The sequence below is a fragment of the Thamnophis sirtalis genome, unplaced genomic scaffold (assembly GCF_051295495.1).
Source record: "Thamnophis sirtalis isolate CommonGarterSnake01/CBP01778 unplaced genomic scaffold, rThaSir2_p1.2 scaffold_2, whole genome shotgun sequence".
In the NCBI taxonomy this organism is placed as follows: domain Eukaryota; kingdom Metazoa; phylum Chordata; class Lepidosauria; order Squamata; family Natricidae; genus Thamnophis; species Thamnophis sirtalis.
In genome coordinates this window covers 60357989-60587871 of record NW_028261382.1, presented here as the reverse complement: position 1 = coordinate 60587871, position 229883 = coordinate 60357989, and the positions used below count along the sequence as shown (strand labels likewise).

General features: G+C 44.4%; 8 protein-coding genes across 15 annotated transcripts; 4 read left to right on the top strand and 4 right to left on the bottom strand.

Moving 5' to 3' along the window:
* Positions 1–17476: 17476 nt before the first annotated feature.
* Positions 17477–36347, bottom strand: CDC45 (cell division cycle 45). The gene is made up of 18 exons (XM_087703753.1): positions 36264–36347; positions 35125–35184; positions 34057–34149; positions 33572–33709; positions 32291–32431; positions 31895–31950; positions 31168–31216; positions 29814–29875; positions 28987–29037; positions 28625–28744; positions 27761–27892; positions 25708–25806; positions 24710–24871; positions 22264–22402; positions 21483–21566; positions 20252–20370; positions 19948–20024; positions 17477–17852 (listed from the first exon to the last, which is right to left on the bottom strand). The coding sequence occupies exons 1-18, from the start codon at positions 36312–36314 to the stop codon at positions 17788–17790; spliced, it is 1698 nt and encodes a 565-aa protein (XP_087559879.1). The 5' UTR covers positions 36315–36347; the 3' UTR covers positions 17477–17787.
* A 1505-nt stretch (positions 36348–37852) lies between these two features.
* UFD1 (ubiquitin recognition factor in ER associated degradation 1) lies at positions 37853–54534 on the top strand. The gene is made up of 12 exons (XM_087705733.1): positions 37853–38180; positions 39777–39909; positions 42350–42382; positions 43773–43894; positions 44017–44147; positions 46552–46624; positions 46794–46862; positions 47692–47757; positions 50028–50075; positions 50826–50914; positions 52507–52588; positions 54413–54534. Exons 1-12 carry the CDS (start codon positions 38178–38180, stop codon positions 54485–54487), a joined length of 924 nt encoding a protein of 307 aa, XP_087561859.1. The 5' UTR covers positions 37853–38177; the 3' UTR covers positions 54488–54534.
* A 2753-nt stretch (positions 54535–57287) lies between these two features.
* Positions 57288–60095, top strand: CUNH22orf39 (chromosome unknown C22orf39 homolog). Of its 2 annotated transcripts, none has more exons than XM_014070337.2 (3): positions 57288–57377; positions 58431–58598; positions 59762–60095. In XM_014070337.2, exons 1-3 carry the CDS (start codon positions 57351–57353, stop codon positions 59888–59890), a joined length of 324 nt encoding a protein of 107 aa, XP_013925812.1. In that variant the 5' UTR covers positions 57288–57350; the 3' UTR covers positions 59891–60095. The 2 variants fall into 2 exon arrangements, with proteins under 2 accessions (XP_013925812.1, XP_013925813.1); XM_014070338.2 differs by lacking the exon at positions 57288–57377 and adding an exon at positions 57637–57666.
* Positions 60096–61333: 1238 nt separating this feature from the next.
* MRPL40 (mitochondrial ribosomal protein L40) lies at positions 61334–65160 on the bottom strand. The gene is made up of 3 exons (XM_087705732.1): positions 65078–65160; positions 63263–63421; positions 61334–61976 (listed from the first exon to the last, which is right to left on the bottom strand). The coding sequence occupies exons 1-3, from the start codon at positions 65080–65082 to the stop codon at positions 61667–61669; spliced, it is 474 nt and encodes a 157-aa protein (XP_087561858.1). The 5' UTR covers positions 65083–65160; the 3' UTR covers positions 61334–61666.
* A 2939-nt stretch (positions 65161–68099) lies between these two features.
* Positions 68100–107000, top strand: HIRA (histone cell cycle regulator). Of its 2 annotated transcripts, XM_087705730.1 has the most exons (25): positions 68102–68416; positions 72613–72675; positions 74348–74458; positions 75187–75277; positions 76487–76581; positions 78041–78136; positions 79275–79435; positions 81499–81666; positions 83590–83703; positions 85684–85754; positions 86832–86937; positions 88072–88299; positions 89847–89932; positions 91712–91906; positions 93172–93342; positions 94906–95098; positions 97146–97247; positions 98376–98524; positions 99490–99651; positions 99785–99843; positions 100480–100585; positions 101526–101648; positions 103131–103294; positions 104783–104871; positions 105914–107000. In XM_087705730.1, exons 1-25 carry the CDS (start codon positions 68380–68382, stop codon positions 106028–106030), a joined length of 3057 nt encoding a protein of 1018 aa, XP_087561856.1. In that variant the 5' UTR covers positions 68102–68379; the 3' UTR covers positions 106031–107000. The 2 variants fall into 2 exon arrangements, with proteins under 2 accessions (XP_087561857.1, XP_087561856.1); XM_087705731.1 differs by lacking the exon at positions 91712–91906 and having other exon boundaries at positions 68100–68416.
* A 1819-nt stretch (positions 107001–108819) lies between these two features.
* On the top strand, positions 108820–165718 carry PPIL2 (peptidylprolyl isomerase like 2). 4 transcript variants are annotated; one of them, XM_087705726.1, is made up of 21 exons: positions 108820–108942; positions 112120–112169; positions 112839–112884; positions 113099–113161; positions 115386–115437; positions 126984–127035; positions 127967–128058; positions 128266–128355; positions 131355–131430; positions 133510–133670; positions 135834–135909; positions 137298–137404; positions 144645–144734; positions 145953–145986; positions 148340–148457; positions 150633–150689; positions 151771–151843; positions 152008–152070; positions 153172–153308; positions 154473–154607; positions 165387–165718. In XM_087705726.1, the coding sequence occupies exons 1-20, from the start codon at positions 108911–108913 to the stop codon at positions 154561–154563; spliced, it is 1560 nt and encodes a 519-aa protein (XP_087561852.1). In that variant the 5' UTR covers positions 108820–108910; the 3' UTR covers positions 154564–154607; positions 165387–165718. The 4 variants fall into 4 exon arrangements, with proteins under 4 accessions (XP_087561852.1, XP_087561853.1, XP_087561850.1 ...); XM_087705727.1 differs by lacking the exon at positions 165387–165718 and adding an exon at positions 160523–160541; XM_087705724.1 differs by lacking the exon at positions 165387–165718 and adding an exon at positions 156410–156680.
* A 7-nt stretch (positions 165719–165725) lies between these two features.
* Positions 165726–192204, bottom strand: YPEL1 (yippee like 1). 2 transcript variants are annotated; one of them, XM_087705728.1, is made up of 5 exons: positions 191971–192204; positions 179325–179605; positions 172905–172948; positions 170808–170916; positions 165726–168842 (listed from the first exon to the last, which is right to left on the bottom strand). In XM_087705728.1, exons 2-5 carry the CDS (start codon positions 179439–179441, stop codon positions 168753–168755), a joined length of 360 nt encoding a protein of 119 aa, XP_087561854.1. In that variant the 5' UTR covers positions 179442–179605; positions 191971–192204; the 3' UTR covers positions 165726–168752. The 2 variants fall into 2 exon arrangements, with proteins under 2 accessions (XP_087561854.1, XP_087561855.1); XM_087705729.1 differs by lacking the exon at positions 191971–192204 and adding an exon at positions 187043–187140.
* Positions 192205–198433: 6229 nt separating this feature from the next.
* On the bottom strand, positions 198434–215535 carry MAPK1 (mitogen-activated protein kinase 1). Of its 2 annotated transcripts, XR_015695534.1 has the most exons (10): positions 215184–215535; positions 206114–206296; positions 205282–205471; positions 204732–204848; positions 204092–204206; positions 203380–203511; positions 202524–202633; positions 201593–201720; positions 199873–200105; positions 198434–198837 (listed from the first exon to the last, which is right to left on the bottom strand). XR_015695534.1 is itself a non-coding variant. In XM_087705722.1 (9 exons), exons 1-8 carry the CDS (start codon positions 215324–215326, stop codon positions 201604–201606), a joined length of 1107 nt encoding a protein of 368 aa, XP_087561848.1. In that variant the 5' UTR covers positions 215327–215535; the 3' UTR covers positions 198434–200105; positions 201593–201603. The 2 variants fall into 2 exon arrangements, 1 of the variants encoding a protein (XP_087561848.1); XM_087705722.1 differs by having other exon boundaries at positions 198434–200105.
* Between the last annotated feature and the right edge of the window lie 14348 nt (positions 215536–229883).

Genomic DNA, 229883 nt, shown 5'->3' with positions numbered 1-229883 from the left:
TTAAGGCCGGATATCTTTGGGACAGTAGGATCTGTTTCTTTTCAACACCCACGAAAAGAGAGGAAAAAGGGCAAACGGGGCCCAAGGATGAAAGAGGGAGGAAAGGAAGCAGGAGGCATAGATGATTTTCTGGCCAAATTCAACAAGGTTGTGTGGCTGTTATGGTAAGGAGAGGAAATGTGAAAGAGAAGGCACCCACATCAAGCTCTCCAAATTGGTGCTATCTATAAGCGTTGCAAGGGTGGCTCAGTGGCTAAGACGGTAAGCTTGTAATTCAGAAAGGTCAGCAGTTCGGTGGTTCAAATCCCTAGCGCCACGTAATGGAGTGAGCTCCTGTTACTTGTCCCAGCTTCTGTCAACGTAGCAGTTCAAAAGCACATAAAAATGCAAGTAGAAAAATAGGGACCACCTTTGGTGGGAAGGGAACAGCGTTCTGTGCACCTTCGGCGTTCAGTCATGCCAGCCACATGACCAGGGAGACGTCTTCAGACAGCGGTGGCTCTTCGGCTTTGAAACGGAGGTGAGCACCACCTCCTAGAGTTGGGAACGACTAGCACATATGTGCGAGGGGAATCCACCTTTTATATGCATTATAACTCTGCAGCACATCTGGAAAGCGTAAGGGAAGGTTGTACAGTGTACACGTACCTACTGTGATGAAAAGTAAAGTTTATTTAGAATTCAGTCTCCTGGTGATTGGCCCAAAGTCACCCAGCTGGTTTTCATGCCTAAGGTGGGAGTGGTCTAGTGGTTAAGGCACCAGGCTAGAAAGCGGGAGTCTACGAGTTCTAGTTCTGTTTAACCGTGTGGGTGACTTTGGGCCAATCACCAGGAGAGGGTGAGTTCTAGTTCCCACTTTAAGCAAGAAAGCCAGCTGGGTGACTTTGGGCTAATCACCAGGAGAGGGTGAATTCTAGTTTCCACTTTAGGTGTGAAAGCCAGCTGGGTGACTTTGGGCTAATCACCAGGAGAGTGTGAGTTCTAGTTCCCATGTTAGGCGAGAAAGCCAGCTGGGTGACTTTGAGCCAGTTCCTCTCTCTCAGCCCAATCCACCTCTCCCCCCCCCGCCCCAATTCCCTTCTAAACACAGACACGCACACACATACACATTTTGTTACCCCCTTCTGTGAAGTTGTAAGGCCATTTACTTCTGAAGCAGGTACCCATTTGAAGAGGGTGATTACATGGTGATTTTCCAGGCACAAAAGGCACTGATCAGACATTCCTTCTATCAGAAGAGGTGTCCTGCACAAGAGTTAAACCCCCTCCCTCTATTTTACAAGGTGGAGCTTGAGAAAAATTATTTTACTTATTTACAGCACCCTTAGCAACGAAAGCTTCTTCAGGGAAGAAATGAACTCAAAACCCAACTGGGGGGGGGGGCATTCCATACAAGAGTCTTAGCATGAGGAGCAGGCCAGTTTCAGGCCCTGTTCTGCTATGTTTGTCCCACTCATTGGGAATGGCCTATAACAGGGGTCTCCAACCATGGCAACTTTAAGCCTGGAGGACTTCAACTCCCAGGCTGGGGAATTCTGGGAGTTGAAGTTTTCCAGGCTTAAAGTTGCCAAGGTTGGAGACCCCTAGCCAGTGGAGGGATTCAGCCGGTTCGCACCTATCCGGGAGAACCGTTTGTTAACTTTCCAAGCAGTTCGGAGAACCAGTGGTTGGGAGAAATCTCCTTCCAACAGCCTTTGGTTTCCCCCCCCCCCCATTTTACAGGAAGGTATTCAGACAGAAATCAGTTTTCCATGTTGGTTCTGGCTATCACCGATCTTCCGTGTGTCTTCCCCCATTTCTAATCTAATGATTCATATTTGGGGCAGCTTTTTGCCAGCAAAGAAGCTATTTGCATTTTTGTCCAGGTAATCTTTGCCTTAGTGACCATTCAGTTATAATGGCCCTGAAAAAAGTGACTTATGATTCTTTTTTTCACACTTAGCATCCCCAGTCATGAGAGTCCAGGCGAGGCGAAGCACCCCGCGACGTGAGTGGCGTTGAGTTGGCCACGCCCACCCATTCACATGACCACCCAGCCACGCCTACACAGCTGGCCATGAGAGCAGAAAACCGGCTGTTAAATGATTTGAATCCCACCACTGCTCTTGGCCTGTAGCATGTTTTCCGTCCATCCAGCTGAAGGCTGGACTTCCCGTTGGGAAGTTGAATTTAAAATCTAGTGTTGGTCACTGAGACTGGAGGTTTTGTCTTCCGAGCTTTCGGAGCGCATCCTCAGGGAACCTCCCTGTAGGATGGGCTCCAGCACAAGCCTGAAAGCTCGGAAGACAGAACTTCTGGTTCCGGTGACCCACACTAAGTTGGAAACCTTAAAAAAAAACACCCAACAACAACAACCCAAAACATTTATTTCAGAGTTAATCACAATTCCTTGCTTTCGCTCGTGACGGGCTGTTTCCGTCTACCAATCTTACTAGATAAACATTGGGATTTTTCTCGCAGGTTATTTTCAGTTTCTTTTCCTTTTCAATCAAGCGTTCCTTAATGAAAGGTTAAAGTTATCCATGAAAGGGTTTAACCGCATCCTCCAGATAGTCTAGCAAATCCAGCTCAAACCTGCCTGTTCTATGACCAGGAAATGCAACAGTCACCAGGCGAAGGAAAAAGGAAATAATAGGTCATTTTTTCCCCCAACAGAATGTTTAGGACAGCATTTCCCCTTCCGTTGTATCGTAATGCTGATGTATTTGCCATTCCTCATCTGGGGGGGGGGGTTTGTTTTGCTAGAATATAGAGCAATATAAAGAATTGGATGGGGAGTTTTCCATATCACCTAACAGGAATCAAAGGAGCTCGTAATAAATGCCGCGATAAGCACGTACATCCATAGGACAATGCAGGTTGGCTTTTCAAGGCAATTGTGACCCATATTTTAATAGACTGTGGCCCCTTCTTGAGATGCCCAAAGGGCTGAGTTTGGTTATGCGGCATCAAATTGTTTTTACTCTTAGTGAGCACATAGATTTTTACCGTTATTTTATAATGATGTATAGGAAGGAAGGAAGGAAGGAAGGAAGGAAGGAAGGAAGGAAGGAAGGAAGGAAGATGAAATGAAAGGAAGGAAAAGGAAAGGAGAGGAAAGGACAGAAATAAAGAACATAGAGACAGAAAAAACAGAAAGAAAGGAGATGGAAAGGGAAAGGAAGAGAAAGGAAAGAGGAGAGAATGAATGGAGGAGAGAAAGAAACAAAAAAGACAGAGACAGAAAGACAAACCGAAAGGAAGAGGAAAGAAAGCAGACGGGAAGGAAAGAGAATAAGGAGAGAGAGAGAAAGAAGGAAGGAAGGAAGATAGAGACAGAAAGACAGAAAGGAAGAAGAAAGAAAGGAGATGGGAATGAAGGGGAATAAGAGAGAGAGAGAGAAAGGGAGGAAGGAAAGAAGAAAAGAAAAAAGAAAGAAAGAAAGAAATTTCAATTCTGAGTTTTCTGACTCATAAAAACAGACAAAGCCTTGAGGGCTCAAAGCGGATTTGAAGAGCCGTTTTCCTCCACCCCCACATAGGACAGGAAAAGCTTTTATTCTTTTCCTTGTTTAAATTAAACCTGAATTTCCTCCCTGCTCTGCCCACCTTAAGGGTCACAACGAAGGCTATTTGGGGAAGGCAAGGAGAACTAACGGGGGGGGGGGGATTGAGACTAAGGTCCCCAAATGCCAGGGGATAATGCAAACCCTGGATTGATTTATTGCCAGTGGCTTCATTCTCTGCTTCAAGGGAGGTGTAAGGGGGGGGGGGGAGACTGGCCTAACAAGGGTTGGGTAGCCAAGCAACCTCAAAAGCTTCCCCAGTTACCATGGGGAAATATATTCCCCACACCCCTCCGTGTGCTGGCTGAAATCGCCCTGTATTGTAATTAAAGATTTGAGTCAGGAACTGAGAGGCCAGGCAGAGTCTAACTATGGGGTAGTAGCTGGGTATTTATAAGCCTGCCTGGAAGATCCTTTGCTGGCATCCAGTGGCCTTCAGGACAGAAACACTGTGATTACAAAGAAATGCCGAACAGAAATAGGCCGTTTAGATCCAGACGGCAGGATTTCTTTCATCCAGAATTCCAGGAGAGACGCGGCTTAGAAATAAGGGGAAATTTGCTGACGGTTAGAACAACAAACCAATTTTGTTGTATTTAAGTACAATGACAATAAAGATTATTCTTAATGAACCAGTGGAACGACTTGCCTCCAGAAGGGGTGGGTGCTCCATCACTGGAGGTTTTCAAGAAGAGGCTGGGCATCTGTTTGTCTGGAAGGATAGAGGGCCGTGATGGAGCCATGCACGCCCCCCCATCCCCATTTTGGGCCTGGGAGGTCTCCTGCACCGGCCAGGAAGGCAGAAATGGGCGAGGGAGCAGGAAGGGCACATGTGGAGGGGTGGGGGAGCACGTGGGGGTCATGGGCATATGCGCAGGGGATTCCGTGTGCAGGTGTGGGGTGCATGGACCATGAAAACCAGCTGGGTGACTTTGAACCAATCGCTAGGAGATGGTGAGTTCTAGTCCCGCCTTAGGCATGAAAGCCAGCTTGGTGACTTTGGACCCGTCCCTCTCTCTCAGCCCAGTCCACCTCACAGGACTGTTGTAGGGAAAATAGGAGGAGGAAGGTGCGTTGGATATGTTCGCTGTCTTGATTTAGTTGTAAAAATAATAATAATAAAAGCAGGATACAAATAAAAGGAATATTAAAAGTCTAAAGGACAGAAATGTGTTGGGGCCCACCAGTGGCCAACAGAACTGGCAGCAGATTCGGACAGCGAGGAGGTTGGGGAGAAACATGGGCCAGTCCTGGAGGCTGGGAAGGCTCTGACGAGGGCTCTGTGTCTGAGGCAGAGAGGGGGCCAGGGCCGTATGCCAGTTATCAGCTGCCTTCAGAGTCAGACATCAGTGAGGCAGAGGAACAGCTGGAGCCTGTTGCCAGTGTGCACATGCGCAGAGCTGCCAGATGAAGGGAACAGCTAAAGAATAGGGGTCGACTTGGGAGGAAGGCCAGATGATGAATGGCCCCTCCCAGAGGGAATAAAAGAGGAGTGAAAGGGGAGTGGAGTTTGCAGGAGACAATTAGTTCGCTTCATTGGTTCCTGACTCTCCGAGACTCCTTGCCAAGTTCTGCAGATATCGGCCTGGCAGCTCTCCAAGCCAGAGAAGGTCTGTGAGTGTAAATCCTCCCTCGAAAGACTTTGCTGGATGTGAATGAGCAGAATTCACAGTCAATTAATAAAAGGTTTTTTTGTCGGGACCAGAAGTTTGCTTCAGGTTCTTGGGCAGCCTCGGTCAGAACAAAATGAGGGTAGGGGCAGCTTTGGCATGCTACATTTTGAGCAGACCAGATCTTGGCTGACATTTCCAAGGAAATCATCGCAGGAAATCTGGCAAGGAAGACTCGCTTATCTCCTTTGGCAAGGCTTTTATCTTTCTTTTTTCCCCCTCATCCTTGCCTTCTGTTTGGAGATAAGGGCAAGGTCTATTTCTATGGAAGTGAAAGGCTGTTATCGTTGTCCCCCATAATAGGCTATATAGCTGATAGGGAAGGGCAAAGGGTTTTCCTGGCTCACACAACAGATATCCTTTCCCAAATGTTAGTAAAAAAAAAAGAAAGATGTGGCTTGAACAGACAACCAACCAACAGATGGTCAACTTTAAGAAAGTTTTCCAACAAGACCGTTGCTGATGGCTGTGGCGGACTGATGATGCCAATGAGCAACAACCGACGGGGAAGTCACTTTTGCAAGGAGTCCTTGACTTACGACCAGAATCCAGCCCCACGTTTCTGTTCTTAAACGAGACGTGTGTGAAGCGAGTTTAGCCCCGTTCTACGACCTTACTTGCCACAAGTTGTTAAGGGAGTCACTGCCGGCTGTTACGTTAAGTCACATGGCGGTGAAGTGAATCTGGCTTCCTCATTGACTTTGCTCGTCCGAAGGTCGCAAAAGGGGATCACATGAACCCCGGGATGCTGCAACGGTCATAACTATGAGTCAGATGCCAAGTGCCTGAATTTTGATCACATGACCATAGGGATGCCGCAACAGACATAAGTGTGAAAATTGTTGTCAGTCACATTTTTCACTGCCTTTGTAACTAAATGAACTGATGTTAAGTTGAGGACTACCTGTATTTGTTGTTGTTGTTAGTTGCAAAGTTTTGTCTGACCCATTACAACCCATGGACAACGTTCCTCCAGGCCTTCCTGTCCTCTACCATCCTCTGGAGTCCATTGAAGCTCATGCCAACTGCTTCAGTGACTTCATCCAGCCACCTCCTTCTCTGCCACCCCCTTCTTCTTCTTTTCCCCTCCATCGTTCCCAGCATGAGGCTCTTCTCCAGGGAGTCCTTCCTTCTCATTAGGTGGCCAAAGTCTTTGAGTTTCCTCTTCAGGAACCGGCCTTCTAAAGAGCAGTCAGGGTTGACCTCCTCTAGGACTGACCGTTTTCCTGTATTTAGAATATCCCCAAAGTCCGGCTGGATTAGGTCGGACAGTTCCATCATATCCAGGGTTGGGTTTCACCAGGTTTGATCTGAAACCTCAAGGAAGCCCTGGAGAGTAAATGCTCAACTCTCAGATGGTTTTTCCAGAGGTGGCTTGACTTCTTCGGGTTTTTTCTCTGAAAACGTTTCACTTCTCATCCCAGAAGCTTCTTTGGCTCAGGAAGAAGCTTGTTGGATGGGAAGAGAAATGTTTCCAAAGGGGGGGGGGGGAAAGGTCCAGTTGCTTTTTGGGTAACTGGGACGACTGAGAATCTTTAAATGCTCCAGTGTTTCCAGGTTGCATCAAGCTACAGTGTGGGTTGGGCTTAAGGTTGTGGGAATTCACATGACAAGGTTTGCACACCCAGGTTACGCTTAATATATGCAGGAACCCAGCAAATGCGGACGTTTTAAGCCATTGTTAAGAGGGAAACAGAGCAGCAGAGTGTCAGCAGCAGGCCAAGCTGAGGGGGAGGTAATATGCAGCTTGAGGGCAAGTCACAATTGTTCCCAAGAAGACACACGCACTAAATCAAAGGTGGCTCTTTGTCCTAAAAATGACCAGTTCTTCGCTCTGGCTCAACCAACGTTTTTGAAATCCGGTTCACTGCATTTATCAGGCAACTTCTGGTCCGTGAAAGATTTTGGCCTCCGTTCTTCCGAATCAGGCTGCATTCTCACAACCAACTAGATAAATGTCATCTTACTCTACCTCTTTAAGCAAGTGGGTTAGCTGTTGCTGTTTCTGAGAGAGAGAGGGGGGGGGAAGAGAATGCAAATACAGCCCGTTTAAGCGACCAAAGACACACGTTTTCCAGAAATGGACATTGGGGTGACGTCCACAATTGCTCCTTGACTACCTGCTGAAATCTGTACGCTCCCAAGAATGTCACCTTTAAGCTTTATAACAGTCTTTTGAGAAGTGCCAGCTTGAAACACAAAGTGAAGGCCAGTAATTTTATTTCTCTCAAGATTTCCCCAGCTGCTGTTTTCGGCGATCAAGTGTCATTGCCCCTCATAGTACTTATGACGCCCTCATGCTTATGACCATCATACCATCTCCATGGTCACATGAACATAATTGGCAACTAGCGCGTATTGGATGCAGTGTTATGATGTTTCACAAGATTGCAAATTACGACCTATTTTGCTGGTTTCTGCCAAAAATAAGTCAGTTTAGAAGAATGGGTTCATGTTTATGACTGCAGCATTCGCTTAAGGACTATTGATACACTTAGTGATCATGTGGGTTGCTTAACACCATTTTGCAAAAAATGGTCATGAAATTGAGTCTAATTTGACTTATGACAACAATGACTTAGTATGGAAATTCCACACCAAATGGGTCGTAAGTGATGTACCTAATTCCTTCAGGTTTTTTGGGGAATACCCAGGTCAAGTAGTTTCAAAAGAAATCATGAGAAAGGAGACTCATATCACATCGTGGGTTAAGGGACCCTATAGAGCAGGGGTCTACAGGAAGGGACTCTGTAGAGCAGGGGATCTCCAATCTTGGCTATTTTAACACTTGCGGATTTCAACTTCCAGAATTCCCCAGCCTGCTATAGAGAATGTTTTCCAATTTTTGCAAAGAAATCTATATCTATCTATCTATCTATCTATCTATCTATCTATCTATCTATCTATCTATCTATCTATCTATCTATCTATCTATCTCTATCTATCTATCTATCTATCTATCTATCTATCTATCTATCTATCTATCTATCTATCTATCTATCTATGATAAAGGTAAAGGTTTCCCTCGCACATATGCACTAGTCGTTCCTGACTCTAGGGGGCGGTGCTCATCTCCATTTCAAAGCTGAAGAGCCAACACTGTTCAAAGACGTCTCCATGGCCGGCATGACTCAACACCGAAGGCGCATGGAACACTGTTACCTTCCCACCAAAGGTAGTCCCGATTTTTCTACTTGCATTTTTACATGATTTCGAACTGCTAGGTTGGCAGAAGCTTGGACAAGTTACGGGAGCTCACTCTGCTCAACATCTTAGCCACTGAGCCACCGCGTCCCCATATATCTATATCGGTCTATCTATCTATATCCATATCCATATCCCTTTTTCTTAGTTAGAAAAATCCAGCACTTTCCTACCTAAGCTGCCAGAGCATGCCGGGTCCAGTCAAGAGCACCGAATTCTTGAGAAAAGACCACATCCTGCAAGCAAAAACACAATTGAGGGCATGGCATTGAAGTTTTTCAAACATTTTTCTTCTTCCAGTCATCCTGAGGGAAACTTCCGATTTGCCTGCTCAAGGTGCAAAATGAATGCAGCCATTTTGCAGGAAATGCCTAACCGCTTACAAGGTCCGCAGTGATATTCATCTTAGTGACTAATCTAAAGAAACAGGGTGACTTTCTTTCTTATTCTTATTCTGCTCTGGAAAGGGCCCCAGTGACCACAGGTTATATAATAGGCTAGGTAAAGTTTCCCCTCGCACACATGTGCTAGTTATTCCTGACTCTAGGGGGTGGTGCTCATCTCTGTTTCAAAGCCGAAGAGCCAGCGCTGTCCGAGGAAGTCTCCGTGGTCATGTGGCTGGCATGACTCAACACCAAAGGCGCATGGAATGCTGTTACCTTCCCATCAAATGTGGTCCCTATTTTTCTACTTGCATTTTTACATGCTTTCGAACTGCTAGGTTGGTAGAAGCTGGGACAAGTAACGGGAGCTCACTCCGTTACGTGGTGCTAGGGATTTGAACCGCCGAACTGTCCACCTTTCTGATCGACAAGCGCAGCATATTAGCCATTGAGCCACCACGTCCCTACATATAATTAGGCTACCCACAATTTAACTGAGCCATAATTTACTTCATTATCCTAGTGTACCTAGATTGGCGCAATACAATCAACCAACTGTAAATGATCTAAAATCAACATATTGGGAAAAAATCTTCGCTTATTATTAAACAATTATTCCAAACTGGAGGGAATAGTCATGGGCTATATTGAAGCATCTACTTAAAGCACAAAGTTGTCTGAATCCAACAAAATGAAGATGTGAGGCTCAGCATATTGTGTGAAACAGCATTATCATTTAATTCTGTAAAGCATCGTTATATATTTTGGAAATTCATGTCTAAAGCATTAAAAGCTATGAGAGAGGGGGGGAAATCCTGGGTTTGTTTATTTATATATCATTTTATTATTTGTATAAATAATTGAAGCAGGTAAACATATCTAATACTCTTTCCTCTTCCTATTTTCCCCACAACAGCCCTGTGAGGTGGGTTGAGTTGAAAGAGAGTGACTGGCCTAAAGTCACCCAGCTTCTTTTCATTCCTAAAGTGAGACTAGAACTCACCATCTCCTGGTGATTGCCCATTACCCAGCCAGCTTTTTATGTCTAAGGCAGGACTAGAACTCACTAGAACTCCTAATAATTCTGCCAAAGTCACCCAGTCAAATTTCATGCCCAAGGTGGGACTACAATTCATCATCACCTGGCTTCTAGCTAGGTGCCTTTACCAGTTGTAAGAGAGAAACAAAAAATATACCGGTGTCTACTTTTGACTCTGTTTTCATATATTTAATTCTGGACCTATCATTATCAGCACTAAACTATATATCGGGCATTAATACAATCAAGCGAGTCCAGAGGTGTTTCACAAGAAGAGTCCTCCACTCCTCTGCTCACAATAGTATCCCTTATGCCGCCAGGCTTGAAATTTTGGGCTTGAACAACCTAGAATACGCCAATTAAGGTCTGATCTAGTACACAAAATTATCCGCTACTACGTCCTACCTTTCAACGACTACTTCAGCTTCAACCACAATAATACACGGGCAAACAATAGATACAAACTGAAGGTAAACCGCTCCAAACTCGATTGCAGAAAATATTCAGCAACAGAGTGATCAATGCCTGGAATGCATTACCCGAATCTGTTGTTACATCGCCAAACCCCCAAAACTTTAACTTTAAACTGTCTAGCATGGACCTCACTGCATTCCTAAGAGGTCCGTAAAGTGGGTGTGCATAAGCGCACCAGCGTGCCTTCCGTCCCTGTCCTACTGTCCCCATTTATTCATACCCATTTCCTGTGTTCATGCCCATGTTTATACTTATATAAGTATAATAGCAATAGCAGTTCGACTTATATACCGCTTCATAGGGCTTTCAGCCCTCTCTAAGCGGTTTACAGAGTCAGCATATTGCCCCCAACAATCCGGGTCCTCATTTTATCCACCTCGGAAGGATGGAAGGCTGAGTCAACCCTGAGCCGGTGAGATTTGAACAGCCGAACTGCAGTCAGCTGAAGTAGCCTGCAGTGCTGCATTTAACCACTGCGCCACCTCGGCTCTTATACCTGTTATCTCGCACATGTTTGACAAACTAAACAAACAAACAAACAAACAAAATAAAGAAATAAAACCTCCCATGGAAATGGAGACCATAACAGAATTCTCCATCTTGTGGCTTCCCACCACTTCTCCCCCAAAGAACTTCTCTGAAACTTGGCACAAAGTTAACGCGGGAAAACGGGGAGCGTTTAGAATGAAGGAATTCCATAAGGCAAAACGCCTTAGATATTATTTAAGTTCTTCGCATGGACAAGGCAGAATGGAAAAGTCCCTTGTTTCTGCATCTCCCACCCTGCCCCTCAATCCTGTCTTAAAAAATAAAAGCCTCTGCATTCTTGTTCCTTAATCTTTGCCTCACTTCTCTCCCTCTGCCAAATTGCAAACGGTAATTAGGGAGCTGAAATGCTCACAAATGATTAGCCTTCTGTTTCCAATTAAGGAAAAAGTTCTCCCACCCTGACCAAATTCGCATTGTTCTTGGTGCACTTAACGCTTCTTAATGTTTCCTGTTGGCAAAATGCGTATTTCTAAGAACGTCTGGAAGTTTTTCTGTTAGCACTAGGCTGGGAGGCTCCACCCTGGTACCCGTTTCATTTTGCCAGACGGAGGGTATTTTGAAAGGCGGCCAAAAAAAGGAATTTTCTTTTTTTAATCCGAACATTTAATGAAAAAGCATCAAACAATACCCCAATTAAGGAGCTACTCACTCAGACAGTAAACAGCCTAATTAAGGAAGCACCAGGAAAACTCCCACCAATGCTCACAGGGAAAGCTGCTTATAAGCAACAGAGAGCAAACCCCCCACTACCTTCTGCCACTGATAACGTTACCTAGTTGGGTCTTGAAACATCTGCAAGAAGACAACCAAGCTTTGTACCAAATGTTTTACAGATGGCATTTTGCACCGGCAAGACTATATCTCTGGTTTTACATATATTGTATGTATGTATGTATGTATGTATGTATGTATGTATGTATGTATGTGTGTGTGTGTGTATGTATACATATACATATACATATATATATATATATATTGCAGCCAGAATTGTATTTGCAAACAATGGAAAAATGATTAAATTCGATCAGATGAGAATGTAATTAAGAAAATACTAGAATGCGCAGAAATGGACAGACTAACACTTACTATTAAGGATAAAGAAGGAACTGAATATTTGATGTGGGATGTATTTTATCAATGATTAGACAATAGGAACAGAAGTTAGAAGGTAGAAGATATAAAAAGAGGAAATAGTAATGTGGAGAGAATTTGACAAAGATGTTATGCATTATTGCAATTATATTAATATATAGTTATATTAACATTATTGCGATGAATGTAATAACAAATATAAATAACTGTATGGAAATACAGTTTGATGAAATTGGAAAATAACATAAATAAAACAAATTAAACATGAAAAAGGGTGTTGGTACTTACCTGATACGCCTCTTCTAACAGAGTGGAGATAGCATCCACTTATGGGTTAACCCTGTCCGTCCTCCGATTGGACTGAGTCTGGTTAATAATTAATTAGCCACCTATATAACCCGTCTCTGTGAGTGACTCCACCCAGCTTTGCGACGAAGAACAAAGACACAGACTCCACGTGTTATCCAACCTTCAATTTTAGTAAATCATGTAGTGGAAAACCAACAAGAAAGTCCACAAGCACAAATAAGGTAACGAACAACAACATGGTCAACCCTATTCCGAGGTAAGCACGGAAAAACAGTCTCCATACAGAGCGGGGCTGGATGCTATCTCCACTCTATTAGAAGAGGCATATCAGGTAAGTACCAATGCCCTTTCTCAGTAGAGCTGGAGATAGCATCAGAGGTGGATTCCTACCAGTTCACACCTATTCGGTAGAACCGGTTCGTCAAATCTACAGAACCGGTTAGAAGAGCTTCCACCAGTGGACCCGGAAAGCAGGCCACACCTACAGAAGACGTTCCAAACTTTTTGAAACCCACCACTGGTCCTTGGATATGATTATTCTACACTATCATGCTCCTATTTATAAAACTCAGTGCCTCTGTGAAAGGTAAGGATGACTACCGCGTTTGTGGTGCAATCAGAACATTGCGTGTGTTGAAGTTGTTTTAACGCAAACCAAAGATGCCTTTTAAAAAACAAGTTTACATCATATTCTTATGCAGGCCAGTGCTGTGTGTGAGGTAATTTAAGGTGGTTCTGACAAGTGTCGTCGGCATCTTCATATCCGGCCACACGAGCGGCAAGCCACTCCCATCCGGTCACATGGGCGGCAAGCCACTCCCACAAAGGAGGCCACACCCACAGAGTAGGTTCGAACAATTTTTGAAACCCACCACTGGATAGCATCCACTTATGGGACATACCCAAGCTAGTCCCCGTAGGGAGGGAAGAGACGGTTGGGCCACCTGTCGGTATGGACTGCTTGCAGAATCCTGCGGCCAAAGGCAGCATCTGCCGAAGCGAATTTGTCCAGCTTATAATTCTGAACAAAGGGCGAGGGGGTCGCAGGAGAAGGGATTACAAGGGCACACTGGGGACTGCACAAAACCATGCGGGCCGCTGCGTTTTGCAGCAGCCAGTTGCGTTTTGCAGCAACTGGAGCTTCCGGATCCTCTTTAAGGGCAGCCCCGCATAGAGCATGTTGCAATAGTCAAGACTTTGTGCTGGAGGTGGAAAAAAATCCCGAGATTTTGATTTTGCCGATGAGATAGGTTTGTTGTTCTAGAAATGGCTAGTTTGTACTGTTATATAAAAGCAAAAAAGTTGAGGTTTGATGCTATTCTCTTATTCTAATGTGCCAAAGGGAGTTGGAAGTCAATGCTTTGCTTTCTTTGTTTTTCTTTGCCCTACACTTTTCTCTTCCCCCTTTCCACCCCTCCCCACTGTTTCTTTCATATTTTGTAGTTACATTTTGATAAACTAACAATAAAATTTTTGAACACCCAGAATAGTGAGACTTCTCGTTCCTTTATCTATATCTATCGTATCTATCTATATATATCTATAAAATGATGTGGGTGTAAATTGATGTGGGTGTAAAAATGGCTCTGTGTATGTGTGTGTGTGTTCCAGCATAACTCTGGAACGCCTCAAACGATTTCAACCAAACTTGGTACACAGATGACTTAACTCTCTGCAAACAAATACTGTGGGGGTAAGACACCCCTAGGGGTGTGGGTTCTGTTAAGATACAACCTGTTGTGCCTTAAAATGGCTTCTACCGTACGGCCTTAAAATGGCTTCTACTGTACAGCGCTGTGGAGTTGCCATGGTAATGGCTTCACAGTGCTCCACAAGGGGGCTCCCTCTGGTAAGCGGGAAAATCCAAAATTAGAAATTGTGGCAATGTTCATGGAGGAAGGGTTGGGATAAATAAATAAGCGGGCAACACCAGGTTATCAGCTAGTAGTCTTTAAAATTCCACACATACTACAGAGACCTGTTATTTACTACAAAGAGAATTCTGCAGAACAGGATTACATTTCCACAGTAATAGGGTATTGATTCCTGTTGCAAGTCACGGCATTTGAGCTGGAAGATCTTACAATCTATAAAGCGACTGTAAACACGACGGTCATAATTACAAAAGAAAGCTCAAGCCTGATTATTTAGCTTCAATAGAAAAAGCCAGAAATCCTTCGTAATTGGCCCATAGAGCATCTGATAGTTATAGCAACAACTGCTCCTCTTGCCACTTTATCTGGTATGAAATAAGTGAGGGATCAAAATATATTTGAAGTCGCATATAGAAAATAAACAGAAATAAATAAATAAAAGAAACAGGTTATTGCATTAACTATGGTAAAGAGAAAGAGGAATCTGAGGAAAGTTACCAAAAAGATTTATACCAATAATGTGTGGTCAATGAAAGAAAGACCATAAAATTTCCTTTTTCTGATGAATATATAGAAAAGTCAGTTTGGTGTAGAAGTCAGGGTGCTGGCCTAGAAAGGAGGAGACAGTGAGTTCTAGTCCCACCTTAGTCATGAAAGACAGCTGGGTGACTTTGGGCCAATCACCAGGAGGCTGGGAGCTATAGTCCCACCTTAATCATGAATGCTGGCTGGGTGGCTTTGGGCCAATCATCAGGAGACGGTGAGTTCTAGTCCCACCTTACACAGGAAAGACATGTGGGTGACTTTGGGGCAATCACCAGGAGATGGTGAGCTCTAGTCCCGCCTTAGTTATGAAAGCCAACTGGATGATTTTGGGCTAATCACCAGGACACTGTGAGTTCTAGTCCTCCCTTAGGTTTTGGGACAATCACTCTCTCAGCCCAACCCACCTCACATGTTTGTTCTTGTGGGGAAAACAAGAGGAAAGAGTATTAGGTATGTTCGCTGCCTTGAGTTGCTTGAAAAGTAATAAAGGTAGAACAAGTTACAAAAAAGATGGGACTGGAAAGAGATAGTTAGGAGAAATGACTCTTCCTGGAGAAAGGAGCTTCAGTCCTTGAATTGAGACTCTGTCCAAGGTCCTGAAATATCTGTTTGATTTTTTTAAAGTCATCCTTGTCTTTGAGATCCTTAGACGGTATCAGTGTTGCTTTGTTGTGATACATAGGTACAACATTCTAGTGCTGTGCTTCTCAACGTGAAGATGGCAGGAGGTCTTCAACTCCCAGAATTCCCCAACCAGCTTGCTAAAGATTGACATAAAGCATAGACCGGTAGTCCTAATCTACCTAACAAGCTACCGCTTGTTCAAGGACCATTCAGAGTTATAACGATGCTGGGGGGAAAAGACACTGGTGACCAGTCCTCAAGTTCTGGCCGTCACAACATTCCCACAATAACAATGCACAATCACGATTAATCGGTAACTGGCGTGCATGGTTACAGAGAACCTCAATCTTAGGATCGCCGTTTTGAGAAGCTCACACAATCACATTCCGTCAATGGGGAAACGAGCAGGATGTCCTAAGGTGCAGTTGCATGATGTTGTGTTTAACAACCCGTGATTTGCTTAACAACCGCAGTCAGAAAGGATGTTGTCAGTCAGCATGGACACATGACATTAAGCGAAATGTCCACACCACTTAAGGTTCTGGTCCTTATTGCAGCTGGCGAGCGAGCATAATCTGTGCACAATACCTGGTTGAGTCTGCATATTATATAGGCCAGAGGTCTCCAAATTTGGCAACCTGGCATGGCTGGCTGGGGAATTCTGGGAGTTGAAGTTCACAAGTTTTAAGGTTGTCAAGTTTTGGGGAGCCCCATAGTAGATCAAATGAATGCCCTAGTTTGGAACTCGGCATGTGGTGCAAATCCAGCCACTTTTTCGGCGAATATTGTCTGTTATCGCTTCAAATCTAGCTAGATCCTTAAATTGCAAAAAATTAAGTTTACTTTATTGTCATCGCACCTCGTACAATGAACTTAAATGCTGTCTTCGGTGTACATTATACACAAATAAATAAATAAAACAAAAACACACATCCCTCACATTCTACACAATTGAATTGAAAACCCCTGACGTTGCATTAATATTGCACTATACAGTAGAATTCAATATAGTTACTGCTCTGGGATAGAAGCTGTTTTTCAGCCTATTTGACCTTGCTTTTATTGCCCTATACCAGGGGTCGGCAAACTTAAACACTCACTTTGGACCCATTTCCCACAGAAAAGAAAACACCGGGAGCCACAAAGGTCCTAACTGGAAGCTCCCTGTTCAATTCTGGAGCTGACCGGAAGTTCAGTTCCCCCACCATAGAGTCTCCTCCTAGCGTGGCGTACTTTTTCCTCTGTCATAACCGAAAACCCTGTGGAGACAACTGGAAAACCCTCCCCTTGCCATAGAGTCTTCTCCTAGCACCCGCCCCCCACACAAAGCTCCTCTCAAAATTGTGGCGCCGACCTGGTGACGGAGCCGCAGCAGAGGGAGGAAAGAGCCTCCAGAGCCGCAGTTTGCTGACCCCTGCCCTGTACTGTCTGTCAGATGGTAATAGTTAAAAAAAAAAAGGGTGCCCAGGATGAGATGGATCTTTAAGAATGTTTTGAGCTTCCTTAAGGCAGCGGGAGGTATAAAGCTCTTCCAAAGAGGGGAGAGGGCAACCCTTGATCCTCTGGGCAATGATGTTGACCCTCTGGAGCGCTGTCCTATCTGCCCCTGTGCAATTGGCAAACCAGACACAGGCGCAGTGAGTTAAAATACTCTCTATGGTGCAGCGGTAGAAGGTCACCAGCAGTTTTCATTCAGTTCTTGTTTCCTGAGAAGTCTCAGGTAGTATAATCTCTGCTGGGCCCTTTGACCAGGGCTGCAGTATGAGTTGCCCCAGGTGAAGTCCTCTTTTATGATAAAACTCAGAAAAAAAGAGGAAGTTATAAGAATAGTAATAAGCCAATTCAGTTGATCAAACACTCATGAAAACCATGTGTTTTTTCCCCCAATATAACCCAACTAGCTGAGTTCACACAATAAATTTGGCTGAAAACCATGATTTACAAGCAAGGAAAAGTTGAGTTACAGATAAATTTTAAAAATATGTGAACCTAGCACAATTGAGTAACAAACTTTTTAATGTTTTGTCATGTCTTTCAGCCAATACCAATACAAGTAGAAGCCACATTAAAAGGAAACTTTCCCCATTGTAATTATTTTTAATATATTGATAATGATACCGTGTGATAATGCACTTTAGATAAGAAAGGGTCCTATGTGAAACAAGATAGAAAATTTAAAAATTTATTTGATTTCATTTTCCCAAGCACAAACTGGCATTGGTTACACTAAAACTTGTTAAAAGCGTTTTAAAACAGGCTTACATAAAATCTAGACAAAGTTTTGGTAGACACAAGGTATTTACAGATTCATATGTACAAAATAAAACACACAGATGGCAAGGCATCAGTTCCCTTCCACCAAGAAGAGAAAAACCTTTCCAAATATAACAAGTGCCACAATGTGAAATATGGTAAGTGGCTCTAAAATTTTTCCCCAGAGTGGGAGAGAAACAATTAACGATCTTCAACAGCTTACCATTAGGATAAAAGAGCAATAAGGGCATCGAGAAATTTGCTCCTGTCTTCCATTTTCAATTCGATTACTAAAAGAATAAAGGAAATAAGTGTCAGGGATAATTCATTATCCTGAGCGCACTTTCTGAAGGATGTCCTAAAGATGCTTTTTTCAAATGGCAAGCGGACTTTGTTTTTCCTGGAAGAGGTTTCGCTTCTCATCCAAGAAGCTTCTTCAGTTCTGACTGAATGATGGAGGATGGAAGGATTTACATTATATCCTCCATCATTTAGTTAGAACTGGAGAAGCTTCTTGGATGAGAAGCGAAAAGTCTGTTCTGACCGAGGCTTCCCAAGAGCATGAAACAAAGTCCATGTCACAACAAAAACCCTTTTATTAATTTGCTGTGATTTCTGCTCATTCACATCCAGCAAAGTCTTTCGAGGGAAGATTTACAGTCACAAACCTTCTCTGGCTTGGAGAGCTGTCAGGCTGATATCTGCAGAATGGAGTCACTAACCAATTAGTGAACTAATTATCTCCTGCAAACTCCACTCCCTTTCCGCTCCTCTTTTATTTCCTCTTTCCTCTGGGAGGGGCCATTCATTGTCTGGCCTTACTCCCAAGTCGACCCCTGTTCTTTAGCTGTTCCCTTCGCCTGGCAGCTCTGTGCACGCACACACTACCTCACTGATGTCTGACTCTGAAGGCAGCTGATAACTGGCATAGGGCTCTGGCCCCCTCTCTGCCTCTGACATAGAGCCCTCATCAGAGCCTTCCCCAGACTCCAGGACTGGCCCAGGTTCCTCCCCAACCTCCTCACTGTCCGAATCTTCTCCCAGCTGCATTGGCGGATCACAACAACGTCTTCAAGGAAAAACAAAGCCCACTTGCCTTTTGAAAAAAGCACCTTTGGCACAACTGTGACTTGGATGACTCAAAATCTCCATAGACATTCAGATCATTAATAATCAACAGTCTAATATCCTTCTTAACATATTAATATGTTGTTAAGAATCAATTCAGATTTTTAAAGCAGCTTATGCAAATTCATTTAGCATCATTTAGATACTAAGCTGCATTGTTTTCACTGCCTGCAACTAAGCAATTGATGGCCTCCTGGTCACCAAGTGATACTGGTTTACAGATAGTCCTCAACTTATACCTGTTCATTTAGTGACCTGTTCAAAGTTACGATGGCACTTATGGCCCTTTTTCACACTTGCAACTGATGCCTGGTCATGTGATAGAAACTCAGATGCTTGGCAACTGACTCAGATTTATGACAGTTGCCGTGTTCTGGGGTCACATAGTCCCTTTTGTGACCTTCTGACAAGCAAAGTCAACTGGGAAGCCAGATTCACTTAACAGCCAGGTTAGTAACTTACCTACTGCAGCGATTCACTTAACAACTTTTACAATAGAATAACAGAGTTGGAAGGGACCTTGAAGGTCTTCTAGTCTAACCCCCTGCTTAGGAAGGAAACCCTACACCACTTCAGACAAATGTCTATCCAACATCTTCTTAAAAACTTCCAGCATTGGAGTATTCACAACTTTTGGAGGCAAGTTGTTCCACCAATTAATTATTCTAACTGTCAGGAATTTTCTCCTTAGTTCTAGGTTGCTTCTCTCCTTGATTAATTTCCATCCATTGCTTCTTGTCCTGCCCTCAGGTGCTTTCGCGAATAGCTTGACTCCCTCTTCTTTGGGGCAGCCCCTGAGATATTGGAAGAGTGCTATCGTGTCTCCCCTAGTCCTTCTTTTCATCAAACTAGACATACCCAGTTCCTGCAACTGTTCTTCATATGTTTTAGTCTCCAGTCCCCTAATCATCTTTGTTGCTCTTCTCTGCATTCTTTTTAGAATCTCAACATCTTTTTTTTTACATTTTTATACATTTTACATACTTTTTTACATTTCTTTTACAACTGTGGCAAGAAAGGTCGCAAAATGGGACAAAATTCAATTAACAAGCTGTGGTTGTTAAGTTGAGGACTACCTGCATATGCATGTAGGTGAGCATGAAAGCTTTCAGTACAAAAAGAAACCGAACTATTTAAACATCTAGGGTGGGAGAGAAACTTGGATGTTACCTTTAAAAAGAATATTTTGACAAAAAAACTTATCAGGACATATTAAGAATCAGTTCAGAATTTATAGCTCCAAGGAATTTGACTCACTAGACATGTCAAAGTGGTTGTGTAAAGTCCGAGAATTGGTGTTTTCGGCAGCTTTTTCAAACGCTCTCCCAAAAAAGCTAGAAAGAGAGAACAACACATCTTGGTGAGATACTTGCAAGCTAAGTTTCTGATCTCATTCACCACACGTTACTAGTCTCCATGCTTGAGCCCATAACATTCCAGAAGTTCCATTCTGTGGCTGGAACAGTTGCTCTTAGCAGGCCTATCTTCACTCCACTCAAAAAAGAATTTGAGATCAAAGAGACCCCCCTGCACATTAGGAATAATCAGACAAAGCCCTTACTTTTTTTTGTCGGAGCTTTCTGTGTGAGGCGGGGTCCCAACCATGATCACCGTCCCTTGCTCGAGATTCATGGGGGCAGCCATAACCATGGGCAGCAGTTTGCAGCGCTTGTTTCTGGTCTTAAAAAAATAAATAAATCAAAAAAGGGGTTTAAAGTCTAAAAGGATTAGACGACGCTCAAAGGCGGAATCTTAAGACCAACGTCCTGGGTTTGGGGTGCTGTTTTTTGTTTGAAGTACAGACAAAGGACAAATTTGAGGATTAAAACTATCTTGAGGAAGATTGCAGATAGAAGAAAAGGCTGGAGAAAGATGTGACTGTTAAGCATCCTAAACAGACTTTGCTTCCACTGACTGCCATTGCAGTCTCGTTGCACTGTTAATTTTGAGATTTTTTTTAAAAAATCTCCCTTGCTTTTAAAACGGAGATTGACATACCTCACAACCATAAAAATAGTTTGGAACAATTTAAAATGCTTTTAAGATGCCACCCTCAATAGTTATCCAAGTAAGGTTAGCACCAGATTATAGCAGATGGATGGATGGATGGATAATGATGTAGACAGCATACTAAAAAGCAGAGACATCACCCTGCCAACAAAAGTGTGTCTAGTCAAGGCGATGGTTTTCCCAGTTGCAATGGATGGCTGTGAAGGTTGGACCATAAGGAAGGCTGAGCGCCAAAGAATGGAGGCCTTTGAACTCTGATGCTGGAGAAGACTCCTGCGAGTCCCTTGGACTGCAAGGCCATCCAACCAGCCACCTGATGAGAAGAAAGGACTCCCTGGAAAAGAGCCTAATGCTGGGAATCCTGCATTTTTCTTATTTCATTGTCTTTCATGCTTATTTTAAAGCGCTGAATAATTTAATTTAGGGCCAAACCAGGCAGGATGTTAAAACAGTTAATGTGCATATTTTATTTTTCTTTTATTTTTTAAAAAGGCATTCCTGGAGTGTATTACAGAAATGACATCAGATAGGAAGTCTGTAATTTTTAGTTTTTCACCCAATCCTTATGAAATCTCAAGGAAACTTCCTCTTTACAAAACTCTCTGTGTGCGGGCGCGTTAAGAGAAGCATTGATACTTCTCTTTTTTTTTAAAGCAAACTTTATGGTGTCTGAGTGAGATCTAGTTTGGGCATTGTTCATTTTTGGTTAATATGGTTTAAATGTCATGCTTCAAAAAAAAGTTGTTAATGGAGGCTACATGGTAAATGAATAGGTTACTTACAGAAGAAACGAAGGATTTAAGCAGGCACTTGGTGAGCAGACATAAGGATATTGGCCTGGAGAATAATTTCACATCTGGGGTACCCTGAAAAAGAAATATTTATAACTAGGTAAATGGATAGAAAATTAAAATAGATGATGGATAAATACCATATTTTGCAGAGTGTAAGATGCACCCCTTTCCCTCAAAAGAGGCTGAAAATCTGGGCGCGTCTTATACACTGAATACAGCATTTTTTGCCCCCGAAACCCCGCCCCCTTCACCAAAATGGCCATGCAGAGCCTGTAGGAGGCTTTCAGAGTGCTCCTGGGGGCTGGAAAGGGCAGAAATGAGTGAAAACAGGCCGTCTTTTTGTTCAATTTTGCCCCCCAGCCCCCAAGAGCACTCCACAAGCCTCCTAAAGGTTATTCATGCCTTTTTTTTGAAGAAAAAAATGGGCCCGTTTTTGCAAAAAACAGACCATTTTTGGGAGGTCTACAGAGTGCAAAAACTTTTTTTAAAAAAAATTGCCTCTTCAAAACCTTGGTGCGTGTTATACTCCGAAAAATGCAGTAGGTAAATAGTTGATGGATGGAGAGAGATGGATAGATGATAGATGGAGATAAAAGACAGACAGTTAGATAGATATACAGTTAATAGATAATAGACAGATGGATATGTAGTAGATACGATAGATATAGATAGATAAAGACAGACAGACAAGACAGACTCACAAACACGCACACACACAGAATAGTATAGAATGGACAGGAGAAAGGTGTGAGTGCAAGGGGATGTTCACCTCCATGAGGTAGCAATACAGGAACGGTCCCTGGTTGATGACAAGGTTGGTGCAGATGCAGCTGGCCACAGTCTGCTGGATGGCGCACAGCTGCTTTTTGGCCAGCTGCAGTCCTTGAAGCAACTGGTCAAGATTACCCCTGGAAGGAGAAGCAAAACGAAGACACTGCTTTTACCCAGAAGGAAAGTCATTCATAAGATTCTTAGAATCTTATTCACCTAATGCAGCCATTTTTGGCCTCCTGAAGCCCTGCCCCTGCATCCCATTTTTGTGAAACGTAGGCGTTTTTGTCCTCCCCCAGCCCCCAGGAGCATTCTGCAGGCTTCAAGCAGGGATGGGGGAAGGCAAAAATGCCCCAATTTTTGCAAAAAACGGCCCATTTTTCACAAAAACGGGGGCATTTTTGCCTTCCCCCAGCCCTGCTGAAGCTTGCAGAGTGCTCATGGGGGTCAGGGAGCACAAAAACCTTTTTCTTACTTACATCTTCGAAATCTTGCTGCGTCTTATACACCGGTGCATCATAGTCCGAAAAATACGATAGTACTTGACACCCCCAAAGTTCCTCTTTTCTCAAACCATTGCCTTTGACATATCTACAAAACCTATATACCGTGTATATTAGCCTGATGATCTGTTCCTTGTTCTTAGGAACCTTAAGTTTCCAATGCACACAATTGTCTTGTTCCACCCTGAGCAAGCTGAAGATTTTCCTAGCTCAGCTGTTTCCGTTCTTTCTCGTGCATTTGCAAACGTCTGCAAATAATAATTTTCTATAGTTTAGTTTAGTTTATTGTCATTGCACCTCGTGCAATGAAATTAAATGCCAATCTTCAGTGTACATTATGTCAGACCTGGAAGCCATCTTTTACTTTGGATCTTTAGGGCTGCCACACTTAATGTAAAGGCATGATGTGGGAAAACGGGAGAGGAGATTGGATGGAGTTGGAGTGATATATAGCCATAAACAACATTCTTTTCTCTGTGAGTCAAGGACGTTCGGCCTGCACCTGGAGTGGCGTGACTGGGAGGCATCCCCAATTGGGACGGTGGATGGATTGGACCAAGTGATGGAGGTGTGGATGTAGAGCAGTGTTTTTCAACCTTTTTTGTGCAAAGGCACACTTTTTTCATGAAAAAAATCACGAGGCACACCACCATTAGAAAATGTTAAAAAAATTTAACTCTGTGCCTATATTGACTATATATAAAGTAATTTTCCCACGGCACACCTTACACTATGTCACGGCACACTAGTGTGCCGCGGCACAGTGGTTGAAAAACACTGATGTAGAGGAAGGGACTTCCTTTTGGGTGGGGAAAACCCGGGCTGCTTTCAATAGCAATAGCAGTTAGACTTATATACCGCTTCATAGGGCTTTCAGCCCTCTCTAAGCGGTTTACAGAGTCAGCATATCGCCCCCACAGTCTGGGTCCTCATTTCACCCACCTCGGAAGGATGGAAGCCTGAGTCAACCTTGAGCCGGTGAGATTTGAACTGCTGAACTGCAGATAACAATCAGCTGAAGTGGCCTGCAGTACTGCACCCTAACCAGTGCGCCACCTCGGCTCTTTCAGATTCGGGTTTTCCCAGATGTGCGAATATGACATCTCTAATAAAATGGAATTTTGAGGAATTACTTGGGAACCTGACACATTATGCATAAAAAAAATAAAACAAAGTACACATCCTTCACATTCTAGACAATTGAATTAAAAAACCCTGATATTGCATTAATATTGCACTATACAACAGAATTCAATATGGTTAGTTCTCTGGGAATAGAGAGTAGAGAGACTATAATTTTAGTGTCAGGGTTCCAAATAGCATCCAAAAGTAAATCAAAATCCAAGGTAAAGTATTGCTCAAAGTTCCAATTTATTAAGAGAGCCATGTTGGCACAACTGGGAAAACCCGAATCTGAAAGCTTCCAAGTTTTCCCCACCCAGTTGAAAGTTTAAGATCTTGCCCCCACACCCACAAGCCCGTCACATGGTCCAATCTCCCACTGCCATGCTGGCAGTTCCACCCATCCAGTTCCGGTCAGGTGCAGAGACAAAGGATGACATTGGCTTTCTAGAAAGAATTTTGTTATGGCTACATATCATCTCACTCCGTACAATCCTCCCCTCCCATTTCCCCACAATAGAAAATGCATAGTAGAATAACAGAAAGGGTGGCAGGCCAAAGATCCAAAAGAAAAGATGGCTGCAGGCCATCTTTTGCCCTTTCCTTCAGTGGCAACTTGAAGATCTGTGAGCTTCAAGAATTCTAGGAACTCCCAGAACTCTCCAGCAAGCTTGCTTGGCTCTGGAATTCTGGGAGTTGATGTCCAGCCATCTTCAAGTTTGCCAGGGTTGAGAAATACTGCCCTGTAGCAACATTTCCTAAGCTGGCTTCTTCAACATATGGATTACAGGGTGTGTGTGTGGGAGGAATATACATTACCTGGAAAGACTATCCAGCGCCTTGATGAAATTATCAGTTTGGCTCTCCTCCCTTTCCATGTTCTCCATCAACGCCACTGTGGCATATACGACGTCACTGGCTAAAAACTTATTTTTAAAACCAAAATGGACGCTGAAGGTTTGCACTCTCAGATCCTTCATTCTAAAAAACAAAGTCAATGGAGATGTTCAAACAACCCCACACTGTGGCAAGCCGTAGTGTTTGGCTTTTTGTATTAAATTTTGTCGTTTAACTTATATGGTTTTCATCTTTTACGATTGTTAAGCCACCGAGTTATCGGGAGGTAAGATGGCCTATAAATTTTACCAATAAATACATATATGAGAACATCAGCTCAGAATTCTGTATCATTAAAAAAAAGTGGCAGATTTTATTTTTCTGGGCTCCAAGATCACCGCAGATGGGGACAGCAGCCAAGAATTTAAAAGGCGCTTGCTCCTGGAGAGGAAAGCTATGGCAAATCTAGACAGCAGACTAAAAAGCAGAGACATCACCCTGCCAACAAAAGGGTGCCTAGTTAAGGTTTATGGTTTTCCCAGTTGCAATGGATGGCTGTGAAGGTTGGACCGTAAGGAAGGCTGAGTGCCAAAGAATGGAGGCCTTTGAACTCTGGTGCTGGAGAAGACTCTTGCAACTTCCTTGGACTTCAAGGCCATCCAACCGGTCAGTCCTAGAGGAGATCAACCCTGACTGCTCTTTAGAAGGCCAGATCCTGAAGAGGAAACTCAAACAGTTTGGCCACCTAATGAGAAGGACTCACTGGAGAAGAGCCTCATGCCAGATCAATGGAGGGCAAAAGAAGAAGGGGGCGAAGGAAGGAGGTGGCTGGATGGAGTCACTGAAGTAGTCGGCACGAGCTTAAATGGACTCCAGTGGATGGTAGAGGACAGGAAGGCCAGAAGGAATGTTGTCCATGGGGTCGCGATGGGCTGGACATGACTTCACAACTAACAACAACAACAACAAGGTATATTTACCCAAACTTATTTGCAGATTCCTCAATGATTTCCCGAAGATTCTCTTTCAAGGACATGTCCATGGAATGAAATTTCTGTTTGACTTGCTTTAAAGGCAACCTTAAAAAAACAAAATAAGGAATTAAGTACCTGGGGAATGATGGCAGGAACACTTCCCAAAAGATTCATCTGACACACTGAACTAAGACACTGCCAATCTCTTCCTGTTTATTGTGAAATAGGCCTCAGCTTACAACAGTTCATTTAGTGTCTGTTGTTATAACAGCACTGAAAAGAATGTCTTAGGACCATTTTCCATACTTACAATTGCAGCATCCTTATAGTCACATGAATAAAATTCAAAGGCTTGGCAACTGGCGGTGTGTCATACGATCCCCCTTTTGCAACCTTCTGTCCCAAACCTCTACAATATATATGGACGCAGACTTGGCTGTCTGCCACAACTAAGGAGGGAGATAAGCAACCTCTTGGCTGGGAGCCCAGAAAGCTATCTCTACGAAACAAGGCTTGAACTCACGAAATTTTCTCAATCTTTCTCTACGACTGGATCAGAAAATGGTTGTTTCCTGCAAAATTCCCCTCCCGTCACCCCACCTATAAGCTCTCTGTGAGGGGCCAATCAGTAGCCACCTGTTCCTATTTCCTTCTGTGACCCTTTTCCCTCCTCATCGCAGCCCTAGGCATAGTACGTCAAGGAAAGCCTCCCTCTGTTCTTCCTCACTGCTCCCTGACTCAGACACCACCTGGTGGCCAACAGGACTCTCTAGTCCTTGCTCTGACTCCGAACACTCCCCAGAGTCTTCCTCAGCCTCCAGGACAGCCCCATAGTGCTCATCACTGCCAGATTCCACGGCAGTGGAAAAAGCTCAGCTGGCAGCTGTTGGGCCACAACACCTTCTGACAAGCAAAGTCAATGGGGGAAGCCAGATTCATTTAACAATCGGGTTAACAGGAGTGATTCACAACAACTGGGACAAGAAAATGGGGGGAAATATTTAACAAATGCCTCACTTAGCAACAGAAATTTTGGACTCAGGTTGTGGTCATAAGTCAAGGACTACCTGTACTGTTAATTTCTGAAAAGGATGCCTTTTATTGAATAATATCGGAAGCTGTTTTACTCGGATTCAAATCACCGTCCCTGTATTATTCCTTGCCAACCAATGGCAGGAGTTTTGCAAAATTTTAGATGTTTTCTTTCTTTTTTTCTTTTTAATAAATTTTTTATTGTACATTTTTTAAAAATAATACATCACATTTCCAGTTTTGCATCAGCAATGTACTGGCTGTATCTAGTCCTTTTTGAGTACACATAGTTTTATACACCCCGTTTATAACTAATATTCTCAATCATACATTTATAATCTCTTTTAAATAATGTTGTACATCATATTTATAGGCATTATTTTTATAATTGTATAATAACATTGTTTATATTTATCTCTCTCCTTTCTTCTACTTCCTTCCCTTCTCTCTCTTCTCTACTTCCCTTTCTCCTACTCCTCTCCTCATCCTTCTCTCCTTTCCCCTCTTTCTTCTCCTCCCTTTTCCTCTTCTTCATTTCCCTCTCTCCTACTCATCTCCTTTCCCCTCTTCCTTCTCTTTCCTTCTCCTCTTCCCTCACCTCTTCTCCACTTCTCTCATCTTCCCTCTCTTCCTCTCCCCTCATCCACTTCCTTCTCTTTCTTTCTAATTGCTACAGAAATGTTGGGTCTGAACCTAGAATCTTCTACATGCATAGGTTGTGAAAGAATAGAGGCTCTGGATAACCAAGGGATACCAAGCTGACTTTGGTTCAATTCTGGTACATGGGTCTTGGCAACAAACCTGGCAACTTTAAGACTTGTGAACTTCAACTCCCAACCATGAGGAGTGGAAGTCCACAAGTCTTAAAGTTGCCAAGGAGACCCCTTATTCTAGTATTACACACTACGCTGCCTGTGCTCTTCATTCCTTCAGCGTTACCATTCATGGCCATTTATAGAGATCTCCGGATCATCACAATTTGGAATTTTTTTTCTTTTTCAATACCCAGCTGTCCCGATTAACTCACCCCATGTCAGCCAAGAATTCTTGCAACCTCTTCTGGCCTTGAACAGACCAAAGCTTGAAGCTGGCAGATGTGTAACAAGTATTGCAGAGACTTTCGTACAGAGACCAATGCTGATAAAGGGCAAGGCACAAGCTAAGGCCATAGAGAATTAAGGGTGAATAATTATGATTGAAGTGGTGAGAATATATCTGTTGAACAAAAAGCAAAACACACAAAAAAGCAAATACCGTAATTTTCAGACTCTAAGACACACTGGAATATAAGGTGCACCATGAGTTTGAAGAGGTAATTTTTTTTAAAAAAGGTTTTTGCATTCTGCAGGCTTCCCAAACCCTCTGCACGTGGTTTTTTTTTAAAGGGCATGCAGAGCTTTGAGAGGCTTGTAGATTGCTCCTGGGGGCTGGGGGGCCAATAACAAGCAAAAAACCGCCGTTTTTCGCAAAAAAACAGGGCATGCAGAGGCTTTGGGAGGCTTGCAGATTACTCCGGGGAGGGGGAGGGCTGGGGGGGGGACAAAAACGAGCAAAAAAAACCCCGTTTTTCCGCTCGATTTTGCACTTTGCAAGCCTCCCAAATCCTCTGCACATCCATTTTTGCAAAGGGGGCGGGGTTTCGATAGGCTAAAAATGCTGTATTCAGTGTATGAGACGCAGTCAGATTTACATCCTTTTTTGGGGGAGGAAAATATGCGTCTTATACTCCGAAAAATACGATAATTTTTCTGTGGACCACCAACATTTTTTTGCAGGCCACCAGTTGGGTGATCGCTGATCTGGGCCAATGACGTCACAGTGAAAATTCCATTTGTGTGTCAAGTTGCACCTGAAGTCCTGAGCAATTTCTTACCACCCTTTGGAAGGATACTCATATTCGAAGGCGATTCTCATGCAGTCGATAGAAAGGGAGTTCTCTTCGTCCCCGTTGCGATGATTATGCCGAGTGACGTGGCCCTGGAGAGTCCCGACATCTGTGACGTACTTCATTCTTCCATTAAAAAAAAATAAAGACAATATATTGTACTGACTGATGGGAGCAGTGGTTCCCTCGCCTCTTTTTCTACCTCGAAGTTCAGGAAATGAAAACGTTTTTCTGGGGAAATGTTAGGAAAGAGTTTATTTTGGAACGATTTAGGTCCCACAACTGAACCAATTCTTGGCTCAAGAAACACCATGGAATTCAGGGGACGAGCCAATGATTTTAAAAGGGGTATCAACTTTTTCACTTACTGAGTGATTCTGTCTTGGATCCACTGGTCTGTTAGTCCAACAACAGCCCACCTTACAACAACAACAACAGTTCATTTAGTGACCATTCAATGTTACAACAGCACTGAAAAAAGCAACAGGATTGTTTCCCCAGTTACGGCCTTTGCAGAAGCTCCATGATCACAAGATCAAAAGTCAGATGTTTGGCAAGTAGTTCATGCTTATGGCCATTGCTGTGTCCCAAGTTCATGTGATCACCACACACGCATGCGCACACACAGAGGAAGTGATCACAAGACCTTGGGACACAGCAATGTTCTGCATTCAATATAAATCCTTCCATTCCCCACCATCCACCAGTCAGAGCTGAAAAAAGCTTCCTGGATGAGAAGTGAAACGTCTTTAAAAAGAAAATCTAGTTGTCTCTTGAAAAAGCACCTTTGGGACAATTAGCAATATCACGAACAAGATGCCAGGGATTCAAGCAACACCCCTAATGAAAGAAGACTTTGAGGCTTGTGCTCCTTCAAAGCTCCATTTTATTAGAGATGTCCTATTGGCATATCTGGGAAAATCCAAATTTGGGAGCTTCCAAGTTTTCACCACCCAAGCCCCTGCCCAGCACCCACATGCCCATCACATGGTCCAATAAGGCACTGTTCTAACTGGAGATGCCTCCCAGTCACACCACTCCAGGTGCAGGGTAGGGTGTCCTTGATTCTCTTGAGAAAATAATGCTGTTTTGACTATATATCTCCCATTCTCTATATAATCCTTCTCATTTTCCCACAGTAGAAAATGGGCCCAATGTAAAAGATGGCTTCCAGGCATAATATAAGACTACCTACCACAGCATGTCGTTCAAGTCTTTGGACATTATCCACGCCAAATCAAACATCATCATGGCAGACTGTAAAAGGGGAAATGATAAAATGATCAGCATAAAGAGGAAACTGTTCGGAGTTGTCAAGAAAGCACTTTTTTGAGGGGGGGAACACCAAATATTGGAATTTTGAAATATGTATCCCACTAAAAAGGGGTTGTATGTAAAATCATAAATATGAAAGATGTTTATTGGAATGTAATTATCAACACCAGCAAATATTAAATGAAGTGTGCTCAGATGCTGAAATACACCATGTAAATTAATTGGAGAGAGTGGAAAGGAAAGGTAGAGGTAAGGAGAAAGAGAGGAGACAGGAGAGAGGGAAATTGAAGGGAGAGGAGAGGTAGGAGAGAAAGAAGGAGTGGAAAGAGGAGGAGAGAGGAAGGGGAAGTAGAGAAGAGAGGGATGGTAGAGGGAAGAAATGAGGTAGGGAGGAGGAGAGAGGGAGAGGAGATAGGATGGTGGTGAAGTAGGGTATAATATGGTGTATTAAAAGCAGAAGAGCAAGTGACAACTGTTCTGGGTTGAGAGAATGATATAATAATGGACAATACAAAAAAATTATATTCAGATGTAATGGTATATATGTATGAAATTAAAATAAAATAAACTTTTTTTTAAAAAAAGAAAGCATATATTTTCAGGGATACCTTCCACAGCCAAAAAATAAATTCTGCAACGTACACCATCCGAGTCTCACCTTTTCCCATTGCTCATAATAATAGAACCTGAATCAACAGATTAACCTTTTTTTTAACTTAAAAGTTGGCAGGGTTTTGGATTATAGGTAGTCCTCAATTTACAGCCACAACCGAGCTCAAAGTTTATGATTCTAAGCAAGATGATTTGTTAACCGCATTTTGCCCCATGTTTACGACCATTCTTGCTACATTGCAGATGAATTACTGCAGTTGTTAAGTTATGGCTAACGCGAAGCTGGCTTCCCTATTAACTTTGGCAGAAGGTCGCAAAAGGGGATCACATCACACACACATACCCAGGACACTGTGATGGTCATAAATACGAGTCAGTTGCCAAGCGTCCAAATTTTGATCCCATGACCATGGGGAAGCTGCAACAGTCGTTAAGCGTGCAAAATGGTTTTCTGTGCCGTTGTAACTTTGAACGGTCACTAAATGAACTGTTGTTGGTTGAGGATACCCGCATTGGAGCTGTTCAAAAACCAGGTGGATTTCCACAGAAGATGGCACAAATCCTTTAAGTTAGCTTTCTAGAAGTTAAGAAACCTTATCATGCAATAACTCCTTTACTTAAAAAAAGTAATGAATCGTACTGTGAGGAGATTCAATACGTACTGATGTCCCGTGATATTCATACTGTTCGTAGTCAAAAAGAATTTCTTGTCTAAATAAAGAGAGGGGGGGGGGAAATCAGCAACATGATCTGCTATGATCATAAACAGAAATATTTGTTCTGACCGAGGCTTCCTGAGAGAATGAAGCAAACTCTATGTCACGACAAAATCCCCTTTTATTAATTGAATGTCAATTCTGCTCATTCACATCCAGCAAAGTCTTTCAAAGGAGGATTTACAGTCACAGATCTGATCTGCCTTGGAGCGCTGCCAGGCCGAGATCTGCAGAACTTGGCCAGGAGTCTAGGAGTCGCGAACCAATTAAGCCAACTAATTGTCTCCTGCAAACTCCATTCCCCCTTCGCTCCTCTTTTATTTCCTCTGGGAGGGGCCATTCATCGTCCACCTGTGGCCTTACTCTCAAGTCAACCCTCGTTCCTTAGCTGTTCCCTTCCTCTGGCAGCTCTGCCCATGAGAACACTGGGAACAGGCTCCAGCTGTTCCTCTGCCTCACTGATGTCTGACTCCAAAGGCAGCTGATAACTGCCAGACGGCCTTGGCCCAATCTCTGCCTCTGATTCAGAGCCCTCATCAGAGCCTTCCCCAGACTCCAGGACTGGCCCATGTTCCTCCCCAACCTCCTCACTGTTCGAATCTGCTGCCAGCTTCACTGGTTGCTGGAGAGCCACAACAATATCCAGTAAGCAGATGGCTTGGGTCCTATGTACCTGCGTGCCTCCCATTCTCTTCTTTCGCGTCTTTTCATTGTTCTTTCTACCACTTCCTATGGAGAGATTACGATAAACAATGATTAATGCCTAGGGAAAATACCCTACAAATAAATATAATTGATTCAATGTGGACAAGAAGTGTAACATTTGACAATGAAACAATTTTAACTTTAAAAAAAACATTCCTTAAAAGGTTAAGAGTTACAACTTGAGTTAGTTTCAAATGATACAAGATAGCAGTGAATAAGGGAGCAAATATTTTTAAAAATCACTTTTACTCCCTGATATTCGTATACTTTGTTGCATCTTCTTTTTCTTAGCACAGTCCCTGTTAAATTATCTTAATCTATAAATATGACTTTCCTTTAAAATGCTGTTTTATTTTAATCTAACCTCTTCAAATCGCCTCCGTTTTCCTGCAGGCTCTGATCCGTCGCTTTCATTCCCAGAATCCTCCTCCTCTTCCTCCTCCCTGAAAATATCATCATAGGCAGGAACCTCGAGGTCATCATCTTGCTTGACCAAGAGTTTAACCTAGTAAAATTTAAACAAAACAGAGGTAAAACCCAGCAATGACCTGGGTGAAAGATAAAGAGGTAAAGCAGATAGAATTGGTCATGGATTGTGGAAAATATTAGACTGCATGGTAAAATATTTTACATTACACTAAATTTAAACTCCGTATTACAAAATGTAATCTCCACCTTTCCTCCAATTGCATGACTGTCATGTACATTGGCAAACTGATCAGATATTTTTTTTATCCCACCTTTATTATTTTTAGCCACCTAATACATTGTCCTCAACTTACAACTGTTTGTTTGGTGACCGCTACAAAGTTACAACTGAAAAAAGTGACAGGAGCGTTTTTCCCACTTACAAACTTTTCAGCCTCCCTGTGGTCACATGATCAAAATTCAGACTTGGCAACTTTCTCATATTTATGACAGCTTCAATGTCCCGGGGCCTTTTGACAAGCAAAGTCAATGGGGAAACCAGATTCACTTAACAACCGGGTTACTGACTTATCAACTGCAGGGATTTACTTAACTGTGGCAAGAAAAGCTGTAAAATGGGGCACTTAGCAGCATACATTCTGGGCTCAATGATGTTTGAAAGTTGAGGCCTACTCAACTCAAGACTCAGTCTTGAGTCTAAACAAAACATAACACAAAGGTCAAACAAACATAGACAAAGGGACTCAAACTATTCTCCAAGGCACCTGAGGTTAGAACAAGAAGCAATGGGTGGAAACTAATCAAGCAGAGAAGCAACTTAGCACTAAGGAGAAATTTCCTGACAGTGAAAACAATTAATCAGTGTAACAGAAGTTGCCTCCAGAAGTTGTGAATGCTCTAACACTGGAAGTCTTTAAGATGTTGGATAGCCATTTGTCTGAAACGGTATTGGGTTTCCTGCCTAGGCAGGGGGTTGGACTAGAAGACCTACAACTCTGCTATTGTATTGTATTGTATGCACATTTCCAGTAACTGATAATAAAAAGTCAGCATCCCTAGTTATTATTAAACCACTCAGATAATAGCAGAGGATTCACAAATGAAAAATTCCCACAGTCCTGTAGAGGATATAACATTATTAGAACAAACCCCAAGAAACTGGGCCTCATTTATGACATCAATATTTTATTGTTTTCCTAAAAAAAAAAGAACTTACTTGCGTCTCATTGTAAATGTTCACCACATTGATAGGTCTATGTGTATCGCAAACAAAGAACAGAGTATCGTCTTCGGGTTGAAGGATTTCCAGCAGGTCAATGTTGGCCCCGCAGTTTAGGAGCACAAAATACTTGAACTGTAAATAAAAAACAAGTAGGTTGTGGAAATAAATTTGCATGAAAGGTTGTGTAATATATATCCAAAGTAGCAAAACTCTTGGGACTAGATACCAACAATTGTCCTTCAAGAATAATTTAAAAGTTGCCATTATAAAAAAAAAAAAATTTTTTTTTAAAAGGATCTTATTTACGGTCCATTTAGCATAATAGGATTTTCCAAACAAAATGTAGATAATGTACAGTAAATTCAAGACAAATTGTATTTCATTCCTGTATGTATGTATGTATGTATGTATATATGCATGTATGTATATATGTGTGTACACACACACACATGTCCCATTTATTATTATTTTTCCTTTACCTGATCCTTATGTTCTAGAAATGCTGTTTCCAGTTCTTGCCATCCAGAGACTGGGACTAATGTATATTGCACATGATCACACTGGAATAAAGCCTGGAGAAAAATTAAGGCTAGATTTAAGAGCAAAGACTAATATTGTGGCTTTAGCTGAGCATAATACTACCAGCTTCCAAGCAAGTTTTACATATATCAGCTGTATTTAAAGAGAAACAAGCTAGAATTGTAGAGTTTTGTTAATCGCTCATGTTGTTTAACACTCTAATTTTGTATTTTTTTTACTATATTTAAGACAAATAATTTATAGGCTGGAAGGAAGTTGGCAATTCTCATGGAAATCCTAATAACCACCAAAATCAGGCAAGGATGCTTTTCTTTTCCCATTCTATAAAGTTGCTCAACTGACATAATTTTATTGATTTATATTTATAAAATTTGACTCATATTCAATGACTAGATTACACGTGTACTAATACATTTATCATTACAAGAGCATCCTGAGAGCAGTTTCTATAGAAAACATCTGGGATGTATTTGGAAACAATTGTAACTGAAAATTGTATATTTTTTAGAAAATAAGACAAACTCCCTCAATCACCCCATCCCCAACCATTGTCCCCAATTGCCCTACATGAAGGATAGTGATAGTATATTCATTTGGAAATAATATTCATTGCATGCTTATTTACAGTGACTTAGTGGCTAAGACACTGCTAAGGTCGCCAGTTTGTATCCCTAGCACTGCGTAACGGAGTGAGCTCCTGTTACTTGTCCCAGCTTCTGCCAACCTAGCAGTTCTAAAGCACGTAAAAAATGCAACTAGAAAAATAGGGACCACCTTTGGTGGGAAGAGAACAGCGTTCCGTGCGCCTTCAGAGTTGAGTCATGCCGGCCAGATGACCACAGAGATGTCTTCAGACAGCACTGGCTCTTCGGCTTTGAAACGGAGATGAGCACCGCCCCCTAGAGTCGGGAACGACTAGCAGGTGTGCGCGAGGGGAACCTTTACCTTCCCCCATTGCACAATATTTTGTCACTTGTACACTCAAAACACTTGAAGGGCAGACTTACTTGGAGAATTTTACAAGCACATAATGCATCTATGTCCGGAGCCACCAGAAGTAGCACCCGCTGTAAGAAAATATAGATGTATGTTAGATGAAAATATAGATGTTAGAGGGAGTCCTCAACCTGTGACCACAACTGAGCCCAACATTTATGTTGCTAAGGGAGACATTTGTTAAGCGGGTTTTGCCTCATTTTACAACTTTTCTTACCACATTTGTTGAGTGAATCCCTGCAGTCGTTAAATCAGTAGCACGGTTGTTAAGTGAATCTGGCTTCCTCATGGACTTTGCTTGTCAATTTTCAATTTCAATTTTATATGATGTGAAGGATGTGTGTTTGTGTTTTTATTTTTACAGTTATAATGTACACTGAAGATGGCATTTTATTTTGTTGTACAATGACAATAAACTAAACTAAATACACCCCCCCACACACACCAAAGCCCAGCTGCAGCTATCCTGGCAGAGGAAGGCCTGCCCCACCAGATCAGCCCACGGACGCAAAAGCCTTTACAGGGAGGAATATAATACCCATCCTCCCCAGCCCCCAGCTCAAAAACCCTGAAGGGGAACTCTCTTCCAGGTCCAGCTCCAGCACTTGCGTCCTCTACAACAGCCCCACCAGAGCAGCTCCAAAGCTTGTTCGGGGTGGATTACAAGACCCATTCTCCCCAGCCCCCAGAACCCTGAAGGGGAACTCTCTTCCAGGCCCAGCTCCAGCACTTGTGTCCTCTACAACAGCCCCAAAAGCTAGTTCAGGGTAGATTACAAGACCCATCCTTCATAGCCACCAGTCATTTTTTTAAAAATCCCCCCTTCATCCACCAAACAAATCCCTGTCTACGTCCCTGTGAACCCCTGATACAATCCAGCCTGAGGACTACAATTCCCAGGCTGGACTACAGCGTCCATCCTCCCCCTTTCAAGCATTGAAAGGAGGAAACCCTCAAAATCTCCTCAGGCCCAACACCACCACCCCTTCCCATCCCCTCAGCAGTGTTAAACTTGCACAACAGCCCGATCGGGTAGGCCCACGGGTGGGGAAGCTTTTCAAGGACGCGGACTACAAGCCCCATGCTCCACAGCCGCCGTCCTCAAGTCTCCTCATCCTCCCGACCCCGAGAGGCTCCAGCCCCCTCTCACCTGGCCCACGACCACCTCGTAAAACTCCTTCCGAAAGTCTGTCAGGAACATGACCAGCCGGGAAAGGGAACAATGGCGGCAAAGAACGACCCGCTTCAAGGAAGGCGCCAAAGCAGCGCCTTTCCTCATTGGCTGGGAGCGCTCCGGAAACCGACCAATCGAAGACCGTATGATATTGCTCTGACATTCTGGAATGGGCGGGGTTACCGCGTCTCAGTCCCGCCCTCTTCTTCCCCGTCTGTCTTAAAGAGGCGGAGAGAGGAGGGAGTGGGGTACGGTCTTTATAGTTTCAGAGGGAGACTTCCGGCTCTCAAAAAGCATCGTTCCATATGTGCGGGGCGAAGAGGGTGGAAATACGGTAGGCGTTTCTAGATAATTGTAGAGGGGTGTGTGTGTCCCGTTCCATTCCAAGGCTTGAAATAATTGAATCAGAATGAATAGAATAGAATAGAATAGAATAAAGGAACAGAACAGAAGAGAAGGGGAGGAGGAAGAGAAGGAGAAAGGGATAATCAGAGAAGAATAGAATAGAGAATAGAATAGGATGAGAATTGAGAATAGAATAGAATATAGAAGAGAAGAAGAATTCTTTATTGGCCAGTGTGATTGGACACACAAGGAATTTGTCTTTGGTGCATATGCTCTCAGTGTACATAAAAAGACAAGATACTTTCATCAAGAATCATAAAGTACAACACTCAATGATAGTCATAGGGTACAAATAAGCAACCAGAAACAATCATAAAAGCATTGTTCCATATGTGCAGGACGAAGGGGGTGGAAATACGGTAGGTGCTTATAGATAATCTCAGAGGGGGAACAGTTCCTTTCCTTTCCTTAAACTAATTAAATCAGAATACATAGAAACAGATCTCGGTTTTTTAATTTCGTTTGGGGGGGAGGGCAGACTTCTGTTAGGTTAAGGCTTCTGTCCTTAACTAATAAATAAACAAGACTTTTATTTTCGTTTCTACACTTTCATGCATTCTATGGTGCTCAAAGTTATTTATATTCCAAACAGTACAATGTACAATAGCCCTCGACAGTAGACCTTGAAGAATGATTATGTGTCATATTTTTCAGTGCCTTTGTAACTTTGGTCACTAAACGAATTGTTGTAAATCGAAAGGTTGGACTAGATGACCTACAAGGTCCCTTCCAACTCTGTTAAGCTGCCTGTAATTATCCCCATTCATTTTTCTATTCCTACCCATAGCGCCTAAACAGTACCGGTAGTAGATGTTGCAACGCAAAACTTCTTAACTCTTGGGCCAGGACGGTCGCCCGTCATTTTTTTCCCCTTTTCAGAAGCAAAACAAAAACAGAGCCAGCATAGTAAGGGCAAACTGGTGGACGCCATCTTTGCTGAGGGCATTCCCTTGCCTATAATGTCCCCCGCTCTCTGTCTGAGTTGATAAACCTCCTAAAACAACCCTGGATGCTTTATGAGGAAATCCACAAGGACGCTCCTGTATTTCAGAACATCTTACAGGGGACTCGGCTGCTTTAACTACGAGGGGAAACAAGGATAGTTTTAAGGTTCCGCTCGAGTTTTTTGCGCACAGCCGGAAAGAAAACATCAACGGATCGACGGCGCGAACTGCATTCTGGGAGGCGTAGTTTCTCCGCTACTTTAAACTAAATCTTCCTGCCTGCTCTGCCCCGCAGAAACATCCCATACTCCGAAGAGAAGACGGGGGTGTCTCTCTGATCCCCGTTTTGCTCCCCAGGAAGGCCGGATTTGGGGGGATCCCGCGTAGTGAGGCCTGGGCCTAGTCCGAAGAGCGGCTCCCCGTCCGCCGCGAGAGGCTTCCTAGTCGGGCGAAGAGCGGAGAAGCGGCTCGACGGCTGCCGGTTTTTTGGGGGGGAACCCTTGGCCGGCTGGGTGTGGAGACCGGAGGAGGCGTCGCCAGCATGGTATAGGCCTCGGGATACCCCTCCCCCCAACCAGGAGGGGGGGGGGTCGAGGGAGGACCAGATGTTGGCAGGGAAGGAAAATGCCGACTCATCTGGCCGGGATGGAGCTTGGCTGTCTGAAGTTGACAGGGTGGACTACAAATCCCATGCGGGCCCCCAGGCAGGCCTCATGGGCTGCAAATCCCACCCAGGGTTTGTGGGTAGAAATAGGAATCCCATCCTGGCAGGGTGGGTTTCAAACCACATCTGGGAGGTGGGGTGGACTGCCTGTGGACTACAGGTGAGTTGGACTACATATCCCATCCAAGTGGGAAGCCCCAGATAGGGAGAATGAACTTTCAAACTCCAACCAGGGGTTGGTTTGGGGGAAGGGGGGGCTACGAAACCTGGCAGGATGGATTACAAACCCTGTTGAGGTGGTGTGGACTGCAAATCCCATGCGGGTGGGATGTACTGCAAACCCAAATCCAGGAGTTGTGAATACAAAACCCATTCTCGACAGGTTGGGTTACAAACCCCGTGCAGGCGGGTTGGGCTACAAATCCCTTCCAGGAGGGAGGGACTACGAAACCCCATCCCGTTAGGGTTAGGATCCAAAGCTCTTCCAGGAGGGGTGGACTACAAAACCTATGCAGGTGGGATGGAGTATAAACCTAACCTAGAGGTGGTGGGCTGTAAAACCCCATTCAGGCAAGGTGAATTACAGACCCCATTAAGGAAGGGCGACTACAAAGCCCATGCAGGTGGATTGGGTTACAAACCCTTTGGGGTGGGTGGGTGAAACTACAAAACCTGTGCAGGCAAAATCCCCCTTCGGGCAGAATGGATTGAAAGCTCACTTGGGCATGGTGGATTACGAAATCTATGCAGGTGGTGTGGACTTCAAACTCCATCCTTGGAGGTGAGCTATAGACCCACTCCAGGTGGGGCAGGCTAATAACCACATCTGGGGCAGAGACAGGATGGGATTTCTATTAAGGTTTCAAAGAGAGGAGTAAAATGGGTGTTGATCCCATTTCTGTCCAATTTATTCCGATACAGGAAGTCTTCGACTTACAACAATTCATTTAGTAACTGTTCAAAGTTACAACGGCATGGAAAAATGTGACTTATGACCATCTTTCACAGTTACAACCTTCGCAGCATCCCCGTGATCATAGGATCCAAATTCAGCTGCTTGGCAACTTGACTCATATTTATGACGGTTGCAATGTCCCGCGGTTATGTGGTCCCCTTTTGCGACCTACTGAGAAGCAAAGTCAATGGGGATTCTCTTAACAACTATGTTACTAACTTATCAGTCCCAGTGATTCACATAACTGTGCCAAGAAAGGTTGTAAGATGGGCCCAAACTTACTTAATAAATAACTCAATTAAAAAATGGATTTTTTCGCTCGGGAATTATCCTTATTTGTTTGCTTGCTTATTTGTAAAATTTATTGGCCGCCCATCTTACCTCAAGGTAACTCTGGGTGGCTTACAATTGTAAAAGATTTTTAAAAAAAGATATAAATTAAAAACATAAATGAGTAGAATTGATTATGGCAAATAGATTGTGCTCGACTTAACAACGCTTCTTTTTCTTTTTCCCTTCAGTTTTCTTTCAACATGTTTGATCATCCCATCCCCCGGGTCTTCCAGAACCGCTTCTCCACACAATACCGCTGTTTCTCTGTCTCTATGCTCGCAGGCCCGAATGACAGATCCGATGTGGAGAAGGGCGGAAAAAGTATGCGCTGTTTGGCTTTGTTTTCAATTTGATTTACTGTAACTTTCCTCTCTGGCAGGCTGAAATAGCAATGATTTAACCCATAGGTGATATATTTATTATGCATTTTCCTTTATTCTACATCACATTTCCAGTTTTGCAACAACACACTACTGCCTGTATCAAACCCTTTTTAAATTGGTAAGGCCACCCTTGCAATACTGCATTCAGTTTTGGTCGCCACGATGTAGAAAAGATGTGGAGACTCTAGGAAGAGTGCAGAGAAGAGCAACAAAGATGATTAGGGGGCTGGAGGCTAAAACATATGAGGAACAGTTGCAGGAACTTGGTATGTCTAGTTTAATGAAAAGAAGGACTAGGGGAGACATGATAGCAGTCTTCCGATATCTCAGAGGCTGCCACAAAGAAGAGGGAGTCAAACTATTCTCCAAAGCCCCTGAGGCAGGACAAGAAGCAATGGGTGGAAACTAATCAAGGAGAGAAGCAACTTAGAACTGAGGAGAAATTTCCTGACAGTGGGAACAATTAATCAGTGGAACAGCTTGCCTCCAGAAGTTGTGAATGCCCCAACACTGGAAGTCTTTAAGAAGATGTTGGATAGCCATTTGTCTGAAACGGTATAGGGTTTCCTGCCTAGGCAGCGGGTTGAACTAGAAGACCTCCAAAGTCCCTTCCAACTATGCTATTGTATTGTATTAAATATGCACAGTATTATACCACCCTGATCATAACCATTATTCTCATAGTCATTCAGCATAATCTCTCTTAAATGCGTGATATCGTACATCATAGTACAATATCGTACAATATTGAATCGCCATAGGCAAATAGGCAGCAGTATAAATTTAATGATAAATAAATAAAAATAGTTACTGTATTTTTTCAGAGTATGACACACTTTTTCCCCCTAAAAGAGGCCGAAAATTTGGGTGCGTCTTATACTCCAAATGTAGCTTTTTCTAAGCATTTTTCAGCCCTAATGAGGCGCCTTTGCCTGCTTTTCTCTTTGCTTCTCTCTCTGGTGATCAGCTGTGCTTTAGAAGCTGTTTTTTATCCCCAACCAGGGGATAAAAAGCACACGTGTATGCTCAAACCAGCAAACCTATGAGCTGAAGCAGACCAGACTAAGGACACTAGCCAGATGAATACCTGGTAGATAGAATTCCCCCCCCCCCCGGCCCCCATTTTCTTCCCCAAAAACTAAGATGCATTTTATACTCCGAAAAATACGGTATATCCCTTATTTTCATACTTGTACAATAAAGCTCCATATATTTCACATTCTATACACTTTAATCCATAGTCATGTACATTGCTTACAGTGTGTGTGTGTGTGTGTGTGTGTGTGTGTGTGTGTGTGTGTGTGTACACACCTGTATTTATTTTTTGTTTGTTGATTTTCTTTCATCATTAAGTTTCTGAACTCTTCACCTGATATCTAGCCATTTTTACAATAAGTCCCATGTTGAGTAATATTCTGTTTTCCACTTTTATTCTGGAACCATTTTTCACAAGAAATGTACTCGATGAACTTAATAAATATAGCCATGATTTTTTTTTTAATAGGACGCCTCTTTGGCTCTTCTTAAAAGCACATTTTGTTTTTCCAAGCCTCTCAAAGTTGATTTCTAACGATTTTATTCACAGCGGCTATGGAAAGACTCAGGGCTTCCAATCTTAAAAAAAACCTTGGAGACAACACGGCTATGAATCATTAATAAATGTCTCTTCTATTGCTTAATTTGCTTTAAAAAAATAAATAAAATGGACCAGATCAGCTTGTACTCAATACAGATGCCAAAGCTTGTAAATCTGTTTACAGGCCAGTGTTCGCTAGAAATGTGATTTATCTCTTTCGACATGTTTGGATAACCTGGTCTCATATTCTGGTGAAAAGAGTTATCCTTTCTTCACGAGTGTTGTGCTTCCTGTCCTATACCTGTTTGCCAACTGGCTGGGCGGGTCACTTAGTTGTTATGCCGTGGGAACATCCTGTTTTACCTGGTTACCTCATAGGGAGCCTCATTTTACATCGTGACCTAAACAGTTCATAGCAGTCAGTATCCCACGTAATAAAATAAGTTTTTTAGGGACCGTTTGAAATCAACAACTGCACTGAAAAAAAGTGAATTATGGACATTTTCCACACTTACGACCATTGCAGCATCCCCACGGTCACATGATTCAAATGTTTGTTAACTGACTCATATTTATGACACTGGTATTTACCGGTTCTCCGAACTACTCAAAATTTCCACTACAAGTTCTCCAGAACTGGTCAGAACCTGCTGAATATCCCCTCTGCCCTAATAGCTTCAATATTGGGGGAATTGTTGAAGTCTGTGGTTTAAATGTCCTAGAATTGCATTATTTTTTTTGCCCGCTGGTTTCTGTTTTTTTCTCACATTTTTCACAAATTGTTTTTGTCTTTTTCTTGCAGTAATTATGCCACCGTCGGCCTTGGATCAACTCAGTAAGTTGTGTATATGTAATGTGCTTTCATGCTTGATACTCTCTTATAGCACATCTATTTATTTAAAGGACTGTGGTCCTACTCTTTGACCAAAATGATTTGTTTGGCAGTATCTATCTATCTATCTATCTATCTATCTATCTATCTATCTATCTATCTATCTATCTATCATCTATCTATCTATCTATCTATCTATCTATCTATTGTCTATCTGTCTATCTATCTTATCTACCTAATCTATCTATCCATCCATGTATGTATGTATGTATTTATTCTGTCTGCCTGCCTGCCTGCCTGCCTACCTACCTATCTATCTATCTACCTCATCTATCTATCTCATCTACCTCATCTATCTACAGTATCCATCCATCCATCCATCCATCCATCTATCCCTATCTCTCTCTCTCTCTCTCTTTCTCTACCTACCTACCTACCTACCTACCTACCTACCTACCTACCTACCTACCTACCTACCTACCTACCTACCTACCTACCTACCTATTTCAGTTTCCTATCTATCTATCTATCTATCTATCTATCTATCTATCTATCTATCTATCTATCTATCTATCTATCTATCTATCTATCTTTCTACCTACCTACCGATCAACCGACTGACTGACCGACCGCGTTTCCCCGAAAAGAAGACAGGGTTTTATTTTCTTTTGACCCCTAAAATAAGCGCTTGGCTTTATTTTTGGGGAGGTCTTATTATTTTTGAGGTACAGGAAGCGGCGAGCATGGTCACCTCATGGCTGCTGCTGTGTTGCAATATTTTCGGAGAGGACTTATTTTAGCGCATGCGCTCAAAAGCCCAATTGGGCTTACTATTGGGGAGGTCTTATTTTCAGAGAAACAGGGTATATCTATCTTTCTATCCATTATCCTTATCTCTATCCTCATCTCTCTCTCTCCCTCCCATCCCTGTCTGTCTGTCTGTCTGTCTGTCTACCTACCTACCTACCTACCTACCTACCTACCTACCTACCTACCTACCTATCTATCTATCTATCTATCTATATATCTATCTAATTTCTAAACTGCCCATTTCTCTCAAAGGGAGGTTCTGGGCAGTGTACGATGCAACATAACTAATAATTTTTTTAAAAAGTATAAAAATTAACCTTAGAAGTTAAATTTTAATTAAAAATTAAATTTCATTTTTACACAAAGGTAAGTTTTCTCCACCAATGCACAGTCTCAAAGTCATTTTTAGAAGAAAAAAAAACTCAGATGGGGAGGAGAGCAGTTAAGTTTAAGCACATTAATAAAAAACACCCTCTAAAAAACACTGAGAAAATGAAGGCGTTAGGGATTTTCTGCAAGTTCAAGAATTGTCTCCTTGAACATTATGCGCTTTGTAGATTTCCTCTCTACTGCTTCTCATTAGGTCGGCTTAATATCACCTACCCGATGTTGTTTAAACTGACGAATAAAAATTCGGATCGGATGACTCATTGTGGCGTGCTGGAATTTGTGGCTGATGAAGGCATCTGTTACCTTCCACACTGGGTAAGTAGACGGTTTTGTTCCATTAAATTAGAGACATGGTGCTTGGATAATGTCCATCTCCTCCTCCTCCTCCGTTCTTCTTCTTTGCATAAAATCAGCTTGGCTGTGTTTCTCTCCCCAAGATGATGCAGAATCTTCTCCTGGAGGAAGGAGGCCTGGTGCAGGTGGAAAGCGTCAACCTCCAAGTAGCCACCTATTCCAAATTTCAGCCACAGAGTCCCGATTTCCTTGACATCACCAATCCCAAAGCTGTGTATCCTTTTTGGATGGTCCTTCAAGAGGGAAACGCTGTTCTGACCGAGGCTTCCCGAGAGCATGCAGCAAACTCCTGGTCCCGACAAAAAAAACCTTTTATTAATTGACTGTGAATTCTGCTCATTTATATCCAGCAAAGTCTTTCGAGGGAGGATTGACAGTCACAGACCTTCTCTGGCTTGGAGAGCTGCCAGGCCGATCTCTGCAAAACTTGGCAAGGAGTCTCAAGAGAGTCACGAACCAATGAAGCGAACTAATGGTCTCCTGCAAACTCCACTCCCCCTTCGCTCCTCTTTTATTTCCTCTGGGGGGGGGGCATTCATCGTCCACCTGTGGCCTTATTCCCATGTCGACCTCTGTTCTTTAGCTGTTCCCTTCTTCTGGCAACTCTGTGCATGCACACACTGGGAACAGGCTCCAGCTGTTCTTCTGCCTCACTGATGTCTGAGTCTGAAGGCAGCTGATAACTGACATACGGCCCTGGCCCCCTCTCTGCCTCCGACACAGAGCCCTCCTTAGAGCCTTCCCCATACTCCAGGACTGCCCCATGTTCCTCCCCAACCTCCTCACTGTCTGGATCTGTTGTCAGATCTGCTGGCCGCTGGCAGGCCGCAACAAACACCTTGATTAATTAGATATTGGGTGCTTTGCTTCTAAATGTATACAGGTAGCCCCTCGACTTAACAACACTTCATTTAGTGTCCGTTCAACGTTATCCCGGCACTGAAACAAGTGACTTAGGACTAGTTTTCACACGACCATTGCAGCATCCCCGCAGTCGCATGATCAAAATTCAGGCACTTGGCAACAAACTCACATTTACGCTAGTTGCAGCGTCCCGGGGTCATGCGTTTTCCTTTTGCGACCTTCTGACAAGCAATGTCAGTAGGGACGAGGGAGTCACTTAATCACCGTCTTCCCAATTGAACCACTGTTGTCAGCGTTCCAAATATCATGCAGAATTAAATCAGAGTCCAAGGCAGAGTTATCCTTAAAGTTCCAATTTAATAAGACAGACATGTTGGCATCGTGCTATGGAATCCCAATTCTAAAGAACGTCCTGGGATTCCACCCAGTTAAAAGTTCATGATCTTGTCCCCACAAATCCATCACATAGTCCAATCGTCTTCACCCACACTTGCATCTCCCCCCAGCTGTTTCCGGTCAGGTGCAGAGGTGCGGAGACAAAATATGACCTTGGTCTTCTAGAAAAGAATGACAACAACACATTCCACAATCCTACTCCTTTCTATTCCCCCCTCCCAACAACTACACTAATGAAACGGCATAATGAAATAAGAGAGAGTGTGGCAGGCCAAAGATCCTAAAAGGGATAGAACTGCAGGCTTGACAACTGCAGTGATTCCCTTTAACACCTTTCTTGCTTAGTGACAGAAATGCTGGACTCAGCTGTGGTTGTACGTTGGGGACTACCTGTACGTGGGAAGGGGGGGATGCAATAGTGTTCAGTAACTTGTGTATCATTTTCTAAAGTTGCCTCCTGTTTTTACAACGCAATCAGGAGATCTCTCTGTGTTCTGACCCAGCTCCCCAAACACAACAAACCCTCTATAGTTAAATCAATGATTCCTTGATTAGGAACGCCGGCAACCCCGGCGGAAAGTTTCTCTCTCACTGCAGGCTAACAAGTCTGTCCGTCCGGAAGATGAATAGTTGTCTGCCACATCTATTCATCTCCACCCCCTGCCTTTCATCCCCAGAGCTAGGGTGGGGCTTCATTAGCAGCAGTGGCTCTTCCATCCCAAGGACCGGCCCATAGATTTCCACTGCTCTCCTCTCCTCTGCCTTCTGCCCATCTGGCACTGGAACCAGCTTTCCTCATCAGCTACCTACAGACCTGGGGGCCGTTGACTCTCCATCTGAGGGCTGATGGATGGCCCAGGCTCTGCCTCTGTCTCTCTCCCTCTGCCAGCTCCATTCCCACTTCCCCCTCGGAGCTCTCAGATTGCCCTGATGCTGACCCTAACTCCCACGCTTTGTCCTCTTCCTTCTGATTCTCTAGAAGATTGAACCTCAAGCTTTGCATGCCTTGTGTTTACACGATTGTTTGCACTGTTTGATGATACGGCCTTGTGTAACCCAGTTATTCGGTTAGTTAGGTTTGCATGCTCAGTTAATTAGTTAGTTACATGTTTGATGTTACGCCTTTGTTTAGTAGATAGTCATGCTATGCCTTTATGTAACTAAGTTAATTAGTTAGTCAAGTTTGCATTGTTCTATGTCATGTTTTGTTTGCCTTTCGTTAAAGGTTAGTAAGAAGTGGAATTTATAATTCCAGGCGGGGAGTGTGCTGTCCCAACAGTATATAGCTAATGTGTAGGAATTAAGAACTCGCCTGCTAGAGGCCACAACACTGTGTTTCCTCTTAACGCACTCTGAAGATTGGAAAACGCGCTCCGGAATTTTGCTTGCCTCACCACTGGAGATGTCATCGCCATCAACTACAATGAGAAGGTAGCATCATTTATTTGCAGAGAAGGGCAGGCTAGAGAAGTGTTTTTCAACTTGGGCAACTTTAAACTGTGTGGACTTCAATTCCCAGAATTCCCCAGCTGGCTAGTTTTAAAGGGATGGGAAAGACTTCCATGTACTCTGTTCTTCATGCTTTCCTTTTCTCTTTTAGATCTACGAACTTCGAGTCATGGAGACCAAACCAGACAAAGCTGTGTCCATCATTGAATGTGACATGAATGTAAGTCAGAGATGGACAGTCTCTTATCTTGGCTTAGCTACTAGTCGGGCAGAGGTACCATGGATGCCAAAATGGAACAAGGCAGACTTTGGCCCAGCTGGAAGGAGGGATCAAATAGACAATTAGCCTGGACTCACTACATAAGCATAAGAGGGCATGGGTTGACCCCTCCCCACCCCTTGAATGCTTTGGAACCTTACGGTTTTCCCCCCAGAGAAATCTGCCCATCTAGGAAGATTCCTGTATTATAGGCATAGAACAATAAAGTAGCTACCATATTTTTCGGAATATAAGACGCAACATTTTGCATCAAAAAAGAGGCTGAAAATCTGGGTGTGTCTTATACACTGAATACAGCATTTTTTGCCTCACGAAGCCCCGCCCCCTCCACCAAAATGTCTGCAGAGAGCCTTTAGGAGGCTTCCAGAGTGCTCCTAGGGGCTGGGGAGGGCAGAAATGAGTGACAAAAGGGTGGGGTTTTTGCTCAATTTTGCCCCTAGCCCCAAGGAGTATTTATAAGCCTCCTAAAGGCTATGCATGCCTTTTTTTGGAAACAAATGGGCCCATTTTTGTGAAAACGGGCCGTTTTTGGAAGGTCTGCAGAGTTCAAAACCTTTTTTTTTTAAATTGCCTCTTCAAAACCTTGCTGTGTCTTATACTCTGAAAAATACTGTACTTTAAACTCTACATGAGTTGTGTCTTGTTGTTCGTGCCTGACATAGGGTGGCTTTAAAGGCACCATGATGATTGTGAGCTGGGTGTAACTTTTGTGTTGCACTGACTTAATTTGTGAGCTGGGCATAACGTTGTTGCGTTGATTTAATAACAGGTGGACTTTGATGCACCTTTGGGTTACAAAGAGCCCGAGAGACAAGCGCTGCACGAGGATTCTGCGGTAAGTTGCTTCTTGTTGTGTTGTTGTTGGCTCTTGGCTTTCTTCTCCCCCAGGAGAAACACACACATGTATGTCCTCAGGAGTTTCAATTGATATTTTTAAAATAACACATGGTACACGTGGTGGGATTCAATTTTTTTTACTACCGGTTCTGTGGGCATGGTGTGGCAGGGGAAGGATACTGCAAAATCCGCAAGCTGCTAAGAGGATATTAAGATATCTTAAGCAAACGATGGATTATGCATTGTATTTAGAACCTAAGGATGATCTGAGCTTAACGGTTCCACCACAAAAGCGCGCTCGACAAAAGCGCGCTGTGACGTCATCACAGCGCGACGGAAAAGTTCGAAAAATGTAAAAATAAAGTGAAAACCTTACCCTAAGCCCCCCAAACCTAACCCTAAACCTAACCCTAAACCTAACTCTTAACCTAACCCTAAACCTAACCCTAAACCTAACCGTTAAAGTAACGAAAAACCTAACGCTAACCCTTAACCTAACCCTAACGCTAACGCTAATGCTCTAAAGCTAACCCTAACCCTTAACCTAACCCTAACCCTAACCCTAACCCTAAACCTAACCCTTACCTTTATGTGAATCAGCTTGCTTTAATTTAATTTTTATTAATTTTTATTTGAATTTTTCGATCTTTTTCGTCGCGCTGTGATGACGTCAAAGGCGCGATTTTGTCGATCGCGCTTTTGTCGTCCGCGCTTTTGACGGGTCACGGAGCTTAACTGCATATGCTGATGCAAGTTTTCCTACAGATGTGTCTACACGGAAATCAACATCAAGGTTTGTTGTATTCCTGGGAAAAGCACTAATTGGGTGGCGGTCTATTAGACAAAACATTTAAGTCCATCAACTATGGAGGCTGAATTCTCATGTTTGTCATTATTATGTACAGATTTGGTATGTTATAAACAACTTCTACTTGATATGGGGATTGACATACAAGAGCCTATTGTCGTTTATGAAGACAATCAAGCAGCAATTCGGATGGCATCCAATCTTGCTGTAAAAACTAGGTCAAAACACACTGATCTAAGATAGCTGAATGTAAGGCAAAGTGTGAATAGTAAATTACTTTCACTGGAGTATTGTATGTCTGAAGACAACATCACAGATCATTTTACTAAGGCCCAAGGTAATATAAAGCATAAAAGTTTTTGTGAGGAATACGGCTTAAGATTGTAAGATTTATATATTGTCCTACCCAAAGGGGAGAATGTTAGGAATATAATCTAATAGTTGGGTTGGCAATATATAAATCATGTAACAATGCCGTATCTGTTTCTTTAAACCATGCTGTAAACGTGATTGGGTGCTGTTTCCTCAATTGGCCATAAGAGGGAGCCAGAATTACTGTTAGATGCTGATCTGATCTGAGATTTTGGAAGCTGGCTGTTAGAAGTGCCATATAGTGATCAGCGCGAGCTATTGTAAGTTTTGCAACTGCTAGCAAACTTTGTGTACCGGACTGATTGTATGATTATGGACTATGTTATTTGGATTATCCCATAACTGAAAGACGTTGATGACTGACTGTCTTAACCGTGTATGATTTTCAGATTTCAGATTTCAGATTTAATTTATTTGTATGCCACCCTTCTCCGGGAGGGACTCAGGGCGGCGAACAACTCAAAGGGGAAAGGGGATACAAACACAATACATATAATTAAAATACACAAGAGTCATACGGCCATACAAGTCGAGAGGGGAGGGGAACTCATCAACCCCAGGCCTGCCGGCACAGCCAGGTTTTGACGGCTTTCCGGAAGGCCTGGAGAGGGGTGAGGGTCCGAATCCACTCCAGGGGAAGGATACTGCAAAATCCCCATTCCCTCCCCACTCCAGGGGGAAGGATACTGCAAAATCCCCATTCCCTCCCCACTTCAGGGGGAAGGATACTACAAAATCCCCATTCCCTCCTCACACCACTAACCTGCTTCCCAGCTCCGTTCTCCTTTGCAGGGCAACAAAAGAGAGACCCAGCCAATCAGCTGGGACTCGGGAGGCAGCGAATTCCACCCATTGCTTCTTGTTCTACCCTCAGGTGCTTTGGAGAATAGCTTGACTCCCTCTTCTTTGTGGAAACCCCTGAGATATTGGAAGACTGCTATCGTGTCTCCCCTAGCCCTTCTTTTCATTAAACTAGCCATGCCCAGTTCCTGCAACTGTTCTTCATATGTTTTAGCTTCCAGTCTCATCATCTTTTGTTGCTAAATGAAATAGCTTCATTTATTTATTTTTCCTCTCTTGCTCTTTAGGATGTTGAAGCAGACCACAATTGTTATGCGAGCGATCTGGGATTCCGTGTAAGTCTCTTTTTTGAGATAACACTTACTTGGGTTAATCATTGGGATTTATAGCTACCTCAGTCAAATTGCAAACTCCTGAGAGATTATAAAGAAAAGCAATATATATATAGTCACAACCCCTGGTATGCCCAAATATGGGAGGAGGCATACTGCTTCCTTTCTCTGCCTATCGGCTCATCACAAGAGACCATCCAGACAGAAACCCAATATTTTTACTGTTGCCTTTGTTACATTTGTGTTGTATTAGGCACAACTGCCTAATATGTAATACAGCACAGGTTCTAATCCCAGTAAGGGTATGGCTAGCTGATGAGAGCTAAGTAGCTTGAAATAGATCTATACTAGTCTCCCTTTATTTATTTATCAGCACAAATACAACACACATATATCTTTGATGCTCTGACTTTTGTTCCTTGGCTTCAGGGAAAATTCGGGATAAAATCAGATTTAAATCTCTTCTGCCAAGGTTTTTTTTTTAAATCCGATCTCAATACCTTTAAGAAAACAGTAAAGAAGCAAGAAAATAGAGAAACAGGGAAGAATCCAACAAGCAAAGTCAATGGGGAAGCCAGGTTCACTTAACAACCCTGTGACTAATTTAATCAAGCGCAGTGATTCACTTAACAACGTTGGCAAGAAAGGCCGGAAAATGAGGCAAAACAAATATACTCGGTTGAGTTTTGATGGCGCCTTTGTCAGAAACATCCTGTCGTTAAGTGATTGTGTTTCTCTCTCTTCTTTCGTTAGGCGTTTTCTGGGTCTGGGAACAGGTTGGATGGAAAAAAGAAGGGAGTTGATCCAAGTCCTTCTCCAATTAAACCAGGAGATATTCGACGGTTAGTTGGGCCCTTCTTTCTCTTACTTCCACCATGATTCCCTCGGATCGTTGCTTTTTTTCCCTAGTGTTCCGGTTTCTTTTCTTTTCTCCCCGCCCCTCAATTTTTTAAAATTTTTATTCTCTTACATGCCATTGTGAGTATACATTCACCTAATTCTTCTTCTTTACATTTGTCATCCTTAAACATTTGTTATTCCATTTAATAGGTTATAATATACAGTTTGGGTTGCTTTATTTACTATCCCTTCTGCCTATTGTAACACCACCTTATTTTTCATTTTCTTTTCTCCCTCCCTCCCTTCTCTACTTCCTTCCTTCCTCCTCTCCTTCCCCTTCCTTCTTCCCTTACCTCTCTCCTACTCCTACTCTTCCCCTTCCTACCCTCTTTCCTTCTCTTTCTCTCCCTTCCACCCTCCTTTCCTTACCTCTTTCTTCCTTCCCTCCTCTTTCTCTCCTCCTCTCTCCCTTTCTCTTTCTGTTGTCATAGGTGTCTCTTTCAAATCTCAGTTTATGTTTTCTTGGGATGGTATTTCCGCAAATCCAGATAGAGTTTAGTATCATTTCTTATTCCCTTACCCTCTCCCCTATTCCTACTCTTCCCCTTCCTACCCTCTCTCCTTCTCTTTCTCTCCCTTCCACCCTCCTCTCCTTACCTCTTTCTTCCTTCCCTCCTCTTCCTCTCCTCCTCTTTCCCTTTCTTTTTCTGTTTTTATAGGTGTCTCTTTCAATTATCAGTTTATGTTTTCTTGGGGATGGTATTTCCGCAAACCCAAATATAGTTTAATATTATTTCTTATTCCCTTACCTTTGCTAATCTATCCTAACTACGTCCCCTCCCCTCCTTTATATCTCACTCTTGAATATATACTTGTATATTTAATGTTTTCTTTCCTGTTTTCTGGTTTCTTCATCCCTTGTTTGTTTAGACCTAGTTTAAAATATAAACTGCAGTTGTCTGGGTTTGCCCAATATATGGGGCCTCATGTGAATAACCACAGTGGCTGGTTTTGTAAAGCCGCTTAAGCCGAAATAACTCACGGCTGAGTTTGCAAATTATGCTAAACCCTAAAAATAAGGTGAGGTGTAAAGCTGTATATTGTGAGAATCCAGAAAGTGTTTTTCTGGGTTCATCATCATCATCGTCTTTTAACAACCCCATAATCCCTTGCGGGGTGGAGTCTGGGCAACTGAATGGAGCAGAGCCGGATGTCCTCCCTGTCGCCAATGCGGAGTTTTGTTCAGCAGATATATTCCCAGTGTGCCCAGAGAGAGAAATATCTGCCTCTACCTTGGATTGAACTCACAGCCTGATTGTGACGCCAGAGCGCCACCTCTAGGCCACTGGACCGTTCCAATTGTCTACCTGGATTAAATGGGTTGATTTTGAAATGCTTGTGCCAGCCAGTATCCTTTTGAATTATGGTGACTTACGAAATATAGTAAAAATTTCAGTGTGTTAAATATCCAAGCCTAGAACAAAAGGGAACATGTGAACGCAGGGCCCTGAAAGGCAAAATTGACCGCAATAAACTTTTCCCTGAATTCTTGTCTTTTTTTAAACGGGTAAACTTTCTCCCTTCCTCTTGGCAGGGGCATTCCGAATTACGAGTTCAAAATTGGCAAGATCACATTCATTCGAAATTCCCGGCCGCTGGTAAAGAAAATAGAAGAGGTGAGCAAAGCTGGATTTTTTTTTTTAAAAAAAAAAGCTGGATCTCAGATTGTGAATTTCAACAAGTGCCGCCCAGAAATTTTGGAAATTAGACAGTACGGAAGAGGGTAGAGATGGGAGAAAGACCCAGATTGAACAGCCAAAAAATACATGCAGAGTCAGAGATCCAAGAGAGGAATATGGAAGGCAAGTCAAAAAAAGCATAGCAATTAAAGTATTGAAGCGGGCAAGAGATGATGGATAGATGATTTCTCTTTATTGTTATTCTTCTGATTTGCTTCTATCTATCTATCTATCTATCTATCTATCTATCTATCTATCTATCTATCTATCTATCTCTTTCCTTTTTTAGGTAGGTGACACGGCTAGAATTTAGGTAGGATAGAAAGAAAACATCTTGTAATAAAGGGTGACATAACTAAAAGTTAGAATAAGAGAGAGAAATAAGAGAAAGGGGGAATGCTAATGTATACATTTTTATATAATAAAATAAGAGCAATAACAAGAGGAAACATGGAATAATTGAATAATGGCAGACTGCAACTTAATATAATTATGTATTGCTATTAGAAATATATAAGTTGGTTGAATGTAATAATTATGATTAATTTTATTAGTTTATTTGTATTAGAATGTATGATATGTAGGTGCCACACTGTTCAGGCATTGGTATGTTTGTAAAAATATAAAACTAAAAAACTAAAACACACACACACACACGAGAAAAAGTGTTACCCAAACCAGCCACAGAAGTTGATCTATTATACATCACATCCCAAACACCAGCAATGTATCATTTTCTAAGAAAAACCAAAAAGATGAGGGAAAGAAAAAAAGAAACAAATATATCAAAACATATGATGAATAATTTGTGTTTGCTTCCCCCCCCCCCATCCAATGACACGTCTTTATAACAGAGATAACAGAGAGGGATTAACAGAGTTGGAAGGGACCTTGTAGGTCATCTAGTCCAACCCTCCACACAAGCATTTTTTTACCCCTTGTTTGTTTATTGCATTTGGATACCTCTCCAATCTTAAAACTCTGGGCAGTCTTGATATGTGCCATAAGAAAGAATACATAAATAATTCAATGCCTTAAAAAAAAACTAGTTGATAAACCGGCATTTATTTATAGGGGGGGAAATGTCCGGGCCAAATGTAATTTCTAATGTTGGATTTTCCCCTTTACAAGAGGGAGCCCCTTGTGGAGTACTGTGAAGCCATCACCATGGCAACTCCAATGCGCTATACGGTAGAAGCCATTTTATAGCAGTACTGTAAAAGCCATTTTATGGCACAACAGGCTGTATCTTAACAGAACACTCACTTAAGGGGTGTCTTACCCCCACAATATTTGTTTCCAGAGAGTAAATCATCTGTGTACCAAGTTTGGTTGAATGCTCAAGGCATTCCAGAGTTATGCTGGAACAGAGAGAGGGAGGGAGGGAGGGAGAGAGAGAGAAAGGGAGAGAGAGAAAGAGAAAGGGAAAGAGAGATAAAGAGAGACAGAGAGAAAGAGAGAGAAAGAGAAAGGGAGAGAGATGAGAGAGAAAGAGAGAGAGAGAGATTTTTACATAGATTGAAAGGAATGGAAATCTTGATGCTAATGTTGTGTTAAGTAGCTTGTAGGCCAAAATCCCCAGAAATGATTTATATAAACGTCCGGTGTCTTCCATCAGAACATATCTGGATCCTCCGTAAGCTTGAAAATTATTCTTCCGAATAGCATTGGAAGCAGGGCCTGTTGACTTTATGAGTGCAATTCCAGAAAATAATTATGGTCCAAATCACCTCTCTATCCTTTTCTCCATTTTTTTTTCAGGATGATGCTAGCAGTCGTTTTATTGCGTTTTCCGGAGAAGGTCAGTCTCTTCGCAAGAAAGGCCGGAAACCCTGAACTCTTTAACGCTTGGACGACAATAAAAATAATCCTGTAGCAAACAAGACTCTTTGTATTCCTGCTTCTCCGCATTGACAGTTTGAACAGAAAATGAAAATAGGCTTCTGGAGACATTCCAGTTTTGAGAGCAAAATCCCCCACTCCCTTTCAGCACCGATGATGTTACCTAGTTGGGTATATAGATGTCTACAGGAAAAGTTCAGAGAGCACCAAGGACCCAGCAGCGTTCTCCTTTTCCTTATCCCATCCCATGTAGCAATGATGTTGTTACCTAGTTGGGTAAAAAGATGTCTGCAGGAAAACAACGAAGTTCAGGGCATCAAAGACCCAACAGTCCTCCTCCTATCCCTGCTCCTAATTCCCTTCTAAAACTGATTATGTTACCTAGTTAGGTAATGAAACGTCCAAGCAAACAATCAAGCTCAGAGAGCACCAAGGAGCCAATGATAATCATCATCCTCTTCCTCCTCCTCCTCCTCCTCTCCCATCTAATCTAGCCAGGGGTGGGTTTCTCGCCCCGTTCCAACCGGTTCGGTTGGAACGAGACCGGCGGCGTCCTCGCACACGTGTGCAGTGCACGCATGCGTACTAGCGTCTGTGCGATGCTCCAGCTGCTCCTGGAGGATCGCGCAGGCGCTGTATGCGTCCTGCGCATGCGTGGAAGCACAGAATTCATCAAAACCGGGTAAGGAGTGGGCGCGCGCAGGGGGGGGGGCTTCGCCGTTCCCGGAAGTTAGTTACTTCCGGGTTCGGCGACCAACCGGATCGCAGGGACCGCCGCGAACCGGTTGAAACCCACCCCTGAATCTAGCACTATTGTTATCTAGTTGGGTAATGAAACATCCAAGCAAATAATAAGCTCAGAGAGCACCAAAGAGCCAACAATAATCCTTCTCCTCTCCCATCTGATTTAGCACTGTTGTTGTTACCTAGTTGGGTAATGAAATGTCCACAAAAAACCCAACTAAGGTCAAAGAGCAGCAAGGACCCCGCAGATCAACCCTGAGCTACAAATACTTCTATTGGTATAGTTCATTTAAAGAAAGTGAAGCAGTACTAAGAGCAGCTTGCTAATAATCTGGGAGCACTTGGCTCTAACACTTGGGTCTGCTTGCCTTAACCTTCCTAGGAGGCAGAGTGTTCCATTGCTGAGGGGGGGGGGTGTATAGATGACCTAGAGCAGTGGTATCCAACGTTGGCAACTTTAAGACCTGTGGACTTCAATTCCCAGAGTTCCTCAGCCAGCTTTGCCCCAAGGTTGGAGATCCCTGACCTAGAGGACAAGCTATCATAGAGCATTTCCCCTGCCAACATCAGAACAAATATCGCTGTTAATCTATTGCTACCTTTCTCAAGTTTTATTGTTTGGGGTTTTCAGGTTCAGAAAAGCCACTCTTTCCAACGGCCAAATTACATTCTTGTCAAATTTGCTTTTGAATTGTGAATAGCGTGTTGGCCCAAACCATTAAAAAATGCAATGTTTTTTTTAAAAAACTTGATTTCCAATGAGAGCCTCATGCCTCCATCCTTCAACTACAATTCCCAGAAAGCCACGTGGCTTATACTGCTCCAAAACAATCAGATTGGCAAAGTTACATTACTGATTTGTATTCTGCTTTCATTGTTTTAAAAGTTGAAGCTTTAAACGCCATCTCTCTCTCTCTCCATCATCCATCCATCCATCCATCCATCCATCCATCTATCTCAGATCTACCTATATATTCATATCTACCTACCTAATCTATCTCCACCATTCGTCCACATCTCTTTCCCCATCATCTCTCTCTCTCTCTCTCTCTCTCTCCAGATCCATATATATATTCACATTTATCTACTACCTAATCTATCTCCATCCACCATTCATCCACATCTCTCCATCTATCATCTATTCTATCTGTCCATCCATCTTATATCTATCTACAGATCTAACTATATATTCATATCTATCTACCTACCTAATCTATCTCCATCCACCATTTGTCCCCCTCTCCCTCCCTCCCTCTCTCTATCTCCAGATCTACCTATATATTCATATCTACCTACCTAATCTATCCACCATTCGTCCACATCTCTGCATCATCATCTCTATCTCTATATCTATCCTCCCTCTCTCTCTGTCTCTCTCTCTATCTGTCTATCATCTTTCTCTCTGTCTCTCTCTCTCTAGATCCATATATATATTCACATCTATCTACCTACCTAATCTATCTCCATTCACCATTCGTCCACATCTCTCCATCATCGGTCTGTCTGTCTGTCTGTCTATCTATCTATCTATCTTATATCTATCTATCTATCTTCAGATCTACCTATATATTCAGATCTACCTACCTACCTACTTAATCTATCCACCATTCCTCCACATCTGTCTGTCTGTCTGTCTGTCTGTCTGTCTGTCTATCTATCTATCTATCTATCTATCTATCTATCTATCTATCTATCTATCTATCTATCTATCTATCTATCTATCTATCTATCTATCTATCTATCTATCTATCTATCTATCTCATCTATCATCTATCTATAAACACACACACACACACGCACATGTGTATCTATCACCCGCACATGGAGGAACTTTTCCTTTACAGCTGGGAACCGGACGTGATGTATGTTCGCTACGGATTGTAGCTCTTAAGTCCTACCCCCCCCCTCAGTCTCGACCCGCCTACCTGCTTTTCCAATTACACAACAGAACCGGAAGAGATGCTGCGCGCTATTGACTGTAGCCCTTAGGAGTCCTTGATTAAAGTTCCACACGGCGCTTTGCCCCGCCTATTGGGACAAAGGCGGGCGGAGACGATCGGCCAGAAGCTCCGCCCCTCCCCGGTCGTTCTTCCAAAGGAGGGAAGACCACGCAATGGCCGCTGAAGGAGGAGTTTGGCGGGTGAGCTTCTCCGGGTCACAATTAGCCCCTAATCGTGGCTAATAATTGAAAAAAACTGGCCAGTAGGAGGGTCATCCCTTGAGCCAGCAGGAAGGAAAAGCCTTTCTGATGTGTGTGTGTGTGTTTGTATCTCTCTGTGTGTTTGGAGCTCGCGGGTTGTGTGAATGCAGGACACTGGTGTTTGCAGGTCATGTGAAAGCAGCCTGATGTTGACTTTCTCTAGGGTTGAGTAGTCTTTCCAACCCTTGGTCCTAAGGAACTCCAAAGCCCAGAGATGGCTTTTTTGAGAGTAAGCATTATTATGCAGAATAATGATGAAATATTATATTTTACATTCTGTGTTTCAGAATAAATATACATGCCACCCAGTGAGGGGAGAGTAGAGCTGAAAGGGACCTTGGAGATCTTCTAGTCCAGCCTCCTGCCCAAGCAGGAGACCCTATATAGCTGCCCTCCTTTACATCCTTAGACACTAGGAAGGGTCCCTTCTGAGCATCTTTCTCTACCCGTTATGGGCTATGTTGTCTCTTATCATACTGCCTCCTAGGCAGCCTCTCTTCTCTCCTTTTCTGCCTCAACAGCCAAGGTCTTTCCCACATACCATTATAGCTGCCTCCTTTACAGCCGGAGAAACTAGGGAGGGTCCCTTCTTGAGTCTCTTTCTTCCACCCATTAGGAAGCTGAGGGCTATGCTGTCCAATATCTAAACATTCCCTAGGCAGCATCTCATCTCCCCATCTCCCATCCACCATTACAGCCCTTTCCTTTACATCCTTAGAAACTAGGGAGGATCTCTTCTGAGCATCTTTCTCCACCCATTATTCAGCTGTGGGCTCAGCCGCTTCTTATCTGACCATTCCTTGGAGGCATCTCTTCCCCGTCTCCCAAGGGTTTTCCCACATGGCATTACATCCTTCTCCTTTACATCCCAAGAAACTAGGGAGGGTCCCTTCTTGACTCTCTTTCCCCACCCATTATAAAGGTGAGGGCTATGCTGTCCATGATCTCATCTCCCACTTTATAAGAATTTGTTTTGTGTTTTGTGTCTCACAGCCGCCCCGAGCCTGCACAGATTACTGGTCTGAATGGAAGCTGTGCCGGAGCATCCGTAATCTATGTCATCATTATTACACTTACGGGGGGATGCCATCTTGTGCGCAGTGGAAAAAGGATTACAAGAATTGCAAAGAATGGGAGAGAACCAAAAGCGCAGTGGCCAAGGTACAGTATGGGATCTGGAAGATGGAAGTTATAGAAATATAAGTTTAGATAAAAGTTCCCCCGCAAATGTGTGCTAGTTGTTTCCGGGTCTAGGGGGCGGTGCTCATCTCCGTTTCAAAGCCGAAGAGCCAGCGCTGTCCGCGAAGACATCTCTGTGGTCATGTGGCCCAGCATGACTCAACGCCAAAGGCGCACGGAACGCTTTTCCCTTCCCACCAAAGGTGGTTCCTATTTTTCTACTTGCATTTTTACATGCTTTCGAACTGCTAGGTTGGCAGAAGCTGGGACAAGTCACGGGTGCTCACTCTGTTATGTAGCACTAGGGATTTGAACCGCCAAACTGCCGACCTTTCTGATCGACAAGCTCATCGCCTTAGCCACTGAGCCACCACGTCCCTGTATAATTTTACTCCTATGTTTATTCATGGTTTCATTTTTAAAATAATGCACTGCTGTGGGGTTTTGTATTTCGGTAGGCAATTTAGGTGTTGTTTCTGTGAATTGTATGCACTAGGCTGTGTTTTGCTATGCCATACGAAATAAAAAATTAAAAAAACAGAACAAAAATAGATGCTTCTGTACCTCATGAATTGGTTGACGTAGGAGAAGGAACAGCTAAATTTTCCTCCCCGTCTTTTATTTGGTTGTGTCCAACTGCACTTTTAGTGGTCCATGGGATTTAAAATTAGGAATTTGTAGGGCCTGAGGTCCAAAAGGTTGGAGACCCCTCCTGTAAGCGGTTTAAAGCAGTGGTCTCCAACCTTGGCAACTTTAAGACCTGTGGACTTCAACTCTGGGAGTTGAAGTCCACAAGTCTTAAAGTTGCCAAGGTTGGAGACCACTGGTTTAAAGAGTCAGCATATTGATGGTTTAAAGAGTCAGCATATTGATAGATGGATATAAGGGAAGGAAGGAAGGAAGCCTTTGGTGCTGAGCTTGGTTGTTTTCTGGCAGACGTTTCATTACCAAACTAGGTAACACCATCAGTGCTAGCAGGGAGTGGGGTTTGGAACTGATGTTACCTAGTTTGGGTCATGAAACATCTGCCGGAAGACAACCAAGCTGAGAGAGCACCAAGGACCCTACTGATCTATTTCACTCCGAAAACCATGGTGTGTGCTGAGTGTTGGGATATTATTAATCACAGCTTTGATCTCTTGCAGGAACAGTTGTGCAACAGTGAGCGTGAACGGTTGGCCAAGAAAGAGAAGCACGCACCAGTATGGAAAATGAGAAAAAGTCCTCCACCTGACTGGAATTCACCCATTGAGGAAGAAAACCTCAAAGGATGAGGCTCCCCAATATCCTAGTGGCACCCTCAAGAGACTTTTAATCCTGAAGATAGGGATTTTTTTTTCCACCATAAATCTGTGTTTCCACTTGGCTATGTCTAGGTGTCAGATTTATTTTTTCTGTAAATAGCTGCTCTGAATTCTTCTCCGAAGTCAGTGCAAAGTTTCAAAGGACGTTCACAAAATATCATTGCAAACGATATAATTGGTGGTTTACAAGCTCTGTCTTTGTTGCACATTAGCTATGAAAACCCCGCAACTGGGTGAAAAAGGGAGAAGCCAAGAATTCTTTATTTGTATGCAACATTCCAGTCCAGCTTAAAGAGCGGTGCGGTGGCCTTGAGGTGGATCTCTCCCCTCACAATCAGCAGGCTGTGAGTTCAATCCAAGGTAGAGGCAGATATTTCTCTCTCTGGGCACCCTGGGAATATATCTGCTGACCAAAACTCCGTATTGGCGACAGGGAAGGGCATCCAGCCAGTAAACACTCAGCTCCATTCCGTTGGCCAGATTTCACCCTGCAAGGGATTATGGGGTGATGAAAAGAGGATGATCATTCAGGTCTGGCTTAAAACATCCTTTACAACACCATAAACCACAAGGTTGTGTTTCTATACACCTAATAACCCTCCCCAAAAAACCAATATACTACGGCTTAATAGGATGTGTGAACTCAATAGGAAGCTGGATGTTTGGAGGACTGGCAATTCTGTTACGTTCAACTCCACAGTCCAGATGTAGTCCTCGATTTACAACAGTTCATTTAGTGACCAAAGTTACATCAGCACTGAAAAAAGTGGCTTAGGACTATTTTTCACACTTAGGAATGTTGCAGCATCCCCATAGTCATATGATCAAAATTTGGATGATTGGCAACTGGCATGGACCGACGCCTGTTGCGGAATCCAGGGGTCATGTGGTCTCTTTTGGCGACCTCCTGACAAGCAAAGTCAATGGGGAAGCCAGTATCACTTAACAATCCTGTTACTAGCTTAACCGCAGCAATGACTTAACGGTTCCACCACAAAACCGCGGACGACAAAATCGCGCTTGACGAAAGCGCGCATTTGACGTCATCACAGCGCGATGAAAACATCGCGCTGTGATCGAAAAATGTAAAAATAAAGCAAAAACCTTACCCTAACCCCCCCAAACCTAACCCTAAACCTAACCCTAAACCTAACCCTTAACCTAAGTGCTTTAATTTTATTTTTATTTCAATTTTTAATTTTTTTCATCGCGCTGTGATGTCAAATGCGCGCTTTCGTCGAGTGCGATTTTGTTGTCCGCGGTTTTGACGGGTCACGTGACTTAACGACAGCGGCAAGAAAGGTTGTAAAAAGAAAGGTGGTAAAATTAGCCGTCTTAGCATCAGAAACTTTGGGCTCAATCGTGGTCATATGTTGAGGACTACCCTGTACAAAATAGCCTTTCATCAGCTCTCTGTGTCAGGCAAAAATATTGGCAAGTATAGTTTATTCAACAGCATCTTATTGGCTTATTCTCCTTGTCAATCTCTAAGACCATCCCAGCCAAAGTAGAAGCTTCACATAACACAACATTTCCTGGTAGCACCTGGCTCTACTAATTAGGTGAGGTCACAGATGTTGAGGTAATCGATTACTAAGACATGGCAGTTTGCTGCGGATGTCTGTACATAACCTTTGTATAACCTCTACATTGGGCGAGTGCTTGAAATCTAAGAAAAAGTCAGGCAGAACATAATTTAGCATGTTTACATGCTTGCTGGCGGTGTTGCTCTTCCCACAACCAAAATCAGTACGTGTATGTTCTGGTGAGATCGTTGCATTTCCCTTCGGGGGCTTCGTAGGTAGCCTGAGGGGGTGTATGCAGAGGCTCTGGCCTGTCGAAAGGAAACAAGCAATCATCCCGCAGAATGGCTGCCTGGTACAGCTCTTCCGACTCCAGGCGCAATTCCCTCAAAGCCTGTTCTTGAGCGGCGATCAGTGTTTTCATGGTGTCCATCTCGGCCTTGTCCTGTCGTTGCTTATAGGCGGCCCACTGCTTCAAAAGCTTAGCTCGTTTTTCCCTTTCGTCGAGGGACAGCGGGGCAGCCTCTCGGACCCTGGGAGAAAAATAGGCTGCAAGTTAAAAATATGACACGTGGACGTTTTCTGAATTGAGTTCTTCTAGAGCAGAGGTATCAAAACTCGATTTCATTGAGGGCCACATCAGTGTCGTTCGACCTCGGGGGGTGTGTGGTGTGTCGGGGAGGGTGTGACCAGGGTGGCCATGGGCAGCTCAATGTCACTTGTGTCGGAAGGTGTCTGGTGGCCCAAGCAGTGTGTCAGTGAAAATGGGCTCCCTGTTGTGGCCTGCCAGCTGGCAGCAAATTCAGACAGCAAGGAGGTTGGGGAGGAACCTGGGCCAGTCCCGGAGTCTGGGGAAGGCTCTAATGAGGGCTCTGTGTCGGAGGCAGAGAAGGGGCCAGAGCCGTATGCCAATTATCAGCTGCCTTCAGAGTCAGACATCAATGAGGCAGAAGAACAGCTGGAGCCTGTTCCCAGTGTGCGCATGCACAGAGTTGCCAGACGAAGGGAACAGCTAAAGAACAGGGGTCTACTTGGGAGTAAGGCCACAGGTGGATGATGAATGGCCCCTCCCAGAGGAAATAAAAGAGGAGGAAAGGGGAATGGAGTTTGCAAGAGACAATTAGTTCGCTTAATTGGTTCGTGACTCTCCGAGGCTCCTTGCAAAAGTTTTGCAGATATCGGCCTGGCAGCTCTCCAAGCCAGATAAGGTCTGTGACTGTAAATCCTCCTTGAAAGACTTTGCTGGATATAAATGAGCAGAATTCACAGTAAATTAATAAAAGGATTTTTTGTCGGGACAAGGAGTTTGCTTCATACTCTTGGGAAGCCTAGCTCAGAACACTCCTGAGCTCCATTTTCAGTTGCAACGGCCTCCTGCAACCCTCTGCCGGAGATAACAGAACTCGTTCCATTCTCGCTGGCAGAGGCATCGCGGGCTGGTCCTTTGCTGTTTCCAGAGCGGCCCTGCAGGCCAGATCTAAGCACATCATAGGTCAGATCTGGGCCCCGGGCCTTGAGTTTGACATCCCTGTTCTTATAGTTTCATAAAGATTATCTCAACTTACAATACATTTAAGTGACCGAAGTTAGGATGGCATTGAAAAAAGTGACTTATCCGTTTTCATACTTAATGACCGTTGCAGCATCCCCAAGGTCACGATCAAAATTCAAGGGCCTGGCCAACTGACTCATATTTATGACGGTATACCATCTTTAGAGAAGAGCTTCGCCTCAGCCACTTTGGAGACGGGTGGACATCAACTCCCCAAATCCTCCAGCCGGCACAAACGAACATGCTAAATAAAATTTGTCCTGTTACCTTTTTTCATCCATGAATTTGAATGGGATGATGAAGTCTTCAATGGGCACCAACTCTTGAGCTGCTCTTTCCAATTTTCTGATTTTCTTTTTCAGCCGTTCTCTTTGAGCAAAGTCCTGCTTCGGATCTACCCTTTTCTTCTTCCTCGGGGGCTCAGCTCTAATGGAGAGAGAAATAAATAAAATACCAGTCGCCCCCTGAATTTTACAGAATGCTATTTCACCTTCTCAGAACCATGATGGCAAACATATGACACACTTTGGCCAAAGTGGCACGCGAAGCCATGTCGCCTGGCATGCATACCTCGCCTGTTTGACTTCTGGGTTTCTGGCACGCATGCATGCAACGATCAGCTGTCCTTTGCATCCGCGGCAGTGCCGAAAACCGGCCTGCGTATATGCACCAGCCAGCTGATCGTCGGACGCGCATACGTGCTAGAGTCCAGAAGTTCAGCTTTTTGAGAGCGTGTGCACGTGCGGGCGATGTTTCCGTGCGACCCTTTTAGCACTTGGTGCCGAAAAAGTTCGCCATCAATGCAAAAACAATCTCAAAATCACAGATGGTTGTAGTGTTGTGCAGTCCTGTGACTGATTTATAACCTTTTTTTTTTGCTTTTTCTAGCCTTTTGGGCGAGTTTAATACAAAAAAAAAAATACCCATAGGAATGGATTCAGTTAACAATCGGCACAATAAGTTATAATCACATTGTTTGCTTAACCACCACCACAAAATAATTGTAAAATTGTGTCAGTCACATAAGACGGATTTTCAGGCTCCGTTATGGACAGAAGTTGAGACTACACTAATATGTGTGGGTGTGAGTATTGCAATATATGAGTGCTTACTCAAATGTAAATCCTCTTGGATTCAGCTGCACTTTTTCTTGCATAAGCAAAAAATAAATTGCAGCCATATTAATTAGTTACTTTGAGTGCATTGGAGAAATTTGAAATCTGAACTTGGAAAAGCAAGCCGAGTTCCTCACTCCAGAACATTTAATAGATTATCCAAGTCAAATTACCTTTTCTTAAGTGATTGTTCACTGTAAAGATGAAACATGTATATGAATTGGAAAGAGCCTGACTGGCCTCACTCACAAGACTAAGCCAAGAAAGCTGTAGTTATTTATCTATGTTTCAACAGATGGTAAAACAATGAGAAATGTTCAGAAGTAATTAACAAGTTTAAGATTTAAATCGCTATTCATCCAGGAATGATCTTGGCTCGTTCATTGTCCACCAAAGTTCAGTTCTTGGGATGATAAAATGAGAGAATGGGGAATCTAACCACAGGATTCCAAACTTTCTCAGAGAAGGTAGGTGTCAGTACCTCTCCGTTAGATAATTAGGAAAGAAGACCACGAGACTCTGTGGGTAGAAATCAAGTGTACTTTTACTAATTATAAATGATTAAAGGCATAGCGAAGCGAAGACTGATTATTTAGGCGCGAAAGTGATTGATATATAGAATAACCCATTCCCCACCCCTTGGCATCACAGTTACAGTCCAATCATAATTCTCCCAAGTGTCAGGTGTGAGATAACTTCAAAAGGCATCACTAAGATGGAATGTCGGTGCCGTTAGTCCTGGCGGGAACCTCCTACGCATGCGTAGTGCGACAGGCAGCTGAGCTCCAGAAACTTCCTCCAGCACAAATAGTAACCCCTCCCAAATACCATGCCCTCCCTCCCCGTTTCATGGCAGCCGAAGCAACAGCAAAGCATAGGCTGACAGTAGGGAAAATAACACATTTTAATAGTTCTTCCTATATTATGGGGTGGAAAGGATTGGATAACAATTTGGGATTTACTTTACCTCATGGGCAGGGCTGTTCTCAGTTCCAAGAGGGAAGACTGCCAGTGGTTCGCACGAAGTTGTCCATTCCAGATTAACTGAGAACTAAAAGTGTATACAATGTCAATCCAGGGTGATTGCAGAGAAATTAGAAGGAAAGTGTGTTGGATATATCTGTCACCATGAGTTATTTGTAAAAGTAATAAAGGGGGGATACAGAGGAATATAAATAATAGAGAGAAGGTTATCAAGGAGAGAGCCAACTAAGAAGAAATTTTCTGACACTGAGCACAATTAATCAGCAGAACAACTTGTCTCCAGAAGTTGTGGTTGCTCCAACACTGGAAGTTCTTAAGAAGAGACTGGACAGCCATTTGCCTGGAATGGGCTCCAGCAGGGGGTTGGACTAGATGACCTTCAAGGTCCCTTCCAACCTTATTTGATGTTCTATAAAGAATCATAAATTGTGGGTGACCCATCACTGGACGTTTTTAAGAGACTGGGCAGCCATTGTCTGAAATGGAACAGGGTCTCCTGTTTGAGCATGGGGTTGGCCTAGATGACCTCCAAGGATCCCTGTTTTTCTGCTGAATGATAGGTTTTCGAGGCGAGGCTGGTGCGGGGCGTCCCCAAGGGCGAGACTTGCTTCCCCTAATCCACCCCAAGATAGGCCGCTCGCCGCTGGAAGAAGCCGAAGGGGCGGAAAAGACCCCCACCCAGGACCGCTTACCCAAATAAAGCGCCTCCCGCCCGATTCCCGAGGAGGTTTAACGCACCACGAGCCCACATGGCTCCGTTCGTGATGGAGGACCGCTCCAAGCGACGGACCGCCGTCCGGCTCTGATTGCTGCTCTCCCACTTCCGAAGGCTCTTCGGGAGGTTCCGGAAAAGTTGCGCGCGCAACTCTCTCTCTCTCTCTCTCTCTCTCTCTCTCTCTCTCTCTCTCTCTCTCTCTCTCTCTCTCTCTCTCTCAATAATTATCATTTTAATGTTTTCTCTCATTGTTGCAAGGTGAGACGGGTGGTGTAAATAAATAAGAAGACTATAAACAGAACATATAAAAAAACTTTATACATGTATAACGCTGCCGACAATCGTCCCATGGTAAGATATATATCAAGGGACTACCCACGAGCCTAACAATTCTGTTGTTAAGTGGGATATTTGTTGAGTTTTTGCCCCATTGACTATCACTAAGTGTTGTACCTTGACAAATGTATTTTATTCTCCTTATGTACACTGAGACCATATGCATTTAAAGACAAATTCCTTGTGTGTCCAATCACACTTGGATAATAAAGAATTCTATGTTTGGAATCAATAGAGATAAAAGATATGTAAAAATATGTGGATGGATGGATGGATAGATAGATATGCTGGTCTTGTTGTATTCGGGTCTTTTCCCGTGTAACATTGATATTGTCTCCAAGATAATCTCTATGTTACACGGGAAAAGACCGAATACAACAAGACCTACACCCGTGAAAATCTACGAATGTATGTATGTATGTATGTATGTATGTATATGTATATGATAGATAGATAATAGAGAGAGAGATGTATAAGGAATATATGTTAAAAGATGTAAAAGTGTTGTAAAGACGCTACAAATGTGTTTAAAATAAATAAATAAATAAAAAAGAATTCTATTCCATTCCATTCCATTCTATTTTTTTTACTTTTCTTGTCACAATTAAGGAAATTGTGGGTTAAGTTAATGACGCAGTTGTTAATGGAATATGTCTTCCCCCTCGACTTTGCTTGTCAGAAGATCGCAAAAAGGGATCACATGACCCCGGGACACTGCAACGGTCATAAATAGAAGCCAGTTGTCAGGCATTCAAATTTTGGTCATGTGACCAAGGGGATGCTGCAACAGTTGTTAAGTGTGAACATAAGTCACTTTTTTTAACGTTGTTGTAACTTCAAAGGGTCATTAAATGAACTGTTATAAGTGGAGAACCACCTGAATAGTAAAATAGGCAAAAACATTGTAATGTATTTTAAAATATATTTTACTAAAATATATAAATGCAATAGAAAAAAAATATATCAATAAATAATGTTTGTATACCTTGAATACGTGCATATGGGTATGCATGTTTCTCTTTTAAAGAGCTGAATGCAACAAAATTTCATTTTAATGTATGCTGATTATTGTACATTTAAAGTGACAATAAAGTTTCTCTTCTATTTTATTCTACTCTACTCTACCCTACTCTATTCTATTCTACTCCTATTCTATTCTATTCTATTCTATTCTGTTTTATTCTACTTCTATTCTAGTCTATATTATTTCTAATCTTATTCTATTCTCTATTCCATTCTATTGAATTATATTTTATTTCTATTCTATTGTCTATTCTATTCTAATCTTATTCTATTCTATTCTTTATTCTCTTATTCTATTCTATTATTTTATTCTATTCTCTATTCTTTATTGTATTCTCTATACTATTCTATTCTAATCTTATTCTATTCTATTCTTTATTCTATTCTATATTCTATTCTAATCATATTCTATTCTTTTCTATTCTTAATTCTATTCCAATTCTAACCTCATTCTATCCCCTTATTCTAAAATCCATCAGAGTTGCAGGGACACTCATGACGTCACCCCTCTCGGCCTCGCTCCCCGCGGCCTCCCGCCGAACTACGCCTCCCAGCATGCCTCAGCGCCAGCCGCCCTAGCGGAGCCTGCCGGGAGCTGTAGTTCCCCGCCGCCTGACAGGGCCGCCCCTCTCTCCTCTCCCAGCCCTTGCGCTTAGCCATGCCGACCGCCGGGGCCTCTGAGCCGCCCTCGAGCCTCCCTCTACCCCGTCGCCTCCTCCTCCGGGGACCCCCGGCGGCCCGGACGCCCTTCGGCCGTCGCCGTCTGAGGCCTCCCGGGAAGCCCCCCCACAAAACCCCCACCCGCCGCGCCACCCGGCCGGCCTCTCTGGGCGTCGTCCCTTGTTTCCCGCCGGGCCGCTTGGGTCGTTGCCCTCCGCTGACTTCCGGCGTTGCCGGGGAGCCGCCGGGAGCGGGGGATGCGGCCGGGTGGCGGCGGCGGCGGCTGCGGCTGGCGGGACGGGCGATGGCGCGGCGGCCCTGAGGGCCTCGAGGAGGAGGAGGAGGAGGAGAAGGGAGGCAGAGGAGGGAGAGGAGGAAGGCGGCGCTGAGGCGGCCGGGGCCGGGGCTGAGGCCACCGTCGCCGCCCAGGGCAGCCTGAGCCGGGGCCGTCCCGCCTGCCCCGGCCCTCGGCACGGAGCCAGAGCAGCAGCGGTTCGGCGGAGGGGAGAAGGAAGAGAAGGAGGAGGAGAGGAGGAGGAGGCGGGGAAAAAATGAAGCTCCTGAAGCCGACCTGGGTCAACCACAACGGTGAGCGCGCCTCTGAGCGCGTGCAGAGGGCTGCGGGAGACGCCGCTGGGGCCCACCGGCTCGTGGGAGGGACGGGAGAATGAAGGGGACCTCTGAGCGAGGGCAGAGGGCTCAGGAGGTGTCAGTGGTTCCCATATTCAATTGGGGGGGGAGAAAAAGGGGGGAGAGTCCTCTGAGCGAGTGTTGAGGAGAGGGTCGACGGCTGTATCCTCACGTGGGGGGAAGTAAAGGGGTTCTCTGAGCGCATGCAGAAGGCTAAGGCGGTTTCAGGGGTTCCCATATTCAAGGAGGGGGGGAGAAAGTGGGAGAGTCCTCTGAGCGGGTGCAGAGTGTTGGAGGAGAGGGTCCTCAGCTGTATCCCCACGTGGGGGGCGATGATGGAGAATGGTCCTCTGAGTGAGTGCAGAGGGCTAATGGAGATGTCACTGGTTCCCATATTCAATGGGGGGGGGTGAAAGGGGGAGTGTCCTCTGAGTGAGTGCAGTGTTGGGGGGAGGGTCCTCAACTTTATCCCCAGGGGGGGGGGAAATGAAGAAGGTGATCCTCTGAGCGAGTGCAGAGGGCTAGCCAAGACGCTTGTGGGACGTGGGAGGGAGGGAAGGAGAAAGGAGGGGGTTCCTCTGAGCAAGTGCAGAGGACTAAGGAGATGTCAGTGGTTCCCATGGTGGGGGGAGAAGAGAAAATGGGGTGGCCCTCTGAGCGAGTGTAGTGTTGGGGGAGGGTCCTTAGCTTTTTCCTCACATGCGGGGAAGGAGGGAGGACCTCTGAGCGAGTGCAGAGGGCTAGGGGACATGCCAGTGGGACCCCAGACTCGTGGGAGGGAAGGAGAAGGGGTTGTCCCTTGAGTGAGTGCAGACTATTGGGGAGGGTCTTTAGCTTCATCCCTGGGGGAAGGAATAAGGAAGGGGTCCTCTAAGCGAGTCCAGAGTTCTAGGAAGGTGTCAATGGTTCCCGTATTCATGGGTGGGCAGAAGGGGGAGGGCTTTGAGCAAGTGTAGAGGCTTATGGTGGGGAAGGGTCTTCCACGCTTGTGTTCCCTCACCCGCCCGGGGGGGGGGGGAGGAGGTGGAGCTGGTCCTCTGACAACGTGCAGCGTGTTGGGGGGCATGTCCTCAGCTTTATCCTCATGGGAGTAGATGGGAAGGTGGGTGTCTCTGAGTGAGTGCAGAAAGGTGGGAGGGGTGCACTGCACTGTTGCCCCCCCCATTATCTCTGTGGGGAGAAGAAGGGGGTCCTTTGAGCACCGTGCAGAGAGTTAAAGGGTTGTCCTTGGTCCTAGGTCAGTGAGGTGGGGCAGGGAAAGAAAAGGGTCCTCTGAGCTCATACAAAAGATTGGAGAAGTGTTCTCAGCCCTATACCCACAGGTGTGTATGTGTGGGGGAGCTCTGATTAAATGCAGAGGGGGTGTGGGAGGTGTCCATTGTGCTGCTGCTCTCACACCCACTGGAAGGGCTAGGAAAGGGTTCTCTGAGTATGTGCAGAGGGCCCGGTGGAGAGGGAGAAGCTTTGTTGGGTTGCCTCCAAATATACACACCCCAAAACACCACCAGGGAGCAGGAGGAGGAAGGGGGGGGGATGACAAGAGCTCTACAAACATGTGCAGAGGGCTTCAAGGAGTGGGAAGCTGGTTGGGTGGAGTGGATCTTCAGCTGGATTGCCTCCCACCCCCACAAATAGGGAGGAGGAGCAGGAGGAGTAGACTAGGTCCTTAAGCAAGTCAAAAGGCGAGGAATCCTTGGAAGGGCTCCTCCCCCTAGGAAACCAACCGAGTGGGGGCTTTCTGTTCATGCTCAGAGGCTACCAGCCTCCCTTCCCCTCTCCTTGCCTATGTCCTTGAAATCTCAGGGAAAGCTCAGCGCCATCTTCCCCTTCCTTTGGGGAATACGCTCCTTTTTGAGTTACTACCGCACATAAACACCTCACCACCACCACTTCTGTTTACAGTGCATTCTCTCCCTTGGGAAAAAATGCAGTGCTTGACTTACAACAGTTCACTTAGCGACCGCGCAAAGTTACAACGGCGCTGAAACCGTTTTTCACACTTAACGACCGTTGCAGCCTCCCTTCCCTGTTAGGAAGACAAATGTCAGCATCTCTAACTTGGAAACATTTCACAATGGGTCTGGTTGGATTTTATGGAAAGCAGGAGTTGCCTTTTGTGACTTGTAGCTAAGATTCTCTTTAGTTGTGCATTGTTGTTGTTAGTTGCGAAGTCATGTCCAACCGATCGCGACCCCATGGACAATGTTCCTCCAGGCCTTCCTGTCCTTTACCATCCTCTGGAGTCCTTTGAAGCTCATGCTGACTGCTTTGGTGACTCCATCCAGCTACCTCCTTCTCTGCCGTCCCCTTCTTCTTTTGCCCTCCATCGTTCCCAGCATGAGGCTCTTCTCCAGGGTGCCCTTCCTTCTCATTAGGTGGCCAAAGTACTTGAGTTTCCTCTTCAGGATCTGGCCTTCTAAAGAGCAGTCAGGGTTGTGCATTATTGAAATTTTATTTAGCCTCTCAGACAACTAACCTGTGCGTTAATGATTCCTTGGCTGAGAGATTTATAAAGATACCAACAAGGGGCCTGATAATGGAAGATCACATATTAACCTTCTAAAGAATACAGTGAGCAGCCTATCCAAAGCGTATTGCTGATCCTTTAATCCTTATTGTCAAAAAGGATCTGGAAGCATCGTTTCCCCCCCCCCTCTTCCAGAGGTGAAAAAAATGGCTTCAAATATCCATATCATATCCAGAGTGTCCTGCTAGATTTCCTAGGAAGGGGTGTTTGATGTTCCTTCCATCCACAGGGTTGGTGGATAGGGCTCCCTCAAAGTAGCCCCATTGCAGAATTTCATCGGGGCCCAATACGTTTTCTTTTAGAAAGTCAGCTAAAATAGTGTTGATCAATAAGACCTCAAGAGTGCAAAGCTCGCCATGAAAGAAGTCGACTCCAGAGGGGGTGTGATACGTGTAGGTTTTAAAGTGTATTATTAATTACTTGTACTTTTCTCTTGATGAAGCATTTCCCCCACCCCTTTTTTCCACACACCCCTGCCATACGTTAGTGGCAACCTGCCAAGGCAGCGGCTAGCTGCTGGAAAACTTTTCCATTTTGCCCGCTGAGATTTTAGAAATAGCTCTTCTAAACTTAATGCCACCCCCTTGCTTGTTTATAACTTTTAGTCTTTTGAACTTGAAACAAGAGGATTTCAGCTTTTCTGATAAGCCGACTTGCTGGCTGGGGAATTCTCGGACTTGAAGTCCCCCCTGTCTTAAATTGGCCGACTTTGTGGGACATGGACACACACACAGACACACACACCGGGTCTGTGGCGTCTTTGGTCATTGATCCATTTGGAATACTCGGCTTTAAATTCAACTTGAAAGCTTTGAAGTTTTATTTTAGATAGTTACTGGCTGACTTATCCAGTGGTGGGATTCAAAAATTTTTTACTACCCATTCTCTGGGCATGGCTTGGTGGGCATGGCAGGGGAAGGATACTGTAAAATTCCCATTCCCTCCCCACTCCAGGGGACGGATACTGCAAAATCTCCATTCGCTCCCGACTCCAGGGGAAGGATACTGCAAAATCCCCATTCCCTCCCCACCCCAGAGGTAGGATACTGCAAAATTTCCATTCCTTCTCCACTCCAGGGGAAGGATACTGTAAAATCTACATTCCCTCCCCACTCCAGGGGGAAGGATACTGTAAAATCCACATTCCCTCCCCACTCCAGGGGAAGGATACTGCAAAATCTCCATTCCCTCCACACTCCAGGGGACGGATACTGCAAAATCCCCATTCCCTCCCCACTCCAGAGGAAGGATACTGCAAAATCTCCATTCCTTCTCCACTCCAAGGGAAGGATACTGCAAAATCTCCATTCCCTCCCCACTCCAGGGGAAGGATACTGTAAAATCCCTATTCCCTCCCCACTCAGCTAGGACTCGGGAGGCAGAGAATAGATGGGGGGGCAGAGCCAGTCAGAGTTATATCTACCGGTTCTCCAAATTACTCAAAATTTCTGCTATTGGTTCTCCAGAACTGGTCAGAACCTGCTAAATATCATCTCTGGACTTATCACTTGGTTCGTGATAAACTATCCCTCCCTCCCTCCCTCCCTCTCTTTCTCTCTCTATCCACAGTGTGGTGCCTTTAAGCCAAGGATATTTTGCTCAAATAATTTCTCTCTTTTTTTTCCAGCCAAGCCGATATTTTCAGTTGACATTCATCCAGATGGGACCAAGTTTGCAACCGGAGGGCAAGGTAGGGCTGCCGAAAGAACTTACCGGATTTTTCAGAGTATAAGACGCACCCCCCCCCAAAAAAAAGAGGGTGAAGATTTGGGTGCGGCTTATACACCAAATGTAGCCCAGCCCACCCACCGGCCCCCACCAATTTGCCTCCTTGCATTTAGGGCAGGGCAGGGGTTGGCAACCTTAAACACACAAAGAGCCACAAAAGTCCTAACCGGGAACCCCCATTCAATTCTGGAGCCGACTGGAAGTCCACGTCCCCCACCATAGAGTCTCCTTCTAGTGTGGCATCCTTTTTCCTCTCCCTGTCCTAACCAAAAGCCCTCTCAATTGTGGAGCTGACTGGAAAACCCACCCCTTGCCACAGAGTCTCCTGGCACCCTGTGCTTCTCCCCCACCCTCCCACCCCGCTTTACCGGAAGCTCCTCTCAAAATTGTGGCGGCGACAGGGAGCCGCAGCAGAGGGATGAAAGAACCACATGTGGCTCCAGAGCCAATCTCTGATTTAGGGGGGGTGGACTTTGCCTGCAGCGAGTCTCACAGCATGCTGCTTGCGTGGCGAACAGAAGGGATTGTGATTCTTAGGAGAAAATATCAGAAGCAAATATCCTTGCCGGCCCCGAGGTTGTAATTAATGTGGCATTAGTGGGATTAATTTAAAATGTGCAATTTAATAGGCTTCAACGATCAGTAACTTCCCCTCCACTATAGTGAAAGTGATGCCAGCTACAGAATTCTTTTTTGAAAGTGAAATGAAAGTGATGCTAGCTACAGAATTCTTTTTTTAAAAATAAACACTGAATTAAGTGCCACATGTGTTTCCTGAAATCTTCTCATTAAAAATATTTGTTGCTGGAACCCAGTGTCTCCAGTGGAACCCAGTGGCTCAGTGGCTAGGATGCTGAGTTTGTTGATCAGAAAGGTCGGCATTTCGGCGGTTCGAATCCCTAGTGCCACGCAATGGTGTGAGCTCCCGTGACTAGTCCCAGCTTCTGTCAACCAGCAGTTCGAAAGCACGTAAAAATGCAAGTAGAAAAATAGGAACCACCTTTGGTGGGAAGGGAACAGCTTTCCGTGGACTTTCGGCATATAGTCATGCCGGTCACATGATCACGGAGATGTCTTTGGACAGTGCTGGCTCTTCGGCTTTGAAACAGAGATGAGCACCACCCCCTAGAGTCAGGAACGACCAGCACATATATGCGAGGGGAACCTTTACCTTTATTATCATTACAGAAGTTACATTTTCTGTAGAATGCAGGTTGCAGCTACTGTGTTTTCATAATTTGGCAACTTTTAGCTAAACTTAAAAAAATGTGCAGCCATAAACTGGATTTGAAATGTTGTGTTTTCTTGATTGTGTATTTTGGATAAAGCCCTATTGCTGCAGCAGGTTCCTTGGTGGAACTGGCCTGTCTTAATTTTAAGCTGTGTGGATTTCAGCCAGACCGTCTGGGGAATTCTGGGAATTGAAGTCCACACTGCTTAAAAGCTGCTGAGGTGGAGAACCCCCGCTGTATAAGCAGACGCTTCTAGTGCTCTTATTATTTGCTAAATTAAGGAGGAGGTGACACTCTGCTCCCCAGAAAACTCTTAAGGACAGCTAGCAAAGATAAAAGCCTGCCTTTTTTCTTCTTTGTAAGTAACTGCAGTGAAAAGTTTCTTCTTCCTTGTGCCCTTAGGACAAGATTCCGGGAAAGTTGTAATATGGAACATGGCTCCAGTCCTCAAGGAGGAGGATGAAAAGAACGAGAATGTACCCAAAATGCTTTGTCAGATGGACAATCATTTAGGTATGGTAGAATAGATCTTTCTTTGGGGGCTGACTAATGGGCCAGCATACTTTGAGAGCCAGTTTGGGCTAGTGGTTAAGTCACCAGACCATAGAAAGCAAGAGACCATGAGTTCTAGTCCTGCCTTAGGCATGAAAGCCCGCTGGGTGACTTTTGGGCCACTAGGAAATGGTGAATTCTAGTCCCGAGTTAAGTACAAAAGCTGACTGGGTGTCTTTGGGCCAATCACCAGGAGATAGTGAGTTCTAGTCCCCTCTTAAGCATGAGAGCCAGCTGGGTGACTTTGGGCCAATCACTAGGAGACTGGAAATTCTAGTTCCACCTTAAGCATGAAAGCCAGCTGGGTGACTTTGGGCCAATCACCAGGAGACTGGAAGTTCTAGTTCAACTTAAGCATGAAAGCCAGCTGGGTAAATTTGGGCCAGTCATTCACTCTCCGTCCAACCTACCTCACAGGAGTGTTGTGCTGGGGAAAATAGGATGGGGAGGAGGAGGGTGTGTCGGGTAGATTCACCGCCTTGTGAAAATAATAAGGCAGGTTACCTCATCCAGTGCCAAAAAGCTCATCTTACATGTTGGAAGATGAAAAAACACCACTTGTGCTTTGAAAATATCGCCGGGTGGTAACTCTTCCATTAAATACAAGCTTCAGCCTTAGTATACGAATGTGTTCTCGGGCTGTTTCTTTTTTTCCAAGCGTTATCCTTGTCTTCCCATTTTTGTTCCAGCCTGTGTGAATTGTGTGAGATGGTCAAACAATGGCATATATCTTGCCTCCGGAGGAGATGATAAGCTGATCATGATCTGGAAGAGAGCAGCGTAAGTTTATTTTCGTTCCCTCCCCTCCCCCCCCCTTTAAATTTAATTCTTGGCATCTTCCTTGGGCTGTTTTGGGGGAAAAAAGATCCTTATCTTATGTTCAAGGTTGGGTAAACATCTGTAACCATAACATCTGTCCTGTAAGCGACCATGTGGTGCCATCTTTTCTCATGGTTTTTACCTTAATTTAATATTTTTATCTTGCTTACTGACATGTTCACACATTTTGCATCCCTGAATATGCTGATCCTCTATCTATTAAGTCTGGTTTTGTGGATGCTGGACGTTTTGTCAGTGTTGTAGATCAGTGAAAGGGGCGCGGCGGCTCAGGGACTAAGACGCTGAGCTTGTCGATCCGAAAGGTCGACAGTTCGGCAGTTCGAATCTCTAGCGCCGCATAACGGAGGGAGCTCCCGTGACTTGTCCCAGCTTCTGCCAACCCAGCAGTTTGAAAGCACGTAAAAAAATGCAAGTAGAAAAATAGGGACCATCTTTGGTGGGAAGGTAACAGCGTTCCTTGCGTCTTTGGCATTTAGTCATGCTGGCCACATGACCACGGAGACATCTTCAGACAGCTTTGGTACTGAAAAAAATGTGACTTAGGACCCGTTTTCACAATTATGACTGCAGCGGCTACTGCTATTACCTGTCCTTCCCTCCCTCCCTCCCTCCCTCCCTCCTTCCTTCATTCATTCCCTCCTTCCTTCTTTCCTTTCCTCCTTCCTTCCATCATTCATTTCCTTCCTCCTTCCTTCCTTCCTTCCTTCCTTCCTTCCATCCATCCATCATTCCTTTCCTCCCTTCTTCCTTCCTTCCTTCCTCCCTCCCTCCATCCCTCCTCTGACCATATTTCCTAATTGCATCATAAAATGCAAAAAAAAAAAGTCAGAGCACTAAGGACCCCACAGTCTGTACTTCCATCCATCAATCCTCCTCCCTCCCTCCCCCCGTTTCTTCCTTCCTTCCTTCCTTCCTCCCTCCCTCCCTCCCCTGATTATGTTTCCTAATTGTATCATAAAATGTCTGCAAAAAAACAAAAAAAATCAAGGTCAGAAAGCACTAAGGACCCCACAGCCTGTCTGTCCTTCCTTTCGTCCTCCCTCCCTCCCTCCCTCCCTCCCTCCCTCCCTTTCTCAGAGAACACCAAGGTCTTCTCATTTCAACTCCGAATATTCCCCTTTATTGACACCTCCCCTCTTTCTTCTCCAGGTACATTGGGCCCAGCACCGTCTTTGGTTCCAGTAGTAAGCTTGCAAACGTAGAGCAGTGGAGGTGTGTCTCGATCCTGAGAAGCCACACAGGCGGTAAGAGGGCTTTGAAAATCAAAAATGGTTGGTCCTCTTGCATGGTCTGCTTCCTAAAAATAAGATTACCCCTTCTGACCAGCTAAAGCTGATGACGTTTGGATCAGTGGTGAAATTCAGTTTTTTCCCCCTACCGGTTCTGTTGGTGTGGCATGGTGGGGGTGGCAGGGGAAGGATACTGCAAAATCCCCATTCCCTCCCACTCCAGGGGAAGGATACTGCAAAATCCCCATTCCCTCCCCACTCCAGGGGAAGGATACTGCAAAATCTCCATTTCCCCCCCACTCCAGGGGAAGGATACTGCAAAATCTCCATTCCCTCCCCACTCCAGGGGAAGGATACTGCAAAATCCCCATTCCCTCCCCACTCCAGGGGAAGGATACTGCAAAATCTCCATTCCCTCCCCACTCCAGGGGAAGGATACTGCAAAATCTCCATTCCCCCCCCCCCACTCCAGGGGAAGGATACTGCAAAATCTCCATTCCCTCCCCACTCCAGGGGAAGGATACTGCAAAATCTCCATTTCCCCCCCACTCCAGGGGAAGGATACTGCAAAATCTCCATTCCCTCCCCACTCCAGGGGAAGGATACTGCAAAATCTCCATTCCCTTTTCACTCCAGGGGAAGGATACTGCAAAATCTCCATTCCCTCTTCACTCCAGGGGAAAGGATACTGCAAAATCTCCATTCCCTCCCCACTCCAGGGGAAGGATACTGCAAAATCTCCATTCCCTCTTCACTCCAGAGGAAAGGATACTGCAAAATCCCCATTCCCTCCCCACTTCAGGGGGAAGGATACTGCAAAATCCCCATTCCCTCCTCACTCCAGGGGGAAGGATACTGCAAAATCCCCATTCCCTCCCCACTCCAGGGGGAAGGGTACTACAAAATCCCCATTCCCTCCCCACTCCAGGCGAAAGGATACTGCAAAATCCCCATTCCCTCCCCACTCTGGGAACAGCCAGAGGTGGTATTTGCCGGTTCTCCAAACTACTCAAAATTTCCGCTACCTGTTCGCCAGAACCTGTCAGAACATGCTGAATTTCACCCCTGGTTTGGATGCCATACTTTTTTTTTTTTTTTTTTGCATCACATTATTCCAGTCGAGTTCAAGGTAGTCCTCCACTTCCCAGAGTTCCTTTAGTGGCCATTCAAAGTTACAGCGGCACTGAAAAACGTGGCTTACAATCATTTTTCTCACTTAACGACCTTTGCAGCCTCCCCATGGTCCCCATGATCAAAATGGAGACGCTGTGCCAACAGACATTCACAGCTTCTCGGTGTCACCCGATCCCCTTTTGCAACCTTCTGGCCAGCAAAGTCAGTAAGGAAAGCCAGATTCACTTAACAACTGTGCGACTAACTTAACGACCGTAGAGATTCAGTGGACAACTAAACACATCAATTGGTATGGGCCTGGAATTCATAGTATCCCTGTGTTTTTAACGCTTCCGCGTAGACGTCATGGATGTGGCATGGTCCCCTCACGACGCTTGGCTAGCCTCCTGCAGCGTGGACAACACGGTCGTGATCTGGAATGCTCTCAAATTCCCCGGTAAGCATACTTGGAAACCGCTGTTGGGCTTTCTGCTTGTGGTGGTAGGAAAAAATGAACTCTTGATTTTGGGGTTTGCTGATTAGATAGGTTTATAGATAGAGAAGAGCCACGGTGGCGCAGTGGAAGAGTGCAGTACTGCAGGCTACTTTGATTGACTGCCCGGCTGGCTGCAATTCAGCAGTTCGAATCTCACCAGGCTCAAGGTGGGCTCAGCCTTCCATCCTTCTGAGGTCGGTAAAATGAGGACCCCCGATTGTTTGGGGCCAGAGGCTGACTCTGTCAACCGCTTAGAGAGGGCTGGGAAGTGGTATATAAGTCTAAGGGCTAATGCTATTGCTATTCTACAGTAGTTTCCAAAACGAAGAATATGTTCACAAGACCTTGTACAACGGAGGTAGTCCTCGACTTACAACAGTTCATTTAGTGATGGTTTAAAGTTACAACGTCACTGAAGAAAATGTGACTTAGGACCGGTCTTTACATTTATGACCGTAGAGGCTATTGCTATTGTCCATCCTTCCTTCCTTCCTTCCTTCCTTCCTTCCTTCCTTCCTTCCTTCCTTCCTTCCTTCCTTCCTTCCTTCCTTCCTTCCTTCCTTCCTTCCTGTTTGATCCTGGCTGACTCAAGGTTGACTCAGCCTTCCAACCTTCCGATATGGGTAAAATGAGGACCCAGATTGTTGGGGGCAAGAGGCTGGCTCTGTAAACCGCTTAGAGAGGGCTGGAAAGCACTGTGAAGAGGTATATAAGCCTAAGTGCTATTTGGTGTTACAGAAACGGCTACTTTATACAATTGCATAAAAGTAAAAAAGTTGAGGTTTCTTGTTATTGTCCTATTTTCCTGTATCAAAAGGACTTGGAAGTCAATGCTTTTTTTTCTTTTTTCCTACTACCTACACTTTTCTCTCTTCTCCCTTTCCTCCCCTTCTTTACCTTCATTTTTCTTTGCATTTTTGTATTTTATGCTTTGCTAAAATTAAAAATTGAATCCCAAAATTCCCTAGGAAGGGGCCAGCCCTGACCGAATTGTCCTGCCCATGTGTGTGAAGAGCCCCATCTCCTGCTTTTCTCTCATCCAAAGCATTTCCACAAACCAGCCTTTCAACCCTCTTTTTATTTCCCCCCCTACCTGCAGAAATCCTTGCCACTCTAAAAGGTCACTCTGGCCTGGTTAAGGGCCTCACCTGGGACCCTGTTGGGAAATATATTGCCTCTCAAGCGGATGACCGAAGTTTGAAGGTCTGGCGCACCATGGATTGGCAGCTAGAAACCAGCATTACCAAACCTTTCGATGAAGTACGTATTGCGATAACGATGAGCTGAACATTTTCATGCATCGTTCCATCTTTCTGCAGTCAGGCTTCCAAGTCAGTTTCAAAACACCCAGCTCAGGGGTGGGATTCAGCTGGTTAGCATTTGTTTGGGCAAACCGGATGTTAATTTTGCAGCCGGGTTTGCTGAACCGGTTGCTGCAAGGACCGCCCGCTCCCATCTACCCCTCCCCTCCCAGGAGTCTCCACGCATTCATTATTCCAGGTAAGTGCAGTTTCCACACGGAGGCTCTGAGAGTGTGAAAAACAGGCCTCCTGGAAGTCCGAAAACGGGCCTGTTTTTGGCCTCCGGAGCGCAGGGGAGGCCGTTTTTGCCCCCCTGGAGGCTCAGGAAAAGCCTCTGGAGCCCGGAGAGGGTGAAAACACCCGCCACCCCCAGTGGTGCAGGAGGCTGGGTACACCACACCCACCATGGCCACGCCCACCCAGCAACCAAGCAGAGAACCGGTTGCTAACATTTTTCAATCCCTTCCCTGACCCAGCTGCCCGAAACCCTTTAAAGCAGCTGCATCTTTTTCCTGGAATCTCATAGTGGAAAGACCCAGCTGCTTTAAAAAGTTGCAGAGAGCAGTTATGTTCAGACTCCGCAGCACCTTTTTGGGGTGGGAGGGGGGAGGGAAATCAGATACCAAGTGCTGCTGTAGGGGCGGACCAGGCTGAGCCCGAGCGAGGGCTCAAACGCGTCATCAGTCTCGAGTCCCTTCGCACCCACAGGAGATCTAAGTTTAGCCCACTTTGAATTCGTTGACTTATCTACCCCCAGTTTGCTTTGACCATTAGTAGTACAGATTTTTGTAGGGAGCATTAACATGCAATAAACCCCTACCCATCTGAGCTGCCTGGACTCTTGGGTTTCCTGTGTTTGACAGCTGCACAGACCTGTTCCATAATACAGATTGTTCTGCCCCGGGCAATGAGGTTCTGCTCGGGCAGCCAGTTAACTCCACGTTTAGGAATCTCTTTCAGACCACGTTTATTATCAGTCATCCTTAATAGCAAAACTTACAGTTCAGTGTTAAGATTCTTCTGACTTACCATGATCTGTCCCATCACGTAGTGTAAAAAGATGATTTTATCCCCATGCTGAGGAGATGTAGAATGCTACTATTCCGGATCACAAAGGCAATTAAATTGCCCGGCTCTTAACTTTGCATGTGGGTAAGATGCCCCGGTGGCCAATCAGAAACAGAGATGTGATCACATGTCATGGAACTACATTTCCCATAAGGTAGTCTCTGCTTGCACTTCCCATGAGGTAGTTTCTTAAAGGAGACAGTTCTTAATTCCTACACTAGCTATATACTGCTGGGGCAGCACCAGGGGTGGGTTTCAACCGGTTCGTGGCGGTCCCCGCGATCCGGTTGGTTGCCAAACCCGGAAGTAAGTAACTTCCGGGAACGGTGAAGGGCCCCCCCTGCGCCCACTCGCGCGCCCACGCGCGCCCGCACGCACCCGCGCCCACTCCTTACCCGGTTTTGCCAAATTCTGCGCTTCCACGCATGCGCAGGATGCATACAGCGCCTGCGCGATCCTCCAGGAGCAGCTGGAGCATCGCACAGACGCTAGTACGCACGCGCGCGCTGCGCGCATGCGCGAGGACACCACCGGCCTTGTTCCAACCGAACCAGTTGGAACGGGGCGAGAAACCCACCCCTGGGCAGCACACAGATAATCTTCAACTTAACAACAGTTTGCTTAGTAACCATCCAAAGTTTGAACAGTACTGAAAAAAGTGACTTATGACCACTTGGCATACAGCTCTCTGCCTCTGACACAGAGCCCTCATCAGAGCTTTCCCCAGACTCCAGGACTGGCCCATGTTCCTCCCCCACCTCCTCACTCTCCGAATCTACTGCCAGCTCTGCTGGCGGGCCATAACAATACCCGCCAGATGTGTTTGGGTCATAGCATCCCATAGGTATAGAAAATCCGAATAGCCCTGCTTTTTTTCTTTCATCCTTCTCTGCCTGTGAACTTTTACCAAAAACCTGACCTTGTTTTGTGCACGATGCCCTCCTTCTCTTTCAGTGTGGAGGCACCACGCATGTGTTGCGCATCAGCTGGTCCCCTGACGGGCATTACCTGGTCTCGGCTCACGCGATGAATAATTCTGGGCCCACCGCCCAGATCATTGAGAGGGACGGGTGGAAGACCAACATGGATTTTGTCGGCCACCGCAAAGCAGTGACAGTAGTGGTGAGTTACCTCTCATCCGGAAGGTAGATTTCCCCAAAGTGTTAACTGCTCCCAAGAAAATGAGAATAAGTCAGACTTTGAAAGAAATCTTGCTAGGGGAGATTCATAATTAGGGAAGCCACCTTACAGGGTAGGTGGGCCTCATAACAATTTAATTGATGTCATTTGCACTTTTATAACTGTCTGGTTTGGCTCCGCAACCAAACAAGACAGACACAGACTTCAAGGGATGATTAGAACGGCAGAAAAAAAACAATGGCTACCAACCTGCCCTCCATTGAGGACCTGCACACTGCATGAGTCAAAAAGAGGGCTGTGAAAATATCTACAGACCCCTCGCATCCTGGACATCAATTGTTTCAACTCCTACCCTCAAAATGACACTATAGGTCAATGCACACCAGAACAACTAGACACAAAGAAAGTTTTCTCGAATGCCATCACTCTGCTTAACAACTAATTCCCACAACACTGTCAAATTATCTACTAAGACTGTATTACTATTATTCTTCTCATCCTTCCTATCTCCCCCCACTTATGACTATAGCTATGTTGCTGGTATCTTTACGATTTATATTGTTTATTTAGTTTCCTAGTATGATTTAATTGCTTATTTAGTATCCTATGACTATCACTAAGTGTTGTTGTATCTTACAATTCTTCATGAATGTATTTTTATGTACACTGAAGAGTTGATGCACCAAAGACAAATTCCTTGTGTGTCCCATCACACTTGGCCAATAAAAAAATTCTATCCTAAATAAAATTTTGATATGGGTAGATTGAAGGAGAGTCAAAATACTGAGAATATCAGGGTATCATATTAAGACAAATAAGTCTGGAGTCAAAACAGCATTCCTTTTTTTTCCTATTTTTTCTATTTTCTTATTTCTATTTTCTAAATATTTTTTCTATATAAAAGATAATTATATTATCTTAAAATAATTTTTAAAAAACCCCACAACATTCCCCTTAAGAAAGCACAGATAGTCCTCAGCTTACGACCCCAATGAAGCCCAAAATTCATGTTGTTAAGTGATACATTTCCCTCCCAATTTTAGGACTTTTTTTTGCCACGTTTGTTAAGTGAATCCCTGCAGCTGTTAAATGAGTAACATGGTCGTGAAGCGAATGTGGCTTCCCCACTGACTTTTGCTTGTCAGAAGGTCGTAAAAGGGGATTCCATGACCCCGGGATGCTGCATCCGTCATAAATGTGAGTCACACGACCATAGGGATGTTTTAATACAATACAATAGCAGAGTTGGAAGGGATCTTGGCGGTCTTCTAGTCCAACCCCCTGCCTAGGCAGGAAACCCTATACCGTTTCAGACAAATGGCTATCCAACATCTTCTTAAAGACTTCCAGTGTTGGGGCATTCACAACTTCTGGAGGCAACTTCTGTTCCACTGATTAATTGTTCTCACTGTCAGGAAATTTCTCCTTAGTTCTAGGTTGCTTCTCTCCTTGATTAGTTTCCACCCATTGCTTCTTGTTCTACCATCAGGTGCTTTGGAGAATAGCTTGACTCCCTCTTCTTTGGGGCAGCCCCTGAGATATTAGAAGACTGCTATCATGTCTCCCCTGGTCCTTCTTTCTATTAAACTAGACATACCCAGGTCCTGCAACTGTTCTTCATATGTTTTAGTCTCCAGTCCCCTAATCGTCTTTGTTGCTTTTCTCTGCATTCTTTCTAGAGTCTCCACATCTTTTTTTTACATCATGGCAACCAAAATTGAATGCAGTAGACTTTGTTGGTCATAAGTGAGAGGACCGGTCTTAAGTCCCTTTTTTTGTCAACGCTGTTGTAATTTCAAACAGCCGCTTAAAAACAGGTTGTAAATCGAGGACTACCTGCCAAGTATCAGTTGGTTCTTTTTCTTAAAAGTATCTTTAAAAAAAAAACTTGTTTTTTCCTTCCAGAAATTCAATCCAAAAATCTTTAAAAAGAAGCAAAAGAATGGCAGCTCCACCAAACCAAGCTGCCCTTATTGCTGTTGTGCGGTTGGGAGTAAAGACCGATCACTTTCTGTCTGGGTAAGTGACAAGTTGGGTCAGATTTAAGGGGTAGCTGGTCTTTTGTGTGTCCGTCTTTTTGCACCCATTTCCCTCGGGAGAAATCAAAATCTTTTGGCCCTCCTTCTTGGGATGATGTTTGAAGTGAAAGGTGTCCAACCGTGGCAACTTTAAGGCTTGCTTGTGGCCTGCCAGCGGCCAGCAGAACTGGCAGCAGATTCGGACTGTGAGGAGGTTGGGGAGGAAGATGGGCCAGTCCTGGAGTCTGGGGAAGGCTCTGATGAGGGCTCTGTGTCGGAGGCAGAGAGGGGGCCAGGGCCATCTGACAGTTATCAGCTGCCTTCGGAGTCAGACATCAGTGAGGCAGAAGAACAGCTGGAGCCTGTTCCCAGTGTGCGCATGCACAGAGTTGCCAGACGAAGGGAACAACTAAAGAACAGGGGTTGACTTGGGAGTAAGGCCACAGGTGGATGATGAATGGCCCCTCCCAGAGGAAATAAAAGAGGAGAGAAAGGGGGAGTGGAGTTTGCAGGAGACCATTCATTCGCTTAATTGGTTCGTGACTCTCTGAAACTCCTTGCTAAGTTCTGCAGATATTGGCCTGGCAGCTCTCCAAGCCAGATAAGATCTGTGTGTGCGCAGAGCTATCAGGAGAATGGAACAGTTAAGGAACAAGGGTCGACTTGTAAGTAAGGCCACAGGTGGAGTGAAGGCCATAGGTGCCTCACTGATGTTCCTTAAATTTTTGCCTTTGTCCTAGCAGCTCTGTGCATGCGCATATCGGGAACAGGCTCCAGCTGTTCTTCTGCCTCACTGATGCTTGTCTCCGAAGGCAGCTGATAACTGGCATAGAGTTCTGGCCCCCTCTCTGCCTCCAACACAGAGCCCTCCTCAGAGCCTTCCCCAGACTCCAGGACTTGCCCATGTTCCTCCCCAACCTGCTCACTCTCCGAATCTGCTGCCAGCTCCGCTGGTGCGTCACAACACTTCCCGAATAACAACAATTCCTGGCAGCCCTTCATTTTGCCATTGGGAGCTGCTTGAAATTGCGTTTATACGGCTGGTCCTCAAGTTACGACTGTAATGCCCATCATGTTTGTAAGTTGTAACCATGATAAAAAGGGGTCGGATAAGTGGCCGACCTGATTTTATGAAATATCTTGTGACAATCCCTTCGGTGGCTGAAATGCGAACTCTGCCCAGTGTGTAAGTGAATCCATTGTTTGCTCCAACAGCGTTTTGCCAATTGTGTTGGTTTTTGGCCAAACCATCCTAAACCACAATCTTGGGAGAATGGTGAACGCCGCTAAAGGACTATCTGTAACATGATTTGAAGGCTGCAGGTTCCCACCAATTTTCTTAAATTTTCCGCTGTTGGAAAATTCTTATAGCAAAGATGAATGTAGGCTAAATTAGGGGTGTCATTAAATCTTAGAAGGCTAGAGTCCTTTTTTTTAAAAAAGTTTTTTTATTTTTGTTCTCATGCAAATATTCACAAATAAGCATTCTCATAAATATTGTTATGTGTTAATCCTTTAACATTTATAATTCCATTCTTTCGCTAAAGATTTAATAATATAATCGAGATTGCTTTCCTGCCATCCCCTACATCAATCTTATTTTACAACCCTACTTCTTCTCCCCTCTCCTTTTCTTCTCCCCTCCCTTCTTTTCTACTTTATTCTTCCTTCCTCTCCTTTCTCTTTTCTTCTTCCTCTCCCCTACTTCTCCCCTCTTTCTCCCCTTCTTACCCTCTCTCCTACTCTTACTGCCCCTCCCTTTCTTCCTCTCCTTTACTCTTTCTTCTTTCCCACTCCTTTCTTTCCCTCTCCTCCTCTGTCCCTTCCCTCCTCCCATTGTTGTGTTTACATATTCTCCTCTTCAACCTGATGTATTTTTGGTATGGTGTTTGAGCAAACTTGGTATTTATACAACAGTCTTAAATTCCTAGGACGCGACACTCCCATTGTGATACTCACATACTCATAATTTTCTTTTTAGCTGACGTGCCTGAAAAGGCCCTTGGTCGTCATACATGAGCTGTTTGACAAGTCCATCATGGATATCTCATGGTAAGGTTGCTTGCCCTCCAGAAGTTGTGGGTGCTCCAGCACCCAAGGTTTTTAAGAGACTGGACAGCCATTTGTCTGAAATGGCAGAGGGTCTCCTGCTTGAGCAGAGGGTTGGACCAGATAACCTCCAAGGTCCCTTCGACTCTGTTATTCTGTTAAAACCTTCCCCTCCGCAGGTGAAGAATTCAATTAACTACTTTACTGCTCCTGCCTGTTTCACAGAAATCCATGCATGATTCTGAGAGCACATTTTTAGGATGAAAATTAATCATGACCTGCTACCTTTAAGTGGTCAAACCCAGAAAGTGGTCGATGGGCTTCATTTATTTATTGTAGGCCAAACATTCTTTAAGGGACGCAGTGGATCAGTGGCTGAGCTTGTCCATTAGTAAGGTTGGTAGTTCAGCGGTTCGAATCCCTAGCGCCACATAATGGAGTGAGCGCCCGTGACTTGTCCCAGCTTCTGCCAACCTAGCAGTTTGAAAGCATGTAAAAAATGCAAGTAGACAAATAGGAACCACCTTTGGTGGGAAGGTAACAGCTTTCTGTGCACCTTCGGCATTGAGTCATGCCAGCCACATGACTACGGAGACGTCTTCGGACGGCGCTGGCTTTTCGGCTTTGAAGATGAGCACTGCCCCCTAGAGTCGGGAACGACTAGCATTATATGTTCAAGGGGAACCTTTCCCTTTACCTTAAACATTCTTTAATTACAATTGCGTGATCCTTGGGGGGGGGCGAGGGGGGGCTCTCTGAATTTGGGTAGTTTCCTTGGAAGACATTTCATCACCCAGCTAAGTAACTTCATCAGTGCTAGAATTGCAATTCCACACTAAAAGGGCTTTCCCGGAGGAAGCCCGCATCCTCTGAAAAGGAGAAGTGATTCCAAAGTTATCTTTTGGGGGGGGGGGGGGGATGCTTCCAAATGCTTCTTGGATGAGAAAGCGTAACGTCTGGTTGCCTTTTAAAAAAATAAATACATACATAAATAAAAACCGCTATTGAAACAACCGTGTCCTGGATATGTGAGAATCTCCATAGATTTATTTTTTTCTCTCTTCGTTTCTCCTCCTTCAGGACGTTGAATGGACTTGGCATTTTAGTGTGCTCCATGGACGGATCCGTGGCATTTCTGGATTTTTCCCAAGATGAGCTCGGAGACCCGTTGAGCGAGGAAGAGAAGGTTGGCTGTGGTTGACGCAGAGTTTCAAATATTCTCAGACTGCTTATACCAGGGGTGTCAAACATGGAGGGACACACCCCAGGGTTGTGTTTGACCTCGGGGTGGGTGGGGTGGAGCGTGGCCAGGGATGTGTGTCCACCTTGATGCAATTCGTGTCGGGGGCGCCTGTGGTAGCCCAAACGCTCTACCAGGCTCCCAAGCTCCATTTTTGGCTGCAACAGCCTCCTGCAACCAGCGAAAATGGAGCTCGGGAAGCCCCCATGCGACCTTCCTGATCCTCGTTTTTTGCTGGCAGAGGGCTGCAGGAGCCCATCGCGTTCAAAACCAGAGCCTGGGAAGGACGTGCATGGCCCTCCCGAACTCTGTTTTCTCTGGCAGAGGCACTGTGGGCCGGTCCTTTGCTATTTCCAGGTGTTTTGACCGAGGCTTCCCAAGAGCCTGAAGCAAACTCCTGGTCCCAACAAAAAAACCCTTTTATTAATTTGTTGTGAATTCTGCTCATTCATATCCAGCAAAGTCTTTCAAGGAGGATTTATGGTCACAGACCTTATCTGGCTTGGAGAGCTGCCAGGCCGATATCTGCAAAACTTGGCAAGGAGTCTCCAAGAGTCACAAACCGATTAAGCGAACTAATTGTCTCCTGCAAACTCCACTCCCCTTTTGCTCCTTTTATTTCCCCTAGGAGGGGCCATTCATCGTCCACCTGTGGCCTTACTCCCAAGTCAACCCCTGTTCTTTAGCTCTTCCCTTCATCTGGCAACTCTGCGCATGCGCACACTGGGAACAGGCTCCATCTGTTCTTCTGCCCCACTGATGTCTGACCCTGAAGGCAGCTGATAACTGTCAGACAGCCCTGGCCCCCTCTCTGCCTCCGACAGAGAGCCCTCATCAGAGCCCTCATCAGAGCCTTCCCCAGACTCCAGGACTGGCCCAGGTTCCTCCCCCATCCTCTTCACTGTCCGAATCTGCTGCCAGCTCCACTGGTCACTGGTGGGCCGCAACACCAAGGTAGCCTTGCAGGCCAGATCTAAGCAACCTGCAGGCCGGATCTGCCCCCGGGCCTTAAGTTTGATACCCCTGGCCTAGATAGGGCAGTGGTCTGACCTTATGCTCCGATGCTCTTGCCCCTTTCAGAGCAACATCCATCAGTCGACCTACGGTAAAAGTTTAGCTATCATGACGGAGGCGCATCTCTCCACGGCCATTATCGAGAACCCGGAGATGCTCAAGTACCAGCAAAGGCAACAGCAAGTAGAGAAGAAGAACGAGGCTCTCCGAGACGGAATGGGCTCAGGAGCAGCGATAACGGCGCCTAAGCTGGCCAGCATGGTGAATGGAGAAAGCTTAGAGGACATTAGAAAGGTAGCGATTTCCTCTGCTCTCTTCCATTCCTTGGTCCTTCTTTTTTGGTGAACGGGTGATAAAATACAATATACATGTCATGGCAGGTAGCCATGGAAAGTCTGATGCCTCTTTGATAGAAGATAGTCTTCCTCCATCCTTCCTTTCCTCCCTCCCTCCCATCTCTTTCTCCTTCTTTCCTCCTTTCCTTCCTCTCTTTCCTTCCTACCTCTCTTTCTATCTCCCCTTCCTATCTCCCTTCCTCTCTGACATGATAGGTATATGTAACTTCCTCCCTCCCTCCCCTCCCTTCCTTCCTTCCTTCCTTCCTTCCTTCCTTCCTTCCTTCCTCTCCATTTCTCTCTGGTTTCTCTTCTCTCTATATATGTCGTCCTCCCTCCAATCTCTTTCTCCTTCTTTCCTTCCTTCCTTCCTCCCTCCCTCCCTTCTGTTCCCTTCCCTTCCTCTTCTTTCTTTCCTATCTCTCTTTCTATTCCCCTCTTCCTATCTCCCTTCCTCTGTGTCATTATAGGTATATGTAACTTCTTCCCTCCTTTCCTGCCTCTCCCTTTCTCGGGTTTCTCTTCTCTCTTTATAGGTCATCCTTCCTTCCTCCCTCCCTCCCTCCCATCTCTTTCTCCTTTCCTTCCTCCCTCCCTTCCGTTCCGTTCCCTTCCTTTTCTTTCCTATCTCTCTTTCTATCCCCCCTTCCTATCTCCCATCCTCTCTGTCATTATAATTATATGTAACATTCTCCCTCCCTCCCTCCCTCCCCCTTTCTGTCTTCTCTTTACTTCTTCTGTAAGTTCCAAATATCATGCAGAATTAAATCAGAGTCCAAGGCAGAGTTATCCTCAAAGTTCAAATTTAATAAGATAGACATATTGGCATCGTACTGTGGAATCCCAATTCTGGAGGTTACATCGGATTCCCACCCAGTTGAAAGTTCATGATCTTGTCCCCACACCCACAAATCCATCACATGGTCCAGTCTTCTTCTTCTTCCACGCTGGCATCTCCACCCAGCTGGTTCCGGTCAGGTGCCGAGGTGTGGAGACAAAAGATGACCTTGGCTTCTAGAAAAGAATGACAACAACACATTCCACATTTCTACTCCTTTCTATTCCCCCCTCCCAACTACTACACTAATGAAACAGCATAATGAAATAAGAGAGAGAGTGGCAGGCCAAAAATCCTAAAAGGGATAGAACTGCAGGCCTGACACCTTCCTTCCTTCCTATTTTGTGTCTAGGGAACATAAGCTTGAGGCAGTCCAGAAACTTACTTTTGAGGACAGGTGAAGCGAAACTGCTCTCATAAGTAAGTTTCTGGATTAACTGCCTTTGATCACGTCATTGGGAGTAAAAAAAATCCCAGCAACGACAGCAGCTGAAAGGAAAATATGGGAGCTGTCATATCAATATAAAAATATTTTGATATATTTCTTCATCCCTCCCCTTCCAATGGCCGCCAACCGGAACGAGCCATACTGGGAGGCTGGATCTTGGACAAAGTTTGTCGCGACTACAAAAACCAAGACTCCTGATAATCCTATTTCTTCCCGGCAGAACCTATTAAAGAAACAAGTGGAGACCAGGACAGCCGATGGCCGGCGAAGGATCACACCGCTCTGCATAGCTCAGCTGGACACAGGGTACTGTTTTCAAAATATTTCGGACTTTTGTTTTGTTCCAAAGGTAGCGGTGGACGAAATGTCTCCACTTGCAAAGCCCCCCACCCCTCAGCCCAAGGAAGAAGTAGGCCAGAACAAACCACTTTCAAGAGGACCTCCCCCCCCATATCCAGCTAGGAACAAAACGGACGAAGGAGATATATCCAAATATCATCTCTCCTTTTAAAAATATATATGTTATATATATTGCAGATTTCAGCCCATAGAAATACCATATTTGTCAGAGTATAAGACTCACCAGAGTATAAGACGCACCAAGGTTTTGAAGAGGCAAATTAAAAAAAAAAAGTTTTTGCACTCTGCAGCCTTCCCAAAAATGGCCCGTTTTTTGGCGAAAACGGCCTTTAAAAAAAAAAAGACATGAATAGCCTTTAGGAGGCTTGTAGAGTGCTCCTGTGGGGTGGGGAGGCCCAAAAACGTGCAAACAAATTGCATGCATAGCCTTTAGGAGGCTTATAGAGTGCTCCTGGGGCGGGGGGGGGGGCAAAATTGAGCAAAAAAAGGCCTGTTTCTTGCTCATTTCTGCCCTCCCCAGCCCCAGGAGCACTCTATAAGCCTCCTAAAGGCTCTGCACAGCCATTTTGGTGAAGGTGGCGGGATTTCGGGAGGCAAAAAATGCTGTATTAAGTGTATAAGACGCACCCGGATTTTCGCCCTCTTTTTTGAGGGGAAAAGGGTGCGTCTTATATGCCGAAAAATATGGTGGTTTATGGGACCGGAGGCTCTGTTGCTAAGTGAGACTGTTATTAAGTGAATTAGCAGCCTTTTCCCACAGTCGTTAAGACAGATTGCCGCAGTCACTAGACAAACCGTGCTTTTGTTTAAGTAAATCTGCCACTCTTGTTCACCGAACCATCCAGGTTCTTGATGCGGTCGTTAAGTGAATCCGGCTTTCCCCGCAGATTCTGCGTGTCGGAAGCCAGTTGGGAAGGTCCCCTGTGGCCATCACAACACCCCTGGGATGCCACAACTGTTAACAATGGCTATTGGTTTCCAAATAGTTCAATTTTGATTGTGTGACCTGAGGACACTGTGACCATTGTTAGCGTGTTACAACGGGTCATAAGTCACTATTTTCTGTCGTAACTTTGAACAGTCGCTAAAGAAAGGCTTGTAAGTTGTAGACCACGGTCCTGTTTAAATTCTATAGAATTTGTCCTGATCAGTCCGGTGGGAATAATGAGTGGCGCAGTGACCTAGAGGGGGAGCTCTCGCCTCACATTCAGGAGGCTGGGAGTTCGATCCTAGGTAGAGGCAGATATTTCTCTCTCTCGGCATGATGAGATTATATCTGCTGAACAAAACTCCCCCCCTGGCGACACGAAGGGCATCTGGCCATTAAAAAAACACTCTGCTAGCTCCATTCATTTGCCCACGACTCCACCCCACCAGGGATTACAGGGTCGCTGAAAGAAAGTGATGATATAAGCCTAAATGCTGAGTGATGCGGTGGCCTAGTGGTGGAGCACTCACCTCACATTCAGGAGGCTGTGAGTTCAATCCTAGGTAGAGACAAATATTTCTCTCTCTTGGCATGATGAGATGATACCTGCTGAACAAAACTCCCCCCTGGCGACATGAAGGGCATCCGGCCATTAAAAAAAACACTCTGCTAGCTCCATTCAGTTGCCCAAGACTCCACCCCGCAAGAGATGACGGGGTCATTAAAAGGAGATGATGGTCCGGCGGGGATAATAATAATGCCCCGATTTCCCCTGACCGCCTTTCTTTTTCCCACAGGGATTTTTCGACCGCCCTCTTTAACAGCATCCCACTCTCGGGGTCTTTAGCTGGGTCCATGATGTCAGCTTCCCAGACCAATCAGCTCATAGCGTTAGATTACAACGCGGCCAACTCCCTGGGCACCGTTAAGCCTGCCTTAGAGCCCATGGCAGCGGCCGCTAAATCGGCGGAAGACGTAGCCAACAAGGATGGGTGAGCATCAAACGAAAGGCCTTCTCCTTACGAATTGGGGAGTGGGGGGGAGGACTAAGGACCCATTCACTGCATATATTTAAAATTATTTTGAATAATTAAATTGGATTTGTTCCACAGCCAGCTGTCCCGTGGCAAAATTGGCCTTGTAGGCAGTAGTGAGTTGGCCGCAGCAAGTTGTCCCATTCTTCTTGGCTTGCTACTAAGAACCTAGATAACACAGACGGAAATTCCACGGATAGGTCAGGAGACGTTTCTGAAGGGCTTGGATGCGGCTTGCCTGGTGCCTCTCTCTCTTAGGTGGTCCCTAAACGTTTAACGCAATAGATGCGCAGCGAGCCCATCCACTGGTCTGACCTGGATTTGTTCCAGTCCTGGCTACTTTGGAGGAGTGTTTCCTCAAATGTGGCCAGCTGGAAGATGGGTGGACTTCAACTCCCAGAATTCTGGCTGGGGGATTCTGGGAGTCGAAGTCCACCCACCTTCAAGCTTTTAACGATCAGGAAATGCTGCTTTAGGAACTGATGGCGCTTGGGTTGAGTGTGGCCAGTGGTGAAATTCAATTTTTTTTACTACTAGTTCTGGGGGCATGGTGTGGCTTGGTCGGCTCAGCAGGGGAAGGATACTACAAAATCTCCATTCCCACCCTATTCCAAGGGAAGGATACCGCAAAATCTCCATTCCCTCCACACTCCAGGGGAAGGATACTGCAAAATCTCCATTCCCACCCTATTCCAGGGGAAGGATACTGCAAAATCTCCATTCCCTCCACACTCCAGGGGAAGGATACTGCAAAATCTCCATTCCCACCCTATTCCAGGGGAAGGATACTGCAAAATCTCCATTCCCTCCACACTCCAGGGGAAGGATACTGCAAAATCTCCATTCCCTCCCCACTCCAGTGGAAGGATACTGCAAAATCTCCATTCCCATCCCATTCCAGGGGAAGGATACTGCAAAATCTCCATTCCCAGTCTATTCCAGGGGAAGGATACTGCAAAATCTCCATTTTCTGGAGCCAGCCAGAGGCGGCATTTGCCAGTTCTCCAAACTACTCAAAATTTCCACGACTGGTTCTCCAGAACCTGTCAGAACCTTGTGGATTTCACCCCTGAATGTGGCCCTTGCCCCTAAATTCAATGGGGTAGGGTGATAGAAACCACAGCGGTTCATGATGTTATTTTCTTGCCAATTGTGAGCAGAGCATATTTCTTGCCGAATATGTGGGGTGCTTCAAATACGTTTTTGCTTTCTCTTTTCCCCAGTGTGAACGCTACCTCGACTTCAGCTGCTCTGCCAGCCGCTTCGTCCTCTGTGCTGCCCACCTCTTCTAAGATTGAGCCCATGAAAGCTTTCGATTCTCGGTTTACGGAGCGATCCAAAACCACCTCAGGGACTTCCCCCGTCTCGCACACCAATCAGGTTACCTTGGACAGGTGAGATGCAGAACTGGAAAAGAACGGTTTCAGTTGGACGCCTTTTTTTTTAAAGCACAGGAGAAAAGCTGCCAGCTAGTTTTGCTGAGAACTGCAGTCCAAAGGGGTCAGCAACCGGTGGCTCTGGAGCCGCATGTGGCTCTGGAGCCGCATGTGGCTCTTTCATCCCTCTCCTGTGGCTCCCTGTCGCCAGTTGGCGCCACAATTTTGAGAGGAGCTTCCAGTAAGGAGGAGGGGAGGGGAGAAGCGCAGCGTGCTAGGAGGAGACTCTACGGCAAGGGATGGGTTTTCTGGTCAGCTCCACAATTGATAGGGCTTTCAGTTAGGACAGGTAGAGGAAAAATTACGCTGCGCTAGGAGGAGACTCTATGGTGGGGGAACCAGACTTCCGATTGGCTCTAGAATTGAACGGGGGACTTCCAGTTAAGACCTTGTGGCTCTTTGAATGTTTAAGGTTGCCGACCCCTGGTTTAGGGAGATACAATATGCTCTTCCCGAATTTAAATGTCCACTAGATGGCAGCAAAGAGACCCCCCAAAAGCTCTCATTCTCTGGTGCCATCTAGTGGTCAGCCAAATATTTATCCTAATTTATTGATTGGTTCACTTATTTATTTGTATCTTACCTTTATGATTTTTAGAAGTAACTCAAGACCGCAGACAATATCTTCTTCCTCCTGTTTTATCAATCTCTCCTGAATCGTCCCCTTCAGTGTGATCTTGTCAGTGTATGGATCATGAAGATCATTTTTCTGCTCCACTCCGTTTCCTGTTATACCAGTCCCTTTCTTCTCCTCGTCCCTTTTTCCTTTTTCTCTCCCAGTCTCCAACTAAGAAGGGATGCACTCATGTCAAGAATGTCTATAGACCTTTGTAGGGAAAAAGCCATGTTTGTAGTTAGACTTGAGGTGGCCCCTGAGGTAGGGGAAGTCTGGTAGCACCTTTTCACCCAAACACATTTTACAAAAGGGTGCAAATTTTCATGAGAGACTGTGTCAGGGTTCCAACTAACACCCCCAATGAAAGAAGACTCCAAGAATTGAGTTTCCTCAAAGTTCCATTTTATTAGAGACGTCCTATTGGCACATCTGAAAGCTTTTAAGTTTTCCCCAACCCAAACAAAAGTCCAAGCCCCTGCCCAGCACCCACATGCCCATCCCATGGTCCAATCAGGCACCATCCCAACTGGAGATGCCTCCCAGTCACACCATAGCAGCTGCAGGGCAAGACGTCCTTGACCCTCTGAGAAAATAATGTTATTTTGACTATATATCGCCCACACACTATATATAGGGTTCCCTGCCTAGGCAGGGGGTTGGACTAGAAGACCTCCAAGGTCCCTTCCAACTCTGCTATTGTATTGTATTGTATTAAAACTAGGACGTAAAATGGACTATGTAAATCAGAGGATGTAAAAGAAAAGACCCAGACAACACTTTGTTCCTATAGTATGTAAAATTTGTATTTTTTTTAAAAAAAAACCTTAAAAAAATAGAACTCAGGCTTTTTTATTTTCTAGTCTGGTTCCTTAACGACTGGGTTCTTTTCCTTCTTTCTTCTGCAGACTGAAGGAGCAGAATTCTGTTCGGGAAAGTAAGCCCAGGGATCTCCTAGAAAGTAGCAGTGATAGCGAAGAAAAGCTGGCCATCAAACCCTCGTCACTCTCCAAGCGAAAGCTGGACCTGGACGTTGAGAAGAAGAAGAAAGGAAGACCTCGGAAAGACTCACGGCTCATGCCTGTCACTTTAACCGTTCAGGTAACCAAAGAGGCCGTTGCCGCCTCTCTTCGATACACAACCACAGATCCTTTCATATTTTTTTTCAATTTTAGAAACCAGACTTCAATCTTGCTGCAGGCACATTAAGCCAGTCATCATGGTTTATTGCATAGCAACACTGATGATGTTGCCTAGTTGGGTAATGAGACATTTGCAAGAAAACAAGCAAACACAGAGAGCACCACAGACCTCACAATCCTCTTCCTTCCCACCTTTTCCCCTTCTTCCCCACTTCACAAACCCCACTCCCTTCTAGCACTGATGATGCTGCCTAATTGGGTAATGAAATGTCTGCAAGAAAACAACCAAGCTCAGAGAGTACCACGGACATCACAATCCTCCTCCTCCTCCCCTCACCCCTTCTCCACAAACCCCACTCCCTTCTAGCACTGATGATGTTGCCTAGTTGGGTAATGAGACATTTGCAAGAAAACAAGCAAGCACAGAGAGCCACCATAGTTCAACCCTGAACTGCCAATATCAAGGAGAGAAGCAACTTAGAACTGAGGAGAAATTTCCTGACAGTGAGAACAATTAACCAGAGGAACAACTTGCCTCCAGAAGTTGTGAATGCTCCAACACTGGAAGTTTTTAAGAAGATGTTGGATAACCATTTGTGTCAGAAGTGGTGTAGGGTTTCCTGCCTGAGCAGGGGGTTGGACTAGAAGACCTCCAAGTTCCCTTTCAACTCTATTCTTCTATTCTATTCAATATTCTCTTCCATTGGCTTACCAGCGTCTGGTGGCGCAGTGATTAGAATGCAGGATTGCAGGCAAATTCTGGAATCTCAAAGCCTGGAATTCAACCCTGATGAGGCTCAAGATTGACTCAGCCTTCCATCTTTCCAAGGTCGGTAAAATGAGGACCCAGATTGTTGCAGCCAATCTGCTGGCATTGTAAACTTCTCAGAGAGTGCTGTAAAGCAGTGTTTCTCAACCTTGGCAACTTGAAGATGCCCGGACTTCAACCCCCAGAATTCCCCAGCCAGCATTCGCTGGCTGGGGAATTCTGGGGGTTGAAGTCCGGACATCTTCAAATTGCCAAGGTTGAGAAACACTGCTGTAAAGCATTGAGAAGCGGTATATAAGCCTAAGTGCTATCGCTAGGACTTGCTGTTGCTGTTGAGAACAATTAGTGTTCTCTATATATCTACTTGATTTAATCCATTCCACTCTTCTAAGAACTGATTTTTAACAGATTAAGAGAGTTGGAAGGGACCTTGTAGGTCACCTAGTCCAACCCCTCCACCGAAGCAGGAGACCCTACACCATTTCTGACAAATGGCAGTCCAGTCTCTTCTTGAAAGCTTCCACTGATGAAGCTCCCACAACTTCCGAAGGCAACTTCTGTTTCACTAGTTGATTGTTCTCACTGTCAGAAAAGTCCTCCTTATTTCCAAGTTGAATCTCTCCTTGGTCAGTTTCCATCCATTATTCCTGGTCTGGCCTTTGGGTGCTTTGGAAAATAGTTTGACCCCTCTCCTCTCTGTGGCAGCCCCTCAAATATTGGAATATGCTATCGTGTCTCCCCTGGTCCTTCTCTTCCCTAGACTAACCATGCCCGGTTCCTGAAACCGTTCGTCATATGTTTTGACCTCCAGTCCCCTAATCCTCTTGGTTGCTCTTCTCTGCCCTCTTTATAGAGTCTCCACATTTTTTTTTTACAGTGTGGTGACCAAAACTGGATGCAGTACTCTAGGTGTGATCTCACTAAGGCTTTACAGAGTGGTATTAGTACCTCCCTTGATCTTTATTGTATCCTCCTGTTAATGCAATTTAGGATTGCATTGGCTTTTTTGGCTGCTGCTGCACACTATTGGCTCATATTTAGCTGGTTGACTCCAAGATCTCCCAAGATTCTTTTTCACCAAACACGCTCGCGCTTCATCCCAATTGACTTCAAAACTAGCTGAGATTCGCCCCGCAGAAGACCAACTAAACCGCAAAAATTTAATCCGCGGATAGAATTTGTGCCGGAGTGGAGCTGATAGGGGCATCTTGACATTTTCTTTTGTTTTATCTCCCAGTCTCCGGCTATATTAGCAACTGAGAAGGATGGTGCTTGCCACAGTACACCGTTAGCACTTAAACTGCCGACCCCAGTCCTACAGAAATCGTTCGCCTTGCAGGTAAGAGGTGTATTGTAGTTATTATTAGATTTCTTTTTTTTTTAATCTTGCCAATTTTCTATCTGTCCAAGGTGGAATCAAGCGTGGAAGTTTTGCTAAAGCTTACTGAGAACTAAAGATTTCACATTTGCCTCAGTTGTACATATTCCTTCTGTGTTTCTCTTTTGCTAATACCATCCCACTCTTCGAAGAATTTCTCTGTCTGTGATAGATAGATAGACTCTCTAATGTTTGTCTGTCTACTTATCTATCTACCTATTTCAGCCAGTCTGTCTGTCCTGCCCTCTGAATCTGTCTTATCTATTTATTTATCTATCTCTTTCTCTCTCTCCCCCTACCTACCTATTTCAGTTTCTCATCCATCCATCCATCCATCCATCCATCCATCCATCCATCCATCCATCTTTACCTATATATTCATATCTGCCTACCATTATATCTATCTATCTATCTATCTATCTATCTATCTATCTATCTATCTATCTATCTATCTATCTATCTATCTATCCATCCATCCATCCATCCATCCATCCATACATCCATACATCCATACATCCATACATACATACATACATACATACATTTCTACCTATATATACATATCTACCTACCATTATATCTATCTATCTATCTATATCTATCCATCCATCCATCCATCCATCCATCCATTTCTACCTATATATTCATATCTACTTACCATTATATTCATATCTATCCATCCACCCATCCATCCATGTCTACCTATATATTCATATTTACCTACCATTATATTCATATCTATCCATCTATCCATCCATCCATCCATATCTACCTATATATTCACATCTATCTACCGTTAAATTCATATCTATTTATCCATCCATCCATCCATCCATCCATCCATATCTACCTATATATTCATATCTATCTACCGTTACATTCCTGTCTGTCTGTCTGTCTGTCTATCGATCCTTATTTCAGCTTATCTATCTCTATTTCTATCTCTCTCTCCGATCGATCTATCGGAGAGGAATAGACCAGCACCTGTCCTTTTAACTACACACCATATCAGATTCTTCCCAAACCTCCAGGTTTCTCTGCTGGCTTGAACTGGGATTGCTCCGGGTTCCAAACCAATCTCTCTTGCAGGTGAGCTCCGATCCCTCCATGTATATTGAAGTGGAAAACGAGATCACGACCGTGGGAGGAGCCAAACTTAGCCGACTGAAGTGCAGCCGAGAAGGGAAAGAGTGGGAAACGGTGCTCACTAGCCGAATTCTCTCTGCGGCCGGAAGCTGGTAAGCATACGGGTTCTGAGGAGGTGCGCAATAAAGAGAGAATGCTTGGGTGCTCAGTCTAAAAACATGGTGCTTTGGATTAAAAAGTGATGTTTCCCTATGTAGTGCCCCTGTACTGGGCTGAAATTCCCTGAATGTCCAACCAAACAGACTCTTAATATTGTGGGTCAACTATCTGCATTTTTTAAGGGATGTGGTGGCTTAGCGGCGAAGACGCTGAGCTTATCGATCAGAAAGGTCGGCAGTTCAGCGGTTCGAATCCCTAGCACCGCGTAACGGTGTGAGCTCCTGTGACTTGTCCCAGCTTCTGCCAATCTAGCAGTTCGAAAGCACGTTAAAAATGCAAGTAGAAAAATAGGAACCACCTTTGGTAGGAAGGGAACAGTGTTCCATGCGCCGTCGGTGTTTAGTCATGCCAGCCACATGATCATGGAGACGTCTTCGGACAGCGCTGGCTCTTCGGCTTTGAAACAGAGATGAGCACCGCCCCCTAGAGTCAGAAATGACTAGCACATATGTGCGAGGGGAACCTTTAACTTTACCTAAGATGGTGAACATACCTAATGTTCCTTCCTTCTATTTCTCTCACAACAACAACCCTGCAAGGCGGGCTCAGCTTGTGGGAGAGGGACCGGCCAAGGTCACATAGCCAGCTTTCATGTGGGATTAGAACTCCCAGTCTCCTAATGATTGGCCAAAAGTTCCCCAGCCAACTTCCACGGCTAAGGCGGGATTAGAACTCCCAGTCTCCTAATGATTGGCCAAAAGTTCCCCAGCTGACTTCCATGGCTAAGGCGGGATTAGAACTCCCAGTCTCCTAATGATTGGCTGAAAGTCCTTCAGTTGGCTTTTACGCCTAAAGTGGAATTAGAACTCACTGGCCTTTCCCTCTTTCCAAGCCGGATGCTTTCGCCACTAGTCCCATGTACTAAAATGTCTATTTCTCTTCTGCTTTTCTCCTCCAGTGAAGTGGTGAGCGTGGCCTGTGAAAAGCGGACCCTCTCTGTGTTTTCGGCGTGTGGCCGTCGCCTCCTCCCTCCCATCGTCCTCCATTCCCCCATCTCCACGTTGCACTGTACAGGGTTTTACATCATGGCTCTCACAACGGCGGCAACCCTCTCCGTCTGGTAAGCCCCGGACAGCTCCCTCCCTCCCTCCAGGTCGCATTTCTACATCTTCCTTTGCAAAGAAGCATCACGTGGAACTGGAATGACCCTTTTTGTTGTCCGTTCCCCCCTTCACGACATTTCCCCCTTTTAGGAACGTGCGGAAGCAGTCGGTGGTGGTGAAAGACGAGTCCCTACAAACCATTTTAGCAGGTAACGATGCTCAAATCCACTTAAGGCTGTGATAGCCCTCTCTGCGGGCATGCCAGCCGTTGCCCCTGCCCAGCTCCACCATGCGTGCCTCCCACCGGCCAGCTGGTCTTCGGGTCTCTGTCGTGCATGCACGGGGGAGTGGGGCGCATGAGAACACATGCGTGCATGCATGGGGGTGCTTGCATTGCATTTTGGGGGTTTGCAACCTGTTTGGGGCCTGGAAAGCCTCCTGCACCAACCTGGAAGCCAAAAATGAGCGGGTGGGTGGGTGGGGCGCAGCGCATGCGTGGGCCCCTTGTGCGCATGCAGGGGGGGGCATTGTATTTTGGGGTTTCGCTCGCACGTCCATAGGCCACTCAGCACCAAAAAGGTTAGCCATTCACTAACCCTGGGCCATCTAGACTCTCATTAAAGCTAATCCTGGATTTACATCCATTCATTATTGGTGACAAGTGGGTTGTAAGTGCGAGGACCGGGCATTCGTCGCTTTTTTTCAGTGCTCCTCTAACTTCAAATGGTCACCAAAACTAATCGCCGTAAGTCGAGGACTACCTGTCCTCCGCCCATCAGCTGACAAGACGCGTCCCCATGTTTGTGCCGCCCAGAAAACTGACGGGGTATGTTTGACCTTTGCAGGAAGTGAAACCACCGTCTCCCAAATCTTGCTGACTCAGCATGGCATCCCGGTGATGAACATGTCGGACGGAAGAGCATATTGCTTTAACCCTTCTCTGTCTTCCTGGTGAGCCCCCCAGTGGAAGGTACAGGGGAGGTTCTTGTAAGAGTGAAGCAGGATCAGTCCTCTGTTAACGCTTCCAGGACAAACTGCATAAATTTAATACGGCAATAAGATGGGGTTTTATTCTGCTCTGTTCCTGTCCTGCACGAGAGACCAGCTTCCAATTAAACTGATTTATTGCTACTCGCGGTGGCTCAGTGGCTCATCTTGTTGATCAGAAAGGTCGACAGTTCGGCAGTTTGAATCCTTACGCCGAGTAAAGGAGTGAGCTCCTGTGACTTATCCCAGCTTCTGCCAACCTAGCAGTTCGAAAGCACGTAAAAAATGCAAGTAGAAAAATAGGGACCACTTTTGGTGGGAAGGGAACAGCATTCCGTGCACCTTCAGGGGCGTTGAGTCATGCAGGCCACATGACCACGGAGATGTCTTCGGACAGCGCTGGCTCTTTGGCTTTGAAACGGAGATGAGTACCGCCCCCTAGAGTCGGGAACGACTAGCACGTATGTGCGAAGGGAACCTTTACCTTATTGTTAACTTGTATCTGTGGTGAACTCATTAGCACCAGTTTGTAATTAGATAAAGTTTGACAGAATTCAAGGGGAGTTGGACTTTAAACCAATTGTGGTTACGTAGGGATTATAGGCTGATGCCTCTCTTGACTCTTCCCTCTGGTTCTGCCATTCCTTGTCCTATTCCTCAGGCTTGCTGTCAATTACGAGAATACAATTGTTCTTTTTTTTAATTGGGAATCTATTTTCCAGTTAACCAACCTGTTGTTTAAGTGGAGGGCACAATGGGAGGACTCTAAATGGGAATTGAGGTTCATCCACTTGGCTGGATGGGAAATGAAATGGGTCCAACTTTCAACTTGTATGTTTTTATCTGTGCGAGAACACCTGTCCCTCCCCCACTTGGTTAACTATGACATATTCTGCCTTTCCAGGAACCTTGTCTCTGACAAGCAGGAAACGTTGGCCCAATGTGCAGACTTCAGGAGCAGTCTACCATCCCAGGAGGCCATGCTGTGTTCGGGACCTTTAGCCATCATACAAGGACGGCTGTCTAAGTACGACCTTGTCTGTCTCTCTGTGTTCTGACCGAGGCTTCCCAAGAGCACGAAGCCGATTCCTTATCCCGATAAAAATCCCTTTAGTTTAAAGGGAATTCCTCTCCAGCAAAGTCCCGGCCAACAGTCTTTCAAGAGATTTCACAACTACAGACCTTTATCAGGCTTGGAGAGCTGCCAGGCCGATATCTTCCAAACACCACGCTGTAGCAGCAATTCCTTGGCAAGAACTCAGGAACAGATCTTCACCCGAATGAATTGAACTAATTGTCTCCTGCAAACTCCACTCCCCTTTCGCTCCTCTTTTATTTCGTCAGGGAGGGGCCATTCACAATCCACCCGTGGCTTTACTCCCGAGTCGACCCTTGTTCCTTAACTGTTCCCTTCTCCTGGCAGCTCTGCGCATGCATACATTGGGAACAGGCTCCAGCTGTTCCTCTGCCTCACTGATGTCTGACTCTGAAGGCAGCTGATAACTGGCATAAGGCCCTGACCCCCTCTCTGCCTCCGACACAGAGCCCTCGTCAGAGCCTTCCCCAGACTTCAGGACTGGCCCATGTTCCTCCCCAACCTCCTCACTGTCTGAATCTGCCACTAATTCCACTGGCCGGCCACAACATGCTCTCCCTCTCTGTCCTTAGCACTCAGGCTACCAAAATAGGCCAAGCTCTTGGTCACCCGAAAGCTTGGTGACCCCTGCTTTGAGCTCTGAATGCAGAGCTGTGCAGATTCCCCCACCCCCCCATAAAAACCACCTCTGTATCTTCCTGTCAAACCCCAAGGAAATCAGGATATTCAGGCAGCTCAAATGAGTGAAAGTAGTCCTCTACTTAAAACAGTTCATTTAGTGACAGTTCAAAGTTACAACGGCAATGGGGGGGAAAATGACAATTTTTCACGCTTACGACATTGCAACATCCCCGTGGTCACAAGATCCAAATTCAAATGCTTGGCAACTGATTCCTATTTATGACAGTTGCAGTGTCCTGAGGATATGGGATCCCCCTTTTGCAACCTCCTGATGAGCAAAATCCATGGGGAAGCCAGACTCATTTAACGACCATGTTACTAACTTCACAATTGCTATTTGCACAACAGTGGAAAGAAAAGTCATAAAATTTGGCAAAACCCACGTAGCAAAGGTTTCACAGCAACAGGGAACACACCACAACATGCAATGACAATGAAGTAAATTAAACTAAACAGAAATACTGGGCTCAATTGTGTTCGGAGGCCAGGACTACCTTCATTGCAAGCTTAAGCTCTCTACAAGAATCTGGCCAACTAATGGTCAAGGGAAATGAGTGGGAGATAAGAAAGGCATTCAAGGTGGGCTGATCTTAGATCTCTCGTGGGTGCGCAAGGACTCTTGACTTATGACACGTTTGACCCCCCTTCCCATGGGCTCAGCCGGGTCATCTCCTATACTCCCTTCCATTCCCAGCTCCTAAAACCTGCCTCCTCTTTGTTCCTTTCCTACAGCTCTGGGCGGCAGGCAGCAAAATTGTTCTCCATGCCTCATTTGGTGCAGCAAGAAACCACCACGGCGTACCTGGAGAATCAGGTAGCCTCTGCATTGGCTATACAGTCAAGTCATGAGTATCGTCACTGGCTGCTTATCTATGCACGGTACCTGGTTAAGGAAGGTAAGGAGTGATGCCGCTTGTTCGACGATAATGGTCTCATTGCAGGATGTCAACTCCTCTAAGCAAAGCTGCCTTTTGCAATTGACCAAAGGGGATCTGATCAATACCAGTGGTGTTCCGGTTGTGCTCCAGTTTATTTTGGTATTCTTCTTATGGTTGTCTACACGGAGATGTTCCGTATCGAGTCCTTCTAAGGACCTGGGATTGGCAGATGTTTTTAATTGTATCAAAGATATCATTACCGGATGCGAGCTGTGCCAAGTAAAGTTGGCTTCTGCAATTGACCGATGGCTATGTTGCCAGTGCCAGCATTATGGCCTGTCACACAGTCATCCAGGCAGTTAGACTGGATTTAGCATTTTTGTCCTCCTTTTGAAGCTTTCCTAAGGACCTGGGATAGGCAGATGTCGTTGTTTGAGGGTATTAGAGGTATCTTCGCAGGATGTCAGCTGTTCCAAATCAAGCTGCCTTTTGTAATTAACCGATGAGGCTCTTGTCAATGCCTATGGGATTCAAATAATGTTCCAGATGTTACAATATAATAGAATAATGGAATGGAGTAGGAATAGAATGGAATAGGAATAGAACAGGAATAGAATGGAATAGGAATAGGAATAGAACAGGAATAGAATAGAATAGAATTCTTTATTGGTCGTGTGATTGGACACAAGGAATTTTGCATATGCTCTCAGTGTATATAAAGAAAAATAAAATAGAATACATTCATCAAGAATAAAAAGATACAACACTTAGGGATAGTCAAAGTTACTAATAAGCTATCAAATTATACTAGGAAACGTAAAACAATATAAATTTTAAAGATACAAGCAACATGGTTATAGTCATAATTGGGAAGAGATAGGTACTAGGAAGAAAGAGAATAATAATAGTAATTCAGTCAGTAAATAGTTTGACAGTGTTGTGGGAATTATTTGTTTAGCAGCGTGATGGCATTTGGAGGGAAAAACTGTCCTTGTGTCCTAGTTTTTGTGGTGTGCAGTGCCCTATAGCGTCATTGTGAGGGTAAGACTTGAAACAATTGATGTCCAGGATGTGAGGGGTCTGTAGATATTTTCACAGCCCTCTTTTTGACTCATGCAGTGTACAGGTCCTCGTTGGAAGGCAGGTTGGCAGCCATTGTTTTTCCTGCAGTTTAATCTTTGGGGATTCTTACGATTATGCTTTGGTTGCGCAGTCAGCCAGATGCCTGGACTGGATTTGACATTTTTACCCACCGGTTGAGTCCTCCTCGAGGACTTAGGAAAGGCCAATGTTGTTGTTTGATTGTATCAAAGTTATCTTTACAGAATGTCAGCCGTTGCAAGCAAAGCTGCCTTTTGCAATTGACCAATGGGGATTCTGTCGATGCCAATGATATTCAAATGGTGCCTCAGATGTTTTGAGGATTGCACCTATTGTCTCTAAATTAATTGGAGAGAGTATATTGCCTTCTTTGTGAGTCTTCTTCTTCTTCACTGTCCTTCTCAGGCTTTGAATATCGCTTGAGGGAATTATGCAAGGATTTGTTAGGTCCTGTCCACTCGTCCTCTGGAAGTCAATGGGAATCAACCGTCGTGGTAAGCATTGATTTGGGGGGAATGGGGGGGGGACACACATAATATTACATTTCCTTCCCTCCTTCCCTAGGAGTCTCATAGAGTAGAACCAATTAAGCAAACTAATTGTCTCCTGAAAACTCCCCTCCCCTTTCGCTCCTCTTTTATTTCCTCTGGGAGGGGCCATTCATCGTCACCCTGTGGCCTTACTCCCAAGTCAACCCCTGTTCTTTAGCTGTTCCCTTCGTTTGGCAGCTCTGCACATGCACACACTGGGAACAGGCTCCAGCTGTTCGGACTACCTTTGTCGTACGAGGTCTTGTGAACATATTTTTCCTTTTGGAAACTATTGTAGAATAGCAATAGCACTTAGATTTACATACCGCTTCACAGTGTTTTACAGACCTCTTTAAGCAGTTTACAGAGTCAGCCTCTTGCCCCCAACAATCTGGGTCCTCATTGTACCCACCTCGGAAGGATGGAAGGCTGAGTCAACCTTGAGCCTGGTGAGATTCTAACCGCCAAATTGCAGGCAGCTGGCAGTCGGCAGAAGTAGCTTGCTGTACTGCACTCTTAGGAAGGAAGGAAGGAAGGAAGGAAGGAAGGAAGGAAGGAAGGAAGGAAGGAAGGAAGGAAGGAAGGAAGAAAGGGAAGGAAGAAAGGTGGGTGAAAAGGAAGAACAATAACAATAACACTTAGACATATACCACTTCACAGTGCTTTACAGCCCTCTCTAAGCAGCTTTACAGAGTCAGCCTCTCGGCCCCAACAATCTGGGTCCTCATTTTACCCACCTTGGAAGGATGGAAGGCTGAGTCAACTTTGAGCCTGGTGAGATTCTAACCACCAAATTGCAGGCAGCTGGCAGTCAGCAGAAGTACCTTGCAGTACTGCACTCTAACCACTGGGCATCCCGAGCCTCTTTTCTATAGAAATGGGCCATTTCCATGCAGACAAGTGACGGGGAACATCTCAGCGCAGTGTCCCATCCTGCTTCTCTGACTTTGATTTCCATGACCTGCTTATTTGTGTGTGTGTGTGTGTGTGTGTGTGTTTTGTGCAGGGTTTACGGAAACGCGACCTGCTCAAGGAACTGTTGCCCGTCATCGGGCAGAACCTTCGTTTCCAGCGACTTTTTACAGAGTACCAGGAGCAGCTGGACATTTTGAAAGACAAGTAGCATCCTCTTGAGATCTTTCTCCAGCCTGTAGGAGAGCAGGGAAGAAGAAGAGGAAGAAACAGAAGGTCTGTTGGCAGAAGCTAACACTCCTGGGGGAAAAAAATGCGGGGGCAGGAGCCAGGTCTGGGGTCTTTTAAACCAGCTAAAATGTTGCCGTTTTTAAAAGAAGATCGCAAAGAGGGACGTGTGAACATCTGGCGGGTAGCAAAAGGATGTGTTTCTCGGTTCTCCCCTGGAAGTTGAGCCCCGCAGCTTGTAGCCGTCAGGGGCGCGAGAACGGTCTTCAAAGTGGACCCTTGGATTCCAGATCGGATGTACCAGATATCAAAGAGACACCTTTTTTGGCGAGCCTTTTGAATATCCATTGAAAAGCACATTACAAGAAGCTAAACTGAATGTCATACAAAGCCCTCATTTTGGGGGTGGCTCTTTCCTGAGGATTTATGTATTGGGGAGAATAAAAGGAGGAGCCGCCCAAGGCTAGGAAAAAATCCTAAAATCCCTACAGAATTATGCAGCCCACAAACTCTTCGATTGCGGATCACAATTAGAAACGAGAAGGCTGTGCGATCACCGCGGACTATTTTTATACTAGAATTTGCTAACTTGTAATATGAGAATTTTATTTGGCCAATAATTCCCCCTCTCCCACCCCTCTCCCCCCCACCCCAAAGTCCTCTTGTCGTATCAAAAACGTAACTTCATTAATTATGACGGCTACGTTGCTGAACAATTGTACCAAAATAAATGTCTCTCTTTTTTTTTTAAACTATTTGTAAAAGGTATTGGCAAAATGAGAAGGGATAAGCTAAAAAAACGGAAGGGATCTGGGGAGGGAGGGGCAATTTTTTTTGTAAGTACAATTAATAAATGAACATTGCATTGATTTCAGAACCAATGTGAATGTCTTTGAGCTGCTTGTGGTAGCATTAAACTGTACAGGCCTCCACCTGTAAAAACAAATCTTGAACTCGGTGTTCAACAGTTGATTATTTTGGCCACAGTGTTCTGACCTAGGCTTGCCAAAAGCATGAAGCAAACTCCTTGTCTCGACAAAAACCCCTTTTATTTGCTGGGAATTCTGCTCATTCACATCCAGCAAAGTCTTTCAAGGGAGGATTTACAGTCACAGACCTCCTCTGGCTTGGAGAGTGGCCAGACTGATATCTGCAAAACTTGGCAAGGAGTCTCGGAGAGTCACGAACCAATGAAGCGAATGAATTGTCTCCTGCAAACTCCACTCCCCTTTTGTTCCTCTTTTATTCCCTATGAGAGGGGCAATTCACCGTCCACCTGTGGCCTTACTGCCAAATTAACCCCCTGTTCTTTTGCTGTTCTCTTCATCTGGCAACTCTGTGCATCACACACTGGGAACAGGCTCCAGCTGTTCATCTGCCTCACTGATGTCTGACTCCGAAGGCAGCTGATAACTAGCATATGGCTCAAGCCCCCTCTCTGCCTCCGACACAGAGCCCTCATCCGAGCCTTCCCCAGACTCCAGGCCTGGCCCATGTTCCTCCCCAACCTCCTCACTGTCTGAATGCTGCCGGATCTGCTGGTGGGCCACAATACAGGTGTCCTTATGTAGCAACCGTCCAAAGCAGTTAACAAAGCAAGGGAGATAATATCAGATTACAACAATGAATGACACATGACATCATGAAGCAACACTCATGTATAAAGAGCCTTTCTGGTGTTATGTTTCTGAAGGTCTCCAGAGTTATATGTACTGTATAATCTTGCTGGTTTTAAGTCTCTTTCTCCCCCCCACCTTTCATTTGCAACTGTATATTCTGTCCTGTAATAAAGATGTCTTTTAAAAAATCATTTCCCAGAAATACTAGTTGGGCTGTCAGCGTTCCAGATAGCATCCAAAATTAAATTGAGAGTCTAAGGCAAAGGATTGCTCAAAGTTCCAAATTATTAAGAGAGCCATGCTGGCACATCTGGGGGGGGAAACCCGAATCTGAAGCTTCTTCCGTTCTCCCCCCACAATTAAAGTTCATGATCTTGCCCCCACACCCACAAGTCCATCACATGGTCTAATTTTCCACTGCCATGCTGGCAGTTCGACTCATCCAGTTCCGGTCAGGTGCAGAGGTGACAAGACAAAGGATGACCTTGGCAATCTAAAAGGTATTTTATTTTGGTTACATAACATTCTACTCCTTATTATTCCCCTCCCTATTTCTCACTATAGAAACAGCATAGTAGATAGAAGTGTGGCATGCCAAGATCCCAAAAGAAACATGGCTGCAGGTCTGACATGGGCATTTCCAGACAGGAATTTCCACCTAGTAGTTTGTTAGGAGGGATTCTTCTAAAAAGCTACCCAGTGATGTTTCAAAGAAGTGGATCAGATTTGACAGGTGGAAAAAAAAGAATGGAGCAAACATTCCAAGGAAAGATATTAAAAGTTTAGTATTTTATAGTCCAGGGTTTAGTATATTATAGTCCAGATGGCTAAGATACTGAGCTTGTCGATCAGAAAAGTCAGCAGTTCGGCGGTTCGGATCCCTAGTGCCACTTCAGCTCTATTCTGATTGATATTGCCCTAAAGCAGAGGTGTCCAAACTTGGGAACTTTAAGACTTGTGGACTTCAACTCCCAGAATTCTGGGATTTGAAGTACACAAGTCTTAAAAGTTCCCAGGTTTGGACACCCCGCACCCTAAGGGCGATAAAAGAAGAAGCGGAACCTTTAGTGTCAGCTTCCTGTTTCTTCAGCGAGGGGGACTGTTTTTTTCCGACGGACCGCGTTGAACCGGAAATAGAGCCGCGGAGTGCCTTTTCCCGGAAGTTGAGGTTTTTTGGGCAGCGTTTGGCTTGAATCGCCGGGTGATTTCAGAGCGGAGGGGAGGAAGAGAGACCCGCGGCCACCATGGGGAAAAGGCAGCACCAGAAAGACAAAATGTAAGCCAAGCGGCTCTGGAGGGAAGGAGGGGGCGCCTTGGAAGCTCTCCGGAGGTGGGGCTGTGTCGTTTCTGCCCGGCCTACCTGGCAGGGAGGTTGTTAAGGGAAGGGAAAAGGGTTGCTGGGGGGTCTTCAGTGCGGGCCCTGGCTCTTCTTTTATTTCTTGGCTCCCTTAGACTCTGTCCTGCCAAGGTTGAAGGCGAGGTGGGAAGCCAACGAACCATTCACTGCGATGGATAGCTTAAGTGGGTAGGGAGGGTGGGAGAGGGCGAGGGAGAGAGAGAAGAGAGAGTGGATAAGGAGATTAGAGAGGGAGAGAGAGTGGGGGAAGATAGAGAGGGATTGGGGGAGGAAGAGGGAGAGGGGGTGGATAAGGATAGATAGAAAGAGGGGAGGAAGGGGAGGGAGAGAGATAGGATAGAGTGGGAGGGAGAGAAGGAGATAGGATAGGGAGAGAGAGGGAGGATAGGGAGAGGGGATAGAGGGAGGAGGGGGAGAGGGAGAGAATAAGGAGTTGATGGTAAGAGGGAGGGAAGATAGAGAGGGGAGGAGGGGAGAGAGAGAGGATAAGGAGATGATAGCGGGAGGGAGGGAGGGAGAAGAGAGAGGGAGGGAGAGAGATAGAGGATAAGGAGATGATAGAGAGGGGGAGGGAGGGAGAAGAGAAGAGGGAGGGAGAGAGATAGAGGGAGAGAGAGAGGATAAGGAGATGATAGAGAGGGGGAGGGAGGGAGAAGAGGGAGGGATAGAGAGAGGGAGAGAGAGAGAGGATAAGGAGATGATAGAGAGGGGGAGGGAGGGAGAAGAGAGAGGGGGGATAGAGATAGAGGGAGAAGGAGAGGATGAGATGATAGTGAGGGCGTGGGAGGGAGAAGAGAAAGGGAGGGATAGAGATAGAGGAAGGGGATGAGATGATAGAGAGGGGGAGGGAGGGAGTAGAGAGACAGGAGAGAGAGGATGAGATGAGACAGATGATAAATATATATATAGAGTTTATTTTATTTTATTGTCATTGCACATCATAACAATAAATTAAATGACATCTGTAGGGTACATTATAACTAAAAATAAAAACACAAACACACATCCTTCACATGCTATGTAATTGAAATTGAAAACCTGATATTGCATTAAGAAAGATAGAAAGATAGTTATAGACAGATAGGTATAAATAGAGATAGATAGGTCAATAGATAGATATAGAATGTATGTGTGTGTTTACATATACATGCACCTGTACATATACACTATACAGAGAGAGAGATAACATATATAATATTCAGTCTATAGAGATCCCCTGATGGTTATCTGTTGGCTAACAGGAAGCTACTCTCTTGTGTGTTTGTGTATATGATTTTGTTTTTTAAGCTTTTTAGCTCATGTTGGTTGTATTTTAATTATTTTTTAAATCTGCTTTGATTGTTTTATTGGGTATCCCACCCAAAATCACCGTGAGCTGAGCAGCAATAGATAGATAGGTAAATGTGATTGATAGCTAGATAAATAGGGTAGATGTGAAAGATGGGTGAGATAGCATAAAGGGACAGATAGACAAATAGATGTGATTGATAGGTAGATAAATGTGTAAGACAGACAGACAGATACCCTGTTTCCCCGAAAATAAAACCTCCCTGGATAATAAGCCCAATCGGGCTTTTGAGCACATGCGTGAAACAATTGATGTCCAGGATGTGAGGGGTCTGTAGATATTTTCATAGGCCTCTTTTTGACTTGTGCAGTGTGCAGGTCCTCAATGGAAGGCAATTTGGTAGCCATTGTTTCTTCTGCAATTCTAATTATCCATTGAAGTCTGTGTCTGTCTTGTTGGGTTGCAGAGCAAATATCTAGAAAGGTAGATATGAGAGATAATTCTGATAGAATGGGTAGGAAGATGGGTGGGTGGGTGGAGGGATGGAGGGATGGATTCTCCTTAAAAGCATGACGGTTATTGCATATTTCCCATCACTCCCCTGTGTCGCATAATGATTTGACTCCAGTTTTCCACCCTTCCTTTATGTGCATGCATGCACAGACCACAGACATGATAGTGATTAGTCTGCATTACCCCACTAATTATGGCGGTTTAACTTAGCATGGTATAAACAGCGTAGTGCAAGAGGTGTGGAGCATCCTGTTGAGGACAATGATTCTGCTCCCACACCCATCACATCTGGGCTCCAATATTAGAGAGGACCACTATATTGGCAGTGAGGAAAAACATAAATCTTTTAACCGTTGCCTCCTGTTGCTTTACAGCCCAGATAGGGTGTATTCTAATTTAACTCCAGCCATTGGATGCAGAAGGAACAACTGTCAGGAATGTGCTTCCCTCTAGCAGAATTTCTCAGCTTTGGAAATTTTAAGAAATCTGAAGTTCAACTTAACAGTTCAGAGAGCCGAGGTGGCGCAGTGGTTAGGGTGCAGTACTGCAGGCCACTTCAGCTGACTGTTATCTGCAGTTCAGCGGTTCAAATCTCACCGGCTCAAGGTTGACTCAGCCTTCCATCCTTCCGAGGTGGGTGAAATGAGGACCCAGACTGTGGGGGCGATATACTGACTCTGTAAACCGCTTAGAGAGGGCTGAAAGCCCTATGAAGCGATATATAAGTCTAACTGCTATTGCTATTGCTACTTTCAACTGGAGTTGAAGTGTGCACATCCTAGTAGCCAAGTTTGAGAAACACTGGCCCAGCATGTCAGGAAGGACACATATAAAGACTCTGTAATTAGGAGCCAAAGAGACACCGTGGCTCAGTGGCTAAGACGCTGAGCTTGTCCATCAGAATGTCGGCAGTTCAGCGGTTCGAATCCCTAGTGCCGCGTAATGGAGGGAGCTCCCATTACTTGTCCCAGCTTCAGCCAACCTAGCAGTTCAAAAGCATGCAAAAAATGCAAGTAGAAAAATAGGAACCACCTTTGGTGGGAAGGGAATAGTGTTCCCTGCATCTTTGGCGTTGAGTCATGCCGGCCACATGACCACGGAGACATCTTCGGACGGCGCTGGCTCTTCGGCTTTGAAACAGAGATGAGCACCGCCACCTAGAGCCGGGAACATACGTATGTGCGAGGGGAACCTTTACCTTAATTAGGATCCAATGCTTCAATTAGCTTATCTGCCTTCCTTCCAGGTACATAAGTCAAGGTACATATTCCTCTAATTGTCTCTTTCTCTTTTAGGTACATAACATGTACAGAATATACCCATTTTTATGGAGGGAAGAAAGTTGGTATGTGACTAGAATTGAATTGAATGTTTGTCTCATTTGCATGTCTAATTTATATTGGGGGGGGATGTTCAGAGCAAGATATGTCTCATGTTATCCCAGTTGTAAGATTGTTGTTTTTAGTTGTGAAGTCATGTCCGACCCCATGGACAACATTCAACGTTCCTCCAGGCCTTCCTGTCCTCTACCATCCTGTGGAGTCCATTTAAGCTCACACTGACTGCTTCGTTGACTCCATCCTGCCACCTCATTCTCTGTTGTCCTCATCTTCTTTTGCCCTCCATCGTTCCCAGCATGAGGCTCTTCTCCAGGGAGTCCTTCCTTCTCATTAGGTGGCCAAAGTCTTTGACTTTCCTCTTCAGGATCTGGCCTGCTAAAGAGTAGTCAGGGTTGATCTCCTCTAGGACTGACCGGTTGGATCGCCTTGCAGTCCAAGGGACTCTCAGGAGTCTTCTCCAGCACCAGAGGTCAAAGGCCTCCATTCTTTGGCACTCAGCCTTCCTTATGGTCCAACTTTCACAGCCATCCATTGCAACTGGGAAAATGTTGTAAGATAGGCTGCACTAAAAGAGAGATTGGCCAAAGTCACTAAATTACAACATATTCATAGGGTATTCATGCAAAGATGAATATGCTGAATGTGTGAGACATATTTTTTTTCCCTTTGAATAGAAATTCCACAATCCAACTTTCGGCGCCTGCCTTTTGATCATTGTAGGTAAGTTTGAAAGAAATCATAGTCATAAAAATCATAAATCTTCCTTCATACTTTTAATGGGAATCTTGAAAATTGTTGGTTTTTTTAGTTGGAATCAGTTTATATGGGTGTGTTTGGTCATTCACCTTTGTCTGTTGGCTTAATGTTATGCCAAATATCTTCATTGTGCTTTTTTAAAAATACTAAAATAAAATTCTTTTCTTCTCAATCCTAGCTTGTCCTTGCAACCATTCGAATATCCAGTTTGCACTCCAGATGGGATCATTTTTGACTTGCTGTAAGTTTTCATTCCAGTTTATCTATCCATTCATCCCTTTGTGCTCTCTGAGCTTCCTAATTTCTTGCAGATGTTTCATTATCCAGCATTGATAGCTTATTAGCTTGACTATCACTAAGTGTTGTATCTTTTGATTCTTGATGAATGTATTTTATTCTCCTTATGTACACTGAGAGCATCTGCACCAAAGACAAATTCCTTGTGTGTCCAATCACATTTAGCCAATAAAGAATTCTATTCTATTCTATTAGGAACACAAGGAATTTGTAAATGTAAACTGACAGCAAGCCTCACTCCTTATTAACACTGATTATGTTACCTAGTGGTCCCTCAAGTCTCCCCTTTAAGTTTATTTGTTGTTGTTGTTGTTGTTGTTGTTGTTGTTGTTGTGGCCTGCCAGCAGCCAGAAGAGCTGGCAGCAGACTCAGACAGTGAGGAGGTTGGGGAGGAACCTGGGGCAGTCCTGGAGTCTGGGGAAGGCTCGGATGAGGGCTCTGTGTCGGAGGCAGAAAGGGGGACAGGGCCGTCTGACAGTTATCAGCTGCCTTCAGAGTCGGAGATCAGTAGGGCAGAAGAACAGCTGGAGCTCATTCCTGATGTGCGCCTGCGTAGAGCTGCCAGACAAAGGGAACAGTTAAGAAACAAGGGCTGACTCAGGAATAAGGCCACAGGTGGACGGTGAATGGTCCCTCCCATGGGGAATAAAGAGGAGTGAAAGAGGAATGGAGTTTGCAGGAGACCATTAGTTCACTTAATCATTGTGAAGATTTGTTCATGATTCTCAGAGACTCCTTTGCCAAATATTTTCTTGTACATCTGTTGCATTTGGAAGATATCAGCCTGGCAGCTCTCCAGACCTGATAAGGTCTGTGGCTGTAAAGTTCACCCTTGAAAGACTGTTTCCCGGAACTTTGCTGGATGTGAATGAATGAGAGGAATTCACATTAGCTTCATTAAAAGGGGTTTTGTTGGGACAAGGAGTCTGCTTCGTGATTTGGTGAAGCCTAGGTCAGAACAGGTTGTTTGTATGTGTGTGTGTATGTATGTATGTATGTATCTATGTCTATGTATGTGTCTGTGTGTGTGTGTGTGTGTGTGTGTGTGTGTGTGTGTGTATCTTCCTCCCATATTTGGGCATACCGGGGCTTGTAAAAGAAATCTAATAGATACCTTTCACCCTGGCTTCGCTGATAACGGATAAGAGCCTGTGGCCTAATGGCTAAGAAGTCTGCCTAGTATGTAATATAGCCCAGGTTCAAATCCCAGTAAGGGTATGGCTAGCTGATGAGAGCTAAATAGCTTGAAATAGATCTATACTAGTCTCCCTTTATTTATTTATCAGCACAAATACAACAAAATTTAACAAAAAGGCAACAGTAAAAATATTGGGTTTCTGCCTGGATGGTCTCTTGTGACGAGCCGAAGGACAGAGAATGGAAGTAGTGATCTTCCTCCCATATTTGGGCATACTGGGGGTTGTAAAAGAAATCATATATATATAGATAAAAGGAGTCGTTCTCTGTAGCTCAAATGGTTAACTCCCTGCCTTGGAGGCAATAGAGCACAGGTTCGAATCCCAGTAAGGATATGGCTAGCTGATGAGAGCTAAATAGCTTGAAATAGATCTATACTAGTCTTCCTTTATTTATTTATCAGCACAAATAAAAAACACATATATATATATATATATATATATATATATATATATATATATATATATATATATATATATATATATATATATATATATATATATATATATATATATATATATATATATATATTAACAAACATGTAAAATACACACACACAAAACTTAGACGTACACCACATTTACACAATACAATACGAATAGGGGTTTCCTGTTCTTTCTAATAGCAATTATCAATCGATACCGCTCATCTTATATTATTTCCCCTTCTATTGTATTTCATTTGGGTTTCACCATTCTTAACCCTCTTATTTGACTCATAACTATTATTTTTTGAGTTTTGTTATATTCCTTCATTGATTCCTGTTTCCTTCCTCCATCCACCTATACCATTTATCCCATATCTGGTAGAATTCTGATTCTTCTTTTCCCTGGATTTCTTTAGTTAGTTTGTCCATTTCAGCACAATCCATAACCTCAGAACAGGTTGTTTTATTTTACCCAAAATGTACTTACTTAAATGTAGAAACCAATATCCAAGCCGTTCTGAATCTGCATCTTGTCTTGCTTTAGGAATATTGTTCCGTGGATAAAGAAGTATGGAACCAATCCAATCACAGGGGAAGTAAGTATTGCTGGATTTTAAAACGCAAGTTCCATGCTAGTCCCCCCACCACAGATATTACAATCTGAAAATATGAGAGCTTGAAAAAAAGCAGGTGCGAAACTCAATTTGGCATATGTACCGGTAGTCCTCGACTTACGACCAAGATTGAGCCCAACATTTCTGGTTATTGAGGCATCTGTGAAGTGAGTTTTGTCCCATTTTATTACCTCTCTTGCTACAGTTAAGTGAATCACTGGAGGGGGGGGGGTTGTAAGTTATTTTATTAAACCCACAATAAAACATTGGACACAGTGTAACCGCTCTGGCAATATCTCTGCCATACATACTAAAATAGAAAGTTAAATATCATAACCACCCTGCTTATTTGGTCTGTTCGGTATTTACAAATAGAAAGACATCTTACTTCCATCCATGTTACTTTGGTCTTGTCGTATACATTTTCACTCTTATAATTACATACATAATTCTAATTTTCCATTCTGTAGATCCTAATCATTACCGTACTTACTTTACAATACAATATAATAGCAGAGTTGGAAGGGACCTTGGAGGTCTTCTAGTCCAACCCCCTGCCTAGGCAGGAAACCCTATACTGTTTCAGACAAATGGCTATCCAACATCTTCTTAAAGACTTCCAGTGTTGGGGCATTCACAACTTCTGGAGGCAAGTTGTTCCACTGATTAATTGTTCTCACTGCCAGGAAATTTCTCCTCAGTTCTAAGTTGCTTCTCTCCGTGATTAGTTTCCCCCCATTGCTTCTTGTTCTACCCTCAGGTTCTTTGGAGAATAGATTGACTCCCTCTTCTTTGTGGCAACCCCTGAGATATTGGAACACTGCTATCATGTCTCCCCTAGTCCTTCTTTTCATTAAAATAGACATACTCAGTTCCTGCAACCGTTCTTCATATGTTTCAGCCTCCAGTCCCCTCATCATCTTGGTTGCTCTTCTCTGCACTCTTTCTAAGTCTCCACATCTTTTCTACATTGTGGTGACCAAAACTGGACGCCGTATTCCAAGTGTGGCCTTACCAAGGCCTTATAAAGTGGTATTACTTGACGTGATCTCGATTCTCTCCCTCTGTTGATGCAGCCTAGAACTGTGTTGGCTTTTTCGGCAGCTGCTGCACACGGCTGGCTCCTATTTAAATGGTTGTCCCAGTAGGACTCCAAGATCCCTCTCACAGTTACTACTATTGAGCAAGGTACCACCTATATTCTGTACCTGTGCATTTCGTTTTTCTTGCCTAAATGTAGAACCTTACTCTTTTCACCATTGAATTTCATTTTGTTAGATTAGATTTTATTAGATTTTATTCTCTTCCCTTCTTCCCTTCCACACTCTCCGCTTAGCTTAGATGGTTGTATTTCAGCATCTGGGCAGACTCAATTCAGTACCGATGGTATTAATAGTCACATTCCAGGAATCCTCTTTCATATCCGCCCCTCCCTCTCTCTCTCTCCTAGGCTTCGATGGCAGGGTGCCTGCGAGGCGCCAAGCATTAGCCACACGAAAAAGGTGTAAAACCTGGGTCTGCCAATTGTAAAACACACGGGGTTGTTGTTTTGGCTTTAAACACCAGGGGGCAGTCAGATCGTTTGGCCTGAAAAGCTTTGTCCAGATCTCTAAATTTGCAGAAAATCCATTCCAGGGAAGATCACCTCTTTACCTCTTCTGTGCTTTTTTTTTCCTTCCCCTGTTCTTCATGGCTGTGTATTTGGAGATTGTCAGGTACATGACTGCTGATTTCCTGGAGATTTTTCCGGGAAGATCTGGGAGGAGGGGGTAGAAGTATCCCTAACTTAACCTGCACCACTGGAACCAAAACCTTTTTGTGGTTTTAGCTCTAGACCAGGGATGGCTCACCTTTCCGTTGTCCTGTGCCAGTAGCACACACGCACGTGCTATACCCATAATGCAATGCATGCATGACAAACGCATCCCCGAGCATGAGTGCGCAACCCTTTGCGCTTCCCCCCACGCATGCGTGCATTGCCCCTGTGCCCCCTTTTGGGCCTAGCAGGGCTCCCTGAAGCTCCTGGGACCAAAAATGGGACATGGGGGAGGAGAGGCGCGCCACACGCCCCTGTGCTTTCCCCTGCCCCTCTGCGCATGCGCACGGGGACCCAACCCCACTTATGCGTGTGCATATCCCACATGCACCCTGCTCCGCGTCCGTGTGAGGCAGACAGCCAAAAATCAGCTGGGCGACAGGAGGCGCGCTTGCATGCGCGGTGGAACTGAGCTGGGGCCACAGTTCGTGTGCCCGCAGAGAGGGCTCGGCGTGCCACCTGTGGCACCCATGCCATAGGTTCCCCATCACAGCTCTAGACCATTCCTTTCCCCCCCTCCCAAGTTTTATTTGTTTTATTTATGCAACATCCAATTTTAATCGAGCAGTGTGTGTTCTGGGTACAATTGTGCTGAAGTAATTGTATTATACATTTTTGTTGTTATAATTCCTCGCCATCATATTAATAATATAATAACATAATATAGGAACATTCATATTTGGCATCATCTTCTTTACCGACTCTCCTCTTTGCCGTTTCCTCCAATTGTATCTCCTCCTTTCTAACTTCTATTATTTAGCCATTGATAAAATATGCCCCATATCAAAAAATATTCATTTTCTTCTTTATCCTTAATAGCAAGTGTTAATCTATCCATTTCTGCGCAGCCTAGTATTTTCTTAATCACATTCCCCTCGGACGGGATCTCATCATCCATTGTTGCGCAAATACAATTCTAGTTGCAGTTAAGATATACAAGATCAAGTAATTGGTCCTTTTATCATATGTTTCAGGTAGAATGTCCAACAAAAATATCTCTGGCTTCAAATCTGTTGCTTTGTCATTTTTCCCAGCCATGTATGTATTTTCGTCCAATATTTTCTTGCTTTGGGGCATGTCCACCACATATGATAATATGAACCAGATGCTTGCTTACACTTCCAACATTTAGTCAATGTCTACCATTCTTGAGAAGAGTATACAGAAAATCCTCAACTTTTGACCACAAATTTGTGTTGCTAAGCAAGACAGTTGTTAAAGTGAGCTTTATCCCGTATTATGACCTTCCTTGCCACAGTTGTTAAGTGAATCACCCCCAGGTGTTTTAAGTTAGTAACAGTTGTTAAGTAGATCCGGTTTGCCCATGAACTTGGCTTTTCAGAAGGTCGCGAAAGTGTGACCCTGAGACATTGTCACCATCATTCATATGTTGCCAAGAAGCTGAATTTTGATTGCGTGACTACAGGGATGCTGGCGCAGTGGTGAGAGTGCAGTACTGCAGGCTACTTCTGCTGATCACCAGCTGCCAGCAGTTTAGCAGATTGAATCTCACCAGGCTCAAGGTTGACCCTTCCTTCCTTCCTTCCTTCCTTCCTTCCCTCCCTCCCTCCCTCCCTCCCTCCCTCCCTCCCTCCCTCCCTCCCTCCTTCCTTCCTTCCTTCCTTCCTTCCTTCCTTCCTTCCTTCCTTCCTTCCCATAATGGTCAGAATGCAGTATTGTAGGCTAACTCTACACAGTGCCAGCAGTTTGATTCTTACCAGGCTCAAGGTTGACCCATCTTTCCGAGGTGGGTAAAATGCAGGCCCTGATTGTTGGGGACAAGAGGCTGACTCTATAAACTGCTTAGAGAGGACTAGAAAGCATGGTGAAGCGGTATATAGGGAGGTGCTATTGCTATTCTTCTTCCTTTTCACCCACCTTTCTTCCTTCCCATTCTTCCTTCCTTTCCTTCCTTCCTTTCCTTCCTTCCTTTCCTTCCTTCCTTTCCTTCCTTCCTTCCTTCCTTCCTTTCCTTCCTTCCTTCCTTTTTATTCGTTCCTTCCTTCCTTCCCTCCTTCTTTCCTTTTCTTTCCTTCCTTCCCATTCTTTCTTCTCTCCTTCCTTCCTTCCTTTCCTTCTTTCCTTCCTTCCTTCCTTCCTTTTCTTTCCTTCCTTCCTTCATTTCCTTCCCTCCTTCCTTCCTTCCCTCCTTCCTTCCTTTCTTCCCTCCCTCCTTCCTTCCTTCCTTCCTTCCTTCCTTCCTTCCTTCCTTCCTTCCTTCCTTCCTGTTAGAATGCAGTATTGCAGGCTATTTCTGCCAATTGCCAGCAGTTCGATCCTTGCCAGCTCAAGGCTGACTCAGCCTTCCGTCCTTCCAAGGTGGGTAAAATGAGGACTCTGATTGTTGGGAGCAAGAGGCTGACACTGTAAACCGCTTAGAGAGGGCTGCAAAGCACTGTGAAGCGGTATATAAGTCTAAGTGCTACTGCTATTGCTACAGTTATAAATGTGACAAATGGTCATAAGTCACCTTTTTCAGTGCCGCTATGGTAATTTTGGTCACTAAACAAATGGTTGTTAAATCGAGGCTTCCCTGAATATGTGTGCACCCCTCACTTCCACCAATTCACAGTGCGCTAAACATCCTCTCTCCATGGTGGCGCAGTGGTTAGAGTGCAGTACCGCGGGCTACTTTTGCTGACTGCCAGCTGCTTGCAATTCGGCAGTCCCAATCTCACCAGGTTCAAGCTTGGTTCAGCCTTCCGTCCTTCCGAGATGGGTAAAATGAGGACCCAGATTGTTGGGGGCAAGAGGCTGGCTCTGTAAACCGCTTAGAGAGGGCTGTAAAGCAACGTGAAGTGGTATATAAGTCTTAAGTGTTATTGCTAGTGCCTTTTCCTTTCCTTTCCTTCTGTGGTGGCACAGGGATTAGAATGCAGCATTGCTGCCTGATTCTGCCCACAGTCAGGAGTTCGATCCTGACCGGCTCAAGGTGGACTCAGCCTTCCATCCTTCCGAAGTTGGTAAAATGAGGACCCAGATTGTTGGGGGCAAGAGGCTGACTCTATAAACCGCTTAGAGAGGGCTGTAAAAGCACCGTGAAGCAGTATATAAGTCAGGGTTGACTCAGCCTTCCATCCTTCCGAGGTGGGTAAAATGAGGACCTAGATTGTTGGGGGCAATATGCTGACTCTCTGTAAACCGCTTAGAGAGACCTGAAAGGCCTATGAAGCGGTATATAAGTCTACTGCTATTGCTATTGCTATTGCTATTGCTACTTTTGGTAGTGCTTTTCCTTTTCCTTTCCTTCCATGGTGGCACAGGGTTTAGAATGCAGTATGGCAGGCTAATTCTGCCGACTGTCAAGAGTTCGATCCTGACCGGCTTGAAGTTTGACTCAGCCTTCCACCCTTCCAAGATCAGTGAAACGAGGACCCAGATTGTTGGGGGCTGTAAACCGCTTAGAGGGGGCTCTAAAGCACTGGGAAGCGGCATATAAGTCTAAGTGTCATTGCTATTCCTCTCCTTTCCTTGTTCCATGTTGAAATAGTAGCATTCTGCATACCCTCACGGACTTTAAAATCTGACCATCCCCGGTGTTGTCTTAATATTTCGAGATTTCCAACCAGGTTTTGCCTACCCGAGCACTGTCCTAGATATTAGCGAGGGATGCTAATTCCCAGCTGGCTACCCTAACCGTGGCTTAGCACTGTCTGTGTGGACTCGGCCACCTGGCCTCAGCCTTCTTTCAGCTGGATGTCGCCTTTTCAGCAAATGGAAAGTTAAAAGCCTCAGACGCCTACAATATTTATTCTGGACGCTTCTTCCTACTGAAATAGTTGTGCGTGTGTCAGCTGTTTTGAGGGAGTGGGGATTTGCAGTTCTAAAGGACCTGTGTGATTGTTAGTGCAAATCCAATCTCTCCAGCCCAATCGGCCTCGTGTAGAACGCACGACCTAGATGGCAACTTGCAAAGCTGACCAGCAGGAACTGCCCGAATCTAATTTTGTCAGCAAATTTTTATTTATTTTTTAGCTACCTTTTGACGGGGTCTTTTTCTCCAAAATAGATTTTGGAAAAACTCCAGACACACATCCGTATCTTCTCGTCCGTGTTCTGAGCTAGGTTTCCCCAGCAGCACGAAGCCGAGTCCTCGTCCCGATAAACCCTTTTTATTTAATTGACAGTGAATTCCTCTCCCAAAGTCTTTCAAGTTCCCAGTTATCGACCTTCATCAGGCCAGGCTGAGATCTTTCAGACGCCGCAATACTTGGCAAGAATGCAGGAATGAACTAATGGTCTCCTGCAAACTCCACTCCCCTTTTGCTCCTCTTTTATTCCCTCCGGGAGGGGCCATTCATTGTCTTACGCTTCTAGATATTTTCACTTGCTTCTTTTCAAGTGTATCTTTAAAAAAGACATTCTCCATGGCTTCAACTTTTCCTCAAATCAAGACATGATGCATATAAATTCAACCGGTATCGTATTTCCAGGTTTTTCCCTGTAGGTAGGAACAATTCCCTCGGGTGAGCTCAAAAGATATCCAAGGACTTCCAAATAAAAAATAAACTAGAACTAAAACATTTTGGCAACTACTTTGAGGGGAAAAAAAAACCCCAAGGCTGTTTCCCCCCCTCAAAACAACCTTCGTATCTTTCTCCTTGCCCCTCAATATTCTTACCCAGTCTTCCCAAGAGCCTGGTCCCAACAAAAACCCCTTTTATTAATTGATTGTGAATTCTGCTCATTCACCTCCAGCAAAGTCTTTCGAGGGAGGATTTGCAGTCACAGACCTTATCTGGCTTGGAGAGCTGCCAGGCCGATATCTGCAGAACTTGGCAAGGAGTCTCAGAGAGTCACGAACCAATGAAGTGAACTAATGGTCTCCTGCAAACTCCACTCCCCCTTCGCTCCTCTTTTATTTCCTCGGGGAGGGGCCATTCGTCCACCTGTGGCCTTACTCCCAAGTCGACCCTCGTTCCTTAGCTGTTCCTGTCCTCTGGCAACTCTCCGCACGCGCACACTGGGAACAGGCTCCAGCTGTTCTTCTGCCCCACTGATGTCTGACTTTGAAGGCAGCTGATAACTGGCATACGGCATCAAGAAAATTGCATTTTTTACCTGCTTTCGAACGACTAGGTTGGCAGAAGCTGGGACAAGTCACGGGAGCTCACTCCGTTACGCGGCGCTAGGGATTCGAACCGCCGAACTGCCGACCTTTCTGATCGACAAGATCCGCGTCTTAGCCACCGAGCCACCACGTCCCGTTTCTAGATATTAGACTTTCCAAAATTGCCACTGCTACGATAGTTCTCCATTGGCTAATATAGAACAATGGCAGACTTTTCATTTCGTTGCTTGGGGGGTCCTATGAAGGAAGACGGCTGCTCTGTCCTTTAAAGCCTGACAGATACTTTAACAAATTCTGGTGGTGGAAGCCGCTGCGGGATCAAAGAGACAGCGGGCAGCGTGGCAAAGAAGCGGCGGCAAAATGTGGCCCTTCGATATCCCCCCCCCCCCCCCCGTCCTGCTCCCTGTCTGCAGCAGAAGGGCCATTCGACTCCGCCTTCCGCTTCCTTTCATCTGGAGTTTGCCCCAGTGCCCCAGTGACCCACACAGTCCGCGGCGGCTCATGTGTGGCGGGAAAGGAGGGAGCCCCCCTCGGTCCTGGCAGAGAGAGGATGATGTCAGCTGGCAAGTCGGGAAGCAGAAAACACAGCAAGGCTGACTTGTTTGGGATTGCAGCAAAGTAGGTCACTTTGCCAAAAGGAGCTCAGCTGGCAGGGTGGACCCTGAGCTTGGCACAGAGGCAGAAAGAGCTGCCAAAAATAGAAGGGAGGGAGGGTGTCTGTCTGTCTGTCTTTCTTTCTTTCTTTCTTTCTCTTTCTTCTTTCTCTTTATTTCCCTCTCTCTCTCCCACCCTCCTTTCTCCTTCTTTCCTTCCTTCTTCTTTATCTTCTGTCCTTCCTTCTGTCTCCTCCTTTTCTTTCTCTTTCATCCTTCCTTTCTTCCTTCTGTCTCTTCTTTCTTTCTTTTTTTCTTTGTCTTTCTGTCTTTCTCCTCTTTCTTATTCCTCCTCTTCTCATTCTTCTCTTACCTTTCTTTTTCTTCCGTTTCTCATCCTTTCCTCTTCCTTTCTGTTTCTTCCTTCCTTCCTTTCTCTTCTTTCTTCTTTCTCTTTATTTCACTCTCTCTCCCACCCTCCTTTCTCCTTCTTTCCTTCCTTCTTTCTTTCTTCTTTCTTTATCTTCCATCCTTCCTTCTGTCTCCTCCTTTGTTTCTTTCTTTCTCTTCCTTCCTCTTCTTTCTTTCTCTCTCTCTCTCCCACCCTTCTTTCTTTCTCTTCCTTTCTTTCTCTTCCATCCTTCTTCCTTTCTTTCTTCTGTCTCTTCTTTCTTTCTTTCTTTTTCTGTCTTTTTCCTTTCTTATTCCTCCTCTTCTCATTCTTCTCTTACCTTTCTTTTTCTTCCTTTTCTCATCCTTTCCTCTTCCTTTCTGTTTCTTCCTTCCTTTCTCTCTCTCTCTCTCCCACTCTCCTTTTTCCTTCTTTCTCTTTCTTTTTCTTTCTCTTCCTTCCTTTCTTTCTCTTCCTTCTCCCTTCCTTCTGTCTCCTTTCTTTCTTTCTTTCTTTCTTTCTCTTTCTGTCTTTTTCTCCTCTTTCTAATTCTTTCTTTTCTAATTCTTCTCTTGCCTTTCTTTTTCTTCCTTTTCTCATCCTTCTCTTTCTATCTGCCTTTCTTCTTTCTCCTCTTTCTTATTCCTCCTTTTCTAATACTTCTCTTACCTTTCTTTTTCTTCCTTTTCTCATTTTTTTCTTTCTCCTTCCTTCCTTCCTTCCTCTTTCTTTCTTTCTTTCGTCACTTGGATAACTCTCTTCATGATTTTCATCATCTATAACAGTAACAGGGCAGGCTCTATTACAGTTGTAGCTCCAGGACTTGTTTGGTCCAGAAAGTAGGAGGCCATGAATTCAAATCCTGACTTGGCCATGAAAGCCAGCTGGGTGATTTTGGCCCAGTCACCAGGAGGCTCTGAGTTCTAGTTCCACCCTAGGTAGGAAAGCTGGCTGGGTGATTTGGGGCTAGTTTCTCTCTCTCAGCCCAACCCATTTAGCAGGATTGTTGTTATGGGGGGAATGATGCCGCCTTTGATCTACCCACCTCTTCCATAGACCATTCCCGGCAATCTATCCCTCCGAAGCCATTCTCTAGCCTCCCTTCCTCTTCAGCCGAATTTCTGCTAGAAAATCTTGGGGTTTCCATCAGCGACATTCCTCCTTCCAAGCCAGGCCTCGCTGTGCCATTGCCCATTTCTCAGCTGCAGCATCCTGGAACCCTACCAGCAGCTGTGGGGCCCAAGATGGTTTGGCCACCACAATTACCCTGCAGGTTTTGTGTATGTGTGTGTGTGTGTTGTTGTTGTTTTTATTACAGATGGCTGCGAATGACAGGACCGCATGGAACAGCAATCCCATATGGGACACTGCTGTTGTGAACAAGCTCTGAGCTGAATCATTGCTGTTGATAATTTTCTTTCCTTTTTTTCTTTTGCTATCTTGAGTTAATTCTCCATGCTTGGGGGGAAATATATATATATGTTGATTTCCTGCCGTTGAGTCCTTTTGCTTGTGGTTGGCGTTCCCCCAGTTGTTTTCTTTCTCTGCTTGAGATGGAAAGCTGGAATATCTATTAAGCCAGATGGCGACCAATTAAAGATAGATAGAAAGATAGAAATAGAAATAGATAGGTGGAGATAGTTAGTTAGTTACTTAGTTAGTTTTTTAGTACATAGATAGATAGATAGATAGATAGATAGATAGATAGATAGATAGATGATAGATATGATAGTTATGATAAATATGTATGTATATATATTGCATATATATACACACACACACACAAACACACACATACAGTATATATAGATGATTGATAGAGCTGAGATACATATATGTATGTATAGATAGATAGATAGATAGATAGATAGATAGATAGATAGATAGATAGATAGATAGACAGACAGAGATGAGATAGAGATAGGTGTGATAGAGAGATTGATATGATAAATGTGTGTGTGTGTGTGTGTGTGTGTGTGTGTGTGTATATATGTATGTATATATATATATATATATATATATATATATATATATATATATATATATATATATATATATATATATATATATATGATTTTTACAACCCCTGGTAAGCCCTAATTAGGGGAGGAAGCTAACTGCTTCCATCATCTGTCAATCGGCTCATCACAAGAGTCCATCATGACAGAAACCCAATATTTTTACTGTTGCCTTTGTTATATTTGTGTTTTTTTATTTGTGCTGATAAATAAATAAAGGGAGACTAGTATAGATCTATTTCAAGCTATTTAGCTCTCATCAGCTAGCCATACCCTTACTGGGATTTGAACCTGGGCTATATTACATACTAGGCAGACATCTTAGCCATTAGGCCACAGGCTCTTATCCGTTATCAGCGAAGCCAGGGTGAAAGGGTATCTATTAGATTTTTACAACCCCTGGTAAGCTCCAATTATGGGAGGAAACTAACTGCTTCCATCATCTGTCAATCGGCTCGTTACAAGAGTCCATCACGACAGAAAGGGAGAGAGGAGGAAAGAATGAAAGGAAGTGGAAGGAAGGAAGGAAGAGGTAAGGAGAGGAGGGTGGAAGGGGGAGAAAGAGAAGAAGAGATGGTAGGAAGGGAAGAGGAAGAGTAGAGAGGAAGGGAAGAAGAAAGAGGTGAGGAGAGGAGGATGGAAGGGAGAGAAAGAGAAAGAAAGGGTAGGAAGAGGAAGAGTACGAGAAAGGTAAGGGGAGAAGGAAGGGAAAGGAGAGGAGAAAGGAAGTAGAGAAGGGAGGGAGGGAGAAAAGAATGGGAAAATAAAGTGGTGTTACAACAGGCGGAAGGGATGGTAAATAAAACAACCCAAACTGTATATTATAACCTATTAAATGGAATAACAAATGTATAAGAATGACAAATGTAAAGAACAATTAGGTGAATGTATACTTAAAATGATTTGTAAGAGAATAAAAAATAAAAAAAAATTGGGGAAAGAAAGATGTATGGAATTAATAGGAGTAGATGAAAAATATGTAAAAATGGACACATATATAGATATAGATATATAAAGGTATATATGTATGGATAAAAGTAGAATAATAAAGATGTAGAAATGTTGCAACAATGATTTGAATGTTTATTAAAAAAATAAAATAACATTTGGATTGGCAGCCCAGTTAAATAAGCCCGAAGTGAAAAAAGGGAGAGAATAACTAATGATTCTTTTTGGCGTCAAGTTAATCAGCTTCATTGCTTTGTGACTTTCCTGCAGACAGTGTTCTTGCAGTTGTCACTTTTAATCAGCTGGGCTGGCGATCCAATGTTTGCCCGAAGCTTGCACAACTTATTTCAGAATCCAGTTCGATGCCCTGAGAAGTTTTGAACTCTGGTTGTCTTTTAGTCCATTAATGACACGTCTCTTGCCCTAGTTAAGGAGAGTTTGTTTGGTAGTGTTCTGATCTCGGCTTCCCCAAAAAGCACGAAGCAGAGTCCTGGTCCCGACAAAACCCCTTTTATTAAACGAATGTGAATTCCCCTCATTCCCATTCAGCCAAGGCCTGGCAAACAGTCTTTCAAAGGAGTATTTATGACCACAGACCTTATCTACCTTGGAAAACTGCCATGCAAATATTTTCCAAATGAGGCTCCTGTGCAAATGGATGATTAACTTTGGTGTTTCTTCGTCTCTGCAGAAGCTGGAAGCCAAATCCCTCATCAAGCTGAACTTTGCCAAAAACAACGACGGTGAGTCGGCACAATTTATGAAAAAGTGAATATGATGATGGGACAGGCGACCAGGAGGCCTTGAGGACCCTGGGAACAGAGGATTCCGTTGCTTTTTTGTCACAATCAGTCATTCGTCCCCATCAAATCAGATCTCCGGACCGGGAGAGGCCCATCCCCCCCCTGTTCCAATCATGGAAATACAAGTCGTCCTGTTTTTACGACCACCTAAAAATTGCTGTTGCACAGCGAGATAGTTGTGAAGTGGTTTTTTGCTCCATTTTACAAGCTTTCCTATCGCTGTTGTTAAGCGAATCGCAGCCTCCTAGTGAGTGACTTAGAGCCAATCACTAGGAGGCTGTGAGTTCTAGTCCCGCCTTAGGCATGAAAGCCGACTGGGTGATTTTGGGCCAATCACTAGGAGGCTGTGAGTTCTAGTCCCGCCTTAGGCATGAAAGCCGACTGGGTGATTTTGGGCCAATCACTAGGAGGCTGTGAGTTCTAGTCCCGCTTAGGCATGAAAGCCGACTGGGTGACCTAGATCCAATCACTAGGAGGCTGCGAGTTCTAGTCCTGCCTTAAGCATGAAACCTGATTGAGTGACCTAGAGCCAATCACCAGGAGGCTTTGAGTTCTAGTCCCACCTTAAGCATGAAACCCAACTGGGTGGCCTTGGGCCAATCACTGGGAAGCTGTGAGTTCTAGTCCCGCCTTAAGCATGAAACCCGACAGGATGACCTAGAACCAATCACCAGGAGGCTGTGAGTTCTAATCCTGCCTTAGGCATGAAAGTTGATTGGGTGACTTTGGGCCAATCACTAGGAGGCTGTGAGTTCTAGTCCCACCTTAAGCATGAAACCCAACTGGGTGGCCTTGGGCCAATCACTGGGAAGCTGTGAGTTCTCGTCCTGTCTGTGGTTCATTTCTCTCTCTTTTTCCTTCTTCAATTTAGGGAAATACCACTGCCCGGTGCTTTTCACAGTCTTCACCAATAACTCCCACATCGTGGCCATCAAGACCACTGGCAACGTCTTTGGTTTTGAGGTGAGCAGCTTCACAGTTGACGATGTAGACACGTAGTCCTCGCCTTACGACCAGCATTTCCATTGCTAAGCAAGGCAATTGCTAAATGAGTCGCACCCACTTAACGTTTTATCTCGGGTTTGATAACTGGAGAAAAACTACACATGGTGGTTCTTGACCCTCCATTGATTCCCTGTTGATTGATTCTTCTTTTGTTCTTTTTGCAAGGCGGTTGAGCAGCTGAATATAAAAACCAAGACCTTTAAAGATCTGTTGAGCGATGAGCCGTTTTCCAGGCCAGATATTATTACCTTGCAGGTAAGGTTCAAAAAGGATAAGATGAGTTTGGGTCTTGGCATTCTCTTTCCAGTTTCTTCAGTTTCCATTTCGTCTCTCTCTCCCTCTCATTCTCTCTCTCTCTCTTCTCTTCTCTCTCCCTTCCCCTCCTTCCTTCTTTTTTCTGCTCTCTCTCTGCTTCTGTCTCCCACTCTCTCTTCTCTTCTCTCTCTTTCCCCTCCCTCTTCTCCTGTCTTCTCTTGGTTCTCTTTCTCCTTCTCTCTCCCTCCCTTTCCCATTCTCTCTCTCTTCTCTCTCACTTCCCCTCCTTCCTTCTTTTTTCTCTTTCTCTCGTCCTCTCTCTTCTCTTTGCTCTCTCTCTCCTTCTCCCTCCCTTCCCCTCCTTCCTTCCTTCTTCTCCTCTTTCTCTCTCTCGCCCTCTCTCTTCTCTTTGCTCTCTCTCTCTTCTCTTCTCTCTCCCTTTCCCATTCTCTCTCTCTTCTCTTCTCTCTCCCTTCCCCTCCTTCCTTCTTTTTTCTGCTCTCTCTCTCTGCTTCTCTCTCCCACTCTCTCTTCTCTCTCTTTCCCCTCCCTCTTCTCCTGTCTTCTCTTGGTTCAATTTCTCCTTCTCTCTCCCTCCCTTTCCCATTCTCTCTCTCTTCTCTCTCACTTCCCCTTCTTCCTTCTTTCTTCTCTTTCTCTCGTCCTCTCTCTTCTCTTTGCTCTCTCTCTCCTTCTCCCTCCCTTCCCCTCCTTCCTTCCTTCTTCTCCTCTTTCTCTCTCTCGCCCTCTCTCTTCTCTTTGCTCTCTCTCTCTCCTCTCTCCCTCCCTTTCCCATTCTCTCTCTCTTCTCTTCTCTCTCCCTTCCCCTCCTTCCTTCTTTTTTCTGCTCTCTCTCTCTGCTTCTCTCTCCCACTCTCTCTTCTCTCTCTTTCCCCTCCCTCTTCTCCTGTCTTCTCTTGGTTCAATTTCTCCTTCTCTCTCCCTCCCTTTCCCATTCTCTCTCTCTTCTCTCTCACTTCCCCTCCTTCCTTCTTTCTTCTCTTTCTCTCTCTCGTCCTCTCTCTTCTCTTTGCTCTCTCTCTCCTTCTCCCTCCCTTCCCCTCCTTCCTTCCTTCTTCTCCTCTTTCTCTCTCTCGCCCTCTCTCTTCTCTTTGCTCTCTCTCTCTCCTCTCTCCCTCCCTTTCCCATTCTCTCTCTCTTCTCTTCTCTCTCCCTTCCCCTCCTTCCTTCTTTTTTCTGCTCTCTCTCTCTGCTTCTCTCTCCCACTCTCTCTTCTCTCTCTTTCCCCTCCCTCTTCTCCTGTCTTCTCTTGGTTCAATTTCTCCTTCTCTCTCCCTCCCTTTCCCATTCTCTCTCTCTTCTCTCTCACTTCCCCTCCTTCCTTCTTTCTTCTCTTTCTCTCTCTCATCCTCTCTCTTCTCTTTGCTCTCTCTCTCTCCTCTCTCCCTCCCTTTCCCATTCTCTCTCTCTTCTCTTCTCTCTCCCTTCCCCTCCTTCCTTCTTTTTTCTGCTCTCTCTCTCTGCTTCTCTCTCCCACTCTCTCTTCTCTTCTCTCTCTTCCCCTCCCTCTTCTCCTGTCTTCTCTTGGTTCTCTTTCTCCTTCTCTCTCCCTCCCTTTCCCATTCTCTCTCTCTTCTCTCTCACTTCCCCTCCTTCCTTCTTTCTTCTCTTTCTCTCTCTCGTCCTCTCTCTTCTCTTTGCTCTCTCTCTCCTTCTCCCTCCCTTTCCCATTCTCTCTCTTCTCTCTCTCCCTTCCCCTCCTCCCTTCTTTCTTCTCTCTTTCTCTCGTCCTCTCTCTTCTCTTTGCTCTCTCTCTCCTTTCTCCCTCCCTTTCCCATTCTCTCTCTTCTCCTCTCTCACTTCCCCTCCTTCCTTCTTTCTTCTCTCTCCTCTCCTCTTTGCTCTCTCTCTCCTTCTCCCTCCCTCCTTTTCCCATTCTCTCTCTCTTCTCTTCTCTCTTTCCCCTCCCTCTTCTCCTGTCTTCTCTTTGCTTTCTCTCTTCTTCTCTCTCCCTCCCTTTCCCATTCTCTCTCTCTTCTCTTCTCCTTCCCTTCCCCTCCTCCCTTCTTTCTTCTCTCTTTCTCTCTTGTCCTCTCTCCCTCCCTTTCCCATTCTCTCTCTCTCTTCTCTTTTCTCTCCCTTCCCCTCCTTCCTTCTTTCTTCTCCTCTCTCTCTCTCTTGTCCTCTCTCTTCCCTTAGCTCTCTCTCCTCTCCCTCCCTTTCCCATTCTCTCTCTCTTCCCCTCCCTTGCTCCTTCTTTCTTTCTCTTCTCCTCTCTCCTCTCTCTTTCCTCTCTTCCTTGTCCTCTCTCTTCTCTTTGCTCTCTCTCTTCTCTTCTTCTCTCCTCTCTTCTCTTTCTTTTTACCTCTCTCTCACTCTCTTCTGCCTCCCTCCCTCCATCTCTGTCTCTTCCCCCCTTCCCCCCTCCTCCTCCCCTCTTGACTTTGGTTTTACTGCCAGCCATAAAACTAAAGATTTATTTACCAGCTGAGAGCAAACAATTTCAGGGCTGAGTGAAAGGTGCAATTATGTCACTTAATGAGAGATGGGGCAGTCAGTTTCCCTCTCTGTCTCTCTCTCTCTCTTGAGTCGAGTTTGCCCGCCAATGGAATATTATTGGAAGGAGCTTTCTTATCTCAAGACACAATGCCACATTCATCTCTCCCCTTCTGCCACTTGCGCGCCAACTGACGTCTTCTTTTCCTCCTCCTCCGCCTCCTCCTTCCTTCGACCATTCTCTCGTCTCTCCCTTTGGATTTCGGCCATGGGGCGTTCATCCCTTGCCCACTGTGCTGGATTTTTATTTATGCATTCAGCAGCAGGCGGAGGGAAAAAAAACCTGCTCTGGAAGCCGTCCACTTCACGTTTCATCACTCTCCAAAGAGATGGTCCCTGCTGGAACGAAACAAAGCTTTTTATCCTATCTGCCCTGGTGGCTTCTCCTCCCCTCACCCCAAAATAAAAATTGTGAGAGAGGTCAGATGCTCCCCTCCCCTCCGAATTGCTGCTGATCGTCTGTTTCCATTTATTTTGTTTAGGATCCCACCAACGTGGACAAATTTAACGTCTCCAGCTTTTTCCATGTGAAGAACAATTTGAAAGTCACCGACCCGGGTAAGGAGAAGGTAGTCCTCAACTTACGACCACAATTGGGCCCCAAACTTTTGTTAAGAGAGCTTTTGTTCCATCTTGCCACACTAGTTAAATGGATCGCGATATTCCATTTCCCTGGGAAACCACATTTTCTGAACGGCTTCGCTTAAAATGTAATTTACACTCCATCAGCAACAAGTCAGGAAAAAAACAACTCAACCAAAAACATTCTTTGACATATACAGCTTGTCCTCAAATTACATCCATAACTCAGTCCTTAAATAAGAACTTGGGACAGCATAAACAAGAGCATCGGTTTTGACCATTTAGATCAGTGATTACTGAGAGTCTCAGCCATCCAGGTCATGTTTTTTTCTGTTTTTCTTTTTCTTTGAAGATGTTTTGCTTCTCATCCAAGAAGCTTCTTCAGCTCTGACTGGATGGTAGGGAATGGAAGGATTGTTATTTCATGAAGTATAAAGTATGAAGGAGCATTAAATCCTTCCCTTCCCCACCGTCCAGTCATAGGTGAAGAAGCTTTGTGGATGAGAAGGGAAATGTCTTCAAGGAAAAACCAGAAAATCCAGTTGCCTCTTGAAAAAAGCACCTTTGGGACATTTAGATTAGTGTTTCACCCGCTGAGAATTCTGGGGCTTGAAATCCATACCAAAATTTTGGAACTCTGACCATCTTAAAACACGCTAGCTGGGGAATTCTGGGAGTTGAATTCCACCCATCTTAAAGAATTCTGGGGAATTCTGGGAGCTGAATTCCACCCATCTTAAAGCATGCTAGCTGAGGAATTCTGGGAGTTGAATTCTACCCATCTTAAAGCATGCTAGCTGGGAATTCTGGGAGTTAATCCACTCATCTTAAAGCACGCTAGCTGAGGAATTCTGGGAGCTGAATTCCACCCATCTTAAAGCATGCTAGCTGGGAATTCTGGGAGTTAATCCACTCATCTTAAAGCACGCTGAGGAATTCTGGGAGTTGAATTCCACCCATCTTAAAGCATGCTAGCTGGGAATTCTGGGAGTTGAATTCCACCCATCTTAAAGTACGCTGGCTGGGGAATTCTGGGAGTTAATCCACTCATCTTAAAGCACGCTAGCTGAGGAATTCTGGGAGCTGAATTCCACCCATCTTAAAGCATGCTAGCTGGGAATTCTGGGAGTTAATCCACTCATCTTAAAGCACGCTAGCTGAGGAATTCTGGGAGCTGAATTCCACCCATCTTAAAGCATGCTAGCTGGGAATTCTGGGAGTTAATCCACTCATCTTAAAGCACGCTAGCTGAGGAATTCTGGGAGCTGAATTCCACCCATCTTAAAGCATGCTAGCTGGGAATTCTGGGAGTTAATCCACTCATCTTAAAGCACGCTAACTGAGGAATTCTGGGAGTTGAATTCCACCCATCTTAAAGCATGCTAGCTGGGAATTCTGGGAGTTGAATTCCACCCATCTTAAAGTACGCTGGCTGGGGAATTCTGGGAGTTAATCCACTCATCTTAAAGCACGCTAGCTGAGGAATTCTGGGAGCTGAATTCCACCCATCTTAAAGCATGCTAGCTGGGAATTCTGGGAGTTAATCCACTCATCTTAAAGCACGCTAGCTGAGGAATTCTGGGAGCTGAATTCCACCCATCTTAAAGCATGCTAACTGAGGAATTCTGGGAGTTGAATTCCACCCATCTTAAAGCATGCTGGCTGGGGAATTCTGGGAGTTGAATTCTACCCATCTTAAAGCACGCTGGCTGGTGAATTCTGGGAGTTTAATCCACCCATCTTAAATCATGCTAGCTGAGGAATTCTGGGAGCTGAATTCCACCCATCTTAAAGCATGCTAGCTGAGGAATTCTGGGAGCTGAATTCCACCCATCTTAAAGCATGCTAGCTGGGGAATTCTGGGAGTTGAAGTCCCCCCCTCTTTAAGCTTCCACATTTGAGTAACACGGCTTTGGATGCTGATTCACTTCAGGGCCCTCACAATATTTCACCACTGCCCTGTTCCATCTTTAGCAGAGCCCATAAACTGGCTGACCCTCACCAGTTTCCACAGTTCAGCAAGGCCACGGCTGACCTGTTCACAATCTTTTGCAGATGATGAAAAAGCCAGGTCAGACCCTTCCTATTACCTGAAAAATGCCAACATCGAGACCAAAGAGACTCTCTCGGAGTTATACAAAGAATTCAAAGGGGACAACATTCTGGCAGCCACCATGAAAGAGCCGGAGAAGAAGAAAACGGACAGGCTAAATGCGGTGAGTTGATCGGTCCGTGGCTATCATTTTTCACATAGACCGCCTCTCCTGGAATCTTCCAGGATGTATAGGGGACTGGAGACAAACATATGAAGAACGGTTGCAGGAACTGGGTATGTCTAGTTTAATAGAAAGAAGAACTAGGAGAGACATGATAGCAGTGTTCCAGCATCTCAGAGGTTGCCACAAAGAAGAGGGAGTCCAGGGCACTGAGGGTAGAACAAGAAGCAATGGGTGGAAACTAATCAAGGAGAGAAGCAACTTAGAACTGAGGAGGAATTTCCTGACAATTAGAGCAATTAATCAGTGGAACAACTTGCCTCCAGAAATTGTGAATGCCCCAACACTGGAAATCTTTAAGAAGATGCTGGACAGCCATTTGTCTGAAGTGGTGTAGGGTTTCCTGCCTAGGCAGGGGGTTAGACTAGAAGACCTCTAAGGTCCCTTCCAACTGCTATTGTATTATTGTATTGTATACCCTTCCTTCTCTTTCAATACAAGCGGCCCTCAGCTTACAACCCCAATGGAGCTCAAAACCTACCATATATTTTGGAGTATAAGACGCACCTTCCCCCCCCAAGAGCGTGAGAATCTGGGTGCGTCTTATACACTAAATACAGCATTTTTGTCATCCTGAAACCCCGCCCCTTCACAAAAATGGACGTGCAGAGGCTTTGGGAGGCTTGTAGAGTGCTCCTGGGGGTTGGGCAGAGGAAAAACGAGCAAAGAACGGGTCGTTTTTGCTCATTTTCACCCCCCTCCAGTCCCCAGGAGCACTCTACAAGCCTCCCAAAGCCTCTGCATGCCTCCCCACCTTTTTGTTTTGCAAAAAACGAGGCGTGCAGAGGGTTTGGGAGGCCTGCAGAGTGCAAAAAGTTTTTTTTTTAAATTTACCTCTTCAAAATCATGGTGCGTCTTATACTCCGGTGCGTCATATAGTCCAAAAAATACAGCATGTTGATAAGTGAGAAGTTTGTGAAGTGAGTTTTGCTCCATTTTACGTCTTTCCTTGCCACATTAGAATATAGAATGGCAGAGTTGGAAGGGACCTTGGAGGTCTTCTAGTCCAACCCCCTGCTCATGTAGGAGACCCTACACCACATCAGACAAATGGACATCCAACCTCTTCTTAAAAACTTCCAGTGTTGGAGCATTCATAACTTCTGGAGGCAACTTCTGTTCCACTGATTAATTGTTCTAATTGTCAGGAAATTCCTCCTCAGTTCTAAGTTGCTTCTCTCCTTGATTAGTTTCCACCCATTGCTTCTTGTCCTGCCCTCGGGTGCTTTAGATAATAGCTTGACTCCCTCTTCTTTGGGGCAGTCCCTGAGATATTGGAAGACTGCTATCATGTCTCCCCTAGAGATTCACTTAACATTGTTCAAGCAACGTTAACCAAGATTAATAACATCGCTTAACGTTGGTTAGGCGAATCACTGCAATTGTTAAATTACACAGTCGTTAAGCGAATCTGGTTTCCCCATTGACTTTGCTTGTCGGAAGGTCACAAAAGGGGGAATCATGTTACACTGCAACCGTCATAACTACAAGTCAGTTGTCAAGCATCTGAATGTAAATGACATGACTACGAGGCATGCTGCGACGGTCCTGAATGCGAAAAACGGTCCTGTCACTTTTTTCCAGTGATGTTATAACTTGAAAAGGTTACTAAATGAGCTATTGTAAGTCAAGGTGTCTGGGTTCCAAATAGCATCCAAAAATAAATCAAGAGTCCAAGGCGAAATATTGCTCAAAGTCCCAATTTATTAAGAGAGCCACATTGGCACATCTGGGAAAACTTGAATCTGAAAGTTTCCCGGTTTTCCCCACCCAGTTGAAAGTTCCAAGATCTTTCTCCCACACCCACCAGTCCATCCCATGGTCCAATCTTCCACTGCCATGAAGACAGATTCCTCCCATCCAGTTCCGTTGAGGTGCAGAAGTGCAGGGACAAAGGATGACCTTGGTTTTCTAGAAAGAATTTTGTTTTGACTACATAGCATCTCACTCCTTACAATCCCCTCCTCCCGTTTTCCCACAATAGAAAAGGCATAGTAGAATAATAGAAAGTGTGGCAGGCCAAAGACCGCAGGCCTGACACAAGGAACACCTGTACTGCAAATATGGTCACCCTGATGTCCTCATCGGTTGTTGTTTTGACAGGCTCACTATTCCACTGGTAGAGTCAGCGCTTCGTTCACATCCACAGCCATGGCGCCTGAGACGACCCACGAAGCAGGTAAAATGGACGTCGAGAGGCAGCTTTTGTTCCTCTAATTAAATTGTTCTCACTGTCAGGAAATTTCTCCTTAGGTCCAGTTTGCTTCTCTCCTTGATTAGTTTCCACCCATTGCTAATTGTCCTGCCTTCAGGTGCTTTGGAGAATAGCTTGACTCCCTCTTCTCTGTGGAAACCCCTGAGATATTGGAATCATGTCTCCCCTAGTCCTTCTTTTCATTAAACTACACATACCCTTAAACCGTTCTTCATATGCTTTAGCCTCCAGTCCCCTAATCAGCTTTGTTGCTCTTCTCTGCACTCTTTCTACAAGTTTTCAACATCTTTTTTACAGTGTGGCGACCAAAACTCCTCGAAAATATTGCTTCTCTCAATGTTAAGCAGTTTTTCCCTAATGTTAATTCTGAAATCTGCCTTTTTGTACTTTAATTCCACAAGTTTGCACTCTGGGAAGGTTGAAATCATATGAATCCAAAACCTCTAAAATCTTGGAGCTGGCTGATTTATAAACCTCATATATCATTTTTAATAATAATAATAGTAATACCCTGTTTCCTTGAAAATAAGACCTGCCCGGATAATAAGCCCAATCGGGCTTTTGAGCGCATGCGCTAAAATAAGTCCTCCCCTAAAATAAGCCCTCCCCGAAAATATTGCTGCTTCTCAATGTTAAGCAGTTTTTCCCTAACATTAATTCTGAAATCTGCCTTTTTGTACTTTAAAACTCATATATCATTTTTAACAACAACAACAATAATAATAATTTATTAATAATTATTATTAGTCGGGTGGGGCCTGACTAGTAATCAATGCCAAATCCGGCGAAACAACTGGCCGCTGTTATACAATTGTGTTGTGATAATAATAATGATAATAATACCCTGTTTCCCTGAAAATAAGACCTCCCCGGAAAATAAGACCTCCCCAAAAATATTGCAACACAGCAGCAGCCACGAGGTGACCACGCTTGCCTCCTCCTGCACCTCAAAAGTAATAAGACCTCACCAAAAATAAGGCTAAGCGCTTATTTCGGTGAGTCAAAAGAAAATAAAGACCATGTCTTATCTTGGGGGAAACACGGTAGATATATCGATGCTAAGTGGCAAGACCGTTAGTTCACTGCAAAGGGTGTGCTACCCATTAAACCAGCCTTAAGAGAGAGGGGGGAAGGCGGGTGGTTTAGAACAGTGTTTCTCAACCTTGGCAACTTGAAGATGTCCGGACTTCAACTCCCAGAATTCCCCAGCCAGCATTCGCTGGCTGGGGAATTCTGGGAGTTGAAGTCCGGACATCTTCAAGTTGCCAAGGTTGAGAAAACACTGGTTTAGAAGAAGGAAACGTAAATAAACAAAAAGGCATAACTTGAAACCTTGTGACTTCTGTGAACAGCTGCCATTGATGACGACGTGGTACGCTACCGATATGTCAAGAAGAAAGGTTACGTCCGGCTGCACACTAACAAAGGAGACCTCAACCTGGAGCTTCACTGCGACATGGTAAGGAGTTAGTCGGCTCGTTACCGTTGGGTGCCAAAGTCTTCAAAGTGGTCCTTCAGATGCTTCAAGGCGGATGGTCCTATAAATAGCCATAGGCATTAGACTTATATGCCGCTTCACAGTGCTCTCCAACCCTCTCTAAGCGGTTTACAGAGTCAGCCACTTGCCCCCCCTCCCCCCCCAACAATCTGGGTCTCATTTTACCGACCTTGGAAGAATGGAAGGCTGAGTTGACCATGAACCAGTCAGGATCGAACTGCTGGCAGTGGGCAGAGTTATCTTGCAATACTGCATTGTAACCAGTGTGATGGATGGATGGATGGATAGAAGGAAGGAAAAGGAACAGCAATAGCAATAGCAATAATCCTTAAACTTATATACAGTGAAGTGGTATATAAGTGTAAGTGCCATTGCTATACCACTTTACAGCCCTCTCTAAGCGGTTTACAGAGTCAGCCTCTTGCCCCCAACAATCTGGATTCTCATTTTATCGACATTGGAGGGATGGAAGGCTGAGTCAACCTTGAGCCGGTCAGGATCGAACTGCTGGCTGTGGGCAGAGTTAGTTTGCAATACTGCATTCTAACCAGTGTGCATGATGGATGGATGGATGGAAGGGATGGGTGGATGGATGGATGGAAGGAAGGAAGGAAGGAAGGAAGGAAGGAAGGAAGGAAGGAAGGAAGGAAGGAAGGAAGGAAGGAAGGAAGGAAGGAACAGCAATAGCAATAATCCTTAAATTTATATACCTGTGAAGCGGTATATAAGTGCTATTGCTATACCACTTTACAGCCCTCTCTAAGTGGTTTACAGAGTCAGTCAGCCTCTTGCCCCCAACAATCTGGGTCCTCACTTTACCCATCTTGGGAAGGCTGAGTCAATCTTGAGCTGGTCAGGATTGAACTGCTGGCAGCGGGCAGTGAGTTAGCCTGCAATATTGCTTTCTAACCACAGGGAAGCAAAGAAGCAAGAAAGCAAGAAAAGAAGGGAGGGAGTAAGGAGAGGAAAGGAAGAGAAATAGCAATAACACTTAGATTTATATGCCGCTTCACAGTGCTTTCCAACCCCCTCTAAGTGGTTTACAGAGTCAGCCCCCAACAATCGGGGTCCTTTACCCACCTCGGAAGGACGGAAGGCTGAGTCAACCTTGATCTGGTCAGGGTCGAACTGCTGGCAGCCGGCAGAATTAGCCTGCAAATTCTGCATTCGAACCACTGTGCCAGCACGGCAAATCTTCCCAAATGTGATACAATGTGGATTCCCGCCTGGGATGGTTTTTATTATCCTCGCTTAGCGACGTACCTTTGGGGCTCAATGGCAGTTGTATGCCAAAGACTGCCTGGAGTAAAAACAGAGGGGTGTTTTAAAGCAGCTGACGAACCACCCCCTCGGCCATCAGCTTCCCAGACGGATGCTCTTGGATTACCCGGATCAATCTACCTTGGGGTGGGGGTAAGCGGTTTGCCCCCAGGGAGTATTTTTAGCTTCTCTGCATGGAGGGGAGAAGCGGGGAGTCTGTGTGGTGGGGCTGGCTTCAGATGTGATGGATGGCCTTAAAGAAGAGCTTTTCATTATTCTCTCTGACTGTTGAATAGCCCTGAGCTCTGTCTCCTCCCTCCCTCTTTTTCTGTGTCTCCTTCATTCCCTCTTGCCCTCCTTCCTCCCTCCCTCCCTCCCTCCCTCCATCTCTTTCCCTTCTTTCCTTTTTAACCCCCCCCATCCCTTCCTTTTGTCCGTCCTTCTCTCTTTACTTATTTCCCTTTCTTCTTATTCTTCCTTTCTCTTTTTATCTCCTTCCTCCCTCCTTCTATCTCTTTCCCTTCTTTCCTTTTTATCTTCCCTCCTCTCCTTTTGTCCTTTCTTCTCTCTTTACTTCTTTCCCTTTGTTCTTATTCTTCCCTTCTCTCTTTATCTCCTCCCTCCCTCCCTCCATTTATCTCTTTCCCTTCTTTCCTTCTTATCCTTCCTCCTTCCCTCCTTTTGCCCTTTCTTCTCTCTTTACTTCTTTCCCTTTTTCTTATTCTTCCTTTCTCTCTATCTCCTACCTCCCTCCCTCCCTCTATCTCTTTCCCTTCTTTCCTTTTTATCTTCCCTCCTTTCCTTTTGTCCTTCCTTCTCTCTCAAACTGCCCAAGGAGCTGCTGATTCTGTTCTACAGAGGAATGATTGAGTCTCTCATCTGCACCTCCATCACTGTCTGGTTTGGCTCTGCAACCCAACAAAAGACAGACAGAGACTTCAGAGGAGAATCAGAACTGCAGAAAAACTACAATTACTACCAATCTGCCTTCCATTGAGGACCTGCACACTGCATGAGTCAAAAAGAGGGCTGTGAAAATATCTACAGACCCCTCGCACCCTGGACACAAATTGTTTCAACTCCTACCCTCACAATGACGCTATAGAGCACTGTACACCAGAACAATTAGACACAAGGACAGTTTTTCCCCCAACGTCATCCCTCTGCTTAACAACTAATTCCCACAACACTGTCAAACTGTTTACTAAGTCTGCATTACTATCACTATTAATCATCTCATCGTTCCTAACACCCATCTCCTCCCACTTATGACGATATGACTAACTTCGTTGCTTGTATCCTTACGATTTATATTGATTATTTCCTCGTATGATTTGATTGCTTATTTGTACCCTATGACTATCATTAAGTGCTATACCTTATAATTTGTGACAAATGTATGTTGTCTTTTTATGTACAGTGACAGCATCTGCACCAAAGACAAATTCCTTGTGTGTCCAATCACACTTGGCCAATGAAGAATTCTGTTCTACTCTATTCTAATTTCTATTCTTTTTACATTCTGTTCTATTCTTTTTACATTCTATTGTTCTGTTCTATTCTATTCTATTCCATTCCATTATGCTATTCTATTCTTTCTTCTATTCTTTTTTACATTCTATTCTGTTCTATTCTGTTTACATTCTATTGTTCTGTTCTATTCCATTCCATTATGCTATTTTCTTCTCTTCTATTCTTTTTACATTCTATTCTGTTCTATTCTATTCTATTCTTTTTACATTCTATTGTTCTGTTCTATTCCATTCCTTTCCATTAGGCTATTCTATTCTGTTCTATTCTTTTTACATTCTATTGTTCTGTTCTATTCCATTCCATTATGCTATTTTCTTCTATTCTTTTTACATTCTATTCTGTTCCATTCTATTGTATTCTTTTTACATTCTATTGTTCTGTTCTATTCTATTCCATTCCATTATGCTATTCTATTCTGTTCTATTCTTTTTACATTCTATTTTTCTGTTCTATTCCATTCCATTATGCTACTCTATTCTATTTTCTTCTATTCTTTTTACATTCTATTCTGTACTGTTCTATTCCATTCCATTCCATTATGCTATTCTATTCTTTTTACATTCTATTCTGTTCTATTCTTTTTACATTCTATTGTTCTGTTCTATTCCATTCCATTATGTTATTCTATTCTATTTTCTTCTATTCTTTTTACATTCTATTCTGTTCTATTCTATTCTATTCTTTTTACATTCTATTGTTCTGTTCTATTCTATTCCATTCCATTATGCTATTCTATTCTATTTTCTTCTATTCTTTTTACATTCTGTTCTGTTCTATTCTCCTTCCTTCTTTCCCTACTCTTCTCTGCTCTGCTCTACTCTGTTCTATTCTTTGACCCATAGTGAACGGGTCGAAGCCACGAGCCAAATCAGATTTTGAGCTCCTGAGAGCTCAACGCCGAAAATTCCAAAATCTGGAATGGTTTTTTTTTTTTTTTTAAGTGGCGAAACGGGAAGAAAAATAGAAAGGAAGGAATGGATTTCTCTTTCCAAGGGAGTTTTCAGCTGGTCCCCCCCCCCTTCTTATCCTTCCTTTCAGGAATGTTGCTACGGCAACCTGGGCTTGCTTGCCAGAACGTTACACGCAGTGGCCATGGGAACCAGCGCTCGCTCTCTCTCTCTCCATGTGCGTGGAAAGAGAGAGAGAGAGAGTGCATGTGTGTATAAATATAAATAAAATCAGAGGAAAATAATTTGCAGCCCACGGAGGTGTTTGTGAAAGAGGCCCGTTGTCTCTTTTTCTCCACTGTTGGATATATTCATTATTACTTTTGCTGAGTGCTGAGTGCAAACTCATTTTTGCAGAGAGTTCTTGACTTATGAAGGACTGCTGGAAGTTAGGACAGCACCCACCCCGTCATAAATAATGAGTCAGTCGCCAAGGGTCCGGCGTTTGATCACATGGCCATGGAAATAGCGGCAACCATTGGGATAACGTGGTTCATAAATCACTTTTTTTTTTATTGTGTTACACCTTCAATCGGACATTAAAACTATTGTAAGTCAAAGACTATATCTATAGCAATAGCAATAGCAGTTAGACTTATATACCGCTTCATAGGGCTTTCAGCCCTCTCTAAGCGGTTTACAGAGTCAGCATATTGCCCCCAACAACAATCCGGGTCCTCATTTTACCCACCTCGGAAGGATGGAAGGCTGAGTCAACCCTGAGCCGGTGAGATTTGAACAGCCGAACTGCAGTCAGCTGAAGTAGCCTGCAGTGCTGCATTTAACCACTGGGCCACCTCAGCTCTATCTATAAACTCAGCCACGGCTAATTTATTTATTTATTTATGATTTATTGGTTAAAATTAATTGCAGATAGTCCTCAAGTTATGACCGCCGTTGAGCCCCCCCCCCCCAAAATAAGTTGCCAAGTGAAACGTTCATTAAGTGCATTTCGCCCCGTTTTACGGCCTTCCTCACCACCGTTGCTAAGTGAATTGTTGCATTTGTTAAAAGTTAGTTAACACAGTGGCTCAGCGAACCTAGATTCCCGAACGGACTTTGCTTGTCGTAAAATCGGATCTCGCGAACCCACCCTCATAAGTATGAACCAGTTGCCATGTGTGTGCATTTTTTTGGTTATGTGACCATGGGATGGCTGTAACGGCCGTGAGTGTGAAAAATGGTCGTAAGTCCCTTTTTTTCAGTGACGTAACTTTAAACGGTCACTTAATGAACTGTTGTAAGTCGGGGACTGCCTGTATCTCACCGTGGGGCTCCTCTAGGCGGCTGAAGACCATGAAAAGGAAGAAATGAACAGAACGAGATTGTGTTGTGTCATAATATATGTGGTTATATGCCCATTTTTATTTTTTAATTTATCTTGTCATGTTGAATAGAATAGAATAATAGAATAGAATAGAACAGAACAGAATTCTTTATTGGCCAAGTGTGATTGGACACACAAGGAATTTGTCTTTGGTCCATATGCTCTCAGTCTACATAAAAAGACAAGATACATTTGTCACAAATCATCAGGTACCGCACTTAATGATAGTCATATCATTAAGCAATCAGGAAATAATGTCAATATGAATGGAATGGAATAGAATAGAATAGAAGAAGGAAAGAAGGAAGGAGAATAGAATGGAATAGAATAGAAGAAGGAAAGAAGGAAGAAGAATGGAATAGAATAGAAGAAGGAAAGAAGGAAGGAGAATAGAATGGAATAGAATAGAAGAAGGAAAGAAGGAAGAAGAATGGAATAGAATAGAATAGAAGAAGGAAAGAAGGAAGGAGAATAGAATGGAATAGAATAGAAGAAGGAAAGAAGGAAGAAGAATGGAATAGAATAGAATAGAAGAAGGAAAGAAGGAAGGAGAATAGAATGGAATAGAATAGAAGGAAAGAAGGAAGAAGAATGGAATAGAATAGAATAGAAGAAGGAAAGAAGGATGGAGAATAGAATGGAATAGAATAAGGAAAGAAGGATGGAGAATAGAATGGAATAGAATAGAACAAGGAAAGAAGGAAGAAGAATGGAATAGAATAGAATAGAAGAAGGAAAGAAGGAAGGAGAATAGAATGGAATAGAATAGAAGAAGGAAAGAAGGAAGGAGAATAGAATGGAATAGAATAGAATTCTTTATTGACTAAGTATGTTTGGACACACAACGAATTTGTCTTTGGTGCATAAGCTCTCAGTGTACATAAAAAAGACAAGATTTGTCACGGATCATAAAATACAACACTTAATGATAGTCATAGTGTCAGGCCTGCAGCCATCTTTTCTTTTGCATCTCTGGCCTGCCACACTTTCTCTTATTCTACTATGCCTTTTCTATTGTGGGAAAATGGGAGGAGGGGATTGTACGGAGTGAGATGTGATGTAGCCATAACAACATTCTTTCTAGAAAGCCAAGGTCACCCTTTGTCTCTGCACTTCTGTACCAGGCTGGAACTGGATGGGAGGAATCTGTCTTCATGGCAGTGGGAGATTGGACCATGTGATGGACTGGTGGGTGTGGGGGCAAGATCTTGAACTTTCAACTAGGTGGGGAAAACCGGGAAGTTTTCAGATTCGGGTTTCCCCAGATGTGCCAACATGGCTCTCTTAATAAATTGGAACTTTGAGCAATACTTTGCCTCGGACTCTGATTTAATTTTGGATGATATTTGGAACCCTGACACACAGGATACAAATAAGCAATCAGGAAGCAATCAATATCAATATAAATCGTAAGGATACAAGCAACAAAGTTAACAGTCCTGCAGTCATAAGTGGGAGGAGATGGGTGATAGGAACGATGAGATGATTAATAGTAATAGTAATGCAGACTTAGTCAATAGTTTGACAGTGTTGTGGGAATTAGTTGTTAAGCAGAGGGATGGCGTTCGGGGAAAAACTGTCCTTGTGTCTAGTTGTCTTAGTGTGCAGTTTCTCTATAGTGTCGTTTTGAGGGTAGGAGTTGAAACAATTGATGTCCAGGATGTGAGGGGTCTGTAGATATTTTCACAGCCCTCTTTTTGACTCGTGCAGTGTGCAGGTCCTCAATGGAAGGCACGTTGGTAGCCATTGTTTCTTTCTGCAGTTCTGATTCTCCTCTGAAGTCTCTGTCTGTCTTGTAGGGTTGCAGAGCCAAACCAGACAATTATGTAGTCTATATTGGAGGCGGCCCCCCTTTTTAGAGCTGTATGCTTACAAAATTTCATTTTAATGTATGCCAATTAGTGTACATTCAAAGTGACAAATTAAGTGTGAACAAAAATACAGAAGTACAGAACAATGAAATAAGCAAGGAGAAAAGGAAAACGGTGAGAACCTATCCGATACGATAACACAAGACAGGCTGAGAAGAAGAGTTTTGCTGTGGTTCATACCCCAAATGGCTTTCCTGGGTAAAAACAAACTCGATTTCATTCTAAGCAGCTTATGTGTGTGTGTTTTTCCCCCTCTTTCCCAGACTCCTAAAACCTGCGAAAACTTCATTAAACTCTGCAAGAAGAACTACTACGACGGGACCATATTTCACCGATCGATTCGTAATTTCATGGTGAGTATCAAAACCAAGAGGCCAAAGGTGAACAGAATTGGAAGGGACCTCGTAGGTCATCTAGCCCAACCCCTTCCCCCTCTCGCCCAAGCAGGAGACCCTACCCCATTTCTGACAGATGGCAGTCCGGTCTCTTCTTGAAAGGCTCCAGGGATGAAGCTCCCACAACTTCTTTGATTGATTACGGCTGCGCCCCAGTTAAAGGAGGAGGAAATAAAAAAAATGATGGTTTTCATTTCTCCAGTGGGCTGATAAAAAATAACACCTTACGATTCTTGACAAATGTATTTTATTCTCCTTATGTAGACTGAGAGCATCTGCACCAAAGACAAATTCCTTGTGTGTCCAATTACACTTGGCCGATAAAGAATTCTATTGTATTCTATTCTAGATCCTTATTCTATTCTATTCTGTTTTTTCATATTTCTATTCTATTCAATTCATCTTCTGTTCTATTAATCTTCTGTTCCATTCTGTTGTGTTGTGTTCTGTTCTCTTCTATTCTCTTCTTTCATTTCCTATTCTATTCCATTCCTTTCTTTCCTTTCCTATTCTATTCTATTCTCCTTCCTTCTCTATTCTGCTCTATTCTATATTCTATTCTATTCTCCTTCGCTCTCTATTCTATTCCATTCCATTCATTTTCTATTCTATTCTAACATCTTGAATGATCTTAGCAAAAAAATAGAATAGAATAGAATAAGGATATAGAATAGAATAGAATAGAATTCTTTATCGGCCAAGTGTAATTGGACACACAAGGACCTGGGTACTTGAGAGACCGCCTGCTGCCAATTACTTCCCATAGACCCGTTAGATCGCACAGGGTCGGCCTCCTCCGGGTTCCGTTTACCAGCCAATGCCACCCGGGGGAGGGCCTTCTCTGTAGCAGCTCCGACCCTTTGGAATGAACTCCCCGCGGAGATTCGGACCCTCACCTCTCTCCAGGCCTTCTGGAAAGCCGTCAAAACCTGGCTGTGCCGGCAGGCCTGGGGTTGATGAGTTCCCCTCCCCTCTCGACTTGTATGGCTGTATGACTCTTGTGTATTTTAATTACGTGTATTGTGCTTGTATCCCCTTTTCCCCTTTTGAGTTGTTCACCGCCCTGAGTCCCTCCCGGAGAAGGGCGGCATACAAATAAACTAAATCTTAAATCTTAAATTCCTCAGCTTTCCCCCCCACCCCATCTTACATCATCTTTATCTTTTGATTGTCTAGATTCAAGGTGGAGACCCAACCGGGACTGGAACAGGTAAAGAGTCTCAAATTTTCTTTTCTATTCTTTCTGGCAAAGCAAATTGACCCAAACAGCACTTTTGCCAGCCCAAGAGGGCGTCCAGACGGAGAGCCAGCCAGGAACGGGGCAGCAGGGTCATCCCCAAATCCAGACATGAAATAAATCCTTATGAAGGCCAAACTCCTCCCCCTCCCCCCCATTCTGGATGCAGCCCTCACTTTGAGACTTTGAAGGAACAGATGGGCAGGGGGAAAGCGAGCGCACACGGCTGCATTTAGATCGGTCTGTGTGACTGCGAGGGGGCAGGAGGCGTGGGAGGGCGGGAGGGTCCGCTTTCCCTGGAGGGATTTTTTTTTTAAAAGGAAGGGGAGCATTTTTGCTTTCTCTGTGCCTGGAGTTGCATTTAAAATACATGTAGAGGCAGTTCTCGAGTTAGGACCGCAATTGAGGCCACCATGTCTGTTGCTGAGCAAGAAAGTCGTGAGTCTTGCCCCATTTCACAATCTTTCCTATTCTCTTCTATTCTTATAGCAGATTTATTATTATTTTTTCTTATTCATTCTATTCTATTCATTTATTCTTCTATTCTCTTCTATCTTCTCTTCTGTTCCTTTCCCTCCTATTCTCTTCTCTCCTATTCTATTCTTATTCATTCTATTCTATTCCATTCATTTTCTGTTCTATTCTATCTTCTCTTCTCCTCTTCTATTATTTATTCTATTCTGTTATATTCTATTCATTTTCTATTCTATTAATTATTATTATATATTATTCTAATTATTCTTTTGCATTCTGTTATTATTCTATTCATTTTCTATTCTATCTTCTATTCTAGACTTTTCTCTCCTTTCTATTCTCTCCTATTTTTATTCATTCTATTCTATTCCTTTTCTATTCTTTCCATTCAGTTTCCATTCTATTCCATTCCATTCCATTCTGTTCTATCTTCTATTCTTTTCTCTCCTATTCTATTCTTATTCATTCTATTCTATTTATTCTTATTCTATTGTATTTTATTCCATTCATTTTCTATTCTGTTCAATTCTATTCTGTTCTATTCTATTCATTTTCTTTTCCATTCTGTTCTGTTCTATTCTATCTTCCTATTCCATTCATATTTTACTCTGCTCTTTATTATTCTGTTCCCTACTCTATTCTATCTTCTATTCTGTTTCTTTTTGCTTCTAATTAAGGACTGCTCTTGGGGGCATATGACAGCCGTTCCTCTCCCCTCGAGGAATGTGGAAAGAGCAGCCCCACAACTGGGGCAGATTGGAATGGAGATTCCGTGTTGAGTTTGCCCAGGAACCAAAGACAGAAGGAGAGGCAGATGAAGAGGAATCCAGAGTGGATTCTTTGGAGGGGTCTCCTGCAGGAGAAAGCGGGATGCTTCTCCTAGCCCAGAGTGAACATCGGGGGGGCACTTAACTTTCTTTCAAAATCTTAGATGTTCCCAAGAGCAGGAAGTAAATTTGGGCCCACTGATAAAGGAGACTGAATTTTGGCTCTGTTTTTTTTAAATTGAATTGGCAGAGATTTCTGGCCCTTAGCCATCATCTACCAGTAGTAACAAGAAAGCTGCTCCTTTGGCTTTGCTGTCAATTGTGCAGCTGGAAATTTAAGATGCGCCAAAGATGGATTTGTGGTGTCCTTGGTGCTCTCTGAGCTGGGTTGTTTTCTTGTAGGTGTTTCATTGCCCAACTAGGTAATAGCATCAGTGCTAGAAGGGAGTGGGGTTTGGAAGGAAGGAAGGAAGGATTATGGGATTTTTGGTGCTCTCTGAGCTTGATTGTTTTCTTGTAGGTGTTTCATTACTCAACTAGTAACAGCATCAGTGCTAGAAGGGAGTGGGGTTTGGGAGGGAGGGAGGGAGGAAAGGAAGGAAGGAAGGAAGGAAGGAAGGAAGGAAGGAAGGAAGGAAGGAAGGATGGATGGATTATGGGATCTTTGGTACTCTGAGCATGATTGTTTTCTTGTAGGTGTTTCATTACCCAACTAGTAACAGCAACAGTGCTAGAATGGAGTGGGGTTTGGGAGGGAGGGAGGGAAGGAAGGAAGGAAGGAAGGGCAGATGGATGGACTATGGGTTTTTTGGTGCTCTTTGAGTTTGATTGTTTTCTTGTGGATGTTTCATTACCCAACTAGTAACAGCATCAGTGCTAGAAGGGAGTGGGATTTGGGAGGGAAGGAAGGAAGGAAGAACAAACAGATGGACTATGGGGTGCTTCTGAGGTGGAACCCAGGAGTTGCCTTGAGGCAGCCTCTTGGCTTTTATTTCATGCAGAAAAGGCTCACCCTCTTACCCCGTCCTCATTCTATCAAGCAGAAGCAAAGCTGGCTTTTAGACATGCCCATGTTTTCATTTCAGGAGGGGAATCGTACTGGGGAAAGCCATTCAAAGACGAACTGCGGCCCAACTTGTCCCACAAGGGCCGAGGGATCCTCAGCATGGCCAACACGGGGCCCAACAGCAACAAATCTCAATTGTAAGTGGTGACTTGGCTCTTCTGTTGTCCTTGTGTGTTCCCATCAGGAGGAGATGTGAACCTCTGGAGGAGGGTCCCAAAAGTGCTTTTTTTTCCCAAGAGGCAACTGGACTTTCTGATTTTTCTTTGAAGATGTTTCACTTCATATCCAAGAAGCTTCTTCAGCTCTGACTGGATGGTTGGAGACTGGAAGTCAGAGCTGAAGAAAGAATAGAATAGAAAATATGGAATGGAATAGAATAGAATAAAAAAGAAAACAAAATATGGAATGGAGAATAGAATAGAAAACATGGAATGGAATAGAGTAGAATAGAAAATATGGAATGGAATAGAATAGAATAGGAAAATATGGAATGGAATGGAGAATAGAATAGAAAATATGAAATGGAATATAATAGAATAGAATAAAAAGAAAAGAAAATATGGAATGGAATGGAGAATAGAAAAGAAAAGAAGAAAATATGGAATGGAGAATAGAATAGAACAGAACACAACAGAAAATATGGAATGGAATGGAGAATGGAATGGAATAGGAATAGGACAGGAATTCGAACAGGAATTAGATTAGGATAGAATAGAAAATAGAAGAGAAGAGAGATTAAAATAGAGAATATAGGATAGGATTAGAATGAGAATAGAATTAGAATGAGAATAGGAATAAGAATAGAATAGAATAACAGAGTTGGAAGGGACCTTGGAGGTCTTCTAGTCCAACCCCCTGCCCAGGCAGGAAACCCTACACTACTTCAGACAAAAGGTTAGCCAACATCTCCTTAAAAACTTCCAGTGTTGGAGCATTCACAACTTCTGGAGGCAAGTTCTTCCACTGATTCATTATAGATCCATGCAGGCCCATTGTAACTTTGAACCATAATTAAGCCACCGGTTGTAAGTCACGGCCTGCCTACAGTCCCCCCGGAGAGGCCTTTGACTTGCTCCTGCGTTTCCTCAGTCTGTAAAACACGGACTTCCAGGAATGCTGTAAATTAAACCTCAAATCAACCTAGTCCGTGGCATTGTGTAATTGGATCTGAGAAAGCACCGATTGCAGAGGGAGCTCTGTGATAACAAACGACCGATCCTCATTTTAGAATCGTTTTTTCTTTCTTTTTTTCCCAAATTCACCTGGAAAGGTTAAAGCTTCGTTCTCCGCCGTTCACTCTGCTGTGATAGGAACGGGTAGTCCTCGGCTTACGACCACAGTTGAGCCCGAGATGTAGGTGGCTGAGTGAAACTGTCAACTTCTAAAGTTGCCATAGTGAGAGAAAGGGGGGGGGGGAGAGAGAGAGCATTCCACGCATAACTTTCGACTGAAGTCGGATCTCAGATGACCGCAGCAGGCTTGGGAGGGGTGCACCTCATTGGGAAATGTGATTTATGACACAGACTGAGGGGAGGGAAGGAACAGGGGTAAAGTTCAGCTGTAATCCAAATGAGGCTCAGGTCTGACTGCAAAAAAGGCCTTGCCTAATGGTGCTCCTAATAAATGACTAGCTTTGTATTGAAACTTGGCTCGATACTCATGAATCAATTAGGGCATTTTTAGGAAACCTGACAGACATTTGTTAAGTGAGTTTGGCCCGTTTTACGACTTTTCTTGGCCACGTTGACTTAAGGGAATCGCTGAAGTTGTCACACTACCCGGTTTCCCCCCCCAAATAAGACCTCCCTGGATAATAAGCCCTGTCTTATTTTGTTTTGACACCCCCCTCCCCCCCCCAAAAAAGTGCTTGGCCTTATTCTGACAAGCAAAGTCCATGGGGAAAACACATTCACTTCACAACAGTCTTACTACACTGTTTTTCCCAAAAATAAGACCCTGTCCATGGACTTAGCTTGTCACAAGGTCGCAAAAGGAGATCACATGACTCTGGGGATACAGCCGCCGTCATAAGCGTCAGTCAGTTAGCGAGTATCCAAATGTACCTCACGTTCCGGGATGCTGCCAATGTTCGTAAAAGTCTCTCTTTTTTTAGTTCCGTTGTAACTTTGATTAAGTTTGATTTAGTCATTAAGCGAACTGTTGTAAGTCAAGGACTGCTTGTAGGTACCTCCAGCTGGTGACAATTTGGCTGAGAGGAGAGAGAGCTGTTTGTGTGACTGTGATTCACTCATTTTTGGGAAACCCTTGATGGGTTCATTTTATGCCCCCCCTTTTTCTTTTCTTTTTTTCAGTTTCATCACTTTCCGCTCCTGTGCATACCTGGATAAGAAGCACACCATATTTGGAAGGTAAGCCAAGAAAGTTCTCTATATCTCAGCCAGCATTTCGTTAATTACCTTAACCGCAGCCTGTGTGGCAAAAAAAGTCTGGAGAAAAAAAACACGGATTTGCAATCCCCCCCTCCCTCTGTAAAAGAGCTCAAATTCACAAAGAGCTCAAGCACTCAAAAGGGAGGGAAATTAGCAAAGGTTGCACTGCAAATCGTATTGATAGAGAAGAATATTTGAAGCTCAGGGTTGAATTGAGGGGTCCTTGATGTTCTCTGAGTTGGTTGTTTTCTTGCTGACGTTGCATTACCCAACTAGGGAACATCTTCAGTTCTAGGGAAATGAGAGGAGGAACAAGGCGAGGACTGTGGGGTCTTTGGTACTTCTATTCTATTCTATTTGTTCTGTTTTATTCTATTCTATATAAACTATTCTACTTATTCTATTCTATATTCTATATTCTATACTATTTCCTATTTATTCTATTCTAATTCTATTCTACTCTGCTCTACACTACTCTATTCCCTATTCTATTCTATTCTGCTGTAATTCTATTCTATTCTGCTGTAATTCTATTCTATTCTCTATATTCTATTCTATTTTCTGTTCTATTCTATTCTCTATTTTCTTTTCTATTCTACTTTCTATTAATTCTATTCTATTTTCTATTAATTCTATTCTATTTTCTATTGATTCTGTTCTGTTTTCTATTCTATTCTATTTTCTTTTCTATTTCCTACTCTATTTCCTATTTATTCTATTCTATTCTATTTCTATTTATTCTATTCTTCTATTCTATTTTCTATTCTATTCTATTTTCTATTCTATTCTATTTTCTACTCTGTTCTATTCTATTCTCTATTTTCAATTCTATTTTCTATTTATTCTATTTTCAATTCTATTTTCTATTTATTCTATTCTATTTTCTATTCTATCCTAAACGAAAGCACGTTAAACACCTCTACTTATGATTTCACTTTGACTTACGAAGGCCACCGCCGAGCCCCCTTCTCTTCCTTCCTCTCCCCAATTAGGCCGGGCTTTTCATACAACGTCCTTAACTCCGCGCGGGTTGTTTTTTTTCTTGTCTTCCTTTCCCCAGAGTCGTAGGCGGCTTTGAGACTCTCACCGCGATGGAGAACGTGGAGAGCGATCCCAAAACGGACCATCCGAAGGTCAGTCTCTTTGAGATTAAAAGATCAAACGGGAAGAGAACATGCCCTGGATTGAAACAGCCTCGGCGATGTTTAGGAACTTCAACTTCGCACCAAAGCAGCAGCGAAAATCCTGTGCAATTTTCCCACCCTTTTTTCTCTCTCTCTCTGTCTCTCTTTTAAAGGAAGAAATAAAAATCAAGTCCACAACAGTTTTTGTTGATCCCTACGAAGAGGCAGATGCCCAGGTGAGACTTCAGAAGAGTTCAGGAAGAGAATTGACTGCAAGTCACTTGTCCTTCACCCTCCCGAATTCTCTCGTATTTTGGTGCTTATTCAGCTGGTGGGAAAGGCAGAAATAGTGAAAATACTGTTGCACGACCAGATGGGTCAGTAACTCATCGAAAGTTGCTGTCTGTCATTCTTCCAAAAGCAAAAAAAAAAGTGGCCCAACGGAATGCAGGTCACCTTACAACCACAACATCAACCTCATTCGTTAGGAGTTGTGTCTTTGTGTGGTTATTGTCACGTCCTACCTTGGCTTCCTTTCTCACAAATGAGGAAGCAACGGAGAGCAAGAAAGATCTGTCTTTCCTTCCTTTTTTCCTCTTCCCTCATTTCTTTCTTCTTATCCTCCCGCCTTTCCTCCTTTCCCCTTCTTTTTTTCCTTCCTTCCTTTTCCACTGTTCCTTCCTTTTCCTTTTTTCCTTCCATTTCCTTCCTTCCTTCCCCTTTTCCTTCCTTCCTTCCTCTTCCTTCCTCCTTTCCTTTTTCTTCCTTCCTTTTCCTTCGTTCCTTCCTTCATTTTTCCTATTTTGTTTTTGTTCCTTTCTTCCTTTTCCTCTCTTCCTTTTCCTTTTTTCCTTCCATTTCCTTCCTTCCTCTTCCTTCCTTCCTCCTTTCCTTCCTTCCTTTTCCTTCGTTCCTTCGTTCCTTTTTCCTATTTCCTTTTTGTTCCTTTCTTCCTTTTCCTCTCTTCCTTCCTTTTCCTTTTTTCCTTCCATTTCCTTCCTTCCTTCCTTCCTCTTCCTTCCTTACTCCTTTTTCTTCCTTCCTTTTCCTTCGTTCCTTCCTTTTCCCTATTTCCTTTTCCTTCCTTTCTTCCTTTCTTCCTTTTCCTTCGTTCCTTCATTTGATCATTCCTTCCTTTTCCTTCCTTCTTTCCTTCCTTCCTTCCTTCCTATATCTGCTCATCACCATCAGTTCTAAAATTATAAAAAAAATGTGCAGCTGCTGCCCATCTCATGTTTTCAGCCAACTTGTGCTCTGTGCCTGGTTTGAAACCTCTTTTTCAAAGGTTTTTTTTGGAAGAGCAACCGAGTGATCTTTCTCCGTTCACTTTCTCCAAGATCTCCCAAGAAAGAGAGAAGGCCCAGCAGGAAGAGGAGGCAATAAAGAGAGAAAGCAAAGAAGTCCGAAAGAAAGAACCTCCCACACCAAAAACTTACCACACAGGAGTTGGGAAATACATAAATATAGCAGCGGCGTAAGTTCTGGTTGTATTTTACTTTTTTTTTAAAATTTCTAGGTTCTTTTCTATGGGGAGACAAAGCAATACTGCCAATTACCTCCAATAGACCGATCAGATCCCACAGATTAGGCCTCCTCCGAATTCCATCCGCCGGCCAATGCCGACTGGCTACCACCTGGAGTAGGGCCTTCTCTGTGGCTGCTCCGACCCTCTGGAGCGAACTCCCCGTGGAGATTCGAACCCTCACCACCCTCCAGGCCTTCCGCAAAGCCCTTAAAACCTGGCTGTTCCGACAGGCCTGGGGCTAAAGAGCTTTCCCCCCCCCCCTCGAATGGTATGGTTGTCGTGTGCTTTTAAATTGTGTATTGTTATGTTCGTCTTTTTTATCCCTTGTCTGTACCCCCTTCCCTGACTTGGATTGTGAGCCGCCCTGAGTCCCCTTTGGGGAAAAGGGTGGCATATAAATGCAATAAATTCAATTCAATTCAATACTGGATGTAATGCGGAAAAATAACCTTTACCTGTTCATCCTATTGAATTTGTCCAGACATTTTTGTGGGTTCATGCAGTGAAAAATAGAAATAGTTACAGGACAGGACAGATGGACGGAGAGATAGGTGATAGACAGATAGGAAAGGATAGTGAACAGAATAGAATTAGAATAGAATAGAGAAAAGAACAGAATAGAAAATAAATAGACTAGAAAAGAGAGTAGAGGAAGAGAGGAAGAGAACAGAGAACAGAAAATAGAAAATAGAATAGAACAGAAAGAACAGAATAGAAATAAGAAATAGAATAGAATAGAAATAATGAATAGAAAATAATAAATAGAATACAGAAAAGAACATAATAGAATAGAGAATAAAAAATAGAATAGAGAACAGAACAGAATAGAATATAGAATAGAATAGAATACAGAAAAGAATAGAGTAGAGTAGAATAGAATGGAATGGAAAAAATGAATAGAACAAAACAATAGAATAGGAATAAAAATAGAATAATCCGTTTGCCCCAAAGGAAATTTGTGGGCTCCTTGACTTCATCCTGGCCTCCCCTTTGTAAATGTCAGCTCCTCTCTTCCATTCTTTCTGGAGAACCTTAAGGCAGGGGCCGTTCGTAGTGCGACCTTAAGCCAGAATCTGTAGGAAAGTGGGGTGACTTGGGCATTTTGTGACGCAGGAAGCGAGCAGCGGAAGACGGGCCGTCCACCAGCGGGGTCGCCAAGAAGGAGAAGAAAACTGGAGGCTTTGGAGACTTCAGCTCGTGGTAGCCCACGGAGGAGGACCAGCTCCAAACCATGATGGAGAAGCTCAGGTTTGTCCCTCCACTGCTATCCCAAAAATATGAGACTCTTGAGCATAAACTTTCCCTTAAAAATCTTTCCCCGGCAGCCCTTTGTCAATTGTGAAGGGCTTGGGCAGGGGTCAGCAACCTTAAACATTCAAAGAGCCACCAAGGTCCTAATCAGAAGTCCCTCGTTCAATTCTGAAGCTGACCGGAATTCTGGTTCGCCCGCCATAGAGTCTCCTCCTAGCATGGTATTCTTTTTTCCTTTACCTGTCCTAACCGAAAGCCCTATCCATTGTGGAGCCGACCGGCAAAAGGGAGCCGCAGCAGAGGGATGAAAGAGCCACATGCGGCTCCGGAGCCGCAGGTTGCTGACCCCCATGCTTGGGGGTGAAAAACAGGGCTTTTTCACGGAGTTGCCTGCCAGCCAACAACAACTCAGAACGGCCTGCCGAATTTTAATGGTGGCGTGAACGATCCAAGTAGAAGAAAGAAGAATTTCCATAGGAGTGTTTTGACGAACGAATGTGGGGGGGAAACAGTTTGGGTGGTAAAGCACGGATCTTCCTTCCCAAGGCGGGCCTCCCAAGCTACCGTTTTGAACAGCTGCCCAGATGCTCCTGGAAAAAAAAAAAAAACTTGGACCTCTGCAACCTGGTGACTTCCCACCTAGAAAATTCCAAGCCAACATCTTTAGATGTTTAGAGGTGGTGATGGACACGGATACTTCAACCGTTGCTTAGTGAGAATTCTGCTTCAAAATAAACCCTCACATCTACCTAATGCCATGGCTCGACTCCAGTCTCCTTTAGCTACTGAAGAATTGTTGGTCCACCTTCTTCTCTTTGATGTGTAGCCTAAAATATTCTGAAAAGGCCTCTAGAAAAACTCCCTGTGGCTTTTAGGTCTCTGGCTTATTGGTCGAACCCAGCTAGCCACTTGGTCTTACTTACCTCTTTGGGGTGGTTTCAATCCCCCCCCCTTCTTTTGGAAGATAGAGAGATTTCTGGACTCTAGAAGAAAGCTAATCCAAAGCCAGTGGGTGTAAGTGATTGATTTCCTGCGAATGCTGATAAAAGTTGAGCTATCTGTTTGAAGAAAGGCAAAATTGCAACAAGGAAGGGTTGAAGGGCCTTTGGAGTGGTGCGGTGGACTAGCCTAGGTGGAGCTCTCACCTCGTAGTCGTGAGCCTGCGAGTTCGATCCATGGTAGAGGCAGATATTTCTCTCGCAATGAGAATATATATCTGCCGAACAAAACCCCGCCCTGGCAACAGGAAGAGCATCCAGCCATGAAAACACTCTGCTAGCTTCATTCAGTTGCCCAGACTCCACCCTGGAAGGGATTACAGGGTCGTCAAAAGAGGATGATGAAGAAGGGTTGAAGGACCTTCCCCCAAACAGCAAAGAGGGTATATTTTAGCCCCTTTTCCACACCACTGCCCTTCAAGGAACGTTGGACGGCAATGCTTAGTTCCCCATCTCCACCAAAATCGAGCTTTTAGTTTGGTCCAACTCAAAACAGAAAGCGGGGGTCTGTTTGGTCCATTCCTGAAATTGTCCATCCAGCTTGAGAATTCTGGAACATCCCTAGAGAGGCCCCTAGATCTCTCAAGAGTTGTGGTACAACATGACAAATGTCAGAAAGCATTGAGTTTGGGTGCAGCGTGCATTTCCTGATGCCTCTCACACCCGTTTCTAGGTAACGCAGTAGCTTCCAAGCTGAAAACACACAATGGGGGTTGGGGTTTTTTTTATTAAAAAAAATTCCTTAATCGCCCACCCCTTTCTCCTTCGGCGATGATCTCATTGACAAATATTCTCCAGCAGGAGGAAGATGACAATTCACTCCATTCATGCTAAAAATGAGCATTTGCCACTCGTCCCACAGAGCTAAAAGAGGAGTTGGCTCGGGGTGCAATCAGCCTGCCTGATCAGTCTTGTTGTGCTACCTGGATAGAGAGATTATAGCCACCGTCACTGAATTTATTTAGCGATCTTTGAAAAATTAGCCCGTTCTTTTGTACATGTTCCCGGGTCACGAAATTTGTAAGCGGGATGGATTCTGTGAACTGTTTTTCATTAAAGTTTTATGTTTTCATTTGTTTCCTGGTTGTGAATTTGGGGCTCTTCTCCCCCAGAAGCCAACTGACTGAAGGATTTACCTCTACCCCAATCATTTTATGGCCAGAAAAATGAAGTCACCCACATTTTAAAGAAGAGACTGGACAGCCATTTTGTCTGAAATGGTATAGGTTCTCCTGCTTGAGCAGGGGGCTGGACTAGAAGACCTCCAAGGTCCCTTCCAACTCCTATTCCTATTATATTCTTTCTATTCTTAGTCTTCCATTCATTATTCTATTCTATTCCCTGTTTCTATTTCTATTCTATTCCATTCTTATTCTTCCATTCAATTATTCTATTCCTATTCCATTCTATTCTTCCATTCCATTGTTCTATTCTATTCCTATTCCATTCTATTCTTCTTATACTTCCATTATTCTATTCTATTCCATTCCATTCTACTCTTCTTATTCTTCCATTCCATTGTTCTATTATATTCCTATTCCATTCCATTCTACTTTTCTTCTTATTCCATTCCATTATTCTATTATATTCCATTCTTCTAGTGTTCCATTTTATTCTATTCTATTCTATTACCCGTTTCTCTTCTCTTCTTTTCCTATTCCATTCTTCTTATTCTTCCATTCCATTATTCTATTCTATTCCTATTCCATTCTATTCTTTTTATTCTTACATTCCATTATTCTATTCTGTTCTCTTCTGTTCCTATTCCCATTCCATTCTACTATTCTTATTCTTACATTCCATTATTCTATTCTATTCCATTCCATTCTTCTTAGTCTTCCATTTTATTATGCTATTCTATTATCTGTTTCTCTTCTTTCTATTCCTCTTCCATTCCATTGTTCTATTCTATTCCTATTCCATTCCATTCTTCTTATTCTTACATTCCATTATTCTGTTCTATTCTATTCTACTCCTATTCCCATTCCATTCCATTGATTCTTCTTACTCTACCATTGTATGCTATGCTATGCTATGCTGTTCTATTCTAAGATTTATAAGAGGCCTTGAGTACTCTTGAAGAAAAGATTGTAATTTTGCCTGTGTATGAAAATAGAAAGAAGGAGGCAGGGCAAGAGGTGGAAGGAAAATGATGACGCTGAAAGGATGCTGGTGGAACTTTGCCAAGTTCAGAATGATCTAGCTGTACGGATATGTTGTAAGAAGGAAAACAACCCAGTTTTCTGCAGACTGATTGTTATGCTAACAGAGGAAGAGTGAAGTGACTGATGGGTGGTGAGTCTGTAGGAATTAGCAGAGAGCAATGCTGAGCTGTAGGGGGGAGGCATCCTGCAGAAACTGTTTAGGGCACTTTAAACCCCCAAAAGTAAGATCATTAGTACTATATGAATGCATCAGAACACTGAGGATGACAGGCCATGAAATGTCTGCAAGAAAACAAGTTCAGAAAGCACCAAGGACCCCCACAGTCCTCCTCCTTTTTCTTCCCTTCCTCCCACTCCTCTCCACTCTGCCAACCCCATTCCCTTCTAGCACTGATGATGTTACTTAGGCTGGTCATGAAATGTCTGCTAGAAAATAAAGAAGCTCAGAGAGCACCAAGGATCACACGGTTCTCCTCCACCTCCTCCCCATCTCCTCCTCCTCCTCTTCCTCCTCCTTCCCTCCTTCTCCTCTTCCTCTTCCTCCCCATCTTCTCCTCCTCCTCTTCCACCCCCTCCTTCCCATCTTCTCCACCTCCTTCTCCCCTTCTTCCTCCCCATCTTCTCCTCCTCCTTCCCTACTTCTCCTTCTCCTCCACCTCCTTCTCCTCTTCCCCATCTTCACCTCCTTCTCCTCCTCCTCTTCCCATCTTCTCCGCCTCCTTCACCTCCTCCTCCCCATCTTCTCCTCCATCATCTTCTCCTCCTCTTCCCCATCTTCACCTCCTTCTCCTCCTCCTCTTTCCATCTTCTCCACCTCCTTCACCTCCTCCTCCCCATCTTCTCCATCATCTTCTCCTCCTCTTCCCCATCTTTTCCTCCTCTTCCTCCCCATCTTCACCTCCTTCTCCTCCTCTTCCCATCTTCTCCTTCCCTACTTCTCCACATCCTTCTCCTCTTCTTCCCCATCTTTTCCTCCCCCCTTCTCCTCCTCTTCTTCCCCATCTTTTCCTCCTCCTCTTCCTCCCCATCTTCTCCTCCCCTTCTCCTCCTCTTCTTCCCCATCTTCACCTCCTTCTCCTCCTCCTCTTCCCATCTTCTCCGTCTCCTTCACCTCCTCCTCCTCCCCATCTTCTCCTTCTCCTCCTTCCCTCCTCCTCCACCACTCTGCAAACCCCACTCCCTTCTACCACTGATGATGCAACCTAAGCTGGTCATAAAACACCTGCTAGAAAACAACCAAGCTCAGAGAGCACCAAGGGCCTCACAAACGTGTTAACACCTTAGATGGGGTTGTTCCAATCCATGAAGGACTCCATTGGACATCCAGAGGAAGAAGCCAGCATATATAAGAATCTGAAAAATTGTTCCGGGAGAAAGTTATAGCCTGAAAGCCCAGGAGAAGGACCATTAGTGGCTGTAACCATTTTCCATAAAGAACATTTAACGAAAGCTTTTAATGTCTGGGAAAGAGAAGATTACGCAGGTTATATTATTTATGTTTTATTGGAAAGTTCTAACTTTATATGGAAGACTCTTAATGCACAATTTCTAAAAACAATTCCCTGGTCAGAAGAAGACCTTTTGTTCAGCACGGAATCACCAAACGGAGCCAAATGAAAATGGGAAGGTTTTTTTTTTTCCCCCTGATCTGAGTGCTCTCGTGGCTCATTATTTCCCCGATTCCAAAACTATTATCTTTTCTTGCAATTCTATGATCAATTTCAGGTATTGCACTTTTTTTGTTGTTACAATTAATTATCTGATCCGGGATAACAAAAGGCATTTCAGTTGAATTGTGTGGTGGGGGGAGGAAGGGGTGGAATCAATAGCAATAGCAATAGCAGTTAGACTTATATACCGCTTCATAGGGCTTTCAGCCCTCTCTAAGCGGTTTACAGAGTCAGCATATATCGCCCCCAACAACAATCCGGGTCCTCATTTCACCCACCTCAGAAGGATGGAAGGCTGAGTCAACCTTGAGCCGGTGAGATTAGAACCGCTGAACTGCAGATAACAGTCAGCTGAAGTGGCCTGCAGTACTGCACCCTAACCACTGCGCCACCTCGGCTCTTTACAGCCTTTACATTTAATCTTGCTCTGGAACGAAGTGCCCACCCTTGGTCATTTTAAGACCTGTAGATTCAACCAGTGGTGAAATCTAATTTTTTTAAAGTACCGGTTCTGTGGGCGTGGCTTGGTGGAATCATGTGATTGGGTGGGCGTGTAACTGGGAGATCAAAAGACACAAATTCACTTTAACAATGTCCTGCTGGAGCAGGGTTGGACTAGATGACCTCCAGGTCCCTTCCAGTCCTTCCTTCCTCTCCTTTTTCCCTCCCTCTCTTTCTTTCTTTCTTTCTTTCTTTCGCTTCCTTCCTCCCTTCCTTCTTTCCTTTCCTTTCCTTTCCTTTCCTTCCTTTCTTTCTTTCTTCCAGCCCTGGATTATCCTCTGAAACAGCGTCTAGTGCCAGGTTTGTAGTCCTCTTCCTTTTTCACTCCCCCCCCCTTTTTTTTTTTCTTTCGCAACCCCTCTCCGTTTTCGGACCCACCCCCGCATTTCCAGAGAACGTGTGGCAAAAAAAAAATGGTTAAAAAGTTTTTAAAAAGTTCTGAAGATTAACTGTGCGAGGTGTGATCATTGGAACATGTTTTTTTTTTTTTTAGTATTTTTTTTCTACCGGTTCTACAGTAGCATTTTTTTACTAGGGGCCCAAACCGGTAACTTTTCACTCCTGACTTCAACCCCCAGAATTCCTGACAGTGAGAACAATGAATCAGTGGAACAGAAGTTGCCTCCAGAAGTTGTGGATGCCCCAACACTGGAAGTCTTTAAGATGATGTTGGATAGCCATTTGTCTGAAACTGTATAGGGTTTCCTGCCTAGGCTGGACTAGAAGACCTCCAAGGTCCCTTCCAACTCTGCTATTGTATTGTAAGATGTTGGATAGCCATTTGTCTGAAACTGTATAGGGTTTCCTGCCTAGGCTGGACTAGAAGACCTCCAAGGTCCCTTCCAACTCTGCTATTGTATTGTAAGATGTTGGATAGCCATTTGTCTGAAACGGAATAGGGTTTTCAGCCTAGACGGGGGGGTTGGACTAGAAGACCTCCAAGGTCCCTTCCAACTCTGCTATTGTATTGTATAATTCCCCAGCCAGCTTTGGCTTCTTCTACTTCTGAGAAATACTGTGGGGCTCCGATGGGGGGGATGCTCCATGCGGGAGGTGGGTAGTAAATCAGGAAACAAAGCTCTGATTCCCCCTGTTGTATTTTGATTTTTAACTCATTTCATCTCCGTTTTCTCTTAACGCCTATGTTTTAAGACCATGTACTTGCTGATGCATTGTAAGCTGCCCCAGAGTTAGCTTGATAGCATATCAATTTAATAAATAAATAAAACTGCCAGGGCACCACCGGGAAGTTTTCGAAAATGAGGCTGGCAACCTTTTGACCGGGGATGGGATAAGGCAGTGCTGGCAAACCTTTTCGGCACCAAGTGACAAAACGGGAGCGTGTGCCCCCTTGCAGGGGAGCGCTGGAAATCAGAAGTGCAGTTCTCATGCGCACGCTGGTTGGCTGAGCGCCTAGTTTCCACATGCGCCCCGCTCGCCTGGTCTGTTTCTGGCTTGCATGTACGGGCGAAGACATGTGTGCCAGGGAGCTGCTCTTCTGCTTTCCGGCACTCCCGCGTGCGCGAAGGCCAGCTGACCAGTGCACTTCGGAACCCAGAAAAGCAGTAGGCAACGGCTGCTGTGCCCGGAGATGGCTCTGCGTGCCATAAGGTTCTCCATCACGGGTATAAGGTCGTCTGCCTTGAGCAGGGGGTTGGACTAGAGAACCTCTGAAGTCCCATCCAACCCTGGGATGCTTTGTTCCAACTGAGGGTTTTATATGCGTCAGGATCTATTCTCTGCTAGTTTAGAAACTAGTTATCTGGCAGCTCTCCAAGCGAGATAAGGTTCGTGTGGATAAACATTCCTCGGAAAGGCTGTTTGCTAAGCCTGGCTGACTGTGAATGAAAGGAATTCACAGTCGTGTAAATAAAAGGGGGTTTGCCGGGACCCAGACTCTGCTTCATGGTTGTTAAAGACGCCTGGGTCAGAACGAGCACACCTTGATTCTTGGATTGCCCATTGGGACTCAGTCACACGCAAGAGGGAAGTTTTTGCAGTTCAGGGATAGTGCATAGCGCCCAAAAACACAGAGGAAAGTTCAATTTCACAGTCCGATCAGCGCAGAGACGAAAGACGGAAGGGCAGCTTGTACTTGCTTTTGCGATGCCGTGCGCGTCACTGGACAGCGAGCGGCATATAAAATGTAATAAACTAACTTTGCCGGGCACCAATAGGAGGATACCGGACGTTTGAATTGAAATGGAGATAGCGCAAAGCTCTCCAAAAGTCCTGGGTGGATTCAAAGCACTCAGCCTGATGACGGATGGAAGGGCAACTCAGATAACAGAGGAAGATGAATGTCATCGGGGGCGGCGGGGGAGAGACGCGGTTCGCTGCCTACGTTGAGCAGCAGAAGTGAACAGCGCCAACCATTGTGTGGCTTGTGCCCACAGTTGTTTCTCCTCGGTTCTTGGCCCGCGTAGCATCGCCTCCAGATTAGCGCTGCAAACGGGAAGAAAGGGAATCTTTCTGCTCGATCAGCAAGGGTGTGTGACAATTGGCCCTTTGTGTTGCTTCCACACACTGGGAGAGGGAGGCAGGCAGGGAGAAAAGGGACAGCGTCTGTTTTCCCAATTAACCCAAAGGATCGGTTTTGCCAGCCGGGGTCATTGTCGGGAGACGGGGGACACAGTTGGCATCTAAATTGAATACATGGATTTTAAAAATCAGATCTTTTCTGAAACGCAGGTGGCTGTCCACCTGACCACCGTTGGGTTTAGTGCAGAAGTGGGTTCCTACCCGTTCGCACCTATTCGGTAGAATCGGTTAGTCAAATCTACCGAACCGGTTAAAAGAGGTTCCACCAGTGGACCCGGAAAGCAGGCCACAACTACAGAAGAGGTTCCAACATTTTTTGAAACCCCCCACTGGTCCTTGGATATGATTATTCTATACTATCATGCTCATATTTATAAAACTCAGTGCCTCTGTGAAAGGTAAGGATGACTACTGCGTTTGTGGTGCAATCAAAACGTGTGTTGAAGTTGTTTTAACGCAAACCAAAGATGCCTTTTAAAAAACAAGTTTGCATCCTATTCTTATGCATGCCAGTGCTGTGTGTGAGGTAATTTAAGGTGGTTCTGGCAAGTGTCGTCGGCATCTTCATATCCGGTCACATGGGCAGCAAGCCATTCCCATCCGGTCACATGGGTGGCAAGCCACTCCCACAAAGGAGGCCACACCCACAGAGTAGGTTCGAACAATTTTCGAAACCCACCCCTGGTTTAGTGAGCGAAGTTACAACTGCACGGAAAGAAATGGACACAACCCTTGTGGCCATTAACAACATCCTCATCGTCACGCAATGGGAATTTGGATGCTTGGCAACTGACTTGCATTTATGACGGTCGCAGTGTTCCCTGGGTTGTGTGATTCTCTTTTGTTGCGACCTCCTCAGGAGCAAAGTCAATGGGGAAGCAGGCTTCACTTAATGACTGCTTTACCTCTGCAGGGATTCACTTGACAGCTGTGGCAAGAAAGGTTGTAAAATGGGGCAATCCCCATTTGACTGTCTCGCTTAGTGACGGAAACTCTTGGCTCAGTTGCAGTAGTTAAGCCGAGGACTATCTATGGGAGCAAAACCTTGATCCGGTCCTCCAACTGTCTCGCTTAGCAACAAAAATCCTGGGCTCTGTTAACCGTCGTTAAGTCGAGGACTATCTCTGTGGGAGTGAAACCTTGATCCCACATCCTATCTGCTTTCTCTCCAAACCAAAAATGACGTATTTATTATTTGGAGAGAAAAACCAGGCCCAATCAGGGAGGGTGAGAGAGAGAGAGAGAGAGAGAGAGAGAGAGAGAGAGAGAGAGAGAGAGAGAGAGAATAAAAAGTCACATTCAACAAAACAACGGAAAGTTTTTATTGTGATACTGTCAAAGAGATACAATAAAGTGAAATCACAAATTGTGTATAGTATTGCTGAGGCGAGAACCAGGAAGAAGCCACGTCAGCTTGCAAAAAAATAAAGCATTTTCCCCTCCCCACCCATCCCCCAAAATTGTTCCAGCAATGAGGCACACGCCAACTGCCACCAAATGCATTGAGAACTGACATTACTGGTTGATTTTCACACTAGGGAGAAGGACTATGGTGCTTGCCAAACCATTCACTCAAATAATTTTTTTTGGACCTACCAATGCAAGTTAAAAGTCTCGTTATAGCTATCTTTCCAAGTCCGAATAAAATAGATTTAGCTTATCGGAAAACAAAAATCAAACCTCCCGCTAAGGGCCAAAACCCTGTACTGGTTTTTCACGCTGATCAATGTTGTTCACGGCCGATACGGGTTATCGGGGTTTTTTTTCCCCTTGAAAAACATGGGCACTAGGAGGTGTAACTTTCCTGCGGATCCAAGAGAATTTTAAGAACAATATTTTTGCCACGTATCACGTAAGTTCCACACAACACAGGTGGGACAACTAATGAATGCTGTCCACAAATCTTCTGTGGTTGTGTTTGGAAGTCACCTACCCAAAAGACCTCTGCCTTCAGAGGATGCTTCCAGTACGGATGGACCCACCTCGAAGGAATAGCTGAACCAGCAGTTCTAAAAATTTCTGAAATGTCCACCAAGAATTAGGATTTCTCTCCTAGACGGGATAACGTCTAGGAATCTCCAAATGGACTTTTTTTTTAAAAAAAAAAAAGTTTCTGAATTAGGTCTGAATCAGATCGGGATGGGGTGACTATTTTACAAGAGCCATGACTGTTGACTCCCAAGAACAAAACACACACACACACAGACACACAGACACACCACAAATGTCAGTGTTGGCAGCTTGTTCCTCTAAGTGCCAATGAACAATCTTTTCAAGAACCAGCTTGCAGTCATTTCACCCACTTCGCAAAAAAAGGGAGGAGAGATTCTAGTACAGTGTTTCTCAACTTTGGCAACTTGAAGATGTCTGGACTTCAACTCCCAGAATTCCCCAGCCAGCATTCGCTGGCTGGGGAATTCTGGGAGTTGAAGTCCGGACATCTTCAAGTTGCCAAGGTTGAGAAACACTGTTCTAGTAGGTAGATGTTCACAAAAAATGTTGTTACAATTTATAAAATATATAGTATATATATAGTATATACATACACACACATATATATATACATACATATATGCATATATATATATACACACACACACACACACACGTACATATGTTTGTGTGTATATATATATGTATGTATGTATGTATATATAAAATAAATGTTAAGATCAACATTAATAAAAACAACAAGCAACCAAAGTGCTCAAGTTGAAGGGGAAGATTAAAACTTACCCACAAAGAACACACAAATTCTTAAATAGAATACGTTACCAAAACAAAAAAACACCACAGGTTAAATGGGAAAATGCTTGGTAAAATGTTCAAGTATCTTTTTTATTTTTTCATTTAAATGTTAACGCTGGAAAGTTCAGTAACCAGACTGATCTTTTTTTTGAGACCTCAACCAATCATCCAGCCGTATCTGGAGCCATCAAATCTGTCCGTTTGAAGGATTTGCAGTTTTAAGGAATCCTTACAAGGCCAAGTCAAAAGAGCTGATTTCCAGGAATCGTTAAGATCCGGATGCTACTTCAGACCTACGCAGGTTGTTCTGGATTTAAAATTCCCCGCGGCCTTTTTGCGCCCCTCGTTTCAAAATTCGTAATATTGCTCTGTTTGGTACCTTATCCCTAAAAAAATAAATTGCATCTGATTTTAAGCTGCAATTTGATGTTCCACTTTCCCTTCTTTTTGGCATCTGGGTTAAACAAAAAAAAATTGTAGGGAAAACGTCCATCTGCAGAGACTCAAAAGGACCACCGGACTACACGTTACACGCCAACAGGTAAGGTGTCCCCGTTTTCGTTGTGACAAAGTATGTAGTAGACAGCTAGTTAGTGTAAAATCCACTTCAAGTGGATTTCTACCACTCCGTGTGTTCAGCTTTATGGGAAAGAAGAGTCACATTTGTGTGTAACATGTAGTCTGGCCCAGGCGTTCTTTGATTAAAATACATTCTTTTGTAAGATTTTCCCCCTCCACCTTTCTTTTTCCTGTCCCACCTTCTCAAATCCCCACAAAAGTGACCTTGCAGACGATTTGAGAAATTCGTCGAGAGCAACCACGTTTGCAAAACAAGCATTCACGGCTGAAGTGGGGGAAAGCAGTGGCCACCACCGTAGGCCAACAATGCTGAAAATCTGGCTGCTGAAAAATGCAGGACTCTCTGTCGGTGGCAATGGACACCGATCTCACAGGGAAGGGATAGTCCAGTTCTCCATCGCTGCCACAAAGCAACGCAGGAGATCCAGACCTTTCTAAAGGATTGGCAGAGAGGCGTACGAGAAGCTAATTTCGTTCGAATAACCACCGGTTCTTTCGTTAAGGCTGCAAGTTCAGGAAACTCGCAGGACTTTTTAGGGACGCTGTCACGGTTCCTATGTTGATGACTCTCGATCCAGTTGCCCTAAATTTGAATTATTACACACACCCCAAGGTACTCCCTAGCCAACACGCACCCTAACAAGCAAGCATCCCTCACAAGCCAGCCTCCCCGAGGGCTGAAACTGCTGCTCTTCTGGATGTGAATCACAAGGAGTGATATCCGTTCCACTGCGGACTGAAGATTCACTGGGTTTCAAAAATCATTCACAACTAAATAAAGCACCAGAATAAAAGGTCATACAAAATCTGAGACTAGCTGTCATGGGGGACAGCTCTTTGGATCCAAATGCCTGAAAGGTAACTATATATATACACACACACAGACGCCCACTTAAATAGATAAGATATATATTCAATATCCTTTTTTTTTTTTTTTACTTTTTTTCTTTTTTGCATCACAGTGTAAAATCGTTCTTCTTCCCAAAGGGTTCTACGGAGGAATGAAATCGGGAGGGAGTCAGGGTACAGAGAGGGGGGGGGGGAAGCATTCGACGTTCAGGCGAAGACAGTTGCTATTTTGATAAGGAAGGATAAAGCTAAAGTGCAATTCGAGAGATCTGAATGTCAGTTAGATGAGCTCATTAGCAGCCATTCGGGGCAGGCAAAAAAGCTGGCGTTGCAATGCAACAGGTAAGTACGTTAGCATTCCCATTGTAAAAGCTTCCTATATTATGGTTATTATTATTAATAGTTATTGTTGCTCATGCTGGCAGCAGTTCGGTATGATTCAGGTAAAATGTTGTCCTATACAGTTCCCCCCACCCGTTTTTTCCTTGGAATTATTTTGGAAGGAGAAAGAAAATTACGCACTTTTACCCACGAATGGTGGCCCTCTCTGACACCCCCCACTGACTACGGAGTGGGGGAGGTGGTTAAAAATTCCCAGATGATGTTTCTTTTTTACATTAACAAGTTTTATTATAAAAATTGTGCTTAGGGACGATTCAGCCAGCAAATCACGCACCCCCTTTTTTTAAAAATCAAAACGAAACAAAACCTCAGGCACTCTTTCTTTCATTTCTTTTTTTTTTTCTTTTTGTAATGCCAAGTTGTCACTTTTTTTTTTCGCTTGCGAAACTTTCTAAGCCAGCGTTTCTCAACCTTAGCAACTTGAAGATGTCTGGACTTCAACTCCCAGAATTCCCCAGCCAGCGAATGCTGGCTGGGGAATTCTGGGAGTTGAAGTCCAGACATCTTCAAGTTGCCAAGGTTGAGAAACACTGTTCTAAGCAACCTACTCCAGAGGGATCAGCGACACCTCTTTGCACACACTCAGGCACACGCTCTCGCACACACAGGCACACGTTGGGTGTGCTTCGGTTACTGCCAAAGCCGGGGACTTTGATGAACGAGCCGCCTCGCATCCAGTGCATTACAATTCGGTAAAACTACATGGAACCAGCCATAAGAATAATCTCCATTACCCCCTTTTTTCCCCATTCCCAAGGTACAGTACCAAAAAACATTTTAAACCGACGTATTAAAAATAAAAGAGCTGGGTATTTTTCCAGCCCTTTGATCTTAAAAGACCCTGCTATACATTCCTTTTTTTTTTTTCCTTTCTTCCTTTTTCTTTTCACAGGCCAAAGCTTTTAAGCTTCTCTTCAGAATGTATCTGATTTGGATCTACAGTTTGAAGTTAGCCTTGTAAATTATTACTCAATCTCTTTTCTGACAGTTTCTCTCTTTAAAATAAAATGAAAAATAAACCACAGATTCAGCCAGGAGGGCTAAACTGAGCCTCTCGCAAACCTAGCCAAAAAGAATATCTTAACGGGCTGCGGTACGCTTTAAAAATAGTAATAATGAGTAGTACAATACTGCAATCTTTCTCACCGCAAAGAGACCACAGAAATGGCTAATTATAAGGGGAGGGGTGGGCATAAAATAAAAGATGTACTTCATCCTATACATTCTCGGGACTGTCCATCGGGGCTGCCTTTAAAACCCTGGAGCAGAGAAAATGCACGTCACAAAGGAGCAACTGAAGGTGTTGGGTCGAAAGAGAGAGAGAGAGAGAGAGAGAGGCTACCTTAGCACAGGTGACTTGGAATGATGGAATTCTTCTTCCTCGAGCGTATAGAAAAAGGTTCGGTCCAAAATAAGGTGTTTTGCACAGGAATAGAGATAGAAAAAGAGGGGATTTACACAGGGAGGAGGGGAGAAGGGGGGGTGGAAGAAACAAAACAGGGGAGAGATGTTCTGGAAAGAAGGGAAGGACCATGGCATCACATCACTGGGCGGTTGAGGTTTTCTCAACCGTCCGTCCACCATTTTTTTCTCTCTCTCTTGTCTTCCCCATGAGTCATTTTTTTAAATATGTAAAATAAAGCCTGCTCCCCAGATGCGTTGTCCAGAAACAAGGAATCGTATCGCAGTTCATTCCCAGCCATTGTCTTTGATCATGTGAGCGAGTTCGATGATGAATTTCCCTTCTTTGTATTTCTGACTGCTCTCAAAGGCGTGTTCCTGGGGGAAGAAAAACACACCACTCAGCTCAGCTCACCCACCCCGGATCGGGGCATTTGATTCACTTGACAGCTAGTCCTCGACTTAAAACGGTTCGCTTAGGGACCGAGGTTGCAAAACGGCACCCAGGAAAGCAACGTACAACCATTTCTCACCCTTCGTGACTCGTTGCAGCGTTGCCGTGGCCGTGGGATCAAAATTCGGATGCTTGGCGACGGGTTCATATTTATGACGGTGGCAGTGTCCCCGGGATCCCCCCTTTTGCAACCTTCTGTCAATTCAGAAGCCAGCTTCACTTAACAACTGTGTCGCTAACTTAACAACGGTGGTACGGAAGGTTCTAACATGGGGCAAAACTCATTGAACAGCTGTCTCGCTTAGCAACAGAAATTCTGGGATCGATTGTGGTCGTAAGTCAAGGGCTCTCTGTATTCTCTGCCCTTCAAAAATTGGAGTTGGCCCCTATAAATTAACCATGTCAACAGCTTACAAAGAAGACTTATACAAAAGGTTTTATAGATGGCACATCTATAAAATTAGCAAAGACGTTTAAAGACAAATCAGCGAAATGTGGGAAATGTCAAGAAACAATTGGTTTCTATTATGGTATGTGGTGGACATGTGCAGGAGCAAGGAAATACTGGACTAAGAATATGGTTAAAGAAAATGTTACAACAAGAAATAGAATTTAGACCAGAGATATTTTTACTAGGTATCATCCCAGAGAAATTCAAGGAAGAGGACACTTGTTTGATTATACATGTTAACTACAGCAGCAAGAATTGTATTTGCCTAAAATTGGAAATTGAATAAGCTACCAACAGACGAAGAGATAATAAAAAAGATATTAGATTGTGCAGTGATGAATAGGTTGATAATGAAAATAAAGGATAAAGAGGAATTGGAGTACTTCAAGACATGGGGAAGATTTTATGATTGGCTAGAGAAAGGAAACTAGAAAAGAAAATAAGGAGAAGGTATAGAACCCAGATGATGCACTGTTAAATGGAAAACAGGGAGGGGGGGGGAGAAGGGAAAAACAGAAAAGAAAATATTAAATATATAAGTATATATCCAAGAGCGAGATATAAAGGGGAGGAATATAGAGGATAGATTAGTGAAGGTAATAAGAAATGATATCAAATTATATTTGGGTTTGCAGAAATACCATCCCAAGGAAACAGAAAATAAGACCTGAAAGAGACACCTACAATAATAGAGACACAGGAGGAGAGAATGAAAGGAGGATGAGGGAAAGAAGAAAGAGGTAAGGAGAGGAGGATGGAAGGGAAAGGAAGAGAAGGGGAGAGGGGTGGAAGAGGAAGGGATGGTAAACAAAGCAACCCAAACTGTATATTAAAAACCTATTAAATGAAATAACAAATGTATAAAAATGATAAATGTAAAGAAGAATAAGAATTATGTGAATGTATACTTAAAATGGTATGTAAGAAAATAAAAAATAAACAAAATTCTGAGGGGGAAAAAACCTGAATAAAGGCCGTATTCCAATATTTGAGGGGTTGCCACAAAGAAGTGGGGGTCAACTTATTTTCCAAGGCACCAGAAGACAAGACGAAACAATGGATAGAAACTAATCAAGGAGAGAAGCCACCTGGAATTAAGGAGAAACTTCCTAACCGTGAGGACAATTAACCAGTGGAACAGCTTGCCACCAGAAGTTGTGGGTGCTCCATCACTGGAGGTTTTTAAACAAGAGACTGGACAGCCACTTGTCTGAAATGGTACAGGGTCCCCTGCTTGATCAGGAGGTTGGACTAGAAGACCTCCAAGGTCCCTTCCAGCTCTATTCTGATTGAAAATCGAAATTAACTAACGCAACCGGTACCAAAATGTGGATTGTGTATGACTGGCTTGTGTCCTTCTCCAACCACCAGGGACGGAGGGCTCCCACTTACACATCAAACCAAGATAACCAAGGCCACGCCCAGCGCGGAGGCTTACGTATTTCCATCCGAGGGTCGTTTTGCAGTTTTCACAATAAATATCTGCTACGGCGTGCAAGCCCGTCAGAAGAACTCGCTCTTCCGCAGGTCCACAGCCCACATTCACCCTGCAAGAGAGGATGGGAGAAACACAGGTGGTCTCATCGGGCGCATGATGCCCATCTACGGGAGAAATAGGACAAAGAACAGGACTGGGGAGAGAAAGGTTTCCTGCGCTTGACGCAGGAGCTGTTTTGAAGACCAAGGCCTGGTTTTCATCCTCCCAATCAATTGATTTGCCGTTTTATTGTCTGAAATGGTACTACAGGGTTTCCTGCTTGAGCAGGGGGTTGAACTAGAAGACCTCCAAGGTCCCTTCGGATTGACATTGAAATAAAATAGGGGAGAGCTCAGGCAACTGCTTCTCGGCATGTGTCCGTCCGTGGCACGACAAAACCGCGCTACGCAAAATAGCGGAGATTAAATCGCGTCGCTAAAGTCGCGATGTCATCACCGCGCGTCATCACCGCGGGGACAACAGCGCGGCGACAGAAGGGCGTTCTTTGCCTCCAAAGGTAGCCCTCCTCCTCCAGCTGACAGCGGCAGCGGGCACAGGGCAAAGCGGGCTGCCCAGCAGCAGCCTGCGGGAAGGGTCCAGCACAGCCACGGGGGGCAGCAGGAAGCCCGTGGGGGGCCCGAGCAGGGCCGCCGACGCTGGCGGCGGCGGAGGACGCAGCAGCGGCGGCGGCTGAGGCTCTCCCAGGGCCGGCGAAGCGGGCTTGCCCGGCAGAGGCAGGCCGCCCTCTTCTTCCTCAACAACATCTCCTTGGATGGGTGGCCGCCACCACCGGGCAAGCCCGCTTCGCCGGCCCCGGGAGAGCCTCAGCTGCCGCCGCCGCCCACCCTGCCTCTTCCTCCGGGGGAGGCGCCGCCGGCGGAGGCCGCCCGTCCAAGGAGATGTTGTTGAGGAAGAAGAGGGCAGCCTGCCTCCGCCGGGCAAGCCCGCTTCGCCGGCCCGGGAGAGCCTCAACCGCCGCCGCTGCTGCGTCCTCCTCTGCTTCCTGCTGCCCCCCGCGGCTGAGCTGGACCCTTCCCGCGGGCTGCTGCTGCTGGGCAGCCCGCTTTGCCCCGTGCCCGCTGCTGCTGTCAGCTGGAGGAGGAGGGCTACCTTTGGAGGCAAAGAACGAAGCATGTAGAACGCCCTTCTGTCACCGCGCTGTTGTCGCGGCGGTAGGGTCGTTTTTTTCTTAGCGCTTCGGACGCCGCGGATTTGCCTCCGCACTTATGTCGGCGCGGATAAGGTCATCGCGGTTTTGTGGTGGAACCGTGTCCGTCGCCTCAATCCAAGGGAACTAGGCAGAATTGTCCAGCTGTACCCGATGCATCTTCTTCCTGGAGGATTTTAACAAGAGACTGGATGGCCACTTGTCCGAAATAGTATATAGGGTCTCCTGCTTGAGCAGGGGGTTGGACTAGAAGACCTCCAAGGTCCTTTCTAGCTCTATTGTGATTGATTGCAATTGAATTCCTAGTGGGGCAGTAAATACACATTGGTGAAGAGTGACAGTAAGGAGAGGGACAGTAGTCTTAAGAGCTTCCCAGAGGCTCAACTAGATGGACCTTAGGAGAGTAGAGTGAAGACCCTCTGACTGGTGGGATGTCCAACAATATCCATCTTCCCCGACATTGCTTAGCATTATCCTAACAGTGTGATTTTGCTGTCTGGAAGTTGTAATTCAACCTTCCTTTCTTTTTCTTTGTTCCTTCCCTTCTTCTTTCCTTTTTCTTTTCAATTTCTTCTTTTTCTTCCTTTGCTTTCTTTTTCTTCCTCCATCTCTCTCTCTCCTCTTCCTTTGTTTCTTCCTTCCTTTTTTCCCTTTTCTCTCCTTTTCTCTCCTTCCCTCCCTTTCTTTCCTTTACTTCTTTCTCTTCCACCCTATCTCCCTCTTTTCTTTCTCTCTCTCTCTTCCTCCCTCCCTCCCTCCCTCCCTCTCTCTTTCCTTTCTTTCTCCCTCCCCCTCTCTCTCCATTCCTCCAGCCCACCCCACAAACAAGCTAGCAATACCAAAACATTTCTCAGTGCCACACAGAAAAACAGAACATGAATGGTACTTACACAGAGTTAAAGAGGTAGGCTCGTCCCTGGCTTCCCTGAAAAGACTGAGAAAGAGAGAAGGGAAATGAATCTTACATTTAAAAACAACAACAACAACTTGTGAGATCATGTCACAGCATTCCTTCAATGAAGATTTGCCAGCTTGAGGGGTAACTTTGAAGGGCATTGCCTAGAACACACAGTAACTGATAGGCTGCATCATCTAAAAGACATGGATATGAAGATCAGTGGCAGAAATGTTGCTAGAAATATCTTCTAGGCACATGGAAAGAGAATAAATTAAGGTAAAGGTTCCCCTCGTACATGTGTGCCAATTGTTCCCAACTCTAGGGGGCGGTGCTTGTCTCCGTTTCAAAGCCGAAGAGCCAGCACTCTCCGAAGACGTCTCCGTGGTCATGTGGCCAGCATGACTCAATGCCAAAGGTGCACGGAACGCTGTTACTTTCCCACCAAAGGTGGTTCCTATTTTTCTACTTGCATTTTTTACATACTTTCAAACTGCTAAGTTGGCAGAAGCTGGGACAAGTAACAGGAGCTCACTCCGTTACGCAGCATTAGGGATTCGAACTGCCAAACCGCCAGCCTTTCTGATTGACAAGCTCAGCATCTTAGCCACTGAGCCACCACGTCCCTATAGAATTATAGAGGAGCAAAAAAATAAAAATAAAAAGTAGCGGAAGAGAAGGGTAACTAACATTCCTGTATTTGTTACTGTATCCACTTCAAAAACACAAAGTGGCTAAAAGATAATACAATAATACAATAGCAGAGTTGGAAGGGACCTTGGAGGTCTTCTAGTCCAACCCCCTGCCTAGGCAGGAAACCCCACACCCTTTCAGACAAATGGCTGTCCAACATCATCTTAAAGACCTCCAGTGTTTAAGAAGATACAGGTGCCTTCCTGATATTTTCACCCAAGGGTTTAAAAATCCTTCCTTGAGCTCAGCTACTTGGAAATGAATGGCACAGAATCAGATTTCTGCACCAGTTATCAATTCTATTTGAGAAATTTGAGATAATGCATTAATCTACCAGGCATTCTTATCAAGGCACATTTCTAGAGTCTCTGAAAATATATTACTGGCAGTCTTCAATTTCCAACAGTTTATTTAGTGACTGAAGTTAGAAGGGGACTGAAAAAAGGACCTGTTTTCACACTTAATGACCGTTGGGGCTTCCCTATGGTCACGAGATCAAAATTCAGATGCTTGGCAACTGGTTCACACTTATGAGAGTTTCCAGGGGCCACACAGTCTCCTTTTGACAAATCCAGATTCACTTAATAACCGTGTCACTAACTTAACAACAGTCGTGATTCCCTTAAAACAGTGGTGGCAAGGTCGGTCGTAAAATGGGACAAAACTCACTTAACAAATGTCTTGCTTAGCGGGGTACATTTTGGGGCTCAATTGTGGTCGTAAGTCAAGGACTGCCTGAACTTTGATCCCTTTGAGCTCTTTGCTGTGGTGAGTAAACAGACTAAAGGGAAAACAGACCTCAAACGCGTGTGTGTGAGTGTGTGTGTGTGTCTACACAAACACACTCATGCACAGACAGACCAGCAGATTTCAAGAGTTTATGTCGATTTTATTCTCATCCTATCAGGGGGCCTCCGGAAAGCAGATTACAATACATTATGTGTAGCTTAGAAACGGTTTTAAAATGTCCAGAACGTTGCTAGTTGCCTACACTGGCTAAAATAAATGGGATTTTAGGCACAACCAGGATTAGGTTTATATCAAGCAGTATCTACTAATGTTATTATGTGGGGTAGGAGGAAGGTGATCGGAGTAGTGAGGCAAAGATAAAACGTGCAACAAGGGTTATTACCCCCCCCCCCCCCCAGAAATGGTAGATGATGTCTAGACGTCTGTAGAGAAGATACACAATTTGGGATGGACATTCTTTGAATGGGGTGGGAATAAGGAATGGATTTCCAGAGGGAAAAATTGCAGACTACAGGAACCATTTGCACCACTCAGGTAACTTTGAGGACACAGATAAGCCTCCAAGTGGCCTCAATGACCCTCTCAAAGGATGCAAATGACCAGCTGCCTGCAAGGAATATAAATCCTCCCATTCCCCACCATCCAGTCAGAGCTGAAGAAGCTTCTTAGATGAGAAGGGAAACGACTTCAAAAGAAAAACCAGAAAGTCCAGTTGCCTCCTGAAAAAGCCCGTTTGGGACATGATGTCTAGAAGTTTCAGGGTTAGATGCTAAGTTGTAACATTGGCCTTTCAGAGCATTTCACGATTTCTTTTCTGCAGAGATAGTAATATTTTATGCATTTTCATGAGAAAAGTTTTATTATTGTTATTATTTTTAAATAGCATCAGTTTATGTAGCAGTTCTGTCTGAGGTCTTATTTTTACTCAGAAACTATCAAAGTAGTAAAGAGTTTTTAATGGTGCTAAGAGAAAAAAAAATAGAGAAGCTTCAACTTACGACCACAAAAGTTCTCATTTTTAGGTTCCCAAAATGAGCTTAAACTTTCTGCTGCTAAGCAAGGCAGTTAAGTGACTTTTGCCCCATTTTACCATCTTTCTTGCCATGTGACCATTGCTCAGTTACAAACTTTGTAGCTTCCCCCATGGTCGCATAATCAAAATTCAGACGGCTTCTCAACTGACTCATATTTATGACGGTTGCGGTGTCCTGGGGGTCACGTGATCCCCTTTTTCGATCTCAAGACGCTGCGATGCCACCTCCCGTGGGGTGAGTGGTGTTCTGACAAAGGCTTCCCAAGAGCATGAAACAAACTCCTGGTCCTGACCAAAACCTCTTTTATTAATTTGCTGTGAATTCTGCTCCTTCACATCCAGCAAAGTCTTTCAAGGGAGAATTTACGGTCCCAGACCTTATCTGGCTTGGAGACTCCACTCCCCTTTCACTCCTCTTTTATTTCCTCTGGGAGGGGCCATTCACAGTCCACCTGTGGCCTTACTCCCAAGTCGACCCCTGTTCTTTAGTTGTTCCCTTCGTCTGGCAACTCTGTGCATGCACACACTGGAACAGGCTCCAGCTGTTCTTCTGCCTCACTGATGTCTGACTCCGAAGACAGCTGATAATTGGCATATGGCTCTGGCCCCCTCTCTGCCTATGATACAGAGCCCTCATCAGAGCCTTCCCAGACTCCAGGACTGGCCCATGTTCCCCAACCTCCTCACTGCCTCCTCTGCCAGCTCTGCTGGTCACTGGTGGACCACAATACTGTGTTGCTAAGCTAGCAACTGCAGGGATTCCTTTAACAACTGGGGCAAGAAATGTCGTAAAATGGGGCACAGCTCTCTCAACAAATGTCTCGCTTAGCCACAGAAATCGGGAGCTGCCTTGTGGTCGTATGTTGAGGACTACCTGAAATGCACACCAGATCAGCTGTAATACAGTAAACATGTAAGTGTTCCAATAATGTAGATGATAAAACAAACGACGAGATGGGAAAATATTCTGTAGGTTTGGTAAAGTGTTTACTTTAAAGCTGAAACATTTTCTACTCTGACAACAGCTTCAATGCCCAGGAGACACAGTCTTTGAGGACAGGATACCAATCACTTTATGGAAAGTGCTGGGGTCTGCTTTTTTGCATGGAAACGGAAAAATAATAAAAAACCAATCAGTGGAAAACCAATTAGTTGTCAATTTGGTATGATGAGCTTAACCTTCATAGATAAAGGTAAAAGTTCCCCTTACACATGTGCTAGTCATTCCCGACTCTAGGGGGCGGTGCTCATCTCCGTTTCAAAGCTGAAGAGCCAGCGCTGTCCATGTGTCTCTGTGGTCATGTGGCCGTCATGACTCAACACCGAAGGCGCACGGAATGCTGTTCCCTTCCCACCAAAGGTGGTTCCTATTTTTCTACTTGCATTTTTTACGTGCTTTCAAACTGCTAGGTTGGCAGAAGCTGGGACAAATAACGGGGGTTCAGTCCATTATGCGGCACTAGGGATTCGAACCGCCGAACTGCCATCCTTTCTGATCAACAAGCTCAGCGTCTTCGCCACTGAGCCCTTCTAACCTCCATAGTGTGAACTATCAAAAAACACAAGGTTGTTCTCCACTTACAACCAAAATTTCTGTTGCTAAGCGAGGCAGTGGCTAAGTGACTTTTGCCCCATTTTTACAGTCTTTCTGGCCATGATTGGGAAGTGAATCCCTGCCGTCGTTCAGTCAGTGACACGGTTGTTAAGTGAATCTGCCTTCCTCACTGACTTCTGCTTGTCCGAAGGTTGCCAAAGAAGCCCACATGATCTCGAGACACTGCAACAGTCGTAAGTACATGCCAGTTGCCCAGAGTCTGAATTTTGATCATGTGACCATGGAGATAAGTGTGAGTCGTTAAGTCACTTATTTTTCCAACCCATTGTAACTTTGAATGCTTTACTAAAGGAATATTTGCAAGTCGAGGGCTACTTGTCCAGAATGTGCGTTCTTTCATGGACCTCAATGGTAGCTACTGTATTTTTTGGACTCTAAGACGCACCGGAGGATAAGACACACCAAGATTTTGAAGAGGTACATTAAAAAAAAAGTTTTCGCACTATGCAGGCCTCCTAAACTCTCTGCATGCCTCATTTTTTGTGAAAAACGGGGCATACAGAGAGTTTGAGAGGCCTGAAAAGTGCTCCTCGGAGCTGGGAGGAGGGCACAAAAATGAGCAAAACACAGGCCATTTTTTGCAAAAAGGGCCCGGTTTTTGCAAAAAACAAAACAAAACAGGGCATGCATATGCTTTGGGAGGCTTGTAGAGTGCTCCTAAGGGCTGGGGAGAGGCAAAAAACAGCCCATTTTCCACTCATTTTTGCCCTCCCCAGCCCCCAGGAGCATTTGGCAAGCCTCCCAAACCCTCTGCACGTTCATTTTTGCAAAGGGAGCGGGGTTTTGGGAGGTCAAAAATGCTGTATTCAGTGTATAAGACGCACCCAGATTTTCACCCTCTTTTGGGGGGACGGGGGAGGGAAGGTGTTTTATAATCCGAAACATATGATATGTCAATGGTAAGGAGGAAAATCTGGGCCTTACAAGGTGACTCCTCATCTTACCATCCAACATTTCTCTCCAATAAATGCAGCAGGAAGAGGTTCCAAATACACCAAAGAGAAAGAAATACACTGGGAGGTTTTGGGGGGGGGGAGAGGAATAAGCTCAAGAAGGCAAAGGATTATATAAAATTTTGGAGACGGGCTGCTAAGAATCTGTTCACAATACAGATTTCTCCAGGGGTTTCAGTTTTAAGTCTTTTCAAGTAGGGATTAGGGGGAAAAGAATCAGGAGGACTTTTTTTTTAAATGTTATTCAGAGTTTGTGGCTTCTGATATGTTTTCACTAAGCAACTTAAGAGAAAAAAAAACAAAAAGCCCAGCTGCCTCTTGAAAAAGCACCTTTGGGACAACCATGACCTGGATGATTGAGAGTCTCTACAGACGTTTAGGGGGCAAAAAAAGTCCTAGTAGTAGAATGGATAGAGGTTACTCCTTGGCTACATTTTATGTAAAGGATTTATATTTCTAAGCAGTGGGGAAAAAAACCCAAACTAAACCATCCACCTTTAAACACTGTTTTTTAAGGCATAATCTTCTTGGATGAAACTAATACAACACGCACACAGCTGATTATACTAGTGTTTTTCAAAGTTGGCAACTTTAAGATGTGTGGACTTCACATTGTAAAATTCCCCAGCCAGCATGCTTTAAGTGGATTTCAACTCCCAGAATACTTTACCCAGCATTCTTTCAGATGAGTGGACTTCAGCTCCCAGAATTCCCCAGCCAGGATGCTTTAAGATGTGTGGACTTCAGATCCCACAATTCTTAGCCATCTGCTTTAACACATGTGGACTTCAGCTCCCAGAATTCCCCAGCCAGCATGCTTTAAGATGAGTGGACCAACTCTCAGAATTCCCTAGCCAGGCTGTTTAAGAGTGAACTTCAATTCCCAGAATCCCCCAGCCAGCACGCTTTAAGGTGTGTGACCTCCAACTCCCAGAATGCTGGCTGAGGAATTCTGGGAATTCTCCAGCCAGGATACTTTAAGATGTGTGGACTTCAGCTCCCAGAATTCCTAAGGCAGCTGCTTTAACACATGTGGACTTCAGCTCCCAGAATTCCCCAGCCAGCATGCTTTAAAGTATGTGGACTCCCAGAATTCTCTATCCAGGATGCTTTAAGATGTGCAGACTCCAACTCTCAGAAGGCCAGCTGAGGAATTCTAGGAACTGAAGTCTTAAAAGTTGCTTTAACACCTTTAAAGTTTGCAAAACACCGCCCCATGCCTATTCGCGTTACGCCTTTTTAATTCGCCGAATTTCTCAGCAGAGGATTCCAAAATGTAAACGCCGGTCTTAACTTCCTCTCTGGGCTTTTAAGGCCCTTCGAACGGTAAGGGCGTCCCAAACTGCAAATGCCTGAGGTCTAGCGACTTGCCTTGGAAATGAGCTCGTCGTGATTGGCCAGGTGGGCTCTGCAGTGGATGCAACTGTAGGTGCGGTGACAATTTGGCAGGTAGGCCTGGAACGTTTTGGATTTTGTCATTTTGACCATTTCCGTCGCTGGCTCCTCGGTCTGATCACGGCTGGCACCGGAGAAACAATTTTGCTGAACTTGCTGACAAAAGAAACACTGGAAAAGGCAGGCAAAAGCCGTCGTTGTTGTGGAGGTTGTGTGGCCTTTTCCCACACGGACGCTACCGAAGAATCTGTTAACACCTGCGAGGGGAGGAAAAGGGGGGTCAGACAGTCAGACTCTCACCATCCCCCTAGCCACTCCTCGCTTAATAACGGGAGGGGCTCTCGCCTGCGTATTTCATGCAGTCACCAGATCTTACCCCAAAAGGATCTAAACCAGGGATGCCAAAATGTTTCAGCACCGAGTGCCCAAACAAACTGGAACACACATGCATGCGCCGGAAACCCGAAGGCCAGCTGCCGGTGTGCACATGCCTATTTTTATGGCCATTTTTCAGACTGTTTGGCCATTTTTGGGCCTGAAAAATAGCCCCCAAACAGCCCGGAAAACGGACTGTTTTGGGGGTGTTTTTCAGGCCGTTTCCAAGTGGTTTTTTGGTGCCCGCAAAGACCAGCATTGGAAACCAGAAGAGCAGCTGTTGGCGGCACATGTGCCCACAGAGAGGGCGGTGCATGCCACGCGTGCCATGGGGTCGCTATCACGGATCTAAACAGATCTCTGCCCACCTTCCTTCAGGCCCTCAGGAACCCAATGCAGTAAAAGGCAGGGCGCAAAGACACCAAAAGTTATGAAACTGGGGAGGAGGGCCATGAATGAGCAGGGTAGAATGCTATTAAAACTCCCTTACGCCTGGCCTGGGCGTGCATGTTTGTGTGTGTGTGTGTCGAACCTCGGCAACTTTCAGACCTGTGGACTTCAACTCCCAGAATTCCCCAGCTAGCCCTGGGGAGTTTCTGGGAATCGATTTCCAAAGATCTTAAAAGTTGGGACACTCCTGGGCCTGCCCATATGTTGCAACAGCCAAACAGAATAATCAGGAAACTCTCCTGCTCGCTGCAAAAAATGTACTCATCCCCCCCCCCATTCAAGTATCCTATTTTTTTTGCTTTTTGATTGACACGGTTTTTGACAGAGGCGGCCTAGGGGAGACCGGAAGACCTGTTGGAGATCAAAGGGTGGAGGGGAATTTTGAGACTATGATATCCAACTTATGACCATTTTTAAAAAATATTCACGACCCAATTGATGGTCATAGCTCATCACTTTGGACGGTCATTTTTTTTCACGACGATGCAAAGGGATCCAAAAAGCTACCAATGCTCCTCACACTTACAACTGCAGTCACGTGATCAAAATTTGGGCAACCGGCAGGGATTTACAAAAGTTGCAGCATCCCCCATTAATCACACGGATTTATAATAAAGATAATGTGTATGTAATCATTCATGTGTTAACTGCAGCTAGAATTGTATTTGCACAACATTGGGAAAGTGTAGAGATTCCTGTTGATGAGAAAGGTGATAAGGAAAATATTAGAATGTGCAGAAAGGAACAGATTAACATTAGCAATTAAGGAGAAAGAGCAAACTGAATATTATATGATTTGGGAAGTATTTTACCAATGGTTGGAAAGGAAAAAAAAATGAGTTTTGGAAATGAAGAAAGCAAAAAAAGGGTATATAATACACTTGGATAGAGATATAAATAAGATGAAAACTGTTAGCATGTGTATGATGAGCATAATGATGTTTAATGTTGATATATTATTACTAGAAGGTATTAAGAAGAAAAATGGAGAGTTCCATAACATTTAAATGCTCAATATATTATGATACTAAACTTAGGGGAATATTGTGAATATGAATGTGAAAGTTGTGGCAAAAGAGGAACAATGTTGCACAGAGATGTTTATACCCAGATGATACACTGCATAAGGAAAGATGCAATGTTTATTTTTGTAACTAAAAAATAACAAAACTCTTAATGTGATCGCCGTCTGCCACCTTCCTGGCTTCCGTCAAGCAAAATTAACAGGGGAAGTTAGATTCGTTTAATGACTAAGAGGTGAAATCAGGGGTGAGTCGCTTAACGACTGCTTTGCTCAGTGACAGGAGTTCTGCTCCCCAAATGTGGTTGCAAGTTGAGGACTCTGATGTGAGGTCCTTGGTGGCCTCTTAGCTTGGGGGGGGGGGTTATGCACATATTTCATTACCAAATGATGTAATAGAACAGAATAATTGAGTTGGAGGGGACCTTGGGAGGTCTTGTAGTCCAACCCTCTGCTCAAGCAAAAGATCTTGGACTATGTCAGACAATCCCTTCTTAAAGACTGCCAGTGTTGGAGCACCCACAACCTCTGGAAGCCTTCCACTGATTAATTGCTTTTACTATTAGGAAATTTCTCCTTAGTTCTAGGTTGCTCCACTCCTTGATTAGTTTCTATCCATTGTTTCTTGTCCTGCCCTCAGGTGCTTTGCAAAATAGGTGATTTTCTGCAAGAAAACAACCAAGCTCAGAGAGTAGCAAGAACCCCACAGTCTTCCACCTCCTCCTCCTCCTCAAACCCCACTCCCTTCCAGCACTGATGATATTAGTTAGCTGGGCCATGAAATGCCTGCAAGAAAACAACCAAGCTCAGAGAGAACCAAGGACCTCATAGTCCTCCTCCTCCTCCTCAAACCCCACTCCCTTCTAACACTGATGATGTTACTTAGCTGGGTCATGAAACGTATGTAAGAACACAGCTTAGAGAGCATCAAAGACCCCACAGTCCCCCATCTCCTCCTCAAACCCCACTCCCTTCCAGCACTGATGATGTTAGTTAGCTAGGTCATGAAACGCCTGCAAGTTAACAACCAAGCTCAGAGAGAACCAAGGACCCCATAGTTCTCATCCTCCTCAAACCCCACTCCCTTCTAACACTGATGATGTTACTTAGCTGGGTCATGAGACGTCTGCAAGGACACAGCTTAGAGAGCATCAAAGACCCCACAGTCCTCCATCTCCTCCTCAAACTCCACTCCCTTCCAGCACTGATGATGTTAGCTAGCTGGGTCACGAAAACAATCAAGCTCAGAGAGAACCAAGGACCCCTCAGTTCAATCCTGAGCTACCAATATTCCCTTCTATCATATCTGATTTGGGCTCTGTTGAAAGAGCAGGCGCTCATGCAGATCCACTTTTGACATCACAAAGTTTCTCCAAGTTCTGGTCTTCGTAACCAACCTCCCTCTGTACGCTTCTTCGCCTTTCATGTCTAGATTTGACGCTACCGGTGACACGATGGGGTGGGAGGGAGAGCAAGAGGCAGCTGGTGCTTTGTTGTGATGCATTCAGTTGGGGGTAGGTGGTGGGTGGAAGGGGAGGCCCCAGCTGATAAAATGGAAGCAATAATGAGAAATAGGTGGAATAATTGAATAATGATCGATTTTAGCCTAATATAGAGGTGTATTGTGATCGGAATTTCATGTTGATTGAATGTAATGATGATTCTCAATTGGATTCGTTTTGTTTGTGTTGGAATGAATGGCGCCCAGATGCCACACTGTTCACGCATTGATTTTTTGATATTTTTATAAATAAAAAAAATAAAAAACTAAAAAAGAAAGAAAGTATTGGATTAAAATTTACATACAACAAATTACAGAGGAACAAATAGAATATAAACCACAACTTTCCCTGCTGGGAATAACCACGGAGAAATATAGAAAGAAAATTAGATATAGGACCCGGATTGTTGTTGGGGGCAATATGCTGACTCTGTAAACCGCTTAGAGAGGGCTGAAAGCCCTATGAAGCGGTATATAAGTCTAACTGCTATTGCTATTGCTATATATGAATACACTCATTGACTTCAGCTAGAATAACATTTGCCCAATGTTGGAAACAGAGCAATATTCCCCCAGATGAATTGGTGATTCAGAAAATTCTAGATTGCGCAGAAATGGATGAATTAACATTAAGATTAAAGGACAAAGAAGAATCTGAATACTATGAAATTTGGAATAATTGGAAAAAAATGGCTGTATAACAGAAATAAAGTTAATCTAGCCCAAAGCAATAGAGAAATGTATAAAACTGTAAATGAATGTATATAAATATAGAAGCGATATAAAATTGATATACATAGGTACGATGACACCACAATGTAAATGTGATGATCGAAAATGGTTACAGATGGGGAAAAACAATAAAATCTATGAAAAGAAAAAAGAAAGAAAGGGTGATGGGCTTTGGCCGTGTCTTTAGCTCCCCGGCCCAATTTACCAGGAGGATTCCCAGAGAAAGAATTATCAAGATCCCTGACACTTCCCCATCCATTCTGGAAACACATCTGAGAAACCCATCTGCCACCAAAACACAAAAATTAAACCGGCAGGAAAATGGCAGCACAACAGCAATGATGGAGTGACAAGAGATTAAAGCCCATCTGTTCTATCTCGTTTCAGAAGACGACAAAAATCCAAAGCCACGCGGGGCTCCTTCGGCCCTCCCTGCCCCAAATTGTCTCGGGTGACCGAAAAAGGCCTTAATAATGGGAATTTTGGAAGGGTCTTCTAGCCAAGACCAGGGTGGAAAGGCCACAAGAAAGAGTTGTGACTCAGACAAGCTTTGAAGTTGTGGTACGGTGCGTTGATTGACAAGTCCCCACTGGGTGTCAGGCCTGGAAGCCATATTTTACAGTGGGCCTTGAGGCCTGCCACATTTTCTGCTGTGGGAAATTGAGAATGGGGGGGGGGATCATATAGAGTGTGATAGATATAGTCAAAATAACATTCCTTTCTCAGAGAGTCAAGGACACCTCTCCAGTTGGGACGGTGCCTAATTGGGCCATGGGATGGACATGTGGGTGCTGGGCAGGGACTTGATCTTTCTTTTGGGTGGGGAAAACCTGGAAACTTTCAGATTCAGGTTTTCCCAGATGTGCCAATAGGACATCTCTAATAAAATGGATCTTTAAAGAAACTTAAGCCTCGGTGTCTTCATGTCATAGTGGCAGAATTGAAGGATGGTGAACAACTCCGTGCTGTAAAGGGGAAAAAAAGGGGGTGTCATAATTTAGGAGGGACAGCTTGATTCTGCCACGTCCAGAAATAAATGAGAGAATATTGGCAGCTAAGATTTGAACTGTGGGGTCTTTGGTGCTCTCTCAGCTTGTTTTCTTCTGCTAGCACTGATGATGTTACCCAGTCGGGTCATAAAATGTCAGCAAGAAGACAACCAAGTTCAAGGGACAGGAAGGACTCCATGCTCAGAAATCCTGCTGGAATGAATCAAGTCTATTAAATGTAATATAAGAATTAAGTGGACAGATTTTATTTTCCTGGCCTCCAAAATCACCGCAGATGGGAACCGCAGCCAAGTAAGTAAAAGAGGCTTGCTCCTGGGGAGGAAAGCGATGGCAAATCTAGTCAGCATACGAAAAAGCAGAGACCTCTCACCCTGCCAACAAAAGTGTGTCTAGTCAAGGCTGTGGTTTTCCCAGTTGCAATGGATGGCTGTGAAGGTTGGACCGTAAGGAAGGCGGAGCGCCAAATAATGGAGGTCTTTGAACTCTGGTGCTGGAGAAGACACCTGAGAGTCCCTTGGACTGCAAGGCGATCCAACCGGTCAGTCCTGAAGGAGATCAACCCTGACTGCTCTTTGGAAGGCCAGATCCTGAAGAGGAAACTCAAAGACTTTGGCCACCTAATGAGAAGGAAGGACTCACTGGAGAAGAGCCTCATGCTGGGAACGATTGAGGGCAAAAGAGGAATGGGACGGCAGAGAAGGTGGCGGCTGGATGGAGTCACTGAAGCAGCCGGTGTGAGCTTCAATGGACTCCAGAGGATGGTAGAGGATGGGAAGTCCTGGAGGGACGTTGTCCATTGAGTCGCGATGGGCCGGACACAACTTTCCAACCACCAACAACAAAAAATATAGAAAAAAGAAAGCAACATGCCCTTGTGCTTGTGATAAAGACTTTCAAGACTGGATTATGGCATCCAGCAAGGCTGAGTGTTGCTCAACCAAGAACATCTTTTAAGATGTTGAGCCCTGGGAAGATTTGCAAAGCAGGCACAGCATCTGCATGTACCTGCAATTCCTACGTCTCCCATGCCACAATTTCACAATTTGTTTAATTCAGATACAGCCCATGGCCAACGAACGCAGTTCCAGTAAAACCAGGTCAGCTAGGCACGCTCCTATCAATGGCGGGTTGCCTGCAACTGCCTGACCAATGCAAATTTTCTTGAACAAAACTGCCATCCAACAAAAGCACAAGTGAGACCACAAAGCAAAGAATGATCTAAACATTTGCAAAAAGAAAAAAAGGGGGGGAGGGAGCCATCGCAGCAAGCACTGCTTCGAAAGCAAGAGAACATTCAAGTGACTGGCTTGGCTTTCTAGAAAACCTATTTTAAGCCACGCCAAAGTCAATTCAGAGTCAGTTCAGAGCTCAAAAGCTATTTAAAAAATAATAATTCTTGGGAGTTGTAGCATGGATTTAATTGACATCGGGCTAATCGCTTGCTGATCGTTGTCTCTTTCCAGGAGCAATGTGCCCACAATATTTAGAATAGAATAGAATAGTTGGAAGGGACCTTGGAGGTCTTCTAGTCCAACCCCCTGCCTAGACAGGAAACCTGTACCATTTCAGACAAATGGTTATCCAACATCTTAAAGACTTCCAGTGTTGGAGCATTCACAACGTCTGGTGGCAAGTTGTTCCACTGATTAATTGTTCTCACTGTCAGGAAATTTCTCCTTAGTTCTAAGTTGCTTCTCTCCTTGATTAGTTTCCACCCATTGCTTCTTGTCCTGCCCTTGGGTGCTTTGGAGAATAGCTTGACTCTCTCTTATTTGGGACAGCCCCTGAGATATTTGAAGACTGCTATTTTGAAGTGCCTGTTTCCAGTTCTCCAAATAGCTCACCATTCGGGCACCCTTGTGCAATTTCTGCCTGCTGGCATGACATCATTTAAAGAAAATAAGAGCCGCCGGTAGCCAAGCAGCAGCCAATCTTCAAAGGCAAAGGGCTGTCTTTCTTCTGCACCCGGATGTGTAAACAAATATTTAAGCACGTTACCTGCCACAGAAAAAAACAAGACTGCAAAAAATAAATGAATCCAGCCACTCCATCCCAGCCAAGGATTGGACAATCCCGCCGGCAACAGGTCAACTCGAATTGGCCTCCCCGCACACGTACCACTCCGTCATAAATATGCATTTCACAACCGTTCGTATTAAAGCCCTTTCTTTCATTGATAAAATATGCTAAGCGCCACTGGTAAGCTACCCACGGCTACTCCAGGTAAAAAAAAAAAAAGAGCTATTACAATCAGGTCGGTGATCCCTTGTATGTTTAGGATTAATCAGCGGGAACTTAATATTTCGTCTTTGTTCAATGTTAAAAGGTGCCCCGCGTTATTAAATCAGACGCATAAAGGGTCATTCATTGGGAGCCAAGTCATTTCCTCCTTTTTATTCCTCGCGAGGAAGTGGCCTCTGAGCCTCCAAACTGAACCGAAGCGAGCACCCAGGGTACACACCGCCAATGACCACAGTCATTTCAGAGCCTGTCAAAAAGGCAGAGAGAGAAAAAAGGGCACTTCGTTCGAAACAAGCCCGAGCATTTTTTCCGCGCAAAACCTCTCCCCGTGCCCCCAGGAGAAGAAGCGAACAATGGATCTCACCCGGGCTGCAACCGAGATCCGGGAACCCGGAACGTCAGGAGTTTCTTAAGCAATCCGGCATCGCCAAGAACTCCCAAGCGAAAAGTCAGCTTGCCCCCTTTGGATTTTTTTATTTTTTTTAATCACCCGAGCATCTCCTCCTTCTTCCTGATCTTTGGTGGGCAGCGGGAAATCGGGAGCTTGCAGGAGATTCTGACTTAATTTTTTTTCCCCCTCCTCCCGTAGCTGCCGCCGTTTGCAAGAGGCAGCTGGCTAAAAATAGGCACGACACCTCCAGCCTGCTTTAGACAACACAGCACCTGGCGAACAGAGGAGGCGAACGTGTGGCAACTGAGTCCCAGACAGTGTTCAGACCTTCCTGCAGCCAGCCAGCACCTGCTGGATCCAAGCGAAGAAAAAAGAAATGCAATCATCATCATAACAACCGAAGCCACCGAGATGCTGTTCTTTCTAGAGTGTTGACAAACAGCTACAGCAGGGCTGATCTCACTGGCAGGAAGCCGCTTGCCACAGCTTTGCCACTGGCAGGGGAGGGGGTTTAGTGGTCTGATATAAAGTGAAGACACAGAGCTGGGGGGCTTGGGCTGGGGTAAATGAAGAGGCTGTTTTTGCAACCGTATTATGTAAAGCGTGCCCCTCGGTTAGATCCCAAGCGGCGTGCACAACGGCACGGAGCAAAAACAAAGGAAAAACAACAAAGGCTTCCCGTTGCCAAAAAGCTTGCAAGCCATCCAAAGAAAACCCAAATCCGACCTCAAATGAAAAAAAGCAGGCAAAGTGGCAAGGAGTCAAAAAACCCCAGCGACGCAAAAAAACGCAGACGGGAGCTCGGTTGCTCCAGAGTGACAGTTCCCCCCCACCCTTTACCTCTGAGGCTTCCTTGTTTTGATTCCTTGTTTTGACTCGGGGCACAACCGGCGGTCTAAGAGCCTTCGACCCGATTAGCAAGTGGACAAGCGACGGCACGTAGAAAGAGTCCCCCCCACCCCACCCCCCCAGTCCGTCCGTGCCTTACCGTGATCGTCATAGGAACATGCACGGATCGGAGTAGTAGACCAACATCACCGCTCAGACTGCCCCCAAACTGCAAACTCAGAAAGGCAGGAGCAGATCAAAAGGGACCAAGGGAGGTTTATGACTCTACCGCTCCAGGCCACATGCTCAAAGAAACCACCTGTACCTCCTAGGAAAGCAGCTGCAATCCCCTTTACTGCAAGGGTACAGAGTTCAAAGCCTCATCTGAGAAGCTGGAAAGGAGACCAGGTGGAGAGATGCAGCTTTCATCTGCATCCGAAAAACCCAGGACCGAGTTTAAACATTGGCAACTCCGCTTGTTTTCAAAACAGGACTGGGTTTAAAAACAAAAAAATCCTGCAACTCCATTGATTTGAATCTTTTTTCTTCCCAATAAACCCATTCAGGGAATGGTGTGGCAGGAAAAAAAAAACAGAAAAAAGAGGAACACATCCTGACCAATAAAATTAACATTTAGAGGTGAATAAGACCTTGCAAAAGTTGCTTCTGGGGAGAAAAGCGATGGTAAATCTAGACAGCAGACTAAAAAGCAGAGACCTCTCACCCTGCCAACAAAAGTGTGTCTAGTCAAGGCTGTGGTTTCCCCAGTTGCAATGGATGGCTGTGAAGGTTGGACTGTAAGGAAGGCCGAGCGCCAAAGAATGGAGGCCTTTGAACTCTGGTGCTGGAGAAGACTCCCGCGAGTCCCTTGGACTTCAAGGCGATCCAACCGGTCAGTTCTAGAGGAGATCAACCCTGACTGCTCTTTAGAAGGCCAGATCCTGAAGAGGAAACTCAAAGACTTTGGCCACCTACTGAGAAGGAAGGGCTCACTGGAGAAGAGCCTCATGCTGGGAATGATGGAGGGCAAAAGAAGAAGGGGACGATAAGAGAATGAGGTGGCTGGAGGGAGTCACTGAAGCAGTAGGCATGAGCTTCAATGGACTTCAGAGGATGGTAGAGGGCAGGAAGGCCTGGAGGAACGTTGTCCAGGGGGTTGCGATGGGTCGGACACGACTTTGCAACTAACAACAGCAAAGGCCTTGCAAACCAGAATGCACCACAGTATGATATCCTGGCTTCAAGAAAAGCCCCATCCTCAATTCCTGTCCATCCCAACTCAAACCATGCGTAAATCAAAGTCCTGGGGACCCAAGGCAAGTCCCTCGCCTCCTCTTCATTTCAACCAACGCCTCTTTTCTTTCACACCCCGGATGTTTTTCCTAGTCTGCACCAGTTTTCCAAAAGGGGAACCACGTTTTGCCTTCCGCAAGCAGGACCCGCTCTCTTCGGAGGGCCTTTACAGCTCTTTCGTTTGCAATTGTACATCGCCTGTTGTGTTGCCTTTCTAAGCCATAGTTATCACAGCTCTGCCGGCTGCAATTCCTCTCTGTGGCCTCAGAAGGCAAGATGAGGCCTCCATAAAGCCACACCAGGAATTTTGCAAGCCTTTCGTGAATTTGGAGGGTCACTCTTAATTGAAAACTTGGGTTTCATTCTTAAGACAGCCGGTTCTTCCTTCCTTCTCCATGGAGCGAGACTCGGATCGTGAATTGCATCATTGGAGATAAGTGTGGGATCGCTCACACACCTGAGCCTCCGAAAGGAGGAGTCAGGTGTGTGTGTGTTGTGTGTCAATATTTTTTTTTAAAGCATTATGAAATCATTGATTATCGGCAAGGATGACTGTCAGAAAAAGACAGGCTGATGAAGCTTTGTGGGTGCATGTGAAATTTACAAGAGGTTAAAGATTTTATATTTTTATAATACAGGGCTGTATTTATAATACAGTTCATTTTAGATCCACTGCCTTCTCTTTCCAGATTATGCTTCCTTTGGGAGTGGAAATCTCTGCATGTGCAAGGGGGGGAGGCATGTTTCAGGCGCACTCGCATGAGGAAGAGGGCCATTACTGTCTTCACAGGTTATATTCGGGCTGGGTGCGATGGGATTTATAGCACAACCCACCCAAACACAGAATGAACTGCACCACAAAAATATCTGTATTTTTGTGGTGCAGTTCATTCCGCTTTCAGTTGGGTTGCGCTGTAAATCCCATTGCACCTAACCCAGTAGGTGCAATGGGATTTATAGCGCAACCCACCTGAATGTGGAATGAATTGCACCACAAAAATATCTGTATTTTTGTGGTGCAGTTCATTCCGCGTTCAGGTGGGTTGCACTATAAATCCCACTGCACCCAGCGCGAATATAACCCAGTGGGTGCAGTGGGATTTATAGTGCAATCCACCTGAATGCAGAATGAAATGTACCACAAAAATATCTGTATTTTCCGCGTTCAGGTGGGTTGCACTGTAAATCCCATCGCACCCAGCCCAAATATAACCCAGTAGGTGCAATGGGATTTATAGCCCAACCCACCCGAATGCGGAATGTATTGCACCACAAAAATATCTGTATTTTTGTGGTGCAGTTCATTCCGCGTTCAGGTGGGTTGTGCTATAAATCCCACTGCACCCAGCCCAAATATAACCCAGTGGGTGCGGTGGGATTTATAGTGCAATCCACCTGAATGCAGAATGAATTGCACCACAAAAATATCTGTATTTTTGTGGTGCAGTTCATTCCGCGTTCAGGTGGGTTGTGCTATAAATCCCACCACACCCAGCCCGAATATAACACAATGGGTGCGGTGGGATTTATAGCGCAACCCAACTGAACGCAGCTCTAAGTGGGTTGGCGAGCCTGGATGAAGCAGGAGAGGATTCCAGGGTGACCATTCCTCATCCTGGAGCTTTCCAGTCACATTGGGGTGCCAGCCCCCCAGGTGATTGGAAGCAGATGGGAGTTGTAGTCCAATCACATCTAGCCATTCCTTATCATTGCATTTGGTTTCCTCAATGATACATTGGCAACTAGGTCTTTGTTGGTGGGGGACAGCCCGAAGATGTTAGAGAATGGGATTTGTAGTCCATCTAAAACATACACACATATGCACACACACAAAACGGGAAAAATGGCCTCCCCAGCCATCACGGTAACTGGTTCCCCAATCTCCGGCAAATGGAAGGAAACCTGGGTGGCTGCGCAGACAGGCCAAAAAAGAGAGAATGGGATTTGTAGTCCAGGCCTTTTAGAACACCCAGCAGTAAGAGAGTGAAACCCCATCTTCCCCAGCCCTCCCAGCACCAGGTTCCCCAATCCTTAGGGAGGCATTTGCTGGGGAGAATGGATTTTGTTGGGGAGCAGGCAAAGAGGCTGGAGGATGGGATTTGGAGTCCAAACCATAGAACATTCAGCGGCAGGGAAATGAAACTCCAACCTCCCCAATCCTCCGTCGGGCAAGATGGACTCTTTAGTCCAATCCATCTATGAACCAACAATGACAAGGGAACAGAGTCCCATCTTCCTCGTCCTTTCCGGGTCTGCAGGCAGACTGGGGATCATGGGCCTCCTAGCGGGGATCCAGCCAAGAGATCAAAGAATGGGATGTGTAGTCCAATCCACCCAGAACCCACAACGGCAGAGGAACCCAGTCCCATCTTCCCCATCCCTCCTAGCTCCCCAATCCCCAGAGAGGCAGGCTGGGGATCATGGGCCTCTTAGCAGGGACCCACCCAAGGAGAGAAGGATGGGATTTGTAGCCCAATCCCCTCCGGAACCAGGAACCTAATCCCATCTTCCCCATCCCTCCTAGCTCCCCAATCCCCAGGGAGACAGGCTGGGTATCATGGGACTCTTAATGGGGACCCATCCGAGGTGAGGATGGGATGTGTAGTCCCACCCACCTAGGCACACCCCCAAGGGGCAGGGGAAGAAAGCCCCTCCTCCCCTCCCAAGGAGGATGGGCTTGGTAGTCCAGCCCCAACACGTCCTCCCCCTCACCCCTCACCCCCGACAGGGGATGATGGGCCCGTCCACCCACTGACCCACCTGGGCCGGGGGAGCCGTACCTGTGGGGGCGGGCCGGGGGGCGGGGCTTCCCTCACGCCCCCAACGGCCGGCGGGCGAAGCTGGGCGGGGGACGCGGCGGGAGGGGGGGCATAGAGAGCGCCGCGCGCCTCTCAGGTCGCCGACGACGTCACCGCTGCGCGCTTTCTCCTCAGCCCGGGCAGCCGGCGACTCATCCCGCCGCAGCCGCCGCCGCCGCGACCGCCCGGCTGGCCTCGGGCTTTGTTTTGCTTGGGGCTTCCTCGGCCCCGCCCCCTGGGAGGGCTCGCGGGCCCCGGCGCATGCGCCGCAGGCCCCCCCCCCCGTGGCCGTTAAGCCCAGCGCCGAGGAAGAGGCGCGCGCCGTCGTCCGGCGTTGCCGCGGGCGACAGCCAATCGCGGCGCAGAGCGCTCCCGCCGCCGATGCCGCCTCCGCCGGGTCTTAGTGCCCGCAAGAAGCCGCCTCCACTGAGCTGGTGGCTGCGGGATTTATCAATTACTACTATTTTTTGTTGTTGTTACTGTTATTGTTACTGCTGCTGCAGTTTTGTTGTTCTTTTGTTACTTATATTAATTGTATTATTGTTGCTAGTTATTTTGTTATTACTTTATTATAATATATAATATATTATTATTTTATTCATTAAACATGAAACTCAGTCAACTGAACATTGAAAGATGTGTCACAAATACCAGTGACTTATTATTATTTGTAACAACAAAATTGTATCACAGCGGCCAGTTGTTTGCCGGATTTTGCATTGATTACTAGTCGGGCCCCACCCAGGGGCCTAGGACATCGTATTATTATTATTGTTGTTATAATTATTTATTTATTTATTTATTTCCACCCTGGATATGGGGAACTGTTGGAAGCAGCCACTCATTTTTCCCAGCGCTTCACTCACCTTGTGACTGAGATCCTGATGACAGGAGGATGGCTGGGGATGATGGGTGTTGTTGTCAGCGGCTTTTCTGTTCGATTGATGTCAGCGCACAATGTTTTTACATCATGATCTCTGCACGTTGCAGCGCGAGATCACCAGCGAAGCAGCCCCCAATGAATCCATTGTAAAGTGAATCAAAAGAAATGTTCTGTCTTGCGGCATCTCTGGGAAAGCTGGCCTGGCAGGCCAATGGGAGCTGTAGTCCAGCCAGGATGGCCAGGGGCTTGGTTACCCCAAGGAAATTAAATGTTCTGCCAGGAAATTTCTCCTTAATTCCTTGTTGGATTTCTCTTTGATGGTCTTCCATCTGTTACTTCTATTTGGTAAGCAGGAACTGAGAACAATTTGAGGACTATCTATCTACCCATCTACCTACCTACGCCTATCTCTCTATCTAATCTACCTACCTACCTATCTTATTCATCCATCTCTCTTTCTACCTACCTACCTTATTCATCTGTCTGTCTCTTTTTATCCATCGACCTACCTTATTCATCCGTCTCTTTCTACCTACCTACCTTATTCATCTCTCTTTCTATCCATCTACCTTGTTCATCTCTTTCTATCCATCTACCTACCTTATTCATCCATCTCTCTAATCTATCTATTCATCCATCTATCTCTAATTTATCTATATCTATTCATCCATCTCTCTCTCTCTCTCTCTCTCTCTCTCTCTCTCTCTCTCTCTCTCTCTCTCTCTCTCTCTCTCTGTCATGTTTCTAGACTTCCAGTTCCCTCAAGGAGGGTCTTCAAGTGGTGTCACCGTCATCCACAATAGTCCCTAGCAAGCTTGGCCCTTGTGACATAGCTATGTGCAGGAGCAAAGAACAGGCCCACAGAGATCAGGGGAGCTTTGTGACAGCAGGAAACAGATAGAGATCTCTAAATTGTTGCTGACATCTAGCGGCAGCTCCCAGCAAAGGTATGTTTTCCTTTGCCACACGGATTAACTTGTTTCAAGGGCATCGTGGACTCTGGAGAGTGTGAGCGAATCACTTAATAAAAAATGGAGCTGTGAGATAAAAGTTATAACTGGAGGATGAATGTTGCAAGAGATTAAAGGACCATGCAAGGGGGCGGGGGGGGGGAGGAGGCCACCTGGTGTTCTTGAGGTTATCAGTGGTTGGATTCTTCCAAACCATCGCCAAGGTACCAGCTATTCAATTTGTCATTTATTTTACCTGGGCCATTTTTAATGCCTTTGGATCCCAAAGTGAACCGATGCCTCAATTAGCCCCTTTTCCCTGCTCTGAGCAGCTTTGTAATTTGCTTTTAACGACATTCAGGTAGTCCTTGACTTCCAACAGTTCATTTAGTGACCAAAGTTTCATCATCATGGAAGAAGAGACACCTATGGCCGTTTTTCACACTTACAACCGTTGCAGCATCCCCATTGGCACGTGATCAAAATTCGGACACTTGGCAACCAACTCGTATTTATGATGGTCGCAGTGTCCCGGAATCATGTGATTCCCCTTTTGCGACCACCTGACAAGCAAAATCAAGCCAGATTCATTTAACAACCGGGATACTAACTTAAACAACTTCAGTAATTCACTTAGCAAAAGAAATGTTGGGCTCAATTGTGGTTGTAAGTCAAGGACTCATCTCTATTGTAGAAAATGTGTGCGCTATGAGACTCCTGCTTCTCCCTTGGACTGCAGGGCCATCCAACCGGTCAGTCCTAGAGATCATCAGCCCTGACTGCTCTTTAGAAGGCCAGATCCTGAAGAGGAAAAGACTTTGGCTACCTAATGAGAAGGAAGGACTCCCTGGAGAAGAGCCTCATGCTGGGAATGATGGAAGGCAAAAGAAGAAGTGGACGGCAGAGAATGAGGGGGCTGGATGGAGTCACCGAAGCAGGCGGTGTGAGTTTCAATGGACTCCGGGGGAACGTTGTCCATGGGGTCACGATGGGCCGGACACGACTTTACAACTAACAACATGAGATGGAGGCCTGTTGATAAAAGACCCAGCTTCTCCCTCATTCCAAATATCCACAACTGCTTTGTTGCTTTAGTAATCCAGGATCAAATTTAATGAGTTCCTTCACATTTGTTTTTACAGGAATCTGATGGCATGTACTGACAAGGCATTAACTGTTCCATTTCTTTAAAAAGAAAAAGAAAACAGCATGTACACTTACAACCGAAGACAAAAATATAAACTTTTTCTACTTACAAATAACCCTATACATAGCATAAGAACCAAATCACAAATTTTGTCACACGATAGAAATGTTTTCCTGTGATCAGGTAACCTACGGTAAACCCTTTATAAAATTTTCTGCTTTTGTTTCTGGTTTTTAAATTAACTAATCAACTAAAACTAGCTATGCAGAGGGGCCTGGAGTACATGACTTAAGGCACCGACAGTACAAAGCAATATAAAAGCAAAATGTCATTTCCTTAGGAGTGCATTATACACCGACACGCCACGAGAAAAGGCAAAAAGAGTAAACCAACGCGTTGCGACCATTTGCACGTTCGTTCTCAGGTGGAACCGTTTCTTCCAGTTTTCACCCAAAGTAATATGGTGATGGACTTCCTCAAGGCTTCAGTAATTCAATCTCAACGGGTGTTCTTCAGATTCTTGGCAACAACCAAGCTGGAGAATTTCGGGAGAGGATAACTGAACAGATCCTTGCCCAAAATGTAAACCTGAACTAACGTTAAAGCTTTCCTTAAATGTGAACCTTCGATGTGGAACAAACATAATTTACCGTCCAACTGAGCATTGCATCAAAACATCATTGGCTGGAAATATTATCTTAGGTCTGCCTCACCTGAGCTCATTTCAAGTTAAGGTTTCATCTGCAGGAACCAGTTTAGCCTTAAGACATTGAACATATTCACCCCAAATTCTTCTTGCAGGGATCTGAGTATGCTATAGCAAAGTGCATGATATAGGGATGGTGCTAGGGAGGCGTGCATATTTCAAAGTTCCTACATTTAAGACTCTAGAATCAGCCAGGATGAGAAGGATTTCTGCACAATCGTTTAGGGGAATTTACTGTCAGTTAAGGAGTTTCACTCGCCTTAAATATTGGTTTTCATTACTAAGGCCCAATCAATCATAATTGGTTAAGGCAAGGGTCTCAAACTTGACAACTTTAAGACTCATGGACTTCAACTTCCAGAATTGCTGGCTGGGGAATTCTGGGAATTGAAGTCCTTGAGTCTTAAGGTTGCCAGGTTTGGAGACCCCTGAATTAAGGTACACCCAGCTGTATTCCTGACACTGTGGGCCAACCAGAACTCCTAGAAGGGTGAACATGCTTCCAGGAAACTCTAGGAGTCGTAGTCTCAAACCTTGGGAGGGTGGGGGTGGGGGTTAGACAGTAATCTTATATCCACCAATTTTTAAATTATGTAAATTTTAAAACTAGATTGTTTAGACAGCTTAAAAATCTTGTGGCTGGGGGCGCACCATGAAGGATCTGTGCCAAAGGGTCTTCTATTTCGCCCAATTGATCTGCATAGTCTCAAACATGTTATCCAAAGTATTTTGTAAATGGCCAGCAGAGGTTCATTCAATGCATATTAGGTCCAATATATCCATATACTCCATATTTACATATATCAAAGCTTTTTGAATAGGCATAAGATTGCATATCTTTATCGCTAAGTGTCATTTCTAATGTATATGGGATAAGAAATAATGTATTAGAACTGTACCGATAGAAGCATTTCTTTAAAATAGACAGAACATGGTAACAGAATAACAGAATTGGAAGAGGCCTTGGAGGTCTTCTAGTCCAACGCCCTGCTCAGGCAGGAAACCCTATCCCATTTCAGACAAATGGTTGTCCAATCTCTTCTTAAAAACATCCAATGTTGGATAACTCACAACTTCTGGAGGCAAGTTGTTCCACTGTTCTGTCAGGAAATTCCTCCTTAGTTCTAGGTTGTTTCTCTCCTTGATTAGTTTCCATCTGTTGTTTCTTGTCCCGCTTCCAGCAGCTTTGGAGACCAGCTTGACTCTCTCTTCTTTGTGGCAACCACTTAGATATTGGAACATGGCTGTCATGTCTCCCCTAGTCCTTTTTATGGACATACCCAATTCCAGCAATCATTCTTTATATGTTTTAGCCTCCAGCCCCCTAATCCTCTTTGTTGCTCTTCTCTGCCCTCTTTCTAGAGTCTCCACATCTTTTTGACATCGTGGCAACCAAAACTGGATGCAGTATTCCAAGTGCGGCCTTACCAAAGCATTATAAAGTGGTATTAACACGTCACGTGATCTTGATTCTGTCCCTCTGTTGATGCAGCCTAGAACTGTGTTGACTTTTTTGGCAGCTGCTGCACACGGCTGGCTCGTATTTAAATGGTTGTCCACTAGGACTCCAAGATCTCTCTCTCTGTTACTACTATTGAACCAGGTAACACCTATACACTATAGCTTTGCATTTGGTTTTTCTTGCCTTAATATAGAGCCTTACTTTTTTCACCAAGACATTCTATTCTGTCAAAAGATGTGCCTTTAACGAACAGTTGGTGGCCAGAAGTCAATTGACAGGCAGAATGAATATCTCAAAGCAAATTTTAGTACAGGGGTCCCCAACTCCGGGCTGCAGCCTGCCAGAAACCGGCCCGCACAAAAAAGTGAAACCCCATCCACAGGTTGCAGGCAGCATACAAAACCATATCCCATCCAGTCCACGGAAAAACCTCTCTCCACGAAACCTGGTATCCAAAAGGTTGGAGGCAGCACTGTTTTAGTCTGTTTTGTCTGTAGCTTCCTTTGTCCAATTGTAAATTGCAGGTGAATCAGACAGTACAAAACATAAGTCAACAAAACTTTCCATTCTTGTAACAAAAATTGCTGTGTTGTTTCACTTGAGAGACTCGCAACAGTCTAAAAAGCACCAAATTAATGTTGCAATAAAGATGCAAGTCAAACCCCAAGAACACTTCAATTTAACTGGCATTATGGTAAATCTATGTTAAAAAAAATTAAAGACAGATCTGAGAGCAATCCCAACAGTCATAGGAAGTTGCAGAGAACTTGGAACCCATCAAACCTTTTCCAACAATATTCTCAATATATGCTTTTTGCAGGTTCCACAAGAGTTAACAGAGAGCTACTTTCAGAGACACAATTTTACTAAGTTTGGTTTAGCAGGCTGATTGCTTATGTATGAATGTAGAATGCGGTTATCTGTAAACACCTAATAAACTTTGATATGCACTTTATGCAATTTTGGATGCACCTAAAGTAGCCAAAACTGGAATTCTAATTTCCTAACAAACAGTCTTTACCGAGCTCAATGGGATTTTGGATATTTGTTTGAAACAAATTAACTAACTGTGGATCAACTGTAAGACCATAATGCCACATTAACATCCTTAACAGAAAAAAAACTTACTCCTTTTACTATATAAGCATAACGATTGGCCCACTAAGAATCCACTAAGACTTTCTCTCCTTGGCAGGAAGTAAAATGAAGCGCAAGTTAACCCCAAGACTGAAACAGCAAGACTCCCATTAAAAAATTCTTCAAAAGGTAAACAAAAATTATTTGGAAAAAGTAAAGGTAAACATACAAAACCAAATTTTAATATTTTGATTCATTAACAAGGGCACTGCTGCCAAAATACAACAGAGCAAAGAAAGATGGAACAGCTAAAAACACGCTTTATTCTCTCCCAATGAAATGTTCTGCTTGCTGGGGAGAATTTCATTGAGCATAATTAAGAGGTAACTTTTTTTGTTGTTGTTGTTTCAGCTCCAGCTATGTGGCACTTAAGACAATCATCTGTGCACAGAAAGCTTTTTAACAGTCATGCGAAGAGGAGACACAGTCATCATTTTAGAACAAGGTAAAATTTCTCACCAAGAGCAGTGGGGGAGGGGGGGAAGTGTCAATGAGGCACCGCACTGGAACAGAACATCTAGTAAACTTCACACTGTACAGTTTCAGAAACAAATACTTGAAGAGCTATCATAAAAAATAAAAAAGCAGAGTATTGATGAAAGAGTACCAAGTGGCAGGTTCATTTTGTGAGCCCGGGTTAGGGGTCTTCATAATGCAACTTATATTAGCGGACTGAACAAGAGGTCCAGAGTTATAAATTCTGAAAGCATAGGAGAAGAGAGTTGGAAACCTTACAGGAAATAAAGGCAAGATGCCAACATGCTGCGAAAATAAGTTGTTCTCACTTTCTTATTTTAAAGATGCAGTGTTCCTTCCCCCCCCCCACCCCCAGGGCCCACCACATACATTCAAAAGAAAGGTACCAAGTGAGGAGTCTTCGTATTTGGGTGGAGTTTAGTGTTCACACGAAGGTTTCTCTGCTAATACATATTACCCCTGGATGCATTTCCAGAAAAAGAAACCCATCAAATGTTAAGATTTTGTAGTAACTTTAAGTAACTTTCTGGGTTGAAAACGACCGAAATTCTAAAGTTGGCGGGGATGGTGTCCTGTTCAAATCAACGAGATTGGCTTCTGGGTAAGCAGATGCATCTTGCAACTGTGGCCTTAGAAATCCCAGGTGTACCATTCAAAGTTAAAATTGCACAAGTACCTACGACCTCTTAAAGTGGGGGAAAAGAAGGGGCAGGTTTTTTTTTCTGCATCGTTTGCTGAGACATCAGCATTGAAGTGACCTGCCTTAATTTATGCCCACAGCGGGGAAGGGGGGGAAGGAAAAGTATAAATACAGTGTATGCTTGGATCTGTCCTCTCGTACTGTGCATGTCAGTAAACATGGCAAGCTTAAAGAAGTGCAAAAGTTGTGGCGAATGCCCCTGACTTAAAGTGCCCTCAATGTTCCTTAATTATTATTATTTTCTTTTTCCTCTCAAACGACGTTACAAAAATCTAGAAAACGAAAATGATTCAAGGTATAAAATAGTCTGCCCTCCTCAAGGTCAGAAACCAACACTGCATCTTTCAAACCAGAAAGGGACAGGGTCTAAAACCTATCGGCCGTCACCTAAGGGTTGGTGTGTTTAGAGAGAAAGATAGTACCTGCAAAAAGACCGGTTTTACACGCAGGAGTATTGGTAATGTTTCTTCAGGCGTAAAAGAGAGAATCAGTTGAAGACATAGAAAGCCAGGATCAACCATAGAAATGGTCCTTCCTGAATGGCTTGAAATGTTTAGTGGAATAAACTGAAGGAGGCCACGTCATATGATCATAGAGAAAGATCCAGGAAGAGAACGTCTACGAAGAGTGTGCCCAGCCCTTTAATTCCTTTATCCTACAAAAAAAAAAAGACAAAGGGGGAACATTTTATTGGAAAATGGAGCATACACGTCGGGCAGAATACAGAGCGATCACACCGTACAGGTAGTCCTCGACTTATGACCGCAATGGAGGTCAAAATTTCTGTTACTAAGCGAGGTTGTCAAGTGAGCTATGCTCTGCTTTATGACCTTTGAATCGAATCCCTGCAGTTGGTAAGTTGGTAATATAGCTGTTGAATGAACCTGGCTTCTCCCGTTGATGTTGCTTGTCAGAAGATCGCAAAAGGGGGTCACATTATTCCCCGGGTCGCTGCAACCGTCATAAATACGAGCCAGTTGCCAAGTGTCTGGATCTTGATCATCGGGGGGGGGGGGGGAAATGTTGCACTGGTCATAAATCACTTTTTGTAGTGCCATCGTTAACTTCGTATAAAAAACAAATGCCTTTAAGTCGACAACTATCTGTACAGTGTATTTGAGACTAAAAAATAACACAGGATTATCTTCAGAAGCTGACTAGAATATACCGCTAGCAATATCCCTTAGACCAGGGGTCTCCAAATTCTGTCACTTTAAGACTTGTGCAGCTCCCAGAATTCCCCAGCCAGCAAAGTCTTAAAATGACAGAGTTTGGAGACCCTTGCCTTAGACTTATATACCACTTCGCAGTAGCAATAGCACTTAAGACTTATATACTGCTTAATGCTTTTACAGCCCTCTCTAAGCGGTTTACAGAGACAGCCTCTTGCCCCTCAACAATCTGTGCCCTCATTTTAACCGACTTGGAAGGATGGAAGGCTGAGTCACCCTTGAGCTGATTAGGATCGAACTGCTGAATTGCTGGCAGCCAGCAGAATTAGACTGCAACACTGCATTCTAACCACTGTGCCACCACGGCTCCTGAATGTCATATATTTCTTAAATTTGTATGCTGCCCATCTCACTGTTGAGAGACTCTGGCTGGCTTACAACAACTTATACACTAGCAGTGGCAATACATTCAGGGAAGGTTGCCTTTGCTTTTGCTTCTGAAGGCAGACCCACAAAGCATTTTTTAAAAATGTAAAGTAAAGATATTTTCGCTTTTGGTATACAAAGATTAAGGTGCTGTTTTCTAGGTGTATGAATTGAACTGAATACTGGACGAAATGGCAAATGATCCTTGCTTTAGGAAAGAAGACTACATTCTCACTATGAGGGGGTGGGTGGGGAAGGAATCAATAAGCATTTTAGGGAAACCAACTGAAACCATTACAGACTTTGGGGTTGTTTTTCTGAATTCTTTCAGATATTTTAGGTGAAATTTTGAAATAGCCACGTGGGGCTACTTCAAAGTGAATTCCTAAGTAAATTTTTCAAAAGCTTTTTTTTTGGGAAAGGCTTAACAGTTGCCAAATCTTAACTGCAATGATATAAAATAATGTGATGTTTATCAAAGGATTACATTAAATACAAAGGAAGCTGCCTGTTTCACGTAGTTAGATTAAAACACTTAATGTACCCTTATGCCATTTACGATCTGTATCCCGGCTGGAATCTGGCAGTTTCCTCAAAAATTAGTTCTTTCAGCTTTTCCTTCGGCAAGTCATCCAGCTCCATATCAAATTTGAAAGGTGCTTCAGCTACAGGCTTTAAAAAAAATAAAGAACAGGCCATCAGAAACATGAATGATAATGAGGCACAAAAGGAATACGTAAATTGGAACGTTTTTTTGACTTTTTAAGTGTTCTAAAGCTGCTCAGAAGACTTTGTGGTCAAAATTAAAATATGAATCTCAGAAAATAATGCATACTAAAATTACCTGCACTAGTAGTAAGTTACTCTATAAATATGCAGTTAATAGAAGTTTTACTTGGTTACACTTATTATGATATGGTTTGGAGAGCTGGTGAGTTAAGACTTTTCACACATTTATTGATATATGCTAAGGAAAATACAGATTGTCCTCAACTTATAACAGTCTGTTTAATGACCGTTCAAAGTTACAACGGCACTGAAAAATGGGGCTTATGACCATTTTTCACACTTATGACCTTTGCAGTAGCCCCATCGTCACAGGATTTATATTCAGCTGTTTGGCAACTGACTCATATTTATGACGGTTGCAGTGTCCTGGGGTCCTGTGACAACTTTTCGTGGCCTCCTGACAAGCAGAGTCAATGAGGAAACCGGATTCACTTAACAACCATGTTACTAATTTAACAACCGTTTGTTAAATCACTTAACAAATGTGGCAAAAAAAGTCGTAAAATGGGGCAAAACTCACTTAACAAATTTCTCACTTAGCAAGATCAATTCTGGGCTCAATTGTGGCCATAGGTTGAGGACTATCTGTATATAAAACAAGATTTGAGCTCTAAGTACTGTCTGACTGCCGAACCTATTCAAAACATTGAATTAAAGTGTTTTACACTGTCAAACAGCTTCCATACCTCATCGCTGGGGTCGTAATACTGTTCTAGGTAGGGGTGAGCCAAAGCTTCTTCCACTTCAATTCTCTTGTGAGGGTTGAAAGTCAACATTTTATCCAACAGATCAAGGGCTAGAAAGGCAATTTTTAGAATTAGTTTGGCTTGCATTCTACTCATCCCAATGTCCACCCCCATAGAGAACATGTTGAGTGATGTTTAAGTCGTCCCCCCGGGGGGATGCAAAATAATTTCATGGAAAAACCACAAAAGGAGGACTCTAGTCCAAGCAGGACTCCACCAACAATAAAAACATTTACTGAGCAGATTTGGACAGTGAGGAGGTTGGGGAGCAACATGGGCCAGTCCTGGAGTCTGGGGAAGGCTCTCATGAGGATTCTGTGTTGGAGGCAGAGAGGAGGCCAGAGCTGCCCCAGAGGAAATAAAAGAGGAGTGAAAGGGGAGTGGAGTTTGCAGACAATTCGTTTGCTAATTGGATTGTGACTCTCCTTGCCAAGTTCAGCCTGTCAGCTCTCCAAGCCAGGTAAGGATTTATGTGACCATAAATCCTCCTCTGAAAGACTTCACTGGAGGTGAATGAGCAGAATTCATAGTAAATTAATAAAGGGTGTTTTTTTTTGCTGAGACCAGGAGTTTGTTTCATGCTCTTGGGAAGCTTCGGTCAGAACATGAAACGCTTGTATGTTTTTCAATGTATTGACGAGGAAGATCGTAAATATGGAGGGCTAATTCCTTTGATACGAGCATTAATGAAGAAAGAGTAGTGACTGTTACAAATCTCAGCTGTTGTAACTTTTCCTATAATTCATCTTATGCCATGGTTTTCCCAGAACGTCAGAATTTTATTCTTTTAAATTACCTTTGGGATCAGCATTTGGAAATAATCTGTTCCAAGGGACTTTATTTTTATACGGTAGAGAAAGCAAGTAATTTCTTGCTTTCGCGTTGATTATACAGTTCAAGTCTTCTTGGGAAGGAGACCCAAGAATTCCTGCAACATGAAGGAGAAAAAAAGGGAAGAAAAATTACTACAAAAATAAAGTAGGTCTGTCTGGCGAATATAAGCAACTAAAATTTGCTATCGTTTGCTCAACTTCCTAGTTCCAACAAGTAAACAAAGAAAAAGGAAGAAACACCAATTAGACATGTTAAAGAGTCTTTTGGCTGTATAATTTATACAGTTTCCCCATGCTTGGCCTCATTTTTGGGGAGGTCTTATTATTTCTGAGGCGCAGGAGGTCCCTTAACCTCACAGATCAGCTGATCCAGAGAGGTCCGGAAGTTCTGTTTCTGGCACACTCTTGCCAGCTCTAGCATCGCTGTGTGTGCTGCTCTTTTTGCGGCCATCATTAAGAGAAGGAGCGCAGTAGCTAGGGCCGTTCCACATGGATGGCATGTGCATGTGGGGCATATTCCCCCATTTCCCCCCAGGAAAAGGCGGGGACTGGCTGTGCATGCGTTTAAATGTTTTAGGGGAGAGTGTGCATGCGCTCAAAAGCCCAATTGGGCTTATTATCCAGGGAAGTCTTATTTTGGGGAAAACGGGGTATGTAAAAAGGAAAAAAAATTACCAAGAATGTGGTTGAGCTGATCAAGATAGTGTTTTCCTGGGAAGATGGGTCTGTTGGATAGCATCTCTGCCAGAATACAGCCAACAGACCAAATATCAATAGATTTGGTATATCCCTACAGACAAAAATGGGGGGAAAAAAACATTGCTATAATGTTGTATATTTTACAGTTCTGGAGTTCTCAAATATGATCATTTTCTAGCACATGTCACTACTTCTACCTTGAGAATATTTTAGGCTTTACACTTAGGATTTCTTGAAGTATTAGAAAAATGCACTATAAAAATATATTTGTTTATACAACTCCATAAACTGCTATACCTAAAGTTCAATTCCTTGGAATCCAGAGGATATGTTTCAATAGATATTAAACATTAAATGGATAATATAAATGTTATCCAGGAATGAGCCTACCTACGCGCAAAAAAACCCCGAGATAATATTCTAGAAAAATAGTACTGTTTATAAAACAGGAAGCACCATTTTATGATCAGAAAAGTTCAACTAATATTTTACAAAAACTAGGCTCACTCTTAAACAAGACTAATAATGGGTTTCCATGAGGAAAATGATTTCCATGATTGACTGATTTGGATCAAACAACTGTATAATATTAAACACAAAACATTTCAACTCTCACCTTAGAATTCAACATAATTTCAGGAGCTCTGTACCAACGCGTAGCTACGTATTCTGTTAGGAAACCAGTGTGGTCATGATCTGGGTCTGCCACACGAGCCAAACCAAAGTCACATGTCTATTATGGGATAGAAGAAAGGATTGTTGTTTTTAGAAAGAGTAGTGTTCCACAAGCAGAAAAGTCTTCAGAGAGATAGCAATGTTCCAATATTTGAGGGGCTGAACAAAGAAGAGGGGGTTCAACTTATTTTTCAAAGCCCCAGAATGCAATGGATGGAAACTAACCAAGGGCAGAAGCAACCTAGAACTAAGGAGAAATTTCCTAACTGTGAGAGCAATCAACCAGTGGAACAGCTTTCCTCCAGAGGTTGTGGATACTTCCAACACTGGAGGCTTTTAAGAAGAGACTGGACAGCCATTTGTCTGAAATGGTATAGGGTCTCCCACTTGAGCAGGGGGCTGGGCTAAAAGACCTCCAAGGTCCCCCTTCCAACTCTGTTATTTGGTATGCTGTAATCCCTTGAGCTGTCTCCAAAATGCTAAATACAGACCTTGAGATCACAAGTAGTGTTTAGCAGCAAGTTGGACGGTTTGAGGTCCCTGTGCAAGACGTTGGCTGAATGGATGTATTTCAGTCCTCTCAAAATTTGGTAAAGGAAGTAACAAATGTGATCATTGCTGAGATGTTGAGTCTTTAAGAGTTTGTAAAGATCTGTCTCCATGAGATCTTGCACAATGTAGCTGAAAATTGAATTAAGGCAACAAAGCCAACAGATGTTTTATATCAGATAATGTAATTTGGCTGAGCTTACGAGATGTTTAAAACCTTAGTTCTCTATTGCAGAATATACCATTACAACACTGAAATAATGACAATATTTCTTTGTTGTTCATGCATATAGAGGTATATAGGGAGTCCTCCACTTACGACCACAACCGAGCCCAAAATCTATGTTGCGAAGTGAGTTTTGCCCCATTTTACAACTTTTCTTGCCACGTTTATTAAGTGAATCACTGCAGTTGTTAAGTTAGTAACATAGTTGTTAAGTGAATCTGGCTTCCCCATTGACTTTGCTCGTCGGAAGGTTGCAAAAGGGGGATCACATGTCCCTGGGACACTGCAACTGTTATAAATGTGAGTTGGCAAACATCCCAATGTAAATTACATGACCATGGGGATGCTGTAACGGACGTCAGGGTGAAAAAGGGTCGTAAGTCACTTTTTTCAGTGACGTTGTAAATTCAAACTGGTCAATAAGTGAACTGTTGTAAGATGCGTACAACAAAGGCATATAACAACAAGAATAAATCATTTTACTTTAACACAAAGAGGAAAAGAGGATGATAATGAGAACAGGAGAATGTAGGGTCTTTAAAGGATACACGTCTTTCATTTGATCAATAGTTGGAGCCCTAATGATGTCATTGATCCCAATAATATTTTCATGCTTGAAACGCAACAGGATTTTGATCTCTCTCAGGGTTCTCTGACAGTAAGTCTGGTGTTCAAAAGGGCTGATTTTCTTTATCGCCACCCGGACTCTGTTCAAATTATCATAGGCTGAACTGGAGGGGAAAAAAAGTGATAAAAATAAACTCAACATCGGCAAAGCAAAACGATTTAGCAGCATCTCCACTTCGTCTTCCAACCGACTTTTGGTTAAGTTTCAACATTACAACATTTCAAACATTCCTTTGATGCGGACAACCACAAAAATTGCCAAGCGCCCGTTTCTCCTCTAAATCTTTGCCCATATTGAGTTCTTTCTCTTTATGTTCCTATTGCTTCCTTCTCAGCACTATGATAGGTAGAAATTGTTGGTCCCAAAAGAAATGTTGCTTAAAACAAGGAGTAGTCTCCAGCATTATAGACACTGAGGTTGCAAAGTTGCCCACCCATTTCTTTTCATACATCTAATCTTGCCTAATTTCAGAGACAGTGAGGATTGTAGGGTCGTGTTAAAGGGGTGGATTGTGATCTAAGGACATGAGAGGGGGCTGGGGGGGATTCCTCTAAATCAGGAGACCCCAATACCCATTCAGCATTTTCAGGGTAGAGGGGACTGTTAGGAGAAAGAAGAGCAGACTAATTCGGACAACCTCATTATGTCCAGGACATGCAACTGAAGCAAATGCACAGAAATATTCACTTCCTATTGCAAAACTTACATATGTTAGACAATGTTGCCCATCTCTGTAAACATACTGCTATTATGGGATACAATGGTAAAGAGTTTTTTTTTAAGTGCTACAATTTAGCAAAGGATAATAATGGAGTGGGACTTTTCCTATGGATTTGGATACATTAATCCAGTCCCCACCCCCATTTGCCTTCCTTGTCATCCTGTTGACAATGGTTCATTTTCTGCTCTGGTGGTTTTTCGGTTACACTAATATGTAAGCTTATCCGAATCTTGAAAAGTTTAAGGAATGTGTTCTTAGAAAAGGAGCAAGATTATTGCTTTCCCGACCCAGTTCTTGCTGTTGCTTGGCGACCACACTTAATTTAGTTTAAATTTCACTCCAGATTTCAAGCCTAATAATAGATAGTTACCAATTCGGTTTTCAATGGAAAGACGACCCCTATAGTCTAACTAACAGGACCGTTCCAATAATGCAGAAGACAAAAAGGAATTGGAAGCAAAATTTGGCTGAGATTCTCGGTCTCTGTTTTTCCTCCCAGCAGGGTCATTCAGCAGGCGCTAAATGAACTATTTCTAGATAACCATTATACCAACTGTAAATCAGATTGCCTTTTCCTTCTGTCACCTATTACAGTGTAAGTCTGGAGCCACGCACTCTCTTTGCAAGAATCTTTGAGAGTTTGCAGGCAACCTTCCTGGTTAAAGAGGTTAAAATTGCTTTAAGTAAACAAAACTTCTGCAAAACAAAAAAACTTGCAGCCAAGAGGAATTCAGGAAGGATTAAACCCAGCCTGTTTTTTTTCCTCCACTTTTACTCTTTAGAGAGAAAGAATATTTCCCCATGAAGTTAACCCAATTAAAAGGAAGATTTTCAGAGAACTGTTAGGAACAGCGATACAATAATCTGGAAGAGAAAACTAAAGGAATTAAAAAAAACCCATTAACAAAAGCTGAAGAAAATTATTAGCAAGCAAGAGCTTTAGATATCTCTGTGTGTGCAAATCAGGTGAATTGCATACCGAAGTGAAATAAAAGGCTGACACCTAAGAATAATTAATTTTTATATTCCCGACAAAGGGGAAGAGGATAATAATTAAACTTGCATGCTGCCCAACTCTTGTTGACTCTGGGTGGGTCATAACCACCAAGCAAAGAAATTAATGTTTCATAACCTTCCTCAATCAGATGCTTTCTCCAAACCAGTGTGCAGGGACTTGATTCCCAGAATTCTTTGGAAAGGAGGCCAAAAGTATTACCTAGATCAAAGATCAGAGTACAGTCTGTTTGACTGGTTAGGAAATAACTTATCTTTGTCGCTGAGCAACGAATCACTGCTTTGCCAGTCCACCATGAGTGATTCTGTTTTTAAAGGTTCAGGATCATGACCTTCTCAGGATCCCAGGCAAATGGCAATTCTTGCTTCACAATTTAAATAGGTTGCCTATCAACCTGAAAACGTCAAGGTCTTCATAAAGGTAAAGGTTACCCTCACACATAGGTGCTAGTCATACCCGACTCTAGGGGGCAGTGCTCATCTCCGTTTCAAAGCCGAAGAGCCAGCGCTGTCCGAAGACGTCTCCGTGGTCATGTGGCCAGCATGACTCAACACCGGCTCACGGAACGCTGTTACCTTCCCACCAAAGATGGTTCCTATTTTTCTACTTGCATTTTTACATGCTTTCGAACTGCTAGGTTGGCAGAAGCTGGGACAAGTAACGGGAGCTCACTTCGTTACACAGCACTAGGGATTTGAAACGCTGACCTTTTTGATCAATAAGCTCAGTGTCTTACCTATGAGCCACCATGTCCCTAATAAAGGTCTTCATAGAATATCCCAAAGATGATTTTTATAACCCTGCGTAAGAGTTGGTCAACGCACCTGTGGAGCGCCCGATTTCAGGAAGACCACACTAGGAATGGGAAGAATCCCACTGTAATGTTTTAATTCTTCATCACAGTAAGAATGGATCCCATATGCAAATCAGAATGTTAAGACTATGGTGGCTATTTGAGAGAGATGTGGTTTTGTTGCCTTCCAGACTACTGAAAAGCAAAAAAGAACGTATTTATATTCTTTACCTAACTAGGAAATAGTGTAGCCTGTGAGATGCGCTCGTCATCAACTTCATTCTTAGAGAGAAAGAAAAGAACAAACAAAAACAAACTCAGAGCATAAACTGAGAGCAGAGGGGGAGCAAGTATAGGTTTTGGCAGAAAGAAGACAAAGAAACAACTATTATTAGAGCAAGCGGAGACCAGACGGTGTCTGGAATGTAACAGAGAAAAAAGGGACACGAATCGACGACAGGCCACTTCAATCACATTTCTTTCAAACAAATTCAGACGCTCGGGAAGCTCAGCTTTTGCAAATAGAAGGGCTGAGTAGTACAGGTAGTCCTCAACTTACGACCACAATTGAGCCCAACGCATTAACCAATGCGAGACATTGGTTAAGGGAGTTTTGCCCCATTTTACAACCTTTCTAGCCACAGTTGTTAAATGACTCACTGTAGTTGAGTTAGTAACCCGGTTGTTTAAGTGAATCTGGCTTCCAGATTCACTTAAACTGTCGTAAGTACCCTGTTTCCCTGAAAATAAAACCTCCCCGGATAATAAGCCCAATGGGGTTTTGAGCGCATGTGCTAAAATAAGTGCTTCCCCAAAAAATACTGCAAAATAGCAGCAGCCATGAGGTAACCACACTCGCTGCCTCCTGCACCTCAAAAATAATAAAAAACGCCCCCAAAATAAGGTCAAGTACTTATTTCGGGGGTCAAAATAAAATAAGACTCTGTCTTATTTTCGGGGGAACACATCATGAACCAATTGCCAAGCATCTGAATTTTGATCACATGATGGTGGGGATGGTACAAAGGTTGCAACTGTGAAAAACGGCCACAAGTCGCTTTTTTCAACGCTGTTGTAACTTTGAATGGTCACTAAATGAACTGTTGTAAGTCGAGGACTACCTATAATAGTGATTTCCTGAGTGCAGAGCCAAAGAAAGGGATGAGTTAAAGACAGATGTCTTGATACTACTGTATTATTCCAGTGGCCATGCTCAAAAGCATTAATGTTTCAAGATCTGACTGATTGTTCTCAAGACTGCAGACTTCGTCCTCACTTTTCCTGCAGGTAGGAGCCTGTAGAAGCACTCATCATTCTAAAAAAAGCCAGAATTACCTGCCACTTCCTTCTTTAAATGAAGCAGGTAGCAGCCATCTTCAAATTCTAGCTTCACATTATTATTTTGTTGGTCGAGGGATAAGGTGAGATTTTGTTCTGATGCCACATTAAGCTTTTTCAATCCTAAAAGATTCAGTGTTACCCACCTGACAAAATAAAATCCCAAGATGAGTTTGAAAAAATCAGATAGAGAACGCTAGCCTGCTCATTCGTGAATGTTAAGCCAGGATTCTGAAAAATTATGGCTTGGTATTTTCTGCAAGAGAACCCAGAGAAGGCAGTTTTCTATGTTCCTAAGTTACAAGCCCCAAAGCGTAGGCAGAAGTGACAGGAGAAATAACATATTAAAAATGACTGCAGAGTCAGTACACTGCACCTCGAAAAAACAGACATCGAAGGAAGGAATGAAATGGTGACTAGGCTACAAAAAAAAAAAAAAAAGACTACAAGATGACAGAATTTTGTAGAAGGGATTCTAAGAAAGTCATTAGGGTTGAATATCAGAATATGGCTCGCCAAAATATATTTTAAAAAAATATGTCCCAGAGAAAATTGGAAGTAGATGGTTCAAAAAGGTGGACGAGAAGAGAGAGAGAGAGAGAGAGAGAGAGAGAGAGAGAGAGAGAGAGAGAGAGAGAGAGAGAGAGAGAGAGAGAGAGAGAGAGAGAGAGAGAGAGAGAGAGAGAGAAAGAAAGAAAGAAAGAAAGAAAGAAAGAAAGAAAGAAAGAAAGAAAGAAAGAAAGACACAAGAGGTCTAGAATGAAAGTTGAAAGAACTACGCAGAAGAAAAAAAATACAGATTAAAGTTTCAGGGGGAAAATAACCACCCACGCCTGACCCTGGCAGACTTCACCAGGGAACTATCAGTCAGGTAAGGTTTTAAAATCTACTCAAAGTGAAAGGAAAAATCATCAGGGCTGTGTTTCCTCCTATTGTCACAATTCACTTAACCACGACTTATTAAACCACAAGTGATTGGGTTTAAACAATATGCTAAGAAGAAGAAACCATTTTGGCTTCGCAATGTTAGATGAATCCAGCCACAATGACAGAACAAAGCTGTGTGTTGAAGAAAGAAATTAGAGAAACCAGAGGATAAATTTAGTATCCAAACAAGCAGTGTTTTCCAGCTTTAGTGAAATCTTTTCGGTCTGCCTTTCTAGCATGTTCATTTGACATTGACATGGACATACAAATCTGGATAGGGATCTGGGATAAGAGAAACCTTCTTTGGTCACTGTTTTTAGCTTTCACCGGCAACCACACTAGTGCAAGGTCTCATGTGTGAGTCTAGCAAAGATACTGAACATGTTCAACATTTGAACACTTTTTCATGGAATGGAAGCATTAATAACTTGACTCCGAATCAGGATGCTCACCTGCTTTTAATCTGCTGAATATATAAACCACGGCTGTCTTAAATTCTGTATACAGAAATAAAGTACAATACCTATAATGCAAAGAATTAGTATCATACATATTATAGGTATATTATATACCTATAATGCAAATAATTGTTTGTATAATAGAATCACGATTCTTTCGGTTAACTGTTATTAATACTGAATTTTCTTCAAAATTTCTGTTGCTGGGTTGAAATTTTAGTAAGACAAATCTATCCATGGATTAGTCAAGTGGTCAAAGCTGTTAAGTATAAAGACGTTAGAATTTTAAAAATGAATTACCGTCTAGCTCATTATGCTGGATCGGAAAAAAGCAATTCCCCAGTGGAAGATCTGAGCACTTATGCCAGCTTGCATTGATTAAAAAAAAAAGTTAAGAGCTGAGCAGTCTTTTTCAAGAGGAAAACAATTAACTAAAAAGACCTTAATGTAAAGTAGGCTCTACATATGCTATGAACAGAACACTTCCCTGCCTATCCCTCTGAACTGATATTAGTGTGATAGATCCTGCACCATGTGACAGCAGGCACTTGATTGATGGGCGTTAAATTCTGACTTCAGGCTGGCTAGTCCACACAACACAGGAGACTGCAACAGAGGAATAGAACCTTGTTGAATGTCAACTGAAAAGGAGCAGCACCAGCTGCGTTAAGCACAAAAACCTTCACAACACAAACCTGTAATATATCACTTGCCCCCTTGCTGGCTCTGTTCCCTGCTCTTGCAGCTTCCTGTACCCAAATTTTAAAAATTATATAAGACTCAACAAGCTATCCATCAAAAAAAACCCTACAAAATTGCCATTTTTCTTATTTGGCGTAGTCTCCTGCTGTAATTCAAACAATATACAATAAGTTTTCATCCAAACCCAATTGAAGATCTTATCTGATTTCATCAAGCGCAGCCATGTCAAACAGCTATTAAGGAAAGGGGGGGGGGGAATACCAGCAGAGAGACAAAAGATAACACCCCATGAGCAACAAACAGTAAAATAGACTTAAGAATAGCTGAGCTCTGGGTCTTTGCTCCCCCATCCCCCTTAGCTTAGTATGCAGTATGGGATCAGATGTTGTTCTGGTATCTTTCTGGACACCCCAGAAAACTCACATATGAAATGTATTAAATAATGCCTGGCATAAATTCACTCTACATATGTAACACAGGCACCCTTATGCAGACATATACTGTACTCAGTTTCACGCTTGCAATGAACAGTATGGTTAATAATTCATATCTGGCATTAAATGTCATATTTACACTGTATAGACAGCAACAACATAAAGTGATTTGCTGAAACTATAGCAGACAAAGAAATTTGGCATTTGGATGTTTTATTAAGTAATCCGGTAAAGGAGATAATAACTTAGATCTTTATAGCAGGCATTATATTTTATTGGTGGCAGCAAAGTCTCATTAAATTTTGGGGAAATGTGCATAGGATCAAAATGAGAATTTGAAATATATGCTTCCTGAGGCAAGACTCATTATTTTCAGTTACGATTGCCTAAAAACAATGCTTCCCCAAGGAATTTGGCACAATTAAAATATGAGGCATAAAAATGTTTTCTGGATACATAAACTGCATAATGAAATTTCAGATATCGATTCCTTTGGAAAATAATGAGAACTCAGAGAGAAAACAGAAGAAATGACTGCTTTAAATAAATAAATCACTCATATACATCAATACACACCTATTTTGACTGCTTTACATTATGAGGCACCCTGAATGCCTCACTGAGGGAGAATAGGCAAAACAAATGCCTTTTTTAAAAAACAGACAAGGCTGCAATCTTAAAGATATTTTAACCAGGAGTTAATAAGTTTGAACCAGGTTGGTTTTATTCCCAAATAAAAATGCCCCAACATTGCTCTGCAGTCTCCAAGCTCTTGACTTCATCCTTAATAGATTTTAATCTAGGCACGCAACTGCATTTGCACTTGATGTCTGTAGAGCATCTTGGCTAGCCAAAAACAGAACATTAGCATGGTGTGATAGTGAATGTGTTGACTTTTGAATAGGGAGACCCTGTTGCACACTCAGCCATGAAAACTATTGGGGTGACTCGGAGCCAGATGTTTTCTTTCTTTCTCGACCTAGCCCACCTCGCTGGGTGACTGCAGAGGGGGGAGCTGTGTCTAGGCTGTCTTTTGCTCTTGTGTGAGACACAGAACAAAACGGACACCAAGGAACAGGTGACAGGTTTGCAATGAAATAGGCTGCGGCAACCACAACTGAGATTTGTGAGGATGGGTCATGGCCCCAAAGAAGCTCGGATTGTTTGAAGATGGTGTGGGCTGCTACTGCCGTTACTTAAAATATGACAGGAAAGTGGAGCAGCACATTGAGAAGACGCTGGTGGCTTTCAAGCTCCATTCTTATCATCTACCACCAACATGGGAAGGCCCTCCGATTCCGTGGGCAGCGATGGGAGTTGTGGTCCAACCTGGCTAGAAGGCAGTGAAGGCCCCGATCCTCTCTCCAGGATGGACCACCATCCTCATCATCCATTACCAGGTCCTCTGCTCCCTGGGGCAGCTGATGGGAGCTGAGGTCCAATCCATCGGGAAGGCAACACTCTTAGCCTCCAATCTCTCCTCAATTTGGATCCCCATCCTCATCATCCACTGACAGCACAGGAAGGACCTCTGGTCTTTGGGATAGTGATGGTTCTCGTGGTCCAACTTGGCATGCACAAACCCCAATCTAGATCAGCAACGAAGCTGGGGCAGCAGTGGGAATTGTAATCCAAATCTGCCTGGAAGGTGGAACACCTTCTCCACTCTTCCCCTGCCTGGACCACCATCCCTATCATCCACCACTAAGATGGAAAGGCTCTGGGGTCCCTGGGTCAGCAATGGGGGCTATGCTCCCACCTGTCTGGAAGGCAATGCACTGCCCAGACTCAACATATAACCCCATCATCCACGACTACGTAGCATGAGAAGGCTGGGAAAGCAATGGGAGTTGCCAAGATAAAAAGGTCTGGAAAGCACCCAGGCTCTTCCTAGATACCCATCATCCATTACCCAATGGGACAAGGCTGGGACGACGATGGGAGTGGTGGTCCAACTTGTCTGGATGGCTCCCCCATCTCCCCCCCCCGCCTGGGTCATCATCCCCATCATCCACCTCCAGAACAGAAAAGCTCTGCAGTCTCTGTCTGCAAAGCAACACACCCAGCCACCTATCACCCCCTGCCAGATGGGGGAAGGCTGGACCGATGATGGGAGTTGGGGTCCAACCTGTTTGAACGGCTCCCCATCTCCCCCCACTGCCTGGACCACCCTCCCCATCATCCACCACCAGGACAGAAAAGCTCTGCAGTCTCTGTCTGCAAACAACACACCCAGCCCCCACCTAAATTCCCATCATCCACTACCAGCTTGAGAAGGCTGGGAGTTGGGGTCCAATGTGTCTGGAGCAGAGGGCTCCCCATCCTTTCTCAGCTGGACCACCGTCTAAGACAGAAAGATCTGGAAAGCAACGCACCCAGTCTCTTCCTAGATACCCATCATCCCCTGCCAGATGGGCAAGCTGGGCCGACGATGGGAGTCGTCCGTCTGGACGGCTCCTCATCTCTCCCCCACTGTCTGGACCACCCTATCTTCCACCCCACAGTTGAGAAAGACAGCAATGGGAGCAGTGCTCCCACCTGTCTGCAGTGCGCCCCGCCCCACCTGCAGCCGGACTCCCACCCCCATCATCCCCTTCCTTACCAGACCATCCCGTAAGCCCCTTCCCCGATATAGGAGAGGTTGGTGTAGCGAGGCCCCACGTCGAAGACCTGCCCGCGCACCATCTCCGGGACCCCGGCGGGGCTCCCACAGCTGCCCGCGGCGGCCCCCGACACCGCCGCCATGTTGGTCTCCGTGAGTGGAGGCGAGGCTGAGGGGAAAAGGGGCGCCGACCGGCCGGCGGGCGGGAGGAAAGGAGGCGGGTAGCCCTTTTGCGCCTTCCGCGGCTCGCTCTGGCCGGACGAAGCGAAGAAGGGAAGGTCTGCCAAGGGAAGGCGACGTACAAACTCCCCTCAAAAAAAAGGCAGCCGCCGCTCAAGCCCGCCAGCCGCCCTCTGAGAGAAGCCTCTGAGGGAAGCGGGGCGGGGCTTAAAACCTGACCAACTGCGCACGCGCACTCTCTGGAGTTGGGGGAGAGTGGGCCGGGCTCGCGCCCTGCGATTGGTTCGGCTGAGGGTGGAGAGGCGTGGCGGGCCAGCGCGAGAGAGGGTGGGAGGGAGGAGCTTACCAATTGGATGAAGGGCGGGGTGGAAGCCTACGTCACCCGAGAGGAGGGAGAGGGTGCCGCAGCCCAAGGGGCGTGGCCTGGGAAAAGCAGCGGGGGACGTGGAAGGGAGGGGCGTGGCCAGAGGGGCGGGGTTTTGCAGAAGGAAAAGGTGGGGGCAGGAGGAGAATCTGTAAATCACGTGGTTTCCCTTGGATGATTATTATTATTTTTACCACCATCACCTCTCTCCTTGCAATTCGTAATTTGCAATTTGATTTCTATATTTCATTGCATTAAATGATTTCGTTTTTTCTGGAAATATGGGTTCTGCGCTGGTGCTGCTCGGAGAACAGGGAGTCCCAGATGTGCATTTTTGGAGCATCGTAACGTTACCCCAAGAGGGTGAGATTTTTGCAGAGTTAAGGAAGAATAATTTTTTGGCTTCAGATTTTTTTTTTAAAGAAAGCTAATCTCTAGCAAGCCCCGGCGCGGAGCAATGCATTAATAAATAAATATAAATATATAAATATATAAATATATATACATACATACATACATACTTTTATGTTTAACATTCAATGTTCATGCTACCTTTCTTAGTTTTCTTGCAGACATTTCATTACCCAAATTAAGTAATATCATCCGTGCCAAAAGAGTGGCAATGGGGGGGGGGAGGAAGGAGGAAAAGGAGGAGGAGGAGGGAGGAGGAGGGGAAGGAGGAGAAGAAGAAAAGAAAAAAGGGAGGAGGGAGGAGAGAAAAGAGAAGGGGAAAGAGAAGAAGAAGGGGAGGAAGAGAAGTAGAAGACTTTGATCCTTGGTGCTCTCTAAGTTGTTTTCTTCCAGACGTTTCATTACTCAAACTAGGTAACATCATCAGTTCAATGATAGATAGATAGATAGATAGATAGATAGATAGATAGATAGATAGATAGATAGATAGATAGATAGATAGATAGATAGATAGATAGATAGATAGATAGAGAGAGAGATAGATAGATAGATGAGATAGATAGATAGATAGATAGATAGATAGATAGATAGATAGATAGATAGATAGATAGATAGATAGACAGACAGACAGACAGACAGACAGACAGATATGAGACCACACATTTAGTTCTTTTTGAGTTGCTAATTTTGGGTTGCTAAGCACTCCATTTCCAGATATTTTGATGTAGGATCTGTAACGCCTTTTGCTTCTGAAGGAGACTCACTGCTCCCTGACTCTTTCATTACACAGCCATCCAATATGAGCTTTGTTGTTGTTAGCTGCAAAATAGTGTCCAATCCATCACAACCCCATGGACAACGTCCCTCCAGGCCTTCCTGTCCCCTACCATCCTCTGGAATCCATTTAAGCTCACACCGACTGCTTCAATGACTCCATCCAGCCACCTCGTTCTCTGTTGTCCCCTTCTTCTTTTGCCCTCCATCGTTCCCAGCATGAGGCTCTTCTCCAGGGAGTCCTTCCTTCTCATTAGGTGGCCAAAGTATTTGAGTTTCTTCTTCAGGATCCGGCCTTCTAAAGAGCAGTTAGGGTTGATCTCCTCTAGGACTGACCGGTTGGATCACCTTGCAGTCCAAGAGACTCACAGGAGTCTTCTCCAGCACCAGAGTTCAAAGGCCTCCATTCTTTGGCGCTCAGCCGTCCTTATGGTCCAACCTTCACAGCCATCCATTGCAACTGGGAAAACCATAAACCTTGACTAGACGCACTTTTGTTGGCAGGGTGATGTCGTGAGCTACAACCGCAGAATTTAAAATCGAGATGGATTTAAATACCCGCAACGTGCCAAACACCTGTTTCTTTATGACAGCTTCCCGCACCACATGGAAGAACACGGTGAAACCGTTTTCTTCTCCATGTTCCCCCTGTTAAAATAAAAAATAATTTTAAAAAAATTGCTCAGGAACACCAGAGAAATCGCAGATGACAATGCTGCTTGCAACAAAAATATTTTTCATCTTGTCTTTTACATAATTGGTTTTTCAACAAGGAGGGGGAAGAACAGATGGTGGATGACTTTGTGTGTTATTAAAGCACGTGTAAACCCCATCAGGTGTGATTGGAGTCCGATGCAATGGCCATAATTAATGTGGGATGCGGTTAAAATGCTTCCACCCTTGGATGATGATCTGACCACATGGCAGGTTAAGATTTCTGATTTGTTTTTTACAAGGGAGTGCAAGTTTTTTGCATCTTTTCTTGGCTTAAACCTGAATCCTAAAAACTAAAAGGTAAAGGTTCACCTCGCACATATGTGCTAGTTGTTCCCAACTCTAGGGGGTGGTGTTCATCTCCGTTTCAAAGCAAGAGCCAGCGCCGTCCAAAGAGATCTCCGTGGCATGTGGCGGGCATAACTAAATAGCAAAAGCACACAGAACACCGTTCCCTTCCCACCAAAGGTGGTTCCTATTTTTCTACTTGCATTTTTTACCTGCTTTCAAACTACTTGGTTGGCAGAAGCTGGGACAAGTAACGGGAGCTCAGTCCGTTACACGGGGCTAGGGATTTGAACCGCCAAACTTTCTGATCAACAAGCTCAGCATCTTAGCCACTGAGCCACTGCAACCCTTCCTAAAAACTAGCTCCGTCCTAAAAGCTGGTCAGAGTAGGAATCGATTAGCAGAGAGCAAACCCCATCTCTATTAGCACTGATGAGGTTACCTACTTGGGTGGTGAAATGTCTGCAAAAAAGAGGTGTTTTTTTTACAAAAACTTACCGCCAAATTTTCATTACAGGCTTTCAATGCCTGGTTTTTCTTCATTATTTTACAGCCTATTGCCGAGTCGGAAAAGAAACTTCAAAACAGCATCTTTTTAACTTAACTGAAAAAAATCTTTCTGGGCACAGTTGTTAAAAATGGTGCCACGGTGAACTCTCTGGCAAATAAATCTGAGTAAACGCAGGGGATCCTGGACTTAAAACAGTTTATTTAGTGACCATTTCAAGTTATAAAAGTGAGTTACGACCGTTTTTCACACTTACGATCCCTGCAGCATCCCCATGGTGGAAATTTGGATGATTGGCAACTGACTCGTATTTATGACGGTTGCAGTGTCCCTGGGCCATGTGATCTCCTTTTGCGACCTTCTGACAATGGGGAAGCCAGATTCACTTAACAACCAGTGGGGATGCTAACTTAACAACTGCAGTGATTCACTTAACCATGGGAGCAAGAACAGCCGTTAAATGGGGCAAAATTCACTTCACAAGTTTCTCACTTAGCAACGTAAATTCTGTGCTTGATTGTGGTCGTTAAGTGGAGGACTACCGTTAAGGGGGGTGGGAAATTACTCAGCAATCCCAGGGGTGAATAAGGGTTCAAAACATTCGTTGCTATGTTTCATTGCAACAAGGAATCTTAAGAATAATTTAAAAATGTTTCAGAGCTACAGCTGACACACTTCAGCTGTATTAAGTGGCTAGGCTCCCGAGACTTCCAAGAATAATATTTATTTTTGCTTCTGCGTAGCTATTACAGCAGACTGAACGTTTCCACCCAAAGCTAGGAAAGAAATTAAGACTCTTTCTAAGGCAAAGATGGGGGATCAGCAGATTTCTCAGCAGGGGATCTGCCCCCTTCAATTGGAGAGATGGATCCGAGATCTATAATTGGGGAATGAATGCAGCTGTTGGGGATCTATAATCTTGTGATCCTCCCCCTAGACCAGTGATGGTGAATCTTTTTCTTAAGGTGTGCCAAAATTGTCCCAGTGCGCAATATCGTGTGCGCTCAAGTGCCCACATCAATTCAATCCTCCCCGCCCACCTGCGCATGTGCGTGCAACCCCCCCCCCCCCAGTACATACACAAACGACCCCTCCCCAGGCTCTGGTGACTTCTCTGAAGCCTGGAGATGGTGAAAACAGCCTCCCCGTCCACCCAGGAGCCCTCCGGAAGCCGGAAATGAATCATTGCCGAATTTCTTGTTGGCCCTCCGGAAGGCTAAATATCAGCTAGTCAGCATGCGCTTGCGCAGTGGAGCTGACAGCTTGCGCGCCAGCAAATATGGCTCCGCCCTAGACAGAGGTCGGCAACCTGCAGCTCCGGAGCCGCATGTGGCTCTTTCATCCCTCTGCTGCGGCTCCCTGTTGACAGTCAGCTCCACAATTGATAGGGCTTTCGGTTAGGACAGGTAGAGGAAAAAGGATGCTGCGCTAGGAGGAGACTCTATGGTGAGGGAACCGGACTTCCTGTTGGCAGAGGAAAAAGGATGCCACACTAGGAGGAGACTCTATGTTGGGGGAATTGGATTTCCGGTCGGCTCCAGATTTGAATGGGGGGCTTCCGTTTAGGACCTTGGTGGCTCTTTGAGTGTTTTAAGGTTGCCGACCCCTGCTCTAGGGTCTGAAATACTACGCAAAATAAAGAGATGTCGGTGTTGGGAAGTGATTGTGTTCTCTCCAATTGCGGGGACGATGTTACATGGCAAAGAGGAAGAAAAAACCCGTCTAGGTTTTTGGGAAGAGTCGACACTCAAAACTCCTCGGGGTTAAGGCTTCGTGGGAAATACAAAGTTATCCATTCATTTCTATCCATGTTTGTGTTGTAAGCTGCCCAGAGACGTTGGACAAGAGATAGAAGGGTGGGTGGGTGGAGGGGCGAATACATTCCATAATAAATAAATAAACTCAGTGGGTTAGTAAGTGTTGGGCGAGAGGGGAAATTGATGTCGTCTTTTTCGCCAGGAAGAATGGCTGCAGGAAGGGGATAGAAGCAAAATAGGAGGATAGTCCTGTTTTTAGTTGGTTTTTGACTCTCTCTCCACTGTCTCCCTTCCTTTTTGCTTTCTCTCCTCTCTTCCTGTCTTTCTCATCTCTGCCTCTCTCCTATCTCTTCCTCTTCTCATCCTCTTTTCTCTTCCTGCCTCTTCCCCTCTCCCTCTCCCTCAGTTCTCTTCTCTCCTTTTCTCTTCCCACCTCTTCCCCTCTCCATCTCTTCCTGACCGTTCTTCTCCTCCTTCTCCTCCTCCTTCTTCTCTCTCTCTCTAAACACACACACACACACACATACACACTTTCAATGTGAGCTATTTGCAACATAGCAGCATCAGGTAATGGAAGAATAAATTACCACTTGTCCTTTTGAGCCAAGAACAGAGTTACGCACACATAAATTGTGTTGCAAACAGCCAGAGAATGGCCTTTCAGAATTTTCTCCAGACTTAAATGTAAGTTTGTGTGTGTGTGTGTGTGTGTGTGTGTTTTGTGGTACTTTAAGACGATGGAACCGAATCTAACTGCCCGAGGAATCCAGCTGCATGCAAACAAACCCAGGGTATTAAATGCAGTTGTTGTCGTTCTCTTGTTGTTGTTTCTTTTGTCGGGGTGAAGTGTTTTGACAATTTGTCGAGAAGGCAGGCTTGCTGAAGTGACAACCGGAGGAGGGGAAAACTCAGCACACAGAAAAACACACACGAGCATGCATGGGGTTAGCTTTAAATCTTTGCAGCTGTCTTGGGGAAGAGAGAAAAAAAAGGGCATCAAATTTTGCAGCTTCTCAAACAACAAAAGCTTCAAATGAAATTTATGGTTCTTTATTAATACTTAGGAACAAGCAGGCGTAGGGAGGTCTCTCCCCCACTTACATAAAAAGGGATGCGAGGCCCCCTGCAAATTCTGAGAAGAAAATATGAACCGACAGCTTTTCAAGCCACTTCACTCAATTTCAGATATTCAAATATTGCAGGATGCATATGAGCTGCACGAGAGAGAGAGAGAGAGAGAGAGAGAGAGAGAGAGAGAGAGAGAGAGAGAGAGAGAGAGAGAGAGAGAGAGAGAGAGAGAGAGAGAGAGAGAGAGAGAGAGAGAGAGAATGAGAGGAAGACAGAAAGGAAGAGAGAGGAAGGGAGAAGAAGGAAGAAAGAAGAGAGGGAGGAGGTGAGGGGGTAGAAGAGGAGAGGATTAAAAGAAAGGGGAAGGAAAAAGGGAAGGGAAGGAAGAAGGGAAGGAAAAGAGAAGGGAAGGAAAAGAGAAGGAAGGAAGGAGATAAGGGAAGGAAGAAAAGAGAAAGGAAGAGAAGGGAAAATTTATTTATTTATTTATTTATCAAATTTTTTGTATGCTGCCCACTCTCAAAAGAGACTCAGGGTGGAAAGAAGAGAAGGAAAGGAAGAAGAGAAGGGAAGGGAGAAGGGAAGGAAGAAGGGAAGGAAGAAGAGAAGGGAAGGAAGAAGGGAAGGAAAAGAAAGGGAAGAAAAAGAGAAGGGAAGGAAGGAGAGAAGGGAAGAGAAGGAAAGGAAAGGAAAAAGAGAAGGGAAGAGAAGGGAAGGAAAAAGAGAATGGAAGGATGGAGAGAAGGAAAGGAAGGAGAGAAGAGAAGGGAAGGAAAAAGAAAGGAAAGGAAAAAGAGAAGGAAAGGAAGAGAAGGGAGGAAAGAAGGGAAGAGAAGGGAAGGAAAGGGAAGAAAAAAGAGAAGGAAAGGAAGAGAAGGGAGGAAAGAAGGGAAGAGAAGGGAAGGAAAGGGAAGAAAAAAGATAAGGGAAGGGAAGGAAGGAGGGAAGGGAAGGAAAAGGAAAGGCCACAGACAATAGAGCAGCTGTATAAAGCATGATTCAAAACCAAGCTACAGTTAATGCACCCATCCTATCTTCCTGCAAAGTGGGGGGGGGGGGGAAACCCTCTTCAAATTAGCTGGCTGAAAATCCCAGAGCTTGCCGTGTCTAAAAATCCCACCCCCACTGTATTCCAGACCGTTAACACGAGGACCCTCTGTACAATAATTAAAGATGCTTTGTTTGTTTTAAATGTTAAAACGGCCCAGTCAACCAGAGCGTGTCCTCGGTGAAAACCAAAGGCATCTTGGTCATTTGTGGTGTTTTTTCCCCCCACGATGATCATCTATGGAACAACACAAAAGAGTCCAAAGGTTTTCCATACGGGGCCACCATAAAGCTATATACCTTTTCTTTTTTTTCTCTTTTTCAATGCTCCAAGTGGTTAAAACTGACAAGTGCTTCTTTTTTTTTTTTTAAATAAAAGAAGAAATCGGTAGACGTGATTACAGAAATAGAACATGACTGGCTGTACTTCTAGAGTTATATAATATATGCCAAAAGAGCTGGATATAAATGGCTTGATGCAAAGATAGGATTAATCACAGCTACTGGATGGTCTCTAGTTTGACTCCCAGGCAGAAAACATATCGACAATCATAAACAAGGCTCCAGGTATAGGCAGTCCTCGACTTACGACAGTTCATTTAGTGACCAAAGTGTCAACCCCGGTTCAAAAAGGCGACTGACGGCCGTTTTCCGCGCTTACGACCATCTCCGCAGTCACGTGATCAGAAATTCAGGCGCTTGGGCAGCTGGTTCATATTTACGACGGTCATCTCCCTTTTTTGCGACCTTCTGACAAGCAAGAGTCAAATGAGAAAGCCCGTTCCAGTTAACAACCGTGTTGCTGACTTATCCGCGGCAGGGATTCCCTTAACAGCCGTGGCAAGGAAGGGGGTCAAACGGGGCAAAGCTTACTTAACAGACGTCTCGCTTAAACAACAGGAATGCGGGGCTCAAAATTTCACAAGACGAGGACCACCTGGATCTGAAGTCTCCAGGTTTAGTGTGGTTTTCTGGTGACTTCCGACGGAAGATGGATCCGTGTCGTTTTTCTTGGCAGCCATAAAGATAGGATTTGCTTGGTCTTCTTGCAGTTATGGAAACCTACTGTGAAATGAACAATGTATGTATCGCCTGAGAATCTGGTCTGTCATTCTTTATAAAAGAAACAAAATGCCACCACCAGGTTTCTAGTCCTTGGCGTTGAAAAGACAGGCATTTGGGGAAAAAAGGCAAAACAGCCCTTCCTTAATGCGTTAAGACATATTTGCTTCCGTTCAATGCCCCAAGTTCACCATTCATAGAATAACGGAACAACAGAGTTGGAAGGGACCTTGGAGGTCTTCTAGTCCAACCCCCTGCTCAAGCAGGAAACCATTTCAGACAAAGGGCTGTCTTGGGGCACATCCACAACTTCAGGAGGCAAGTTGTTCCATTGATGAATTGTTCTAACTGTCAGGAAATTTCTTCTTGGTTCCGGGTTTATTCTCTCCTTGGTTAGTTTCCATCCATTGCGTCTTGTCCTGCCCATGTCATTCAGGGCGCAGAATTGTGGGTGCTGAGCCCTGCCAGGCTAGCTTATATACATCTTTCAAAAGCAGAAAGTTAATATATATTTCCTAAATATTACAATTATGTAACATATAGCAATGGATACAAAAAGACAAATTATCAGCTGCCTTTAGAGTGAGGCAGAAGAACAGCTGGAGCCTGTTCCCAGGGAACAGCAAAAGAACAGGGGTCGACTTGGCAGTGAGTCCACAGGTGGATGATGAATGGCCCCTCCCAGAGGAAATAAAAGAGGAGCGAATGGGGAGTGGAGTTTGCAGGAGACCATTAGTTCGTTTCATTGGTTCGTGACTCTCCGAGGCACCTTGCCAGGTTTTGCAGATCTCGGCCTGGCAGCTCTCCAAGCCAGATAAGGTCTGTGACTGTAAATCCTCCCGGATTTCACAGCAAATTAATAAAAGGGGTTTTGGTCAGGACCAGGAGTTTGTTTCATGCTCTTGGGAAGCCTGGGTCAGAACACCACTCACCCCACGGGAGGTGGCATCGCAGCGTCTTGAGATCGAAAAAGGGGATCACGTGACCCCCAGGACACCGCAACCATCATAAATATGAGTCACTTGAGAAACCGTCTGAATTTTGATTATGCGACCACGGGGAAGCAATGGTCACATGGCAAGAAAGATGGTAAAATGGGGCAAAAGTCACTTAACTTAGCTTAGCAGCAGAAAGTTTAAGCTCATTTTGGGAACCTAAAAATGAGAACTTTTGTGGTCGTAAGTTGAAGTTTCTCTATTTTTTTTTCTCTTTTAGCACCATTAAAAACTCTTTACTCCTTTGATAGTTTCTGAGTAAAAATAAGACCTCAGGCACAACTGCTACATAAACTGATGCTAGGGGAATGGAGTTTGCAGGAGACAATTAGTTCGCTTCATTGGTTCGTGACTCTCCGAGACTCCTTGCCAAGTTCTGCTGAGATCAGCCTGGCAGCTCTCCAAGCCAGATAAGGTCTGTGACTGTAAATCCTCCCTCGAAAGACTTTGCTGGATGTGAATTAGCAGGATTCAGTCAATTAATAAAAGGGTTTTTTGTCATTCATGCTCTTGGGAAGCCTCGATCAGAACACCAAAGACTTCAATGTTAAAGAGTTCTCTAGGAGGAACTGGGCTCCAATGAAACCACGTGAGTGATAAATTCTCCTACAAAGGCAATTCGTGATGAACTGCAGGTAGTTAAAAAAAAATAATCCTGAGCCCCAATCTGAATTTTCAAACAGCAGCGATCGAGGAGGACAAAATGTTACCTACTAAACCGAGACATCTTCTGTGTGTATCCTACGATACATCCGCCTACACACTGTTTGCCATAGAAGGACTGCCAGCTCCAGAATTATCTACACAACACACACACCCCTACTTCTCCAACAGCCATCTCCTCCTGTTCCTTCTCTGCTTTCAGCCAGATTTCACTTCTGTTTCCCAGAGTAGATGTTTCGGAGGGGGTCCTTTGTGCTCTCTGAGCTTGGTTGCTCTCCTGCAGGCGTCCATTACCCATATTACGTAGCATCATCAGTGCTGGTAGGCAGTGGGGTTTGTTCTCTGTTTATGTACAATTACTTTACCCTGTCAATTATCTTCATCCATATAAAAATGGCTGTATGTGTGTGTACGTTCCAGCATAACTCAGGAACGCTTCGAGCAATTTCAATCAAACCTGGTACATAGATGACTTACTCTCTGGAGGGTACTGTGGGGTAAGACACCCCTAACACCCCTCAGAGTGTGGGTTCTGTTAAGATACAGCCTGTTGTGCCTTAAAATGGCTTCTACTGTGCTGCCGTAAAATAGTTCTACTGTGCAGCTCAGTGGAGTTACCATGGTAACAGCTTCACAGTACTCCACAAGGGGGCTCCCTCTGGTAAGGGGGAAAACCCAAAATTAGAAATTACGTTTGGTCCGGACATTTCCCCCCTATAAATAAATACCCGGGAAACGCTGGATTATCAGCTAATTAGAGTTAAAATGAACCTCAATCTGTGTGTTTACTTTTGACAGTGATCGTTGTGCATTTTTGATTCAGGTTCTGTTAAGATACAGCCTGCTGTGCCTTAAAATGGCTTCTACTGTACAGCTCAGTGGAGTTGCCATGGTAACGGCTTCGCGGTACTCCACAAGGGAGCTCCCTCTAATACAGGATTGGGATAAATACATACTAGGGCTATGCCGGGTTATCAGCTAATTCCATATAGAGAGCAAACCCAACTCCCTTCTAGCACTGATGATGTTATCTAGTTGGGTAGTGAAATGTCTGCAAGCCACCAAGCTCAGAGAGCAAGCACCAAGGACCCCACAGACCTCCTACTCCTCTTCTTCCCCCCCTCCTCCTCTCTACAAGCCCCATCCCCTTCTAACACTGATGATGTTACCTAAGTTGGGTAATGAAACATCTGCAAGAAAGCAGCCAAATCCAGAGCACTGAGGTCCCAATGGTTAGTCCGTCCATCTGTATCGCTCCTTTCTCTCTCCTCCTCTCCCTCCCCTCTTTCTTTTCCTTCCTTCCTTCCCTCCCTCCCTTCTTCCTTGACTCACTGACTGCCCCATTCACTATATGGGATGGCTGGTGATGCAGCAAGGACACAACCAGGTGAGGACATGGCGGGCAGCAGCTGAGTTGGATGCCCAGTAACGGGCGCAGTGGTTAGGGTGCAGTACTGCAGGCCACTTCAGCTGACTGTTATCTGCAGTTCAGCGGTTCTAATCTCACTGGCTCAAGGTTGACTCAGCCTTCCATCCTTCCGAGGTGGGTGAAATGAGGACCCAGACTGTGGGGGCAACATATGCTGACTCTGTAAACCGCTTCGAGAGGGCTGAAAGCCCTATGAAGCAGTATATAAGTCTAACTGCTATTGCTATGATGGATCTGAACGACAGGTGGGGAAAACCGGGAAGCTTTCCATGTTGGCTCTCTCCATAAATTGGAACTTTGAGCAATACTTTGCCTTGGACTCCCGATTTACTTTCGGATGCTATTCTGAACCCTTGGCGTTTATAATAAACATTCCAATCGCTGGCAGCACATTAAAAGGAGAAGGCAGAACACGCAGTCTTACTTTTTGAGCTCTGTTAAGTGTCAATTATTAAACCTGATGCCGCAATTAACCATCCGAGCTGCCAGTTCTACTTAAAACAATCAAGTCATTCATTCTGTCAAGAAGGTGTGCCAAGTCCTGGAGAACGTGTCACTGCAACAGTAGGTGTGTAAGGCAGTGTTCTGACCGAGGGTTGGACTAGATGACCTACAAGGTCCCTTCCAACTCTGTTAATCTCTCTCTGTGTGTGTGCTAGCCATTATCCAGAGCTATGCCTCTTTAAAAGAAAAAGAAAAAAGCAGGCATCTGTAGCTTTCCCTTCCTTCCTCCAGGCCCTAAGAATTCCTAAAGGCTTTCTCATTACTCCCTCACCCTCCATTAACACTGTCAAGAGGGTGGATTCACTTAAAATTACCACCTCCTCCCATTGTTTCTAAAAACGGCGCTTACACAGTTTTCTCTCTCTGCATAATGCTGCGTGCCAACCACATTAGCAAGCAGGGAGAAACATCCCTGCAACCTTTTCTTCTCGTTTATGAGATTCCTGGCCCATTCTGTAGTTTCTTGAAGGTTCAAGAAAGGGCATGGCTAATTTTTTTCCCCTTCCACCATAGGGGAAAAAGGTAAGGAGAGAACCTCCAAGTCTAAAAGTCAACCATTCAGACGTACAGATAATTATCATCATCCCTGTCTTAAAAGAGAGCATTTCACGCCACTGCTAAGCAATTTGCTCTGAAGTTAGTTCTCAACATACCGCCATATGTTTAGTGGCCAAAAATGATAAGGCTAAAGAAAATGATTTATTTTTCTCACTTAGGGCTGTTGCAACATCCCCCAAGGCAGTGGTGAAATTCAATTTTTTTTACTACTGGTTCTGTGGGCGTGGCTTGGTGGGTGTGGCAGGGGAAGGATACTGCAAAATCTTCATTCCCTCCTCACTCCTGGGGAAGGATACTGCAAAATCTTCATTCCCTCCCCACTCCAGGGGAAGGATACTGCAAAATCGCATTCCTTCCCCACTCCAGGGGAAGGATACTGCAAAATCTCCATTCCCTCCTCACTCCTGGGGAAGGATACTGCAAAATCTTCATTCCCTCTCCACTCCAGGGGAAGGATACTGCAAAATCTTCATTCCCTCCTCACTCCTGGGGAAGGATACTGCAAAATCTTCATTCCCTCCCCACTCCAGGGGAAGGATACTGCAAAATCCCCATTCCCTCCCCACTCCAGGGGAAAGGATACTGCAAAATCTCCATTCCCTCCCCACTCTGGGACCAGCCAGAGGTGGCATTTGCTGGTTTTCTGAACTAGTCAAATTTTCCGCTACCGGTTCTCCGAACTACTCAAAATTTCTGCTACCGGTTCTCCGAACTACTCAAAATTTCCACTACCGGTTCTCCGAACTACTCAAAATTTCCACTACCGGTTCTCCGAACTACTCAAAATTTCCACTACTGGTTCTCCAAACTACTCAAAACCTGTCAGAACCTGCTGGATTTCACCCCTGCCCCAAAGTCACGTGATCAAAATTCAGACGCTTGGCAAACTGACTCGTATTTATGACGGTTGCAACATTCCCCAGAGTCACAGGATCAAAATTCAGATGCTTGGCAAGCTGACTCGCATTTATGACGGCTGCTGCGCCCCAGGAGGGGGTTTCACACGATCCCTTTTGGCAACCTTCGGATAAGCAAAATCGATGGGGCAAGCCCAATGCGCTGAACAAACTGTGTTCCTAAATTCACAACCGCAGAGGCTCACTTAACAGCGGCGATCAAGGCAGGTCGTCAAAGGGGGCAAAACTCACTTAACAATGGCCTTGTTGAGAGTGGAAATTGCGACTCCCTTGGGGTTGTAAGTAGAGGCTTATCTGCAGTGGCAAATGAACCTGGAATTGCAACTTACATGAGTTAAGAGACGAGGTGAGGCAGGAGTGAAATGCTCTGAAGTCTGCTACCAGTTCGCTTCATGCGCGCATCAAAGCCAGGCGCACCGCGGGTGCTAAGAAGCCTTTTCTGAGTCTGCAAATATAAGTAAAACAAGGAGGGAGGTAGAACAGCTGTGCAGCATTTCCTGCTTTCTAGCAAATATAAATCGCACAGCACAGCTGATCGTGGGGACTTTTTTTTTCAGCATTGTTTTACTACTTATTCTCCCGAACAAGTATTAAAAAAATGCTTTACAAAGTAAAAAAAAAAAAGATTCTGACGATCAGCTGTGCCGCATGATCGCAGGAACTTTTTAAAACTTTTTTTAGCGTATTTTTACTACCTCTTCGCCCGAACAAGTAGTAAAAAAATGCTTTAAAAACTAATTTAAAAAGTTCCCACGATCAGCTGCACAACAATCAGCTGTGAGTGTGGGAACTTTTTAAAAACTTTTTTAAAGCATTTTTTTTTTACTAGCGTTTCGGGCGAACCGGTAGCATTTTTTAACATTTCACCCTTGAGTTGAGGTTTGACTCTGCTTTAAATGACATATGAGCTAGATGCTGCAGGGAGGGGGGGGGGGGACCAATTCTAGCTAGTTTTCTTTACAACTTCACAGCACAGTAATAAGAAAAAGGGAAATTATAAAGCAGAGAATAAGAACAGATTTTGAAAGATTCTACCCTAGTTGCTTTTCCTGTTGTTCTTTCTAACCAAGATTTTTTTTTCTTTTATCGTCAGATTCAAGTTGAAACCCATCGAGCACCGTTTCGACTTTAAGTCTCAAAAAAATGTAACAGCGCCCGATTAAAAGAAACACCAGATTGTTTCACTTAATCCGAAGCCTCTTGTGTTTTGAATAAATTTACAGTCATTTCCACTCACCATTTAACAAAGGGAAAGCGTTTATAAAACACTTAAAAGGGAAATACCTTTATAAAAAGGCCTCGAGAATTTGAGCAGCTTTTTAAGTGTCTGAAATAAAACTCAGATAAAGATGAAATAGAACACACAGGTCGTCCTCGACTTACAACAATTCACTTAGTGGCCGTTGAAAGTTACAACTGAAAAAAGGGACTTACGACCGTTTTCCACACTAATAACCATTG

Bases quoted from the DNA above. Each gene is read 5' to 3' on its own strand.
- MAPK1 (XM_087705722.1), bottom strand. From the start codon at position 215,326: ATGGCGGCGGTGTCGGGGGCCGCCGCGGGCAGCTGTGGGAGCCCCGCC. The intron at 204,207-204,731 runs GTGAGAGTTGAA...TTTTGTCTGTAG, and splicing joins AAATTATGTTGAATTCTAAG to GGATATACCAAATCTATTGA. The intron at 201,721-202,523 runs GTATGGAAGCTG...TTTTTTTTAAAG, and splicing joins ATTACGACCCCAGCGATGAG to CCTGTAGCTGAAGCACCTTT.
- HIRA (XM_087705730.1), top strand. From the start codon at position 68,380: ATGAAGCTCCTGAAGCCGACCTGGGTCAACCACAACG. The intron at 75,278-76,486 runs GTAAGTTTATTT...TTTCTTCTCCAG, and splicing joins ATGATCTGGAAGAGAGCAGC to GTACATTGGGCCCAGCACCG. The intron at 95,099-97,145 runs GTAACCAAAGAG...TTTATCTCCCAG, and splicing joins CTGTCACTTTAACCGTTCAG to TCTCCGGCTATATTAGCAAC.
- PPIL2 (XM_087705726.1), top strand. From the start codon at position 108,911: ATGGGGAAAAGGCAGCACCAGAAAGACAAAAT. The intron at 128,059-128,265 runs GTGAGCAGCTTC...TCTTTTTGCAAG, and splicing joins GCAACGTCTTTGGTTTTGAG to GCGGTTGAGCAGCTGAATAT. The intron at 145,987-148,339 runs GTAAAGAGTCTC...TTTTCATTTCAG, and splicing joins CCCAACCGGGACTGGAACAG to GAGGGGAATCGTACTGGGGA.
- CDC45 (XM_087703753.1), bottom strand. From the start codon at position 36,314: ATGTTCCTGACAGACTTTCGGAAGGAGTTTTACGAGGTGGTCGTGGGC. The intron at 20,371-21,482 runs GTAAGTAACCTA...TATTTTTTTAAG, and splicing joins TTAAATCCTTCGTTTCTTCT to ACCAGAAACAAGCGCTGCAA. The intron at 17,853-19,947 runs GTGAGTCAAATT...TTATTCTTTTAG, and splicing joins CAACCACTTTGACATGTCTA to TAATCGAATTGAAAATGGAA.
- MRPL40 (XM_087705732.1), bottom strand. The intron at 61,977-63,262 runs GTAACAGGACAA...TTTTTCTCCCAG, and splicing joins AAATTCATGGATGAAAAAAG to GGTCCGAGAGGCTGCCCCGC.
- YPEL1 (XM_087705728.1), bottom strand. From the start codon at position 179,441: ATGGTCAAAATGACAAAATCCAAAACGTTCCAGGCCTACCTGCCAAAT. The intron at 172,949-179,324 runs GCAAGTCGCTAG...TCTCTTTCTCAG, and splicing joins ACGACGAGCTCATTTCCAAG to TCTTTTCAGGGAAGCCAGGG. The intron at 168,843-170,807 runs GTAAGCCTCCGC...TTCTTCCCCCAG, and splicing joins CGACCCTCGGATGGAAATAC to GAACACGCCTTTGAGAGCAG.
- UFD1 (XM_087705733.1), top strand. The intron at 42,383-43,772 runs GTAAGTTGTGTA...GCTTCTCATTAG, and splicing joins GTCGGCCTTGGATCAACTCA to GTCGGCTTAATATCACCTAC. The intron at 50,915-52,506 runs GTTAGTTGGGCC...TCCTCTTGGCAG, and splicing joins AAACCAGGAGATATTCGACG to GGGCATTCCGAATTACGAGT.
- CUNH22orf39 (XM_014070337.2), top strand. From the start codon at position 57,351: ATGGCCGCTGAAGGAGGAGTTTGGCGG. The intron at 57,378-58,430 runs GTGAGCTTCTCC...TGTGTCTCACAG, and splicing joins CTGAAGGAGGAGTTTGGCGG to CCGCCCCGAGCCTGCACAGA. The intron at 58,599-59,761 runs GTACAGTATGGG...GATCTCTTGCAG, and splicing joins CCAAAAGCGCAGTGGCCAAG to GAACAGTTGTGCAACAGTGA.